The 288,358-nt window shown below is 35.9% G+C and overlaps 1 long non-coding RNA gene across 1 annotated transcript; it reads left to right on the top strand.

Annotated features, from left to right (window-relative positions):
• The first annotated feature begins 75,246 nt into the window (after window positions 1–75,246).
• LOC126954344 (uncharacterized) lies at window positions 75,247–181,137 on the top strand. The gene is made up of 5 exons (XR_007725598.1): window positions 75,247–75,586; window positions 94,744–94,848; window positions 141,797–141,856; window positions 157,058–157,132; window positions 179,543–181,137. It is a non-coding gene; the product is annotated as an uncharacterized LOC126954344 (long non-coding RNA).
• The last annotated feature ends 107,221 nt before the right edge of the window (window positions 181,138–288,358 follow it).

Here is a 288,358-nt window from a genome sequence, read left to right as displayed (position 1 = left end):
CAACATAGATCAACTCACTGAAATGTCATCTTTTTATTCTGCCATGCGGATGACAGCAAATCTTTGGTGGTTGAAATCTAGAAAGCAAGAGAGAGAATAAGAAGCCTGGATCATCTATTAGGGTAGTAGATGAGAAGTTCATAGCTTCATTTTATAAAATGTTAGAATCTTCTAGAGCAGAAGGTCCTACCTGGAGTGATTTTGCCCCCAGGATACATTTGGCAGTACCTAAAGACATTTTTGGTTGTCACTATTGAAGGGTTGTGATGAGTACTACTGGCATCTAGTGTGTAACCCAGAATGTGCCCTAAAATGACAATAGCACCCAGATTGAGGAACACTTCTAAGCCAAGCTATTCATTTTACAGAAATTATATTTATGACTCATTCATCCATATCAAAATATTTATTAAAAGCCCCATTAGCCAAGGGCCATGTTAAGTATATAAACTACAAAAATGAACCTGAATAGTTAAAATCCTCTTATCATGGGGTTTGGGGATAGAGATGGAAGAAAGACATGTTGTGATCTATAGAAATCCTTTACATTTCCCTTTCATTCTATAAAACCTGGCATCTATAAGCCTAATAAATACTAAAGGAAAGGGATAAATGAAAACCATTATTATTCATTAAAAGAGTAAACTCCAAAGTATATTCAACTACTTATTTATTGAGCAATATTAGGTTGCAAGTACACCTCTAAATGCTCACCATGTGGAAGCTAATAAAAGAAGCAAAAATCATCCTCTCATGAACCTTATGTTCTAGAAAAAGGAGGTATAAAAACCAAGTAACAAGTAAATTATACAGTATGTAAACACTTTGTCAAAGAATAAGAGTTGAAGAGGAAGAAAGAGGTTATTTGCCCAAAGGATTGATTTTTAGCAATAATTCCTACTAAACATTACCTGGAATCTTTGTGAAAAATATGAAATCAATGTTTATGTTTAACGGAATGCTTAAGATAGGAAAAAAAAAATGAATCAAGAATGAGGGTTGGGAGGACTAGGTTAGAAGCAGGGCTAAAATGTTAACTACAGTGGTCAGAGGATAAATCAAGAAGACAGTGACACCCAAGCAAAGGCTAGAAGTGGCAGAGGCAGCGACGCACACGGATATTGGGGAAGCATTCCAGAAAGAAGGAATGATGAGTGGCATACAAGTGATCAATGTGCCTGGAGTAGAATAAGTGATAGCAACAAACAAAGAAATGGTTTCCTCGAGATAGTGACACTGCAGGTCTGGAGGGTGGAGTTCAAATCTCACAACGCATCTTTAAGACTGATTTTCGCTCAGACTAGGTTGGGGAGCCATTGGCTGTTTCTGTCGTGGAGTGATATATCTGACTCAGGCTATCACACAATCATTTTGACCACTGTGTTGTGTACAGTCTGAAGTGGGGGATGTAGAGAAAGGAGAGTTTAGGGCCAAAGGGAAAGAGGCTGAGAGGCTACCCCTCCACCCCTAGTTCCCAATAACTCATGGTGGTGTCTCAGACCAGGGTGGTAGGAGGGAAATCATGAAGAGTGTTTAGGTTCTGCATATATGTTGATCTGTTTTTAAGGTAGAGCTAAAAGAATTTGCAGGGGGTGAAAAGAAATGTGAAGTACGAGAGAGGGAGAGGCTCATGGATGGTTCTAAAATTTTGGTCCTGAGCTATTGGAGGCTTGGTTGCCATCTACAGAGATAGTGTAAACCACTGGAGGAAGAGGTTGGGTTGGGTGTGGGAAGGTAATATGAGGGGCTCAGATTCAAAATAAAATTGGGTGTAGGTTATCTATCTGAACAAGAGCGGTAGGATTTGAAAGTCTTCTGAAAAATTTGGGGCAGGCAGACAGGTTTCTCACAGCAGGTATCTAAAGTCTGCATGCTTTATAATTCTCCCTTTATCTCATGTGTCCCCAAGTGTCTCTTTTGCATGTCTTTTTTGAATAGACTAATTCTCACATATTATATTTTTTTATTGTGCCTTGTCTTAAGTTTGAGCTCTGGGACAGGTTTCACGTAATATAATAGTATGATCACTTCAAATTTTGTCACACAGCAAGGTTATAAATACTGATTAAGGCATGAACGAAATGCTTCAGAGGATGTGACAATGCGGGTCCTATAATAGTAGCCTGGAGCTCACCAATTTTGGGGTGAAATTATCTGACAGCTGGAATAATGTATTTTTGTACAAATTCAAAGATTTAAAAATCTCTTTTCCTCAATATCTAAAAAACTCTAATAGCAAAATTAATTACTTCCCAAGTTTAGACATGTCTATCAATTAAATGGTCCAAATTATTATTCAGATGAGAAATTGTATAATCTAATTGAACTATATTGTCATGAAGCATTTTGAGAAAAGTTTACCAAAAAAAAAATTTTTACTTTTTATTTCTACTATGTCAGACTGAAGGACTGAAGTTATCAATTTTTTTTTTTTTTGGCTTGTGTTTATTTTGTTGCACTGTTTTCCTTTTGTCAGGGCTACATGGATGCTCAGAGCAAATTGTAGTTTAAAAAGAAATCCTTAAATCTTTTGAGTGTTTCTTTATCCAGAGGAAACATATGATATTAGTATCTGACTTATAAACTGATGCATCTTGCTTATTGGTCTTCATGGTATACATGATATCTTGGGCTAGGGGGTTTGTACAGAACTTACACACTTCCATTCTTAGCGCCTGCAATCTTGTTTGCCAAAGGCTATATTCTCTGACCTCCTTATAGTATCTTCTGTCCAATGATAGTGAATGTCATTGCACTTCCCAATTTACAACTTCAGAATGGGTATGGCTAGAAGTATGAGAGCAGTTAGCTTTGCATATCGAATGCATATACTTTAAAGAATACAGTTTGTTCTCTGCAGACCATAGAATTAGAAAATACTGCCAAATTACGTTGTTGAATTATTGATTCACCCTCTTTTATTTTTCAGTTTCATGTTTCACAAGCACAAAGCTGATGGATATATTAGAACCTTTAATGACAGACCCTCATGAAGAAACATGGGAAGAGCAGACGAGATTTCCTAGAGGTTCACTTTGTAGAAATATTACTCACAAACAGCTCAGGGATGCACACTATATACCACAGTACAGTTTAAAAGCGTCTTGGAAACTACAGCATTATACGATGACACTTCAGGCTAATACAGAGTTTTCTTCTGAGTGCCTGGAACTGCTAAGATGTTATCAAGAGTGGTTTGTAGCCCTTTATAGTCAAGGACAAACTTGGGAAAATTTGCAAGGCAGTGAAGTTTCTTCAAGGCATGAATCCAACTTAACATTGAGATCAGAGAAGCATAAAGCTCTTCATTTTATTCCTCTTCCGTTCTCATTTTAAGAGAAATATATGTGGATTCTGTTCTTGCAGGGCAGTACATTTTTAGAAAAATTATTTTTAAGGAAATTATTTTTAGGAAATTATTTGGTAACACATTAGGACTATAAATCTACTTCCTCAGTCCTCTGCTGATGAATCGTTGTATAAAGAATGGCATCTGTTATAACCTGGGTATTATGAAGACTCATGAATACAGTGAGAGGAGAGAGAGAGATGAGGGGAGAGAGAGAGAGGAGTCTTAGTCCTTTCTGACTGCTATAACAGAATCCCATAGACTGAGTGGCTTATAAACAAGAAACGTCTATTTCTTATATTTCTAGAAGTCTAAGGAAGTCTAAAATCAAGACACTGGTAGATTCAGTGTCTGGTAAAGACTTGCTACCTGGCAAGTAGATGGACATATTTTAGTTGTATCTTCACATAGCTGAAGGGGGAAGAAGGCTCACTGAGGTCTCTTTTATAAGAGCACTCATTCCATTCATAAGGGCTCAACTGCTATGTCTTATTACCTGCTAAAGTTTTCACCTTCAAGTACCATCCCAATGGGAATTAGATTTCAACATAGGAATTTTGAGGGAACACACACATTCAGTCTACTGAATAGTAACAAGGAGATAATAAAACACAATTCTCATCCTAAAGCTGGGAAGAATAGGACAGAATCCATCGTAGTCAACCGTAAGAACATTCAACCAAGGTAAGAAGTTGTTAGACAATATCTAACACAATCAAACCAAAGATCAATAAAATTTTGTAAAAGCAGAAAAGATTGTGTGTTAATATAGCATTAGTTTCATGGAGCTTCTTCAGATTGTTAATGATAATTGATATCTGGCCATCACTACCAGGCATGGAGCATATAGCTTTAGAATATATAAAATTAAAAAGAAATGTCTGTCATTAGAAGAAGAGAGAAGGTTTGTGGAGAAACTCTAAAATATATAATTTTGCCATTAGATTTTGAGAGGTAAAAATAAAATTTAATGGCCATCAACCAACTTAACAGACCCCCTTTTAGCCAAGGGGACCCCAGAGAAAACTTAACACCTGAATTCCTGGCCATGATGGGATGGGAGGTCACACACGCCTTATGATGCTCGTTCCCTTTCACTGTTTAAACACAACAAACAAGCACTAACGTTAAAACAGAGCTCATAAGATGGACAGAATGGACTCTGTGGAAATAAGATACCAAATGATAAAGAAGACCTAGGCTCCTGCCAGGCAAAGCTTAAGTCATGTACTCCTGCACTTAAAGAATAAACTAAATTGGAAACAGGTGCGGTGGCTCACATCTGTAATCCCAGCACTTTTGGGAGGCTGAGGCGGGTGGCTCACCTGAGGACAGGAGTTCGAGACCAGCCTGGCTAACACAGTGAAACCCCGTCTCTACTAAAAATACAAAAAATTAGTTGAGCATGATGGTGGCCACCTGTAATCCCAGCTACTCGAGTGGCTGAGGCAGGAGAATTGCTTGAACCTGGGAGGCGGAGGTTGCAGTAAGCCGAGATCCAGAGATCCCGCCATTGCACTCCAGCCTGGGCAACAAGAATGAAACTTCCTTTAAAAAAACATAACAAAGAATAAACTATGTTCTAACTGCCACAAAGTTTCTCTCTCTCTCTCTCTCTGTCTTTTTTTTTTTTCTCTAGCAGCTAAATAAGCACTGGCCTTAAGATAACAAATGTTTAAAAAATTGTAGCTCATCTATCACCAGATGCTGATTCTCATCCTCCTGTGCCACAAGCCATAACTACAGCATTGACTGGACAGGAGATTGGTTTCAGTATCTTTCTCCTGATAATACTGACCATGAGTGGTTCTGGCCAGTTTACAGAGCTACGCACTTGGGTGTCTTCCTGTCTCTGTTTCACCTTTTGATGTATAGGGTCTAATTGTCATATATTTGAATGTTAAGACTCCACCCCAAAGTGAATATTGGTCATACATAACATGTATGTTTATTCAGTATGCATGCAGTAGGACCCCATTCATGGGTATGTATACTTGGCCAACTCATTCAGCATAAATCCCTGTTCCACCCTCCCCGCCATCAAAGTGGCTGCCTTTCAGTTTTCAGCCAGAGGCTCTGCTTCCCAGCCTGTCAGAATGGTAACCCTGCAGGATGTAATCCTTTATAAGATATAAAGTCTCCTTCTTAAATGTATAGCTTTCATTATTTTTCAGTTGACAATTGTCATATTCAATGCTTATGTGCAGCAAAATAAATATTTCTCTTTGTCTATACAGTTGTGCCTTAGTACCTCTGGTTTGTGGTTCCAAGACAACCCCTATTCTCCCAGAGGCACCCAAATCCAGGGATGTTCACATCCCTTGTGTGAAATGGCACAGTATTTGCGTATTACCTAAGCACACCTTCCCAAATACTCTAATTCATCCCTAGATTACTTATAATACCAAAAACAATGTAAATGTTATATAAATAGTTGTTTTATTGTATTCTTTAGGAAATAATAGGAAAAAGAAGCCTGTACACATTCAGTACAGATGCAACCATTGTAGATCTAAATACATTTTTGGTGCTATGTTGGTTGAATCCAAGGATGTGAACCTTGCAAATACAGAGGACCAATTGTATATAAAAATTTTAACCATAGTTAGAACTGATGATTAGAATGTGATATGCATAATAGACGTGTTTCACATTACTATGTGATTTGGTTAAATTTTCACTGACAGTGACTTTAAAAAATTTGAAACTATAACTTATTCCCCTTTTTTCTATATCTCAGTACATGTATGCTACAGTAAACCTCTTCTTTAGAATGGAAACAGTTCAGATCCAGACATGTCATAGATCCATTCAGATCCTCTGCAATGGGTACAGCCTGCTCAAAATAAAAGAAAGCAAGGCTTTGAAACAAACTTATTCTATCTTTTAATCTACCAACACCTTGCAAATGCAGTATTTGGCATACATACAATGTATGTCCAAAATGCAAGAATGCATGCATATTTAATGATTTTTATGATGTTCGTAATATTCATGTTTGCTCTGTGATGAAACTAGTCTGTAAATCAATGTTAACATCCCAAACTGCTTCCTGTAATTTACTTAAAACACTTCAGAAAATGACAATGACATTTATATAAAACTTCAGTTCTTAACTTCAATTCATGACATATTTAATTTAGCTAGTCAAATTAAATATTTTAGTTCCCGAATCAAAAATTAAGTATGGATATTGATTTAAACATTTATGACAACTTAAATAAACTATGCTTATGTTTTTTGAAATGCTTTACTACTAACCTATTATTATTAAAGAAAAATTATTATATGTATTTTATTTGATGGAATAAATATTCTGAAGTTGAAGATAACCTAGGCAGAAATAGTACCACTTTAAGTTCACAAATGCAGTATATTTTTTAATGTTCTATTCAAAATTCCAGCCTAGAGAACAAGATTGTCACAGATCTGGTCTCTGGTGAATTGTTAGCTATGTGAGGAGGATTTATTGCAATTACTCATGCTGTGATTTAGATTAAGCAACTTGAAGGTTCAATTCACAGGCACTTATGAACATTCTGATTCAGATTTACTTAAAAGAGTCTGTTAAACTTCAGACTCTTGTGTAAAATAATCAGAGCAGCCTATTTATTTTCAATGGTAAAGTAAAATTTAATATAACCTTTACCACATTGCAAAAATGCAAAATAAAATTATTCTGCTGTTGAAATTTAGTAAACACCTGATCTGACCTGATTTAGGTGAAGTTGCAGTTAGTAGAAATCATGATATATATTCAAACAGGGATGGTTTAAAGGTTTATATGATTACCCATCTCATGGTAAATAATTAAGTCTCACTTGTAACAAAGAATTCTTCTGTGATTTGGGTACTTTCATAAAAAATAAATAAATAAATAAAAAATCACACACTTCAGGAAGTTTTTCAGGGTTTTTCCACTCTTAAACAGTGATGTCAGATGTCACGTCCTTTTGTCATTTTTCTCCTAACCTGTTTCAACAATCCAAGGTGTGTGAGAAGCCTGGGCTGCTAATGCCCATGGGCATACTAATGCTTTGCTTCTGAACTTGTTATTTTCTCTCTTGGCCTGTTAAATATGGCCTCTACACTCCACCGACATCACCTATGCTGTCATTGTGACCAGTAGTATACTGAAGCTCTCCACAGAACAAAGCCTCTATAAAAGCAAAGAGAATAGTAGACTTTTGTCTTAAGGTGCACTTTGCAATGTCTATCCCAAAGAAGCATTAATTTATGTTCCCTGAATCTTATGAATATGGATACTACAGATCTTTTGGTATTTAGGCTTTCATGAGTGGACTGGGACTGGATTGAATGAAGAGACAGTGGTAGATGCTATACTTTCTTCTTGCATATCATGTGTGCTTACATACCTATGCATCCTTAGGCATGTAAGGATGGCCTGTGACTTCTTTATCCAATAAAATAGAATGTGTAAGCCTAGCAAAGGCATAAATAAGAATATTTCCTCTCCAGGGAGGCATGGTAAGAACAGAAATATACTTTTACAGGGGAGAAAACATGATTATTTAAAAAATTTGCAGTCCATGAAGCTTTATAAGCCAAGTTGAAGAGTTTTGATGTCCTTTTAGCGTGATAGGAAATCATCAAATTGTTGAGAGTGGAGAAAGGAAGAAACCGGTCAGGCAGGCAGGGTGGGTCCTCGGTTGTATTCTTTCAAACAAAAGAATAGCCTGCAGGGAACTTTTGCAGGGAGTGGGTCGGGGGCGGTGGGGGGGGGGGGGGGGGCTTGCTATAGACATGCCCACAGTTGCACAGATGAGAAAAGCTACACAAGTGACTTGCCCAGACATGCCTGCAATAGAAAATTCCATCCTCGGACACATGCACAGTAAGGGGAACAAAGCAATATGGAGTAACTCAAGCTAAGGAAGGGCCTGCATGCACACTAGGAGGACAAGGTGGAGTTACCAGAAATTTGCACCTTATGCAAATAAGATGCCCAGCCCTCACCAGTTTCTTATAAAGGCCTTTGCATTCAACGGTAAAATCGGCAACCATCTTCTGGGTCTCCTCTTCACAATGGAGAGCTTTCTTCTTTTGCTTATTAAACTTTCATTCCAACCTCATCCTTAGTGTCCAGGCTCCTTAACTTTCTTGGTCATGAGTCAAAGGATGCTGGGTACTACCTCAGGCCACCAGAGACTGCTACATTGCCTTGCATTGGCAAGACGGTAGCATTGTTTTAAGTAGAGGAGTGATTTAATATATTTTATAATTACAAAGATCTGGTAGTGACTATATCAAGATTAGATTACATTGTATAGAATTAAAAGGGAATGTAAGAGGTCTAGTTAGAAGGCTATGGCTCATTAGGAAGATAATGGAACAGGATTGCTGCAGTATGGTAATAATGGAGACAGAAAAGCGAACAAAAGTGGGATATGGTTAGGAAGTATGTCAACAAGAATTGCATAAAACTGTATGTGATACATAAAGAAAAGAGATAACTCAAGTACTTTCTACTTTTGGAGTACTTTTTTAAGATAAAAATTATCATTGGGACTTAAAAGTAGAAGTTCCCATTTCAGATTTTGCAAAATACAACATATGTTTCTCTTATATTGCCATAGTATAGGTGTATTTCCTTTTGTAGTTTATCTTTTTTAAAAATATAAACAAAAGTATTCTGCCTCTTTAAAAATGAAGTCTGTGTATTTCTATTTCTATTACAGTTTACATTTTCTCTTTTCCCTCTTCTTCCTCAAACTTTCTTTTTTACCTTTCCTTACTTCAACTTCTAGATGCCTGGAGATCTGCCTTTGTGATCCAATTTCCTTCACTTCTTCATTTGTATCCTCCTTTTCCACTTGCCACAAAGTTTGCCTTTTGTCATTTACATCTTGTTTTCACATTCTTACTAGATTGAAAAATATGTCCCTCAATTAAAGATTCTACTAACAGAACAAGTTTGTTGGTTTAGTCCAATTTAAGAGTAGAGGGACAAGAATGTCCACCTAATTATCTCTCTTCTAGAGAAATGGAAGTTTCAAAGTTTTCTGCAAAATGTTAAGTTCACTTTCTAATTTTTCAGTGTGGCCCAGTCAATTTCCAGCATGCTGAGGTTCAGAGGAGTAGGTTAAGTGAAAGAAAAGATGGTAAGCTGAACAGCACAATATTCACACCCTCTTTTCACTATGTTGCTGTTTCCTCCGTTTCTACACTACCACATGCACTAAACTTAAGTGCAAATGCCAAAATCAAAATAAGAATGATTGCTTATAACACCTGTGCCACTCTTTTCCTCCAGTTATTTTAGTAAGACTATTTCTGTCTCTACTACAGATATGAATTTATTTCTCCATTTTTTTCTGGAAATCACAGTAACATACTGTGATTTTAAGAAAGACAAAATGAATAACAGAGTCAATAGAGAAAATATTGCTTTAAACACACACACACATACTCACATTATGTCACTGTGAAAAATCCATTTTTAAAAACATGAAACATATGGAAAAAATACATTTCTTCCTTTAACAATATTTCATTGAATTTCTACTATGTCAGAAACACTGTACTGGGTGCTGGTGACTCAAAAATGAGTAAGACAGACATAGTCCTTTTGGTATGGATTCTTAGAGTGGAGTACAGAGTTTTTAAGACAGGCTATCACTTGCTAGGAGAGGTGGCTCATGCCTGTAATCCCAGCACTTTGGGAGGCTGAGGAGGGTTGATCATTTGAGGTCAGGAGTTTGAGACCAGCCTGGCCAACATGGTGAAAACCCATCCCTACTGAAAACACAAAAATTAGCTAAGCCTGGTGGTGTGCACCTGTAATCCCAACTACTCAGGAGGCTGAGACAGGAGAATCACTTGAATCCGGGAGGCGGAGGTTGCAGTAAGCCGAGAGCATGCCACCGCACTTCAGCCTGGGCAACAGAGCAATACTCCCGCTCAAAAATAAATAAATAAATAAATAAATAAATAAATATTTAAAAAAATAAAAACAAACAAACAAAAGAGAGCATGTTACTATTTCCACTACATCCCTTGGAGTTTGCGAGGTGTAAGGGCACATTCAGGCCATTGAATCTCTCTTTATGAATTTCAAAATATACCCAGAAGTCCAGAAGACTGAATGTGTAGATTTTCTCCCAGCACTGTCAAAAGGAAAAGGTAAGTGCTAATTTAATATTTAAGAAGGTCCCAGATACTCATTATCTTTTGAAGTCTGGCTTGCTCAGCACTTTTCACAATGAAATGCTTTTGCTTATGTTTTGCCATCTGAACCAGACCAAGTTTTTCTGGCTAGGTAATGCCTTTATATTAACAATATGGAAAAGGAATAATTAAGTAATCACCAGTATAATTTCTTTATTTCCCAATGAAAAGTTGTCATAAATAATTATGTTCTGTATTATCTTAAAAATGAGTTATTTCCTTCTCACATATAAACTAAGCTTTGGAAAATGACATGAGTAATATATTTCCATTTGAAATCTTTTCTAACATTGAGGACAATGATTACACTGTTGTTTCCAACAGAGTAAAAATCAAAAGGGGGAAAAACACTTTCTAGTGTTCTAGTGTTTAATTGCTTTTTTAAATGGAGGCTTTCCATTAACTTTAATTAAACATTTAATAGAGATTGTAGCCAGAAAATACATTTTCCCATTGAAATTAAATTACTTTCCCCAAAGAAAACATAGCGGGTGTAAAACAGGAGGGTTGGACTCTCAATAGAGTTCTATCTGCCTCCTTCCTTTTCAGAGTAATTACTGACCTGTTATTAACACTCCAGGGAAAATCCTTTTGGTGATTTACATTTCTGGATCACTCTGCTTTGTCTAACACTTCACTAAAGACAGAATTTATCCATTGTTCAGCATGTGCAGGAACAGATGCTTCAGCTACTTATTCTTTGTCTCATTTGGAGCGTTAAGAAATGAGAGGCTAGTTCCTGCACAGATCAAGCCTCAGCCTCAGAACCTTTTATACATCTTAGAGAGAGGTAATCTGAGAGCCTCTTAGTGCCCAGAAGGTTGAATGGAGGAGGCACAGATTTTAAATTCTAACCTAAGTTCTTTTTACATGTCTTTGTAGTCTTTCCCACCTTAGCACCAACTCATATTCTCCAGCTTCTGTCAATTCATTAAATGCTGATTTAGAATTTTATGGCAACATTTGTCTCAGATGAGAGTTGCAATAAAGCTCATCATTAAACCTTATAATTTTTAGTGCTGCCTATAATTTGTGATTCCATTTTAAAATCAAATCCACCACAATAAATTGTCTTAAGACTCTGAAGATACATCATGTAGTTAGCTTTTTCTTGCAACATCATTTATAAACACAGGATCTGACTTTATGTTTGAGGAATATATTTTATTTAGAGCACAACAACACATTGATAGATTTGTCATAAATTATCTCAAAAGAGGAAATACCAAAAGGATAGTACACACCCTGCACAATGGCACCAGGATCATTTGGGAAGGATAACAGATACTCAGGGAAAAGAAAATGAAATTGTTTTCCGACTTGACTAGAATGGTATCATTAGATGCTGTGCAGAAAGTTATTCATAATCTGGCTCTAATTTACCTTTTGTTTCTAAGCCCAAATTCTGAAACTGATTATTTCCTATTAACATTATACCACAGTTCTACTAAGAAACTTAACTGTTTCAGCCCTAGACTACAATATTTTCATAACTATCCTCCATCTTTACCTATATCCTCACTACAACCTTTACATGGTTGTTTAAATAAGTTATTTAAGGGGAAATATGATTGCAAATTCCCAGTGCTGGTTGAAGTATTTCAGTGGTTTTCCCATTCCTTATAGAACAAGGCTTCACGCACTTTAGCAAGATAAAAAAGAATCTTTCCTAATTGGTATTATTTTTCTCCTGCAAATCAAAATTTGCCATGTTGTAGAAAGTACTTATTACTCCAACAATATTCTTCTGGGTCTTACCTCATTATTTTATGTATCTCTTTTTTCCTATGAATATTTATTGTTCAACTACTCTGCTGAAACTGCTATGGTCTATATCAAGTAAGAAAAATTGGATCTAGTCTCTGATACTGTGATTCTTACAGTCTGATGGGGAGACAGATATTACTTGAATAATCACATATATACATATAAAATCACAACTGTGACAAGAGGCATAAAAGAGGGGAACACAGTGATATTTCTTTTCTTCTTCTTCTTTTTTTTTTTTTCTGAGACGGAGTCTCACTCTGTCACCCAGGCTGGAGTGCAGTGGTGTGATCTCAGCTCACTGCAACCCCTGCCCTCTGAGTTCAAGCGATTCTCCTGCCTCAGCCTCCCGAGTAGCTGGGATTACAGGTACCTGCCACCATGCCCTGCTAATTTTTTGTATTTTTAGTAGATACCCGGTTTCACCATCTTGGCCAGACTGGTCTTGAACTCCTGATCTCGTGATCCAGTCACCTCGGCCTCCCAAAGTGCTGGGATTACAGACTTGAGCCACCACACCTGGCGGAACACAGTGGCATTTCTACAGGCCAATTACAAAGGAGTGAGATTAAGTCAGAGAAATCAGGAAAACTTCCTTGAGATAGAATTTCAGAGCAAAGATCTAAAGGATATAGATGCTGTCTTTGCAATAAGAGAATTGGAAGGACATTAAAATAGAATCTTATCTACTTTCTTCTAGGCTTTCATTGATTTACCTTTTTTCCTCATCCACTTCTTCTTTTTCACATGATTCAAAATTTACATCTCCCAGAAAACATTCCTCACTCTTTTCTTCTCAGACTAGTTAACCCCTCTTTCTGTCACCCCCCAAATGGCACATTATTCACATTGTATTGTTTCTCTTTTATGATATTTTCAACATTATTTTATAATTACTTTTTAATAATTATGATGCTCCAGTTGAGTGAAAGCTTTTTAGGACCATGTCCTTCGATTTTTATCTGGAATAGGACATGTCAAGAATTCAATATATGCTTGTTGAAGAAAGCAAAGAAAAGGAAAGTAAATAAATGGAAAGGGAGAGAGACAGCAGGAGAGAAGGGCAAAGGAGGAGATGGGAAAGGAGGAGAGGGAAGGAGGAGAGAATTGAAGAGGGAAGAGATAAGAAAGGAAAACACAGAGCAGGTGCAAGTGCTCAAATAGACACTTTCATTTTCTATTACAAATTCACCTGTTCCTTAAGATTAAGGAAGAATTGCGCTGGGCATGGTGGCTCATGCCTGTAATCCCAACACTTTGAGAGGCCAAGGTTGGTAGATGGCTTGAGGGCAAGAGCTTGAGACTATCCTAGGCAACATAGTGAGACCCTGTCTCTATTAAAAATATATATAAAATGATCAAAAAAAATCTAAGTTTCTTTAGAAGGTTGCTTTGATTTTCCCAGCCAAATATGCTTTGTTTCTACTTAAAACCTCAAGCATTTACACTTATTACACTTTGCTTATACTTATTACACTTTGATTATACTTTGCTGTGTTTGCTTTATGTCTTTTTTTTTTTTTCCATCTACCTAACTGACTGTTTTCAAAATCTTTGAGGGTAGGTTCCAGGTATTGTTATCATTTAATTCAATATTTTTATATTTCATATGTTTGTTTAATTCATGAGATAAAATAAAATGAAAGAATGTCTCTTTCACATTCTTCCTTTACTAATACTTTCTTCCTATGTTGGCCTGCTTTACGTTGAAGTCTCTTCAACCCTTTACTGATCTCTAAAACTTTTCTCTTATGGACAGGAATGAAGCAAGAAGTGGAACAACTCTCAATGCAAAGCTTCAGGGTTGCCGGGCACGTTTTAGGGACACATTTCTTAGCCAGAGTTTTAAAAAATCAGCACTATTGATGTCACTCTGGGATGGATCATACTTTGTTGAGATAGAGACTGTCTTAAGGCTTTGTAGGATGTTCAGCAGCATCCTTTGCTTCTCCCCACTAAATGCCAGTAGTAGCCCTCCACCACCACCACCACCACTCTTGACACCCAAAACTGTCTCCAGACTTATTTGCCAAAGGTACCCTGAGGAGCAAAATCAACCTTCACTGAGAATCACTGCTTTTAAGTAACAGAGTCCCATTTCCCCAGATACATTAAAAAATAAAAAATAAAACAACTCCACCAATTTTCAAGGGGATGTAATGTATGTGGAATGTTTACTAGTCAGACACAAAGAAGATACTGCTTATTCTTATAATTATTATAGATCTGTTTGTTTCCCATATCTTTCCTAGTGAGGTATAATAACATATTGTCCTTTTAGACCAAATCACCATATTGGCCCAATAATGCAAGTGAATTATTTTTAAAGATTTTAAAATTCATTATTGTTGTCAGCAGAGATTGGGGGGGATAGAAAATGTCAAATTGGTTCACTCAGATTTTATTCTTGTACAAGTATGATTTGAATTATTTGCCTCAAATTATAACTTTATGTGTCTGTCTATTATCTGACACATGTCTACCCATTCACACTAATAGTGAGATTTTAAAGTTCATTTTTAAATGGGTCACAGTTGACTTGATATTTCAACATGTGGGAGAGATTAGAATTATTGGCAAGCTATACTCCCTCTTCTAGATCAAATGTTGAATAAGGCAAAAAATCCATCCAAGTTCTAATTTTAACTTAGTTCTTAAACTATTTGTGGTGCAGAAACTTGTGCAACATTGCTGAAAGCAGTAATTGATTCCTTCTGACCACATTTGTATATAAACCCCTCAAAGAACTACTGTAAGTATCGACTATTAAAATGAACATTTTGCTTGCAAGATATCTCTACTAGGAGAATCTTTTCCAATGAAGCTAAAAAATTATGTAACTCTCTAATCTAAATCAACATACCCAATCTTACTCTACAATGTTTATTTAAAACTTCATAACAATTACTTGAAACAATATGTATCATTTTAATCTTTCTAAAATATGTTTCTCAGTTTCTTTGGTTAAAATCTTAAATGATTTATTATAGTCTCTTTGATCTTCCCTCGTAAAATTAATGCACAATTTTCCATTGTTTTCAAACACCATAGTCAGTGTTAATGACATTTGTATTATTCTTATTAAAATATAAAGGAAACAATTTTCAAAGGATATACATCCAATTGGAGACAAAAATAGAGAGATAATAGAAATATGTTCTTTTAATTACTAATTATGCAATGATTTTTAATACATCAAAATGAATGAGTTTTTTATTTTTATCCCAGAAATTTAACCTTTTAATTTACATGCTAGTATTTTGCTTTCATTTATCTATATATATAAACGTTTTCAGGTTTACATTGATTTCCCTAATTTGATTTCAGACTGCTCATCAATATAGAATAATAATTACAATTAAGGGAAAATTGTGAAGAGATATAAATCTTAAGCTGGAAAATATTTGTGATCATTCAGATCTCATTCACTAATTAGTCAATGAAACAACAATGTTTGAAAAAAAATTTTAAATGGGTTCAGATCTATGTGATGGTTATGATTTTAACATGATCTTTGTCTCCTGTTTATAGGTCAATTGTATTTGCAACCTATTATTAAATTAAATATTCTAGAATATTTGACAGACTTTAGAAGTCCTCTACTTTAACCTTCTCCTCTGTCTTTGGTAGCTTTTAAAATAACACGATACTTTTACAGTATGTGAAGATGCCAAGTGTATATTTTTACTTGCCCAATGTACCTTGCATACACTCCCAGTTCCCTATAATTTCTACCACAGGCTCTAGTGTTGTTTCTAGTTGGATGCACAATTCTTCAAATATTAAAAATAAGCATCAGAACAGGCATCAAAAGCTTCTTCAATTGCTTCAAATACACCAATTTCAATAATTCAGCCTGATCCTTTCTTAGGGAAATATTTAAATTTGCTATGATCCATTCTGTTCCTTCAAAATGACTGTACCAGAACTGAACACAAAGTTTCAGGCATGGTTAAACATTTGAGACATTGCTGCCTTTGTTGTGAAAATTGTAATTATGTTTAAGAAGCCAACCTGAAGTTTTATTAACTTGGGGAAAAATTCAATTCGGTTAATTCAATAATATTAATAGTTTCTTCTGTGTACTGGCCACTATACTAATTGTGAAAGTTAAAAGATGAATACATTAATCTTACTATCAGGTGTATACAATAGAATTAACTAATTAATATAAATAAAAGGTAATAGGGAAGTGGAGATGAGTAATTCTTACTGGTAATTGAAGCAAAAATAAGAATTTAACATCTGATCTAAATTCTGGCAGATGAATGGACCATTTGTTACAGCAATAAAGCACATAAAAGAAAAGAATAGCAAAAGTAAATAAGTTATTGTTGTCAAACTATAAATAGTAATCTCTAGGTCATAGATTGTACACATAGAATGGTAACAAAAATAATGAAATAATATTTTAGAAAGATGTATGTACATTTGGTAATTTTGGGTTGAAAGTGTAAGCAAATGCAATCTAGACTGTAGACTGGCTTAAGTAAAACAGCCAAAACAACTACCAAAAAACGTCGAGAGCCCATGAGTTTATTTAGCTTAAGTTATCATGTCATCCAGATGTCCTCCCAAGTGTACCAGGATCTGATCTCTCTACTGCTCTCAGTTCTGTTTTGCTTTATGTAACTAGAAGCTACTTGGTGATAAGATGACTCAAGTAGTGTAACCTTACATTTTTTGCAGTGTCAAGCCCAGCATGAAGGAAGTTCTTTATTCAAGTTTGAACAAAACTCCTGGAATAGACTCTCATTTCCCCACACTGGGTTCTATGCATCTCTCTGCACCCTCACAGTATTTATGAGATAGATTATTTCTTGGGTTATATCCAATCACATATTCATACTTGTAGACAGCGAAGAAATGAGAGAATACCAACATACAAATTAAAGTTTGAGTGAGATTATCCTTCCATGTTCCCCACAAACATCAAGTTTCTGATGGCAAGGGAAGGAAGAATAGATTCTGCTTGGTCAAAGTTGTAGGAGGAGAGGAAACACATGTGCCATGAGATAATGTTTTTTCCAGGGATATGCCAAGATCATCTCTGTTATATGAGCAACTGCACCACCAGGTACTCTTCAAACAGTCCCCACAGGCAAGAAGGCTCTCACTACATGCAGTCCCTTGCCCCTGGACTTTCCACCTTTCAAAACTGCATGAAATAAATTTTGTTTTGTATCAATTACCCAGATTCAGATGTTCCATTATAAGCAACAGAAAACAAACGAATACATCAATGTTTATCAACTTTGGCTGTACCTTAGAATTATATGGTGAGGTTTAACAAATCATGAGTTCTGGTTCTTGTTCTTAGAGACATTAATCTAAATTTAAAAATCCTGTGCATTAGGATGTCTGAAACCTGCTTACATGATCAACATGTGCACCAAAATTTAAGGACAAGAAGTATAAAGTACAAAAGGAAGTCCAACATAGCAATCTCATTCTACTTTGCACCTGGGGTTATGAGATTCCATATTGGTAGTAAAATGCACAGCCATGATACTGGCCCTGTTGAATCTTACACAATGGCTTTTATACATAGGTACCATAACTAGAATCTTTACTTTTTCCTTTACATGGTGCTATGATATGAATATTGGTGTCCCCCGTCCCTGACCAAATTGATAAGTTAAAACTAACTTGCCTTCATGAATGGGATTAGTGTCCTTGTAAAAGAAGTCGAAGGGCGCTTCCTTGCTTCTTCTGCCATGCGAGAACACATAGAAAATGCCTTCTATGAAGCAGAGAGCCACACCAAACAACAAATCTACCAGCACCTTCATTTTGGACTTCCTAGCATCAGAACTGTGAGCAATACATTTATGCTGTTTATAAATTATCCCATCTTGAAGGGCTGAGACACATGATTATTTTGCTCAGCAAAGTTGAATTTAGTGGAGAAAATATGATCCGTACCATGCAGTGTTTCTTTGTCTTAGCCTAAGAACGACCTCCATATCCCTCACCCTAGTGACATTTTTGCAGTGTCAAGCCCAGCATGAAGGAAGTTCTTTGTCCTTCAGGTTTGAACAAAACTCCTGGAATAGACTCTCATTTCCCCACACTGGGCTATATGCATCTCTCTGCACCCTCACAGTATTTATGGGATAGATTATTTATAAATGGGTTATATCCAATAAGTGCAGTGCAAGGGGAGGAGCTAAGTCAGTGAGAGAGTCATGATTTCCTCCACGTAACTGACAGATTACTGAAGATTGAGAAGAAAAAGAAAAGAGAGAAAAATATTTTGTTTTTTTCTTTTTTTATGGTGTTCTTCGTGTTACATTTTAGCTCAAACTTGGCCAGGATACCTTAAATCCTATCATGCTTAATCAGCATTTCAAGAGCTGTGTTGACCAGATCTTCTCCTTTCTTCCATCTGTGTTCCCCAAGCAGAGGTTAGGAAACTGCCTTCTCAGCAACCTATAAACTCCTTAGTATTGTTTCAGTGGTTTCTTTTTTTTTCTTTTTTTTTTTTTTTTTGAGACGGAGTCTTGCTCTGTTGCCCAGGCTGGAGTGCAGTGGCCCGATCTCAGCTCACTGCAAGCTCCGCCTCCCGGGTTCACGCCATTCTCCTGCCTCAGCCTCCAGAGTAGCTGGGACTACAGGCGCCCGCCATCTTACCCGGCTAGTTTTTTGTATTTTTTTTTTTTTTTTTTTTTTTAGTAGAGACGGGGTTTCACCGGGTTAGCCAGGATGGTCTCGATCTCCTGACCTTGTGATCCGCCCGTCTCGGCCTCCCAAAGTGCTGGTGGTTTCTATCATAAATAATTCCTGACTCCTTTGAAGAAGCTGGTTCTGAGAAGAGAGGGACAATTATTTCCTGATGTCTGAAATGGTGTGATACTGTATTTCCCACCTAAATTAAAAGGCAGAGGAATGTAGACAAATATAGCGGTGTAAAATCTAGTTGGGAAGGAGCTTAGTAATGAAATAAAGTGAGACTTGGAGATCAGTACACATTTTTTTTTTTTTTTTAATCATGGGTAGAATAATGTATGACCCCTTGAGTGAGGTTCTAAAAGTCATTTAAATTGTTACTAAAGAAAAAATAGTCAGGGCTTGGGTAAAAATTAGCCAGTTTTATTTTCAGAGAAGTGTCATGCTTCCCTAGAACAGAATTTCAGAATATTTTATTTAAATGTATTAAAATGTATGATACTATACGGTATATTAAATGATATTCATAGTCTCATATACACTCTTATAATAAACTACAATAAAGCTAAAGTTTAATGTATTTCTTCCCTTCATTGTGGATGCTATTTCCACAAAGAATTCATTCAAACCCTTTCTAAGGTGTGAGACACCTTTTTAAAATATTTAGTAGGGTGTCACTTCTTTCTGAGTCTGATAAAAGTAGGACCTGTCTTTAGTCCTCTAAACATAAAAGAGGCAATGTCAGTAACACAATTCTCTCCATTAGAAGAATATTCTCAAATTATCAACATGAAAAAGTTTCTCATCTAACTGAACTTAGTCTGCAGACTCTGAAAACAGTGTCAGCCACGTGCAATATTTCAATACCATGAAAATGCTTATATAGGCTATCGTTTTTATCCTCCAAATCAAGAATCATGTGGTCTCATTCAGTAAGTTACCTTCAACTCTTTAAACATCTTTAAACATCACATATCCATTGAAAATATTAGCAAGAAATGCAATTGAAAATGCATGTTCTTTAGTGCAATGCAAGGGGGGAAGCCAAGTCAGTGAGAGGGTCATGATTTCCTGCACGTAACTGACAGATATGGATTGAAATCCTTATAGTGGACCAGGATCTGAGTCAGGCACCAAAAACACAGGTAGACTCTCCAAGTATATGTAAGGAAGTTTTCATGTTATTTATTGAACAAAGGGAGACACTGGAGAATTTAAGCAGAAGAGTGACACTAATTCATTTATAGCTTATGAGACTACTGTAATATCTTGGTGGATAATGGCTTGGAGAGAAGCTATTACAAAAATGAGAATTTCTGTTGGAATGGTTTGGAGTTCCTGTGGACACTGACCTCTCCTCACAGGTTAATTTTTTAAATTATATTATTACTTATTTTTTAAAATGTTTCTATAAAAAATCTCCCCATGTTTCCTCAGCAATCTTCATGTTCAACAACCTATGAGGAATTGACAGGGGGAAAAATAGTGGAATGTAGTGGAGATGTATGAGTAAAATTATTTTAAATATGTAAAAATTATTAAAATAATTTTATGTCTTTCAAGTTATCTGCCCAAATTGGGACTTATACGGCCCTATGCTTCCTTGAACACAGATAGATTGCCTCTAGGTTGCTCCTGAAATCAGATAAAATTAAGATTCACTTTACCAGTTAAAGAATATGTAAAATGAAGCCAATGTAACTGCTCTCATGAAATACACCATCAAGCTTGGGGTCACTATATGAGAAGGACAGATCCATCACAGCCCAGGACCAAGTTCCATTAGAAATTATGTATGGAGTAATTGCTAAAGATCGTCATGGATGATATAACATAAAGCAAACTTGTAAATTAACTAAATCATTCGGCAGGTATGTTGTCCTTAATAATTACTTGGCCATGACCTAGTTGCTGGGTATAAAGAAATGAAAGACAAATAAATGTTGCTCATGAAACTTATATCAAGAAACATAATTCACAATCTTCTTTTCTAAAAGAGTGGTTGATATTGTGTACCCAGCTAACATCAATGCTCTTCCCACTATAAGGAAACAAAAGCCCTGGCAAAACATTTTTGGAAATAGAATGCATCTAATAGGGGACTATTTCTAAGTAAAGACAGTAAATAGACACATGCTTTTCTTTCTTAGACTCATTTTATATAATAAGAAATTGAGTTTTAGGCTGGGCATGGTGGCTCACGCCTGTAATCCCAACACTTTGGGAAGCCAAGGCTGGTGAATCACGAGGTCAGGAGTTCGAGACCAGCCCAGCCAACATGGTGAAATCCTGTCTGTATTAAAAATACAAAAAATTGGGCCAGGCGTGTTGGTTCACACCGGTAATCCCAGCACTTTGGGAGGCCGAGACAGGTAGATCACGAGGTCAGCAGATCAAGTCTATCCCGGCTAACATGGTGAAGCCCCGTCTCTACTAAAAATACAAAAAATTAGCCAGGCATGGTGGCACGCACCTGTAGTTCCAGCTACTCAGGAGGCTGAGTCAGGAGAATGGCGTGAGCCCGGGGAGGCGGAGGTTGCAGTGAGCCGAGATCCCGCCACTGCACTCCAGCCTGGGCAACAGAGCGAGACTCCATCTAAAAAAAAAAAAAAAAAAAATTAGCTGGGCATAGTGGCGGGTGACACTATGTTAAAAAAAAAAAAAAGAGTTTTTAAAAGGGCTTAAGGGACAGAGAGAAAAGAAGAGGAAGAAGAGGTGAAAGGGGATCACATGTATGTGTTCTCAAAGAAAAATTATACCAGTTAAAAGGGTAGATAAGACTTTATTTAAAACTGTTGCAATAGGAAAGAGAGGCTGGACTCAACTGAATTAAAACAAAAGACAATGACTGAAGGGACTTTAAGCACTGGGGAAGCTAGTGGAAAAATATTGGAGAATATTAGTGGGAAGGTTGGTCAATGAGTAGACTGTCCGTGTTTGCTCATTGGTACTTAGCAAATTTGGGCTCCTACCTTCCCACAAAAACTGGCAGACTATCTCCTTCTATGATGAGACTTTGAAAAGATGACTCCCAGGTCCTTAAAGAAGACATCTCTGGTTGTAAACCTGGGAAAAGACTACATCTCAAAGGAGCTGAGAACAAATGTACAGGGTTTCTAAAGTAAATACTCTAAGAAAATGGAGGCTGAAGGCCCATAGTCAGGAAGAAAAACGGTTTAAATTTGAGTCAAGCTAGGGGAAACGATAAGACCCTTTTGATCAATGTGTGTGTCTGTGGTTTGCTTTTGTTTCTGTTTCGCCCATTTTCATACCCAAATGAGGTAAAGGCAATGAAAGAAAGGAAGGTATGGGTTAATTTTGAGTAAAAATAAGTGCGAAAATTCTAGATAACTAAATTAGCAAACTGAGTCCAACATTGCATACAAAAAGAAGAAAAGTTGAGCAGAATAGATTCAAAAAAACGGGTGTAGCATCACACGGCTGGCAAAAATGCAAATGAGTCTTTCTGTTAGTGATAGTGTAATAAAAGTGTTATATCCACCAGTTGTAAATTAATTAAACGGCTTGCTCAGGATCACACTGCTAATAAGTGGTAGACTTGGATTTCACTCCAAATGCATGTGTTTTTTTCCTTTCAATTTTGGGAACATTATTTTTCTCACAAATAGAAAATAATTATTTGCTTGCTTACAGAACAGTTTTAGAGGCTCCATAAGTTAGTACTAGTACTGTGAGGGGGGATTAAGTTGCATATAGATACAATTATATCTTAAAAGTTTACATGGTTTTTATAAAACACATACAAATTGTGTGTGTGTGTGTGTGTGTGTAAAATTAGACACAAAGAAAGTCATTGCATTGCGGCATATTATAATTAGAGGTCTAATACAATGACATATTTTTTTTAGCCACACAGTAAATGCTGATAGAAGGAATAAGTGGCTAGTGTACAGGAGAACACACATATTTTTACTACAGAGAGCAGGACTAGAAGTAATAGTTCAGAGTTACGAGGAAGCAGATTTCGGCTCAACCTAAGACACTGTCTAAAATAAGAGTTTCCTGTGATTGAGCTAGTTGCCTGAAAAGTTGAGCCAAGAATTGTCAAGCCAAGGGTTCTGGCATTCTTTGTGAAGGTGAGAGAAATCATTGCTGTTTGGGAGAGCCTTGGATCTGTTCCCATATGGGGCACAAAAGTAAAACTGGAAAACAGGAGTGCTCAGTGTCATACTCAGTCACTGTTAGTTCACAGCAAGTTTATTCATTTTCTCCATTGCAAAGTCGCAGGATGTGAATTAGGATAATTAAGAAAAGGTTGTGACAAGAGTGTGAGAACAAGTAAACTACATATTGAAAGTGGTTAGCCAGAGGGAGAAAAGGATTTGAGGAATGAGGTAACCTGATGCAGACATCTGGATAATGTTGATTGGCAGCTTAATGGCTCTGGTCTTCCCCAAATTAGGCATCCAGTGGCTGTTTCTATTCTTTTTGTTAACATGCTGTTGTATACAGTGTGGCAATTCTGAGGAGCAAGAATCTAGTGAGAAGACTGGGAAGGGCATTGCATACTAGGATTTAGAAATAACTGAAAGAATTCAGCATGGAAGCTGTATCAGTCTATGTCCCAGCAAGGAACAGATGGCATACTGAAATTAGGATCATCAAAGGAGAGTTTAGTAAAGGAACTTTTGAAAAAGGTATGAGTATAATGTTGGAAAACTACAGGAATCATGCAAGCCCTGCTCTTGACATTACAGCTGTTACCACCCCTACCTCCAAAAGGTCAAAGCTTGCAAGTTCATGTTAGAACCTGAGAAGACAGGATCAGGCAGAGCAACGCTTCTCGAACCATCTGTAGTGGGGTTGCCAAAGAAAATCCGTATAATATTTGGATACTATACAATTTATATGAAATAAATTACTCATTGTTGTTCTGAAATTCAAAATTAACTGGTTTACTTATTTTTAGTTTTTCAGTCTGGCAACTTTATCTATGAAGATGAACCCATTTTGTGTGTGTGTTAGTTTTGTGTTGTTTACTTTGTAGTCCTATGCAAACATATACTATTGTAAAATAAAATCAAAATAAATTACTAAAAAATTAAAATTTAAAAAGATAAATACCAGGTCTGCTTTTAAAATTTAAACCCAGTAGACTTAAAATTTTTCTGTAGAATTATAATTAATGTTTCCAGATTCTTTCTCACCAGCACTGGTACTTGCATCACACTTCGAGTAGCAGTAATGAAGAAACAGGTGTGTTGGAAGGAGTTTTGATTCAGGGAGGGGTGGAGAAGCCTTCGGGGAGGATACTAGGAAAGTAAATTCCCATCTCACTCTTATACTTTGCTTCTTCATCTCCGGCAGTTCTCCTTTGGCCATAAGACAAGAAAGCCACCTGATATAGCAACAGAGTGGTCATTTTTCTGGGAAGGGGATAAGGTTGAAAAGTATAGACAATAAAATTTGAAAGAAAAGACTGAATGTATTTAGCATAGAGGCCCAAAGTTGCTATCTGAAACTATGTAAGTTTCTGCCAAATGGAATACATTCATTTAGCAGACACTATTATGATTAATAACTCACAGAGTCATTGTTTGTAGAAACTAACTTTTGTTTCACTGAAAGACAAATCTGGAGGACTAAAGGGATTGGATGTTTTTCCTTTACTAAGCAAGGAGATACATTGCCAGCATAAAATGTGATAGTTTTAGAATGTTAAGACTCGGGGTAACTATCATATATTAAGCAGTGCTATAGTCTAGATCCTTGATCAGAGAGAGCTATTTAGAGAAAAAGTAGTAATGTCCATTATTAATGACAAGTGTCCAAGCAATTGGTGACCTACTGTACATCAACCCTTAGAAGCGTAATTGTGCATTTCATATATGTGTATCCATTTACAAATGATTTATGATTTTATCAGTAGTGGGGTTGAAAATTAAGGGATACTATCATTTTAAATTATTCCTTGTTCCATAAAAACAATGGATGAGGATGGACTTGACAAGAGCTTCAAAAAGATGAACAATTGAAACCAGCCTATAGATACATTGTGTTTGTTCTAAATTTGATTGGTTGCCAACTAAACATCTAAAACATATACAAATTCATGACACTGCATCCACATGCTAGCAAGAGGACAATTACCTGGCGTATAATACCAGCTGCCCCCTTTAGTTTAAGAGACATGTGGACACAACTCTTACATCTGATTTGTTTTAATTATGAATGTTATCTTTCTGAACCCTGGACTCTTCAATCATGATTATTGAAACTGAGCAAAAAGAACCCCTTCTTTTCCTCTGGTTTATGTTTTTATATTATTTTAACCACCTAGAATGGTAGCAATGTGTGTGGAATGTAGGCATCTACAGAAGGATTAAATTCATTTAAGAGTAATTGTTTCCAAACTAGACTATGCTTATCAATTATGTAAGAAAGTTGTTAAAAATACAAAGTCCTAGGCCCCACCACCTACAGATTCTGATCAAATAGGTTCAGTAAAGAAAGCAAGAGTTTATTTTTAGTGTGTGTCCTATATATTTAGATCCAAATGCCTTGAACCATTGTCTGATCACAAGATTTTTGAAGTCTCATAGTACAAAATGCATTTATACCATTTCATTCTGGTGATGAAAGTCACTTTCTCTGTCAAAGCACTTAGTGACCCTCAGTGGCCATTGTATTGTCATCTGCACTTGAGCGTTCAACCTGCATATGTCCATGTTGGAAATCTTTAACCTCCTCCCGTCAAATTCAAAATACAACATAACAAACAAAACAACTGTTGTTCTGCATTTCATTGGCTGGTACTAGTAGCCCCCATTTTTCCCAAGCCAGAATCAGCAGTCACCTGGGTCATCCGCAGCAGTTTCTTTCTTTCTTTCTTTCTTTTCCTTCCTTCCTTCCTTCCTTCCTTCCTTCCTTCCTTCCTTCCTTCCTTTCCTTCCTTCCTTCCTTCCTTCCTTCCTTTCTTTCTTTCTTTTCCTTCTTTCCTTCTTTCCTTCTTTCCTTCTTTCCTTCTTTCCTTCTTTCCTTCTTTCCTTCTTTCTTTTCCTTCTTTCCTTCTTTCCTTCTTTCTTTCTTTCTTTCTTTCTTTCTTTCTTTCTTTCTTTCTTTCTTTCTTTCTTTCTTTCTTTCTTTTCTTTCTTTTCTTTCTGATGGAGTCTCACCCTGTCACCCAGACTGGAGTGCAGTGGCACAATCTCGGTTCACTGCAACCTCCGCCCTCCGAGTTCAAGCGATTCTCCTGCCTCGGCTTCCCAAGTAGCTGGGATTACAGGCACCTGCCACTGCGTCTGGCCAGTTTTTTTTGTGTATTTTTAGTAGAGACGCGGTTTCACCATCTTGGCCAGGCTGGTCTTGAACTCCTGACCTTGTGATCTACCTGCCTCAGCCCCCCAAAGTGCTGGGATTACAGGTGTGAGCCACCAAGGCCAGCCATCCTCAGCAGTATATTTTGCCTACCTTCCAACACTTTACCAGGAACCCAATTCTCCTTAAACTCGGGCTAAGCGAATATTTCCAAGATAAAAATTCTAACACAAAAATGCTTTTAATCTTTCAACTGCTCTAAACTATTCATCAGATAAAGGTTAAGCTCCTTATTTTGTACATCAATTTAATTTCTCAATGTTTTTCCAAATTTTGTTTGTCATACTTGAGCATTATTATACATTTGATAGTTTTCTTTACATAACCTCATCATTTAAAATTTGCATACATTTTTAGCCTGAAAATAAGCATTAAAAGCTCCTCAAAAATTGTTTTTTGGTTTGTTTGTTTTAGAATAAATCAACTTTGGGTTTCTTGGGGTTTCTCCTAGAATTATCTTCTATATGTGTTATATTTGGAAGTGTAAGAATATAAAGTGGTTTAACGTTTTGCCTTTTTTCCTCAAACTTCTCTCTCCTCCTTCTTCCTCCTCCACCTTAATAGCATCATATCCTCTAGCCTTACTGAACTTCCTGACATTCTTTCATAATGCTAGAATATTTTATACCTGAATTCTTTACTTCGGTACCGCTTCTTGACCAGCTGATTCACCTATTTCATGGACACTGACTAATTTTTCAAAATCCAGTAACTGGGTGGTATCCTACATAAACTCTCTCGACTTGCTTCATTCAAGTTAAGAGAGTAGATTTGACTTCTTGCCTTGCTTTATCCACTTTTTAATACTGGTCCTTTTACATAGTTATCATGGAATCTGTCACGAACTTTTAGAGAAATTTTTTGTCTGTAGGTCTCTAGAGGCACAACAAAATATAGCAGTTAAGACATCTGGATCTAGAGCCAAACTGTGTCATTCGTATCTCAGCTCTGACAATTACAAGCTGTGTGAAATGGAGGAGTTACTTTATTGCTCATTCAGTTAAATCATCTCCAAATTATGGGACATAACTTAATTTCATCAATTATGTAGCAGTTGTATATCAATAACACACGTAATAAATTTACCATAGTACCTAGCACATAATTTAATTTTAGTACCTAGTTCACTTATTACTTTATTAATATAATGCTATAATCTACCTGGATATTATATTTTGCATATTTTTATTGAATGCCCAGAAACTCTATAATTATGGAATTTATAGGTATTTAGTTCATGTGTGTTTAAAGAACAAAATAATGGTTCTCTTCAGTTAATATTTAGATAAGATGAAGTATCAATAGTCAGTATTTGAGTATTTTTATATTCACACACATCTGTGTATAAACTTTTTGAAAATTAATATCTAGTTTGCAAAACAATATATACATATAAATGTATCCCTAATTTCCTGAAGTTAGTTAGGGAGCGTGCATTTATTTTAACTTTCAGATGGACCTTTATTTAGTGATTGCCAAAGCTTAAATTTCAGAACAAGAAATTAATCTTCCAAGATATAATACAGACACACAGAGATACAGGTATACATTCATAGATGACTTTTTGATTTGGTTTTATGCATATATAGACATATTATCAGATGACTCTAAATAAAGGGTTAGTTACTTTGACCAATAAAACATCTCCACTGCAATAATTCAGATTGGTTACTTAAATATGATGCTGTATGTATCTGTGTTATCAGTTTCAGGCTCAGTTTGTTGGTTGGTTGGTTTTTTTCCCTAAAAGATATTTAAAAATATGGTAAGAGATAGGGGTCCAGCTTCATTCTTATGCATATGACTATTCAATTTTCCCAACGCCATATATTGTATAGGGTATCCTTTCCCCATTGTTTATTTTTGTCAACTTTCCCACAGATAAGTTGGTTGTAGAGATATGGCTTTATTTTTGGGTTCTCTATTCTGTTCCATTTATCTATGTATCTATTTTTGTCCTTGAACCATGCTGTTTTGGTAGTAACCAAAACTATAGCCTTGTAGTATAATTTGAATAATATCTGTGCTTGTGAAAAAATGGTAATATGATACCTCAATTAATGCAATGCCCCTAACTTTGTTCTTTTTGCTTAGAATTAATTTGGCTTTTGGGATTTTTTTTTTTTTTTTGGCTCCATACAAATTTGTGGATGGTTACTTCTAATTCCGTGAAAACTGATGTTGGCAATTTGATACGAATTGCATTGAATGGGTAGATTGCTTTGAACAATATGGACATTTTAATGATATTGAATTTCCAATCCATGAGGTGGGCTATTTCTCCATTTATTTGTGTCATTATTATTTATTTCATCAGTGCATTTTAGTTGTTTTACAGAGATCTTTCACATTTTTAGTTAAATGTATTCCCAGGTATTTTTATTTATTTAATTATTTATTTTTGTGGCCATTGTAAATGAGATTGAGTTCTTGATTTGGATCTCAGCTTAAATGCTATTGGTTTAGAGCAACTCTACTAAATTTTTGTTCACTGGTATTATGTCCTGAAACCATACTGAAGTCATTGATCAAGTCTAGTAGTCTTTCAGAGGAATCTTTAAGGTTTGCTAGATATAAGATCATGCCATCAGCAAAGAGAGATAATTTGCTTTCTTTTTTTCAATTTGGATGTGTTTTATTTCTGTCTCTTGCCTGATTTCTCTGGCTAGGAGTTCCAGGACTATGCTAATAGGGGTAGTGAGAGTGGAGAAGAATGAAGCGGACTCCTATCTGTCATTATATACAAAAATTAACTCAAAATGAATTAAAGACTTAAATATAAGGCCTAAAACAATAAAAATCCTGGAGGAAAACCTAGGGAAACTCTTCTGAACATTGAGCTAAGCAAAGAATTTATGACTGATTTCAAAAGAAAGTACAACAAAGACAAAAATGGATAAATGGGACTTATACTAAAAAGCTCCTGCATAACAAAATAAATAATCACCAGTATAAAGAGATATCCTACAAAATGGGAGAAAATATTTGCAAAGCATGCATACAACAAAGGACTAATATTCAGAATCCATAAGCAACTCAAACAACTCTACAAGGTAAAAACAAATCATCCCATTAAAAAGTGGGCAAAAGACATGAACAGACATTTCTCAAAAGACATACAGTGGTCAGCCAACAAACATACTAAAAAAGTTTCAATATCAAAAACCATTAGAGAAATCCAAATTAAAGCAGAATGAGATACCATCTTTTACCAGTCAGAATGACTTTCATTTAATTGTCAATAAACAACAGATGTTGATGAGAATGCAGAGGAAAGAAAATACTTATCCACTGTTGTTGGAAATGTAGATTAGTGCAAACTCTATGAAAAACAACATGGAAGTTTCTCAAAGAACTAAAAATAGAGCCAGCATTCAACCTAGCAATCCCACTGTTGAGGATCTACCCAAGGGAAATTATTATATAAAAAATACACCCACACTCGTATGTTTGTTGTGACACCAGTCACAATAGTAAAAACATGGAGTCAATCTAATTATCCATCAAAAAGTAATTGCATAAAGTGTGACATAGTATATACAACATAGAATACTATGCAGCCATAAAAAAGAATGAAATTATGTATTTTACAGCAACATTTATTGAGCTAGAGGCCATTATCCTAAGTGAAATAACTCAAAAGCAAAAAAAAAAAAATACATATTGTATATTCTCACTTATGTGTGAGAAATAACCAATGGGTACACGTGGGCATAATGGTGACAATGATAGAAATGGGGATTCCAGAACAGCGGAGGGTGAGCATAGAGTGAGTGTTGAAAAATTACCTATTTGATACAATGCTCATATTTTGTTTGATGTGTTCACTAGGAGTCCAAACTTCATCACTTCATAATTTATCCATTTAACAAGCCTGCCCATGTACCCACAGAATATAAATTAAAAACACAACAACAACAACAAAAACAAAATAAGCATAAAATAAGTCTGACCAAATTTAGTTGTGTTCTTTTCTTTTGTTTGTGGTCTATACAACTTCTGTTAATAACTTTTAAATGGTTATACTATCTAAATGTCGAAATTTACACTTCACTGAATATGTGAGTTCTCGTGGTCAGCAGTCATAACATCCTAATAACCTGACACTTGTTCTATAGTTAGCCCCGTCACTCTGAACTAATGAAAGTAAATTATAAAACAATAAATAAATAAGTAGCAATCGCCCTTGGGTGACATAAGTACTGCTTTTAATTACTTTAAAGCAAGATTTTTAGAGCCCACAATATGAACTCATTGTTTGATAAACACACTGGAAAAACAAGAGCCCTCATTTTGGCTTTTAATAAATTTATGAGGTTACATTAACTGAATACACCAGTCATACAAAGGCTGCTATAATGGAATTGTGTCATCCTGGGGATAACTACATAATGATAGCAATAACTCAATAGAAATAAAATGTAGTTCTTCGACTTGACTGTCCTGCTGTGAGGCAGCATAAAATGCAATGACAGCTTTGATGAACGTATCTTATAAATTCTGATCCTGAATTCCAGTTGTTCATTCTTTAAAATACAATTATATTCACAAAATATATATGTAAATATTTGCTTTAATGAAAATAAAACAGCTCTTATAGCATTTATTTAATATGAATTTAGTTAATATGAATCAAGAATTGTATGTGTTTTTGCATTTACTAACTCATTGCATCAAATTCTCCAAAACCTGTGATTATGATGATGCAATATATGCCATATTCAGGGAATAATGACTAAATAAGTTAGTAAGTAATGACTAAGTAAGTAAGGAAAGAATATCCTTACCAGGGATAAGAACCTTGGCTATGGATCCTTCTGAGACATACCACCTTTTCAAAAAATGTCTTTTAAAACCGAGCTCTCATAATTTACTCCTGGGTAACAACAACAACAAACTATATGGTTATATAGTGAAGATAGTCATAGCTTGCTGTTTTACTTCTTTCAGACCTCTGCTGAAATACAAGATACTTACCAAGATACGGTAAGATACTAAGATATAAGTTACTAAGATGTAAGATAAGGTAAGATACTAAGATGCAAAATACTAAGTTGTAAGACACAAGTTACTAAGATGTAAGAGATAAGATACTAAGATGTAAGATACAAGACTTAGTGATAAGCCTTGTATTGAAAGTAGAGTTGGATAAACAAATTCTTGAGGATACCATTTTATGTCACTATTATTTTAATAGAAGTAATGATGGTTAGAAACTGAACATTAGAAAATAGTATGGTAGGATTCTGTATGTAATATGTAAATATATCCAATAAAAAGTTATTGGTAGATTGGATACAAGGTGTTTAATTAAGATTTATTGCCTGAGAAGCTAGAAAAAATGAATTACTATTTACTAAGATAAGGAGGGCAATAAGATGGGCAAAATTTATTTATTTTGTAAGAATATCAATTATTCTCTTTGTAAAATATTAAATTGAAGCTGCTTATTATATGTATGTACAAGTGGTGATGTTGAGTAGCTATTAGATACAATAATATGAATATTAGGGTATGTAAAACTAGAGATTAGACAAGATGACTTAGAAAATACACAGTGGAAGGAAGTCCAACATTTAAGTTCATAAAGATGAGGAAGAATTTGTAAAACAGATTAAGAAATAACAGCCACAGATCTAGATGTAGAATTAAAAAGAGGGTGATATACCAGAGGCCAAGCAAACAAAGTATTTTACGAACGGAGTGGTCATCTTTGCCAATTGATCTCTCAATGAAGAACTATATAGTTCGATGTGGAAGAGAATTGAAAACCAGGTTTAGCAATAAGCATGTCTTCAGTGTCGTAGAGAGGCCTTAATAAATGATGGGAAGAGAAAAATTGGAGAAGGTGAATAAAAAACGACTTTCATTCAAAGGAAGCCCATGAAATAAACTTACAGAGGATAGCCCGCTGATAACAGACTGGGCTCCTTATGGCAGAGTGGAATGTTGGCTTGGAAATGGGCAGATTTAAAGTATTCCCATTACAAGTTTTCTACACTGAATAGATGGGCTTTCTTATATGATGGCTTGTATGGTTATAGCATTCTGGTTCTCTTGCCTAGATTTTACTTTCATGTATGAAATATCCAGTCAAAATTCATTCTGGTTATGCTACATGAGAATTATACTAATTACCAACTTGTTTTATAACAACTCCTTTTGGAAATTATCTCAACTGACTAGGTAATTCAGAAAACAATCAGTTTATCTAGTTATTTATGTAAGTAATTATTTTTAATCGATAGTGAAGAACCTTTATTTGAATGAAAAAGAGAGATTAATGTGGATTTAATAAAGTATATTTAATAACCGTTGAGATTACTTGCCAAATATATGGCCCTACGTAAATATTTCAACCTTGAAATAGCAGCATTTATGCAGTGATCAATACACTCTTTTCTCTGCAGGTTTCCTTTATCTTCTTGCTCTGTGAAACCTGGCTAGCTCCTATTAACACTGATTTTCCCCAAAGACCTTACAAAGCAGGCTGTTTTTTTTTCTGCTACCCTCCACTTATGCAAGGTCAATGTACTCCTTGTGTGCTGATGCTGATCAAACTCTTCTTTGTACTTCCTCGGAAGCTCAAGTTCTATGATATATATGCAGTCAGACTTTCCCACTTCTTCCTAGTTGCTGTTACTACTGACGCTCAGCCCACTCCTCCCATTTTTTTCATCACTTGACTCATTGTCTTCCTCCTCACTTGTCTGCCTATCCTTTGTTGGCTGTTTCAGCATCCAGGTAAATGGTAGATACACCCAAAACTCTGATCCCCCTGTACTTATACTCTTTAGCTCCAACAGTGATTTTTTCTTCTTTTCTTCTTTTTTTTTTTATTTTTAATTTTACCTCAGCCACCATTTCTATAGTCTGGCACCGTAATTTATGATCACAAAAATCTAAACCCATTTTCAAACATCCCAATCCCTACTCACCATCTCCATCTATCAGTTCACTTGCTGTGTTTTGCCTTAACCAAGAATCATCTGACTTATCAAAATTTATTTTATTTTCGTGTTCATATTAATTATGTTTTAGTCTATTAATCCCTTTCCTTCTTCTACATGTAACTTCAATGTATCAACAACTTAATGTTCTTGATGAGTTCCCTTAACTCATTTACCTTTGTTTTCCAAATTACTTCCCTTTAAAAACTCCAATTATGGCTTTACTAAATTACTTTTGTATTATTTTCCTGGATCTATATGTTTGAATATTGTAGAGGGGGAAAAAAAAAACTATACAAGAGTGATGACTGAATTCTTTTCTAACTAGTGGTAACAAATGTCAAATACAAACTCAATAATGCCAGTCAATACTACCATTCTTCCCTATACATAAACCAATTCCTCCCTGTATTAGTCAGGGTTCTCCAGAGGGACAGAATTAATGGAATAGAGGCATATATAAAGGGGAGTTTATTAAGTATTAACTCACATGATCACAAGGTCCCTCAATAGTTCATCTGCAAGCTGAGGAGCAAGGAAGCCAGTCCAAGTCCCAAAGCTGAAGAACTTGGAGTTCAATGTTCAAGTGTAGAAAGCATCCAGCATGAGAGAAAGATGTAGGCTGGGAGGCTAAGCCAGTCTAATCTCTCCACCTCTTCTGCCTGCTTTATTCTAGCCATGCTGGTAGCTGATTGGATGGTGCACACTCATACTGAGGGTTGATCTGCCTTTCCCAGTCCACTGACTCAAATGTTAATCTCCTTTGGCAATACCCTCACAGACACACCCAGGAATAATACTTTGCATCCTTCAGTCCAATTAAGATGACATTCAATATTAACCGTCATACTCTGTCTCAGGTAGCATACTCATAATTTCCTGAGTCAAATCCTCACTTCCTTCCACTCCCTCTCGTATGGTGACGCCAACATAAAAGTCATAAGAACATTGATGTGATATTGAGAGAAGTATCTCCTTAACTCACTATCAGTTTCATCAATCTAGCTAAATTTGTGACCATATATTTTCTTCATGTTAAAGTGGAGGATACTTCCCTGTTTCCTTTAAGAGCTAAGCCCTCCCTCACTACTAATACCCCTTTTTCCTTTTAGTCTTGCCTTTCGAATGAAGTGCTAGCAATTGTATCTCTTTTTCTCTATATTACTATCTGTATCCTTAAGGAATGAATTCAAGTGCAGTTATTTTATCCACTCAGGGATAAAAAGTAAAAATGATGTAAAAAAATCAAGAAGAAAGTTCTTTGACTTCCATACCCGATCCAAATGCTGCCTGATCCAAAAGTTTCTTGTCTGCTTTACAGAGAAACTTCTCAAAATGCAGGGTATCTGAAAGCAGATGTGCTACAGTATGCCACCAAAATCTCTAAACAGTAGACATATAGTATATCTACTGCATTCTTTTTCAATAAACAACTGGAACGTTGGTTTTAAATTTAGAGGTGCCACAATTTAAAAGGTGTCTGGAAGCTAAAAACAATATTATAAGAAATAAAGTAACATTTTAAAATATTGGAAATTATTGGAAAATGTAACTAACATTTAAAGATAAGTTTATTCCATGATTTTCACCTTTTTTGGGCATAGTTGTCTAAACTCATTCTTTTGTATTTTTCTGCTTGTTCATGGCCATGCTTTTCTCATTTTATTCTGGTTGTGTGATTGTCTCTACAACCCCACTGTATTGCTATTAATTAAGGTGATCATAAAGTGTTGATTAATTTCTCTTTTTCTTTTACTCTACCATTCAGTAGCTTTAGTTGTGATAGACTTGATCCTCTTTCTTATTAGTACTTACTATGTATTTTTTGTTTTGGGGAAATACCATTTTCAGAATTCCCCTTGATCTCACTATCTATCCTTCTCCGTCTTATTTGTAGACTTCCTTTAAAAATATTAGAATATTCCAGGGGTCTTACTACTTTGGCAATCTTCTGTTTTCACTTTCTATTCTCTTTCTATATGAACTCACTCTTTTCTGTGTATCTCGTCACCAACTACATACTGATATCTCGGCTGACTGCAACCTCCGCCTCCCGGGTTCACGCCATTCTCCTGCCTCAGCCTCCCCAGTAGCTAGGACTACAGGCGCCCGCCACCACACCTGGCTAATTTTTTTTGTATTTTTTGTAGAGATGGGGTTTCACCATGTTAGCCAGGATGGTCTTGATCTCCTGACCTCGTGATCTGCCCACCTCGGCCTCCCGAAGTGCTGGGATTACAGGCGTGAGCCACTGTGCCCAGCCCTGTCTACTTTTTTTTTTTTTAAAGGTTTAAGACAAGTCTGGTCTCTGTTGCTCTATCCTGCTTAGAAACAGAAACTGAATGGTTTTAGACACACACTTCAATAAGGACCTGTTGTGTCACTTGGTTTCCTACTTAAAAAAAAAAAAAAAAAAAAAGAAACGAATTCTAAGTAAAGAAATTTAGTAGAATTTGAATAGTTTGAGGTGTATTAGTTGTTTTATTCTATTGGTACAATTTAATATTTTTGATATTATTAGTATATTATATCAAACTGTCCTGTTCTTCCAGATTTGTGTATGATGAAAATATAAACTGACACTTTGTTTAACATCTAATTAATAAGGCATAAACAACACCTAATTATATGATTTATCAACTTTCCTCTCAGACAGGCAGAAATATTTGGCCTAAGAAGAAACTCTCTCATCTTTTTAAATTTCTTATTTTCTCTGCAGTTTTACTGTTGACATAAAAAGTTACCGAGTGTTATGATCTTAAAATCCTGTCAGGAGGTGAGAACAAAATTTCCATTGATTCTTAAATGTAGAAATCTACTTGTAAAAATGACAGTTTTTTTATAGTAGGAGAGATGTGATTTTCCCAATTATGTGTGTACGTGCACCTGTGTGTGTGTGTGTTTGTGTGTTCGTAATTTTCCACATAGTTAATTTGTGTTTGTTTAAAAATTTTAGAAATAGCAATCTTTAAATCTAATCTGTTTGAATTATATATCTTATATTCATGAAATTTGATGAAAGCAGACCTTTAGCATGATAATTTTAATGACTATTCTTAGACTTTATCTTCAAAATTTATTTATAATAAGGCTGCAAATGTGGCTTTATGTATTTATTAAGATAAATGTACATATATATAAAATACATGTACATTCATAAAAATACATTTTCATGTGTGTGGACTGGTTTATGTACAGTGGTAAAGTTTGCAAACAGAGCTTTTTTCATGTAAAATATTTATATTTTGATAATAAAATGATTAACATGCCATTTATAAAAATGTACTTTATCCTCTGATTTTCTTTTTGAATTTCATAAGAAAGTCATGCTTATTTGAGATGGATTGAGAATTTGTAATCAACTACAGATTAAACACTTTCTTATAATCTCTTTACCAATCCATGATAATCACAGTAATATATGTTGAAAAACAAACTGGATTCTGGATGGTGATATTTTGTATAAAAAATTGTCAGCGTACAAATAATTGATTAAGACCAAAGCACACTAGAATATGGTGATTGTGGGTTAACGAAAGTGAATGACTTCCCAAAGCACAAAGGAATTTCAGTACAAGAAAGACCTCTATTGAAAGGAAACAAGTAAGTGTTGATGACGACAATGGAAGTTATCCATTCGTTATTTCCAGGATTTAGAGAGGAAGAAAACCCTCAAGATAAGCATTTAAGGGCTCAGGAAACACATGCTCAGATCCTACTTTCCTGGGTTCCCTACTGCAGACAAGTAATGCAGAATAGGTCAGCAAGCACAGGATGAGTAGCTGTTTACTTTTAGATACCTTCATGATTCCACTGGTGGTGTTAAGGGAGTATACGATTTCTACAGTTAAGGGAGAACTATGAATAACAAGGTAATCCAATGATTCTATGATGAGAAGGAGCCTGTACATTTCAACAAATCAGGTTTCTTGATGATATATAAAGTCGTTTCCTAAGTCAAGTGGTGAAAAAAGTTGACTTGGCATAGCTATCAATGCCATCCTCTCTAAAGACCCTAAGGAGGCTAGGAGTGGTGGCTCATGCCTGTAATCCCAGCATTTTGGGCAGATCATCTGAGATCAGGAGTTCAAGACCAGCCTGGCCGACATGATGAAACCCTGTCTCTACTAAAAATACAAAAATTAGCTGGGTGCAGTGTCAGGTGCCTGTATTCCCAGCTACTCGGGAGGCTGAAGCACAAGGATTGCTTGAACCTGGGAAGCAGAGGTTGCAGTGAGCTGATATTGTACCACTGCACTCCAGCCTGGGTGATAGAACAAGACTCTGTCCCAAAAATAAAAATAAAAATAAAATAAAAAATAAAGACTCTAAGGGATGTTTGGGAATAATAATTATCATGAGGAGATCCCTTTTAGTAAAAGAAAAAACATAATATATTCTCATTTCAAGGCTATAGCTACAATGAGCAATTGATTCAACTTTCTTGTTTCTTTAAAAAACATGATCAAACATTCATCTACAGGACAGCCATAGAATTTTAAGAAACAATTATATAGTACTTTTATTGAGAGGCACTTATAGTTTATTGACTGTTTAGAGTTATATTTAATTTTTTATTAGCAATTTACTAATGCAGTTATTGAAAATTTTTTACCTAATCAGATATGAAATAATTTCTAAAACCTTAAGGTGTGGTATTGAGAAAGAAAAACTTAAAAAAAAAATTCAACATAATTACCAAAAGGAGAATTATACAGGTAACAATCAATCAATCATACAATCCACCCTATACCACATACACAATACCAGTAATTCAGATTATCTGATCTACCTGCCAGAAGTTAGCACTTGAGCCTGATTTTATTCTGCTGTCCTGCTTAGTTGAGTCTCAGTTGGTCGATTACTGCTTTTCTCCCTTTGCATCCTGTGATTTTGAGGCTTCTGGGTGTCTGTATCAGTATGTAAAGCTTTCTAATGATCTCTGATTTCATCTCTTTAATTTTCCTTATCTTTTTCATTACCATTTTCTATGTTGTGTCTGGGGAGAAGGACCTCTTCAGAATTGTAGTTTATAACCCCAATGCGTATTTTCTGTCTGTCCAGTCCCCTTTGTTCCCTGCACCCTGGGCGCCACCATCATCTCTCACTTTCCCCCGAATAGAGGCTTGGAATAATGGGTATCCCCATGCAGAAGATGGGGCACCATTTGATGAGGCTGGAAGCGTTTGTTGCTTCTGTGTCTTTACCTTGCTGCAAACCTTTGTGATCATAGGACCAGGGACACTTTTCACATCCAATTCCCCTAGAAGTTTTTTCCTACAGTACAAAGTAAAAATGTGCTGTTGAATTCTATTTAATAATCCTGTATTTAAATTTTTATTTCTATTCATAAGTGAAATTGGCCTGTAATTGTAACATGCTGTATTATCGTTTTCAGGTCTTGAAGTCATTTTCTCGTCTTCTTTTTAAAAATTACTTCAGAAGTTACCCTGAAGTTTTTCTTTTTGAAAACAGAATAGAGAATGACTTTTTTTTTTCTGTTCTTGGGAATTGTTTAAAATAAATTTAGGACTCTCTGTTTCTAAAAGCCCCCTGTGAATTCATATAGATCTGGAAAACTTTTGTAAAGGCCCCCTTTTTTCCCCTTGAGTAATCTCTATATTTTCTAAGGAAAGTAGTAATTTACATTTTCTGAACTAAGAGCAATTTCTTCTCTGTTACTGTGCTAAAAACTGCCTCTTCACTTATTTTTGATATGCCACTTCTACACAGTTTATTTTCTTGTAAAATTACCAATGTGATTCAGGTTTTAAAATATATTTGCAAAAATGATTTTTAACAAATTGTCTTCATTTATTGTTTTGGTATTTGTGTTTTCTCTTTTTTAAAAAATCAGGTTATTTAGTGTTGTATTTTTGCTGTTTTTCAAGGCATACTTTATTTATTTTGTTACTTTTTTTCTAACACACTAAGTTTGGCTTATACTTCTATTGATGTCTTTGATTTTCTTTATTTTAGGTTGTTTTGTTTTTTTAGTTTTATCTTTTTGGAAGCAGGCATCAATTTCATTTATGATTTATTGATAACGGTGTTAAGGCTATGAACTTTTCTCTGAACATAGCTTCAGTCATATTGTATAGAGTTTGATACATCAAGATATCATTGTGAATTTATAAAAATTCTTCAATATCTGTGTATATTTCACCTTTGACCCAATATATTTTTAAATCACATTTTGTAGTGGTGATTGTTTGTTTTATGTCTCCTGGTAGAACAGGCAATTTGATTTTTGATATTATTATTAATTTTGGACTTAATTTCATTGTGGCCAAATTAACATATGCATAGTTAGTGGTTTATATTTTGAGTTAAGATTGTCCTTGTTTTAATGTTTGGTTAGGTTTTATAAATGTTGTATGCATTTTTGAAAACAAACTATATTCCTTAGTATTGGAACTCAGAGTGAAAAGTACCATATTGCATGTACTTTTCGGTTCCTCTATAGCCTGACTGATTTATTGCCTTCTTCATCTGCCTGAGCAAGACAGACACATTAAAGTCTCAGGCTTGTTATGTGCTTCCTTCTGTTTCCCCTATTGTGTCCCATAGATTCTGAGTTTGACAACAGCCTGGTGAATTGAAGGGATTTAAAGAAGAAAGGTAAATAAAGCCTTCCGAGTGAGAGTCACATTGGAGCCATAGTCAAGGACCAGGTCATGTGAGGCTTTGTAAAGCATGATTAAAAGTTTTGGATTTTGTTTTAAGGCCAATGAGGAGTCCTTGAGGCTTGTTTAATGGGCAGTGACAGGATCTCTCGACTTGTGTGATTTTGCTGTTGTGTGGATGATGCAGTGGGAAGAAGGCTGAAAGAAGCAGGCACAGTTAAGGGCTGTGGCAGTGGTCACCCATATTAATGTGGTGGCATTAAAACTGGAGAGAAAGGCAAGGATTCAAAGTGGAGTCAAGTTCTAGTTTCTCAGAGCATAACGTTTACAAGAAAGTGATGCTGACTAATGCAGATTTAGGGTCACTCTCAGGAAAGAATGTGTACTCTATGCCTATATTTATGACTGTAGGACCTATTCTAACTGGAATAGTCATGAACTATGTCTTTTTCAAGGTATATTTATGAATTCTCAAAAGTGCTCTAATGTGAATGACAAATTATATGGCTAATCTTCTCATATGGATGGAGACCCTTTAGGGTGGAAGCCAAGGAGTTGAAGTTTATTATAAATTGGGGTATGGATGACAGGCCCAATTTTGAAAGATAATCACTCTTGTTTTAATGCTGATGATTTAGCATACATATTAAAAATACTTAGTAGAAAGACACTACATATCCAATCCAAGCAATATCTATCACAAAGCAGGAAAGCTATTTTCATAACAAAAATATACACTACTAAAAACTATGTATGCTTTTCTAAGCTAAAAACATGAATACATGTATTTTTGCAATAAAATAAATACATGTCATTAGCTTTCTTTAGATGTCCACTTTATATTTGTTTTATAATTTACTGTGATTTATTCAGTGCACTAATAATGATAACTAACATTTCTATATGGTTTTCATAGCATATCCTTTTCTAAATACTTTATATAATAATCATTTAATCTTTATAAACCTTTGAGGAAATACCACTTTAAATGAATAATTATCTTTTTAATAAGTGAGATTTCAAAATTAATGAACAGATATGGTTATGATATTTAATATGATCACATGAAATAAATTAATAAACCTAGAGCTATAAAAATCAGGCTTTGTGACATTTCCCTCCCTCCCTCCCTCCCTCCCTCCCTCCCTCCCTCCCTCCCTCCCTTCCTTCCTTCCTTCCTTCCTTCCTTCCTTCCTTCCTTCCTTCCTTCCTTCCTTCCTTCCTTCCTTCATTTCCTCCTTCCTTCCTTCCTGCTGAGACAGGTCTGTCTCTATCAGCCAGGATGGAGTGAGTGGCATCATCACAGCTCACTGCAGCCCCAACCTCCAAGGCTCAAAGAATCCTTCCAGGAATATAGGGATGCACCATGAGGCCTGGCTAATAGTTTTTTGTATTTTTTGCAGAGACGGAGTTTTGTAGAGATTTCTTTTTTTTTTTTTTTTTTTTTGGTAGAAATTTTATTTTGTTTAACTATTCTTTTACTCAGAAGTATATTTTTTTAAGATAGCTCCTGTCACCCAGGAGCTCAAGCCAGCCTAGGCAACATGGCAACACCCCATCTCTACCAAAAATAGGCTCCCCTCTGCACCCATCTCCACCTCTCAAAGTGCTGGGATTACAGGCATGAGCCACAGCACCTGGCTACATTTCCTAGTTCTTTGTATCTTAAATCATTAATGTATTTGCCTTTCTATTCTGTAATTTAATCCAACAAGAAATATATACATAAAAGATGAAATATTTATTTTAAATTTTAGTTAGACATACCTTTTTTAAACACTAATTTGAATGAGATATGCAAAGGGTTGAGTTAATCACACTCCACTGTTCATGCCACACTATCATTGATACTTGATCAACTTTTTTTTAATGTATCTTTTCTCCATGTTTTGTTTCCCATTCTCTTACCCTTATGAGAAAACATGGGTTTATTTTTATTTGTACATTACCTGAAAACTTCTATTATTATTTTCTCTAAGTAAATTGAATTTATCTTTATAGAGATGTATTCCAGACTTCGTTTTGTTTATCTCTTCTTTTTCAGGATTACATTTTAAGATAGTATCATATTATAGCTAGCTGAAGTATGTGTGTAACAGTTAATCCTTCTGGATGGAATATAACCAACTTGCAACCAAAGGGCCAGCTGGTCTCCTTAAACAATGATGTTCTGTTATGCACTCATTTTGTTGTCTGTGGCTGGCAGATTGGACATTTCAATGTGATAGTAGCTAGATTAGGTCTGGTAAGTAGGAGTCTATTATGCTGTGCCAATGAGCAGCCTCTGTCCCTGCCACTGAAGCCACTATGTTTATGCACTCATGTGGCAGTTTTGCCATGGCTAGTGTAAAAAAACTGGCTCAAGATAACAGGCCAGACCTCTTTAGCTACTTTGTTGTTCAGGGCCTCTTCCTAAATATGGAAGATGTCCTATGGGGAGTACTAATAGCCGATAAAAATCACCACACTTTGTGTCTCCTGCCATGTATCCATTTACATGCCTCTATCACTAGAACTCATTATTTCTGATCTTACAACCTTTATCTTTCACATTTGACCAGCTGGTCAGGAAATTAACCACTGTGCATAAGCTATATATAATAACATCAAATAACTCATCTTTTCACCCATAGTGACAGATCAGGTGCACTGCCTGAAGCTCTAGGCATTGAGAACATTTTCTCTTATGGCTCTGTTTAAAGGCAACCTCTGTAGTGCAGACATAGTACAGATGCATTTCACTTTTTATCTTACACCACCTACAAAGCTAACCCACATGTGAACCAAAGCGCTTCCTTCAGCTAGCTGTACGGATTTTCTGTAGAGTTACGGTTGCAAGCTGAGAAGACTGGTGGTGGGTGACAGAGCAGTGAGGCATATCTATTCATGCAGCTTTCTTGTGCACTCTGATCCTACTTGTACTTAATCCCAGTGGGTGTACTTCTTCCATAAGAAGAAAAAAACTGTATGAGCCTTCATGCGTTGGGTAATTGTTGGTCACATCCAACCTTATGACTCGGTGAGCATAGTAGCTTTCCATTGTTGTCATAAGAAATCCCCAGAAACTAAGTGACCTAAATAACACACTTCTTTGTTGTTTCTTCATTGATACATAACATTTGTACGTATTTATGGGGTATTGGTGATAGTTTGATACATGCATACAATGTAGTATAATTCCATATGTATTATTGGCTCTTGCTAAAATAGCTGACGGGCAACACCCTTAAACTCCCTAGATGCTCTGTAATTTTATGGAGAGGATGGGATAATCACATTCTGGATCATATTAAAGAGCCTTTACATGTCTGAATACTTTAAACTTTTAAACTTTCTGAGGCATTAGCAGAGGTTTTACAGGCACATCCTTGGCTTTTTCTTCTAAAGCACCTTTCATGCGAGTGAAATGTAGCATATTTTGCAATATGGATAGACTGATAATTTCCCAAGTCTTCCAGCCTTGGTTTCTTCTTTTTCTTTTATTTTCTTTCTTTTTTTTTTTTTTTTTTTTTTGAGACAGAGTCTCACTCTGCCGCCCAGGCTGGAGTGCAGTGTTTCTTTTAATTAAACAGTCCATCCCTCAATTTATCTCTTTACTTTTGCATTTTACTATAAGTGGCATAAAGAAAACAGGCTGTACCTTCAACACTTTGCTCAAAAATTTTCTCAGCTTACTGTTCATTTTTGCCATTTACAAGTTTTGATTTTCAAATGACTGCAGGACACAATTACACTAAGCTTTCTGCCATTATGAAACAAGAATCTTTTTTGTTCCAATTTCTAGTTGCGTGTTCCTATTTTTCTTTCCCGAAGCCCTCACCAACAGTGACTTTAATGTTTGTACTTTTACTCATATTTTGTTCACAAAAGTTTAGGTAGTGTTGTTCCTCACTCATAGCAGGGGATTGGTTCCAGCATCCCACACAGATACTTAAATCTGTTAATGCTCAAGTACTGTACATAAAAACGTGTAGTGTTTGCATATAACCTATGCACATCTTCCTGTATACAGTAATTATCTCTAGACTACTTATAATACTTGATATAATGTAAATGCTGTGTAAATAGTTGTTATACTGTATTATTGTATTTGTATTATTGTTATTGTGGTATTGTTATTTTTAACTTTTTAAAAATATTTTAAATCTGATGTTGATTGAATTATGGATGTGGATCCCTTGGATATGCAAGACTGACTGTATTCTCTAAGAAGATTTATGTTGCCCTTACCATGTTCTTCACTTCTGCCTGAATACTCACTAGCAGAATTATTAACATCCATGCTTCTACTAACAGGATATTTAAGGCAATCTATGCTTTCTCTGTCCTTCTTCTCAAAATTCACCCAGCCTCTACTTACTGCCAATTTCAGAATTACTTCTACAATTTTAGCTATTTGGTACAGCAGCACTCCATCCCCATATGAAAATCTTTCTTTAATTTTCACTGTTACCATAACAAAGTACTACAAACGCAATGGCATAAAACAACATGAATGTGGTATCTTACATTTTAGCAGGTCAGAATTCTGACAAGAGCTAAAATCAAGCTGTCTTCAGGGCTGCATTCTATCTGAAGGCTATAAAGGATCATCTGTTCTCTTGCCTTTTCTGGCTTTTAGAGGCCTCCCATGTTTTTTTGCTCCTGACCATCTTCTCCATCCTCAGTGCACTGAGGTCACAACTCACTGACCATTGTTCCGACATAATATGCCATTCTGGCCACAGCCTGGAAAGGCCCTGCACTTTTGGGAACTCATGATTAGATTGGGCCCACTATGATATTTTAGGATGGTGTCCCCATCTCAAGTTCTGTAATTGAAACCATATATGTGAAATCCCTTTTTCTACATAAGGATAAATATTCACGGGTACCAAAGTTATGGCATGAGCATCTTTGGGTGGTTGGGTGGGGCACTATTCTGCATACCACCGTGGGTCAATCAAGACCAGATTTTAATGGTCAAGTAGCTCAGTGGTCGTTTGGTGTCCAGTGTTTTGTCTTTACCAGGACCTAGTAGTATATCAAAAAACCCCTTTGCCTTCCTCCATGATTGTGTGTTTCCTGAGGCCTCTCCAGTCATACTGAACTGGGAGTCAATTAAACCTCTTTCCTTTATAAATTACTCAGTCTTTTATAATAAAGATCATAAATCTATAAAGAACTTGGGTAGTTCTTTATAGCAGTATGAAAACAGACTAATACAAGTCCCAACCCTCAGTATCTCACATATGACTGTATTTAGAGATACGGTCTATAAAGAGATAATTAAGTTAAAATGAGGTCCTTTGGGTTGAGTCCTAATCCTATATGACTGATGTCCTTATAAGGAGAGAATATTTCGATATAGACAGATAACAGATAAGAAGGAAGGTCCTCTGAAGACCCAGAGAAAAGATTGTCATCTGCAAACCACAAAGAAAGGCTTCAGAAGAAACCAACCCTACCAACATTGTCATCTCTGTCTTCTAGCCTAAGGAATTGTGAGGAAATAAATTTCTGTTGTTTAAACCACCCAGTTGGTGAGATTTTGTTTCAGCAGCCCTAGTAAACTAATATGCCAGGAATGAAATGCTTGAATTTCATCAGAATCTCCTTCAATTCATGCAACATATATTTTTTCTTTTATTTTTGACCTGGAAGATGTATTTGCTTCTTATTGACTTAAGTAGCACTTTGGAGAAATGGATCTAAACATTGATTCTTACATCTGGAATCTAAACTGAACTTTTTTTCTCCCCTCTTATCGTTGGATTACTCCATTTAAAAAACATAGCCTGTTGAGGCCGGGCACAGTGGTTCACGCCTGTAATCCCAACACTTTGGGAAATCAAGGCGTGTGGATCACAAGGTCAGGAGTTCGAGACATGTCTGGTCAATATAATGAAACCCCATCTCTACTAAAAATGCAAAAAATTAGCCAGTGTGGTGGTGTGCACCTGTAATCCCAGCTACTTGGGAGGCTGAGGCAGGAGAATTGCTTGAACCCGGGAGGCGGAGGTTGCAGTTAGCCGAGATTACGCTCTTGTATTCCAGCCCAGGCGATAGTACGAGACTCCATCTCAAAAAAATAAAATAAAATAAAATAAAATAAAAAATAAAAATAAACATAGCCTGTTGAACTGTTGAGGGAAGAAGGGACAAACAGACAGAGACAATTTATGTAAACAATATAAATATATGATATTTGTATGGTGGTGAATTACTTGTTAGTCAGCAAGTAATTTATCAACACCATACAACTTAGAGAAAGAACACATGCCACGATGGAATTACACCTTGATTAACCAGATGATGTAAAGAAATCACATGTTAACATAGCCTTTTTCTATGACTATTTAAAATGGATATATAATGAGTGTGTGTATCTCAAAACACTATAGTCCTATAGAGATAAATGTATTAATATAGGAAAATTAGAATTTTGGGCCCTGAAAATACACACTGGGACAATAGGATCTTTAGGGATTATCTATTTTCTAGAAGTTAAAAAAATTGTTTTACATTTAAATCATGCACACAAACTAAACTTTCATCTTTTAAATCCTCATTTTAAATAGACTCTATTTTTCTTGTGAATCATGAAGCATAATTATTATCTCCCTGAATCTAGTATGTGAGGGCTTGCTATACAGACTTGCCCATGTGAGAAGTAGCTCAATCATAAAACAGCACTTGTTTTTTAGAAAAGATACTTTTATAACTCTTAAATTATAAAGTGTTATTTGAAACCCCTCTCCATGGTACATATAACAAATGGTTCATCTCTCCTGATTTGCATTCACAGAAGTTTCTTAATGGCAACAGGTTTCTGTTTTTCTTAGTGGTCAGTGTTACTGTTTGAGTGTGTACCCAAAGAATTTTGTTTGTATTACAAAAACTACATATCCAAAACATATCTTCCTAATTTGATGAAAATACGTTCAACTTTAAAGTATGACTGTAACAAATAAAAGGAGTCTATTTTATTTGTATATATTTCTGCTTTCAACATTTATAACATTTTATTCTGAGAGATAATCAGAGTCAACATTTGAAGAACTGGCTCACGGTTACCGGTAGTACATTCTGTTTTGTGTTATCTGTGTGTGATGATGTGGAAAACAGATATGAAATTGCCAACAGAATTTATAGTATACACTATCCACCCATAATCAAGACTTAAAGTCAAAGCACACTGAGTCAAGGGATATATATTTTACCTTTAATATCTCTAAGAAATGGAGACAATTAACTCCCTCACTTTTTTTTAATGAGTACTTTTTCTTAACAATAAACCATGAAAGATATATAAAATCATCCTGTGTGTTGAAATGGATACTCGACATATCTTGTTCTTGATGGCAATTTAAAAAATAAATATCTATGTGGGCAGATAAGTGAATGCATTTGTAAATAATAAAATTATTTAAATAAATTGCAATCAGAATTACTGTTGCTGTTTAACTTTATATATGTCTTTAGTTTCACAGGATCACTGAGATTCACTTATCTCTAACAAATTGTGTTACACAACAATGTCACCATTAGAACTGGGCAAATAGATAAATAGGTTTGTTTAGTTTAAAGTTCAAGTAAAGTGACTTCCAGATCTTGTCTTCTAAGATTAAGATCTTACTGTCCACAAGATGGAAAAATGATAGATAACAGTAGCACTGATTCTCATAATATTTAATAGTTTCTTTCACGGAATACCCTTTAACAAGAGAAATGCAATAATTATAGTTACTCATGAAGGATTTTAGAAATGGTAAAAGGGCCAGCTTGAAAACTCCTGTTTTTCATCTTCCACAGAGAAACTGTACTCTTTCATTTCTATTGTACTACAGTATAAGAAATCAATGACAGGTACATCTCTGTTTGGAATAACTTTTATAACATTCTCTCAAAGAAAAGTCTCTATTTTCTGCATGCCACCCACAGTTCACTGACTTTGAACTAGTCATGTCCAAACCCTGGCCCAAATAGTTTGTTTCCACTATCTTTGGTGGAAGAATCCCCTGAGATTTCTTTGCTGAGGTATTTTCAGTTGCTGTTCTCACAATAAAGATGACTTTTTAGAGGCCAGCCATGTTACTTATCAAATGAAGTTCAGTGCTTACTTATTTTCTTCGTTAACCTTTTGAAGGTCATATTGGTTTACTAGTGTATATATTTTTTAAAAATGTTGCCTACTAATTGATTCTTCTATACATGTGTTTTATTACTTTAGGGTTCTTACATAATTATATTTTTTAGTCTTTTGCTATTTCTGCAAATGAAGGAATTTCCCCTTTAGGGAATAGCAGTGCTTTCAGTCATGACTCTAATTAGAAACAAAATAGATTCTATTATTGTATTATTTAGCTGATTTAAATAGATAACACTAAAATACTTCAAATCTGAAGAGGATGCTGTTTTCTTGCTCCTGTCAAAGCTTTCAGGGGTCCAGCCTATTTAATTTCTTTTGTCTTTCATTAACTAGTTAATTCACAAACCTTTATAAGGTCCCAACAGTATATCAAAAACTATATAGTGTATTACAGTAGCTGTAAGAACTGAGTGATTCATAATTTCATAAACTCATCATCTATTAATAGGAAGATAAAAAGGGTAAACATAAGTAAGTTCAGGATATGGTATATTAGCAGAAGAGACAGGCCAGCGAAACTAAAATATGATCATGAGTCTGAGGGACTTCCTTATTTTTTTCTCTTAAGTTTAAGAAACCAGGATAGGAATTGAGGAGACAATGACACTTGGGCACAGTGTTTCAAAAAGAGGGAACTGTAATAATGCCCTGAGATGTGAGCACACTGGCATATTTGAGTAACTGGAAGTAGTGTGTCGTGACAGTGTGGATGATGAGCTCAGAGTTTTGATTGGAACTTGGATTGTGCAGAAAGTACTAGGTCATTGAAAACCACTGGCTTTCCTCTGAATCAGGTGAGGAGCGACTGGAGAGTATTTAGTAGAGCAGTGACTTGATCTCACTGACATGTTGAAAGAATTATTTTGGCTGCTGTGTTTCAGTGAGACTGTATGGAAGGCAATAATGACAGCAGGAGGCTGTCACTGTAACCTGGGAGAGAAAGGAGGCTATCACTGTTACCTGGGTGAGAGCTAACGGTACCTTGGAGAAAGGTGGGAGTGTGCGTTAGTGGGAAATTTTCAGGTTCTATCCATATTTTGTAAAAAATTAAGTAATTAAAGCTAATTTTGCTGATGTTTCAGATGTGGGATTCAAATAAAATATTTTAAGGATAAATAAAGTTTTTCTAATTGATTGTGTTTTTTTCCCCGGATGGGCTAGAATGATCAAGCACAATGAAAAGGAAGAGTGTGTGGAGGTGAAACAGGTTCTATTGGAATAATAAGCAGTTCTATTTTGAGCATTTCAACTTTGAGATTTTCCAAGTAAAGATATCAAGTATGCAGTTATATATAGTGTTATCAAGTTTAGTGGACAAATCTGAATCAGAGATATAAATTTACTTGTCATCAGAATGCAGATGACAATTAAAATTGTGAAACCAGAAGAAATCACTGAGGAAGTGTAGATAAAAGCTTAAAAAATGATCCATAAGATGCTCTAAAATTAAGAAATTGGTGGAAATTGGATTTAACAAAACCAATAAAGTATTACTAGAGTCATACAAAAAAAATCAGAGAGTGTGATATACAGAAGGCAAGTGAAAGAAACACTTCTAAGATGAAGATGTTATTAGCCTTGTCTTATGCTCTGATGTGATGAAAATGGGATAGTATATATCATGTTTTTTCTCCCCAAAATACAAAATCCTATCTATTATGAGAAAAACATGAACTAGATTCCAATACAGAGATACTCTGCAAAATGTCTAACCACTACTCAATAAAACTGTCAAGATTGGCCAGGCACCGTGGCTCATACCTATAATCCCAGCACTTTTATGAGGCCGAGGCTGGTGGATCATTGGAGGTCAGGAGTTCCAGACCAGTCTGGCCAACATGGTAAAACCCCGTCTCTACTAAAAACACAAAAATTACCTGGTGTAGTGGTGCATGCCTGTAGTCCCAGCTACTCGGGAGCCTGAGGCAGGAGAATCGTTTGAACCCGGGAGGCGGAAGTTGCAGAGAGCTAAGATCGTGCCACTGCACTCCAGCCTGAATGCAATGTAGTATTCTGAATAAGATCCTGGAACAGAAAAGGGCACGAGGTAACAATCAAGGAAATCTGAGTTAAGAATGGAATGTAGGGGGCCAGATGCGGTGGCTCATGCCTGTAATTCCAGCACTTTGGGAGGCCGAGGCGGATGGATCACGAGGTCAGGAGATCCAGACCATCCTGGCTAACACGGTGAAACCCCCGTCTCTACTAAAAATACAAAATAATAATAATAATAATAATAATAATAATAGTAGCCGGGTGTGGTGGTGGGCACCTGTAGTCCCAGCTACTTGGGAGGCTGAGGCAGGAGAATGGCGTGAACCATGGAGGCGGAGCTTGCAGTGAGCAGAGATGGCGCCACTGCACTCCATGCTGGGCGACAGAGCGAGACTCCCTCTCAGAAAAAAAAAAAAAGGGGGGGGGGGCTTTAATTCATAACAACATACCAATATTGGTTCATTATTTGTACTACTGTACCACACTGATGTAATATATTAGTAATATGGGAAGCTGGGGCATACTCTCCATACTATCTTCATAATTTTTCTTAAAATCTAAAACTGTTCCAAAATAAAAATTTTATTTAAAATGTTTATTAGAAGTATTATTAGGACCTTTCAAAATATGAAATAACTTTCTCCTAGTCCTGCTTTGCTAAGATTTTTAAAATATGAATGTGTGATGAAAACTATCATGTATCTTCCACATATATTTACATAAACCATCCATTTTCCCATTTAATTTGACAAACTATAAGGAAAATTATATTTAAAGATTTTCCAAAGTTAAAATGTTTTAAATAGTTCTGATAGTATAGAACAGACTGCAGTAAAAAGCAAAAATAAACAAAAAAGCAAACTAACTCCCAATCTTAGTGACTTCAACATCACAGGATCACATCTGTCTTGAAGCACAGGTTGAACTTCAGTAGGCAGTCTGATACAGGACATTCTCACCCCAGGGATGCATCTGAAGGAACCTCTATGATCTAGATGTTCCTGGACACTGGAGAAAGATAGAAATATGATCAAAGACACAGAAACACATTTTTGAAGGATATTTTTTGTCGGGTCTTTTATTCTGTTGTGTCTATAGTTTAGTCTCTCCAGTAAATTTTTAATCTCAGGTATTACATTGTTATACTTCGGAAATTTAATTTGGCTTTCTTATCATTATGTTTATCTTTTTCCCTTGAGGTAGTTGCTGACTTTTAAAATGGTATCTCCTATAGTTCGGATCTGTGTCCCTACTCAAATCTTATGTTGAATTGTAATCCCCAGTGTTGGAGGTGGGGTGTGGTGGGAGATACGTGGGTCTGGTGAGAGATACGTGGTTCATGGGTGAGGATCCCTCATGGCTTGGTGCTGTCCTTCTGATAGTGAGTTTTCACGAGATCTGGTTGTTTAAAAGTGTGTGATACCCTCCCCTGGAACCCTTTGCTTGTGCTCTGACATGTGAGATGCTTGCTTCTACTTCGCGTTCTGCCATGAGTAAAAGCTTCCTGAGGCCTCCCCAGAAAGCCAAGCAGGTGACTGCACCATGCTTCCTGTACAGCCTGCAGAACCGTGAGCCAATTAAACCTCTTTTCTTCATGAACTACCTAGTCTCAGGTATTTCTTTATAGTAATGCAAGAACAGACTAATACAGTGTCTCACAGGCTGAGAAACTGATAAGAGCTTTTGGTAGACTCATGAAGCCAAAGAGAAGAGTGGTACAAACTGAAGTTCAATGCTTCAAGAAGGAAGAGTCTAGAAACATCTCAGGCATTCAGTCAGGATTCCTAAGGGATAATGCCAGGAGTATATGGGAAGTGGAATTTGACTTGTCCTTAGAAGGACTGAAGTTCATCCTTGAATAATGTTATTTCCTGGTTAAATCAAAATTAAATGGAATGGCTGGTTTCCCTAGCCTATCAGCCTATCAGAAGCAAAAACAAATTGTCTCTTGGGGAATATGGGTTCATACAACCATTAAATTATAGTTATATTTTTATTTGCAATGTATGCCATTTAAATCATAATAACCAAGTATAAAACAAGACAAGCCTTAACAATTAATCAAGTGGCAAAAACAAAATAATAGATACAGGCTCACAAGAAATCCAGATAATAGAGTTATAGACATAGACGTTAAACTGATTAATATGTCAAAGAATTGCAAAATATACTGAAGAAAACAAGAGTATGAACAAAAATGAAATGGAAATTTCAGAACTAAATTTTTGTCCTTTCTAGTTACAAATTTTTTCTTTAGCTCCGTTTGCTCTGCTGTTAATCAGATCCATTACGTTTTATTTTTAATTATTTTATCTTTCAAAAATCATAACAGATATGAAAAAATATCTGGAATAACATATGAAGAGGGAACAGTAACAGACATGATCTGGATCAGTCTAATGGAGAAGAGTGTAAACAATGTGAAGAGTCAAAGAAAGAAAAAGAATACATATCTTATGGTGTCATTTACATAAAGTGAATAAAACAGGAAAACCGTATCTATAATGTCGCATGTCTTGACATTTCTTAACTTCAGAAAGAAGAGAATGGTACTTAGAAGATGGGAAAAGGCATGGGAGTTCTTGGGTGATGATATTGTTCTATATTATGACCTTATCGGTAATTACATAGGTGTGCTCATTTTGTAGTGTTTCTTCAGGCTGACCACTTACTTTTACACTTGTTTATTTCATACATCAAAAAAAAGTTTTGCTGTCAAATAAAGGTCTTTACCACATATTAAACTATTATTGATCCTCTTTCATGACCCCCAAAATTGAACATCTACCTACCTAATCAATGTTTACCAAATTAGGTTTGGGAAATAAATGATTTTTCTATGATAATCTTTTAATTTCACATTTTCATATTGATAACAATCTTAACAATTAACTTTAAAAGAGTCTCCATGATCTAGATAGCTACTTATGATTGCTATTTGGTTTTCGTCCTTTTTGTGTGTCAGGAGATCAGTTGAACTGGAGAGAGAGTTGAGCTGTCAGATGTTGAGGGTAGCCAATAAATTCAGCAAAATGTACTGAAAGTAACAATCAAGCCTTTAATCACTTGCTCTGAGAGTACAAGCAAGAGAAGAAAACCTGTTCCATTTTCCCCCATGGAACATGGAGCATTACCAAGGCAGGTAAGTTGGGAATGGATCAATGCAGATATAGGTACTGGTTCACTGATAGGAAGCTCCGGACACAAGGTCCTAGCGTTTTATGGACCTTGGGGTTGGTTTTACATGAACTGTTCTTTTTATGTCCTATCTAAAAATGCTTTGTGTGCCCCAAGGCTGTGAAAGCAGTCATTTTTATCTTGATACTTTATAATGTTGGCTTTTACATTTCAACCTATGATCTATTGCAAACTAATGTTTTAATATGTTGTGGGATGAACCAAAAATGTTTTGTTTGTTTGTTTAATATGGTTATTTCAATAATCTTTTTCTCATTATACTACACTGATAACTTTATTAAAAATAAATTTACCATATACATACCAGTCTACTTCTGGATTCTATTCTGTTCCATTAATATGAGTTTTTAAATTTCCTATGTAAAAATTACATTATCTTGATTACTATAGTATCTATTAATGTTAGATGGTATAATTTTTCCCAATTTGTTTTAGGGATTATAATATATTGCTTATTTCTAATAAACTACTTAGATTTAGTACTGTACTACTTCACATAAAATGTAAATTATAAAAGCAACAGAATATTAAACAATATTATTTCATCAACTTCTCCAAACCTTTGTGCCTTTCTTGTCATATATGTTATATACAGATATGTTATAATGTTGGCATTTTATTTATTTTAAATAGTCCATTTTTATCTAAATATATTAAGAAAATGAAGCAAAAGTAATATTGTATATTTATACTTACATTTTCCCTTTCTAGTTTCTGGTTCTCTTCATTTCTTCATGTATACCTGAGTTTCTATCTGGTAACATTTCCCTTCAATGTGATGAACATCCTTAATCATTTTTTACAGCTTTTTTCTGTTGGGAACTATTTCTTTAAACTTTGTTTGTCTGAAAATTCTGTATTTCAAATTTATTCCGATTCATAAAGGATAATTTCTCTAGCGATAGGATTCCAGTTGACAACTTTTTTAAAAACATATTAAACTTATTGTGTTTTATCACTCCTTCATGTAATAAAGTTGCTGGAATTTTTGTTATTGATATCTTGTTTTTGTTAGGTTTTCAGAAGTTTTACTATGATATGCCAATGTGAGGGGTTTTTTTTCTGTGTTTTTTGTTGTGTGTATGTGTGTTTTGTTTTTTGTTTTTTTTTGTTGTTGTTGTTGTTGTTTTTGTTTTTATTTTAGATAGGACCTCTTTCTGTTGCCCAAACTAGAATGCAGTGGTGCAATCATGGCTCATTACAGCCTCAACCTCCTGGGCTTAAGAAATTCTTCTGCATCACCCTTCCCAAGTAGTTGGTACTACAGATGTGCACCACCACATCTACCTATTTTTTTTTTTTTTTTTTTTCCGTAGAAATGTGGTCTTGTTATGTTGCCCAGGCTGATCTTGAATCCCTGGGTTGAAGCAATTCTCCCTACTTGGCCTCCCGAAGTGCTGGGATTACAGGCATGAGCCTCTGTGCCTGGTGTATTTGTTGTTTTGTTTTAATATAGTTGCCTTCTTTGGGCCTGCTAAGCTTTTAAGACACACTGTGAGTTCATCTTTTTAAGCAAATTTGGTAAGTTTACAGACAAATATTTCTACAAAATTTTCTTTCTATCTCTTCTTTCCTTTGTAAAATCCAATTGTATGTATGTCAGTTGACTTAATCCCTCAAGTATTTGAGTCTCTGCTCATTTTTTTATTCTAGCTTTCCTTCTCTTTTGCTTCCGTTTGAACAATTTCTATTAACCTAAATTCAAGTTAATGGATATTTTTATTTTTCCTTTCAGTTGATCCTGTGAGTTTTCTCACTTCAGATATTTAATATTTTATTTTATGGGAATTCATTCAGACTCTTTTTTTACAGTTTACTTTTTCTGAAATCCCCCATTTTTTCTTTTTGACTATCTTTTCCTTCAAATGCTTGAACATATATATTGTATCTTTTTCAAATACTTTATATGCACATTCCAATATTTGTATCACTTTAGGGTCTGTTTCTACTATGTTTTTACTCTTTTGGCTGGAGAATACATGCTTCTACTTCTCTTGAGTGTGAAAAATCTGTTTCTGGTTATCTCATGTCTAGTATTTATGATTGTTTGTGATATAGTAAGATATTTGGATTCTGCTTCTTTCTTTGAAGTATTATGTTTTGTTCTAGCATACAGTTAAATGAATAATTAATCACGACAAGCCTTTTTTTTTTTTTCCGCATGTATCTGTTTTAATTTTTTGCTTGGTAATAGTCTGTAACTCTTACTTTTGAAAGGTGACCTTTATGGATCGTCAACAGTACCTTAGTAGGATTACTTGCTACTTAGGAAGCGTCTCCCCGTTAGCTCAGCTATACTGAAATGTTTCCCAGAATTGAGCAACCTCTGATGTCTTCATTCATTCATTAGCCTCCTGGAAACTGCACAGGCCTCAGAGTCTCACCTTGAGCATGCATAGCCTTGTCCTGATCATCCTTAAAAACAGAGGATACAACATGCTGCCCTAAGGGTCTTTTTCTCTATACTTCTCTCTCCTTTCTATTATCCTACCTCATAAACTTATCCCTACTCAGAAGATCTGAATTCTTATGTCTTCCTGTTTTATTCATTGACGCTCAAGCTTTCTTCCTGGGTTCCTCCTCTCTGTGCTGTGGTCTAAAAAAAAAACTCCCATGCAAGAAGCCAGGGTGAATGCAGAGCTCAAAGTGTTTCTCTTCTTTCAAATAAAATAGTCTTACACTCTCTGTTGTCTACCGCTTGAAAACATTTACTTTATATATTGTGGGCATTTTAATACTTGTTTACAAAGGCTGCATATGTCTCATATGGGGTCTGTGTTATGGATTTAGAAATGGAAATCCTATATATATTTTATTTACACCTAGCTAAATAAAACAGGAACTATCTGGTTTGGTATATTTATCTCAAAGCAATGCTTTTGAAAATAAGTACATTCTACCTTGTCCATTTAAAGAGAGAATTTAGCTGCACTTAATTGAATATGCTAGACCTGGTATACAATGTTCCTATGGAGACACCAACAATTAATGTGCACCCCTAATTTTAAGCTAATAAAGCCATATGATTTATTCTGATCATCATCATCATCACAGGTAACACTGAATATTTTGTATCCTTTAAATTTTTTACTCGACACTTGCGGTAACCTTGTGAAATCGGTAATATTTTATATAAGGGGACTTAGGCACGGAAAGATAAAGTCATTTGCTCAAAGTCACGCATAGAAGATGTGTTAGAACTGAGCAACTAATAGAAACAACCCTGTTCACGCTCTTCCCCAGGGTTTTACTATCTCAAAAGACCAACTGTTTCTCTTGTGGGCTTCAAGAACATGCTTTTCTCCACTGCCTGCTATGCCACTTCGTTCCACTTCATTGCCTCATAAAATAAAATTAAACTGAAGAGTAGGAAAGGTGAAGAACATAATTTGAGGCAGAGTTATAGATAAGACAATTTCTAGGAGCAATGATAATTTCCAAGAGAGAACATCTTATGACAAGAGTGATCAATCTGAGACCTATCTCTACTCCCACTCCAAACTCCACCTTACGGAGCTATTATTTATTTAATATATTTTAGAACATAGTTTAGATGTCCTTTCTTCTAGAAAGACTTTGTTAAATACTCACTGCCATCTCACCCCCAAATTGGATAAATGACCCCTCTTCTGTGTATTGGAATCCTCCTCACAGTACTCATGACACTGTACCATAAATGTCCCTTTACTCATCTGCCTATGAACTCTAAACACAAAACATTTTCTTGAAAGCTGATCCTTGTGTTATTCACTCCTTTATTTCAAGTACAGGCACACAATGCCTACAAAATGCTCACAGTTATTTTGTAAAAATCTTTCATTTGGGTACCTTGCACAATCAAGAAGTTTCAGACACAGCTGTACATGATATAGTTAAGATCCCTCTTTTCAAAAAAGTGGATTTCCACTTTTGTCTGCACTTTGATAGTGAAGTCCTGGCCTGATTATGCTGTGATTATTTTTAGTCTTCTGGAACCTTTTGCCAGTGCTTTCACTGTGGAGGATGAGCTTATATGTTCCTTGAGGTAGTCATAGAAAGAGCAGCTTCTTCATGTTAACTGTAGCCGGAGAGTAGTAGTATTTATCAGAAGTAGAAGCTACTGAAATTTTTATATGGCCATTTATGGTTTCGACGAATTATAGGAAATAAATGACAGTTGAGCTATTTTCTAGAACATATGAATGTTAAATCTGAAAGAATTATTTAACAGCATAAAATTTTAAATAGGAGGCATTTAATTAACAAGAAAATGTTTCTTTTAAGACACAGGCTTACAATTAGAGTGTGAAAACAAGTGGCTAAAACGGTTCTAAAAGGTGGCATAACCTGAGTCCCGCACTTGGCAAAATATGAATGCTTTCAGAAAAATAATCCTATAAAAACATCTAATTAACTTCTGGCTAAAAATAATGAGATTTTCCCATTCTATCTTTTCTTTTTCTTCTAGTGGGTCTTGCTTAGTAAACTGTTTAGGTAGCCTCAGGATATAAAATCTGTCAAGAACATTATTGAGACATGGGGGATGGTTCGTAGAACCTTCTCCGTCAGAATAGATGACAACTAATTATAGTCCAGAAACTGGAAAACCCTGGGGAAGAAGGAAAGTCTGAGTCTGCCCAGATAAGGTTGTTTGAGGCTATTTTTGATGGTTAGAGTATTTATGAGTTGTATTAATAATAAATGAACTAATGTTGTAGCTCTAAAATATGAAAACATTCTTATTTGACCACTAGAAAGTTGCTTGCCTGGCAACCATAATAAAAAGAAAATAAATATTAAATAATAAATTACTTCTTTAAAAGAAAGTTTTCATGCAATTCTTTAATATTCATAACGTTGTAAACCAAAATGTTTAAAGCTTTGTAGTGCTGCATTGTGAAAGAGAAGAAGGAATATAGTTTACTTAATTTAAGAAATGGTTTGTTATTTCTTTCTAAAATCACTGTGTATTCCTTAGTGCTAACATTGTTCTCTGTGTATCCTCTATTATTAAGCAATTGATGTTATTTATAATTAAATGACACTACTTAGTTGCCATTCTATCACATAATACTTAATAAATGAATAAAGATCCTTGAAGTTTTATTACCCTTTCTGGCAAGGGAGAGAAAAGGGCTTCTCTTGGTCTCTCTCTGGCATTTGTATGAAGAGTTTTCTTCTAAGTCTGCAGACTAAGTGAGTGCACTGGAGAAATATCAGCAGTGTATTTTGATTTAAAAGGCATTCGGTAAGCTCTTACACTCTGAAGCCTAAGTCAGACATTGGTGCCACAATGCCTGAAACTTACCATGTATATCTGACAATTTTTATTAATCAGTGTCCCTTTTCTTCAGCCTTTTATTGCAAAACAAAATGTGTACGTAAGTGGGGGAAGGCAGACAATGTTATTACTTTGGCATGGATCAGTTCATTAGATCCTTTGTGACTAGAACCTGGAGTACGTGTGCAAGAGATAGTAAAAAAAAGGTACATGCAGAATAGTGATAATGTTTTCTCATTTTCCAGCCCTATATATAAAACTGGAAGGATAAAGACACATTAGATAGGTAGGTAGGTAGACAGAATGAATATCATCCCACTTCATAAACTAATTTACCCAATGTGTATAATTCCAACAATGTTTACTATTGAAACGGGAAAGGTTCCCTTGTCCCCACCGCAGGGTGTATGATGGGGGTGTGGCTGACTTCTTCAGTACCTCGCTGCTCAAACCTCTAGGGTAGCATACAGATGGGCAGGTGGTGGGGCGACCCCACGGCAGGGTCTAGGAGTGAATAAAACCGCTGAAGCCTCCGTGGGCGTGTGCTACAGGGCGCTCTTTTAGATTGCAGTGTATAGGCTGCTTGCGGTAACCAACTCAATTAGCCCCCTTCCTTTCCACAAGGACAGAGGGATTTCTGTATCCTGAGGTTTCTTGTCTTGGTGTACTGGATGAATCGGATCACATGTGGGCTTGGAGAATGAGTGCAAGGTTTTATTAAGTAGAAGTAGCTCTCAGCAGATGGAGGAGTCAGGAGGGAGATGGTTTTCCCCTGGAGTCTTCTGCCACCGCTCTGGTCAAACTCTTCTCGGATCATTCTGGCCACACTCTTCTCTGATCATTCTGGCCAAACTCCATGTCTTTCCGCTGGTCCATGGTCTGCGATGCCTGTCGGTGTGTTCCCACAGCGGGTTCTCCACGACCAGCTGCTTTTGTCTTCTTCCGCTGATGTGCTCCTCATGACGTCCAGCCACTTCTGTATCTGCCCGATAGGGTCTAGGGTTTTTATAGGCCCAGGATGGGGCGTGGCAGGCCAGACTGGTCTTAGGAAATGCAACATTTGGGCAGGAAATGCCTGTCCTCAGGTAGGTCCATTTGGGTGGAGCCCCAGGCAAGGACCATGCCCTTCTCTACCTAGTGCTTCCCTTCCCCACTTCTGTATCGTGTAAAGGGATCACGCTCTTCCCTTCCCAGCACTTCCGTATCATTGTTAAGATAGAAATGGTAGAGAAAAGAGGACGACAGTTCCTTTCATTGATCTTTTTTCACTGATTATTGTTTCTGCTATTAAAATTGACCTATAGGGGTACAGAGAAATCGAAAATGCTTTAGAAACTCCACAGGCAAATAGAGGGAAGATATTTAGAATAGGAATAAGTTTAGAATTTTAGAATTTTATACGGATTTTAATGCTGTTTCTTTCACCAAGTAATTTTAGATCCTTTGCAATAGTAATCTCAAATACTATAAAAGCAAAAATTATTACAAAACATTAAGAGGAAAGTCTCAATTTATAGCAGGAGGGAGGAGAAAACTAGGATTAAGAGAAGAGGAGGGAAAACTTCATTAACTTTTTTCACAAACAGACAAAGGTGCAACGGAAGATAGTTGCATAATTCTATGGCTAGTAAAAGTACAAATCTCATTATTAAAGGAGGAAAAACTCGCATATGACTCTAGGCTCTGGGCTAATTTACTTATGTACATAATTATATAAAAGATTTTGAGCTCTCTATTGAATGTTCTTGAGAGTTACTGTACAGAAACATTTGAGAAACTCCTTGTAAGTACATATGTGAAATTATTTTATGAAATCTAAAAGGACAATTTTAGCTGTCATAACATACACGTAAGTTCATAGGAATCAGAATAATATGTCTATTTTCAGAGAATGTGGGTAATGTGCTCAATAAAAGGAGAAATCTCAGAGAATCCAGAAGGAGATTTTAAACCTCACTACCTACTGGTGCCTGGAACGTAAATGTAGATTCGTAAAAGAGGCTGGTTCTAATAAGAATTAACGCCTCTAGAGTGCTTACTAGCTGCAAGGATGTTTAGCAGACTTGGTGAATAAAAATAAAAAATGGTCAGTTAAATTTGAATTTCAAACAAACAATGAACAACTTATTTTTTTAAATCTAAGTATGTCCCATGCAATATTTGGTAATATTCTTTTTGTCTGGGGGGACATCCTTCAGTAAAAACTTATTTATTGTTTATCTGAAATTCAAATCTAAGTATACATTCTGTATTTTATCTGGAAACCAGGTCTAAACTTTAAATTATTAATGCATTCGATTCTTAACCTGGCCTGGTAAGTATTTTACTTTTTTTTTTTTTTTGAGAGAGAGTCTGGCTCTGTTGCCCAGGTTGAAGTGCAGCGGCGCGATCTCAGCTCACTGCGACCTCTGCCTCCTAGGTTCACGCCATTCTTCTGCCTCAGTCTCCTGAGTAGCTGGGACTACAGGCACTCGCCACTACGCCCGGCTAATTTTTTGTATTTTTAGTAGAGACGGAATTTCACTGTGTTACCCAGGATGGTCTCGATCTCCTGACGTTGCGATCCGCCCGCCTCGGCCTCCCAAAGTGCTGGGATTACAGGCATGAGTCACTACGCCCGGACTTTTTTTTCTTTTCTTTTTTTTTTCATTTTACAGATGTTAAAATTCAAAGAGGTTATATAACTTTCTTACATCCATGCAGTTAGTGGATCGTGAAGCTGATGCTCAATCCCTGAGGCTCCAGGGCCCCGTGGATTCAACTTTTCTCTCTACAGAACTTCTCTGCCTTCACCCACGAATGTGGGTGCAGACCAAAACCAAATGGAGGAAAATGAAGAACTGATATGAAGCAAGACTTCTAGTAAAATACTAAATGTAATAAAATAGCTCTATTAAAATTCCTGCTTCTAATATCACCACACTTTAATCGCTGTCATCCTGTCTTAATGTGGTTTTCCTAAAATTTAAAACCGGTGTGATTACTCTAGACTCTTCCGCGGCTCTCAGACCCTACAGAGTAAAGTTCAATGCCTTCACATGGATAAGCCTTCATAATTTGACCCTGGCCTGCCTGCGTTACTTCATCTCTCTTCCACCTCTGTTATCTCACTCATTTTAAGTTTATGCAGAGGTGTCATGCCTCAGAAATACTGAATTACTTTAGTTCTCTGAATATGAAGGGCGTAAATGTATCTGAAAATTACGCAGAACATAAAAGGAGCCAGGAGTAAAGCTGTTAAATGAATGAGCAAAGGGTCATTTCAGTATGCATTGATACTCCATTATGACATTTCCTCCTCGCTCTTTTTTCCTCGACAAATTCTTGTTATCTTGGATATTAATACCTTATCATATGTATGGCAAATGTTTTCTTCATTGCAAATCCTGTCTTTTCATTTTATTGACTGATTTTGTGGTTGCCATTGTTGGTAGTGATTTTTTTTGTGAGAAACTGTTCAGTTTGATGCAATCCCATTTGTCTCTTTTAGCTTTTGCTGGCTGTGCTTTTCGGATCATAACCAACATATCTTTGCCACCACCAATGTCAAGAGGCCTTTTCCCTATGTTTGCTTTTAGTGGTTGTGTAGTTTTAGGTCTTACACTTAAGTGTTTAAGCCACTCTAAGTTGATTTTTTTTTTCATAAGAGTTGAAATAAGGGTCCAATATCGGTCTTCTGCACGTGCACATTCAGTTTATTTTTCACCACCATATATTGAAGAGACAGTCCTTTCCCTGTTGAGTGTTCCTGGCACTGCTGTGGAAGATCAATGGACCATAAATATGTGGATTTATTTCTGCACTCTCTTTTTCTGTTTGATTGGTCTTTATGTATGTTTTTGTGCCAGTACTGTGATGGTTTCATTACTACATATTTTAGTAAATTTTGAGATCAGATAAGGTGATGCTTCCAGCTTTGTTGTTTTCTTTCAAGACTGTTCTGACTATTCTGGGTCTTTTGTGATTCTATACAAACATCTGATGAAGGGTTAATATATAAAATATATTTTAAAAACTCAAACAGCTCAACACCAAGAAAACAAATAACCCAATTTTTAAAAATGCGCTAAGAACTTGCATAGATATTTTTCAAAAGAAGGCGTAAAAATGGCCAACGTATTTATGAAGAAATTCTCAACATTACTAACCATTAGAAAAATGCAAATTAAAAACACAATGAGCTGGTCACAGTGGCTCACGCCTGTAATCCCAGCACTTTGGGAGGTCAAGGTAGGTGGATCACTCGAGGTCAGGAGTTCAAGACCAGCCTGGCCAACATGGTGAAACCCCATTTCTACTAAAAATACAAGAATTAGCCAGGCATGGTGGCGCATGCCTGTAATCTCAGCTACTCTGGAAGCTGAGGCATGAGAATCACCTGAATATGGGAGGCAAAGGCTGCAGTGATGTAAGATTGTACCACTGCACTCTAATCTGTGCCACAGAGACAGACTCTTCTCAAAAGAAACACAACACAGACACACACACACACACACACACGTGATGAGATATTACTTCATAACTGTTAAAATGGCTTTTATCAAAAAGATAAAAGTGTTGAGAATGTGGCAAAAAAGGAACTCTCTTACATTGTTGGTGGAAATTAAAATTACTACAGTCATTGTGAAAAAACATCATGAAAGTTCCTCAAAATATTAAAAGCAATACTACCGTATCACCCCCAGTCCTACTACTGGGTATATATCCAAAGAACATGAAATCAGTATGTCAAAGATATATCTGCACTCCCATGCTCATTGCATTATTATTCATAATAACCAAGGTATGGAATCAACCTCTGTCCATTAACTGGTGAATAAAGTAAATGTGTTATGTATACACAATAGAATACTATTCGGCCTCATAAAAAAAGGAAATCTTGCCGTTTGTGATAACCCAGATGAACCTGAAAGACATTATGCTAAGTGAATTAAGCCAGACCCAGAGAGACAAATACGACATGATCTCACTTACAAGTGGAATCTAAAAGAGTTGAATTCATAGAAGAAGTGAGTAGAATGGTAGTTATTAGGGGCTGGAAAAATAGGAGGAGATGGGAAAATGTTGGCTAAAGGGTCGAAAATTTCAGTTAGAAGGAGTAAGTTCTGGATATCTATTGTACAGCATGGTGACTGTGTTTAATAATAAAGTATTGTGTGCTTTGAAATTCCTAAGAGAGATTTTAAATGTTTTCACTACAAAAAATGCTAATTATATGAGATGAAATATATGTTAATTAGCTTGACAAACATTTCACAATGTATACAAATGTCAGATCATCGTGTACCCCATATATACAATTTTTATTTGTTAATTAAAATATGTATTAAAATTTTAAAAATAAAGTACTTTAACTTAATTTCAAAAGAGAAATATGACTAACTTAACTTTTAGGTACTTGAGATTCAAAATATTTTTTTAAAAGTAAATAAGATAAATACCATAAAAAGTTAAATAAAATACTTTCTATTGAAAAAAGTCTTGTTTTTTTGTGGTTTTTTTTTTTTTTTTTTTTTTTTTTTTTTTTTTTTTTTTTTTTTTTTTTTTGCTGATAAAATGTTTTCTCCCTGAAAGGCTATGCTTGGCTCTCCAAGGCAGACTTTCATACTGGCTATCACTTGCTTACCCAAAGACAGCCATGTTTGGATTTGCTTTTGTAGACAACTTAATGTTATTCAATTTTGATATCTGAAATTTAAGCAATATTTAAAAACAAAAACAGAATAACACACAAATAAAAATGTATTCCAACAATTTATTACCTAGTCAGTGCTTTTAGTTATCTCTTGTAATTGCACATTGTAAGCTCCCAAGAGTATCTTTTGGTTGGCTGACTAATGGCTTATTATCTGTAAATGGTTTTTAAAAAAATGTATTCATGAAAAAAGAAGATCTTTGCATCAAGTTATCTCTGATAATAAATATTAAGATGTTTATAATGTGCATTTTTTCAGTTATATTAAAATAATGAATTCATTATAAAGCATTTTTTAAAAATCCTACTACATGCTGAATAAAGCTTTAATTATAATGTATAGTAGTTGCTAAATAAACTTAGGTGATGATTAAATTTTCAAAATGAGAAACTTGAATGCATCTTATGCATATTAACATTATACTCAGTCTTACAGATGTTAAAGCTTAGTAATGTAAGTAGGTTGCTTATACTTTATCTTTGTCCCTTCTTGACAAATAGAATAAAACAAATTTTAAAAAATAGATTGTTATTTCTCAAATGAGGTTTGTCATGGTTGTGGTTGTCTTTCTTTTCTTCCTTCTCCTTTTCTCCTTCCTTTCTCCTCCCTCTTCTTTATTCTTCTTATTACTATACATATTCCTAAAATCAATTACTACTTTTTACTGGCAATGACCAAATCTCTATCTGCAGTTCATACCTCTCCCCTGAGTTTCAGAAAAACAGTGGATTTTTTTTTTTTTTTTAATCGAAGTCTCACTCGGTCACCCAGTATGGAGGGCAGTGGTGTAACCTTGGCTCACCGCAAACTCTACCTCCCGGGTTCAAGAGATTCTCCTGCCTCAGTCTCCTGAGGAACTGGGATTACAGGCATGGGCTACCATGCCTGGCTAATTTTTTGTATTTTTAGTAGAGACGGGGTTTCACCATGTTGGCCAATCTGGTCTTGAACCCCTGACCTCAGATGATCCTTCTGCTTTGGCCTACCAAAGTTCTGGGATTAGAGGCATGAGCCACCGTGCCTGGCCTACCAGTGGATTTTATATTCTGTTTCTCTCTAGTATAATTCCAAGTACAAAGTGATAATGATCCCATGAATGACAAACTGATGAATAAAATGTCAACAGTTCACCCTATTTAGCCTTATGATGGCCTCTTATTCCCAATTCAGTATATTTTTATTTCCTGCCTTATCTTTACAAAATATAAACAAAGGAATATATTAAAAAGGAGGGAACCAGGAAAGGGGAAAACCAAGAGATGAAAAACAAAATTCTGATAAACCTAGATCAAGGTGCATCTGAATTATAAAATATATTTATTAATATGTTTTTATTCATTTAAATAAAAGCCTAGAATTGTGCTTATATTATTAAATTGATAGGAGAAAATGCCTTGTTATTAGTATAGCCATCTTTTATGCCTTCATTTATATAGAGAGACATGTTCCTAAGATATTGAAAACATCTGGTGCTTCATTGGTTTTAAATATACTTCTTCATATTTTTGAAAGCACAAATTACAGAAAGCTTATGGGCAGTTACCTAGTCCAATCACTCACTTAGTGAAAAAGGAATATTCACCTCAGTAAAGTCAAGTACCTTTCTGATTATTACACAATAGGTTAAGGGCAGAACTGAATCTATAACTCACACCTAAAATATTCCAGTGTCTTTTCCCACACATCTAAGAGATCATTAGAATCATTGTTCCTAGATCTAGTGCAAAGGCAAACTAGAGCCAATGTCCTGTCCTGAATTATACTGAATTTTGAAATAACATTTTACAAATACATGCATTTGTCTTTATAATTTACAAACCTTTGTTTTAGATTGTGGTATTATGTGTGTGTGTGTGCGTATATTTGTTTGTACATAAATACACACATACCTCCTGAAATCCTTGGCATTTACTGAATGGTAGGAGTAACTTCTGATATTCATAATGAACCATACATGAGGGGTTTTTTGGTGTTTTTTTTTTTTTTTTTTTCTTTTTGAGAGGGAGTCTTGCTCTGTCACCCAGGCTGGAGTGCAGTGGCATGATCTCACCCACTACAACCTCTGCCTCCCAGGTTCAAGTGATTCTCCCACCTCAGCCTCCAGAGTAGCTGGGATTACAGGTGTGTCCCACTACACCTGGCTAAGTTTTGTATTTTTTAGTAGAGACGGGGTTTCACTATGTTGGCCAGGCTGGTCTCAAACATCTGACCTCAAATGTTCAGCTTGCCTAAGCCTCCCAATATGCTGGGATTACAGGAGTGAACTACCGTGCCCAGCCTATGTCTGAGTTTTTGCTGATGAGGTGATGGTGCAAAATTTTGGGAGGAAGAGGGAGTTGGCCAACAGAAAAGATCAAACTCATGAAGAAAATGGGAATTTTCAGCTCCATCTTGCAATCTCTTGGGCAGAGTGGAGGGCTGGAGATTGAATTAGAAACCCTCTTAAACAACAAGATTTGGAGACTTTCCAGGTTGGTGAACACAGCAATGTGCTGGGAAAGTGGCAGGCTGCATACCACACCCCCATCCCTACCCCACACCTGGCTTCATGCATCATTCTAGTTTGTTCTCTCTGAATTGTATCTTTTAAAACAAATCAACAATTATAAATAAAGTGCTTTTGTGACTTATTCTAGGAAATTATGAAACCTAGGAGAAGGCCCTGGGACCCCCTCCCCCAATTGCATAGCCAGCTGGGAAGAAGTGCGGGTTACCCGGGGCCCTATTTGCGGCTGTTCTCTGATGTGGGGTAGGCTCCTGGGACCAAGTCCTTAACCTTTAGGGTCTAGACTCACTCCAGGAGTTAGTGTCAGAATTGTATTGATTTCATCTACACCCAGTTTGTTGGAGAGTTGGAGAATTGTTTGCTGTAGAAAAACATGTATTTGTTTAAAAAACACACATGGCCAGGCGCAGTGGCCCATGCCTGTAATCCCAGCATTTTGGGAGCTTGAGGTGGGTAGATCATCTGAGGTCAGGAGTTCAAGATCAACCTGGCCAACATGGCGAAACTCTGTCTCTACTAAAAACATCAAAATTAGCCAGGTGTGGTGGTGCACACCTGTAATCCCACATAGTCAGGAGACTGAGACACTAGAATTGCTTGAACCTGGGAGACGGAAGTTGCAGTGAGCTGAGATCGCGCCACTACACTCCAGCCTGGAGCGAGTTTCCATCTCAAAACACACACACACACACACACACACACACTCTTAGTGTCAGAAGTGGTGTCAGAAAATGATACACAAGGCCATAAAGGATGTGTGTGTGTGTGTGCACACATATAGAGCTTTTATAACATACACATATATGTGCAAATATATATATGAAGGGCATATATTTTTATAAAGCTTATATATGCTTACATACGTAAGCTACATACAGAGGCATATATGTGTGTACTTTTAAATAAATTTTATAGAGGGTATATATAAACTCACACATACACATACAAACACATACATAATATATCCTGCAATATAAACGAGTCTTAGTAGTTAGAAAAGTTTGCATAGGACATATTTATACTAACAAAGTACTCATAATTTATCCTAAATTTAAATTAAAGTGGGAGTCTTTTATTTTATCTAGCAACCCTAAATATAAAGCATTTTCCTAGATGCCATAACTCACACCTTAAAATCAGTGAGGTTTTTCCTGCTGGTGTACTTAAAATAGGTTTACTGCAATGTTACTCTGGGTTGGCAGAAGAGAGAAAGTTTGAGAATTAGGAGTCAGTAAACATCTTAAGCAGACATCAATTGTAGAGACCCGGATTTTTTCAATGCCTCGTTATTCTGATGTGTTAATATTAAATCATATCATCTTCAACTAGCAAATGCTGCAGTGTTAACATTTGCATATAAGTCAATTGCTTGGAACTTGATAATTATGCTTTTCAGAAATAATATTCTATAAGACTGTCAGCTCCCCTAGGCCATATTACAAAGGCCTATTTGACAAATAACGTAGTTGAACTACTCGTTAAAATACCATTTGATTTGTGCTTTAGAACTCGGGACAAAGTGGCCCAATTTTATTCCTCCTTCTGTGAAGCCGAGTGGGCTCTTCTGCTACACGACTTATTATTGTATCTTAGAAAGGATGTTGACCTCCCAGCAGAGCTGGCAATTTGTATAATTAAGAGTTTTGTAAGTTTTGTATTAGTTTCTCAAGGTTGCTTTCTATTCTATAGAAAACAAATTTGCATCAATTTCTCTTTTTTTAAACTGTCTCTTATTCTTATGTCTTGTAATTTGCCCTAACGCTCTTTAGGTTGACATTTCACTGCATCTTCTCAAGCATGTACTGAGGGAATTGTATGGTTATGAGGAAGAGAAGCAGAACACTCAGAAACAGCACCGCCGTTTTTGAGCATGGTTGATGTACCAAGCACTGTGCTATGCGCTGCTCTCTACAGGCTACAGATAACAGTTCTTACAGCCGTCCTGTGATTTAGGTCAGCGGCCGCCAACCTTTTTGGCACCGGTGACCAGTTTCATGGAAGCCATTTTTTCCCCCATGGTGGGAGGGGGTGGTTTGAGTCGTGATGGTTTTCAGAACATCGGGCATGAATTATATTCTCATCAGGAGCGTGCAATCTAGATCCCTGGCATTTGGAGTTCACAGTAGGGTTCGCACTCCTATTCCAAACTAAAGCCGCCACTGATCTGACAGGCGGTGGGGCTCAGGCATTAATGGTGGCTGCTCCGCCTGCTGCTCACCTCCTGCTGTAAGGCCCGGATCCTAACAGACCACGGGCTGGTACCAGTACGTGCCCCGGGGGGTTGGGGAGCCCTGACTTAGATGGTATTTCTCTTTTACGGAAGAGAGATGGGTCACGGAATGATGATCCAAGATAGTGTAGCTTGGTAAATGGTGCAGGTAGGATTTAAACACATTATTTTTCTGATTCTAAACACCTGTTTTCATTCATAATGTTGTTTGGGGGTAGAAACCCCATAGGTACAGTAGTTGAGAGATGAACTATCTTAGCATATGCAAGCAATTCAAGTGGACAAGGCTAGATAATTTGATTGAAAATGTTTTACATCAAAATAGCCCTATTTAGTGAAACAATGGAACATAAAAAGTTTTCTATTTGTCTTATAGTCTATGTTCCAAATTTTTACCTCCTTTGTTTACTTGTTTCTTGTGATATTTACACTCACACAAGACCATTATATTATATGGAGACTGGAAACTCCAGAAAGTTAAATTTATAAAGGCAGTAAGAGGTAACGCAGATTTTCAAATATGACCTCTGATCTCGTGTTTATTAATTTTTCTAATTTTTTTCAAAATATTATTGTTCCAACAGTGTTTCATATTACATTTGTCTTAATAAGACTTTCAAGTTGATTTATGATACTCCAGATGAGTTACTTGAAAACAGAAATTAAACGATGCTGTAAAATGTATCTTCTCTTATTCTAATACTTCACAAAAAATTGCAAGGCTTTCTAAGCCATACTTGGTGGCACATATTTTGTAATTTTTCTCACATTGTAGAAAACTTTAAAATAGTGACAATAAAAAAATACAGTGTTGGATAAATGTATAACTACTGTCCTTTGAATGATTACTGTGTGCCAGGTCTTATGCTGAAACTTTTACAGGAACATTTTCATTTAATCCACAGAAATAAGAAAATAATCAGAACACAGTGGCTAGCTTTCCTAAACAAAGTTATTACAGTACGCTTTTACTGTTAATAGTCTTACTAGTACACATTCTTTTGTTCCCCGATCTTTTGGACAAATGTGTAAAACAAATGAAACATTATAAAAAAACAAAAATATGCAAGCATAATATTGCAACTGATCAAAAATACACAGGAAGCTCACAGGATAAATGAGGCATTAACACAGGGTGACTGTTTCATTTGAACAAAAAAAGAAGAGGAACATTTATCTCATTAGTTTATTATTCACTCCTGAGAAATGTCATAGAAATTCTAGAATGCCTTGTCCAACCTCCACAGATTTCTAGTTATCCTTTTGTGTACTAATATCATAGCTACTTTTAGCTAACATCCTCAAAAATAGCTCAATGCTGTTACTAGGAGCAGAAAGGAGTTGAAACTTCGAAGTCTTCCCATACTCTTCCAGGGGTCCCATAAAAAACCTGGCTAAAAGACTTCCTAAAGTTAAACTCAAAGTCTTCTATGCTCATTCCACACTATGGATTTTTTAATGCTTACTCTCTTTTTTACGTAACTGTTCAACATTAATTCTCATTTGCTTTTCATTGTTACCTGTCTGTCTTTCAGATGAAAAAACACATGTAGCTGAATTCCATGTTTAAATAAATGCAGAACATTGATATTTTTAGCATTAGTCCCAGGGGCAGAAAATAGTACAAGAACTGTAATGTAACAGATAAAGCACAGATTCTAACCCCAGATAGAGTATGTTCAAATCTATGTTCCAATATATCTGTGTGCAGAGGTTTAGACTACCAAAGGAAATCAAAATATTTCACCCCTTGAACAACACAGAAAAGGCACCACTGATCCCTTCTTGGGGGACTCTCTGCTTTTTTCACAAAGCCCAAGGAGCCATGGGTAGATTTCTCTCAGGTCTGAAACTCTGCTCTCTTTTACAGTGAGCCCCCTGATCACTGGGCTTTTGAATATATACATGTGTGCATGTGTGCATCATATATTGTATTTCCATGTATGTATATGTCTGTCCATGTCTTTGTATGTAGTCTACATGCTATCAAACTGATTGAGAAATATATAGACACTCCCAAATTAAATAGCTAAGCCAAATGCTTTTCAAGTTCCAGTGATATGGGTACATCTTTGTGAATAAGACTAGCAAACATTGCTGGTTTAGTAGAAACTGCTTGTCTTATAAGTTATCAACAAAATACTCACATAATTAACTTTAGGGGTTTTTCTTTCATGGTAACTGCCTAATGTACATGTACTATGAAGCCAGTTAATAGAAAAATAAGATAATGACTAAGCATTGTCTAATATCTCAATAATTTTTCTATAATTATTGAGGATGAAGAAATTAAATAGATAGAGGTGCAATAAGAGTCTATAAACATACTTCTTTTATAATAATTATGTTTAATGATATGTTTACTTTAAAGATTTTCCAAATTCATTTATAACTATGCACTTAAACTTTTGCCAAGTTAATTTGAATTATAGCTATTCACAGAATTTTCAAATAAGACAAAATACTGAAACATTAACAAAGGGTTTACATATATTCACTTGTTGCTTTTCATCACAAAGAAACAGAATTTTTTTTCATTTCTTAGTATGTTCCACATTCAAAACTTTGAAGATTCCTATATTTTTAGAAATTAGGAAGTATATATTCAAAAAATAAGCATATGTGACAATTAAAATGCGTTAATGAGTCAAAATGAGTTCTTGGTTTTCACTAGAAATGCAGGTTATTTTGTGTATTAGGCCACTCTTGCATTGCCAAAAAGAAATACCTGAGAATGAGTAATTGATAAAGAAAAGATGTTTAATTGGCTCACAGTTCTGCAGGCTTCACATGAAGCATGACTCTGGCATCTGCTTGACTTCTGGAGAGGCCTCAGGGAGGGAATACAAAGAGGAATAGGCACCATATCACATGGTGTTTTAGTCCATTCTCATGCTGCTATGAAGAAATACCTGAGACTGGGTGATTTATAAAAGAAAGAGGTTTAATTGATTCACAGTTCCATAGGGATAGGGAGGCCCCAGGAAACTTACAATCATTGTGGAAGGGGAAGCAAATATGTCCTCTTCACAAGGTGGCAGGAAAGAGAAGTGCTAAGTAAAAGCGGGAAAAGCCCCTTATAAAACCATCAGATTGGCCAGGTGCAGTGGCTCACACCTGTAATCTCAGCACTTTGGGAGGCCAAAGCAGGAGGATCACGAGGTCAGGAGTTCAAGACCATCCTGACCAATATGGTGAAACCTTGTCTCCACTAAAAATACAAAAATTAGCCAGTCATGGTGGCGTGCGCCTGTAGTCCCAGCTACTCAGGAATTGGAGGCAGGAGAATCACTTGAACCAGGAGGCGGAGGAGGTTCCAGTGAGCTGAGATTGCACCCACTGCACCCCAGCCTGGGAGACAGAGCTAGACTCTGTATCAAAAAAAAAAAAAAAAAAACAGAAAACAAATCTTGTGAGAACTCACTCATTATTACAAGACCAGCAGCATGGGGGTAACTGCCCTTATGATTCAATTACCTCCCACTAGGTCCCTCCTACAACAGGTAGGGATTATGGGAGCTACAATTCAAGATGAGATTTGAGTGGGGATGCAGCCAAATCATGTCATATGGTGAGAGTGGGAGCAAGAGAAAGAGAAGGGGGAGGTGCCACACACCTAAAAAACAAACAAACAAACAAAAAAAACAGATCTCCTGAGAACTCACTCACTACTGTTTGCATAGCACCAAACCATGAGAGATCTTCTCCCATGGCCTAAATACTTTGCACTAGGCCCCACCTGCAACATTAAGGATTACAATTCAACATGAGACATGGAGGGACATATATTCAAACTATATCATTAAGAGTTAAAATTGTCATTGACATCTGTAATTAAAACTACTAGAAATAAGGGGAAAATTTGGTATGCAAAGTGTACAAGAAAAGCAAGACATATTTTTGGTAAATATAATGAAAGCCTGAGGATGTGGTTTTGTTGAAGAAAAAGTAGTAGTGTTTAAAGGTTATTGAAGAGTTGTTTCAGAATGAAAGAATACAAAAATAAATTACATATATAAAGCTGAATGAATATCAATATTATAAAAGGTTATAAAATTTTATAAAGAAATTTTACATGTGATAAAATGCACTAAGATTAAACAAGTTTATTATTAGGTTTTTAAAAATTGAGCTTTAATATCCAAAAGTACATTGATATAAAACTATAACTTGGTTTTTCTTTTAAGCATGATGTTTGTGTCATATGTTGTTTTTTATTTTGAGACAGTCTTGCTCTGTGGCCCAGGCTGGAGTGTAGTGGCAGGATCTATGCTCACTGCAAGCCCCGCCTCCTGGGTTCACGCCATTCTCCTGCCTCAGCCTCCCGAGTACCTGGGATTACAGGCGCCTACCACCACGCCTGGCTAATTTTTTGTATTTTTAGTAGAGACAGGGTTTCACCATGTTAGCCAGGATGGTCTCGATCTCCTGACCTCATGATCCGCCTGCCTTGACCTCCCAAAGTGCTGGGATTACAGGCGTGAGCCACTGCGCCCGGCCATTTGTGTAATATTGATAAGATACAGTAACAGGTTTTTGTTTACTTTTTGAGTCAACTGCAAAAACAAAGAAAAAGAAAAGGAAAAAGAGGGAAGAGAGACAGAAAGACATTCTGTATCTTGCTATCTTTATTTGGTGTTTTGTTAAAATTAATAACTATGATCTCATAATGATCTGTGATTCTGTTATAATCAAGTGTTTTAAACCTTTACATATTTGGCAGACTTTCCAAAATCAAATTCCAAGAACTAAATTAAGTCTTTTCAACCTCAAACTAACTTTTGGACATTTCACAAGGGCCCCTGGAAACATAGGAGAAATATATTAAACTAATTAGCTTTATTTGCTATGTTAAAACTATACAGAATTGTCAATAAATTATATTTAACATTATTTGAGTAATATTTATGTAAATATGTTATTGATATATTTGCACCAAAACTGTATAAGCTCCCTAGAAATTGAATGTTTTTAGTCATCATTTTGTTTTTTACGTTAAAATGTTATGCCACAGAAATAACCCAATTTTATTCTTGATTGTGGAGTATAATAATGTCCCATCAGGTCTTTAACCATGACCATTTTAAGTCTTTTTGTCCAGTGGTAATTGCTTTTTTCTGACATTTTTTGGGGGGTGAGGCGTTTAACAAGTAACTATAATTCTACAATGTGTATCAAGCAATCCTAAGATAAAGAAACAAAGTCAAAGGAATCATATTAACTGACTTTAAACTATATTACGACTATAGTAACCAAAGTAGCATGGTACTGGTACAAAAACAGACACAGAGACCAAGGGAAAAAAATAGAGAATCCAGAAATAAAGCAGAACACCTATAGCTTTGACAAACTCAACAAAAATCATAAATGAGGAAAAGACCCTCTTCTCAATAAATGGCTCTGTGATAACTGGACATCTTTACGCCAAGGAATGAAACTGGATCTCTACCTTTAACTATATAGAAAAATTAACTCAAGATGAATTCAAGACAAACGTTAACACCTCAGACTATAAAAATTATAGAAGAAAATCTAGGAAATACTCTTAGTGTCAGTCTTGGCAAATAATTTGTGGCTAGGTCTTCAAAAGCAATTGCAGCAAAAACAAAAATTGATAAGTGAACCTAATTAAAGAGTTTCCTTTGGGAGGCCAAGGGGGACAGATCAAGAGGTGAGGAGATCGATACCATCCGGCTAACCCGGTGAAACCTCGCCTCTACTAAAAATACAAATTAGCCAGGTGTGGTGGCACACGCCTGTAGTCCCAGCTACTTGGCAGGCTGAGGCAGGAGAATCACTTGAACCCAGGAGGTGGAGGTTGCAGCGAGCTGAGATCCAGCCACTGCACTCCAGTCTGGGCAACGGAGTGAGACTCCAACTCAAAATACATACATACATACATACATACATAAATATTAAAAATAAAAAAGAGCTCCCATATATCAAGATAAACTACCAAGGCAGTAAACAAATCATATATAGAAGAAATATTCACAAATTACACATCCAACAGAGGTCTAATTTCCAGAATCTCTAAGGAACTTAAATTAACAAGCTAAAAGCAAATAACTCCATTAAAAATTGAGCAAAAGATATGAATAGACACGTCAAGAAACAACATACAAGTGACCCAGAAACATATGAAAAAAGTGCTCATCATCACTAATCACCAGAGAAAATAAAGATATTGGCAGGGCTTCAGAGAAAAGGGAGCACTTTATCCACTATCAATCGGAATGGAAATTAATTCAGCCACTGTGGAGGACAGTTGGGAGATTTCTTTAAGAACTAAAAGTGGAACTACCAGTTGATCCAGCAATCTCATTGCTGGGTATATATGCAGGGGCCTTTGAAAACAGTATGCTGAGAATAGATAGGGCTCAAGGACAGTATCTCCAATTGAACTTTTAATGAACTCCCGTAGGCGCCAAGAAGGCGGGCAGATAAGGAAGAGCATAGAAACAAGGAACTGAGTAGAAGGTTACATGTGGGAAAAGAAAGTTTGTTTTGCATTGCATTCTTTCTGCTGACGTGGGGTTTATGGAGTATAAATAAAGTGAGGCAGAGGCTCTGAGTGCGGCCGCCATGTTCTCTGTGTGTCTTTGTCTTTTGTGTGTTCTTTCATTCTCCACCACCCCCGGCACGGACCCCAACAAGTGGCGCAGCAAGCAGGGTCAGCACGGGTGAGTAGGGGAGAACAAGAAGGGGAACCCCCTAGGGGCGGGTAAGGCCCAGATATTGTTAAGGGGAACCTTCTTAAGCTTTCATTATGGGGAATTCCATCTCTCTGGCCTCAGAATATTTACGGCTGTTTCGAGGACTGTTGCTGTCTATAGGAGTGGAAGTAAAAGAAAAAGACTTTGAAGCGATTGTTTGCCCATGTTGAACAACATTGTTACTGGTTTCAGTATCAGACTAAAGTGCAGCTGAATCGCAGAGAATGGTTACAGGTAGTAAAAACTCTGCTTAGAGCTCTCCAGTTAGGGGATATTATGCCTCTAAAATTGTGGACCTTGTGTGACTCTATCACTCAGACATTAGAGTTACTTGAGACTGATTCAGAGTGTGGTAATGTAGCCACAGGAGGAAAGGTATCTGAGGATTTGAAAAAAAAAATAAAAAATAAAATAAATAAATTTGAAATGGAGCCCATTTGTGCCAGGATAACAGAGGATGGGGGGGGTAGCAAAAGGGGGAGAAGAGAAAAAGCCAGCTCTTCCTTCTTCTAAGGGAAATTCTGACATGCAGTGTATTATGGAAATGCTTCAACAAATATTACAGATATATTCTTCTAATTCACCTTTGCGAGCTTTCCCTGTTTCTTTTCCTTCTGCCCTGTTAAAAGAGGATTTTCCAGAGCCTCCAACCCCCCGGCTTCCTTATCTTTACCTTTGTTTGGCAAAGTTGAAGCCCTGTTCACATCAGACATACTTTAAATTTATACTAAACACCTGTTTAATATGTCAAAACCAGTGTATATGTATATCTTATTGTTTGTTAAAATATTATGAGTATTTCAATAGTCAATAAGCACATTAATATTAACTATTAATATTAATATAGTATTAATAACCCCAGCTAGGAAATTGTTATGTTATAGGGGTGCATAGGTTCCACCAATTTACACTCCAAACAGAAGTTGAGTATTCGAGTTGCTTAACACATTAACTACCTCTTGATATTTTCTGTGTTTTTAAATTTTAACCATTGTATTGTGTATGTAATGATTCTCAATTTGGTATTAATATACATATTTCCTAGTGAGTAATGATGTTAGACATATAGGTTTATTGTCATTTCTTTGTTCTGCTACTTTTGGTTGGGTTATTTACCTTTTCCTATTAATATGTTGAGATTCTTTATATTTGGAGATATGAGTATTATTATATATTATATATACTTTTAATTAAAAAAAAAATTTAAGGAGCTGGATCTGTTTCCAATTATTTGTGCTTCTTTTGCTCCTAATGCTCAGTTTTCAAATGGTGGCAATAATGTCCAATTTAATGCCTTACAAATTAAATTTTTAAAAAGAAATGAAAGCTGCCATTTCTAACTATGGACCTCAACCTCCTTTTATCCTTGGTCTTCTTGATATTTTTCATCAGAAAATTTGATAATTCCTATAGACTGGAAGACTTTGGGGAAGGCTTCTCTTGATCGTTCTCAGTGGTTACAATTGCACAGCTGGTAAATGGACAAGGCACATGTACAGGCTAGGAAAAATGTTATGTGTGATCCCCCTGGACCCACTGAGGAACAACTCACAGGCACGGGCCAATATGCTACTCTTAATACTCAGGCTGGTTTAGATGATGTTGCCCTTACTCAAATCAAGATTTTGTTTTTAAGGGCCTGAAATAAGGTAGAGATAACAGGAAAATCTTCCCTTTCCTCTGTGAAGATTTTACAGGGCACAAATGAACCATATCTATATTTCGTAGCCCGTCTTCAGGATGCTGTCTTCAAAATTGTGGGTGCTGGCCTTGCTTCAAAAATTTTGTTACAAACATTGTCTTTTAAAAATGCTTATGCTGACTGTTAAAAATTGTTAAAATCGCTAAAGGCCAATGGGGCCAATTTAGATAAATATATTAAAACTTGTGTTAGTGTTGGAGGGGCTATTTATAATGCTCAATTATTTGCTGGAGCTTTGTTTAAAGCCTTAAAAGGAAATAACAAACAAGGTGTTTGCTTTCAGTGTGGTAAACCTAGACATTTCAAAAAAGAATGTCATAAAAATTGAACACTTTTATCCCTCAAGGCAGAAAGCTGCCTTCAGAGGTGTACAAATGTTGTGGTAAAGGTCGACATTGGACAAATAAATGTCGTTCTAAAACTGATAAAAGTGGAAATTTACTGTCTCCTCTCCTGGGAAACGGGAGCCGGGGCCCACAGGCTTGGGGCCCCAACAATTACAATACAAGTCTACTACAATATTCAGTGAGCAATGGCCTACAACATTAAGGAATAAATTCAAGTCCTCCTTAAGGATCCCACAACTTACCCCAGTTTCTCAGCTTTATGCGGCAACTAAGCAGAGCGCCGCTGCTGACTTAGCTATTACTCAGCCTTATACTTTGTCTCCTAATAGAGGAGTATATAAATTAGCTATTAGAGTGTGTGGCCCTTTGCCAAAAGGACACGATGTTACTAATAAAATTCTTATTATGGTTCAAGTCTCACAATTTATATGCCTAGAGGCAGGGGAACGTATTCTCAATAGGGAGGGTTTGGTAGCACAGAAAAAACTGTTTTTTGGGAAACTTTAGTTTCTAATCAAAAGCCCTTATGTTCATTGCACATTAATGAAATAGTTTTTAAAGGGTTTATTGATACGAGGGTGAATATGTCTATTATTTGTTTAAATTAGTGGCCTATACAATGGGAAAAAAGACAAGTTTCAGTTATACTCACTAGCTTGGGTGCTGCTTCTGTGGTTTATCAAGATGTAGAACCTTTAACCTGTGTCGGTCCTAAAGGTCAACAAGGTCAAGTGTTTTTTTTTATTTTTATATTGTTCCTATCAATATTAATTTTTGGGAACAAGATCTTTCACAACAATTTGCTGCTTTTTTAAACATTCCTCATATTTCCTCAGCTGCCAAAAATATGATGTTCAAAATGGGCTACAATCCTTTAAACTCATAGCCACCACTCCTATTTAGGTGAAACAGTGACCATTATTTAAAGAAATACTTAGGACTTTAAAAGAGTAAGTCAAAAAACAAATGGCCGAGAGGAATCTAAAGCCACGTACTTCTGCATGGAATTCCCATCTTTGTCTTGTCTTAAAACTATAAATGTTTACATTTAACCTAGGGAAAGTTTACAGCCCGGTCTTCCTAATCCTGCCCTTATCCCACAAAGTTAAAACCAGAGAAAAGCGCAAGATGCTTTTGTATCATTACAAACTCAGCTTTCTTTCTACTCACTTAATATTGCCACAGAAAAAATTTAACTGGATTTTCTTATTCAATATTTAGGTTATACCTTGGGGGCACAAAATATTCGACCCCAAAAAATTCAAATTCGACGTGATCATTTAAAAACATTACATGATTTTCAAAAGCTTCTAGGAGACATTAATTGGATGCGTCCTGTTTTAAGAATACCAACATATCAGTTATAACATCTTTTTTCTATTCTAGAAGGAGACAGTCACTTGGAAAACTCACGCCATTTAACTCCTTTGGCTTTACAGGAACTCCAGCTTGTTGAAGAGCAACTTCAAAAGGCCCTTCCTTTTGTTTAGTTCATACTTTACCTTCTCCCACAGGAATGATTCATCAAACTAATCGACCACTAAAATGGATCTTTTTGTCCAATAAAATATCTAAACGCTTGGCTACTTATATCGATCGTTTAGCTGAACTGATCATCAAAGGACGGCATCACTGTCGACAACTTTGGGGAGGAGATCCTTCCTTAATTATCTCTCAATTCACTCATAGTCAGATCACTTATCTTCTTGCAACTTGTGATTCTTGGCAAGTTGCTTGCGCTTCTTTTGTTGGACAATTTTCTACCCAATATCCTAAGTCTCCAATCTTTTCATTTTTTAGGCAACATTCTGTGTTGCCTTTCTCACCAATTTCTGTATTTCCTGTTCAAGGTCCTACCTATTTTACTGATGCTAGTAGCAATGATAAGGCTGGATATTGGAGTGTTCACCAATCTCGAGTTACAGTTTATCCTTATCCCTTGGTGCAGCAGGGAGAATTGTTTGCTGTTCTGATGGTCTTACTTGATTTCCCTACTACTGGTTGTAACATTGTTAGTGATTCTCAATACGCTGTTTATGTTACTTCTTATATTTCTCAGGCCACTTTACCTCTTTGTGCTACTTCTTCTCTTCAAAAACTCTTTTCCTTGTTATCTTCTACTTTGAGCCAACGTCGAGCTCCTTTATTCATCACTCATCTTCGTTCTCATTCTCAACTTCCTGGACCATTAGTTCATGGTAATACTCAGATTGATTCACTTTTAATAGGCCACCTACATGCTGCAGAACAAAAATATACTCTACATCACACTAATAGTTCTGGCCTTCAACGACGGTTTCATTTAACTTATAAACAAGCTCGTTCTCTTATTCGAGCTTGTCCTTCCTGTGCTCCTTTGAGCATGCCATCCTTCCATCCTGGGGTTAATCCATGAGATGTCCCTTCTTTTGAACAATTAAAGTATGTTCATCATACCATTGATACCTTTTCTTATTTTCAATGGGCCACTCCGTTGACATCTGAGAAAGCTGATTCTGTTATTACACATCTCTTAGCTTGTTTTGCCATCATGGGCATTCCTCTTATACTTAAAACTAATCATGCCCCTGCCTATGTCTCTCGTAAATTACAAGTTTTCTTACAGCAATACAATATTCAACATATCATCGGTATCCCGGGCAACAGTCAAGGTCAAGCCATCATTGAGCGCACAAATTTAACTTTAAAAACTTAACTATTAAAACAAAACAAAAAGGGGGAAATGAGCCCCCCAGAAACCAGATTTTGAAACCAGATTTTGAAGGTTCTTTTTACCTTAATTTTTTTGAATCAATGGAGACAATTGCAAGATTCCGCTGTCGTAACCCATCTTTCCTCACCTCCCTCGGTGATAGTCCCCGCTGACAGTTTAAAGGTTTGGTATCCTAATGAAGAAGGTAAGTATGTTCAAGGGCAAGTTCTAAACAGGGACGGGGCTATGCTCTTGTCCTTACAGGGAGCGGACCTGAGTGGTTTCCTACAAGATGATTGAAACCCTGTTGAAAAGAAAACTGGATTCAGCATGCATTTCTTCCTTTGTTGGATATGCCTTGGTGGGGGACTTATTTCTCTTAGTGAGGCTTTGTATGAATATTGGACTTATATTCCCTTTCCGCCCTTGTATCAGGGAGTCACCTGAGGGGAGGTGGAAATTAAGGTTTTCACCAATGACACTACTTGGATGCCGTCCCCTATATAGACAAGGACAATATAGAATGGGAAACGGGAATTATAAACAACACATATCAATTTGGAGTGGAAGGACTTCCAATATGTATGGGAAATAGTTCTCATTGTCTCCGAAAATCGCATGAAGCCTGGGCTGTTCGTTATAATCATAGTCATGTGGCTGCTAATACTGTTATTATTGTAACTAGAAGTTTTTAATATAATCATACTGTATATAGTAATGAAACTATTCCTAGTTCTTTACTTTTTTGTCCTATTCTAGAGGTTTCTCCTAATATTGAGGTGCTGGAGTGACAACAATGTCGGGGAACTAAACCTCGGATTTTATTAGAATACAATGGAATGTAAATAACTGATTGGAGAGTGCACGGTGATTTTCAAATAAAATTTAGTCACATACCTTTGAAATGACACTGGGTAAATAAAAGTATTGCTGCTAACAGTAATGAAACCTTGGTATGGCGTGAAGGAGGCCTGAAGTACAGAGTCATCTTTGGAAGTTGTTAGCTGCAGGCGATGCCATTAGCACTTTTGTGGGGAATATGTCCCTTAATCTTTCTAACCCAACTAACTCCTTTCATATTCAGTTATATCGAAATACCTCCTGATACATTATTGCTTGTGTCCGTGAGCCCTACCTATTATTAGCAGGGAATTTGACATGGGATAATGATACGGGGATTGTTAATTGTACAGATATGTGTACATTTTTGTCTTGCCTCAATCATTCCTGGTGGCACAACTTTACTGGGGATATTTATATCCTCAGGGCTCGTAAGGAAATTTGGCTACCTGTTAACCTTATGTGACCATGGGGGGCATCACCTCTTGAAACTTATATTTGGACTTCTATTCAGCGAACCTGCCGTGCCCTTGGACTTATAATTGCCTCGGTGATGAGTCTTGTTGCCATCGCCTCCACTGTGACTGTAGCAGGACTCGCTCTTCATCAAAGCATACAAAATGCTGAATTTATGCAGCAATGGCACGAACAATCTCACCGGTTATGGCTTCAACAACGAAACATTGACTCTCAACTTGCTGAAAGATTGGACAACATGGAGCAAGCATTAACATGGCTTGGAGATCAGCTCACTGTACTCAGTACTCGGATGACATTACAATGCGATTGGAACTCCACTCAATTTTGTGTAACGCCTGTACCTTTTAACATCTCTCAAAATTGGACTGTAATCCGAAAATTATTAGTAGGCCATAAAAATATTAGTTTGGACATCCAAGAGCTCATTCAGAACATTTCTAAAGCATTTCGACAACAATTACATGTGTTATCTGGAACCGTAACCCTGCAGAGCTGGGTCAGCGCCTTGCTGCCTTTAACCCATGGACCCAGATGAAAACATGGATTTCTACAATCTCTGGAAGTATATTGCTTTGGGCACTTGGATTGAGTCTACTTCTTTTGGTGATTCGATGCTCCCTCCGTCGCCTCCAAAAACAAAAGAAAACACAGGAACAAATATGGGCTACCTTTTTAGGATTGAGGCAAAACAAAAACAAAAAGGGGGAAATGCAGGGGCCTTTGAAAACAGTATGCTGAGAATAGATAGGGCTCAAGGACAGTATCTCCAATTGAACTTTTAATGAACTCCTGTAGGCACCAAGAAGGCGGGCAGATAAGGAAGAGCATAGAAACAAGGAACTGAGTAGAAGGTTACATGTGGGAAAAGAAAGTTTGTTTTGCATTGCATTCTTTCTGCTGACGTGGGGTTTATGGAGTATAAATAAAGTGAGGCGGAGGCTCTGAGTGCGGCCACCATGTTCTCTGTGTGTCTTTGTCTTTTGTGTGTTCTTTCATTCTCCACCACCCCCGGCACGGACCCCAACATATATACGTAAAGGAAAATAAATCATTCTACCAAAAGAACACATGCACCCATATGTGCATGGCAGCACTGTTCACAGTGGAAAAACCATGGAATCAACCCAGGTGCCAACCAGCAACAGTGGATTGGATAAAGAAAATGTGGTACATAGACACTATAAAATACTATGAAGCCATAAAAAAGAATGAGATCATGTCTTTTGCAGAAACCTGAATGCAGCTGGAGGCCATTAGCCTAAGTGAAGAGAAAACTAAATACCACATGTTCTCACGTATAAGTGGATGCTAAACATTGAGTATACAGGCACATAAAGAAGGGAACCATAGACACTGGGGACCACTAGAGGAGGAAGAGAGGGAAAAGAGCAAGAGCTGAAAAACTACCTATTAGGTACTATGCTCACTATCTGGGTGACAAGTTCAGTCATACTGCAAATCTCAGTATCATGTAATATACCTTTGTAACAAACCTGCACATGTACTCCCTGATTTTAAAATAAAAATTGAAAAAGAAGAAACACACACATATAGTCATATATACATATATAACTGTATATATGCATAGATTTATTCATATAGAACTTCATACGTATATAACTATTATATACATATATAACTGTAAAACTATAAAACTTCTTGATGGAAGTTCTAGTAAATATACAACTAATGAAAAAGATGTTAAAGTGTGTGTCTTCAAAGACATGCAATCATATCTTAAAGATGTTGAGGGTTCAGGTCCAGATGACTGCAATTAATCAAATATTATAATGTAAAGAGTCCCAAAAATGTTACAATTTCCCAGTGCATATAAATATTATGTTTACACAATACTGAAGTCTGTGAGGTGTGCAATAGTATTATGTCTAAATAATGTATGTATATTAGTAAATACTTTCTTACTAAAAATGCTAATGATCATCTGAGCCTTCAGCATGTCAAAATCTTTTGGTTGGTGGAGGATACAGCCTCAATATTGATGGCTGCTGACTAATCATGGTGATGATTGCTGAAGTTTGGTGTGACTGTGGCAATTTCTTAAAAATGAGGCAACGATACATTTTGCCACATAAATTGACCCTTTCTTTAATCCATGATTTCTCTGTAGCGTGTAATGTTGTTTGATAGTGTTTTGTCCACAGTAAAACTTCTTTCAAAATAGAGATCAATCCTCTCTAGCTGTTCCAGTCTTATCAACTATTATTCTGTGATATTCTAAATGTTTTTTTTGTCATTTCACCAATGTTCACAGCATTTTCACCACGAGTAGATGCCATCTCATAAAACTGCTTTCTTTCCTTATCCAGATGAGTGGAGTTACTTATCCATTCAAGTTTTATTATGAGATTGCAGCAATTCAGTCATATCTTCAGTCTCCTCTTCTAACTCTAATTCTCTTGCTATCAACCCCATCGGCAGTTACTTTCTCCATTGAAGACTGAAACCCATCAAAGTCATCCGTAAAGTATGGAATCAACTTCTTCCGAATACATGTTCATGTTGACATTTTGACCTTCTTCCATGAGCCACGAATGTTCACAATGACATTTAGAATGGTAATTCCTCTCCATAAAGTTTCAAATTTAGTTTGCCAATATCCATTAGAGGAATCACTATTTGTGACAGCTATAGACACACAAAATGTGTTTCTTTAATAGTAAGACTTGAAAGTTAGAATTACTCCTTGATCTATGAGCTGCAGAATGATGTTGTGTTAGCACGCACGAAAACATCATTCATATCCTTGTATCTCTCCACCAGCCCCCTTGGGTCTGAAAGCAACAATATTTTGAAAGAAATATTTTATTCTGAGCAGTTAGTCTCAAAATCGGGCTTAAAATATTCAGTAAATCATTCTGCAAACAGATGGGCTGTCACCCAAGATTTGTTTTTCCAGTTATAGAGCACGAGCAGAGTAGATTTAGCATGATTCTTAAGTGCCCTAGGATTTTCGAAATGGTAAATGAGAATTGGCTTCAAGGTAAAGTCATCAGTGGCAATAGCTCCTGACAAAAAAAGTGGGCCTGTCCTTTGAAGCTTTGTTATTTATTATTTTATTGACACATATTTGTACGTATTTATAGGGTACGTGTAATATTTTAATACCCAGAAAAATGTGTAATGATTATATAAGAATATTTAGAATATCTGTCGCCTCAAACGTTTATTATTTATTTAGGTTGGAAAAATTTCAGATTTCTCTTCCAGCTATTATGAAATATACACAATATTGTTGTTATCTATGCTCATTCTATTGTGCCATTGAACAGTGAAATATATTTCTTCTATTTAAATGTATGTTTATCACAATTAATCTACCTTCCTTCACACCCACACCCTGACACACACAACCTTCTCAACCTCTGATATGAGATGATTTTACTCCTTCTCCATAAGAACAACACTTTTTTAGCTTTCAAATTTGAGTGGAAATACACATATTTTTCTGTGCTTAGTTTATTTTACATAATATATTAACTTCCAGTTCCATTCAAATGACAGGATTTTATTTTATTTTTGCCCAAATAGTATTTTATTATGTATATATGCCCCACTTGCTTTATGCATTCATTTGTTGCTAGACATGAAGGTTGACTCCTATCTTTCCTATTGTGAATAGTGCTGCAATAAACTTAGAAGTGCAGATGTCACCATGAAATATTGAATCATTTTATTTGAATAAATACCCAGTAGTGGGATCACTGGATCATATGGCAGTCTTTTGGTTTTTGTCCTTTGAGAAATTTTCAAATTGTTTTTATAATGGCCGTACTAATTCACATTTTTCACTAACAGTGTATAAGAAATCCCTTTTATCTGCCTTCTCACCGGCATTCATTTGTTTGTCTGTCTGATAATAGCCATTCTAACTGGGGTAAGATGATATTACATTGTGGTATTGATCCTCATTTGCCTGCTGAGTAGTGATGTTGAACATCTTTATATCCTTGCTGGCCATTTGTATGTCTTCTGTTGAGAAATGTCTATTCAGATCTTGTGTCTGCTTTTAAATGTGATCGTTTTACTGGTGTTGAGTTCTTTGAATTTCTTATATATTCTTAATTTTAGTGTATTGCTGACTGAAGAGTTTGCAAATATTTTCTTCTGTTCAACAGTTAGTCTCTTCATTCTGTTATTGATTGTTTCCTTTGCTGTACAGAAGCCTTTTTAGTTTAATATGGTCCTAGGTCCTATTTGTTTTTTTTTTTTTTTTTTTTTTTTTTTGCCTGTGCTTTTGAAGTCTTAACCATAAAATCTTTGCTTACACCAATGTTCTAACGCATTTCCTCTATGGTTTTGCCTAGTAACTTTATAGTTTTGAGTTTTAAGTCTTTAATCCACTTTGAGTTGATGTTTTGATGTAATGAAAGATAGAGGCCTAGTTTCATTTTTCCGCCCATGGATATCCAGTTTTCCCACACCATTTACTGAAGAGGACATCCTTTCCCAAATGTATAGTCTTGGCACCTTTGTTGCAAATCAGTTGACTGTAAATATGTGGGTTAATTTCTGGGTTCTTTATTCTGTTTTATTGGCCAGTGTGTCTGGTTTTATGCCAACACATGCTATTTGGTTATTACAGTCTTGGAGTATATTTTAAATTCAGGTATTGTGATGCCTCCAGTTTTGTTTTTATTGTTCGGAAATAATTTAGTTATTAGGGCTCTTTTATGATTCCATACAAATTTTAGGGTTTTCTTTTCCATTTCTGTGATGAGTGACATTGGTATATTTACACGGATTGCTTTGAAACTGTGGACTACTTTTGGTAGTATGATCATTTTAAGGATATTAATCATTTCAATCCATGAGCATAGGATTTTTTCCATTTATTTGTAACATCTTCAATTTATTTCGTCAATATTTTGTAGTTTTCCTTAAAAAGGCCTTTTTCCTCCATGGTTAAATTTATTCCTAGGTATCTTTATTTTTTTTTTTTTTTGTAGCTATTGTAAAAGGAACTTACATTTGGTAAATTATTTCTTGGTTTATTTTTCAGATTGTTCAGAAATGTTACTAATTTTTATAAGTTGATTTTATAACCTGTTACTTGACTGAATGTGTTTATCTGTTCTAAGAATTTTTTGGTGGAGTCTAGGTTTTTCTAAATTTAAAATCCTGTCATTTGCAAAAAGGAATAATTGTACTTTCTTGTTTCAATTTGGGTGCCTTGTATTTCTTTATCTTGCCTGTTTTAGCTAGGACCTCTAGTACTCTGTCGAATAGAACTGATGAAAATTATCGTTTATGGTGTTTTCTAGTTCTTAGAGAAAAGCTTTTAGCTTTTCCCCATTCAGCATGATGTTAGCTATGGGTTTGTCAGACATGGCCTTTATTATGTTGAGGTGTGTTTCTTCTATGCTTGAGAGTTTTTATCATGAAGAGATGATGAAACGTTGATTTTATCACATCCTTTTGCTGCATCTATTAAGATGATCATATATTTTTTGTAGTTAATTCTGCTGATGTAATGTATCACACTTATTAATTTGCTTATGCTGAATTATCCTTGTATCCCTTGGATAAATCCTGTTTGATCATAGTGTATTATCTTTTAGAGGTGCCATCGGATTTGGCTTGCTCATATTTTGTTGAGGATTTTTGTGCCTTTATTCATGGTGGATATTGGCTTGAAGTGGGGTGCGTGTGTGTTTGTATGTATTTGTGAGTGTGTGTGTATGTTTATGTCTGAGTTTGGTATCAGGATAATGGTGGCCTGGGAGAAGGAATTAGGAAGAATTTCCTTCTCCAATTTTTTAAAATAGTTTGAGAAGAATTGATATTAGCTCTTCTTTATAAGCTTGGAACAATTTGGCAGTAAAACCATCTAGTCAAAAGCTATTTTGGAGGGAGATATTTTATTACTAATTCAATGTCATTACTTATTATAGGACTGGTCAGGTTTTCTATTTATTTCTGATGTAATCTTGTTAGATTGTATATGTTCAGAAATTTATTATTTTCCTCCAGATCTTCCAATTTATTAACATATAGTTGTTTATAATGGTCTGTAAGAGTCATTTGTATTTCTGTGGTATCAGTTTTAATATTTCCTTTTTAATGTATGATTATGTTAAGATTTCAGTCTTCTCTGTTTTTTTCATGGTTAGTCTAGAAAGTGGTGTTTTTATTTTGTTTATTGGTTAAGAAAACAACTTTTAGATTCATTGATTTTTGTACTGTGACTTTACCCTTTATTTCACTTAATTCTGCTTTGATCTCTGTTATTTCTTTCCTTCTGAATTTAGGTTTGGTTTGTTCTTAATTTGTTAGTCCCTTGTGGTGCATAATTTGGTTTGAAATCTGTTTTTTGATATGGGCATTTGTTCCTTCCTCTTAGTACTCCTTTTGCTGTATCCCATAAGTTTTACTATGCTGTCTTTACACTTCCATTTGTTTCAAGTATATTTTTAAAATTGTTTCTTAATTCTTCACTAACCCAATGGTCAACAAGATCATGTTGGTTAATTTCTATATATTTGTACAGTTTTCAGTGTTTCTCTTGTTCTTGATTTCTTGCTTTTTCTTTTTGTTGTTGTTGTTTTTTTGTTTTTTTTTTTTTTGTTTTTTTTTTTTGATTTTGTATTATGGTGGTCTCCGAAGATACTTAATAAATTTTGGTTTTTATCAATTTACTGAGTTTTTGTTTGTTTGTTTTGTTTTGTTTGCCTAACATATACTTTGTCTTAAAGAATGCTCCATGTGCTCATGAGAAGAATGTGTATTCTGCAGCTGTGGGATGGAATATTCTGTAAATGCCAGTTAGGTCTAAATGAAATTTAAATGCAATGTTTATTTGTGGATTTTTTGTCTAGATGATTTGTATAATGCTGAGACTAGGATGTCGAAGTCACCGACTATTACTGTAATGGAGTCTATCTTTCTATTTAGATCTAATCATGTTTAACTTATATTTCTGGATACTTTGGTTTGGGCGTATATATATTTAGAATTGTTATATCTTCTTGTTGAATAGATCCTTTTATCATTATTTAATGTGCTTTTTTTTTTTTTTTTTTGTACTGTTTTTGACTTAAAGTTGGTTTTACCTTATTAGGTATAGCTGCTTTTGCTCATTTTTGGCTTCTGTGTGTGTGGGAAACATTTTCCATCCAATCACTTTCAGTCTGTATGTCCCTTTACAGGTGAAGTGAGATTATTGTAAGCAACTTACAATTAGGTAGTGCTTTTTATCTATTCAGCATGTCTATATCTTTTAAGTAGGTAATTTGAGCTATTTATATTCAAGGTTATTATTAATAGGTAAGAACTAATTCCTGTCCTTTTCTGATTGTTTTGTATATATTTTGTTGTTGTTTTCTTTTTTCTTTTATTGTTTGTTTATTTCTTTCTATTGTTTTTGTCCTTCTGGTTGGTGTTTTTCAATATGGGCAACACTTGAGTTTTTGCTCCTTCTCAATTCTGTGTCTACTCTAACAAGGAGTTTTATACTTTCATTTGTTTTTATGATAGTAGATAATAGCCTTTCACTTCCAGATTTAGGGCTCCCTTAAGCATTTTCTGTTGGGCTGATCTAGTGGTGATTAGGTCCCTCAAGTAATTTATTTATTTATTTATGTACTTACTTATTTGGGAAAAACTATTCCTCTTTCACTTTTGAAGGATAGCTTTGCTGAGTATAGGGTTTTGTTGTTGTTGTTGCTGTTTGTTTGTTTTTAGTACTGGGAATATAATCTCTCATTCTCTCTTGGCTTTAAAATTTCTGCTCAGAAATCTGCTGTTAGTCCGATGGGGGTTCCTTTATATGTGACTGGATGCTTTTATGTTGCTGTTTTCACAGTTCTTTCTTTGTCTTTGACTTTTGACACTTTGGTGATAATTAAACTTTGCCAAGGCTTTCTGTATTGTACTTTTTTGTCTTTGAGCTTCTTATATACAAATATCTAAATTTCTTCTAAGACTCAGGCTTAGGAAATTTTCTGCTACTTTTTGTTGTTGCTGTTAGGTAGAATTTTGTTTTTGTTTTTGGTATAATTTCTGCCTATCTCTTTCCCTTCTGAAAGACCCAAAACTCAAACATTTGGTCACTTTACATTCTGCCATATTTATGTAAGCTTTATTATTCGTATTCTCTCTATATATAGAGTAAAATAAATATATATATCAGTATATAATCTACGTATTTCAGTATATCTATATATATCTATCTATTGATATATATATACTGATATATATATAGATCTATCATAGTAGATATATATACTGATATATAGATATCTATAGATAGATAGATATAGATGTGTATCAGTATATACATTATATATACATATATATTACATATACATATATATATTATATATACATATATATTACATATACATATATATATTATATATACATATATATATGCTGATTGGGTTATTCCCAAACACCTGTCTTCAAGTTCTGTAATTCTTTATTCTACTTGAAGCCCTTGATTACAGTTTTGTTTTATTTATTATAATTTTTTAATACAGAATTTGTTTTTTTAATCTCTGTTGAATTCCCATTCAGATTATAAATCATTTTTCTGATTGTTTTGTATTAATTTTCTGTGTTCTCTTTTATCTCACTAAGCTTCTTTCGTCTTAATTTCAATTGTTTCTCGGGTATTTCATGGAGTTGTTTTGGTTGAAATCTGTTGCTGGAGAATTATTGTGTTACTTTAAAAGCATCATGTTTTCTTGCTTTTTCATGTTTCTTGGCTCCGTATGTTCGTATCTGCACATGAGTTGTAATAGTCCCTTCTTCCAATTCTTTCTGATTTACTTTCCTAGGGAAAGACATTCTTTTCTGTAGGTGTTTCTACAGTGTTGTTTGGGTAGGGAACTTTAGACTTGATTCTGTGTGTATGAAGTATAGTTTTTGTATGATTACTTTGGTTGTAATCAGCATCAGTGGTGTCTGTGATTTCCACAGTTTCCTATCCTGCACTTGTCAGTGAAAGCTGTATCAGGCTCTGCTAGGGACAGATGTGTCAGAATAAACTAGTTTTTGGTCCACAGTAGTTGTTGCTGTGAGCTAGGTAAGCCTTTCTGTTATTGGCTTCACTGGAGGCATACGTGGGCACTAATAGCAGACCTAGGTAAGTTGATTCTTAAGCTTCCAGGCTGCTTGCTTGGATAATGACGGTGCTAGCAGTGAACTGGGATTGTGGGCAGCAGGTTTTGTATCATCAATGACTATCAAAGGCAGGCCAACCCTCCGTTCTCAGGTGGCACACTTTGGTGTTAGCAGTGGTGGTGGCAGCAGGTTGGGCTGGCTTGCCCTCAGGGCCCCCAGGAGTAGCGCACAGATACCTGTGATAGTGGGTGGTGTGGAGTGAATCTCAGGCCGCTATATGACATGCTTGGGCACCAGTGGCTGACAATCTGGGCCTTTTTAAAGGCTCTCTAATGGTGCATGTGTGCACCAGAAGCAGCAGGCAAGGAAAATTGATCCTCAGGTTCCCAGACAGAGTTCTTCCATATAGGGAGTTCGCACCAGGTGGGGTGGGCCTGTCCTCAGGACCCCAGTAGTGTGCACAAACACAGGATGTGATTGACAGAAAAGGATGATCTCCAGGTTCCCGGATCGCATGCTTGAGTACCAGCAACAGGGAAGCTGCACCATTTGTCAGACCTTCTAATATTGCACACATGCACCTGGGACAATAGGTGGGGTGAATCAGCCCTCACTGCCTCTAATGGTGCACATGGGCATAGGCTGTGGTAGGCCAGGTGGAGCAATCCCTATGCCCCAGTTGGTGTTCTTGTGTTCCTGTAGCAAGCAGCCTGGGTCTTTTTTCAGAACTCTTGATACTTCACACATGTGTCTGAGTCTAAAGGTGGGGTGGGTCATCCTCAGGCCCTTGGGCATGCCCGGGTGGTGGTAGCAGTGAACAGGGCAAGCCTGTCCTCAAGCCCCGGCATGGCATTTCACGGGGCTCATCTCCAGGCCCACTGAAGGTGCATGGTGGGGCATGGCCACCCTGCTGCAGGGATGGGATCAGGGTTGCTGTGAGTGGCAGCAGTCCTAGTCGGGCAGCTCGCAGGTTCTGGAAAGCATGTGCTCCAGCTCCCTTTGTCATAGCTGCAGCCACCCTGGTGTGCTGCACCCAGCATTCCCCAGGGTGCAGAACATTGTGTGAGATAGAGTTCTCACAACCTGGGCACACTGGAAGTGCCAGCTGGTGTTCCGTCTCCGTAGCCCTCCAGGTGGGCATGCGAAAATGTTAGTTGGGTTCCAGGATGTGGAAAAGCCTCCAACAGTCTGATGGAGGCTGGGCTCTTATAATATCTCCATTCAGCAGCTGCTTAGGTCTCAAGAAGTGTGTAGCACCCAGCATGGACTCCTTCTCTGGAACCGTGTGGTTGCTCAGACTCTAGACAGCCGTCTATCCTAGTCTCAGGGCCTGCAATAGCCAAGGGGCTTTCTTAGGCCAAGATTGTGGGAGTTTTCATTGAAAATGTGGACCTCTAGGAGTTGCTCAGTTACCTTTTCCCTACACTGGGGAGCCTCCACAGGCTCCCAGCTAATCCCAGTTGGTTCAGCTGCCTTGTTTCCCTTTCTTCCTGTGTCTCAGATGTTCGCTGTCATTTCCCTGCAGAATTCCAGTGTTCTCTCTTAAATGCTGTATTCAATGTGTGGTTATCTACTCACTGTCCTTCTATGCAGGAGATGAGGGTTAAGTGCCTATAGCCAGTCATTTAAAGCCTCTCCCCACCATTTCTATGAAGCTTTGAAGTCAGTCATTGACTTCTTCTCTCTAGCTATGAGAGTCCAAGAGGTCTGTTTCATCTGATTGATAATCTGTTGTTTAGTGTAGCCAGTTTCTCTCACCCTAGATATAATTAAAGAGTTAGGTTTTTGCTCTGGATTACACTTTGGCTTCATGCAATGTTGCAGCTGGTTTGATCTTTTATCCAGACCACTAAAACTTTCTCCATATCAGCAAAAGGCTTCTGCACTTTCATATCATTTACATGTTCACTAGAGTAGCAGTTTTAACTTCCTCCAAGAACTTTTTCTTTGCATTCACGACTTGGCTGTTTGGTGAAGGAGCCTAGCTTGTGGCCTATCTCAGCGTTGGACATGCCTTCCTTACTAAACTTTATCATTTCTAGCTTTTGACTTTAAGTGAGAGACATGTGACCCTTCCTTTTACTTGAACATTTAGAGGTCATTGCAGTGTTACTAATTGTCTTAATTTCAATATTTTTGCATGTCAAGAAATAGCTAGGGAGGCTTGAGGAGAAGCTGGTCAGTGGAGCAGTCTGAACACACACGGTATTTGTTAATTAACTTTGCTGCCTTCTATGGGTGTGGTTTGTGGTACCCGCCAAGATGATAACAGTAATAGCAAAGATCAGTAATCACAGATCATCATAACAGATATAATAATAATTAAAATTTTGAAATATTATGAGAATTACCAAAATGTGGCACAGAAACATGAAGTGATTACATGCTAATGGAAAAAAATGGGACCAATAGAACTATTCTACATTGTGTTGCCACAAAACTTCAATTTGTTAAAAATGCAGTATCTTCAGAGTGCAATACAATGAAGTCCAATAAAATGAGGTATATCTGTATATGGAAAGAACAAAAAGAACCCTAAGAAATATAAGACTCTAATAACTTTGAATCTATGCCATTAGACTAAATTTCCAGAAATCTAATTTAAAACAAAACTGGGCTCAAAAAACTGCTAACCTAACATTAAGCAAATTAAGAATTAATTGTATGGGATTGAACTGACAAAATATTATAATTTTAAATGAGTTTTTGTTTAAAATATTCCTCATTATTTTTTTATTTTCCAGATTTAAGTTAACTTTGTTTTAACCTATATATAATTTGCAGCAATTTGGTAATGCATACTTCCGTAAACAGAACTGACATATTTACTTTCCTCTTTACCTAATCTCTCTAGAATTTAGAATTTATTCTTGAGTATTCTTAAATTATTTGCATAATTTCAATAAGAATATCTTTTTTAACAACACACAACTGGAAACCCGGTTCTTTCACTGAGGTTTTAAAAGTAATGTCATATTTTCTGATCTGACCAGATAGCTTTCAGGAACCGAAGTTGAATTATAAAGCCAATAAAAGTCCCTTGGAAAAACTGGCCTGAAATACCTTGTCTACACACTTCCTTATAAGGGTTTCTGGGTTTGTGATAAGTAAGGAATGTAACTTTCTGACAGGTCCAGGAATTTCAAAACATTTTGAGAACTTTGAGAAAAGACGAATTTACCAATTTGTAGAAGTATTACAGATGCAGTCAGATGGTAAAGCTTTCTCTTGACTCCTAGCCTTCACAGGCCTTTTAAAAATATAACCTGAAGTCACTTACAAAAGAGTTCCAGCAAACCATATATTTTTTAAACCCTATATTATCAATCACTATTCTTGTTGCACTTTATGCAAATAATCTTGCCAAGTTAATGAGTCTAAACTTACGTTTCAAATGAATTAGTCTGACTGTAAATATCTTTGCTAGAAACGGAAATGAATGTGGAGAGAAAAATTGTGTTTAAAAAAGGCAATTATAGTACATCTGTTATTAGATTCTAGCTCATTATTTTGAGGATTTTATTCTTTATCTACAATCTGGACTAGATACTGAATTCTTTTAGTTTTTTTCAATATTAAGCTTTGAATCTCCAAACTAATATTTTTCAAATTTCCTCCTATCCTTCTGTTTTTTTTCAATTTTCACTAAAATTGAAACTGCTTTTCCTGTGGCTTTGAATGCTGAAGCTGGTCAACTTGATAAATACAATTCAGAGAAATTACCTTGATGGTTGCGGATGGACAAGCTTTATGACATTCAAACTGCAAACCAGGAAATTCTGTCAGTTTGTCACTGCCTGCTCTGCTCCAGCTGAAAATACTTTAGCTCACATTCAGAAATCTTCTCAGTGAACTGCTATTCAGACTCAGAAAGTAGCTTGGAGAATACTCCAGACGTTAAGCTTTGTGAGTTTTTGTTTGTTTGTTTGTTTACATAGAAAAGTCTCTTATTAAATTTCCTTATTCTTACACTGCATAGAGACCTAACCTTGATGGGCCCCGTCTGCAATGCACCTCCTGCAAAGAGACAGAGCTGTTTAAGTGAACTGACCTATTTGGAGGACTAATAGACGGATTTAAAAAGGTATGTGGTGTCCAGGCACGGTGGCTCACGCTTGTAATCCCAGCACTTTTGGAGGCCGAAGTGGGTGGATCACGAGGTCAGGAGATCGAGACCATCCTGGCTAACACGGTGAAACCCCATCTCTACTAAAAATACAAAAAATTAGCCAGGCGCGGTGGCGGGCACCTGTACTCCCAGCTACTCAGGAGGCTGAGGCAGGAGAATGGCATGAACCCGGGAGGCGGAGCTTGCAGTGAGCCAAGATCGCGCCACTTTACCCCAGTCTGGGCAACAGAGCAAGACTCTGCCTCAAAAAAAAAAAAGAAAGGTATATGGTAGTGTATTTGAGAGTTTTTTCCCCTGTTTTCCTATATATGCTTTCTCCTCCTCTTGTCTCGAAACTTCTAACCCAAATCTCTACATAGCTACCGATTCTTCTCTATTATGTGAAACTTTCTGAAAATTAAATTTCAAACGGGGAACCGAAGGAAACCAGCACATTTTACTTGAAAATATACTTCTCTATATATTTCTGTATAAATCCAAAGATTTATTTTCCTATTTCCCTTCCTAAACCAGAAGGGAAAGTCAAGCTGGGTACTGCGTTAGGCAAACCTGCCTCCTATTTTATTATTTTATAAGTTAGCTACAAATTAAAAACAACTACACACCTCCTTCACAATTTGCCCACGGGAATTTCCTTGTGGGCCTCAAGGTCTGCACCCTAGAACACTTCTGTTGAATTTTACCCCAGTCATGTAAATTACTAGCTTATTTCACAGGTGCCAGCAAAGGACAGTGAGAATTCAGTCATTCCTCTGCTCACCTGAGACAAATGCATATCTGATTGCTACCTCTGTCCTATCGTTTACATAAAAATGCATATTCAATGAGTCAGACTAAAGACATAAGTGACTATCCCTCTACCCTCCTTTCTCATGTAAGTTGCGTATTCAGTGAAAAAATGATCAAAGTCCCAAAAGAACGCAACCTTTTGTCTCTTATCTACCTATAAACTGGAAGACTTACTTTGAGTGGTCCCACTTGGCCGGAATAAACCAACGTACATCTTATACATATTGACTGATGTCTCATGTCTCCCTAAAATGTATGACAGCAAGCTGTGATCTGACTACCTTGGGCACATGTCTTCAGGGCCTCCTGAGGCTGTGTCACAGGCACGTCCTTAACCTTGGAAAAATAAACTTTCTAAATTAATCAAGACCTGTCTCAGATACTTTTGGGTTCACACTTCTTTGGCATATTTTGCTATGACTATTTGGAGGGGCTACAATCCACAGAAATAGCTCTGAAAAGTTGCCCTCTTGTCAGGGAGGTTTGTGACTGCAGAGAAAATCTACAGTAGTGAGGTAAATGGTGGTTATTGAGAAGAGCAAAAATCACCCAGTGATCACCGAACAGGTCTCAGAGACGAAAACTCCTTCTTGGAGGAATGTAGAAGGAAGCAAAGACCACCTGGTGACCCTCAAACAGGCAAAACTGGGGGATTTAGAAGTAATTAAACTTTGTTAGTATTTAAAGTCAGTATCTGGTTCCAGACCTCTTTTAAACTTAACATTTATAAATAACTAGAATTTCTATACGTCTCCGAAATGCCATGCCAAAACTCATTGCACACTTGCTTACATGAAGGCACCAAAATTACTACAAATGTGATTATTTATCATGATCTATGTGGCTCATAAGGTCCAAATTACCCTTAAGCTCCTGCCTTAAGGTCTGTAAATACTCCTAAGGAAAAATAGAACTGACATAACTTACCATTCTAATGTTTCCGTTGCTATCCGTTTTTACTATCATATCATAGCTCATATCATATCTCAAGATCATATATCATATCATAGCTCAAGATTAACTTCCATAAACCATACCCCTACAAAATAAATTCACTGTACCTCATTGGCTCTATTTTCTCAAACTTTAATCAATTACGTAAACTTGCTTTGCCTGGAATTCTAGAATAACCAAATTTTTATCTAACTCTCTTCTACTGGCTGTCTTTATAAATTACATCTTCAAGGTGACAATGAAATACTTCTTTCTCTAAAGGTGAATTTTGTGTTATCCACTCAAATATTTCCATGATTTATGATCAATATTTAGTTTTGTGTTTTTTAAGGATTTTATATTTCCAATTTGTATTGCCTGGTATCATATACTAATAAGAAGATATAAACATACATCTATCATTCAACTCTTCTTAGTTTCTTGAGGTGGTTATTATGCCTCAAGATCTTTTTTTTAATCACGAAATGTACCAAAGTACCTTCTTCATAGCATAGGTTTAATAAATATATTGAAAAAAATAAAGGTGTTAATTAATGAGGGAATTAAGCACTCAATTCTAACAAAAATGAATACAGATTATAGGATTTTTAAAACAGTTTGAATTAAACGTTTTTTGTTTTGTTTCTTAGTTTTTAGAAAAGTAGAATTAAGGGATCTAGGATCCAAATAAGATCTCTGTGTCTTCCAAACCTTCTTTAAAAATATTTCTCCCTGGTTTTAAGAGTTAGAGAGATGCAAAAGATAGTATTTGGGGTTATATAATTTTGTTCATGATTTTAATCACTGGAGAGAAAATAGTTTAATCAATTAACAGAAATACTTAGAAAACATTTTTCTACATATATAGAAAAGCAAAAAGATAAAGAAAGAGTTTTAAAATAAGAGTAAAGAGCAAAAATCCTAGAAAATAGGCTAGAATTGGAATAAGAATTCTAAGAAATTGGGAAGCTTAAAGAAAAAAGAGAATTAATCACCAGAAAAAGAATGCTAGAGATTAATTCAAGCTAGTTATGTTCAAAACACTTCATGCGATGGTAATGTCGTAATATCCTACTTTTACTTGTACATGGTTGCTCAAATTTTATAAACAATGATGCCTGAGGACCCTGTTCTTCATTAACCTGTCTAACCTTGATATGTAGAAATAGCTTAATGTTTTTTCTAATACCATTAGTAAGCAGAAGTAATTTCAATTCATAAAACTAGGGCAGGAAGCAATTGACCCAATCAGACTGTTGCATTCCCTGATGCCATTTTTTAATTAGACATTTTTTTTCTAGTTCTGAATTTCAAAGATCTCTTAGATTTAAAAAGTGTGATTGTCTTACAAAAGTAAAATTCTATGAGCCCCACATCATGTGACAACTCTGAAAATGCAGCTCTAGTGCTTAAAGGTTGTTTGATTGAACCAAAATGACATCACATTTTACCCCAGATGATTTGTGTGGATGACTCTTGGCAGATACATTTTTACAATGCCACATTTATATGTTTCTTTTCCTTTTGACTGTTATTTTTTGGATTCCAGGTATATAATTCTATTCTGAAAATATTAGTATATATCTACCAAAAAACATAATAAATTATACTTTAAATATTAGTCATGTTACTTTATAGGAAACCACAAGTCTCAAGGACATAAATGTCTGAATAAAGAGAAGGAGAAAGAGGAAAGGAGGGAGGGAAAGCAGAGAGAGAGGGAGAATTGTCTCTAAGCCTGGAAATGTCATTGGAATATGTGAGAAACAAAATGGAAGGGAGGAAAGAAATGGGAGAGAAGAGAAAGTAATTTAAAGGGTACTTCAATGGTTTTCTTCATTTTGGCCTTGGGAAACTTAAGACAAAGTTAAATTAGAGAACAAAAATAGTAATATAAGTAACATAATTTTTCCACCTTATTTTCCATGTTGAGGCCCTGACTGCTATTGTCTGTATTTCAAGCTAATAATAATAATAGTAAATGAAAATCTTTGAGAAATATGTCTTTGTTTCTCCAGTGCAGTGAAAATAAATTAAAGCTAATGTCTCAATTAAGGAGAGTTCATAGTAATCCCCAGTTAAAGGGTAAATATTCTTCGGGAAACATACTAATAAGATAACTTTTCAGTCAGCAATAGTTCTAGAAGTATTGGTACAAAAACTCTGGATACCATGGAAGTTTAGTGGATGATCCTAATCAATTTAAATTCAGCTAATGCTTTGTCCTGAGCAGAAGAACCAACCAACTTAAAATATGACATTTATTCTTGTTTTCTTCCTGGCCAGAATCTGATGTCACCAAGTTTTGATATATTTATCTTTATTCAACACATATTTGGATATTTATTATTTGATGCATACTATTCTAGGAACTCATGAATTACTAGTAAATCAAAACCTACTACCTATCAGCACATTCAAAAAATCCCTCTTCTCTTCTGCAAACAAATAAATAGTAGATGCCAGGTGTCAGTAAATTATACTTTATAGGCCAAATCTAGCATGCTGCCCGTTTCTGTGCAGCCAGCAAATAAGAATGGTTGCTACATTATTAATGCTTTTAAAGAATGAAAATAATAATAATTATTATGTGACTAATGATAATAATATTGTGTAACATATGAAATTCTAATTTTACATTTCATAAGAAAGTTTTATTGGAACACAGACAAGTTCATTCATTTATATTTTGTCTACATTGTCAGCTACAGAGGCAGAGTTAAGTCATTGGGACAGAGACCATATGGCCCACAAAGTCTAAAATATGTACTTCCTGGTACTTTATGAAAAAAAATTTGCTGACTCTGGGGATAGGCCCTTACTATATTGGTCTTCAGTATTAAATACCCTTAATACTGACTTCCCTGCTCCCTCTCACTTTTCTCTCAAATCTCTCTTCTGCAGAGGTAGAAGAGAGATCTATCTAAAATGAAAATCTAGCCTTGTTCCTCCCTTAATTAAAACCCTTCACTGGCTCTCCACAAACTACAGGGCAGTGCAAGCTTTGCAAACCAGTCATGACTCAGTTGATCTTTGCTTGCTCACACATTTCCTTCACCACACCATAAGCAGTGAGATATTCCTATTAAGAAAAAAGAACAGTCATAGTTACCCTCTAGAATTAACTATTTTAAAGCAGAAAGGAAAGAAAGGGAGAAGGTGACAACTTATAAAATTAGGGGTCACAGCTGAGAGAGGACCCCTGATGTTGTAGGAATGATCTCCATGCTTTTTTGCATAGTGTATAGAGTGTAGCCGAGCTAGATACTTTACTGATACCAGTAATTAGAAATGGGAATAATACTGTCAGTCATGAGCACCAACAACATCCAACAACAAATGGAACTATTTTATTTGCTGGAACTACACTCATCCAACAACTATGCTAGGTGTTGGAAATCAAATTGCAGAGACATATATAAGTGAACAAGAATGGCATTAGCCTAACAGAAGTCTACCAATGATATAAGCTCAGAGACCCATAGAAATGTGGAGAAGGGAACCCTAATCAATATGTAAAGTGCCAAGGAAGACTTCCTGTAAGAACAGACCACAAAAGAAGTCAATAGGAGTTAGCCAGAAAGAAACAGGATTCCAAGCTAAAGATACAGTATTTGCGAAGGCTTCGTAGCAGAAAGAAACGTAGTATAGGAAAGTCTAAAACTTCTCTCTGGAGGATTAAATCTAAGGTTGTTACGAGATATTGACAATAGACAGAACAACAGGAAAAAATGCGTCCAAATTGATGAACATGCATATAGGCATGGGACCCTCGCAACTATAAGACTCAAAGGATGGCCAGGCGCGATGGCTCAGGCCTGTAATCCCAGCACTTGGGGAGTCCAAGGCAGGTAGATCACGAGGTCAGGAGATTGAGACCATCCCGGCTGACACGGTGAAATCCCGTCTCTACTAACAATACAAAAAATTAGCCAGGCATGGTGGCGGGTGCCTGTAATCCCAGCTACTCGGGAGGCTGAGGCAGGAGAATGGCGTGAACCCAGGAGGCGGAGCTTGCAGTGAGCCGAGATAGCACCACTGCACTCCAGCCTGAGCGACAGAGTGAGACTCCATCAAAAAAAAATTAAAAAAAAAAAAAAAAGAAAGAAAGAAGACTCAAAGGATGAGCCAGATCATTGAAATTTATAGAATAGAAAATAATAGAGGCTTGGAGGTCTGCAAAAAGACCTGTATCATGTTCTTCAAATCTTGAATTCTATCCTTTGGCACAGAAAGACTTAAAAACTATTAGGTCTTCTTTTTGGCTTGTTAGAAACAGGGACTAACGTGAATTTCCAGAAATCTTTAAATGCAGTTTTTATTTTTGGTTTTTGAGTTTTTTTCTAATGAACAAAGTTTTTTCATATTTAAAAACTTTATAGTTTTCCTGCTTTTGTCTGGATGGTCGGGGCAGGTAGTGTCACAAGCTATAGAAGGACTGTGGATAAGAAGTATGGTGTATTAGTTTGTTCTCACACTGCTAATAAAGACATACACAAGACTAGGTAATTTATAAAGAAAAAAGGTTTAATTGACACAGTTCAGCATGGTTGGAGAAGCCTCAGGAAACATATAATCATGGCAGAAGGGGAAGCTAACACATCCCTTCTTCAGATGGCATCAGGAAGGAGAAGTGCTGAGTAAAAGGGGAAAAGCCCCTTCTAAAACCATCAGATCTCATGAAAACTCACTCACAATCACTAGAACAGCACGTGTTATATTTTTACTATCTTTTGTTTTTGAGGTACTCTTTGCTAGTTCTGGATAAGGAAGTTAAAACTTGCCATGTGGGAATTACAACTCAAGATGTGATTTGGGTGTGGACACAGCCAAAATCATATCACACGGCAAGCAAAGACTGTATTGTTATGTAGATGAAGCCTCACGGGTAGTAGCTCTCAGAAAGAACAGATGGCAGCTGTGGTAAAACTTTCTCAGTCAAATACTTTAAAATGTTATAGTTTTACTTTCTTTTGTCTTTGAGGTACTCTTTTCTAGATCAGGATAAGGAAGATAAAAGGGGCCTCAAAAAAAAAAAAAAAAAAACAGTGTCAGAGTCCCAGCATCAGCATCATTGGAAGTGGTCGAATCATGGGTTGTTAAGAATAATTCACCAATAACAATATAGATTAGAGAAAGGAAAGTTTATTAGAAGAAATACTGTAATAGGGTGCAGCAGGGCACCTCAAGTGAGATAGGACTTAGTGTTCTGCAGTGGATTAAGTTATGTCAGTTCTATTAGTTTCGTACAAAAGTAATTGCAGATTTTGCCATTACCTTAATATTTTCCCCCTGCTGCCACCCAAACATAGTGATGAAGTGATACGTATAACATCAACACAACAGCAACAATAACTTTGCTGGTGCTTACTATATGCCAAGCCTGTCAATAAACTATAGACACACCTGTAAGTTAAATACTAAAGTTGATCCTATTTTGTACACGGATAATTTGAAGTGCAAAGATATTAACTGGTTGGCTCTAAATAACAGAGATTCAAGCAGATAGAGCCAGGATTTCAACTCTTGGTATCATACTTCAATTTCTTTGGTATCTACAAGAAGATGGAAATAAGTAAACAGCGAAATAGTACCTAACAAAACACATCCACAACTGACAACAGAAGTCACCAATTTTCCTTGTTTTCTTTGTGCTTCTAATCTCACCCATGAAACTCAAAATAATCCTTTACTCCTCCACCTCTCTCATTTCCATTTTATGTCTATACTTTCATATTATCTGTAAGAATGACCTCCATTTGGTATCTACTGTGACAACCTTACTTCAGTCCCTGATTACCTCTTCCTTGATTTATTGCAGTAGGTATCAAATGAGTGTGCCTGCTTCCAGTATTTCCGTATGACTGCCACACTGTAGTTAGAATGATCTTTCTAGAATGCAATTCAGTTAGCAAGCCTACAGGAGGATGGAGGGTGGGAGGAGGGAGAGGATAAGGAACAATAACTAATAGTTACTAGGCTTAATACCTGGGTGATAAAATAATCTGTACAACAAACCCCCATGACAAAAGTTTACCTATGTAATAAACCTACACAGGTACCCCGGAACTTAAAATAAAAGTTAAAAAAGAGAATTTTTTTCAACAAGGCTATTTAGCATGACACTTATCTGCAAAATGACCTGTATCATGTCCCTCAAATCTTGAATTCTATCAAGATTTAAGGCACAGAAGGACTTAACAACTATTAGGTCTTCTTTTCTGCTTGTTATAAATAGGGACAAACGTGAATTTCCAGAAATCTTTAAATGCAGTTTCTGTTTTTGTTTTTGTTTGTTTTTTTCTAAGGGACAAAGTTTCATTTACAAACTTTATAGCTTTCCTGCGTTTGCCTGGATCCATCCAGTGAGTTGCTACTTTCGTTTAAAGATTCTTATCAGGCCAGATCTCCTTTTTGAAACTTTTCTAAACCCAGCAATCAAACATTTTTTTTTTCCAAATTTGCACATATAGAATCCTATACTTGCTATTTTGAGAGCACTGTAATACTCCAAATTCATGCATTTAAAATGCTGGCTCTACCTATAAGTTCTGTGAAATCAGAAAAAAAAAAAAATATATATATATATATATATATCTTTTGATTATTGGTCTTGGGGCCAAGCACTGAACTTGACATCTAGTAGGGGATGAACAAGTGAATCATTGAAGGAATGAGGAGGGTTGTGGATGTAATTAGATCCTGGCTCCAGCTGGTGGGGTCCTCTAAAAAAAAAAAAAAAAAAAAAAAAAAACTTGATTTAAAAAAATAAAACACCCGTATCTCTCCTTAAACTGTTCTACTGCCCAATTCCCGGTATAATTTAATTATACCCTGAATCTAAGAAGCCACAGAGGTAACAGAAAGTTTGCATTGTGTTTGTTCTGATGCATGAATTTTCATCTAATATGAAAGGAGAAAAGTCTGAATTAAAGTACTTGCGAACTGTCACACATGGCTGTTCTGTGCTCCCAAAAGATGCCTGGAAAGCCAGATTTGAGGGGGTGAAGGTGGGAGGCTGAGAACAAGGGAAAGACTAAGAAATCAGGAGTGGGGGTGACATGAGAGAAATCCAGGAGAGCAGAAAAGAAACTGCAAGATAATTAGCTGCCATGATTAAAAGGTTTCATTTTTCAAATCACTTTTCAATCTCATTCATGTCATGCAAAATGTTAATATCTATTTCTAGACTGAGTAATACGCTGTAGTACAAAAATTTGATAAATAATTATCTTCTTATTTTATCCATAAAAATATTAAGACAGATTCATTTAATTACCATAACCAAGCTCGACAGGGTGCTGGCTGGGCCCTGATGGATTCCCATTCCCTGCCTGACTCACGTGTTTGGCCTTGAGACTTGTGAATGAACACCTGGGGGCAGAAGCTGGCCCAGCTCCTTCCAGTTCACAGCAGAGTACGGCATGTCATGCTGCTCATTTTCTGATGTGCAGGCTTTGCTCTTCCCTTAGGGAATGAGATTCTGACAGGCACTTTATCTCAACACATTGAGTTTTATATGAAATTGTCATTTTCTCTTGCCGCCTTGCTAGTTAGTTCAATACCATGAAGAGATACACAGAGTGAGATTTTATATTGAAGTCAAGCCAGGAGACTGTTGATTCAAGGGAAGTACACTGTTTTACACACATTGCTGTAGAACAAGAAATCAAGAAGGACAAGGGCCACAGAGCTAGGCCATTTCACCGTGAGGTTTAAGTGCCTTATGTGTACAACTCTTGTTGTGTTCACACATATTATCTTAGTCAACCTTCATAAACTTTCAAAGAATGTTATATGCCTCATTTTCATTATCAGAAAAATGACATTCTAATAAATAGCTGAGAGAGATGCTTTAACCTCTATGTACAATTCTCCTGGCATGATGTAGCAGCTTATAAGTGAATTTATGAAAGGGCTAATAGTCACTGCTAGCGACTGGCCTGTCTTCATCACTATGTGAAGAACATTCTAGTTCATGCATTTTGGGGGAATAATCATTAGTAATGTTTGTCACCATTTAATGACCAAATCAATGTTTTACTGATTTCATGGTAATTTTCTTTTGGCAGCTGCTCTAGCAATCACTTCAGTGATTAGGATTTTGGAGCAATGAAACTTTTCAATGGTTGGAATTAGGTGTAAAGAGCTTGTAAATGTCTAGTTTGGGGGACCACAGTCTGACAAAAGTAGGTGTGGACTTCTAATTTCCGTAACTGTTTCTCAGTCTCTTACACTGAAAAATATTGTCAAATTTTGTGACTGACTGCTCATGCTCACGTCTTGTGATTCTCATTAAAATCATTGTAAGAAGATAAATAAAGGCATAAAGCCACAAGTACAAAAGAAAAATGAAAAAAAAAAAAAAACAGAGAGATGGAGGTTGCAGTGAGCTGAGATCATGTCACAGCACTCAGCCCAGGGGACAGAGTAAGACTCCATCTGAAAATAAATAAGTAAATACAATCAAAATAAAAATAGAAACAAAGCAAACAAAAAACACATTTGGTGACCTTAAAAACCTCTTGGATATGCATAATAGGAAAATTTTAAAAAATTTAAAAATGTAAAAAACAATAAAAAATGATGATAAATTAATGAAATCACAGAGAACGTAGAAAACAAGAAAACAGTAGAAAATAGGAAAACAAAATTGAGAAATTTAGAACATTAACCCAGAAAACATAATATCTAAATAGGCATTTAGCAATATAGAGAAGAGAAAATGGAAATGAATAAATTATTTAAAAAAAATTTCCTAGATTGAATATCATAAAATGATAGATTTTCATGCCCCTAAATGTGTCCAGCACAATGAATGATAAAAGGTCCACCAATCACCCTTTATATATTTGGAGACAGATGACAAGTCACTTAGAAAAGTTTGGTGATCAGAATGGCGGTGGATCAGACTCTCAAAGACAGCGAGGGCCACACTTCTGTAGTCAGCAAATGTAACCACGCATTCTATAACCAGGTAAAGTATTAATAATGACATTTTCATCTGTGTATGTTCTCAATGCTTCTATTTCTCAAGCACTCTTTCTTTTAAAGAGACTAAGAAGGCGGGGCGCGGTGGCTCATGCCTGTAATCCCAGCACTTTGGGAGGCCGAGACGGGCGGATCACGAGGTCAAGAGATGGAGACCATCCTGGCTAACATGGTGAAACCCCGTCTCTACCAAAAATACAAAAAAAATTAGCTGGGCTTAGTGGCGGGCGCCTGTAGTCCCAGCTACTCGGGAGGCTGAGGCAGGAGAATGGCGTGAACCCAGGAGGCGGAGCTTGCAGTGAGCTGAGATCCAACCACTGCACTCCAGCCTGGGCGACAGAGAGAGACTCGGCCTCAAAAAAAAAAAAAAAAAAAAAAAAAAAAAAAAAAAGAGTAAGAGAACCGTTGCTTCTCTCTAATAAGGACTAAAGAATTAAAAATTAGTGGGATGCAGAAGAGTTTTTTCCAACATGTGAGAGAGGTAAAAAGAATTTTCAAAAATGATGATGAAGAAGTGTTCCACAGGGTGAGAGTTTCATATCAGGGAAAGTAGCCACTTTATGTTGGAGCAACAGATAAAGATGTCTGAAAAAAAAAGTCTCATTAAAATCAGTAATTAATGTGCAAAGTAGGTTTGCTAATTACCAATCCCAAGGGAAGACTCCCATTGCTTGGAGAGTAGCAAAGATCATCACTGTGCCAATCACCAGAAACAGAAGTCCATATATACTTATTCCTACAGTATCCTGGGCTATTATTTCTGTCCACCATGCACTAGTTAACTATTTATCTGAGGCTGGTGAAACAGAACATACTCACACACAACAACTTATGCTCAGTGGATTTATTAGTTACAGAGAGGCAGCAAGGGACAAAAGAAGTCTCGCATTCATTGTGAGCTGGTCTAAGACTCAAGAAAGCTGCTCAAGTTAGAGGAGTCTTGACTGTGTGCACCCCATCTACACCACAGCTAGAGAACCCCAAAAGACAGCCTGCCCAGTTGTATACTTCAGGAACCATATGACTCACTCAGTAAAGCTTTGAAAGACTTCCTGCTTCTAAGGAACAAAGCCCAAAGCACAGGCTGTCCTGGGCAAATTCTTCCCTAACACAAGATGTTACAGTCCCTAGAAGAGACAGGAGCAAGACCTGGGCTTTTGCAAGCAGTCCCTCCCTATCTCAGGAGGCTGCATTCCCAGAATGCAGATACTCTTGAGAACTACAGGCAAGAAAGTGGGAAAACTAGGTAGGTGCAAGGTAACATGGAGAACTGTCTGCATAATGATGAGAATATTTTAAAAATAAAATGTCATCGTAATATTCTAGATAGCTAAGCTGTTACCACAATATTGACAACAACTCTATATGGAGTTGTAATGTTATAATTCTTACATTACAGATGAAGATGGTAAGACACAAAGATAGAAAGCAACTTCACTAAGGCTACACAACTATTAAGTGGCCAGAGCCAGGATTCACACGTTAGAACTCTGCCTCTGGAGTTTGTGTTCTCAACGTGGCTGCCAGCAAAGAAATGAAAACTGTGAAATAGGCTATCTACGTTTGTATGTGGGGGTCTACATTTGTAGATGGAGTAACTTGGGTCCTCTTACTTTGTGGGCTTCCATTTCTTCGTCTGTAAATGTGGGATGATAATGATACTTAGAGGACTGAACAATGATATATGTGTAAGCAATTTGTAAGTACTGAAGTAATACAAACTCCTCTTTGCTTTCAAGAAAAGCAAATTTCATGACAGATATTTTCTGAGACACAGGTTACAAACTAAAGTATAGACAGGCAGAAGCAGCGGGAACATGTTTGTAACTTGTGACACCTGTAATTCTAGAGAGCTGAACTGAAGAATTGTTAATATTAGAGACAATTGAATCACAGTGTGCACTGCAGTGAGGATTGCAGTGTGGAGTAAGATCCGTCAATAAACTCACCTATGAGCAATAGAAATTGAGAACTTGGAGAGTCAATGGGAATTTCAGGCTTACTAGGACAAATGTAATTAACTAAATATTAAGTCTTCTTTCCCACTGGAATATCGTAGGGATTGGCCTTTGACATAATGGCATGATTCAGTCAATAATCACATCGAAGTGGTAAGAATAATTCAAAAATTAAGGTTGCAATAAGATGCGCCAGAGAATGTATATTCCTGAATACAGTGCTCATTCTTTTGGCCTGAGCATAGCTTAATAATGTAAGATCTTTTTAATAACTTGCAAAATTCTTAAACTTAGGAATTACATGTATTAATGGTTCTAGGTGGCTATAAACCTCATAAGGAAATACAGCTCTTTCAAGGTCACGAGGAAAATTTGTGTTCCAGAATCATCAACTGCCAGCTGTATTTCAAATCAAAGAAAAAACAATTAAAATAGCAAATACAACTTGAATAAAGTGTTAGGCCTTTTAATCACTGAAAACTCAAATTTTACTTACTCAGTTAATTAGTAGTTGGCACATCAAATGATAAATGATGCCAGTTCTGGTATAAAACAGAACATTAAAAATAACTTATGAGTAGGTAGGAAAAGACTTTTAAGTAAATAAAGATCAGTAAAGTTCTGCAATTGCACTGGAGTTCAAAACATGTCAAAATTTAATTTAATTTCTTCAGAGAATTATGTCAACTTTTTGAGATGTATAATCATCAATGGATTTTTTTCTGCTTTTGCTACTAAAGTCTACAACTGGCAATTAAGCAAAGAGGAGAGGTTGAGGAATTCTTTATTTCATTGTTGGCTCAAAATGTGTTGAATTCAAAGTCCACAAATAAGAAATTATCTTATATGATTCTTCACACTTTGCAACCTTTATTTCTTGCTGTTTATATATACAGTTGAAATTCCTAAGAACCAAGAATATAAAAGAAAGTTTATTAGGTACAAAGTCAAAGATAATGTTTTCTTAAGATCTTGTGTATGGTGGCCTTGCCAGCCTTTTCCCCACAATGCAATGCAGAATACGAAAAAAAAAAAAAGATGGAAGAACAGATGGGAAAGTAACTAAGTTATGCTAAACTAGGCTTTCAGGGGGAAGCTGGCAGCTAGCTGTAGGTATGCCAAAAGCTACAGAAAAAAACAAAAATCCAGCCTACAGAAATCGTGCCCCTAGAACCCACAGCTCCTGCTTTCATGGTCAAAACGTAAAGGAAAATTGAAGAGGAAATCTAAGTGTTCTTGAAATTACCAACGGCAGATTCATGAGGGCTCTCACTTTCACTTTTAATTATCTCCAGGAAAAAGAAAAGACTTGCTGTAAACAACATCATTCTATCATCCTACAACATCCTTGACAAAACTCTGGAAACAGTACGTTCTTAAAGATGCAGTTCCATTATTGAAAGATCCTCATTAAATTATCTTGATCTGGATCTTGTGTGAAAGTATGAAACTTGTTTTCTGATATTTCTTTGGGTGATGCTTTGTGAATCTCTATCTGTTGTCACTTTTTAAGGAGTCAGGAGGCTTTCATTGCAAAAACAAACTTGTTCAATTTAAAATTCTAAGTGCATGCACATATTCCCTTTATTTTCCATAGCCCAGTGTTCTGTGTGGGTGTGTGGGGGTCTGTGATCAAGGGTGTATGATTATGATGGAGTCTGCTATTTTGTTTATTTTTTCTCCCCTTTGTTGATCTAAGAATAGGTGAAAATTTCAACATATCTTACATATATGGCTACCTACGTAAAATACATTTTTGATTGCTGCTTGCTTTCTGGTGTAGACCAATGGCCAACAATATCCTTTGTGTATCAAATATTCAAAAGGTGGCATCCTAGTGGGGAGCATTTTGAGATGCTCAGAGTCCAGCAGGGTAATACATTCTTGAGTTTGTGACTTTTTGTAGCAGTTTTGCTTGGCTTGATCTCCTCCTAACACAGTTCCCGTAGGCTTCCCTTCATTCTCATCTCTGGGTTCAGTGCTGATAATCATAAAGTGGGGCACTGTCAAGATATGTAACCCATCCACCTTCTTTATTGTTCAATTAACGAGTGCAAAATACATGCACGTTTTCAAGCCAACTATGAGGATATATGCTCTTCACTAGCATTATTCTTTCTGCCCTGCTGTTTCTCTCCAATAACCTGTTGTTCCCTTCTCACATAGGTCTGGAGGGCAGATTGACAAATCTACCTTATAAGTGGACATTCACCCAGGGAGGGGATACTAGCTTTCACTCCTTTTAGGCTTCCCTGATCTTTATGAGTGACTTTATTGTAGCCCTCCTTCCCCCTCTTAACTTAGATGAGATTGCATTATCTTTATCTTCCACCAGGAGTAAAGGAGTCAACTGCCAAGGTAATTTAATTACTTTTAAACTTGTGACTTCAAACACCAAAGTTAATCTTCTACCCACTCAAACCCCAAGTAAGTCCCTTTACAGGTAAAGGTGGTCACTAAAGACAGACGAGCCAAATCACCCTCAATATTACTGCTATTATTAAGATGATCATTATTTTTTATCTGAGGGATTGCAGTCATCCATAAAAAGATATTTCTGTTTCCCGTATAATCCCTCCACAGTATAATCTCCAAATTCTATTCAACCAATAGAGATAGTGGAGCACAATGTTAAGAGTCAAATTCCTGTGTTCAAACCCTAGCTTCACCAATTACATATTGGTTCTATGGCTTGAGGGAATTAAAATTCCTAATTTCAGTCTCTTCATATGCAAGTTGATAACAATAGTGCCTATTTTATAAAGTTACTAGGGATATAAGCTTTGTAGAGAGAACATAGCATTTAGCAATTAGCTATGTTTTACACAGATTATTTTTCTGCATAGCATCGACTGTACTGTATTCAAAAATAATATTTGAATAAGTCTTCTTCCTAATACTTTAAGATATATAATATTTTCTGCATTTTACCAGGAAGAAATAAAACTTGAGAGAATATGTACTTGCCTAAGTTTCCACAGGTGGTAAATAGAAAAGTCAGGCCTTTAACTCAAGTTATTTTGAATTTTAAAACAAACACACACATATACACACACAAACATAAAACAAAGCTGCTCAGAAAACTGGCATTTTCCTTCACATTGGCTTGTATTTTTGTCATTAAGTTAATTCCCTCAGTGCCTCTGTATATCCTTAAATCCAAATTCTCCTGCAAGACAAACAAACCTTCCCTAATCTGATCTTTCCCTCTCGGTCTCAAAACACTGCAACAATTTTCCTGAACAGCTGTGACCATGTAAAGATAATTCTAGTTCCCTGAGTTGGCCACGGCCTTTCTCTCTTGCTTATATTCACATGGGCCATTCTTTCAGCTGGACTTGCCCTTCCAACTTTCCTCATCCCCATTCATCTAGAGAACTTTGGTTTGAGACTTACTTCAAATTTTTTTCTTTGTTTTTCTTTTTCTTTTTTTTTCTTTTTGAGATGGAATTTTACTCTTGTCACCCAGGTTAGGGTGCGATGGTGTGATCTCAGCTCACTGCAACCTCCACCTCCCTGGTTCAAGCGATTCTCCTGCCTCAACTTCCCAAGTAGCTGGGAGGCATGCACCACCACACCCGGCTAATTTTTGTATTGTTAGTAGAGATGGAATTTCAACACGTTGGCCAGGCTGGTCTCGAACTTCTGACCTCAGGTAATCCACCCTTCCAAAGTGCTGGGACTAAAGGCATGAGCCACTGTGCCTGGCCAAATATTTTTATTTCTGAAGTCTTTCAGGATTGACTTCCCCCACTCTTTAGGGTTACTTTATGTCATTTTGTTATTGTTACTACTATTAATGCTATTATTAATTATTTGAAATCTCTGGTGTGAAGTCCCATGTAAAAGGCCCCATGCCTAGGAGACATGTGTTTTTGGAACTACTAAATAAAAATTTTAGTTTATTATTACTATAAAAATTATGGGCTTTATTTTTGCCTCTAGTGTTAGGTGAAATGAATCAGTCATACCACATACATCATCTCTAAGATTGCATCTACTGAACATATTTTGAAAAATGTGAGCAAGTCATTCTCATTCTTTTTTATAAAAAAAAAGGTTTGCATTGAAGAAAAAAATTAATTTCATGTTTCAATCCAAACTAAAAAGCTATTTTTATGATCTTTGTATTCTCCTTTACTCACGATTTGTCTATCATCCACCTCCTCCTACTTTTCTACCTTCTATATGTTAGTGAGATTATTTTTATTATATATAATGTACATATTTAAATATATATAAAACATACTTCATCCATATGCCTTCATGTTCTCTAATTGCAATAATGCAAATCCTTACAAAAATGAAGTCCAGTTCTAATGTCAAAATAGTCATGTGTGTGATTCTGTGATATGAAGGTAAAATAAACTCTTGATTTCACATTATTCTAGGAAGATACTATGCAAATAAGTATATTTCACCTTCATTGATTAAAATTTAATTTTTTCATGGAGAAAGCAATCATTTTCCCCAGGAATAATGTAGAATTTAAAAACAAACTAAATAAACCTTTCAAAATTGCAATTTCAGATAATGTTTAAAAGTGAAATTTGTAGATTAAGTGTTTTCCAAACCCTTTAGCATGGAGGTTAACAGGTTATAAGTCACAACACCAAAGTTCTTTTCTTAATCTCTTTCCTTTCAGCGCAGTCCCTAGACTAATGAAAACACTGAACCTCCACTCATACAGGTTTTCTCAATCTGAAGAATATCTAGCAGCATAGTAAAAGTGTGAAAGAGCTCTGTTCCAGAATTCAGGGGAATTAAAAAAGGCACCCCCCCGCCAACACACACATACACCACACAACACACACATGTTAAAGCAAGGTACAATTTTGGGGGTTCAAGTACACAGTCATGAGAAAATATAAACATAGGTATATCTTGTATGAAAATTAGATCTTCAAGAAAGTTGTCAGAGAGAAGAATATCTTGGAGGTTAAAAATATTTGGCTTAGGAGGCACTTAATGGGGGTATGTTGGGTGCAAGCTATCCAACTTTGTGTGGTTCTGTTTGCCAATATCAAAATTGGGGAAACACAGAACTCATAGGGTTATCAAAGTATCCATATAATAATGTAGGTAAAAAATATGGGCCAGGCGCAGTGGCTCACGCCTGTAATCCCAGCACTTTGAGAGGCTGAGGTGTGCGGATCATGAGGTCAGGATATCGAGACCATCCTGGCTAACATGGTGAAACCCTGTCTCTATTAAAAATACAAATAATTAGCTGGGTGTGGTGGTAGGCACCTGTAGTCCCAGCTACTCAGGAGGCTGAGGCAGGAGAATCACTTGAACCTGGGAGGTGGAGGTTGCAGTGAGCGGAGATCGTGCCATTACACTTCAACCTGGGCAACAGAGCGAGACTCCATCTCAAAAAATAAATAAATAAAGTAAAATAAAATAAAATTAAATTAAATTAAAAAAGGAACATTTCTTCCACATGTCCACATGTAATTGTTACCACCACTGGGCAGAACATGTTGAACACTGGTAATATTAGGGGACTTCTACCTTTTCAGGAGGATTAGAAAACTCCACAGAAAATGTCCATTGGCACATATGTCACACACAAAAAAATAGAAATTTCTTATACAAATTACTGTGTGCAAGGAATCCTTATATCAAAGATACAAACACTAAACATATATATGAAGGGGTTTCCAAAATTTCATGAAAAATGTGCATTATGAGAAAACTATGCGTGGGTTTCAAAAACATTTTGCACCAAAACAAATTTTTATTAACTTGTTATATCATGTCTGAACAAGATCTAGTTTGAGCACTAAGAAGAGGAAGACATTTGTTTGAAACAGGCTTCTCCAGGAACAACACGAATTCTGTTACAATGGAAGAAAGTACAAACATCACATTTATGATGAAGTTTGAATGGAGGAATTATGAAATCACTGATTATCTATGAAAACTTTATGGGGATGTGTTCCAAGGAAATCAGTAGTTTCTTAACCAATGGATAACCCATTTTTAAAAAGGAAGATACAATGTTAAAAATGAATCTCGCAACTGCAGACATGTTGTCATCCACATCAATTCACAAGGAAAAAGTTAATCTTATTCACGACCTAATTGAAAATGATATTTAACAGGAGAAAATGCAGGCAACACCCTAGACATCTCAATTGGTCCACCTTACACAATTCCAACTGAAAAAATTAAAGTTGAGCACACTTTCCACGGAATGTGGGCTAAAACCATTGCACCCAGATTAGTTGCAGAAAATAGCAGAGCTTTCTATGCAAATTGTAAACAAGTGCAATCAAGATTATAAAGCATTTCCTTGAAGATTTGTAAGAGGAGATGAAACATGATTTTACCCATACAATTATGAAGACAAAGGACAATCAAAGCAAAAGCTACCAAGAGGTTGTCTACCTGTAACAAAAACAGACCTATGAAGAGAAAAGGTCATGGCAACAGTTTTTTCTGATGTTCAAGGCATTTTGGTTGACTTGCTGGACAGCAAAAGAATGATAGCATTTGCTAGTTATGGGAGTGTTTTGAGAAAGTTAGCCAAAGCTTTAGCAGGAAAAATGACAGGAAATCTTCACTATAGACTTGTATTAGCCTATTCTCACATTGCTAAAAAGAACTACCTGAGACTGGGTAATTTATAAAGAAAAGAGATAGATTGGTCCATGCTTCTGCAGGCTGTACAGGAATCGTGGCTGCAGAGGCCTCAGAAAGCTTAGAATCATGGTGAAAGACGAAGTGGGGGCCAGACACACCTTACAAGGCTGGAGCAAGAGGAAGAGGGAGAGAGGGAAGTTGCTATAAAGTTTTAAACACTCGATTTCTGGAGTACTCACTGACTATCATGAGAGCAGCACCCAGGGAAGAATCCATCCCCATGATCTAATCACCTCCCACCTAGGCTCCATCTCCAACATTGAGGATTATAATTCAACATGAGATTTTAGCAGGGATACAGATCCAAACTGTATCAGGAGTCTTTCTTCACTACAACGATGCCTCTGTTCATTTCTCTCATCAAACAGGGGTCATTTGTGAGAATTTTGATGACAAATCATTAGATATTCACCTTAGTCTTGATTTGGCTACTTCTGGCTTCTTTTTCTTTCTAATCTGAAAACATGTTTAAACTTAAATAAAACATGTTTTTTCAGTTAATAGTGGAAAAAAACACTGAATTGACGTGGCTAAATTCTCAGAACCCTAAGATCTTTAGGGCTAGAGTAAACGGCTGGAATCACTACTCACAACAGTATCGTGACCTTGATGAAGCTTCTGTTGAGAAACAAAGTTTATGTTTTATGATTTTATTTTTTAATACTATTTTTTCACGAACTTACTGAAGTCCACTCACGTGTGTGCGCATGTGTTTGTATTCTTAATATTATGGGATTATAGATAAAAAGAATATGAATATATAATACCAAAAAGAAAAGATACACAGTCCAAATTTTTAAAAATAATTTGATAATAGTAGATTGGGAAAAAACATCTTAGAACATTATAAATACCATGTGTGGATGAGGGATAGAGGGAGTTTAATACAACTTAACAAAATTAGAAATAAACAGATGCTATTTTTTTCTGGTGGTTCTTAAATGTATGCATTTAAATATATGTACATTTGTATTTGCAAATATATATGAATATACACTGATGTATGTATTTATATGTGTATAAATATTTATAAAGTTAAAATTTACAGCAAATCTCAAAATCAAGCTTTGTAACTTTCAATTAGCACTCAATATTCATTGATGTCCATATTGTTTCCATCTTTATGTGCATGTGTACCCAATATTTAGCTTCCACTTATAAATGAGAACACGTATTTGGCTTTCTGTTTCTGTGTTAGTTTGCTTAGGATAAGGACATCCAGGTGCATCTGTGTTGCTGCAAAGTCCATTATTTCATTTTTAATGGCTGCATAGTATTCTATAATAAATATGTACCACATTTTCTTATCTACTGTTGATGGACACCTGAATTAGTTCAACATCTTTGCTATTGTGTAGTGATGCAATGAACATATGGGCTATTTCTGGGTATACAACCCAAGAAAAATATATATGATTTTAAATCTAATATTTGTTTCAAACTTTCCAAACTTGACATATTTGTCAAAATTAAGCAGTGCATTACTAATCGTTGTATGAAATCTCTTAACTTTCAACATATAATTATCTTAATAATTTAATTTTATATAGCAAAACACAATAAGGAAAAATGTCCAGCATTTTGTTTTCATAACACCAATATTAAGAATTAGCAGAAGGACAGCCACCACCACCAAGAAATATCATTATATTTTTCATCTAAAATGTGATGGAAATAAAAAATTATATTTTAGAAAATAGAATGATTAAAATAATGCATAAAATAATAATACATTGATAAACTGGAGTCATTCAAGGAAGTTCATATGATGAATAATATGTTTGAGTACAGTTACGATTCAGGGAGAAAAAGGATCCAACAATATATAAAAAATAACTTGGTAAATTAAGCTTTTGTTTTTATTTAAAACAAGCTCACTAGAAACATTTCATACAAAATATACAAAAACTATCATCAATAGCAATAAAAATTATACCTAATATTTGTACTAAAATATATAGTGGTTTTGAATTTACTATTCAGTTAAAAATACAATTGGATATTAAGAAGTTGGAGAAAACAAAGCTAGAGTTTCCAATTTATATCACTTATTATGTTTTTGTTGCTCACCTTTCCAGGAAAGGTCTTCAAAATAGTCATCTACATTTGATGTGAGATCCTCCAAAGCTTCTTTATTTCCATTTTGTTTAGGATATTGCTGGAATTATCACAAATAAATTACTTTCTTCAAGGTCTCCAATGACCTTACAGTTTCTTTTTTTTTTTTTTTTGTCAACTTTTATTTTAAGTTCAGGGGTACATATTGATATGGTTTGGCTGTGTCCCCACTCAAATCTCATCTTGAATTGTAACTTCCACAATTTCCATGTGTCATGGGAGGAACCCAGTGGGAGGTGATTGAATTATGGTGGCAAGTCTTTCCTATGCTGCTCTTGTGATAGTGAACGATTCTCACAAGAACTGATAGTTTTAAAAATGGAAGTTTCCTTACACAAGCTTTCTTTTCTTGTCTGCTGCCATGTGAGACATGCCTCTCACCTTCCAACATGATTGTGAAGCACTCCCAGCCACGTGGAACTGTGAGTCCTATAAACCTCTTTCTTATGTAAATTGCCCAGTCTCAGGTATGTCTTTATCAGCAGTGTGGAAATGGACTAATACAGTAAATTGAAACCAGGAGTGGGGTGCTGCTGAAAACATACCCAAAAATGTTGAAGTGTCTTTGGAACTGAGTAACAAGCAGTGGTGGAAATATTTTGGAGGACTCAGAAGAAGACAGAATTTGGGAAAGTTTGGAACTCCCTAAAGACTTGTTAAATGGGTTTGACCAGAATGCTGATAATTATATGGAAAATGAAATCCAGGCTGAAGTGGTATCAAATGGAGATGAAGAATTTGCTGGGAACTGGAGGAAAGGTCACTTTTGTTGTGTTTTAGCAAAGGGACTGGTGACATTTTGCCCCTGCCCTAGAAATTTGTGAAACTTTGAACTTGAGAGAGATGATTTAGGGTATCTGGTGGAAGAAATTTCTAAGCAGCAAAGGATTCAAGAGGTGACATGGCTGCTGTTGAAGGCATTCAGTTTATAAGGGAAGCAGAGCAGAAAAGTTCAGAAAATTTGCAGCCTGACAATGAAAAATCACGGAAAAGAAAAGAAAAGAAAAGAAAAAAAAAGAAAAAGAAAAGAAAAGAACACATAGAAAAGAAAATCACATTTTCAGAGGAGAAATTTAAGCAGGTAACAGAAATTTGCATAAGTAATGATAAGCTGCATGTTAATCACCAAGACAATAGGGAAAATGTCTCCAGGGCATGTCATAGGACTTTGTGGCAGTCCCTCCTATTACAGTGCCAGAGGTTTATGAGGAAAAAATGGTTTCATGGGCCAGGTCCAGGGTCCCTGTGCTATGTTCAGTCTAGAAATTTGGTACTCTGCATCCCAGCTGCTCCAGCCATGACTAAAATGGGCCAAGGTATAGCTCAGTCTGTTGCTTTGGGGGATAGAAGCCCAGAGCCTTGGCAGCTTCCATATAGCATTGAGCCTGTGGGTACACAGAAGTCAAAAATTGAGGTTTGGTGACCTCTGCCTAGATTCCAGAAGATGTATGGGAATGCCTGGATGCCCAGGCAGAAGTTTGCTGCAGGGGCATGAGGTTCATGAAGAACCTCTGATAGGGCAGTGCAGAAGGAAAATGTGGGTTCAGAGCCCCTATACAGAGTTCCTACTGGGGCACCTCCTAGTGGAGCTGTGAGAAGGCTACCTTCCTCCAGACGCCGGAATGGTAGATCAACCAACAGCTTGCACTGTGCACCTGGAAGAGCCACAGACACAACGTCAGCCCATGGAAGCAGCCAGGAGGGGGGCTATACCCTGCAAAGCCACAGTGGCAGAGCTGCCCAAGACCATGGAAACCCACCCCTTGCATTAGTGTTACCTGGATATGAGATATGGAGTCAAAGGAGATAATTTTGGAGCTTTAAGATTTGACTGTTCCATTGGATTTCAGACTTGCATGGGGCCTGTAGCCCCTTTGTTTTGGCCAATTTCTCTCATTTGGAACAGCTATATTTACCTAAGGCCTGTACCCTCATTGTGTCTAGGAAGTAACTAACTTGCTTTTGATTTTACAGCCTAATAGGCAGAAGGGACTTGTCTTGTCTGGAAAGAGACTTTAAACTGTGGACTTCTGAGTTACTGGTGAAATTAGTTAAGACTTTGTGGAACTGTTGGTAAGGTACGGTTGGTTTTCAAATGTGAGGACATGAGATTTGGGAGGGGCCAGGAGTAGATTGACATAGTTTGGCTATGTTTCCACCCTAATCTCATTTTGAATTGTAACTCCCACCATTCCAATGTGTTGTGGGAGGAACCCAGTGGGAGGTGATTGAATTATAGGGGCAAGTCTTTTCTGCACTGTCCTCATGATAGTGAATGAGTCTCATGAGATCTGATGGTTTTAAAAATGGGAGCTTCCCTGCACAAGCTCTCTTCTTTTTTCTGTCACTTTCTGAGATGTGACTTTTACCTTCTGCCATGATTGTGAGGTCTCCCCAGCCATGTGTAACTGTGAGTCTCATAAAACTTTTTCTTTTGTAAATTTCCTAGTCTTTGGTATGGCTTTATTAGCAGTGTGACAACAGAATAATACACATGTGCAGAATATGCAATTTGTTACATAATTAAATATATGCCATGGTGATTAGCTGGAAAGATCATCTCATCACCTAGGTATTAAGCCCAGCATTCGTTAGCTAATTCTTTCTGAAACTCTCCCTCCACAGGTCCCACCCAGTGTGTGTTGTTCCCCTGCCATGTGTCCGTGTGGTTTCATCATTAAGCTCCCGCTTATAAGTGAGAACATGTAGTGCTTAGTTTTCTGTTCCTGTACTAGTTTGCTGAGGATAATGGCTTCACATTCGATCCACGTCCCTGCAAAGGACATAACGTCATTTTTAATGGCTGCATAGTATTCCATGGTATATATGTACCACATTTTCTTTATTCAGTCTATCATTGATGGACTAGCAATTCATCTATTTTATTAACTTTTTCAAGACACTAGTTCCTGAATTCATAGTTTTTTTTATTTTAATTACTTTATTTTATTTTTTCGCATGTTATTGAGGTACGGGTGGTATTTGGTTACATCAGTAAGTTCTTTAGTGGTGATTTGTGAGATTTTGGTGCACCCATCACCCAAGTAGTATACACTGCACCATATTTGTATTCTTATATCCCTCATCCCCTTTCCACTCTTCCTCCCAAGGCCCTTAAGTCCGTTGTATCATTCTTATGCCTTTGTGTTCTCATAGCTTAGTTCTCACATACAGTGAGAACATACAATGCTTGGTTATCCATTCCTGAGTTACTTCACTTAGAATAATAATTTCCAATCTCATCCAGGTCACTGTAAATGCTGTTCATTCATTTTTCTGACTAAGCAGTATTCTTTCATATGTATCTATCACAGTTTCTTTATCTACTCATTGATTTATGAGCATTTGGGTTGGTTCCACAATTTTGCAATTGTGAATTGCGGCACCATAAATATGCATGTGTGAGTATCTTTTTCAAACAATGACTTCTTTTCCTCTGGGTAGATACCCAGTAGTGGGATTGCTGGATCAAATAGTAGTTCTACTTTTAGTTCTTTAAGGAATCTCCACACTATTTTTCATATAGTAGCTGTACTGGTTTACATTCCCACTAGTGGTATAGAAGTGTTCCCTGATTACCACATCCATGCCAACACCTACTAATTTTTTATGTTTTTTATTATGGCCATTCTTGCAGGAGTAAGGTACTATCTATCGTATTGTGGTTTTGATTTGCATTTCCCTGATCGTTACTGATGTTGAGCATTTTTTCATATGTTCAATGGCCATTTGTATATCCTAATTTGAGAATTGTCTATTCGTGTTTTTGCCCACTTTTTGATGACTTTTTTTTTCTTACTGGTTTGTTTGAGTTCATTGTAGTTTGTTTCAGGGTTTTTTTGTTTGTTTGTTTGTTTTTTTAATGTATCTATCTCCTTCAGTTCAGCTCTGATCTTCATTATTTCTTATTTTCTCTAGATTTGGGGTTCGTTTGCTCTTGGTTCTCTGGTTCTTTTAGTTGTGATGTTAGGTTGTTAACTTAAGATCTTTCTAGTTTTTTGACACAGGCACTCCAGTGTCATTAATTTCTCTCTTAACACTGCTTTATCTTTGTCCCAGTGGTTCTAGTACGTTGTATCTTTGTTCTCATTAGTTGCATAAAACTTCTTGATTTCTGCTTTAATTTCATTATTTTCCCAAGAGTTATTCAGAAGCAGACTGTTCAATTTCCGTGTAGTTATGTGTTTTTGAGTGAATTTCTTAATCTTGAGTTCTAATTTGATTATGCTGTCATCTGAGAGATGGATATGATTTCAGGTCTTTTGCATTTGCTGAAAAATATTTTACTTCTATTACATGATCAATTTTAGAATAAGTTGTGTGCAGCAATAGGAAGAATGTATATTCTGTTGTTTGGAGTGGAGAATTCTGTAGATATGTGAGGTCCACTTGATCCAGTTAATTTTCTCTCTTGGTTAACTGTCTAATATTATCAGTGGGGTGTTAAAGTCTCCCACTCTTATTGTGTGGTTGTCTATGTCTCTTTGAAAGTCTCTAAGAATTTGCTTTATGAATCTGTGTACTCCTGTATTGGGCACATATATATTTAGGATAGTTAGCACTTCTTGTCAAATTGAACCCTTTTGACAAGACCCTTTACCATTATGTAATGCCCTTCTTTGTGTTTTTTGATCATTGTTGGTTTAACATCTGTTTTGTCAGAAACTAGAATGCAACCCCTGCTTTTTTCTGTTTTTCATTTGCTTGGTAATTTTTCTTCCATCCCTTTATTTTGAGCCTATGTGTATCTTTGGACATCAGAGGGGTCTCTTGAAGACAGCATACTGATGGGGCTTGACTCTTCATCCAACTTGCATTCTGTGTCTTTTAATTGGGGCATTTCACCCATTTACATTTAAGGTTAGTATTGTTACATGTGGATTTGATCCTGTCATCATGATGCTGGATGGTTATTTTGCAGACTTGTTTATGTGGTATCATCACTGGTCTTGGTACCTCAGTGTGTTCTTTAGTGGCTGGTAATGGTTTCCCATTTCCATACTTAGTGCTTCTTTCAGAGGCACTTGCCAGGTATGCCTAATGGTGATGCATTCCCTCAGTATTTGTTTGTCTGAAAAGAATTTTATTTCTCCTTCACTTATGAAGCCTAGTTTGGGGCCAGATATGAAATTTTGGGTTGGAAATTATTTTCTTCAAGTTTGTTGAGGCCAGGCACGGTGGCTCATGCCTGTAATCCAAGCACTTTGAGAGGCTGAGGTGGGTGGATCACTTGAGGTCAGGAGTTCAAGACCAGCCTGGCCAACATTATGAGCCCCCATCTCTACTGAAAACACAAAAAATAGCTGGGGATGGTGGGGCACAATTGTAATCTCAGCTACTTGGGAGATTGAGGCAGGAGAATCATTTAAACCTGAGAGGTGGAGGTCGAGTGATCCAAGATCATGCCACTGCACTCTAGCCTGGGTGACATAGTGAGACTGTATCTAAAAAAAAAAAAAAAAAAAAAAAAAGTTGAATATTGGTCCCCAATTTCTTCTGGCTTATAGAGAATCCACTGAGAGGTCTGCTGTTAGTCCAATGGGCTTCCCTTTGTAGGTGACTGACCTTTCTCTCTACCTACCCTTCACATTTTTTCTTTCATTTTGACCTTGGGGAATGTGATGATTTTGTGTCTTGGGGATTATCTTCTCATGGAGTATCCCACTGGGGTTCTCTACGTTTCCTAAATTTGAATGTTGTCCTGTCTTACTATGTTGGGGAAGTTCTCCTGAATGAATTCCTGAAGTATGTTTTCCAATCTGTTTCCATTATCCCCATCATTTTCAGGTACCCCAATCAGTTGTAGATTCAGTCTCTTCACATAATCCTATATTTCTCAGATATTTTTTCATTGCTTTTCATTCTTATTTTCTCTATTCTTTTCTACCTGTCTTAATTCAGAAAACCAGTCTTCCAGCTCTGAGATTCTTTTTTCTGCTTGGTCTATTCTGCTATTAATGCTAGCGATTGCATTTGAAGTTCTTGTAGTGTATTTTTCAGCTCTAACATGACCTTGCAGTTTCTAAACACAATGCTGAGTCATAAATTCTTACTTAGATATGAACTAGTGATATTCTTTCTTTGACTTACCATATCACTTGGCTTGGCTTGGGGGCATACACATTTTGTCTTATATCACTGGCTGTTCTTGCTCAGTTTTGTTAGCTGTCATCTCACCTTTTCCAAACCTCTTAACATTGGAGTATTTTGGGCTCAGTTCGTGGAGCTCAACTCTTTTTTTGCCTGTTATCACTCCCTTAATGAAATTATCTAGTTTCATGCCGTTAAATAAACCTATATGCCCACAAATCCAAAATTTATATCTCCAGATTAGATGTTTTTGATCTTCAGATGCTTATATCTAACTACTAAATTGACATTTACTTGTCATCTCCCAATGAATGTTTAGTAGATATATAAACATTTGTTTATTTTTTTAAAGCAAGCTAACCACAAACAAAAAATACATAAATGTCAATAGTAACAATAAAAATTTATATATCCAAAATCATAATCTGAATTTTTCCCCAGCTTACTCAAAGGGAATCTTCTCATCTAAGTTGATAGTAACTTAATAATTCTAGTTGCACACGTCAAACACTTTGAAGTCATTCTTGGTTCTACATTCAATTCATTAAAAAAATCAATTCTTTCAAAACTCCAGTATATCCAGAACAGGCTGCTGCTTATATTCTCCATTACTAATACTTCCATCTGAGCCACCAAATAAACCACCATTTATTTGGATTAGTGTAATCATTTTCTAATAATTCTTCCTTTTACTACATCTAACCCAACTCTATAGTTTGTTCTCAAAGCATCAGCAAGAATTTTCATAAATGGAAGTTTAATCATAAATCTCTTTTGTTCAAAATTCTGTATCACTTTTCTACTTTACTCAGAGTCAACATCCTACAAAGACCTAAAACACCCTACATAATATGGTTGCTCTTTCTCCTTTCTGTTCCTGTCTCTTACCATTTTCACCTTCACTCACTCTATTCCAGCCATACTGATTCCTTTACTGTCAAGTAACACCAGGCATATTTCAACATACTTCCTTCTGCTTGGAAGTATCTTTCCCTGGCTAATTCCTTCAATCTCTCCACATTTTTACTCATATCATGTATTTTCAGGATTATTAATTTTCATGATATTGTAGACATTCTTACATTTACATTCTTGTAGTTTCCAATTCATCCTTCATTGCCAGGTGTAAGAATAGAGACATGAGCTCTTTGAATATTTTCTCTTTGCTGGGTGGCATATTAACCCTTGTCAGGAGAGGACACTAGACAGACATTGCTAGAGAAAGGAGTTTTCTGTCATCTTCCTGAATACTATCTCTGCAAGATTCTGCAGAGCAAGAGATTTTTTCCAGTGCCTGGTTACTGGAGCATAAATGGTTTATTCAGTGCCAGGTGCCTATAGTATAATAATTTTCTCCAGCACTGGGATCCTGCAGAGCATTATGGTTATTTCAGTAGCAGAAAAAAGCTTCCTCTGACATCACTCTTAGGGAATTCTATTTGTGAATATGTTTCTCCAATGTCCTAAAGGGTGGATTCCAGCCTGGCCCACCATCAGAGCACCTAAGTGACTTCTCTGCCATTCAGCACACCACAGAATGAACTCAAAAACAACATATCATTTGCTATATTCAAGTTATTGATTTATAATAATTTTTAGAATATGTTTAATTAGGAAACTCAATTTTTGTGAACAGAAAACAATATTATTAAATATTTTAAAATATAGCTGTCATGGTCATATTTTATCTATCTTTTCATGTACTTTTAAACATTACACAGTTGTATCAAATGGACTAAACACTTTTATTGTTCTTAACAATGACTACCGTACAATCAGCCATGCTATGCGTATTGAGCAACACATGAAAAGTTGAAATGTGTAATACAGCCATAGCTCTGAAGAGTCTCTAGTTTTTCATAGTTAACTATTTTGGTCACCAACTTGGTGACTGATTATCTGGCTAACCTGACCAAATACAGTTTCAGCAAAGAAAATGCATTGTTTTCCTAAAATCTAAACAGAAAATTCTTTGAACAAATAGAATAAATATATTTTAAGTGATGTAAAAGTGAATGAGTAATAAAATCTCAGCAATCTGGCAAAATGCAATATAGAGAGAAAAAGAGGGGAAAATGAAAAGATAAGCAAAGAGAGAAAGAGAGAGGGAATGAAGCTATGGAGATAAATTTCACTAAGTATTCTTTGCTGCCCTATTATTATATTCTTCAGCCAGTTTTTTTTTTTTTTTTTTTTTTTTTTTTTTTTTTTCCAAAAAGCAATGGCCTAGAGCTGGGAACTAGATTTTTGCTTTTGTTATCAAAACCCAGTTGCCTGATACTGCCAATGTCTTGTGTGCTGGAAAAGCAGTTGAATGATAATAAAACAGCAATATTGAAGATGTTCCAGCTCATATTCATTTGACAATGTGAAAATATAGTACAATTTAGTTGTAACTGCTGTCAGACTTTTAAATGGTCCTTAAACACATAGTCATTCTAAATTTATTTTTTCTACAATTTGTGATAGTGTTACTAGCCAGGAAACCACCAGGAAACAACAGAAAACCATTTTTGGTAAATTGGAAGTCTTTAATGTTGGGAATGCTGTGCCTAAAAGTATTGTTATACTACAGGCTGATTTATAGTGGTGCTGTTGGTTATTTACTGTGTTGTTATAAAACAAATCTGCTGTACTTTTTGTGGTTTACCAAGTGCTTTATGTAAAATTCTGAATGGTGATTTAACACAGCTCTCTAAATAACTCTTCTCTTCTCTGTGGCTCCTGATGCTGACTTTGATTTAGGATGTCAGTCTGAAGATGAGAGGCTTTCATATAAAAAAGCAATATTTTATGTGTAGATATCTTCCAACAGCAGCAATGTTAGCCATTGAACAGTTTTCATTGAGGAGCTAAAATACCAAAGGCATTGTCAGAGACTAAATGTAGAATTACTGGTTTCCACAGTTCTCAAAATCCCATTCAATATCCCACAGCCAAGACCACCTCTGAAGCTCACTTAACTTCCATTCATGTTGAGAAGAGCACCAGTCAAATTTGAAAGAAAGAAATTAGTCTATTGTAGATGATAAGTCAAGCTGGTGTTCTTCTGTTTCATTCTTTTCATCCAATGACAATGATAATGCTAAATTTCCTAGGTTTCAAGGAACAACGTTATTTGGTGTATGTGATCACTGATTTTATATGTCAACTTGGCTGGGTTAAGTGAAACCAAGATAGGTGGTAAAACATTATTTCTGGGTATGTCTGTGACGATGTTTCTAAAAGAGATTAATATTTGAATGGGTCGACTGAATAAAGAGGATTGCCCTCACCAATGTAGGTGGGCATTATCCAATTCATTAAGGGCCCAAATACAACAAAAAGGTGAAGAAAGGGTGAATTTGCTCTTTGCTTGAGCTGGGCCATTAATCTTCCTTTGCCCTTGTCCATTGGCCTTCCTGTGTCTTGTGCCTTCCCGCGTGAACTGGAACTACATTGCCAGCTCTTCTGGGTTCTAGCTTACAGAGAGTAGATCAAGGGACTTCTCAGCCTCCACAAGCAAGTAGACCAACCCTTCATAATCAATCTTTTTCTATATTTAGGTTGGTGCAAGAGTAATTGTGGTTTTTGCCATTGCTTTCATTGAAATATATCTAAATATATCTAAATAGATACATCTAAATATACCTAAATATATCACTATATGTCCTATTGGTTCTATTTCTCTGGAAATCCTTGAAAAACACAGTGTGGTATTTTTTATTTGATATTTTGTGGATCCAAATGTAAACAATTTTGTCCCCAATTGTGTCAACAATTTTGTCTATTAATAATGGCAATATTAAGTGAACAGTTAGTAAATGTGATCAGTCCAACTAGGTGATAGGCCATAGTTGATTAAAGCCTTATTAATAATTGATATTAATACTATTGTCAAATTGGCTATGTGACATTACTTATCAATAATTATGGTTACCCAGTTAAGAGACTGATGCCATTTTGGATCTACTGTTATCTTTTGCGTATTTTAAAATGTTACCCAAGTTAATTAATTTTGATACTTAGATTAAATTTTTAAAATGATGAAAGCTAACCAGATGTACCCCAGTGATTTTTTTTGTTTAAGCCTATGGACCAAAAAGTTGGTTCTGAGAGTTATTCAATTTGTTATACTTGGAAACTAGCCACTTGGTCCATTTTCAACTGGAAGCTATAAGGAGTGATCTTTTGCGGTTCTGATATCCAGGATTCTTGTAAATTAGATGTATACACATACTATGTACCCATAACAATTAAAAACTTAAAAAAATAAATTTTACATATTGTATACTTAAGCTTCACTTGATTGAAAGACCCAGGCATAATGAATCTTGAATTTATTCTAGCTGCATGTTTTCAGATACAGGTTAGCTAGTCTCATTATTGAATTTTATAGCACATACATCATCAAAAATAATAATATTATTGACATAATTTATGAATATGTAGATTTGTCATCAGGGTAAATGAAACGTCTGTTTAAAATTAGCTTTTACAGAAAAGATATACTTCTTTTTCCTTTTCTGGATAAAAACTCTAAATTAATTCATTCACTTTTGTGTACTTGTGAAGAGGGAGGTTATCTCAATAATAGTACATGCTTCAGTTCATACATATAACTCTAGATACACTGTAATTTTCTCTCTCTATCCCACCCTTTCCTGTTTTTCTTTTTAAAATTCCTCCTCATTTCACCCAAATATTGGTTTCCATTGCTTCTCGGCCTCTGTTTTAATGCTGGAAAAAGATTTCCTACCTTGATGAATGAGCTCTGCCAGAGCTTATATACTTTGATGCCTTGGTGCTTCTTGGAGTAATAATGAGAACTGCTGCTTCCTAATAGGTATTGCTGTTAACTCTAGTGAGAAAAGGGATTTTACAAGATGATTTATTGACTACACAACATGATTCCCAAACTGATTTGCTGGCTGGCAAGTAACAATAATATTACCAGTTGATATTAAACTTACATAAATGGAAAGTTAATATAGAAGCTGATTTTTAAAAAAATATTTCTGTGCTGACATATCTAAAATGAAAAGATCTTAGCCCTATCTTAATGGTTTGCAGGCTTGAAAATCAACTGCATGTAATATAAGTAGCCAAATACCTGATGTTTGTGATAGCTCGTAGATAACCTTGAAAGAATAATTTTCTTCAGGCCTATCCAATTCCTTGTCTTGATTCGCCTCATCCCAACTGACTCTAAAAGTTGTGTTCCTATACCTCTGATAATGACATTTTTATCAGAATACAACATAAAATGCCATGTACTAGTCTTTTAAATGTCTTGAACCACACCCCAGCCCACAGAAATAAATTCAATCTTATCATATTAAGCATACTCTAAAAAAGAATATTTTCTCTCTGCCCTTTACGGTGGAAGTGAAATGAAGTAAGTTTAAGTGCTCACTGCATGATGTGAGTGAGTGGGTGTGTCCTACTTAATTCTAGCAATAGAGCTGGGAGGTGGGGGAAATTTTTTTTTTTCTTTCTGTAGACCTATACTGAGATTCCAAAGAAACCATTTGTCTTAAATCCACAGAGCTATTAAAATTGAAATTAAAATCTAGGTCAGTCTAACTTTATGACCAATGTCCTTTGCTTTATTTTAATACATATAACATTATTTAGTATAGTGACTATTACTGATATATAATTGTAAGAAAATGCATATGTTAAGATAAAGTATATGAGGGAAACATTTATAATTTGCTTGCTTTTGAATTCTGTGGGATTCACCAAGAAAAAAAAAATCAAGCATCGACTTTCTGCACCAGTAAAGTATAAAAAAGATTTTATATTTTATTCTATGTAGCACAATTCATCAGAGGTTTCTGAAGAGGAGGAGGTCTAGTAGTTTAGATAGAACGTTTGCCACTCTCTGCCACCAATTAGTATCTTTTCATCCAAAGATTTTGTGCAGAAAAATCTGGTTAACTCAAAATATGTCAAAGTAGAATCACTGGTCACATATATACTCTTCATTTTATAGATGAGGCGTTTGATACCTAGTGAAGGGAATTACTGAGTTTACATTACAGACAGTTAGAGGGAGCTCTGGGATTCTAAGCTATGCTTCCTGATTCCCTGAACAGAGTTATTTGCACTTTACCAAACTGCTTTTCTGATATTCGACTAGCTTTGGAAATAGTAGATTCTAAGGGCTATGAATCCAAATGCTTGTACATTTGGCTTTTCCTTTGTAAATTTTATAATAGCGCAGTGGCTGTGGAGAAGGTAATCTACTTCTCAGTGTGCATGTTCTTTTACTACGGGCGATAATCTACTGAGTTCTGGAGTTCCCATAATATAAGCAACTCCCTTTGTGACTTTCAATTGCTGTAGGTTTATAATGGTGCTTGGCACTTTAATAATTAGTCTACAGGGAGCTTTAATAGAGTAGGGCAACTGTTTTAATTAACTTAATCCCCAGAACATGAGTTGACCATTAGACATCAAATCACAGTTTAGCTCCAAGAGTATTTGAACTCTGAGGAAATCACATTTGTAACTACAGTGGGGATAACATTATCTCCTGTTATAAAACAATGCAGCTGCAACCAATTTGGCTTCGCTGGCCTCTGACACTGTGGTAAGTGGAAGACATTATTTCCATTGGAATGAATGCACAATGGAAACGGCTTAAGAGTTTGGTTTTGGGTAGTGTAGAAATGATGTGTGCTGGCCTAATTTATGAGAAGCAAAAGACAAATAGAAAGGAATAGCCATTTTAAAACTTGCAGACTGCCTGTTTTCAGCTGAATAAAGAAATGCATGTTACAAAGCAACTTAACAGGCTAATTAGGCTCAAAAGAGCAATATCTCAATAACTCATTTTATACTCTGATAACTTTATGTGACCTTTTTTAAACTATGGAATTATTTTAGTCACTCAGTTATTTGTTCAAATATTTTTATTATACACAGACTACCTGTGAGGGAAATGCTAGGTGCAGAGAATATGAAGACAAGTATTTTCAACAATAATAAAATTGCAATCTAGAGTTTACAAAATATGTTTTCATCTACATAAAGGAATTTTGTCCTCACCTTAAATTAAATAGATTATTTCATTGGTTCATATATTATTTTCTGCATTTGACAAACATTTTAAATAACTATTGTAAAGGCAATATAGGAAGCACTGGAGGTCAAAATGAATAAGACACATAAGGTAACTTTCAAGAACATGAAGTGAAGTACAAAAGACAAACATGTAAACGGGCAATTTAAATACTGTATAATTAAGTTAGATAATAATACTACTTACAGGGTACCACAAGAGAACATTAGAAGGAGACATACCTAGTCCTGAAATTCTGGAAGATTTTATAGATGAAATGATATTTGAACTAAAAAACTGAAGATCAAGAGGTTACCATCAGACCTAAGAGTCGGCAAAGCTGTTTCAGGCAAAATGAGTAAATGCACCAAGACCTAGATTCAAGAGAAAACTTGCCTGGCTTCTACTCTCATGGAGATTCTTGGTGCTGGAATAGAAAATATAGAGATAAAGCTAGAGGAGTGATTATATCATGAAGACTCTTTTATGTTTTGCTATAAAATGTATACTTAATCATAAACAGCATATGAAACCACAATGAAGAATATTAAGCAAGGAAGCTTATAAACAATGAACAAGCAAACGGAATAATATAATTTAATAGCATATGTTCAAAAGAGTACCTCGACATGTAATAAACATAAATATACCAATGATATAGCTTACATTATTTTTATTGTTATGTGTTTGGAATTTGATATGTATTTTAGACATGTTACACATATAAATTTGGATTAGGTACATTTCAAGTGTTCATTAACTGGACATAGTGAGTGGCTACCTCGTTAGACAGTGCAATTCTAATTCTTACCTAGCAAACCTCTAAGTCTGAAAGAATCTACCTCAGTCTAATCCTTTCTGAAACTGGGTAGATAATTTTGCCTAATTCTGGAATTTAGAGAACTGGCACATATGGGCTCACACCAAACCACATCTGCAAATTAAATGATAAATGATTATAATCAAATAATATTAAATGATGAATAATGTTATTTATTCAATGATAATTTTATTTTTTATTAAATGATAATATCATTTGATATTTAGCTTCATTTAATATTATTATTTAACAAATAATACATTTATCATCAAATGCTATTATTAAAACTATTAAGTGATCAATGATTAATAATAATATTTTGGCAATTATCTGAAAATTCCTTGAACTTTCTATTTCCTTAGAATATATGTGCAGAAATGGTTTTGTTTATTGGATGTCTCCTTGGGAACTTCAATTAACAAGAATTAAAGGATGAGAAGTAAGCCAGAATTATAACAAAATTTTCTGGCAATTGGATAGATAATTCCCCCATCCTTAAAATCAAAGAACATAATATAAGAAGTAGATGGAGGAAATCATGACAGTTTCTGTTCTGTTCAGGATAATTGTAACTTTAAGAAATCAATTCAGTAAAGTTGCAGGATACAAAATCAACATACAGCACTGTGTTTCTATGCACTAGTCACAAACTATCTGAAAAAAATTAAGAAAACATTCCTATATTCAATAGCATCGAAAACAATAAAAATTGTTTTTGGTTAAAAAATAATTTTAACCCAAAAGCTAAAATATTTCCAAGAAAACTATGAAACACTGATAAAAGAAATTGAAGGAAACACAATGAATATATATCATGTTCATAGATTGGAAGAATTAATAGTTAAAATATCCATACTACTCAAAGTGTTCTACAAATTTAATGTATTCTCTACTATTCTTTCTGTTGCATTTCTCACAGAAATAGAAAAAAAAAAAAATCCTACCTTTTTTATGGAATGACAAAAGACCCCAAAAAACCAAAACAGTATTGAGAAAGAGGGAAAAAGCTGGAGGTGTCACACTTCCTGATTTCAAACAATATTTCAAACATACAGTGATCAAAAGTATGGTAATGGCGTAAAAACAGACACATAGACAAATGGAACACAACAAAGAGCCCAGAAATAAACCTACACATACAAAGTGAGCATATCTTTGACAAGGGTGCCAAGAATACACAATAGGGAAGGGTTATTCTCTTCCATAAATGATGTTGGGGAAAAGATATTCAGATGCAAAAATGAATTTGGACTTTCATCTTACACCATATATAAAACTTAATTGGAAATGAATTAAAGAGTGTAATATAAGACCCGAAGCCCTAAACCTCCTAGAAGAAAACACAGGTTAAAAAAAACAAACAAAACAAAACAAAACTCTGTGACAGTGATTTTTGCAATAATTTTTTAAAAATATGACATGAGAAAAAAGAAAAAATATAGTGGAACTACATCAAACTAGAAAGTTTCTTCTTCACAGCAAAGAAAACAGTCAACAAAATGAAAAAGCAAGCTACAGAATGGGAGAAAAGATTTCCAAATCAAATATCTGATGAAGGGTTAATATCAAAAATATATAAATAGATACTATAATTTGATTCAAAAATACAAATAACCCCATTAAAATACGGACAAAGGACCTCAATGTGCATTTTCCAAAGAAGACATATAAATGGCCAAGAGATATATAAAAAGCTGTTCAACATCACTATTCATCAAGAAAATGCAAATCAAAACCACAATGGGTTATCACTTCACACCTATAAAGGTGGCTATTATCAAAAAGACAAGAAATACAAGACAAGTGTTGGCAAGAATGCGGAGAAAAGGGAATACTTGCACACTGTAAATGAGGTCACACAAATTAGTGCAGCCATTACGAAAAACAGTGTTGAGGTTCCTCAAAATTTAAACATAAAACTACCATATATATGATCCAGCAATCTCATTTCTGGGTATATATTTAAAGGAAATCAAATTAGTGTTTTTATTCCTATGTTTATTGCAACATTATTCACAATAGTAAAGATATGAAAACAATTTAAACAACTTGTGTTTATCAATTAATGGATAAAATATTGTGGTATGTATATATGTGTGTGTGATAGAATATTATTCACACTTAAAAATGAAGGAAATCCTGCCATTTTTGACAACATGACTGAATCTGGAGGACATTATGCAAAATGAATTAAGCTAGGTACAGAAATACACATATTGCATGATATTATTTATATGGGAATCTACAAAATTCAAACTAATGGAAGCAGAGAGTAGAAAGCTGGTTGCCAGAGACTGGGGAATGGGGTAAATGGGAAGGTATTGTCATTAAGGTACAAGCTTTCAGTTATGATTTGAATAAATTTTTGGGATCTAATGTACAGTATGATTACTATAGTTAATATTACATTGTTTACTTAAAATATGCTAAGAGATTTGATCTTAAGTGTTCTCATCTCTCTGTCTCTCTCTCTCTTTGTCTCTCTCTCTCTCTCTCACACACACACACACACACAATGACAGCTATGTGTGGTAATGGATCTGTGAATCAATTTGATTGAAGTAGTCATTTCGCAGTATGTACATATAGCAAATTAAGAAAACAACCCCACCTTCAATAGCATCAAAAACATGCACAATTTGTATTTGTCAATTGCATCTTAGTAAAATTGAAAAAAACTTAAAAATAGCACTAAATTGTGGGAACAACTACATCCCCCACTAAATAAATAAATAAATAAATATATATGTGTGTGTGTGTTTGCATATATATGCGCGCGCATATATATATATATATATATATATTTTTTTTTTTTTTTGATATGCAGTCTTATTCTGTTGCCCAGGCTGGAGTGTGGTGGCATGGTCTTGACTCACTGCAGTTTCTGCCTCCTGGGTTCAAGGATTCTCCTGCTTCAGCCTCCTGAGTAGCTGGGACTACAGGTGCACACCACCAAGCCTGGCTATTTTTTTAATATATATATATATATATATATTTTCAGTAGAGATGGGGTTTTACCATGTTGGCCAGGCTGGTATTGAATTCCTGACCTCAGGTGATCCTCCCGCCTCGTCCTCCCAAAGCACTGGGATTACAGGCATGAGCCGCCATGTCTGGCCCAATACATATATTTTTTAAAAAGAATATTTATTTAAATTTCTAAAGAGAGACATCAGGCTCCTGGTAAATCTGCTCATTTTAAATCAACAAATATAAACAGGAAGTTTGATATAGGAATGCACTTGGGTAATAAAATTGAAAATTATGATAAGGTTATTATAATCCTGCTTTCAAAGGACATGCAATCAACAGGCGAGACAAAGCTGTGCAATATTGACTGTATATTAGGATGAGTGATGTGTGTAGCTAATCAAAATATAAAAAGAAAATGTGCCACCAGAAATGATCTGCATATTCTCACTCAGATATTTGGGAATATTTACAAAGGAAGGGGTGTTTTAGGTAAACTTTAAAGGATGAAAAGGATAAACAAAGATTGAGGTGCAGGGCAATCTAGGGTAAGAGTAACTTCTGGGCATGGCCTGCTCAGTGTCTCAAATGAAGGTATTGTCGCAGGATCTTTATAAGAACATAGGAGGGGGTGGAATTACAAAAGGACTGTGGTCACAAACAAAAGGAGATTTGCATTGTCTTGTTGAAGATTTCAAAATTTATAGTATAGGTAATGATGTATTATTGTAGAAGTTGGAGTATTATCTAAGAGTAACCATGATGTGAAAGAATGATTAAAACTCGAGGTGACATATCTTTAGGTGGAATGTTTTCTCTTATTTTATATCTTTATTTTTATTCACTCATTTTTAGAGATGGAGTCTCACTCTGTTGCCCAGGCTGGAGTGTAGCTGCTGGATCATAACTCATTGCAGCCTCAAACTCCTGGGCTCAAGTGATCCTCCTAACTCAAATTCCCCCCTCCCCAACAAGTAGCTGGGACTACAGTGTGCCACCATGCCTGGCTCCTTTATTTTAAAGGTGAAGGAATAGACATATAGAGGTTCTCTAAGTGAACCAAAGGTTGTATAACAGGCTGAAAGTGGTGGACATGACTCTTACAGTCAGAAACTCTAACTCTTTGAGTCAAGGTTTTTTTTTTTTTTTTTTTTTTTTTTTTTTTTTTTTACCACTGCCCCTTTCTCTGCCTCTCTGAAGAATAGATGGCTGTAGCAAAAAATAATAATTATTATAAAATGATGAGTATTATGTGCAAGTAGAGGTGTAGGCTGCTTAGGACCTAGGCATTGCTTTGGTGTGGTGGTGAGGAGACCAAGAGAAGGAGAGGAATTAAGACGATTTCAAAATTATTCTGCATGAGTCGAAGGCTTTGTAGATAGTAAACCAAGAAAGGGGAAGCAGGAATAGAGGCAACTGTTCTCTGTAGCTTCTTTACATATATTTTTTTCCACAATAGATTTGTTGGGTTAAAACCAGCAAGACATTTGTTTGGTGATATGTAGCAGTTTGACTATTCTTAGATGCTCCATTTGTTCATAAAATTACCAGATGAACATTTTCATCTTGGGAAATTCCATTTCCCTTTATCTATGTAATCATAGTCATTTTAAAATTATAGCCACAGATAAACACTCAAACAAACCCACAAACACAGAAAGAGTTCCTCCTTTACTCTGAATGTTAAATGGCTAAAGACATTAATTGGTGATTTGAAACAATAAACTCAGGAGCATTGTATTGTAATGTTACCAGCTTTAATAGAGGTGGGAAAGAATTCAGATTTTTTTTTCTATTTGACTATATCTGTAGAGCTTTTTTATATATAAGAATACTCAATATATAAAAAACCTGTATACTGTCTGTTGCTATTTTGCAAAATCTTCTGCAGTAGTTTAAAATATTGGGCCTAATTCTGAACTTGTTCTTGGATGTAGGTTCTTTAGCACGTGATTTTAAAGTAACTCCTAGGAAAGGTGAAGTCTAATCTACTCCTGTTTACTCTGGCTTCTTCCATAAAACTTGAATTTGTTATTGTGATTTGGACAAGAATGACCTTGCATAAACTCTTAGTTTAGTCCTTAAGCAATCTTGCGTATTTCAGAGAGTGCTCTTGTGCTTATATCTTCACTAAGAAAAACAAACAAACAAACAAACAAACAAAAACAGCCTTAGTCATCCCCATAGGCCCCACAAGTCGAAAGAGATGTGCAGAGCCCAGCCTCACTAGGTGACCTTAACTTAGCATGAAGTACAGCTGCCCCAGCCAACCTGCAAACACATGAGAGCAGTTCATTCTTTTTGTCTTCTGCCAGTAATTGCTGTAAGTTGTTACACAGCAATAGTTGACCAAAACACCTCCTGTGTAAGTATACGTGAAAACTCTTTTTATGTTTTTGAAAAAATATTTGTTAATTTGAGATAGAAATTACAGAAAATAAGGGTGCTCCGATTTGTCAAGAGCCTGTTGAAGGCCTGTACAACAATACTTGTGAAAAAATATTATGAGTTTCCAAACCAGAGAGAAAGAGAGAGCAAGAATGAATGTGCGTGTGTGTGTGTGTGTGTATGTGTGCATGTGTGTGTGTGTGAGAGAGAGAGAGAGGTTCTACTGAACAGAATCACATAATCAATATGCAGCATTCCTCTCTAGCACTTTACAAAGGAGAGAAGGCTAGTGCTGACCAATTGATCTATTCTACTTTAACATATTGCTTCTTTGCAAATTGGTTTTCTAAAGTAAGCTACAGGCTTTGATTTTTTAGAATAACCCTTGCACTATTATCAATTTATCCTGCCAGAATTTTGTCTTCTTGGTGAAAGTCCAGAAGTCCTTTTTGTAGAGTGCATTGGAACATGGTCTCAGGTCTCTCTGTGAAAACCTCCAAAATAACCTTAAAAAGATTTTAATATTAAAATAACCACTAAAATAGTTAAACTATTTTTTAAATGTCTCCTAAATTTTGAAGTTATATATTCCCAAATACTCATATTCAAGACAAAATTGTGTTTCTATAAATTTTAGGTTCAGCTGGGGTAGGATAATGATGTAATATTCCAGGATATCCATAGCAGAGGGGAAGGATTAACCAAAACAGTCATTTCCTCTGGTATCAATGACCCTCTGGCCAGAAGCCTCATCTTTACTTCTAGTCGTGGTCTCTTTTTAGGTTGAGTAATGCTAAGTGCAGCCATGTTCCCATTACTAATTATTAAATCTATTGGTCATTAGATTAGTCATTAAAACCTATGTTTTAAGGACTCACAGGGGCCTTTGGACTTCATTCAATGAGTTTTCTAAATCACTATCATAGGTACTCATTAGAAGAATAATAAAGGCTAGACTTAATCAAAATTTTATTTTTGCTCTGCCTGAGCAAAATTGGACAAAGAAAGAAAAAGGAGATATATTATTCTTTTAATTCTAGTTTCTGGCACTGGTCTCAGGTAAAATGTTAAAATTGGCAAAGTTCCCTTGTCTTCCAAAAAACAATGCAAAATGTTGGAGATGCCAGGTGATGATTATTTGTCAAGAATTGTCCTAGGGTTTATAAGCACACCAGAGACAAAAATGGACAATAAATAATCTTTATCTCTGGGAAGACAGATAGTAATCAATAAATGATAGATAATAAAATGCTATATTGAAAGGTTAAAATTATATGGTAAAATAGATCTGGGAAGAGAGTTAAGGTAGAGTCTATGGTAGAGATTAGAAGCAGTGGGCACTGTTAGTCTCATGGAGAAAATGACAGAAATATGGTATGGAGTAAAGGAGAGAAAGGACCAACCAAAAAGGGAATATGAGAGAGTATCAGTGCAGAGTTCCTGAGGCAGTGAGTGCCCAGTAGATTCCAGGAGCTTTATAGGTCTACCATGTAGCCATTATGGAGGAGAGAAATAGGAGATGACATAAGAAGGAAATGAGGAGCCAGATTATATAGAGCTGCGTAAATCCAGCAAAGACTTTGGTTTTACTCTGTGAGAAAAGAAGTGAGCAGCAAAGGGTATGAAGCAGGTGGATGACATCTAATAATAGGTTTAACAGCATTGTTTTGGCCCCTGTGTTTGGAAAGTGATCCGTTAGGATTTGTGACCCCACCCCAAATCTCATTTTGAATTATATTCCCCATAATGCCCGCATGTCAAGGGAGAGACCAGGTGGAGGTAATTGGATCATGGAGGTGGTTTTCCCCATGTTGTTCTTGTGATAGTGAGCGAGTTCTCACAAGATCTGATGGTTTTGTAAGGGGTTCTTCCCCCTTCACTCAGTACTTCTCCTTCCTTCCACCTTGTGAAGGAAGTGTCTTGCTTCCCCTTCGCCTTCCGCCACAATTGTAATTTTGCTGAGGCCTCCCTAGCCATACTGAACTGTGAGTCAATTAAACCTCCTTCTTTTATAACTTACCAGTCTCAGGCACTTTCTTATAGTTATATGAAATCAGACCAATAAAGTAAATTAGTACTGCCGAGAGTGGGGTGATGCTATAAAGACACTCGAAAATGAGGCAGCAAATTTGGAACTGGGTAACAGGTAGAGATTGAAACAGTTTGGAGAGCTCAGAATGACACAGGAACATGTGATAAAGTTCAGAACTTCCTGGAGACTTGTTGAATGGCTTTGACAAAAATGCCAATAGTGATAAGGACAAAGAAGTCCAAGCTGAGCTGTTCTCGAATGGAAGTGAGAAACTTGTTGGGAACTGGAATAAAGGTGACTTTTGCTATGCTTTCACAAAAAGACTGGTGGCACTTTGCCACTGCCCTAGACATCTGTGGGACATTACACTTGATAGAGATGACTTAGGGTATCTCGTGAAAGAAATTTCTAAGCAGCAAAGCCTTGAAGATGTCACTTGGGTGCCTTAAAATCATTCAGTTTTATGCATTCACAAAGAAATGATTTGGACTTGGAACTTACGTTTAAAAGGAAAAGCAGAGCATAAAAGTTTGAAAAATATGTAGCCTGACAACGTAATAGAAAAGAAAAACCAATTTTCTGAGGAGAAATTCAAGTCAAAATTTTGCATAAGTAACCAGGAACGAAATGTTAATTGCCAAGACAATGGAGAATATGTCTCCAGGGCATGTCAGAGGTCTTCACAGCAGCCCTTCCCATCACAGGTCCTGAAGTGTAGGAGAGAAAAATGGTTTTCTGGGCTTGGCCCAGGGTCTTGCTGCTTTGTGCACACTCAGGACTTGCTAACCTGCAACCCTGCCTTGGCTAAAAGGGGCCAATGTACAGCTCAGGCAATTGCTTCAGAGAATGCAAGCCCCAAGCCTTGGCAGCTTACATGTGATATTGGGCCTAAGAGTGCACAGAAGTCAAGAATTGAGGTTTGGGAACCTTCATTAAGATTTTGGAGGTTGTATGGAAATGCCTGGATGTTCGGGCGAAAGTTTGCTGCAGGAGTGGAGCCCTCGTGTAGAACTTCTACTAGGATTCTGTCAGTGTGAAAGAGAAGTGTGGGGCCAGAGCCACCAAAAGGAGTCCCCACTGGGGCATTACCTAGTGAAGCTGTGAGAAGATGGCCACTGTCTTCCAGACCCCAGAATGGTAGATCCTTTGACAGTTTGCACTGTGTCCCTGGAAAAGCTACAGACACTCAATAGCAGTCCATGTAAGCAGCCGGGAATGGGGCTATACCCTGCAAAGCCACAGTGCAGTGCTACCCAAAACCACAGGAACCCACCTCTTACATCAGTATGACCTGGATGTGAGACATGGAGTCAAAGGAGATCATTTTGGAGCTTTAAGGTTTGATTGTCCCACTGGATTTTGGACAAAAATGGAGCCTACAGCCCCTTTGTTCTGGCCAATTTATCTCCTTTGAAATGGGAACATTTATTTGATCCTGTACTACCATTGTATCTGGGAAGTATCTCATTTATTTTTGATTTTACAGGCTCATAGGTGGAAGAGACTTGCCTTGTCTAAGTTGCGATTTTAAACTTGGACTTTTGGGTTAATGCTGGAATGAGTTAAGACTTTGGACACTGTTGGGAAAGTATGCTTGGTTTTGAAATGTGAAAGGTAGATGAGATTTTGGAAGGGCCAGGGGTGGAATGGTATGGTTAGGCTTGGTGACTACACCCAAATCTCATTTTAAATTATAATCCCATAATCCCCATGTGTCAAAGGAAAGACCAGATGAAGATAATTGGATCATGGGGACAGTTTCTCTCCTCTCATGATAATAAGTGAGTTCTCATGAGATCTGATGGTTTTATAAGGGACTCTTTTCACTTTGCTCAGCACTTCTCCTTCCTACCACCTTGGGAAGAAGGTGCCTTGTGTCTCCTTTGCCTTCTGCCATGCTTGTAAGTTTCCTGAATCCTCTCCAGCCATGCTGGACTGTGAATTAGTTAAACCACTTTCCTTTATAAATTACCCAGTCTCAAGCACTTCTTTATATAGTATGAAAGTGGACTAATATAGAAGGATTACAAGAGTGGCAAGGATACAAACACAGAGACCAACTGTGGTTATTGCAATATTTCAGACAGGTGATAATTGTTTAGACAAGAGTAATAGCAATGGGATGTGGAGAGAAGTGAATCTTTATTGAGAGTAGAGACAATGCGATTTAATAGAAGACATGAGAAAAAATAGGGAACCAAAGATATCTCAGGGTTTTTTCCTGTGCACCTAGAATGAAATTGCTGGCATTAACTTAGTAAAGAAAGTCTGTGGATAGAGCAAGTTTTGGAACCAGATGGGCAAACTCTCTGTACACCCTATTTCTAGTCTTTCAGAGCTTCTATACAACTCCTTTAATACCAGCCTATGATGTCAGACACCCTATTCCCACCACAATCCCACTTAGATAATCTGAAAAAATAACTTTTGAGAACTCCATAAACAAAAACAAATTTATCTTGATAACCTCTGTCACCTCAGGATAAAATATGTCTTCATAAAGTCCATAGCAACCACAGATCTTTTACCAAATGAACAATGTAAAAAGTAAACATCTTAGGTCAATGACCAAGGAAGCATAGAACTGCAATAAGTTATGTGGTTTTGGAAAATTTGAATCTGAAACAGATCTTGAAATCATGCCATGTGTATAGTCACCCACCTTGAACTTCAGCAGAGTCAACAAAATTTACTTACGTTTTTAGGCCCTGCAGCTGTAGCATTTTAGGGCCTGTAGCTATATTAAGGGTGCAAACAAATGCTCTTATTTACTGTAAAACCAGGACTGGTTATGGGGGCCCTGTAATCTTCATACTTTAGAAAGCTGAGGCAGGAGGATCACTTGAGGGGAGGAGTTCGACACCAGCCTGGGCAACATGGCAAACTCCCCCACTTTTAAAAAAATCTTTAAAACATTAACCAGGAATGGTGAAACACACCTGTAGTCCTAGCTACTCAGAAGGCTGGTGTGGGAGAATCACTTGAACCCAGGAGTTTGAGGTTACAGTGAGCTATGACTGCCCCATTGCACTCCAGCCTGGGCAACAGGGTGAGACTCACTCTCTGAAAATAATAATAATAATAATAATAATATCAGAAAAATAAAGAAACACAATTAGACTGGATTCCATTCATCTTTATACCAAAATAATAATGCAACTCATTTTTAGAAATGTATCTATTTATTGGAAGAAAGATCACACAAATGCAAAAATGCTGGGCCCAAAAAATTCATAATGAGTCCCAGAGAACCAGGTTGGATAATAATGTAGTCCATACTACAAATGCTGGAATTATTGAGTTAATGCTTTTGTAACAAAAACACAACTCTCTCTATCATCAGAGATCTGAAACTCTGTGTTTCAAACTACTCCTTCAGAGAAATACTTGTTTATAAAGGCAGTATGCTTGTTTGCTGAATATTGTCTATTAACTCTTGATAGCAATATACTATGTACTCTACACTAACTAAATCTTTGGAAATGAAACATTAGAGAAGTACAGAAAAACCTAGTAAAATTTCCCTTTGTTACAAACCAATGTGTTTCTCTTTTCATATAAAATTCTTCTTGGATATTGTCTTTTAAGTGTTGAAAATTGCGAACATAATTCAATAATCAAGGGAAATGATTGCATAAATGTCCTGGATTGAGGCAATTTAAAGCAGCAGGTAAATTTAATCCCATATCGGATACTCCACAGGGTTGACAAACCTGTATTTTACTTACCCCGAGGAGTCTGAAAAGAATTGATGGACAAGTGAAAAACAAAAGAAAATGGCAGTGCCAACTCTCTTTCTTTTTGCACAGTGAACCAAAAAAGATTTTTGATTGATTAAAAAAGGCTGGCTACTCTTCACTCACAGCTGTAACACTTAAGTGAAAATGAATAATAAGCCTAGAAAAAAAAGGCTATTCCACACTCTTCTGATGCATTGATAACTACCTCTTTTTTTTTTTTTTTTTTTTTTAACTTTGTTTTCCTTTATTTGTCTGGCTGTTAGTGTATGTATCTGACAGAATCAAGAATTAAGCCTGATTATCTGTTTGATGAGCTTTAAAAAGAATGTTTGGCAATGAATTTTCTAACGATAAAACATCCTTGAACTCTCATTTCAGGTGCCCAGGAAGTCCTGGAACTGAGTCCTGGGGCAAAGTTCTGGAAGGCGGGAAAAGAAGGTAAGAGTGTGCCGAGATTGCTGTGTTATAATGAGGCGTGTGGTTGAGAAATTTGTGAAACATCAATGTCCAAAACCAAAGAGGGGGACAGCAAAGAGAGTCATTATAAATTTGCACAAACATCCAAGCTGGTGAGCAAAAGGTAGAAGCCAATTTAAAGCTAAGATACTCCGGCTGAAGCCTGCAGGAAGACATACATGCCTTACATATAAATTGCTGTCTAAACTGAGAGAACCCACAACTATTCCTCAGAGCCATGCATTCACTCTACACTTGTTCTTTCTACTCCTTCCTCCTTTTTTCTCCCCATTTCCCTCTGTGAGAGGCAATATTACTTCATGGATAATAAAGTTGACACCTAACGAATTGCAGCCCAAGTTCTGACATTTACTGGCCTTGTGTAGTTACCTAACCACCATAAGCTTCTCACTATAGCTTCATTTGTTAAATAGGCAGTTGAGGAGTAAACACCTTATTAATTTATTTTAAAGTTTAAATTTGATCACTTGTTATTAGCATATATATATATATATATTTTTTTTTTTAGGAATCAAGGTCTTATTCTGTGGCTTGACACAATAGAGATGCTGTGTAAATATTAATTGCTTTTTGTTACTGTTGCACTATTTGACAGGATGAAGCCATATTGACTTAAATACAGAATACTTAAAGTCTTTAAAGTTTTATTTCACGTGGGAATTAATCTTTGATTCTTTACTTCCCTCAAATTCCCCATTCAATGACTTTTTGAACTCACTAATATTTATCAGAAGTAAAATTGTAAATTCCAATGACTCTAATTTTACTAGTAAGTCCTGGGATGTAATATATAACTTTGGAAAATATTTACCGTGTTTTTCTGTCATCCAGTTTATTATATTTAAAGTCTTTTCATTTTAACAATACGTAGTTTAAGTAGCTGATTTTACAGAACCTGAGAGTAAGCCAGCATTATAATAAATGTCTCAAAATAGCTGAACTGACATTTCAGACCATTAGAAAATAATATTTGACTGGGCACGGTGGCTCATGCCTGTAATCCCAGCACTTTGGGAGGCCGAGGCGAGTGAATCACAAGGTCAGGAGTTGGAGACCAGCCTGGCCAACATGGCAAAACCCCGTCTCTACTAAAAATACACAAATTAGCCAGGCATGGTGGCGGGCGCCTGTAATCCCAGCTACTCGAGAGGCTGAGACAGGAGAATCGCTTGAACCCAGGAGGCGGAGGCAGTGAGCCAAGATGTGCCACTGTACTCCAGCCTGGGTGACAAGAGCAAGACTCTGTCCCTAAAAAGAAAAATAAAATAATAATATTTTCAGATGAATACCAAGCAGGCTAATAACAATATGACACAATTGGTAAGGTTACATTTAAAAATCTATCATTAAAAAAAATCACTCTGAAATAAATATAATACTGCTACAGGGGTATCTATTTCTTCTATAATTCAATTTTTATGCTTTTGTTTGTTAAAAACTTTAGAACTCAACATTTTCAATGGAAATAAGATAAAATGTTTTATCTTGTTGCTTAACTGTGCGTAAACAGAGGAAGGTCTGAGAAAGACAATGCAATGTGCCATTCAAATACAATAAGCTTAAAACAGAAAACGATGCTGGGCCATAGATGCCCCTCTATATTGTTTCATTCCCTGTGGCTACCACTTAGCATGTTCCTTCTATGTCTGTAACTCATTAGACTTTAGGTCTGCTACATTTGTCTTGGCATTCTCTCTTGTACACTCCACTTAGCTTTCTTTCTCACAGTTCCTGGCACCAGTATACCCCAAAAAGTGTGTTTTGGAAGCATGAATTAATCCAGTGCTTTTGATCCTATATATTGAGAACCAACTATGCAGGCAGTGATTTAAGAGCTGGGGCATAAGACAAAGAACAAAACACACCAAACCCCTGCTCTCAATGTGCTTACAGGATCATAATGAGGGAGTCGTGGCATTTGTAATGCCAGGTGGCATCCACCCATGAATAAGATTCACAAGCCTAAGTGTAAGGGGACGTCTCTCATGGAGCCCTGGGATGCCAGGAGCTGTGAGAATTATCTCTGCAATGGGCAAAACAAATCCTTATTGCACTGCTCCTCTTCCACATACAGAGTATTCTGGGAGAAAAAGCACAAATGCCCGGGAATTCAATTTAGATGTCCAAAAGGAAAAAAAAATACAAAAATCTTTAAATTTCAAAGCTTCTACTCTATTTATGCAGAGTTAGGGACAGGGTGCTGATATACCAGGGGGTTGTTGATAGCATCCATTTTTTTGAAAACTAACTGCAAATAAAATTTAAAATCTATAAGAATTATTTTTACTACACAGGCTGGCCTCAAAAATTAGTGTAGAAAAGAAGGATAAGGAAAAGAATTTAAATGACTCTGCATGGTAATGTGAAATATGTACTCAATTTGTGGACTGTGGTAATGCCTTTGAATTATGTGACCTATGGGAAAATGGTTCTCTTTTTTCTATGGTTTCACAGGATATTTGGAGAGTATATGTAAATGAGAATGAGTGTGTATATGAGTGTTTGCAGTCATGCTTTGCACAATAAACCAAAAGTTACTAGGAAAAAAACAATAAGGAAACATACATTCATCTCGCACTGGCCACAAGACTTACATAAGACTGGACCTATTTTAGTGAGTGTTCTCCAGAGAAACAGAATCATCGTGTGTGTGTGTGTGTGTGTGTGTGCATGTGTGTGTACATATATATCTCTTATTGGTTTTCTCTTTCTCTGAGTCTCTCCCTCTTGCTCTCTTTCAGTCTGAAGTTAGCAAGCTGATGAACCTTGAGAGCTGGTGTGTAGTTCCAGTCCAAATCTGAAGGGTTGAGAACCAGGAGAGCCTATGGTTAAGTTCAAGTCTGAAAAGCACCAGGTTCAAGACCCGAGAAGAGTACATGTTTCAGTCCAAGTTAGAAGGCCAGAAAAGGCCAACGTTCAGCAAAGCAGTCAGGCAGAAAGGATTTCCTCTCATGCAGCCTTTTTGTTCTATTCAGGCCTTCAATTGATTTGATGAGCCCTAGCCACAGTGGGAGGGGCAATCTGGAATGCTCTGTGTACTGATTCAAAGGTTAACTCAAGCGGGAATACCCTCACACAAACTCAAGATAATATTTGGCCAAATGTCTGGGTGCCCTGTGACCCAGTCGAGTTGAAACGCCAAATAGCCATCAGAGACCCACTCTTGGACTGTTCTGTTAAAACCCTTTCAGATATTCAAGAAGAATTTCTCAGAAACCAGACACTGTGCTCTGTGAATTAGTATGTGCCATTGTCCAGGCAAGGAAGTGGTTGAGATCCTAAAGGGATACCAGGTTCTGTGCATAGAGGGTAAGGTGCTCAAAAGAGGGGGAAGGGGGTGGGAGAATTTGCAATATAATGGACTATAGGAGTGCCAACTCTCTATCTTTCTTTCTGTGTTTTTTTTTTCTTCCAGCTACCCCCACATATCAGTCTTGCCTTCATAATATAGCAGAAAATTGTATTAAAAAGTAGTGCTAGGTCTAGCCGCAGCTCTTTCTCTCTTTATGTGTCTGTTATGGTCTTTCTGCTATCCACACACATCAGTCATATATTAGTGACGTACTATTATGAGACTGAGGTATAGGAATGTGTGACCTTCATGTATCACCTCTCTGCTGAGGTCAGTATCATTATAGCTGCATCCGGTTAAAGGAGGATGGTGGTCCAGACATTGCTGGAGAGGGACTGGAACTGCCGATAGGAAGTAAAGCAGTGGGAAGAGACTGATCAGAAGGTAAACCAAAATAGGCATATGTGTGTAACGTAGGTTGAGGTAAGGAGAGATAGACATTTGAATTCATTTTGACAGTTCACTGGCTTGCTGTAAAATAATTTGTACTTGGCTCATTCCCAAAACTTCTCTGACAGCAAAAAAAAGTCCAGTTCATGTTTATATACACAAAGACTGAATCTGTGTCTGTGCATTTACTTCTATCTGCACAGTGGGTGTGCACTCAAAATATAGATGAGAAAAGGATATACAGAACCCTTCTTTCTTTAAAAGCATAGATTCTTATCCTGTTTTCAATTCTCCTACATAGCTCCATCAGTTAGTACAGTACCTGTACCATAATATACACTAAATAAATCTTTCTGGAAGAAATGCATGAAGGTGGGGTGCCAGGGGCTATGATGATTTACATCTTAGTCTTTTTGTTTTTGAGACAGAGTTTTGCTCTTGTCGCCCAGGCTGGAGTGCAATGGCACGATCTCGGCTCACTGCAACCTCTGCCTCTTGGGTTCAAGTGATTCTCCTGCCTCAGCCTCCTAAGTAGCTGGGGTTACAGGTGCCCACCACCACACTCAGCTAATTTTTGTATTTTAAGTAGAGACAATGTTTCGCCATGTTGGCCAGGAGGGTCTTGAACTCCTGACCTCAGGTGATCCACCCACCTCGGCTTCTCAAAGTGCTGGGATTACAAGTGTAAGCCACAACGCCAGCCTACATCTTAGTCTTTTAAGAAAATCATATTATCAATGCCTTTGTAAAGAAAAATAAGACTGATTTGGATTTATTTGTCTAATCCGTCCTTCATGAATATCTGGATATTTTAGAGGAAAACAGCCCTGACGGAAGCAGTAATAAGTATTTTCCTCTGAGCACAACACATATCTCGTTCTAAATAGACTTGATTTTTAGCCAGGGTTTCCAGATTTTCATTTATCTTTACTTAAATTCAAGTGTGTGACTGAAAGCTAAAGGTCACTTTATTTACCAAAACCAAAATGTCAATAAGTAAGCATTCTTTTCCTGCCTCTTCAAATCAGCATGCACAAAACATCACACAATGCCGTAAAACCAACTCCGCAGAGATATTAAATGAAAGTATTAATCCATACAAAATATGTTAATTCCTCAACTACTTAGCCCACAGGAACACAAAGGATAATGTGTCAGGAATCAAAAACCCTGTATACTAAATAATCCTTTCAGGAGTCTTACTAAGCAGGAATCCCTGGGAATAATTGTAGTAATTCAGGGCCAATCTGGCTAGGAAAGAGAACACGTGCGTTGTAAAGGCCGTGGAACCTGAAATACCTGTGTCACTGTAGTCAAACTGCTTTTTTAACCCTCTGGTCCTTTTATTTTACCACCTGTAACACTGGCAATAAAACTTACCTTAAGAATGATTGATCTAAAATAGAATAGGACCCCTGGAAATGATGGGATTTGGGTAGGCTACAAAAGCTAAAAAATATAAGCTGCAATTACCTATTGAATTTGGATATTGATGACGATGTGCTTATGATAACTGTAGGCACGGACTCTCTTGATGAATTTTCTGGTTCCCCTCTGATATGTGCACACTGTGGAACATTAATTCATTCTGTCATTCAGGAACTGCTTTTTGATACCCTGTAATATATCAGAAAATAGGGTAAATGCTGTACAAAACAATGACAAACCATTACAACTTTAATTATTATAGACAGAATCTGTGTTTGACATTGAGAAATCAATGAGAAATTAGATTAACATGAGATCACTGTTGTGTTAAAAATCAAAGGGGTTTTGGGGACCACATAGGTGGTACACTGAACTCTGGTATCCAGGAGGAAATTTTCCAATAGAAGGGATGGGCTGTTACAGTGATTGTCACTGGTGGTGTTAGAACTCAGGGTACAAATCTTAGAGAAAGTTTCCTAAGGTTCAAGTGTAACCTCCATTTCTCTGGCTTTTATGGAAGTTAGTAACAAAAATTCTTCTATAATGTGACTTTTAAAAGCATTATGAGAAAATGTGCATAAAAATAGGGCTTTTGGGGAAAATGTTAATAGGATTGTTGGGTGACTCCCAACCTGATATAAAAAAATGATAGTGAAACAATTGCAATCCATATCAAAATACTAGCATTAAAAAAACACGCTAAATCCTATAGAAACAAACAAACAAACCACTCTGAAAAATATAGGACTTTGCCTTAGAAAAGGGAAAAGCAGCTTGACAAAACAAATTCAAGAAGAGTTGAGGTTGCTGAGTCATGGGGACAAGGTCAAAATGCAGGCAAATCAGGAAAATGACTCCCCAAACAGAACAGGTGGTCAATTGGAACCACAGGAGAAGAATGGGCATGAGGTACAGGCCTGTTTTCCTCAATGGCTTGCTGGGCTCAGCTGATATTACACAAAAATTAACTGGCTGGGAAAAATCACATTTGAGCTAATATGACTTGTCCATTATGCTAACATCAGCCCCCTATTTATCAAGCACATGGGAGCTTATTCACATTGCAAAAACTCACACTGAAGCAGAAGAGACTGTTGAGATAGTTATTAAAATGTGATGTTTGATTCTGTGGAATTCTGCTCTGGGGCACATTATCTAGCTTCCCACAGTTCCTGGTACATTGTACAACCTTATTAAATATTTCTTAGCCAAGTGCCCCCTTGAATACGTCGAAATTCCAGTAGTCCCCCGAGGTATCATGAAGCGGAAGCTGGTCTCACTGTGCACACAATTCCTTAGCTCACCTGCAAATGGTGTGTCTATCCTTTGCACTCTCTCAGCCACTTTTCACTCCTTTACTGGGAAAGGGTGTAAGTCATCTAAAAAAGGGCACATTTTTAGAAGAAAGATGGGGACCAATTACTTTTGCTTTACTGGGCACTGTTTTCATACCTAAATAGGCAATTGCATGAAATCTTGAAAAGCAAGCAGTGGGCTCAGTTTTTGTATGTTCAATTATAAGAAGGGGAAAATATTGAACCTCAGGAATTTAAAGTATTTTGCCCAGTGACACTCAGCTAATGATGGTTAGAGTTAGAATATGAATCCAAGGGTGTCTTTCTCTGACATTTATACTATTTCCCCTAGGTTTGTCAGTGATATATGACAGCAATAAAAGTTTTATTCACTTCAATGTCAATATGTTTTCTTTTAGAAATCAAAGTCTTACTCTAAAGTAACAAAGATCTGCGTTAGATTTTAATCATCATCTACAGTTTGAGAAGGAGGAGTGGTGTTCTTATAATACTTCAGTTTCTCAAATTTCATCTGCTTGGTCCCACTTAAAACAATCTCTGGGAAAAAGCTGTTTAGGGCCTTCTGTTTCAATGGACTCTCTCACCATGCAGGCCTGTGCTCTACTCATAAATAGAGCTGCTAAAACTTCTTATAGAAACAGAAATGGCTTATCTCAGTTTTTAAGAGCTTTAAGAAACCTTGAAGAGCTTTTAGATCCTATTTAGTTTAGTTTGTTTTTATAAACATCCTGGAAGTTTCCATAGTACTTTTTTTCAGTCGCAGAGGATATATTGAAAAGGATCAATTTGTTGTTTAGGACAGTATAACTCTTAACTCATGAAGAATCTGAATAAAATAACCTCACTTCTCTTGCATGCAAACACAAAAGGAACCTACTCTATGTGGAGTGCTATGGAATGAATATTTGTGTCCCTCAAAACTCATACTTTGAAATCTTAGCTCCCAAGCTGATGGTATAGGGAGGTGAAGCTCTTGGGAGATTAGGTCATGAGGGCAGACCTCTCATAATACAGGCCACAGTGAGCTTCCTTGCCTCTTCCAACATGTGAGGACACAGTGAAAGGACAATCATCTGTGAATCAGAAAGCCAGCCCTCACTGGACACCCGATCTGTTGGCACCATAGTCTTGCACTTTCCAGCCTCCAGAACTGTGAGAAGTAAATTTCTGTTGTTTGCAAACCACCAGTCTATGGTATTTCGTTATAGTAGTAGAACAGACTGAGACTTGGGGACTCCAAATCTAAGTTCTGTCAAACTTATTGGCAAAACCTATCTGCTTCGTATACGTTGTTTGTAAAAGTCTGGCTCTATTTCCCTAATATCTCTCTTATTTACTTATAGCAACAACTTCTTTTGATTTTAATATATTCATTCATTTAACTATTTTGTGTGTTGAGAATATAGTGGTAAAATGCAAAACAACATGTGTTTCTTTTCTCATAAGTCATACATTCTGATGGTGATGTTAATGGGAAAGTTTTGGGGAGAAATGAAAAGAAATAAATGCATAAGTTAATTTCAAAAATATAAGTCAAATAATGATTAATTTAGCATCTAATTAAGTGGAATAATTAGAATCCAGTATCATAGAATCTGAAAAGGGAACACATTTTCTTGTCTAAATAACTCTGGGTTCCATGGTTGCCAGGCTTGGTGGCTTACATCTGTAATCCCAGGGCTTGGGAAGATAGAGGTGGGAGAATGGCCTGAGTCCAGGGGTTGGAGACTGCAGTGAGCTATGGCCTCATCACTGCACTCCGGCATGGGGGACATACTGAGACCCCAACTCTAAAAATAAATCAGTAAATTGTAAATATCAACAATTTTGAAAATGTACATGCTCAAAGACAATTTATTTGATTAGCTCTTACTAGAGCTTTCTTCTTAGAAGAGTTCTCAGGAAATGGGGCACATGGTGATTGTTTTAAAGGGTATAAGGGCTACAGAGTATCAGCTTAAATGCTGCGCTCCTCCATGGATTAGCCCTGAAATGAAGAAACTTCCTTTGGCCATCTTGGTGGGCCCTACCACAGGGCTATAGTCTTATGGCATCTGTGGCTAATTGCACTTTCCAAAATTGACCATAGAAATGTAAGTATTGTCACATACTCCCCCAGAATTTTGATACTCTTCTCATCAAAAGATCAAATCTGAATGCTGTCCCCTCAAATAGGGATCATAATTTGATGGAAGTGACACTACATAGATTCAATGGGTGACAAAAGGTGATACAGCTTCCACCTGGCTCTCTTCTCTTCTCTCTTGGGACATAACTATGAAATCCTTGTGTTTTATTTTTCCTGAAGCATTCATGCTGAAGTAGTCAAATGAAGATAGAAACAGATGCTTGAATAGCCCCAACTATTTCAGCCACCAGTTTGAATCTTCTTACAACTAAAAATATAAGTGAGCAAACCATCCTCAAGCCTCCACAATGCCCCAGCTGATGCTGAGTGGAACACAGATGAGATGCCAGAGTCCTGCCAAACTGCAGATTAGTGACCAAAATAAAGAGCTGTTTCAAGCTACTAAGATTTGTAGTAGTTTGTTATGCAGTCATGTGAACTGAAACACTTATATAAAATATAAGTCAAGAAATTGCACTATGAGGCATGTTGTGTAATCTCAGTATATCCCACATAATTGAATGGGACCACTAGAAAATTGCCTATTGACTAATGAATGTGCTGATTTCCTAGACACAAACACACACACACACACACACACACACACACACACACACACACCAGCAACAGATTTCTAGAATACTTCTAGTGTTCTTCTGAGTAGTTTTCTTATGTAACAGTAAAAAATTTAGAAATAGTAAATCAATTTTTGCCTTCAAGCCATCGCCCTTATGTCATTTTGTTGGGAAAAATTCAACCTGTCTACCCATTGGTATTTCTCTTTTTTTTTTTTAGAAAAATTTCGCTAAGGCTAATGTTTTAAAATTTATTACTTTCATTTCATTGAATATTAACAAATAATAATTTTAATATTCTTGGAGTACAAAGTGATACATGATATATGTATGAAATGTGGAATAATTGAATCAAACTAATTAGCATGCCCATCACCTCAAATACTTATCATTTATTCCTCTTTTCTAACTAAAATATTGTACCCTTTGACGAACATCTTCCCATTTCTCCCACCCCCAACCACTGGTAATTGCCACTCTACTCTCTGCTTCCGTGAATATAATTGTTTTCAATTCTACATATAAATGAGAACATGCAATATATGTCTTTCTGTGCCTGGCTTATTTCACTCAGCATTATGTCCTCCAGGTTCATCCTTGTTGTCACAAATGACAGAATTTCCCTGCTTTTAAAAGCTGAATGAATAATATTCCATTAGGTATATAAACCACATTTTTAATCCATTTATTCATTGATGGACCTCTACATTGCTTCCATAACTTGGCAATTGTGAGTAATGCTACAATGTACATGAGAGTGAAGATATTTCTTTAACACACTGAGTTTAAATCGTTTCCATAAATACTCAGAAGTGGGATTGCTGGATCATATGGTAATTCTACTTTTAGGTTTTTGAGGAACCTCCATACTGCTTTTCATAGTGGTTATACTAATTTACATTTCCACCAATAGTGTACAAGAGTTCCTTTTTCTCTACATCTTCACCATTTTCATCTTTCATCTTTCATCTTTTTGATAATTACCATCCTGACAGTTGTGAGATGATATTTCATTGTGTCTTTTATTTGCATTTTCCTAAACATTAGTGATGTTGAACATCTTTTCATATATCTGTTGCCATTTGCATGTCTTCTTTGAGAAATATCTACTCAGGTTCTTTGTCAATTTATTTAACAATTCTTGTTATTGAGTTGTTTTCTTTGAGAAATATCTACTCAGGTTCTTTGTCAATTTATTTAACAATTCTTGTTATTGAGTTGTTTTAGTTTTATATATATATATATATATTATATATATATATATTTGATTTTAACCCCTTGTTAGAAACATGGCTTGCAAATATTTTCTCCCAAGCTAAAGGTTGCCAGGTTTTGTCTTTTCACTCGTTAACTTTTTACTTTGTTGTGCAGAAGCTTTTTCATTTGATATAATCCCATTTTTCTAGTTTTATTTTTGTTGCCTGAGTTTTTGGAGTCAAATCCAAAAAAATCATTGCTCAGGCCATTGCCATCCAGTTATTCATCCATGTTTTCTTCTAGTAGTCTTACAGTTTCAAGTATTACATTTAGGTGTTTAATTGATTTTTTCAATTGATTTTTGCATGTGGTGTGAGAAAAAGGGCCGGTTTTATTCTTCTGCAGGGGGATACCCAGTTTTGTCAATAACTTCTATTGAAGGGACTGCTTTTTTTTTTTTTTACCCATTGTATATTCTTGGCCACTTTGTTGAAAACCAACTGACCGTAAATGTGTGGGTTAATTTTAGGACTCTCTATTTTGTTCCACTGATTGATGTGCCTATTTGTATGCTGACTGGTATTTTAAAATTTTTCATTTTTCATTTCTATCATGTAAAGGGTCATTTATGATTGGCAGATTATAAACTGCATAATAATAAAGAGGGTGGTGGATATGGCAAATTAAATCACTTGGTTCTAATTATTCACCTCCTTCACTCTCACTCTTTGTCATATAACTGTCCAGTGCCAACTCATTGTGGGCAGGAAGACCTACCCTTGCCTTCTAAATCAGAACTTAGCCTTGGGATTCACAATCATTACGTGTTAGCAGAAGTGAAGTCATAAAATCTTGAAGATATCTTTGTATATTTTTCTTGTTATCTTGTACCTCTGTCATCTCCCTGAAAACATGCTGGTGATGACACGTTGGAGGTTTAGAGCTATATGCAGAGAAAAGCTGAGAGTATTAATGGCCCAGTCACCCTAAGCAAGAGCAACCTAAATAAGTTGACAGTCAGTCAGCCCCACATATGGGACTGAGCATGGCAGGAATTGCCAACCAAGAGCAATCTAAATCTCTTACTCCCAGACTCATGAGGTGATTAAGGGTTTATTGTTTAAAGCTGTTGAGTTTTGGCATGGTTATTAGGAACACTCGTAATATGAATGTAATAAACTGTTTTAACATTACATTGGGGAAGAAAGTCTTGCTGGAAGAAAAATGGAATTTTGACTTGAGTAATAATTCAGCAATGCCTTTTTGGCATTTGTATTAGTATTTAAGATACCATGAAATACTCTGTAGTGTAATAAAAAATAAAATAGTGTCAGAAAATGGAGAGCCACACTCAGAAATACAGTGTGCAGAATGTTCCAGAATAAGAAAACAAAACAAAACAAAACAAGATATGAAGTAACAGGTGGGATTTGGATCATTCTAGAAGTAAGAGGAATGACATCTAATGAGATTTGAGTTTGCCATAAGCATGAAAGTTGATAAGATGTAGACTTCATGTTTTTAAATAGACTTTAGAGCAGTTTCACATTCATAGAAAAATTGGGGACAAGGCACAGAGTTCTCACATACTGCATTGTCCCATACATAAACAACCTTCCTCCCTCAACATCATACACCAAGAGGTATGTTTGTTACTATCAGTGAATCTACATTGACACATCATTATCACTCAAAGTGCATAGTTTACATTAGGGCTCACACTTGGTGTTGTATATTCCCCGGGTTTGGCGAATATATAATGACTTGTATCTACCATTGTGGTAGCATACAGAGTGTCATTGCTCTAAAAATCCTCCATGCTCTGCTATTCATTCTTCCTTCCACTTTAACCCTTGACAACCACTGATCTTTTTACTGTGTCCATAGTTTGGCCTTTTTTCAGGATATCATGTAGCTGAAAGCATACTGTGTGCAGTGTGTAGTATTTTCAGATTGACTTATTTTACTTACTAATGTCCATTTATGTTTCCTCTTTGTATTTTCATGGCTTATTTCCGTTTAGAGTTGAATAATGTTCTATTGTCTGGATGCATCACGGTTAATTTATTATTCACTTGCTGAAAAAAACCTCTCAGTTGCTTCCAAGTTTTGAAAATTATGAGTAAAGTTGTTATAAACATCTGTGTGCAGATTTTTATGTATACGTAAATTTTTAGCTCATTTGGTTAAATACCAATGAATGTGATTGCTGGTTGCTATGGTAGGATTATGTTTTGTATTGTAAGAAACTGCCAGTCTTCTAAAGTAACTGTACCATTTTGCATTCCCATCAAAAAATGACTGTTTGTGTTACTCCGTATCATCCCTAGCATTTGCCATTCTTAGTGTTTTAAATTTTAACCATTCTAATAGATGTGTCTGAGTATCTCATTATTGTTCTAATTTACATTTCTCTGGTGGTACATCTTTTTATATGCTTATTTTTCATCAATATATCTTCTTTCGTCAGGTGTCTATTCAAGCCTTTTGCCCATTTTGGGGGGTTATTTTTCCTATTATTGAACTTTTAGAGTTCTTGATATATTTGAATCGCAGTCATTGATCAGATATATCTTTGGCAAATACTCTCTTCCAGTCTGTGTCTTCTACATTCATTCAGCAAACAGTGTGTTTCACCACAACAGGAATTTTTAATTGTATTGAGGTTCCGTTTATTAATAATTTCTTTCATTCATTGTCTTTGGTGTTGTGACTACATATATTTTAACTGGAATTTCTCAGTTATTAATGTGGGAAGCTGAAACAATATGTTTTAAATGTTGACATAATGTCATCTTTTCTAAGGCAAAAAGAGAAATAAGGAGCATGCAAAAGAAATGATCATCACAATTACAATAAATAATATTTCTTATTTATTAAGTTTCTGGAACTAATTAAGACACATTTAATATTTTATTTTATCCTCACTACAACCAATATAAGTGGTATTAAAACACAGCAATTGTTTTGTAAATTAGGAAGTTGGAAGCTCAGTTAGTGAGGTTACATAGCATTCCCAAGGTCATATAGTTGGTTAGTGATAGAGCCAGGATTCAAACACAGAAAGCTCCAGGATTAAACCCAGTAAGGATTCTATGAAACCAAAGTATTTACTTAACTTCCTCAGGAAAGTTTCTAGAAAACAATAAGCAAATGGCCAGCCTTCCGAGATGTGGACGTCGCTGGGTTCCAGTGATGTGAAGAAATTAGGCGAATACATTTTTCTGTTTCTGGCTTACAGCCCAAGATACTGGAGCCTCCCTCCTCTCATACCTTCTTATCATTTAATTATTAACAGTCTTAGCTAATCATTAATTATGCACTGTCAATTATGCTTATATTATTATTTGAAATAGATACAATATATGACTGATTTGACTAAAATTACCCCTTTGTTTAATTGTCAATTTGCATAAATTCAGATGCAATGAGATGTTGCATAGTGATTCATCAGGCATTGAAAGCAGAAGCAACAACCTGAACGACGGGAGGCTCAGTCTCACAAATTATTGCCATTTTCATCAGGAAAGGAATTCCATTATGACTGACTTTCCTTAGTCTGAAATTGTGATGAGGAGTTTGCAAACTTGAGCCATCATAGGTTATATAGGGTGACACTAAAGGCGAACACGTATCTATGACCACTGGCAAGACATCTGTCCTGCACATAATTGAAACTTTCTCCTGTGCTGGTCCAGTGCCTTCATAGCAGGGCAATAGGTTTCCATGCTGGTGCTCTCATTATAGGGATGGCTGTCTGAATGTGATCCTTGAGTCTGGGGAGTTGAATGACTCACTTCCCCCACTTACTGTAAAGTGAAATTTCAATTGAAGGTGAGTGACGTGAACTAGCAAATTTGCTTCAAAGCTGTTTTCCTATGCTTCCATAGTAATAACATTTTGAAGTGCCTACTATGTGCTAGTCGTGTATTAGGAATTATGAGTAATTGCTCACATTTAATAAAAACAGCTCTATACAAATTTATGGTGCTATCATAGTTTTAGAAGTCACAAGTTTAACAAGTGTCAAACCTGCAATATATTCTAAATTTAGTGGACTCAAAAATCTTCTGTGTTATAACTCTAGTACCTATAGGGTATTAACTGGCACATCTAGAAAAGTAACTTACGTTGTTTTCATATTTAATAAGTACATATTTTTTAAAGTATATTAAGACATATATTCTTCTATTTCTAGTGGGGCTCTGTTATTTAAGCCACTACTGATACAAAGTTGTTTTCAGGCAAAGCATAATAACATATGTTCTGAATTTTTAAAATTTTATTATATTTTTAATTGAAAAATAATAATTGTATATATTTATGGTATATAATAACATTTTAGATACCTGTATGCATTGGGGGATGATTAATTTTATCTAACTAACATATCCATCACCATACTTATCATTTGTTTTTGGTGACAACATCTAAAATCTACTCTTTCAGCAATTTTGAAATATACATTATTAATAACTACAGTATTTGTTACAGCCTAATAATAAGAGATATTTAAATTGTGCTACAGTTTCTAAATAATTCATATTTACAGAGAGTAACACAATCTCTATTACATTATTAGAATTTAGGGAGTAATATTATAATACCCGTTTTATAGACATGAAAATTCAGAAATTTACTTACCCAAAACTGTAAAACTCATAAATGAAGAACTTAAATAAAAGACTTGTATTTCCCAAGTCTATCCTCTTTCCTCTCATCTATACTTCAGTGTTTTTATTGTTTTCTCTTTTCTCTTTCTAAATTTAATTTTAGGTGATCAGGGTGCTCATGGATGGCTTCTGATTCTCCAGGTTTTCATGCAAGGGTACTCGAACGTGTGTATGTGCAGTGAGTATTAAAGGCTAAGATACTTTTCTATGAAGTCTCCATCTTATTAGAATTTATTTCCCTTGATTCCTACACTAACAGGATCTAGGAAATATTGCTTTCTTTGTAAATTGTTCTTCTTGCTTCTTCACACCAGAATTAATGTGCCATCATACCTTTGAATGCTGAGAAACCTGTGCCATCCTGTCTCCTCTGCTAGCTATTAACTAGACAAATATTTTTTCTGGACATTTTTATTGTATCTTTGACCAATTTCCCCACATAATAAGCAAATTACTATGTAGGAAACTGCCAACATGGCTTAAAAGTTAACAAACATTCATTAGGTTTAAGGTCCTAAAAAAATTGAATAATAGTGTACATTAAAAAAGTAATAAAATAATAAATAAATGTGCATCAAGAAATGATGTATATTAAAATAACCAGTAGAATATTTTGGAAAGAAAAATATATAAAAAATCAAATGAATCTAGGAGCTAGTTTTTCAAAAAGATTAGCAAAATAGGTAGACTGCTAGTTAGACTAATAAAGAAAAGAGAGAAGAATCAAATAGACACAATAAAAAATGATAAAGGGTATATCACCACTGATCCCACAGAAATACAAATTAGCATCAGAGAATACTGTAAACACCTCTATGCATATAAACTGGAAAATCTAGAAGAAATGGACAAATTCCTGGACACATACATCCTCCCAAGACTAAACCAGGAAGAAGTCGAATCCCTGAATAGACCAATAACAAGTTCCGAAAAGGAGGCAGGAATTAATACCCTACCAACCAAAGAAAGCCCGCGAACAGACGGATTCTCAACCGAATTCTAACAGAGGTGCAAAGGGGAGCTGGTACCATTTCTTCTGAAACTATTCTGAACAATAGAAAAAAGGGACTCCTCCCTAACTCATTTTATGTGGCCAGGGTCATCCTGATACCAAAACCTGGCAGAAACACAACAAAAAAGGAAAACTTCAGGCCAATATCCCTGATGAACATCTATATAAAAACCCTCAATAAAATACTGTCAAACCGAATCTAACAGCACACCAAAAATCTTATCCACGACAATCAAGTCAGCTTCATCCCTGGGATACAAGACTGATTCAACATACATAAATAAATCAATGTAATCCATCACATAAACAGAACCAATGACAAAAACCACATGAATATCTCAATAGATGCAAAAACGGCCTTTGATAAAATTCAACATTCCATCATTCTAAAAACACTCAATGAACTAGGTATTGATGTACCATATCTCAAAATAATAAGAGCTGTTTATGACAAACCCATAGCTAATATCATGCTGAATGGGCAAAAGCTGGAAGAATTCCCTTTGAAAACTGACACAAGACAAGGATGCCTTCACTCACCACTGCTATTCAACATAGCATTGGAAGTTCTGGCCAGGAAAATCAGGCAAGAGAGTGAAAAAAGGTTATTCAAATAGGAAGAGAGGAAGTCAAATTGTCTCTCTTTGCAGATGACATGATTATATATTTAGAAAACCCCATCATCTCAGCCCAAAAACTTCTCAAGCTGATGAGCAACTTTAGCAATGTCTCTGGATAAAAAAAAAAAAAAAAAATGTACAAAAATCACAAGCATTCTTATACACCGGCAATAGACAAGCAGAGAGCCAAATCATGAGTAAGCCCCCATTTAAATTGCTACAAAAGAGAATAAAATACCTAGAAATACTTAGGGACCTGAAGGACCTCTTCAAGGAGAACTGCAAACCAGTGCTCAAGGGAAAAGGAGAGGATACAAACAAATGGGAAAAAATCCCATGCTTATGGATAGGAAGAATCAGTATTGTGAAAATGGCCATACTGCCCAAAGTAATTTACAGATTCAATGCTATTCCCACCAAGCTACCATTGACTTTCTTTGAAGAATTAGGAAAAACACTTTTATATGGAACCAAAAAAGATCCCATATAGCAAAGACAATCCTAAGCAAACAGAGCAAAGCTGGAGGCATCAGTCTACCTGACTTCAAACTATTCTACAAGGCTACAGTAACCAACACAGCATAGTACTGGTACCAAAACAGATATATAGACCAATGGAATAGAATAGAGACCTCAGAAATAACACCACACATTTACAACCATCTGATCCTCGACAAACCTGACAAAAACAAAACTGACTAGCCATATGCATAAAACAGAAACTGGACCCCTTTTTTACACCTTATACAAAAATTAACTCAAGATGGATTAAAGACTTAAACATAAACCCAAAACCATAAAAACTCTAGAAGAAAACCTAGGCAATACCATTTAGGACATAGGCATGGGCAAAGACTTCATGACTAAAACACCAAAAGCAATGGCAACAAAAGTGAAAATTGACAAATGGGATCTAATTAAACTAAAGAGCTTCTGCACAGCAAAAGAAACTAGCATCTGAGTGAACAGGCAATGGAGAAAATTTTTGAAATCTGCCCATCTGACAAAGGTCTAATATCCAGAATCTATAAGGAACTTAAAAAAATTGCAAGAAAAAACAATCCCATCAAAAGTGAGTGGAGGATATGAACAGACACTTCTCAAAAGAAGACATTCATGTGGCCAACAAACAGATGATAACAAAAAAAGCTCATCATCACTGGTCATTAGAGAAATGCAAATCAAAACCACACTGAGATACCATCTCATGCCAGTTAGAATGGCAATCATTAAAAAGTCAGGAGACAATATATGCTAGCAAGGCTGTGGAGAAATAGGAATGCTTTTACACTATAGGAGTATAAATTAGTTCAACCATTGTGGAAAACAGTGTGGTGATTCCTCAAGGATCTAGAATCAGAAATACCATTTGACTCAGTAATCTTATTACTGAGTATATACCCAAAGGATTAGAAATCATTCTACTATAAATATACATGCACACGTATGTTTATTGCAGCACTATTCACAACAGCAAACAGCTGGAACCAAGCCAAATGCCCATCAATGATAGACTGGATAAAGAAAATGTGTCAACCATAAAAAAGAATGAGTTCATGTCCTTTGCAGGGACATGGATTAAGCTGTAAGCCATCATTCTCAGCAAGTTAACACAGAACGGAAAACCAAACACCGCATGTTCTCACTCATAAGTGGGAGCTGAACAGTTAGAACACATGGATATAGAGAGGGGAATATCACACAGTGGGGCCTATCCAGAAGTGGGGGCAAGGGAAGGGAGAGCATTAAGACAAATACCAAATGCATGTGCAGCTTAAAACCTAGATGACGGGTTGATAGGTGCAAGAAACCACCATAGCAAATGTATGCCTATCTAACAAACCCACATGTTCTATACATTATCCCAGAACTTAAAGTAAAATTTAAAAATTTTTAAAAAAGAAAATATATACATGCATTGAAATATAAAGTATACACAACAGGTGGAATAATAGTAAACGTATGTATGGTTAGATTGGATTTCTAAATTGGAAAACAGCACTGAAGAATTTATCAATAAAATGTGTAGGGAAGACCACTTATTTGATAACACAATAGGGTGATGACATTCAATAATAACTTAATTGTATATTTTAAAATAACTTAAAGAATGTAAAATAACCTAAAAAATGTAATTAGATTGTAACTCAAGAGAAATATCTTTAGGGGAAGAATAAAAAAATACAGGGAAATTAAAAAATTAAAAATATGAAGAATAAATTTACAAGCATAGATAACACTGAAGAAATTTTTAATAGTTTCCTAATAGAATGACAGGGATAACATTCAGGGAAATATAACTGAAACTATTGTTGAATTAAAGAAGTACATGAATTATCTTAGTGCACTGACTTTATACTGAGTATATAATGGGACAGAAACATGTTAAGGATAAAGAAAAATCTCTAAAACCCAACTAAAGAGAAAATATACATAAAAAGGAAAAAAAATATTGAAAATAAAATTATTACAGTAAAATTACTATAAAACAAATAACTTTCAACATAAAATTTCCTAGCCATTGAACATATGATTCAGACAAGACTATTACATGAAATTTTCAGATATACAAAGAATATATACTACCAATAGATTCTTACAAATTACCCAATAATGTATTTCAAATCAGAAAACCCCCCAAAAAAAAACAAAATATGAACACCTCATCAATCTTGGGTTTTACAAAAACAGAAATAAAAAAAACCAATTCAACAAATTATACACTATCAAATTATAATCGTCTGATATAGTTTAGCTCTGTCCCCACCCAAATCTCATTTTAAATTGTAATTCCCATAGTCCCCACATGTTTTGGGAGGGACTAGATGGATGGTAATTGATGGGGCAGATTCTCCCATGCTGTTTTCCTAGTAGTGATTTCTCATGAGATCTGATGGTTTTATAAGCATCTGGCATTTCACCTGCTGGCACTCATTCTTGTTCTGTCCTGTCACTCTGTGAAGAAGATGCCTGCTTCTCCTTTACCTTCCACCATGATTATAAGTTTCCTGAGACTTCCCCAGCAATGCAGAACTGTGAGTCAATTAAGCCTCTTTTCTTTATAAATTTCCCAGCCTTGAGTATTTCTTTATCGGTAGCATGAAAACAAACTAATACAGTAAAAAGGTATCACAGAGAGTGAGGCGCTGCTGTTAGAATGCCCAAGAATGTGGAAATGCCTTTAGAACCAGGTAACAGGCAGAGATTGGTACAACTGGAGGACTTAAAAGAAGCCAGGAAAAATCTGAGAAAGTTTGGAACTTCCTAGAGAGACATGTTGATTGGTTTTGACCAAAATGCTGATAGTGATATGGACTATGAAGTCCAGGCTGAGGTGGTCTCAGATGGAGATGAGCAACTTCCTGGAAATGTGAGTAAAGGTCACCCTTGCTATGCTTTAGCAAAGAGACTGGCAGCATTTTGCCCCTACCCTGGAGATCTATGGAACTTTGAAGCTGGAAGACATAATTTAGGGTATCTGGTGGAAAAAAATTTCTAAGCAGCAAAACATTCAAAGAAAGCAGCACATAAAAGCTTGGAAATGTTTCAGCCTGCCTTCGATAGAAAACAAAAACACATTTTCTGGGGAAAATTTTAAGCTGGCTACAGATATTGGCATAAATAATGAGAAGCCAAATATTAATCACTAAGATAATGGGAAAATGTCTCCAGGGCATGACAGAGAACTCCCCAGCAGCCTTTCCCCTCGTAGGCCCAGAGGCCCAGGAGGGAAAAATGCTTTTTTGGGCCAGGCTCAGGGTCACCTTTCTCTGAGCAGCCTCAGGATGTGGTACCCCGTGTGTCAGCTGCTTCAGCTCCGGCCATGGCTAACAGGGTCCAGGTACACTTTGGGCCATTAATTCAGAGAGTACAAGCCCCAATTTTTGGTGGCTTTCATGTGGTGTTCAGCCTGTGGGTACACAGAAGTCAAGAATTGAGTTTTGGGGACCTTTGTCTAGATTTCAGAGGATGTATGGAAATGCTTGGGTGCCCAGGCAGAAGTTTGCTGCAGAGGTGGAGTCCTTATGGAGAACTTCATGGAAGTGCTCCCATTCCAAATGGGATAAATTGGCCAAAAGTGTGGCTACAGGCCCCATGCAAATTCAAAACCCAGAAGGGCAGTCATTAAATATTAGAGCTCCAAAATGATGTCCTTTTACTCCATGTCTCATATCCAGGGCATACTAACGGAAGGGGTGGACTCCCAAGGTCTTGGGAAGCTCTGCCTCTGTGGCTCTGAAGGGTGCAACCCCATGGCGGCTTTCATAGCATTGAGTGTGTGTGGCTTTTCTGGATGCACAGTGCAAACTATTAGTTGATCTACCATTATGTGGTCTAAAGAACAGTTGCCCTATTCTCACAGCTTCACTAGGAAGTACCCCATTGGGCACTCCGTGTGGGGGTTTCAACACCATATTCTCTCTCTGCACTGCCCTAGCAGAGGCTCTCTATGAGGATTCTACCCCTACAGCAGACTTCTACCTGGACATCCCTGCATTTCCATACATCATCTGAAATCTAGGCACGGGTTCCCAAACCTCAACTCTTGCCTTCTGCATCCTCACAGAACTGACACCATGTGGTAGCCACCAAGACTTGGGGCTTGCACCCTCTGAGACAATGGCCTGAGCTGTACCTCTGCTTGTTTTATCTATGGCTGGAGCTGGAATGGCTGGGATGCAGGCCACTATGTCTCCAGGCTTCACAGGGCAGCTGGGCCCTGGGCTTGACCCACCAAATCATTTTAATATGATAGACCCCTGGACCTGTGATGGGAGGGGCTTCCCCAAATGTCTCTGACATGCCCTGTAGACATTTTCCTCATTGTCTTGGCAATTAGTATTTGGTTCCTTTTTACTTATGCAAATTTCTGCAGCCAGCCTGAATTTTTTTTGCAGAAAATGAGGTTTTGTTTTCTACCACATGATCAGGCTGCACATTTTCCAAACTTTTATGCTCTGCTTTCCTTTTTAAAAACATAAGTCCCAATTTCAGATCATCTCTTTCTGAATGCCAATGACTGTACACTGTTAGAAGAAACCAGACCAAATCTTGAATACTTTGCTGTTTAGAAATTTCTTCTACCAGATGCCCTAAATCATCTCTCTAAAGTTCAAAGTTCCATAGATCCCTAGAGCAGGGACACAATGCCACAGAAAGAGTGACCTTTATTCCAGTTCCCAACAAGTTCCTCATCTCGGTCTGAGACCACCTCAGCTTCTTATTGTCCATATCACTATCAGCATTTTGGTCAAAACCATTGAAAAAGTCCTCGGAAGTTCCAAACATTCCCACATCTTCCTTTCTTCTTATGAGCCTTCCAAAGTATCTCAACTTCTGCCTACTACTCGGTTCCAAAGTCAGTTCCACATTTTCGGGTATCTTTATACCAGTATCCCACTTTCCTAGAATTAATTTTCTGTATTAGTTTATTCTCACACTGCTATACACAACTACCTGAGACTGGGTAATTTATGAAGACAAGAGGTTTAGTTGGCTCACAGTTCCATAGGTTTAACAGGAATTATGACTGGGAGGGCTCAGGACACTTACAATTATAGCAAGCAGGAAAAGGAAAGCAAGCAGGTCTTACCATGGTGGAGCATGAGAGAGGGTGAAAGTGAACAGGAAACTGCCACACACTTTTAAACCATCATCTTGGGAGAACTCACTCACTATCATGAGATGAGCTAGGGGAAAATTCACCCCGATTATCCAATCACCTCCCACCAGGTCCCTCCCCTGACACATGGAGATTGAAATTCAAAATTAAATTTTGATGGGGACACAGAGACAAATCATATCACCCTGTGACATGACATTACCTATATAATAAATCTGTGCATCTACCCTTGACCTATAATAAAACTTAAAAAACAACAACAAAGTGTTTGCATCTGTAATACATAAAGAATAATAATATTTTATCAGTTTCAAACATAAATAAAAGGCTTGAATAGAAGTTTTTACAAATGAGTATATAAGAAAACATATGGCCAATAAGTACATAATAGTGTTCAACATCATTTGCCTTCAGGAAATTCAAATTAAAGTCAGGATGGAATACCAATCTACACCTACTGAAATGAAAAAAAAAAAAAAAGCAAAAGAAAATCAACAGTACAAATATTGGCAAGGATATGGAAAAATTAAAACTTCTACAGATTTGTAGTAAGAAAATACATTGACACAACCATTTGAATGTCTGATTTTTTTAAATGTAAAATATACATGTAGAGAAGAAAATGTAGTATATTTTCCTCAACCATTCCAAGAGTCTTGGCTGGCATCTCTATAACAAAAGACAGATTAACAAAATGCAGATTAACAAGAGAAAAGAATGACAAATTAATGTAACAAACTTTTACATTACACATGAAAACCTTCAGAAAAAATGACCCAATGACCCAGCGAAAACTATGTACTTTTATGCTAAGTCTGATGAAAGAAGTAGATAGTTGTGTAGAAAAGTGGATGGACAAAAATGATATGGTAAATGTTTATTATTATTATTATTATTATTATTATTTTGAGATAGAGTTTTACTCTTCTTGCCCAGGCTGGAGTTCTATGGTGTGGTCTCGGCTCACTGCAACCTCTTCCTCCTGGGTTCAAGTGATTATCCTGCCTCAGCCTCTCAAGTAGCTGAGATTACAGGCGCCCGCCACCAGGCCCAGCTAATTTTTGTTTTTTAGTAGAGATGGGGTTTCACCATGTTGGCCAGGCTGGTCTCGAACTCTTGACCTCAGGCAATCACCCACCTCAGCCTCCCAAAGTGCTGGGATTACAGGCTTGAACCACCGTGTCCGACCTGGTAAATACTATTAATGCTAACAAACTGGGGGGAATACAGAAAAGCCTGTTTAGAGCTTTTCTGCATCTCTGTGTCTGTAACTTCTCTTTCCTCTGTGTATGGGGCATGACTGCTCTGGAATGAGGATCTTATAACCTATTTTTTTTTTTTTTTTTTTTTTTGAGGCGGAGTCTCGCTCTGTCGCCCAGGCTGGAGTGCAGTGGCGCGATCTCGGCTCACTGCAAGCTCCGCCTCCCGGGTTCCCGCCATTCTCCTGCCTCAGCCTCCCGAGTAGCTGGGACTACAGGCGCCGCCACCACGCCCGGCTAATTTTTTTTGTATTTTTAGTGGAGACGGGGTTTCATTGTGTTAGCCAGGATGGTCTCGATCTCCTGACCTCGTGATCCGCCCGTCTCGGCCTCCCAAAGTGCTGGGATTACAGGCTTGAGCCACCGCGCCCGGCCCTTATAACCTATTTTTAATTGTGGTAGTGGAGAGAAATTTGTAAAGATCCTGCATTACACAGAATGGCAAAGGAGGGTCAGAGTGACTTTCTTGCTTCTGAAGCGTTCCAATTGCCACGATGCCATATTTTGTGTTATTGTGTTCTGAGCCATGACATATACTACCCTACAATCCAGTAATCATACTTTTAGATATTTATCTAAGATAAAAGAAAACATGTCTGCAAAAATCTCTGTACTCTATTACATAAATAATATAATGGTGACTTTTTTATAATACCCTCAGACTGGAAATTGCCCACCTGTTCATCAACAAGGAAATAGATGTACTATGGTGGATATGAATATGAAATTAATTCTTGAAAAAAGAATACACAAGAACATTAATGTACCTTAAAAACCTTATGACTAGTGAAAGAAGTAATTCACAGAAAAGTAAATACTGTGTAATTCAATTTTTATAAAGTTCAAGAATAGGTAAAATTAAGCTAGCTATGTGGATAAAAATCAGATCGCTGGTTTCTTCAAGGAATTGATTAGGAAGGAGTTTTAGGAAATTGCAGCTTGATGTTAATGCTCTGTGCCTGAAAAAAAGGATGGGGTTTACACGAATAAATACATTTTTTAAAAACTGAAGGAACTATACTCTTAATACTTCCACATTTCAAGTATATAAATAATATCTCAGAAACAGATAATAGTAGCTTTCTACATTTCAAAATATGTAAATAAATTCTATATAAACAATAATAGAGAAAAAGAAAGGGAATGTTCTTCCTTCTTTGGAAGGAAGATAAATGTTCCAATTAATTTATCAGAAAAAGATAATTTTAAGTAGTTTTGTGAAACATATATGTGTAATTATTAATAGTACTGTGGGATTTATTATTTCACAAGTCATGTCAGATCATAGCAATAAAATAATGGTAGTACAAAAGAGAAAATAAAAACTTTCAACCAATGGGAGGCAGGAAATTTGAGGGAATAAGAAAAAGAAAAAGTACAACCAAAGCCAAACAAAACAAAACAAAAACTACACACACACACACCCCCACACCCACATACACACACACCCACACAAACACACGATAAATTGACAGACCAAAAGACCAAGTATTGAGTAACTATATGAATGTAAGCAAATTAATATCTGACTGACATAACAGGAAAACAGATGAATAATTGTCCTCTGGTCACAAAGCAAGTGACAAGATTGAGCATTGAATCCCCAGATTATTTTGTACAAAGCATACACACTTAAATACTAGAGAACATCTAGGATTTCAGGTGAGCTTGGAGGAGATATTTTATGATAATGATTGAGAAACAAAGAACTGAATTCATTTATAAACTAATTTTATAATGCATACATCAGTTTATAAAAGCCTATTCTGAAGATTTGCTAGTCACACTGGCCTCCTTGCTGTTTTGGGGATATGTGAAGCACATCGTATTCCTGTGTCATGCTGTGTTCTTCATTTCTCCCACTGTGGTGAATGCCCTACTGCCAAATACCTGCGTGGCTCAACTCTTTCTCACTGTATTCACATAACCACTCAAACGTTACCTTAGTAAAGAAGATTTGGTTCTACTCTATTAAATATAGTAGTCCCTCCCTTCTGCCCTGTCACTTTTTATTCCCTTATCTTACCCATCTGACATTGTATGTGTCTGTATTCATTAACTTGCTCATTGACCATACTCACTGAACAGAAGGTGCCTTCCATGAGAGTAAGATTTTCCCCTATAAAGTTACAGCAATGTTTTGCAAATAGTAGCTGGTCATTAAATATTTATGGAAGGAAATGTGAATGCATTGCATTCTTTCCTTCCCCCACAAAAGTACTTATTTATTATTTAATTGATAGTTCATTGAGATATTTTCATAACTTATTATATTAGTCCATTTTCACACTGCTAATAAAGACAAACCTGAGACTGGGAAAAAAGAGGCTTAATGGACTTACAGTTCCACATGGCTGGGGAGGCCTCACAATCATGGTGGAAGACAAGGTGGAGCAAGTCACATCTTACATGGATGGCAGCAAGAGCGTTTGTGCAGGGAAACTCCCATTTTTAAAACTGTCAGATCTAGTGAGACTTATTCACTCTCATGAGAACAGCAGGGGAAAGACCCACTCCCTTAATTCAATTACCTCCCATTGGGTCCCTCTCACAACACATGGGAATTCAAGATGAGATTTGAGTGGGGACACAACCAAACCATATCACTGGTGTTTTAATTCATTTAACAATCATTCAATAAGGAATTCCAGCATCTATGTCTATACATTTTTGCAGTTGTCTAGATAACAATTTTTCATCATGTTATTATCTATTACAGGTAGACAGTTTTGGCAGATTTATTTCTAGTGAACACATAATAATAAAGACACACTACCATTTGGGGGTACTTACTATGAAGCAGTCACTATACTAGGTACTTTAAAACATTATGAAAGATAATTCTTATAAAAATACATAGTTTTATTCGATCAATTTTACAGATGAAATAATCTGAGAGCTAAAGAGTTGAATCAGTTTGCTTCAGGATATGGAGCCTGATTTGCCTTGCTTAATAACAAAAATTGGGACAGAAAGAGGCTTGACTTGTAGCATATTCCTGGTTCCACAGTGTAAACATCCACATCATGGCTGATTTCAAGCTACAAATGTGATCACTGAACACAGAAATAGAAGCAGAAACTAACAATCAGCTCGTATGAGCCACTGTATATTTCTAATATTTGGCAAAGACAGAGAACAAACCATGGCTGTTTGAATCTATGTTTTCAGCCACTACACTGGAGTTACCTGAGACGGTGACTAAGCACTGTTTAGATGTACTTTAAAATAAATCTAAAGGTACAGATCTTTTTTTCAGTGATATTACTTGGCCTGAAAAATACTCAACGAAGAAGTAAATCTACTTTGTTGACGGTTGGAATAGTATGAGCCTCCATTTCCAGTCCCTGTTCAATTGACAAGAATACTATTCTTTTTCTCAGTATCTGTTTCTTTCGCACTATAACAAATTGGTTGGCTCTAGTTTTGTCTTTTATCAGGACTTGTTGACTAGTATCTTCTTTCTCTCTAACCAATATGGATGATGAATCACATCTGTTCCCCACGTAATGACTTCAAAGGAAGAGTTTACAGCTCTACCTGTGAGTTTCTGTGATGTCTGGTTGTTTTCACATTGCTGTATAATAGATCTCCAAAGACCAGGAAAGAAGAGTAAGTCTATTTCTAAAACCATTATGGCATAATCAACAATGAGAAAAATACTGGGGTTTTATTCTGCCTTACGATGAAAATGAGAAGTTATGGGTAGGGAAATTTTAATAACCAAATAAAACTTACAAGATAACGTATCAACTGGTCTATGTGCAAAAAAGGGAAGACTGTATTAAGAATAAGATTCTCTAGTTAATGAGATTGTTTTAATAAGAAGGTGTAAGAGTCACAAGTTAAATAACAAACTCACTTGCACAAGTATCTGTTCTTGGAAGTTACATATATTTCTTTGCCTATCAGAGTACTTGCCCATATGCAATGTGAGTGCCTGATCATATAAAACTGTGACCTTATTATACAGGGTTTCTTCAATGTGAAATATGTCTAATACATTAGCCAATAGTTGCATACAAATTAAGATAACAATGTCAACATTTTCTAATTTCAAATATGAAAATAACTCTGTTTGAAAATACAAAAGGGTTCTTTCTCACTTGTGTTTTTTGTTTTTTGGAATCATACAATTTTAAAATCTCAAATATTTAAAATACCATAACAAAATATCTATATAAAGCCTGTTATCATGTCAAAAGTAGCCATATCCTCCCATATTCTAGCTTACTTTACTTCTTTATTATGATTATTTAAAGATAATAGAAAGAGAAATGAAGGGGAGATTAGGTTTGTAACACCTTTGAAAATATTTGAATAGCAATGCATCTTAAATATTTAATATATATGAATTACCACTGTATGTTCTAAAATAATGTAATTGCACATAAACTCCTTGTCTTCCTTATTTTAAATGCATTCAGGGAAAAGTTATTCAAATAAAAAATTATATTCCCAGGATGAAAATCATAGAATTATAAGGTTCTTATGCATCTACTTACTATGCAGACTTAATAAGTAACAGGATTTTATGAGACTGAAATATTATTGTTATTCATTTCAACCATTTGGGCTTAAAATACTGTCAATTTAAAAAAGCACAGCGCTGAGTTTGTAGCAGCTTCTGAAATAGCTTACTCTTTTGTTAAAGTATGTTTGGGTTTTCTTACCTCAAGAAGCAATTTTAGGCTGGGCACGGTGACTCACGCCTGTAATCCCAGCAACTTCGGGAGGCCGAGGCAGGCGGATCACCAGGTCAGGAGATCAAGACCATCCTGGCTAACATGGTGAAACCCCCGTCTCTAAAAATACAAAAAATTAGCCGGGTGTGGTGGTGGGCGCCTGTAGTCTCAGCTACTCGGGAGGCTGAAGCAGGAGAATGACGTGAACCCAGTAGGTGGAGGTTGCAGTGAGCAGAGATCGCGCCACTGCACTCCAGCCTGGGTGATAGAGTGAGACTCCGTCTCAAAAAAAAAAAAAAAAAGAAAAGAAAAAGAAAAAAAGAAATTGTATTCTGAAATAAATATTTCAGTTTTCTCAGCAAGTGTAGAATTAAATGAACATTTATTAATATAGAGTACATTAGGGATACATTTATATATTGCCTCAGAAGCAATAAATGCAACCTGGTTTCTGCTTCATTACATTTAAGATATGACAACTGGAAAGATTCCCTCATTAAACCAAATACTTTTTATTCCAGTGATGGATTAGTTAATATTTAAAAAATTAGTTGAGATTTAGGACTTATCTGTCTTCTGATATAGATAATGCCAGTCAGGGCAATGTCATTTTGAACAATGTTATGATTCATTCTGACGTTATACTCATCATCCGAGGCACAGGCTGAATCACATCTCTGCTAGAAGCGTTTATCTTTTTAAATTCATGGGATACAAAGTTTGGAATAAATGTTAGAACTCATTGTGTCATACCTTTAGACCAAAATTTCTCAAATGCTTTTGCATCAACTTTGCATCAGTAGCACATAGCAAAACCATCCATAAAATTATACACTTAAAAGAGTGAAGCCCAGAAATCTGAATTTAATCTGACACTACAAGTGATACTTTGCATTATAAAATTGTCAAACGACCACTCCAGCATGGCTTGATATGCTTCTTTGACAACTTTTTCAGTGGTTGAATATCTTTGGAGGAAAAAAACATGCTATGACACTACACTCAAACACTACTCATAATCTAGGCAAGTCTATTAAAAATATAAATATACCTTATACTTTGTCACCATTTTTCACTTCCAAAATTCTATTTCATCCTCCTAAAATGACACTGAAACCTTCCAATATTTTCAATGTATTTTAACAAATTATGTAATGCAAATAGGCCTTTGCATTATTGACTAAATGCAACACTCATTCATGTCAAAAATTCTCAACAAACTAGAAAGAGAAAGGAGCTTCCCAACTTGATAAAACACATATACAAATAACCTCTATTGAACAACGTATTTAGTAGTGAGAAACTGGATGATCTCATTTTAAAATTGGAGATAGGTAATGATATAATTCCTCATCAATTACATGAAGAATCATACTGGAATTCCTAGCTAATGCAATAAGCGTGAAAATAAATAAAATGTATACATTTTCAGAGAAAGAAATCAAACCATTTGGTTTACAGAAGACATAAATGTCTATGTAGAAAAACTCAAGAGTCTTCAAAATTAAATAAATAAAACCTTCTTAAATGAACTAATATAGGAAAGACACAGGATACATAGCTAATATACAAAAGCTAATTGATTTCCTATATACCAGTGATAAACTGGCATTTGAATCCTTTAAAAATATACTATTTACAATACTCCTATCCCAAAACCAAAAATGAAACACTTAGGTATAAATCTAATGAGATATCTATAACATCTACGTGCATATTCCTACAAAACTCTGATGAAAGAGATTGAAAATATTAAATGAAGGAAGAGATATTTCATGTTCATGTATTAGAAGACTCAATATTGTTAAGATAACAGTTCTTCCAAGTTGATGTATAGATTTGATGCAATTTCAGTCAAAATCACATCAAGCTATTCTATAGAAACTTACGAACTTATTATAAAGTTTATATGCAAAGACAAAAGACCTAGTATAACCAAAACAATGAGGAAGAAGAGGAACTGTATTAGTCTGTTCTTATGCTGCCATGAAGAAATATCCAAGACTGGGTAATTTATAAAGCAAAGAGGCTTAATTGACTCACAGTTCTGTTTGGCTGGGGAGGTCACAGGAAATTTATAATCATGGTGGAAGGGGAAGCAACATGTCCTTCTTCACATGACAGCAGGAGAGAGAAGTGCCAAGCAAAAGGGAAAAAGGTCTTTATAAAGCCATCAGATCTTGTGAGAACTCACTCACTATCATGAGAACAGCAACACGAAGGTAGCTGTCCATATGATTCAATTATTCCCCAGCACATCCCTCCCATGGCGTGTGGGGATTATGGAAACTACAATTCAAGACCATATTTGGGTGGAGACACAGCGAAATCATATCAAGAACTAGGATGGATGATTCAAATAACGTGATTGCAAGACTTATAAAGATACAATAGTCAAGACAATGACAATTTGATAGAAAAGGAATAGTCTTCAACAAATGATGCTGAAACAAGTGGGTGTCCATATTAAAAAGAAAGAACCCACATACAGACCTTATATCTTTGAGAGAAATAAATCACATTGAATCATAGATGTAAATGTGAAACAAAAATATGTAAAACTTTCAGAAGAAAACATAGAAACTCTAGATGACCTTTGGTTTGGTAATGAGATTTGAGATACAACACAAAAGCATGATCAATGAAAAAATGATAGTAGTTGAACTTTACTAAAATTAAAATCTTTTTCTCTGACTAGTACACAGTAAGAGAGTGCAAAGACAAGGCACAGACATGCAAATATATATGTTAAACAAGTGCTATCCAACACATACAAATAACTATTATAACCCAACAAAAGTAAACACATGAACTAATTTGAAAATGGTTCAAAAAATTGATGCTCACTAGAAAAGATATCAATATGGCAAATACGCATATAAAAAGATACTTGACATCATATGTCATGAGGAAATTGCAAATTAAAAAATTACCTGATATCCCTACACACCTATTAGGACAGCTATAATCCAAAGACACTGGAAATAGCGATTGATGAGCAAAGATTCACAGCACCAGGGACTGTCATTCATTGCTAGTAGGAATACAAAATGCTATGGCCATTTTGGAAGCGGTTTAGCAGTTAATTATAAAGTTAAACACAGCCTTATCATATGATGTAGGAAATAGACTCTGGCCTACTTACAAATCTGAGTTGAACACATATGTTAACATGAAAAACTTTATATGAATGTTTATAATACCTTTATTTATAATTACCAAAAGCTGTTCTTCAACAGATGACTAAACAATGATATATCTATGCAATGGAATATTATTCATAGATTAAAAGAAATGAGCCATCAAGACAAAAAGATGTGAAGGAATATAAAATGCATAATGATAAGTTTAAAAAAACAGTCTGTAAAGGCTGTATCGTATAATTTCAAACATATGACATTCTGGAAAAAAACAAAATTATGGAAAGTGGTACAAACAGCAGTGGTTACTAGTGGGTCAGGGAAGGAGAGTAAGATTGAAGAGGGGAAGCACAGAACTACACAGCTTAGTCTACATTCGTATATTTTCTTGTTCTGACAGATGAGAGAGCCTAGAAGCAATAACAGTCCAATAGCAACGAGCACACTTAGTTCATCGATCTATGTTTCTAACACTGTTGTTCACTGAAAGGACTCAGGTAAACTTGAAAACACCACTGATTGTTCACTGAAAAGACTCAGGTAAACTTGAAAACATCACTGATTGTAAGACTGGGGCGACAGGAAATATGCAAGATGATTCTGAAACTTCTTGTAGTACAAGAAAATAAAGAAGTTCTCCAAAACCACCTAACCAATAAGCAGACGGACAAACAAACCTACACACATTGATGAGGGTTTGTCAAAGGGACACAGGAGTCAACTGGAGGATGTTTCAATGGTCATAGCTAGAGAAATTTGAGCCATACAATAAACAAAGTACTATTGGATTCTAACTCAAAGTATAAAATACATGCCCATGAATTATGCCGATGTGAATAAATAATAAACGGGAGAGAAGAGACAAATCTGTGCAGAATTAGTTCAATAATTTATGTAGATATATCTCCCTCAGGAGATGGAGAATAAGTCCTCACACTTTAAGGGTGTGCTGTACAAAGTGTCTTCCTCACAAAGCATACACTGTGGAATGGCGTTGGGGTAGGGGAGGAGTAACTTTCAATAAAGAAAGCTGATAAACATCACCTCACCCAGATGGCCCAGGTTAGGTTGATAGTATATATTCTTACTATGATGTGATGAAAATGGAACATTATTTCTATGACTGTCCTCCTCCAAACCTGTAACTCAATCTAATCATGAGAAAACATCATACGAATCCAGAAATATTCCACAAAATAGCTTGAGCAGTACTTCTGAAAACTGTTATGTCATCCAAAGCAAGAAAGGGTTGTGAAACTCTTCCAGTGCAGAGGTGCATAAAACAATATGACAGCTTAAAGTACTGTGGTGCTCTAAATGAAATCCTGGAACAGAGACAAACATGATACAGTAATAAAGAACATTGCCGGGAGCAATGGCTCGCTCCTGTAATTGCAGCACTTTGGGAGGCTGAGGCAGGTGGATCACCTGAAGCCAGGAACTCGAGGCCAGTCTGGCCAACATGGTGAAACCCCATCTCTATTAAAAATACAAAATTAGCTGGGAGTGGTGTCGGGCACCTGTAATCCCAGCTACTTGGGAGGTTGAGGCAGTAGCTGGGATTGAACCCGAGAGGTGGATGTTGCATTGCATTGAGATCCTGTCATTGCACTCCAGCCTGGGCAAGAAAAGTGAAACTCCACCTCAAAAATAAATAAATAAATAAATAAATAAATAAATAAATAATGAACATTGATTCGTTAATTTTAATAACTGTAACACACTAACATAAGATGTTAACTATGGGGGCTGAGCAAGTGATTTATGGAAAATTAGTACTATTCTCAATTTTTCAGTAAATCAAAAAGTATTCTAAAAATAAATGTTTATTCTTAAAAACAACATTTACAAGGAAAATCCAACTAAATAAAGAAGAAAAAGCACAAAGTGCAAGCTTCTTAGGAGCAGGATTCAAGTATTCAGAATTGTATGCTTTCCCTTTGTAATTTTAATGTTTTTCAATTTGAATTCCTTCCTTCCTTCCTTCCTTCCTTCCTTCCTTCCTTCCTTCCTTCCTTCCTTCCTTCCTTCCTTCCTTCCTTCCTTCCTTCCTTCTTTCCTTCCTTCTATTTTCTTTTTTCCTTTGAGACAGGGTCTCATCACGTCACCCAGGTTGGAGTGCAGTGGAGCCCTCATGACTCAGAGCAGCCTCCACCTCCTGGGCTCAAGCAAACTTCCTGCCTCAGCCTCCCAAGTAACTAGAATTACAAGTGTGTGCCACCACGCCTGGCTAATTTCTGTATTTTCTGTAGAGGCAAGCATTTGTCATGTTGCCCAGGCTCGTCTCAAACTCCTAGACTCAAGCAATCCACCTGCCTTTGCCTTCCAAAGTGCTGGAATTACCAGTGTGAGACAAAGCTCTCAGTCCTCAACTTGAATTTATTTTTTATAAAAGGAGGAGAGAGACTAAAATGGGAAGCAAGAAGGAAGGAAGGGAAAAAAAAGGAGAGAGGTAGGAACAGGGGAAGAGAAAGTTAGAGCAAAGCGGTAGAGGGAAGAGACAGAAGGGAGGAAAGAAACCATTGACTTGCCCCAAATTACCCACGTAATAGTAGGTAAAACCAGAACTTAATTCTTAATTCTTTCAAATGCCAAAGCCCTCATATTATTAACCTTTTCCCCCCTTTTCTGTACAGAGAGGATAAAATGGCTACAGAGTCAGCAATGTGTCCATTGCTTAACAGGAACTAAAAGGGGGGAAATTTCATTTCTCACCCCTTAGGCAAATTCATAAAATATGTGCTTACTGCCATGTTACTGAACTAAATAACCAATTATAGTCTAAAAGATAAATGTGGGTTTTGCCTAAGATGTTGCAAACAGTTAAGTCAATTCTGTCTGCTTTTTGTTGTAAATATTCTGCAGAGCCAAATTTTATAACTTCTTTTGTCATATGTTCTTTGCATCATCATTGCACTTTGGTTTGCAATAGCAGATTCTGGGGTGTAACGTTAGTTAAGTTGATGAAAAGGAAGTGATCAAGTGTCTCTACAAAGTAAACCTTGTTTGAGGAGTTTACAGAGAAAATAACCTCTATTTAAGTGGAATGAGAAGGTTCTTACTGCAATATTTTAAAGCTGTTTCTCACATATTATATTCACTTTTTAATCAGGGGAGATGATGTATAATTCTAAAAAATACTTTAGGCCAAGATATAATGATATTCTTCTTCAATACCCTTTATTACCCATGTAGTTAAAAGAAAGAGAATGTGCTTGGTTATTTTTTTTTTTTTTTCCTTTTGCCTCCCTTTATTTTACAAGCCCAGAGGGATGCAACTCATTTTCTGTGTAACTATTTTAAGACTAAGTTAGAGAACTCCCTTTTTCTTTATTCTTTCGTCCTGTTGTGTTTTCGGTTGGGAAGAAACTAAGCCTTTTTAATCAGTTGTGAGTGTCAAGACTAGAAAAAGTTCTAAAGATGTGAAGCAAACCCCTGGAGTTAGTTGGGCTGTGGTGATTGCTCTAGAGCCCAGGGTGAATTTTCATGGGGCCAGGCAACTGTCCTCTGCAGTTGTTAAGAAGAGACAGGAAAACACCAGTTTGCAAATTTCCGCATATTTTATTTATGCGGGCGAATATTATAATTCAGATATAATATTACGAAAAATAAAATAATGATCATTAAAACTTATCCCTATAAAAACTCATGATATAAGAAAACTACAGAAAGACTTTCTTCTTTTAAAGTAATTATTATCTGCGCCCGGCATAGTGGCTCATGACTGTAATCCTAGCACTTTGGGAGGCTGAGGCGGGCAGATCACCTGAGGGCCAAGAGGTCAAGGCCAGTCTGGCCAACGTGGCAAAATCTCGTCTCTACTAAAAATACAAAAATTAACTGCGCATGGTGGCAGGCGCCTGTAATCCCAGCTACTTGGGAGGCTGAGGCAGGAGAATCGCTTGAACCCTGGAGGTGGAGATTGCAGTAAGCCAAGATAGCACCACTGCACTCTAGCCTAGGCAACAAAATAAGACTCTGCCTCAGGAAATAATAATAATAAAATAAAAAATAATTATATGACTTTATTGGTACTACTGAGGCAAAATGACATAAAAACCACTTCCAGTTTTCCAAATCCCGTTTCAAATATTAAAATAACACCAAGATTATAGCATACACACAGTCATAATTGGGCATGTGTGCTTTTTTAAATAACTTAATTGACAGATATAAATATATATAATTATTTTATCTCATTTAAGTTAAATTAATTTTCATGTGAACTGGAGAAATTTTATAGGTTGTAGTAATCTACATCATATTTTATCAAATTGCATCACATTATTTCACAATTTTACAATATTAAGAAAAGCACCAGAATAAGAGGTAGCTCTCTGGTAGCTTCTCTGAACATTAGCCAAATCACTTGAAAAGACTGCATGATCTTTAAAAGTTTTAATGTCCTCAAATTTAAAGTGAGAATAATATTTGCTCATTTCATATTCCAGGGTCTTTAATCAATGACAAATAACATGAGAATTTTTAAAAATGTGAGATACTAACTATTTTTTAAGAAAGAATTGTAATTAAACATTTGACATATAGGCCATCACTCTTTCACAAAACACTAAACCTTCATAAGCAATTAATTGAATTTACTCATTTAAAATTTTATAAAGGTTTTACATACAAATAAATTAATCTTTTACATGTGAAAATATTGAAAGGCTTCAAGATTAAAGAAAAAAGATTTTGTTTTTCTTTTCTTTTCTTTTTTTTTTTTGGAGGCGGAGTCTCGCCCTCTCTCCCAGGCCGTAGTGCCTCAGCCTCCCGAGTAGCTGAAAAAACAACTCTCTAAATTTAAAAGAAAAACAATATTTTGACTCAGTATACTGTCTTGTAAATAGATAAAGATTAATAGTTGTTATTTAGGAAAGATACAACTGGAAACCCTTCTGATAAGTAAATACGAGCAGCATATTATTAACATTCATCACATATGAACATCATTTTAATACCCTTGAAGATACTAAAAAACAATTTATATATATCAATATTTTGAACAGTAATTGTGATACTTTTGTTTACGTTATATTTTCTTAACATTTTTGCTTAGAGTATTTAAAAATTTAAACAATTTTAACCTTAATTATCATGTGATAATATATTACATGTATCTCAGTGTAAAGAATATTAATTACATAGGCTCTAATTCATATTTCTAATACATTATGAGGGTATTGCTAAAATAGCAATCTTATAATAATTCTGCAGAAAAATGCTCAGGTATTAACTTCTTCCTCTATAACTATGACATTTTCACTTGAAATGTTACTGTTGAACTTAATTCATTTCAGATTATACAATTCTAAATGTATAGATATTTAAATGAGAGCTTGTCACAAGTTTACTCATGAAACTATTTACAAATAGACAAGGGAGTTTCATAAATAATATCTGGGATGATAATTTATAATATTTTGCAAAGCAAATTGTTTCAATTGACATAAAAGTAATTTGGAAGCAATCGAATATATACCATAATTGATATGCTAATTATAAGTTGTTATTTATTAAAATAAATTTCCTAAAGGTGGACTTTTGCTCAAGAATGTTCAATTTTGAAGTTAGTCTACAAATCAGACCAACCCTACTCCAAATGATCAAATTCAGTAAGATTAAACAATGTATCTTCTATGTTGTATTCAAATTATCAAAATCTTAAGTATATCTCTTGCCTCTCATTTTTATTTTTATAATTTGCCATGTGTAAAAATAAGAGGTAATACGTGTAATGTGGTAGTAACATATAATCCTATACACACTTTAGTTCATTGCCAGAACGTGGCAGATAAATTCTTTCCTAAGAGTCCTAGATTCAACTAGTAACTTTCTTAAACACAATGAAATTTTTATCATCCTTACTTTATAACTAAAACCAATATTTTTCACTTATGTTCTCTCATCAGTCTTAACTAAACCACTGGTCACGGGAAAACAGGCTTCTAGTTTTAGAGTTATGCAATGAGTTAGATGAGTGCCGTGGTTTTTCTAATGGATCCCTAAATGGAAGCCACGTTTTAATGTATTCAGCCCATCCCAAGTCATATCCTTAGTTTGAGAGTTTAGAAATTTTATTGTATACTTAGAGGCTATAACGCTTAAAATAACTGACTTCTACTGAAACATGTAGAAGACTACATATACAATCAGAGATCTGTGTATTCTTTTCAATGAAGACTGTAATATCTAAATCAGATATTTATTTGGGTCTCTAAAGATCATCATATTTTTTTTTTTCTCTAGGCAAACCATTGGAAAGCCAGATAATAGATGACTGCCTGAAGAGCATAACAAAAGAAAGGCGTATTATGTGAAGTATTCAAATCTCTCTCACAACATCAGACTTACATATCCTAATGTTATCGCCTTCGGTATAGGGATCTAGATGTCAGGAAGATGGTTGAGTTTCCCCGGATGACATTTTCAGTTCTTAACAACATGGGTAACATTGGCCTTTGTAACTATTTTTTCTTCTCTTCCATTCATTCTTGACTCACCAACTAAGCTTCTAATTAACCTTTTGGTTAACTGAAATAAAATAAAATAGCTGCTATTAGTTAACATTTATTTTAAGTGCTTACAATGTGCTAGAAAGCATTTTCATCATGTTACATTAATTATCGCATTTAATCCTCTCACCAATCCTGCTAAAAACCAACAGTTTACATTTCAGGAAACTAAACTGTAGACTGCTAAATTAACAAGACTGATTGGAGGTAATTGTTAAGCCACAGATGTAGTACTCAAACTCGAGTGTGTTTAAATGTAAACAGTAAATCTTCAATCTCGGTGCCTTTCATTTCTCCTCATGATAGGGCAATCTTGCTCTTATTTTTATCTGCATTTTGGGGAGTGTCAAACACCTCTAGATTGCTTAATAGTACCACCAACACTCTTACTACAGATGACAATGCTGGGTTTCAAAATAACGTGTTCAAGTTTCTCAGCTATAAGGACTAGTAAGGGACCTGAACCTGAATCTTCTTTTAAAACAGACACTTGCTGCAGAGGTGGCCTCCTCTTGGTAAGCTCGGTTCTTCCATATGTGAACAAAATTCAATAACTGACTGGGCAAAAGTTCTCTTTGGAGTAATTATTTCCTTGGGGAGCACTGCTGGTTAAGCCCACAGTATAAAATCCAAAGGGTTTCATCATTATCAAGAGCAGGTCAGTTCAGTATGGTATGTGCACTTTTCTTTAATTCATTTTTACCATCCCTGCAGTAAACATGGTCATAAATAAGCCTATCAAAACTCTAATTTAATGTTCAGAATATTCTCTTCATTGCCACGCAAACACTTATCTCTACAGCCCTCTCAGTTATCACAGGGACAGCTAGAGATTTCCATTTTGAGAAAATTAACCTTTTATTGCCCACCACAGTTCTTCAAAGCCACTTGCTATTGTTTCCATCTAAATCACCCAGGAGTGACAAATTGCAGCCACTGCATAAGAAAAGATTCTCTGGGAGGTCAAGGGCTTTCTTTCTCAGTTGCAAAAAAAAAAAAAAAAAAAAAATAGGTATTGTCAAATAACTCTAAATTTACCTTGAAAAACATTTCAAGGGCCGGGCGCGGTGGCTCAAGCCTGTAATCCCAGCACTTTGGGAGGCCGAGACGGGCGGATCACGAGGTCAGGAGATCGAGACTATCCTGGCTAACACGGTGAAACCCCGTCTCTACTACAAAATACAAAAAAACTAGCCGGGCAAGGTGGCGGGCGCCTGTAGTCCCAGCTACTCGGGAGGCTGAGGCAGGAGAATGGCGTGAACCCGGGAGGCGGAGCTTGCAGTGAGCTGAGATCCGGCCACTGCACTCCAGCCTGGGCGACAGAGCAAGATTCCGTCTCAAAAAAAAAAAAAAAAAAAAAAAGAAAAACATTTCAAGGAATCATGTAGTGGATTATAACAGAAAATGATCAATGTAATTTTTTTACAACAAAGATGAATGAAAATTATATGCACATATGGTATGTGTATGTTTGCATCTGTAAAGTAACTCTAATGCTAGTTAAAACTTCTACTTACAGCATTTATCCAGATTAAATTAAATGTGAAATCAAGGAAAATTATAATCTGGGTATAAATGAGGCAGATGTAGAACGTGAAGACACTTTGCTCATTCCATTATGGATATTGATTTAAAATTACATACCTCATGCCCTGAAAGCTGATGAAATAGTTTGGTTCCTTACTGAAAAAATTTCTTCAGTATATAGCATAATGCTCATAAGTAAGTGTGAAAGTGAATGAATGGATAAATGAAAGGGCAATAGGCAAATTATGAAAAGCCTTTAAGAAAGAGCATAAAGGCTTACATAAATTAAAAAAAAAAAAAAAAACCGTCATCTAAAATGCAAAACTCTCCCCAATATGTTGTCAGTCCTGCGGACCAGAGTCATTTGGAACAGAGCTGAGATCAATTTGAAAAATAAAACCTATATTTAAAAAGTGATTTTAAAGACACTAGGTCTGGCTGTTCTTTAGTCTGACAAAGTTAGTTAAAATCAGAGAATTATAAAGTATTCTCAATTTTCAGTTGACTTATTTTTTAAAAACTTGATTTAATAATAATTTTGTTATAGCCTAAAATAATTGCAGCCTCTTAGAATTCAAGGTAATAAAATTGGTTTTACAGTATCTGGAATAACCTCTTTCTTACATGGGTAACAGAAAGATGAACCACTTTGCTTCAAATTCTCATGTTGTGTATGAAGGTGGCTCCAGCCATCCCTGTTATTTCACAGTACCCTTAGTGTGTGGACTATCTTCTGCTTTGATAATAATGGATTTCTTTCCTCTTTGAATTTGCTACCAGTTAAAACATTTTGTAAAACCTTGAAGGTGTACTTGACTTTCTGCTATTATTATCTCATTCTATAGTTATACAGAAATTTAAAATATGTGATGTATATTCAAACATTGTTATAAAAGTCCTTTTTTTTTTTTTTTTTTTTTTTTTTTTTTTTTTTTACAAAGAGGACTTCATATAATTTTCGGAGAAACTTTTAAAAGATGTATGCTTGGGAGGCTGAGGCAGGCGGATCACCCGAGGTCGGGAGTTTGAGACCAGCCTGACCAACATGGAGAAACCTCGTCTCTACTAAAAATACAAAATTAGCCGAAGCATGGTGGTGCGTGCCTGTAATCCCAGCTACTGGAGAGGCTGAGGCAGGAGAATCGCTTGAACCCAGGAGGCAGAGGTTACGGTGAGCCAAGATTGTGCCATTGCACTCCAGCTTGGACAACAAGAGAGAAACTCTGTCTCAAAAAAAAAAAAAAAAAGAAGTATGATTATTTTCATTTTATAGATGAAGGTACAGTGCCTATTATAGCCTAAGTGCTCAATAAATTATTATTAAATGGATAAAAGAAGCTAGTAAAGTTAGACAACTTTCCTAAAGTCATGTAGAAAGTATATACCAGTCTAGGAACTTAGCCATCTCACTGTTTGTGGTCTACCCTTGGATTATTGGGAAAGTATGTGTGAAGCACCAGATATCTGCTTTGTAGAAGGAATGTTCTCAAAATTCACTTTAAAGCTAGCTTTTTTTTTTTTTTTTTTTTTTTTTTTTTTTGCATAAGAGCTCAGACATTTTTCATCCCATTTTTTAAAGAGATAACCATTAAGTGTCGTTGTTTTTATCTTCTAGTAAGTCTCTGAATCATCTATTTTCTTAGAATAAAGGCCTCAAACGATGGAGCCTCAATTTTAACATGCTCTTTGATGAATTAACATTTGCTCTAATAGTCCCTCTTTATCTTTACAACCTAAGGACAATTTATAAAAGTTTCAAATCTCTGTCTTAATAACAGTATCTGAAAATTTTCTCTTTTTAAAAGAAAGTATGTAGTTAGCAGTGGACCCTACAGATTATTTGTCTGCCACCAATTCATCTTCCTCCTTACTGAACCTAGCACTGCTCCATATGCCATTGCATCTGTGGAAACTGACCTCATCTCAACTTTAGTAGGAGACTTAGTTTAGGTAAAGACAGTTGGCTTTGGAATTTCTTGAGTGACCCAGGGGGTGAGCAGTAGGCCTATGTTTGTCCCATCACACTGACTACAAGAACTTATATTTTTCTATCTGTTGAGAAATATGACTGTTTTGATTATTAATGGTTGCATCACAAACACTCGTTCCCTCCAATTTAAAAAAAAAAAAAAAAGAACAAAGCAATGGTTTAAACAGTGGTCATTTATTTAATTCACAAACAAGTAATCTGGGAAAGACTATGTGAGGATAACTCGTGTCCATTCCATGTGGCATCAGCTGGGCAGCTGGACTAGAAATGGAAGATTCACATTTAAGATATTAATCTACATGAATCATAAGATGGTGCGGGCTGTTTCCTGGGAGTTCAGCTAACCACAGTTGCTCTTCACAGGGGCCTGGTGTGTGACTTATTAGACTTTTGCACAGTACAGACATTGGGTTGCAAAACCAAGTGTTCAAAGACAAAGTAGAAGCTACCAGTATTTTAAGGCTTGGGTCTAGGAGCAATCACAGATTCACTTTTGCCATATTCCATTGTTCAAGTAGACATAGCTATCACCCAGATTCAAGGGGATGGTACATAGAACTCATCTCAAGATGAAGAAAACATCAAATTATTTGTGGCTACCCTTAATGTTGCATGATGAGTAAGAAAATCTGCAGCAGTGATAGATAGTATCTTGAAATCAAGAGAGGAACAAGCTTATAGGTTACTTTAATCCAGTGGATTTCAGAGTTATGGGAAGAACCTGGGTCTTTGAAAACAATGAGCCACTTAATCAACCTGCCTGAAAATGTCACTGTGTGTGGGATTCCACCTATGTGAGATAATACATTCAATACTTTTCAAAGCAGGTCAAATTTGGAATATCTGTTAGTTGTATTAAAAAGAGGGGGGGGGGGGGGGGGGGGGGGGGGGGGGGGGGGGGGGGGGGGGGGGGGGGGGGGGGGGGGGGGGGGGGGGGGGGGTAAACTGAGGTAAATATAATTTATATAATGTATTTAAACAAACAGTAATCCATGAATAGGACAGCTCTAAACAGGAAGTGGTTCTTCAATGCCATTGAAAAAACATAAAGAATACACTTTTATAGAATGAATCGGAAGGTAATACAAAGAAAATATTTAATTGATAAGCATCATGAAACTGCCTTATTTGCTCCATCCCACTGAAAAATCCCTTGTTCTGTAATCATGTTATCTGGCCTCCTCTTATTGGTCAAGCTTAAGTTCTGTTTTCCTGTAATACAGGCATTTACAAGAAATGACCCAAGTTTTCTCCCTACATTGGCAACTTAAGCAAGGTTAAAGTTATTTTCAAGGCCTAAATGGCTTGGTTAGCTCAGGGATTTTTCAAACCTGATCTTCATTTTTATTTGCTTTAATAGTTTCTACTTAAGCAATTTTAACTGATACAAAGTCACGCCAGGATTTAAAAGACAATATGGAAAAATTTGATCTGGTTTATATCTCTAAAAGCCTGTAGTTAGAAAGAAAAAGGGAAGTGTGAGAATCAGTAAAAGAAAGAGGAATAAATTATTTAGTTTCTGTTTCTAAGATATAATATGGGTCATAGTAAATTTATTATTAAACAACAAAGGAACAACTGAATTAATACTAATTAGTAATGTGCCAACTCCCTTGAGCCAAATGAAAATTTCTTTATTATCAAGAGTAGATAGTGATGAGTTGTTTGATTTGTTTGTTTTACAATCTCTGTGGCAGATTTTAACTACATTCTAATTAATTTACTAATGGGATTTGAACACTAATTGGCATTTTACAAAACCTTCAGAATTGTAAAAAATAAGATGTTGTACAAGTCTTGTCAGAAACAATTGGCTTATCTGTCATTCTATCAATCAAAAATTTTCAATATTGAGAACTTTGAAATCTGCCTTGAATAATAATCTAGAACTAGTTTGTATGTTAAAAACATTAACTTTCACAAAATAAAAATTCGTCTTTGAGCATTATATTTTTCCATTTCACCTGTCTTGTAAAATGAAAATAATAGCCAGAAAAGCATTATATTAAATTTTTCCTTCCTTCCTTCCTTCCTTCCTTCCTTCCTTCCTTCCTTCCTTCCTTCCTTCTTTCCTTCCTTCCTTCCTCTCTTTCTCTCTCTCTTTTCCTCTCTCTCTTTCTCTTTCACTGCTTAATAAAAATAACTGAATTGGTAGTGTTTATATCTACTAGAATGAGATGTCACAAATTCTTTCCTGTATTAATATTATCGGAGAAATTTATGCTAAAATTTTAAACCCCACCCAAGAGTGCATATTTTGTTAAGTGTAAATACAATTTGTAAATTACAAAGCATTTCATGTGATCTTGTTCAGGGACTGCCCTCTGAGAAAATATCTGATGAGGGAAATTAAGTGGGCAGCGGCAGGAAAGGGAAAGGGCAAGAATGGACCCAAATGCAGATCCAAATGTAACCAAGTAGATCAGTTCGTCTACAACCTACCACAAATGTGGGTTTTAATTCCGAATAATGATCCTGAGTTACTGCGTTTTTAAAAATTACAGCCTAAATCATCAAATATGTTGGATCAATATAATGCTGTAATTACTAAATTTAAAGTATAGTTAAACATTTTTAAAATGCAAGATTCTGAATGACAGTATTTGAGGCCAGAAGATGTAATTTCTTTGAATAAATTCAAACAAGATTTTTTGAGATGCATATTTTTAAAAACCATTGTCTATGTAAGTAAGAATATGACTTAGTAAAAATTATCTTTGACTGTATCAGGCATAAAAATAAAGTACTAGTACTTGGAAAACCCTCTATAACATGAAAACATATAATAAATGTTCTTATGCTAATTATAATTCTACAACCATGCTTAAATTCCCCCGGTCCCAAACTCCAGTCTCCACCTCTCTCTCTTTCTCTCTCTCTCTCTCTGTCTCTCTTTCTCTTTCTCTTTCTCTGTCTCTGTCTCTGTCTCTTTCTTTCTCTTTTGCTCTCTCTCCTCTCCATACCTGATTGTCATTGTCATTTGCATTAAGTGGGCATACTAATACAGGCTGTTATTTGGGACCTTGGTCAATTTTTTTTTTTTTTTTTTTTTTTTTTTTTTGAGACTGAGTCTCGCTGTGTCGCCCAAGCTGGAGTGCAGTGGCGTGATCTCGGCTCACTGCAAGCTCTGCCTCCCGGGTTCACACCATTCTCCTGCCTCAGCCTCCCGAGTAGCTGGGACTACAGGAGTCTGCCACCACGCTCGGCGAATTTTTTGTATTTTCAGTAGAGACGGGGTTTCACCGTGTTGGCTCGGATGGTCTGGATCTCCTGACCTCGTGATCCGCCCCACCTCGGCCTACTCTCTCATAGCCTAAATGTCTTCATTTTAAAAATAAGCACTTTTATGAGATGATTTCTCATGTTTTAAAGTTCCATCTCATTTCTCTGTCTCTTCTCAACTCCTCTCTTTGTGTGTATATGTATACATATGAATTCACATACATTTATACACACATATATGCATCCAATTACTCTACTTTGATGCTCACTGCTCACATCCAGAATTATGTTTAATATTTTTTCAATTTATATCATTTTAATAGATTCACATGTGAAGATGATTCAGTAATATAATATGCATAATTGATCCCATCAATGCCAGCACCCCAATGATTATATACAAATATTTGTATGCCTCTGAACAACAAAACACATAACCTAATTTAGTATTTGTTATAACCCTGAGAAGGAAATCTACCAGTTTAAATTTGTTTTAGTACTGCTGCAGCTAATAACTGACAAGATGAGATAATCTGTCTTGCTCCCATTAGTCCCAAAATTTAATGCTTCTGTGAAAAACAGAACATCTCTGGACCAGCACAGGTGAGTCTTACTATCTTTACAAATAAACCTGGGAATAGTTGGTTTTAATAAGCTGCCTCTGTCTCCATTTGTAAAAATTGTAAAAAAAAAAAAAAAAAAAAAAAGAATGATATCGTATTGAGAGGGGAAATATAGCAAAAAGCATATAAGAATTGTAGATCTGTTATGCTTGTCACAATGTTGAATGGGTACAGAATAAATGAAGAAATACACACTTATTTTATTTTTTATCTTTATCCTCTGGTATATACAATTTTTCCTGACCAAGGCAAGGCTGTAAGTCCCTTGTATTTCTGAAAAAGGTTTTTATGGTCTTTTTGGTATTGGATATTGTCAATTGATTCACATTTTACTTAAAGCTTTATATTACAATAAGAATTTGACATAACCAACTAACAAAGTATTATGAGTTTTAACACAGTAAATTTTAGACAAATGGATAATACTTCACAAACTCCAAGTTGGATTGGTATTTCGCTGGGTGGTCTGTCTCATGTAAGATACGCATCACTCTGGCCGGGCGCGGTGGCTCAAGCCTGTAATCCCAGCACTTTGGGAGGCCGAGACGGGTGGATCACGAGGTCAGGAGATCGAGACCATCCTGGCTAACACGGTGAAACCCCGTCTCTACTAAAAATACAAAAAACTAGCCGAGCGAGGTGGCGGGCGCCTGTAGTCCCAGCTACTCCGGAGGCTGAGGCAGGAGAATGGCGCAAACCCGGGAGGCGGAGCTTGCAGTGAGCTGAGATCCGGCCACTGCACTCCAGCCCGGGCTACAGAGCAAGACTCCGTCTCAAAAAAAAAAAAAAAAAAAAAAAAAAAAAGATACGCATCACTCCTGAGCACATTGAGGGTATGTTCCTGCACAAATGGTGAACAGTCGAGTCATTAAAATGTAGAGTGCAGTAGGGGAGAAAGTTCAAAGGAACATTGAAGACAGAGCAGTCTGGGAGATTTCCCTCCACTTTTTCTTCTTCCTTAATTTATTCTGTTTCATCGTCATCTTCAAAACTTATTTACTAGTCTTGCTTCAGTGAGGTGAGAATCTAATTAAGGACAAGACATTAAGGAATTAATACACTACAGAACTGACTCCCTCTCAAGTTGCATTTATTTGTTAAAATAGGTAATATCTTTAATCCAGCATCCTTGAAGCATAGTGTATTTGGCATCACTCGTATAACTGAGCTAACCCCTCCCTTACACACACAGGCACACACACAAACACACCAATATATTATTACCTACTATATCAGTCCTATTAGCAAGTCACCAATGTCAATCACTATAATTTCTGGTTAAGGGTTGTCTTTTTTTCCAAGTTTATATTTTCTTCTTTATCTCGTGGTTTAAACACCAAAAAAAGCAATAAAGCATCATCTTGGTGAATGTTGAAAATCTTGTGTTAACTCGCACTCCATTATGTCACTTTACCACAAAATAGAGTGGAACCTATTATTGAAATTCCTAAAAGTCTATTCCAAAGAGGAAAATAAAATATAATAGACTTGGTTCCAGGAAAGCTAGCTAAATCTATTGTCCTAACCTAGGACTTGTACTTCTACTTGAAGGCCTATGTTTGTGTAGTACAATGTCAGCCCTGGAGTTCTTCCCAAGGGAATACAATGCCATAGTGTTGCCCAGAATTATCCTGGCTTAACCTCTGCATTAATTACTACAACAGCCTGAATTCTACCCTAAATCATTCTCATTAGCGTGAGGCCCCCGTTATATGCAGCATGAATAAACCAAAACATCATAAATAAATCCCTTTTTGCAGCCTCTCTCTTCTGTTAATTGGCTTCAATGTCTCCTCGATTCAAATTTCGTAACAAAGTGATAATGATTACATCAACCTGGAACAGAACAGTTGGCAGAAAACCTGAGTTCTGGCACTACTGCTGCCGTGAGATTTGTGATCTTGGAAATTCACTTGACTTCTGTACCTGTTTTCTTATAAAGTAAGAAAAATCATGTCAGCCTCACAGGATTGTTGTGAGGTTTCAAAGAAAGATGTTTAAAACAAATGTGAAGCATATTATGATGAAAAGCATTTCCATTATTATAATAATTACCGGTTAGTTGGCAGGAAGGAAACACACACCCTCTTCAATGGTATAACACCTCCTGGTATTCCTTACTACACTGGTACTGCGATTATCAGCATGTCTTTCTATAAAGTCATGCATAATAGGTTTCAGGTCCTTAAAAAATAATTTCTAATAATCTTATGTAACATATTCTTCTAAAATTCGGTGTTTTTAAAGGGAATTCAAGAAGAGGGGACCTTGTAGAAGTATTTTCCTATACAGGGTCGTCTATAAACCGGTACCCACAGTGAACATTAGTTGAAGAAATGAGAACATATGTTTAAAAAGTTTTTATAGAACTTTGGCCAATAACTTTATGTCCATTGAATCTGATAATAAAAATCAGGACTGCATTTTATGTGTCTTTTTATTTATTTTCTTGTAGTTCATTTGTACTCTATTTTACAAAGCTTTGTTAAACAACAAATTGAAAAACAAAATTCCTCAGCAGAGGTAGGTTGAGAAGCACTGGTTAAGAAAACATTGTCCAATGCTCTATTTAGCATCGTTTTATAAACAGGATTGAGAAAGTAACCCATTCTCTAAAATGTCACCCATGTTACAATGTGTTTCATCAACATTCCCTACAGAACTTTCTAAGGTTAACCAACATCCTCATATAAATGCTTATGCAAATATTGGAGCTCATGATTCTCTTAATCTAGATATCTAACAGTTTATTAAAAATGTGAACATATCTTGACAATAGATGTTAGGTTATGATTTTCTATAAACATTGACTACAAAATAAGTGGATATTAATTCAAATAGATTGTTAATGATTAAGATGCCTACTATTAAACTACAAAAATAACTATCTAAAAATTGAAATATCAAAAAGGAAAGGGAAACAAATTATAAAAGACTAAAGAAAATGGTCTTTTGGCCAAAAGAAATCATTTCAGAAAAACTAGAGAAAAAAGGGAGATACGACTTTCAAGTTTTACAACAGCCCTCTAAAAAAAGCAGAATAAGAAGATAAACTAAAACATCTGTCAAGTAGAAAAACAGAAAAATCTTGACTATATGAACATTTTTCATTTGAAAATTGTATGATTAAATTATTGCATACTATAAAACAATTTATTTTCAAAATCTGACCTTTAATCTTAAATCTATAAGTACATTGAGAAAAGAATCAAAATCTAATGTTGACTTAAAATCAATCAGTACTCTGTAAGAGACACCCTATTGAAGATTATGGAATATGACCTCAGATATTATAGACACATTAATGTTCTATAGCATTCTAAAAAGGTGCTTATGCAGCCATATATCCACTTGATAAAAATATAATTTTACTATTTATTCTAATTTAAGATTTGTCATGAACTCATTTGATCTTGATAGTTTCTTAACCTCTTAAACCTCTAGGTATCTCAATTTTATTTGAAACAGTCATCATTCTTCTGTTTAACTGGCTCCCTTTTAAAAGGTTTCTTTACTGGTTTCTCTGTATTTCTTCAATCTCTAAATGTACTAACCAAGAGCTGAGCCCCAGGGTCTCTTGCCCTCTCTATCTGTGCTCACTCTCTAAGTGACTTCATCTAGGATGATGGTTTTAAATAGCATCAAATAATTCATTAAGCTTACAACATTCAAATATTTATCTCCTCTTGTCTCAATATTTCTATATTTATTTGTCCACTCTTCATCTCCAATTGGTTGGCTAATAGGCGACTTAAACCTGTATAACTGAATACAACTCTACCGGGCCCCTAAACATGCAGTCTCCCTCATCTCACTCAGTTCAGTTTGTGTGACCCAAATACCATGAAATTGTGATTTCCCTCTGTCTGTAACACTATACATCCAGTCCTTTACTACGGTATTTGGCTCTGTTTATGAAACATGTCTATATTCCCAGCACTTCCATATCTACCCCCACATCCTGGTCCAAACCACTGTTACCTCTTATTTAGATTATTTCATTAGCTGCCCAACCCTCCACTCATAAATCATCTCACCCGCCCCACAGTTTAGTCTTTACACAGTCAGCAAAGTTATGATTTAATCAGTAAAGTTGATCATGTTGCTATTCTTAAAATTCCTTGATGGGAACTATCTAGCGCAGAGTACAAGACGAAGTCCATCATTGCTCCATGAATCCCCACATGATCTGGCCCCACATTCTTCTCTGACCTAATTGCCTTCAGATACCCCTGGCTTGTCCTCTTTCAGTTTCTGGAAACCATGCTCCAACCTCAGGGATTTGACCTTGCCTGTCACTCTGTACTGGTAATGGCTACTCAATATGAAATAGTATTAACGTACATCTCCTTCAGAACTCTCAAATCTTTCTACTTTGCTTTATTTTTTGTTCTCCATAGTTCTTTTTTTTATTATTATTATTATAATACTTTAAGTTCTAGGGTACATGTGCATAACGTGCAGGTTTGTTACATATGTATACTTGTGCCATGTTGCTGTGCTGCACCCATCAACTCGTCAGCACCCATCAACTCGTCATTTACATCAGGTATAACTCCCAATGCAATCCCTCCCCCCTCGCCCCTCCCCCCTCCCCATGATAGGCCCCGGTGTGTGATGTTCCCCTTCCCGAGTCCAAGTGATCTCATTGTTCAGTTCCCACCTATGAGTGAGAACATGCGGTGTTTGGTTTTCTGTTCTTGTGATAGTTTGCTAAGAATGATGGTTTCCAGCTGCATCCATGTCCCTACAAAGGACACAAACTCATCCTTTTTTATGGCTGCATAGTATTCCATGGTGTATATGTGCCACATTTTCTTAATCCAGTCTGTCACTTAAAACCACATAACAAATGTAACGTGTATTTGTTAATTTATTTATTGTCTGTATACCTATCTCATTATTTGGGTAAGCTTTATAATGAGGCAAATTTAGTTGCTTTACTCACAGCTCCAAAATCAATATTCAAATTTAGAACAGCACCTGATCTATAATAAATACTCAATAAATATTGCTGAGTACTTAAAATAAATATAAAATGGGCTACCATTTCTTTTTTGAATAATTAACAGCTATTAACCCTCATGGTTTCAACATAAATATCTTTTCAGAAGAACTCTTTTTCATTTCTCTAGTCATCTTCTTTATCCTTTCTCCCCCAAAGTCACAAATCTGTATAATTGTAGTCTTATTTAATTTCTCTTCTCCTCTCTAGTTATTTCTTTTTTCTCTTTCCTTAGAGATATGGCTGTGTCTATCAGGGCCTAGATTAGTGCTGCTCATCCTGTGTGATCAATATTTGAAAAAAAAAGGTAATTGAATAACGAACTGAGTGGCATATATTAACTGGGTGGCATTTGATGTCAGTTGAAACTAATAGGTGATAGAGATACAGTGAGAAGAGCTAGGTAATCAGGATTCTGAACTCTCTCCCTCATGTCATATAACTTCGGAAAATCTTCTACTGGTCCGTATGACTGAGCTTCCCCTTCAAAAAAATAAAATATAATATAATTTTTCAAAAATATTTTCCTAGCATGATAATCAAATATATTATCGAAGTCATATCTTTCTAACATTTTTTTAAAATTGAGAACAAAGAAACTAGTTGCATTTATCTGGAAAACCTTATTTATCACTGTTATAATTTTGGAAATAAGGGACTTCAAAGTGTAAATTATAGAGGATTGTAAAAAGAAAATGTTAGTAGTCATACTATTAAAAAAAATCTAAGTTAGACTTTTTTTTCTTTAATAAACTCTTAAAAGAATTGTAAGTTTTGCATGGATCATTTAGCTCAAGCTGCTAAAGCTCTCTCAGTACTTATTTCATTCCTATCTTCCTAATCCAGGGATAATCAGTGATCTACGGTATCGTTTTTAATTTTTATGGGTACATAGTAGGTGCACATATTTGTGGGGTACATGTGATGTTTTAATGCAGGCACAGAATATGTAATAATCACATCAGAGGAACTGGGGTATCCATCATCTCAAACATTTATCATTTATTTGCACTAGGAACATTCCAATTCCACTCGTTTAGTTACTTTTATATATACAATAAATAATTGTTGACTGCTGTCACCCTGTTGGGGTAGCCATTACTAGATCTTATTCATTCTAACTATATTTTTGCGACTGTTAACCTTACTCAGTACCCCCTCCCCACCCCTGCTACCCTTCCCAGTCTCTTTTAACCGTCATTCTACGGTTTAGAATATTCTCTAAAGGTAGAACATTCTACCTTTAGAATAGAATACTAAAATACTTTAAAGTAAAGTATTTTACTTTAAAAATCATTTCCTTTTATCCTTTAATATTTTTAAACTTATGTTTTTGATCTTCTTAAAATGGAAACTTACTGAGCATATTCTTTCTTAGCTTTTTTCCTCTTAAAATTAGGATAAGTTCATGTCCTTCGCAGGGACATGGATGTTGCCAGAAACCATATTTCTCAGCAAACTATCGCAAGATCAGAAAACCAAACACCACATGTTCTCACTCATAAGTGGGAGTTGAACAATGAGAACACGTGGACACAGGGAGGGGAACATCACACACTGGGGCCTGTCAGGGATTGGGAGTTAGGGGAGGGATAGCATTAGGAGAAATACCTAATGTAGGTGACAGGTTGATGGGTGCAGCAAAGCACCATGCACATGTATACCTACGTAACAAAGCTGCACGTTCTGCACGTGTAACCCTAGAACTTAAAGTATAATAATAAAAAACGTTATTATGATTTATAGAAATTAATATACATAGCTTTAATTAATTCATTTTCATCACCATAAGGTATTTCTCTGTATACTGTAAATAGTTATTCATTCTTCTATTTGGCACTTAAGTTGTTTTCAGGTTTTTACTCATTTGAATATGCTGCTATGAGCACTCTTGGATATACCTACTCCTTCACTATGGCATAAGTAAAAGCAAAATGACTGGACTTATGTTTTACTTCAAGTAGTTTAATTTGAAAACCTGGTTAAATTTGAAAACCTGGTTTCATAACAGTTATTACTTATTCCTTCGTATGTAATGGCAAAATAATATGAAGTGTGATTTTAGTCATAGGGTTTTGGCAAAGTTGCCACAAAATCAAGAAAAATTCAACAGTTTTTATATGCTCCTATATTATAAAGTAAAACATAAAACTGCCCTTCAAATAAGATTTTGAGACATATCCTAAAAATGTTAAATCATCATGTTCCACTCCCTTCCAAGTTACAAAGAAAGCAAACACTTCATTAAGAGGTTGATGGTAGTAAGGATTTCCTGAGAGAGCACTGTGGAAGGAGAAGAGACACCAAATAAGGAGGATCAATGGGGGACAGCTTTGGAGAATTTGAAATGTGTTATTTGGAATCTGAGAGACAGGCACTGGTATCTGAATCATGACTGAAGAAGTTTCCAGCTGAGAGTCTAGTACTAAAGTTGCCCCTGTGGTAGGTCAGAATATGGAACACTTCCAAGAATAATCAAAATATATTGGGACAGCAATGTTTTTGTATTTCTCATGGGCCAAATAATAGGGCAATGAGAAAGTAGCCAGTTGTCAAACTGATTTATTCTAAAACAACTCTGCCTAATAGGACTACTAGAAGGAAAAAAAAAAGGTGGGGGTGGGGACCTGAAAAAGGGAGAAGGCTGCCAAAATCTAGGAATCTGTAGTGGAATTTTTATAAGACCATCTGGAGGAGACATTATTCACAATTTAAATCAATGAAGTTATAAGAAAGAGCCTCTCTCGTGATAGTTTTCTAAAAAAAAAAAAAATTGTAAAAACCAAAAAAGTAAAATAATTTATAAAAACACTTCCCTGAATGAAAGCCAGCCTTTATATCTGTTTCTTCAAGAATGCAACAACAGCAGCTATGCCTGTTGCATTAGTTCAGTAAAATATTTTCTGTCCTTGATTCTTCTTCATTCTATAATCCTAGAGCATCTAAACAGTAATTAAGAAGTGAGGAAACACTTAGAGAGAGAACCAATTACGCCTTCCTATCTTCAGTGCAGGCGTCCTGTCCACATTCGGATGTTGACTAAACTAGGGAAGGAAAACAATTTCAAATCAAATGAGACTTCCAATATTACACTGGGTTTAATTTTTTAATCTCTAGAAAATATTTATTTAGTTATGTTTTATTACCTACTAGTGGCTGCAGAAGTTTGTATTACCTGAAAATAACCAGACAAATATGTGATACTTGTCGCAGTTTTTTTTTTTTTTTTTCAGTGTCAGGAGAAAAACAAGTGATGAAAAGAGTTTGTAATGAGCCGTCTTGTAATAATAACAAAATTGTTTCCTACTTGTATTCTACCAAGTCAAGCTTTCAATAAATTACGTGTATATGAATTAAATAGATGGTTATTTAAATGCATAAATGAAAGAACCAGCTTTTTACACACCAACCTATAGTTAACTTTATGTAACATGTTGTTATTGATAAGATACTATGGTAGACAGAATAACTGCTTCTCAAAGATACCACATCCTAATCTTCCAAATCTATACATATACTATACTAACTGCAAAAAGGATTGTACAGATATGACTAGATGAAGAATCTTGAGATGGAGATTTTTCAGGATTATCCATGTGTGCCCAATATAATCACAAAGGTCCTTATAAGAGACAGGCAGGAGGGTCAGAATCAGAGGCAGAAGACGTGGCAATGATGACGAAGAGGCTCTGAGTTAAGCAATACTGGCGACTTCTAAAATCTGTGAAAGGCAAAGAAACGGATACCCCCTAGAGCATTCACAAGGAATACAGCCCTTGATTTAGGACTTTTGACCCCCAGAACTATACAATAATAAATTTATGTTGTTTTAAACTAATACATTTGCAGCAATCTGTTTCTATTGCAATCAGAACTAATAATGATACTATGTACTCAGCTCTGTTCTAGGTGATGAAAATACTTAGATGAACAAAATAGAGAACCCTTCTGTATGAGGTGCTTGATGCTTTGCATGAATTCAAGGCTTATTTTTTTTTACAAGTATAAAGTAGGTATAATTAGCTCTTTTAAAAGATGATGAGAAAAGAGATCAAAAAGTAATGTTTTCATTGTCACAGAGCTAATAGATGAGCTACCTGTCTCCCAGAGCCTGTTATCTTTACACTCATTAAATTATCTCCTTCACATCCTTCACATAAGTGGAAAGTATATTTCAGTATAAAGTGGGCTTATGTACCAAAGATTTATTTTCTGAGATACAGCTTGTTTCGCCATTGTTGAGGGTGATAGGAAAGCAGGTATGGAGAAGACGCTTCTACTTGAAGAGTTCGAATGCAATTTCTTTGACACAAGATGGACCTAAACATCTAAATCAAATAAAAAATTAAAACTTTTGATTTAATTCAAATATTATTTTAGCAGAAAACTACACCATATACATGAATACATGATTATTATATATACATGTTTTCAATGTGGCTTTTTATTTATGATTTAAAAAACCAAAATGAAACAGAAGTTACATCAATAAAGCATGTCCCCTAACACAGTTATTAATAATTATGTCTTTGGAAAAGCATCACATAAGAGTGGGTTTTAGTAATTATTCAAGGGACAATTGATAAGGTTCTCTTCTCATTTCCCATTATTTCTCTCCAATCAGTTACCTCTTTCATATATACTCTATGTGTAGATTTCTGCTTATAAACATAGCATTTACAGATTCCTAAATCCTTATAAGCTTTACCTGCAAAGAAAAAGGTAGTCATATATGGCTACAAAATACTTTAATTCCTGAATAAGTCTCATAGTATTTGATGTTCAGTAATGAAGAAAATGTATATAAACTATGAAATTTTTATTACTAACAGGGATATGAAGAATGTGGGCATATAAAGAAGATGGTCAGATGAGGAAAAGTATAAGCTGGTCTATTAAGTTTTTAAAACGGAAGACACCAAAAGTGGAACTCTTCATCTTTAACAAGAAAATCATGTTTAAAGTAAAATTATAGATGCTGCTTTTTATTAGGGTCAAAATTTTTACTAATCTGGCATTTTAGATGATAGAATGGATTGAAAAGGAAGGCTAAGAAATAGTTTCTTAAGCAAGGTGTTTATGGATGGAATGTATTAATGCATTCTTACTTGTACTGAATGGTTTCTTTTTTCATTTCAGTAGCTTTAGGGGTACAAGTAGTTTTCGGTTACATGGATGTATTGTAGAGGGGTAGAGTCTGAAATTTTAGGGGATCCATCACACGAGTATAAACTGAACGCTTTTTAAGCATTGTGTAAGTTGAATGCTTTTTAAGCGTTTTGGTCAAAAGCAAGTGGAAAAACGCCAAGACCCTCAGAATTTGCTCTTAGCCCCAGCTCATTTTAATAATAATAATAATAATTAAAAAGCAATTTGCTTGGAAATAAAAAAGGTATTTGTTCTTGAAGCATATCTTGCCTGAAGATTTTTTACCTAGGGTGAAAACAACATTCGTAAGCCCATTAGTTCTTTTCCCTAAAATAATTCATTTAAAAAGTCATTAGCTCAATAAAAAGGAATTGATAGAGGGCCTTTAGGGATTCTACTCTAAATCTGAGGGATTTGCCTCATTAAAAATCAATTGCAGAACCAAAGCCTCCTGTATGTGCTTGTGATGGAAAGAGAGAAAGAGAAGTTTTGATATAAAAATCTTGCCTAGTTTTATTTAAATATATTTGAGTAAAAATCTAAAAGTTATCTTAAATGATATTTTAAAAGATTCCTTCTTTAGGATATTTACATCCTAATAGAAACATAATGTTACTTCCGGATGTCATTATTATGAATTTACAAGGGCTAGATGCCACCATGTCTCACAGCTAGGTTAGAAATTTTACGTTCTGATAGTTTCCTTATAAATTAAGCCATAAATTTTTGTCCATTATTTCTACTACTCTGCTACAAATTTAGCACTGAGTAAGTTTAATAAGTTGTAAACATTACTCAACAATGTATAAGTCACACAAAAAAATAAAGTTAGTTTTTCTTTAGTTTTTCATCTTAAGAAGAAAAGACATTCGCTGACCAAAATCTCAGAAATCACCACTTAAGAAATCAATCATGTAACCAAACACCACTTGTTCCCCAAAAACTTATGGAAACAGTAATAATAATAATAATAATAATAATAATAGTAAGTGTTGGGGCCTGGTGGATGATTGGATCAGGAGGGCAGATTTCTCATGAATGGTTTTGCACAATCCCTCTTGGTACTACCCTAGTGCATAGTAGTTGATAAATTTGATTCTCTCCTTGTAGGAAGTTTGATGAGCTATGTTGCTACCATTTGCCATTACTTCCAAAGACCTCATGTGTCAGAGGATGATGAAAATAAGGTCAATATCACCCTGTAAGTTACACACAGAAAGTGGCCACAGTAGCATAATGATATCTACAACTATTTAAGAGAAACAAAGGTAAGATGTGAAACTGCCGTCTTTTGTAACTAGTGAAACCGTTTCTTTACAGAAGGTGGGAATCTACTCCATGTCTTTACCTATCTAGATATTGCCTTCATTGCTTTCTTCTTCTGGCAATTCATTTTGAAATTCCCACTTACCCATGAACTTTTTTTTTAATTTAATTTTTGAGACGTAGTCTCTCTCTGTCGCGCAGGCTGGAGTGCAGTGCCACAATATTGGCTGACTGCAACCTCTGCCTCCCGGGTTCAAGCAATTCTCCTGCCTCAGATTCCTGAATAGCTGGGATTACAGGAGCATGCCACCATGCCCGGCTAATTTTTGTATTTTTAGTAGAGATAGGGTTTCACCATGTTGGCCACACTGGTCTCCAACTCCTGACCTCAGGAGATCCACCCACCTCAGTCTCCCAAAAGACTGGGATTATAGGGGTGAGCCACCCTGCCCAGCCACCAAGGAACTTTTAAATATGGAAGTTCCTATAGCAAAAATCACTTTCTTCTTTAAATTCAAAAGTAGTGGTTGGGTTTGCAGTCTACCCACCAGTCAAAAATGTATCATATGTTCAAAGTAATTTGTACAATCTCAGCGCTACATTACAAAGTTTTTATCAATGATAATTTAATAAATATTGAAGAATCAGGCCTGCAAAGAACTTTAGATGTCGGGAATAGATAAATGAAAGGTGATCGACAGATAGATTTCTGAAAACATTATCCCAATAATGCACTAAGAACATAATTCATGATTTCTGAGTCTTTCTCTATGGTTAATATTATTTTCAGATTCTGTCTGATTCAAAGATTGTTTTCAGAAAAGCTATCGAAATAATCGAATGTTGGCTGAATGCCAACAGTGCACCAAGGAATATTCTGCACTAATTTTATGAAAGCAATGTATTGCAGTAACTATTAATAACCCAAATATATATAGACGGAAAGTGGGGAATGAAAGTGAGTTATCCAAAGTTAGTTAGGAAATGGAGAAGTGAAAATGCAAAGATGTTTTGATTTTACGATCAGGGCTTTACAGCATATCTTGCTTTTTAATGTTTTGAATGTTTAAATCAGTGTTAAATAAAACAATATATGTTAAAGTTCCCTAAACAGAACCACGAGGCACCTTTAAAAATGATAAACTTTTTACAAATGCCATCTTTTTTTTAGTTCTTATAGACTATTAAACTGTACTGTCTTTAGATTTAGGAGTCAGTGATGATGGTGCTGTTATTTTATTTTTGTATCTTAATGTGAGTGATAATTCTTCATGTTCTATTTTGAGGTTTCTCTTTTCTTTCCTTCCTTTTTTTAGTATCCTTCCTGGAATAAATTGAAAAAATCCTTTTAAAAGATAATAACTCAAAGCAACAAAAGTCAGAATGAGCATATCTGCAGTGTAGCAGTGCCTGAATTTAAATGAAACTAGTTCTATCTTTTAAGCTATTGGAATGTATTCAGTAAAGATGACAACTTAATTCATTAAATTATTATAAGATTGCAGTATTTGCCTCACATGAAGACATGCCCATCAATAAAAAAAAGAAAGAGAGAAAGAAAGGAAAACTAGCTTTATGTTAATAAGGCCATGACATGGTACTGTCACGTACTTGTTCACGTTGTGTCTATACATAAAGTGTGAGGAAATAATTAGTCCCTGACCCTAGCATTGTAGTTGAATAGCCCTGTGGCTACTGTGATAAATGGGTTGGGTTCCCACATGTTCTCAATCTGTATTTCAGATGCTGGGATCACCTGTACTCCAAGAAGGCAACAAACCTCTGTTGTACAATTCTCTTCATCTATTTTTTTGTTCATGACTTCTATAAACCGATAAGAAAAAAAGCAAATGCTTTTACCCTTGTCTCATTGATGACCATAACAAGTTTCCAAGGGATTCAGCAATAATATATAGCTGCTTTAAGGAGATATCTCTGGATTGGGGACTTAGATTGAAAAGGCCAAGAAAATAATCATTTTGCAATTTTTGCTGAAACCTTTACCATTGATGTGAAATCAATGAAGGAAATTATTTACAATCCAAATTATTTTCTAAGAGGTGGAAATAATTAATTAACAAAAATATATTGAGTCTCTACTTGAAGTTTAACATTGATGTAGGGATCACACTTTTTCCACCATTTACATTTGGTCTTAAATCTTAATTTGTTAGATGCTAAGACAAATGGAGTACAAAGTAATCAAAGAAAAGCCACAACAATTTTTGGGGGGCTTGGGGAAATCAAGAGTTATGATGTTTTGCATAATCTTATTGAACAATTATTTGGTGGTTCTTAGTTTTTATCCAAAGCAATAGTTCTTAGTCCTGAAATCACAGAGTTCTGAACAATGGTATAAAGAAATAGAAAAGAGGTGGCACAGTCAATGGGTCAGAAAGAAAAATAAACATAAAATAACTAGTTCAAAATATAGTATAGGGCTAGATCTAATTTCAAAAGTTAAGAGCCTTACGTTTAATAGATGAACATTAAATTCACCCTTTAAAGAAAAAATGCCCTTTTAAACTTACGAATCATTTATTCTTTATTGTTAAAATGATGGGGATAATTTGATTGTTTTAGGCAGTTCTCTGTCCAAAAAGGAGAGAAAAACTTGAAAGGTTGTTTGTTTGGCTAATATATATGATATTCTATATCCATATCACATATATCATATTGGAGTGAGAAATCTAATCTCACTCCAAATATTGCAGGAAGATATGCCATTCGTTGAAAACTCTGGGGTAATATTTTTATGGCCAGTGTTCTTTGCTTGACAAAATATATTCATTTAGTAAATAATTATGGAGCATTTTCCGAGCTCCAGGTAATGAAACCAATACAGGAGTTTTTTTAGACTGCCAATCTTTAAGGAACTCTAAATCCTGTGTATGATGTATACATTGAAAATACTGTGATACAAATACAACTTAGGTAAGAAACATCAGCAAAAAGTTTATGGAAACACTGAAGGGAGAGTGATTAACTCTGACAGAAAAGGGTTGGAAAAAAATCTTTACAAAAACATTTACCTTTCAAGAGCATGTAAATGGACAAATACATAATTTAAAACTAAAAAGTAGCTGAAATTTCATGAAGAATTTATATTTGAACAGTTTCAAATAAAGTTAGTTCATTCAATATTAACACATGATTTCTTTTGACAGGGTCTTGCTCTGTTGCTCAGGCTGGAGTTCAGTGGTATGATCATAGCTCGTTGAAGCCTAGATCTCCCAGACTCAGGCAATCTCCCCACCCCAGTCTCCCGAGTAACTAGGTCCACAGGTGTACACCATCACGCCCAGCTAAGTTTCTAATTTTAAATTTTTTGTAGAGACGAGTTCTCAAACACCAATATCAACACAAAATTTTATCTTAGTGAAATCATGAGTAGAGTAAAAGTTGCTTTTTAAATTTTATTTATTTATTTATTTTTTTATAGGTACATTTTCTTTTTTTATTTTCATTTTTTAAATTATACTTTAAGTTCTAGGGTACATGTGCATAACGTGCAGGTTTGTTACATATGTATACATGTGCTATGTTGGTGTGCGCACCCATTAACTCGTCATTCACATTAGGTATATCTCCTAATGCTATCCCTGCCCTCTCCCCCCTCCCCACAACAGGCCCCGATGTGTGATGTTCCCCTCCCTGTGTCCAAGTGATCTCGTTGTCCAGTTCCCACCTATGAGTGAGAATATGCGGTGTCTGGTTTTCTGTTCTTGCGATAGTTTGCTGAGAATGATGGTTTCCAGCTGCATCCATGTCCCTACAAAAGACATGAACTCATCCTTTTCTAGGGCTGCATAGTATTCCGTGGTGTATATGTGCCACATTTTCTTAATGCAGTCTGTCACTGATGAACATTTGGGTTGATTCTAAGTCTTTACTATTGTGAATAGTGCTGCAATAAACATACGTGTGCATGTGTCTTTATAGCAGCATGATTTATAATCCTTTCGGTATATACCCAGTAATGGGATGGCTGGGTCAAATGGTACTTCTAGTTCTAGATCCTTGAGGAATCGCCATACTGTTTTCCACAATGGTTGATCTAGTTTACAGTCCCACCAACCGTGTAAAAGTGTTCCTATTTCTCCACATCCTCTCCAGCACCTGTTGTTTCCTGACTTTTTAATGATTGCCATTCAAAAGTTGCTTTTTACAAAATCATTATGCTACATTGGAATTTTGCCTATGTTTATTCAATCATTTTTCTGGACAAAAGATGAAAGGATGAGATTGTAATACACTTCTTCCCTTAGACCAATGTTTCGCACTGGTACAGTTATTGGCATTTTGGCAGAAAAATTGTGTTTTTAAATATATTTAGTATCTATGGACCCTGGACATTACATGTAGGTCATACATTTCAGTTATTTTGACAACTAAATCACCCTCTTACTTTTCCAAAAATACCAAGTAAGCATGGAGGTATGCTTAAGACACTTGGTTGAAAGAGCTAGCCATTCATCATACCTGGCTTTATAAAAGCATGGGTTGATATAACAACTCCATTTTACCTGCTCCTGGTGGGAAAGTCTTTGAAATGGCAAATTTCAAAGGCAATCTTTAAAGTTTAACCAGAATACTTTTGGTAAGAATGTACTTCTGAAAGCTTACATATTGCTTACCATTACTTACCAGCAGGTGCCTAAAAGGCAAAAGATTAGAAAAAGAAGTACAAAGAAAGGGAGCAGAAGAAACAAAAGGAAGAGAAGGAACCAATCATCTTTTTTTAAGGAAATAAAATTAATCCTATAATACCTTACACCCTAATCCATCTCAGTGAAGGCCATAGATTATAAGTAAACTTCAGAAATCACCCTCTTTACACGTATTTTTATTCCCACAATTTGTATCTACCCTAGTCTCCTCCCTGTTCCATCTCCCTGACCTCCTAATAGAAATGTAACCCATGACATTATCACATTTTCACTGTTTGTAGCTTCAGGAAGAATAAGTTATGCCTCTTTCATTTTCCATCTCTGTAACTGTTTCCTTGCACATACTTTCAACTCCCTTCATTATAATAGCCTGACATAAGCAAAACCCTGGTTATGTCTGGCAAGATAATATGGCTGGAGAAAAAATAAATAAAAACTTTTTCTGCATAAACCACAACTGGGACTCCATCATTGCTTGAAAACCCTACTCAACTATCCTCTAAAAGAACCATTTCTTTCCTCTTTTCTCTTCTCCCTATTTACTGTAGAAAAATAGAAAGGATTTCAGTAGAGCTACTTCATCATGCTAGCACCAAATCTATTAGCTTGCATTAATATCTAGAACTCTTTCCTATATTTCCCTATAATAGTGAAGAATCTCTGTCTCCTTCAATCTAAGTCCAGTACTTCTGTTTGTATGCTTGTATCCTGGATGTCACTGCTTCTCAGTATTCAATGGATTGTATCTTCAATTATCCTCTCTAGTTTCATTTCTTCTTTCTTTTCTTCTTTCTTTCTTTCTTTTCTTCTTTCTTTCTTTTCTTCTTTCTCTCCTTCCTTCCTTCCTTCCTTCTTTCCTTCCTTCCTTCCTTCTCTCCCCCTTTTCTTTCTCTCTTTCTTTCTTTCTTTCTCTTTCTTTCTTTCTTTCTTTCTTTCTTTCCTTCTTTCTTTCTTTCTCTCTCTCTTCCTTCCTTCCTTCCTTCCTTTCTCTCTCCTTCCTTCCTTCCTTCCTTTCTCTCTCCTTCCTTCCTTCCTTCCTTCCTTCCTTCCTTCCTTCCTTCCTTCCTTCCTTCCTTCCTTCGTTCCTTCCTTGCTCAATCACCTAGGCTGGAGTTCAGTGGCACAATCACACCTCACTGCAGCCTGAACATCCTGGATGCAAGTAATCCTCCTGCCTCAGCCTTCTGAGTAGCTGAGACCTCAAGTATGAGCTACCATGCCTGGCTATTTTGTTTGGTTGGTTTTTTGTAAAGATGGAGCCTTGCCATATTGCCAAGGCTGGTCTTGACTCCTAGACTCAAGAGATCCTCCTACCTCAGCCTCCCAAAGTGCTGGGATTTCAGAGCCACCATGCCTGGCCTTTTACTTTTTGGCCCTCTATTTTCTTCATCATTAAGCTCCCCGTTTTGTTGGATTATACCCATCAGTAGGCACATATGCCTTGATATCTTTAATTTTTATAAAATTCATTTTCTTTACCATTTGCCAACCAACTTTTTAAAAATATATGCCCCATTATTACCTTTCCTGCAATCACAATATATGTCTTCAATATAACAATGCACCTTTACAGAATTATACTCAGAGGATGAGAAGGAAGATAAAACAGGACAGGATAAATAAGGTAAAAGATAATGGCTGAGAACTTTCAAAATTTCTACAAAAATGATTACTCATATAGCCAGGAAACTCATAAAATCTGAAGGAGGGGAAAGCTAGAACAAATATCTTACTTAGATACATTGTCATCACACTTATAAAACCAAAGTTAGAAAGGAAGTGTTAAAAGCAACCAGAGACAAAACAGACAGGTTATGTGACATATTGGTGACAATAATATGGTGTAATGGCTGACATCTTATTCAAAATACTGGAGGCTGAATAACAATGGAGTAATACCTGTAAAGCGCTAAAATTTTTTAAAAAGGTAAACAAAACTCTCATACCTAAAATTCTATATCCAAATAAAATAAAATATCATTGAAAATGAAAGTTAAACAAATATATTTTCAGGCACATAAAGGCTGAGATAATTCAGTTCTAACAGACCTGCACAATAAATGCTAAATGACTCTTAATTCTGAAAAATCTGAATCTAATTACATACGTGGTAGGCAATTTAATAACGTCCTACAAATCTCACATATTCATACCTTTTTTTGTGCTTTTTTCTTTGTGCTTCAGATTGAACACTATTTATGCCTTCAAGTTCACTGATTTTCTCCTCTATGTTTGTTCATATTTATTTAATGAATTCTTTATATCTATCTATATGCCTATGTACTATCTATATATCACTAGATCTATATATATTCATATGTATATATCTATATTGACATCTTTACATACCTTATCCTAAAATTTTTATTTGATTCATTTTAATAGAGTCTATGTCTTTGCTAAAATGTCCATCGCTTCACAACTTTTGTCAATATTTTTTATAAAACCCACATGGTTATTTTTGAGTTTCTATCTAATAATTCCAACATCTTGATTATCTGTGAATCTGTCTTTATTAACTCTTTCTTCCTTTGAATATATATTCCATTTACTTGCTTGTTTGAGTGTTCTATTCTTTTTTATAGAAAATCTTTCTTTGCTATTTAGTCTTGCTACCCAGTTTTGCGGTTGCTACACAGTCTTTGCTTTCTAATCCTCCCTAGTGCTTTCTATACTTCAGAGAATTATTTATATGCATCTTCACTTCCCTCAGCAGTCACAGGATAGTCATTTTATTCTCTGCAACCCGAGACAGTATCTTTCTTATTTCTCATGTACAACCGTCAGCCTTCTGCAGGTTCAGTCGGTAGTCTTTCAGATAGGTTTCTTTCAACCTTCCTGCCTACCACTTTCCCAGCCTGTGGTTCCTGGTATCCCAAGGTGCCTTGTGTGGATTTTTCTCAGCTTTCCTTCCCTGCCCCTAGTTATTGGCATACTGCACTCAAGCACTTAATGAAGACCCATGGGAAAGAATTGGAGTAGGTGAAACTTGTCATGTGGCTGGAACTTCTGGAATTCTAGTCTGTCATACCAGACATGAAAGGTTTTTAACACATAGTTTGGCATTTCTTACACCAGTCTTTAGCAAGTTCTTTATTTTTTAACCACTCTGCCACTGTTTCAGAGATAAGAACAGCTAAGTCTCTTTTCTTGTATAAACGTCTTGTCTTTGTCGGAAATTTAGTTTAGTTAGGTTTCCTTGAATCTTCAACTTTCTGATTGATTTTAAAATCTATTGTTTTATAGCTTATGTGGTTTTTCTTTATTGTTTTTAGGTTGAGAACTATGGTGTTTAACAACTTTTTAGTCCTTAAATAGGAGTAGATATTCTGTTATTTGCTGTTATTTTGGATTCAGTCTCTCCAACTTTGTGCTCTGTTGATTTTATCCAAAATTCTATTATCAAACAGAAGTTGGAGATTGTTTTATTTTTTTTCATCCTTCTTTATCCAAAGATAAAGTATAAGAATTTTAGGCCAAAATATCTGCATTCAAGCTTATTCAAGGTGGATTAACCACTAAAAAGCTTTGAATTGCAGTACTTTTTTCATTAAAAGAGAATACTAATTAGTACTATTTAATAAAACCAGCTTCAATAAACAAACTGTCCTATGAATTATCGAGTAGAAGTGAAAATGAAGTAAGGTAGAGCTCATGAAAGCTCTTTATAAATTGTAAGTTAGTATGCACCTGTTGATTTTTATAACCATTAATAAATGGTACGTTTCGAACCGGTAATTTTTCTAAGATTGCATCCAAAATCATTCCAATTTGTAGCAAAATCACACTCTCACAACTGCCATCAGCTCTGGTGAATATCATTGACAACTTCTTAAATTCTTTATCCTTTGTGGCAGGTTACGATTTTTTTTCTTGAGAAATAAAAATGTAACATAAAAAATAAAAATTTATTATTTATAAAAAATAAAAATGTAAAAAAAAAAAATTCACACTGTGAATGCAAGTCACCTAGTATTTCACATCCTAAGGGAATAGCGCTATTAAACACATTTACTAATTCATTAATTATTCAGACTATCACTCCTACTCCATCACTAAAATGTATAGTAAATCTTTAACATAAATCCAGGGAAACTCCTTCAAACTGTATAAATAAACCAAATATTGTTTAAAATATAAACATCTGTTAGAAATGAAATGGACATGGAATGAGCATGTGTGATGAATCTTAAGTAAGACATCAATTCCATGTTAATACTTTTTAAAAAATTTGTTTGATTCTGCAAAATAATATTTTACATTTTTAAAAATTCTCTTTAATAATTACTTGTAGTCCTAGCTCACTTATTCTCCCTTTGCACCTTGGAATATTTCACTTTTGTGTGGCAGCAACATTATTTCTGGATAGGGGCTGGGTGAATTTTAGATTATTTTAGATTTTTTAATGAGTTCTAATAATATTACTGACGCCACCACTTTTCAACTAGCTAAGTAAATGTTTAACAGGGTTAATAGGGATAACTGAAATCCATACATAGGTGCACAGTTTCTCCAATTTCTTTTTCTTGCTTGTTTCAAATGATAGCTTCTAGCATAGGGGAAATGATTGAGCAAAATAATGCCTCCTTTCTCTTCCTGACTCTGGCTTCAAGTAAAGGTGCTAATGAGAACTGTGGAGGAGTGAGCCCCTAAAATAGAGTCAGGAAAGAGGCAGGAGCCAACCAGGATGGCACTTGGAAAAAGTTATGAGCAAAGACATATTTAAATTGGAATTGTATTAGAAAATTCTAAAAATGTTTGTGAGGATACAAATTGTATAAGACACAAAGTATTTCTGAGAAAGAAATATAGAGAAAAGTCAAAAAGGGAGGTTGTGACCTGCCTGTTACCTATTTCAACATGCATTTACTCAGAATTCACCTGTACCAAACACTGAGTATTAATATAAAGTCAGAATGATAATATTGGGCTTCAGATCTAGCCTGCGCTACTAATAAGTTACAACAAGTATTATGATGGGTAGGAGAAACCAGTACATTCTTATCCTATAAAATTAAACAATAATTAAAGTAAGTAAGGTGTTAATAGATGTTTTATCACCAGGATATTCCATATCAAATGTGAAAAAAGCAATCATGACTGTGAAGTAATTTCCCAGGAAGAAAAAAATAATTAAACACTAAGAAAGTTAGAGAAGGAAGTATTTATCATTCACATTTCTTATACCATGATTAAAATATATTATCAAAAATAGAAAGCAAATATATTTCATCCAAAGTATAAAAATTATAGCTAAAAATAATATAATGTAATGTATCTATCAAAACCAAGTGATAATTTTAAAACAATATAAATGCTTGGAAATTGGATACTCAGTAATGCCATTTGAGGTATTTTGCATGGTGCAAACATCCAACTTTTTAAAAATGTTATGTTAATCTAGTGTATTATGTGTCTGAAACCAATCGCAAACTAGCCTTTGACAGACATACAATCTAGAAGGAAACAAATATCTCAAAATCAGTATCTTTTTATTTTTGTATTTTGCATAGCAAAAGAAAGTGGCAAGTGTGATTCCAGAATGAGGAAAGAGAAACATTTCAAGGCAAAGCAGTCAGTTACAATACCACAGGTTTTCTTTCCTTACCTATTTGGCCATAAACTCTATTAGGCATACTAGCCCAATTCACATGCAACCACAAAACTGTCTGAGATCTGAGTGTACTGTATGACTTGTTTTGTTGTTTTACTTTTTTTGTTTTGTCTTTTTCTGATAGTGATGGCATTCCCTGTCCTTTTTTCTTTCTAAAATTGTAAGCTTCACAGTTAGTTTAAAAATGTTAGTGCCATTGCTAGCTGCTATTTCAGTTTCTGAGCATCCAGATGAGCAAAGAGAATATGTTTCTTCCATGTCACCAGTTTTATTCCATAAAAAGAAAAATGGGGTTCTTAAATATTCACATCTTTTCAAATATCATGAGTTTCATCCTATTTCCAATTCTCATTTACTCAAGCCCAACTCCTACAAACATCCCCTAAGCATGTACTATTTTTTATTTCCCTGTTCTAAATTATCTCACAAATCACAAATGTTTTTTATACAGTTCTTTTTTGATCACATTTCTTTCCTCAGCATCTCCATCGCCTTCCTCTAATTCTTCATTCACTTTAGCCTTTGAGTCCATTTCCAAGCTGCATAAGAACAATATATCTGGGCTTAACTTTTGTCACTTTATCACATGACCAAGATGTTCTGTAAATCATCTTGTCTCCCCGTGGCTCCTTTCTATACAGTGTTATCTGCTGCCTTCTCATCATTAGAAATATTGTTCTCTTGGTCTCTATTTATTGACATCCTATCCACTCTTTCAAGCTTAACTGAGTACAACTCTGCAAGCTATCTCCAACATTATAACACAGGAAACTCGACATATATGAAGCTTAATTTCTTACTGTTTAATACTGAATTTAAATGCCCCTGTCTCACCGTGATTTCTGTACCTTGGTTAATGGTGCCATTAGAAACAAGCCTCCCGGGAAAAAATTCTGAAAAAAAAAAACAAAAAAAAATCCAGTCTTCTTTCTCTTCTATAAATCAATTCTGGTCCATGATTTCTCCCCTTTGTTTTTTGTTGTTGTTGTTGTTGTTGTGTGTGTGTGAGTATCATTTGAATATGTGCCTTCCTGTGCTTACCTACAAATTCTGTCTTAGGTCAGATGTTTATCAATTTTCACTAAGTTTACTATATAACAAAAGAAAAGACTCTCCACTGCCCACCAATTCCATCCACTCAGTGGCCACCAGAATTAACATCAATATCTGGGTGTCTTATAAGCAAATTATATTCAACATGTTTCAAAATAAATTCACTACCCATCACTCCTTTAAAGTTTGTCTCCTTCTCTATTCTCTCCCCATTTTAATGATAGCCTAATGAATCTAGTTATGCAAGCCAGTGACCTGGGATCACTGGTATGCTGGAGCCAGCTACTTAATGGCTTGTGAGAGCCAATTGTGTGTATCTCTTTCCAACATTGTACTCAATGACATCATGTTGGCAGCTTGAATTCGGCTTTCACGGGAATATTTATACCACTAGAAATTGGCAAATGCTGTCATTTGGCACTTTGATTTTTGTTCTTGTTTTCAGGAAGTCAATTTACCAGCATGTCACTGCCTGGGAACATCCTCCATGACAGTCATTCTTCTTTTCCATTTTTTTTTTTTCCAAAGTGCCAGGTTTTTAAAGATTTTAACTTATGTCTGTTTAACCGTTTTATTCAGATACATCCATTTATCCTCAAGGATCATCACTGAAATAATTTCCTCATAATTTATTTTCTTTCTTCCTTGGAATAGTTCTGTAACACTGCTACCAAAATGATCTTTCTGTAATGAAAATCTGATCCTATAATTTTACGTATCATAGGATTATATAGGTTTATACTATACTATGTTATATTATATCATATTATATTTATTATAACATTAGTTACAAAATAATGTAACTCCAAAATACTGGAGAATAGAGTACAAATTCCCAAACACACTGTGGAAGGCTTCCATTTGTGATCTGTGATCTTTACCTATTGGTCCAAACTTCTCTTCTCCTGCTTGGTGTTAGATATCCAAATGACATACCTATGAATTATTTTCAGCTCCCTTAGGTTAAATCAGTTCATTGCTTATAGTTTGTAATGCTGCTCATTATCATTTCAATATTCATTTTCCAAGCTCAGAATGCCTTACTTATCCAAAATCTAACTGTAAAATTTCATCAGCCAAACCATTCCAGATATTTTCAGATATTCTCATTCCATTGTTGTCTTGTAAATAAAAATCATATTACTACTAAAGTAAAGCCTTTGTCACATTAAAGTACATATGGAGATTCATCTTTTTATTCAGTTTTGCGTTCTTGGAAGCAGTCCTAACCATGGTGACTGATTGACCCATAGTAGTTGCTTAACTACATAAAAAAATAAAAAGAAGGAATAATCTGTGGATTACATTTAAAAATCAGTCATAAATGACAAAGATCTCTTATACTCCTGCTTCTCTTCAATTCAAGTCAAGGAGTCCCTTCTGAGTGCCTATTACTACTAAGAAGTATGCATCTTGGTTTTAGATCTGTCACAATGTGTCTGCTTGTATTGCTGTTACCTGATTCGAAAATGGAATGTTTGTCACATGTGTGTACATGTAAATTTTTTCTAAGAATTATGGCAACATGTTTGACCTATAAACAATATCTGTTCAATTTTGAAAATATTCTCAAGGTTTGATAGGGCAAATATTGTGCCATAAAGTTTAGGAATAATAGCTAACATGTTTGTACTATGTATTTATCTATCATCTATATGACTAAAGAGAATTCTCACCGCTATTGGCATCTGTGTCTATTCACTTAATCTTCATAATAGGCCTATGAATTTTGCTTACTATCATTATCATCCCTTTTCTATAAATAAATTAGCTAGACAGAAAGAAATTAAGAAACGATTTCCAATGAAGAAAACAGAATGTTAACCTAGGCGGTCTGACTGTGGAGTCTCTGCCTTTAACTACTATATAGTAGGTGGATGACTCAGTAGCTGATAAAATAACCCAAGCATTATAAAGAAATGTACAGAAATTGGTCTTCCTCTAAAAATTTTAATTACCACAATATTTTTTTCCGTATTATAAATACAAAACAAAACCAATTTTTGTCTGAGTTACAGAAAGCACTGTAGGATTTGCGTCTACTCTTTATCCCACTTCATGATGGGTGAAAGGTGGTAGCTGGAAAAAAGTGTATGTCTGTAAGGGAGTATATATTTATGGAATATCCTGAAGGTTGAAAAATAATAATTATCCTTTAAAAACTATGTGAAATCATTAGGGTCAAATGGCATTTAAATGTTAAGTAAAATTGTTGAACATGACAAAAAGAAAAGGAAAAGCGGCTTTTAATTTATAGCGATTATTTTCACCTCATGGAAGTCTGAGTAAGTTGAACTCTTTGGGGGAAAAAATGTTTTTCTTTATAAACTCTCAGTGCAACACTTTTCTAAATCAGAAATATTTTGTTCCAGAAATAGTGTTAATCTGTTTTAAATGCACTCTTTAAACATGTGAATTTTGCTGATTTTATATTTGAAATAAGGCACAGCTCATGCAAGTATTAATTGATTTATAGCTCGCTCAGTTGACTATGATTTCATGGAGCGCAAAAGTACTTACAGTAAGTGTTACAACCTCCCAGGGGAGAGTCCAAAATGTTGAGAAAAGGAGCATTGAGCAAAATAGCTTCTGGAGAAATATTAACCAATTTCTGACTAGCTTTTAATGTGCCTGGGGGGAGCTTTTGTTTTGCAGATTATCTTACTGTTTTTGCCGTCATAGAGGACTTTAGCTGGGCATGGAATGTGTTTGCATTACAGCAAAAAAAAAAAAAAAAAAAAAAAGAAAAAGAAAAAATGTTAAATAAATGGAACTGTAAAATATTGAGATACAAAAGAGGCAGGCAGCCAAGCGAATACCATTTATATCAGTCTCCTCTTCCCCTATGTGCTGTACTACCACGTTCCTTCACTGACTTTTCCCCTTCCCTTTTCACCATCCCTCAGCTTGCTGGGCTGGAAAGATAAGGACCCATTTCCTTAGGGGAATCAGTTCTTGCAACAGTTAATCGACCACCAAGTGCTGAAGCATCCAAGGGAAGGCGGCTGTACATCTGGAAAGAACAATCTGCCTCTCAAGAGGCATGGATTTCGAGAGATATTTGGAAGTTTATTGATTCCAAGAGAGTTGAAATCATGGACATACGTGCTGTTTTCTCAGAGGAGTTTATCAGAGCACACTATCACCTTTCCGCGTTCTGTGTCTCTGCTTTGGGTAACAAGAGAAAGTCACTGCTATAGTTTGAACATTGCACTGGGATAACAAATATCACACAGGAGTTTTTAAAAAGCAGAATTATTGAAGGTTCAATACTTTGAATTCAGGGTAGCCAAAGTCCTAGCTTGGGGTGTACTTTGGGGTAAATTTGTTTGACACTTTGTGTTGCTTTACATTGCTATTCTTTTGGATGTCTGTTTGTAACAATTAGTTCATTTTATTTTAACAATCTGGGCCAAAATTTCTAGAATCTTTTGCTAGTTATTGAGGGGTGGGGGCAACCTTCTCCCTAATTTGGAGAAACAGTTTATTCTCAGACTCCAGATGGTCGTTTTGGAAATTCTGTTGTGACCAGAAGTGGAGAAGTGTGATTGTCACTGTGATAGCTGCTAAGGAATTTGTTAAGTATTAAGATAAAGTAATATATATAGTTTTTTGTTGTCTTATGGTTCTGGGGTATTTTTCTCTTTTCTTATACTTTAGACCATTATGATTTTACTCTCAGTTGATATATAAACTCACAAATCTGGGAAACAATATTTGATTTAATTTTCTATCTGTGGCGGGAAGAGAGGTGGAGTCTGGAATATATAGGGTGAATCCAGCAAGAGAGAAATATATCAAATATTAATATGTGACATAAGACCATGTGGCTAATGTTACATGTCATTTAAACATGCTAGGAAAAAAAAGAGAGATGGAATTGGTTTCAGTCCCATTTTGTTTTGCAGCTCACTTGCAATATGTGGTATCTGGCCAGCTGTCTAAGCCTTTTATATTTTTATTCATGACATCCTATTCATTACATCCTGTATTTTAAAATAAAGCTAGTTTAATGAAGTTTTCAAAGAAAAATTTAAAAATATTTTCTAATGGCAAAGGAAATGTTCTGTGTAGGTTTTGTTATTTTTGTTTTTCATCCAATCTAATTTAGAGAATCAATTTTTAGCTACTGGTTTGGAGAACATTTAGCTAAGATTTCTTTTCTCTTCTGTTTTATGTAGACCAATCTGCGAGTTTTGTAATTTTATTTTTTCTTTTACACTGGGTTTTTAATTTTAAATCCCCACTTTCATACATATATGATCTCTCTATTTTGCATCCGGTAAAATATACAGACATACACACACACACACACACACACACACACACACACCATTCAACTGTCTAACTCTTTCTACAACTCTTTTCTCTTTCTTGCTTATGCATTATGACAGGAAGATAGATTGTTAATGCTTAATTTTGAATATTGTTTCATTTTTGAAGCAATATTCAAAAAGTGTGACCTTACCAGAAAAATCTATTTCCAATATAGTTTCTATGCCATTCAGTGTAAGTATTCAGCAATTACAAGGCATGGTTTTTCACTTAGTCTCTTGGAAGCTAGGGAGAGAATTGTTTTTCTACATGCTGATGAACAAATAAATAAATGTCTTCTGAGGTCATCAAAAAACAGTTTCCTCTTTTGGTTTTTAACTTGTTCCTTCATGAATTCTGTTCTCCATCTTCATTTAAATGATTGTAAAATAACCTGTTATGTAGTATAAATCATCTTTTACTTAAGGCATTATTCTCTGTGTTGGATATTTAAGAAATTTTAAGGTTTTATCCTTAGATACATAATATGATAACAGAAAAATTTATAGAATAATATTTGTCAATATCTGATTCATTATTTTTGATAATTTGTAATATGTAAAAGTTTTTTTATTCAAAAGAGAAAGCATTTTCTAAATGTCATTCTTTGTTTTTTAATTCTATAATTAGTATCTTCTTTTTATTTTATTTTATTTTATTTTTATTTTTATTTTTATTTTTTTATTTTTTTTTTTTTTCAGACGGAGTCTTGCTCTGTCGCCCGGGCTGGAGTGCAGTGGCGGAATCTCAGCGCACTGCAAGCTCCGCCTCCCAGGTTTACGCCATTCTCCTGCCTCAGCCTCCCGAGTAGCTGGGACTACAGGCGCCCCACCTCGCCCGGCTAGTTTTTTGTATTTTTTAGTAGAGACGGGGTTTCACCGTGTTAGCCAGGATGGTCTCGATCTCCTGACCTCGTGATCCGCTCGTCTCGGCCTCCCAAAGTGCTGGGATTACAGGCTTGAGCCACCGCGCCCGGCCTAGTATCTTCTTTTTAAATGATACCATTTTGGTTTCATGGAAACTGTCTTGAATTTGTTATATAAAGCTTATTTAAGATCTGTGACAATTTTTTTTTAATTTTAATTGATGAAGAAGTTTAAGTTTCACAGTAAAATTGAGCAGAAAATGCAGAAAGTTTCCAAATGCTCCCTGCCCTCTCACACAGTTAGCCACCTTCTCCACCGTCATCCAGCCCCAAAGCGGTACATTTGTTATCATCATTGAGCTTGTAGTGACATGTCATTGACACCTGAAAAGCATACTTTACATTAAGGTTTCCTCTTGGCATTTTACATTTTATAGGTTTTGGCAAATGTATAATGACATGTATCCACCACTGTATCATCATATGGAATAACTTTGCTGTCCTAAAAATCCACTGTGCTCTACCTATTTATCTTCCCCAAACCCTGCCAAACACTGATCATTTTTCTCTCTCCATAGATTTGGCTTTTCTAGGATGTCACATAGTTGAAATAATATAGAACGTAGCCTCCCAGAGTTGCTTCTATCACTTCATCATATGCATTTAGGGCTTTTCCGTGTATTTTTATAGCTTGGTAGTACATTTCTTTTAAGAATTGAATACTATTTCATTGTCTAGATATGCTACAGTTTGTTATCCATTCAGTTATTGAAGAATATCTTGGTTGTTTCCAGGTTTTGGCAATTATGAATAAAGCGTCTATAAACATCTGTGTGCAGGTTTTGTGTAGATATAATTTTTCAACTTATTTGGGTAAACTCTGGGACCGTAATTGCTGGATCTTATGAGGGTATATTTACTTTTGTGAGAATCTGCCAAACTGTCTTCAAAGGTGGCTCCACCAGTTTGCATCACCATCAGCAATGAATGAGAGTTCTTGTTACTTACATCCTCACCGGTATTTGATGTCATTGTTTTGAATTTTTGCCATTCTAATGGGTATGCAGTGGTCAATTTCCTTTTAAGGTAACTTTCACACCTGATTGCATTTTAATTCTGAAGTCTGTAATTCATCTCTATTATGGAAATACTTCCATTATTAATAGTGTCAAACTCATGTTGGTAATTATATTCTCCCTTCCATTTTCCTCATTTTTATAGCCCCGGAATATATCTAACTTATCTTTTTATCTCTTGAAGTCTTAATAGCATGTCTTGCATATATATAGTAGTTTTCAATGTGGAAAGAAAACAGTTCTCCAAAATCCACATAGTTCCTGAAATAGTTTAAGAAGAAGCGCTAAAGAAGCACTAAAATACCAACATGAATGTGTACCCAAAATAAACTTTGAATCTTATTTTTATTGTTTTTAAAACATTATCTAGCTCATATTATGTGGCTAACACTCTATATTACTTTCAGACACATTTTCAAAAACATATTTTTACATTTAGTCTTCTTTGAAATGCACTCATCAGTCTTATTATCATTACTATCGGCCTGAACGTGTTCCCCCAAAATTTATATGTTAAAACTTAACCACCAATATGAGAGTACCAAGAAGCAGGACTCTAGGAGGTAACTAGATCATGAAGGTCCCAACCTTATGAATGGGATTAATGCCCGTATAAAAGAGGCTTCACAATCATTTGTTTCACTTGCCCTCTTGCCTTCCACCATTTGAGAATGCAGCAACAAGACTCCCATTTCAAGGCACCCTCCTGGAAGCAGAGACTGAGCTTCACCAGACAATGAATCTGCCACAGCCTTGATCTTGGACTTCCCAACCTTCAGAACTGTGATAAAAACATTTCTGTTACTTTAAAAATTACCCATTTTGTGAGATTGTAGTATCATAGCAGGAATGATCTAAGATAATCACCGTTTTTAAATCAAGGACATGAAGTACCTAACATTTAAGTGTGTCTTAACATCAAATAATAATTCAAACCCAGTATATTTGAGTCTAAGATGAAAGTGTCTTTTTGTTCCCAGTAGACTATGCCTAGATTGTTTTTCAAATATTTTATTCTAAAAAGCAAAGCAACCATATCAAAGCAACAATTATATTGTTTGTTTATTTCAATTATTAATATTATTATTTTTAAATGGTAGAGGCAGAAAAATAATTTGCATAATAACAGAACAGATATAACAAAGATGGAGATCTTAATATAGTTTTGACAATTCAATTTTTACATAATTTGGTGTTTTTGGTGATGCATTCTAAGATCGCTACCACTTAGAAGACTAAAAGCTATAAGTGAGAACTGCTATCAAAGATCTGCTACTATTGGGGAGTTTGTTGTGGAATGCTAACTTGAAAGCTTAAAAGTTCTAGGCCAAATTCTGATTTAGAGTAAAAAATATGTATTAATTTTCTTCACTTTTTGTTAGTTGGTTAATTGAATCAAGCATTCCATTGAATACCTTAACACAGGATGAGGTATGCCAAATGTTAAATAATAATTATTTTAGTTTATATTTCATATTTTATACATTTTTATTAAGGGAAATCCTGATTCTGGACTCCATGGCTACAGATCTTTAAGAGAACAAATGTTGTTACAAGCCATTGACTTTGTCATAATTTATTACAGCAGCCTGTGGAATCTAATGGACTATGTTTATACCATTTTTACATTTCCCAGTCTTTTATGCAGGGCACCAATTATCCATAACCCTAAGGACAAAGATTTGTGGAAATCATTGAATCTGATTTTGAAAAGTAAATGAGTTTGTTTCTCACCATTAAACAAAACTTATCAGATGAAATATATAATATTATATAATTTACATATTCTAATTATTTCAAAAGCAGTTTTTAGCAAGAAAATGTGATCAAGCTGTCAGCTGTAAACCAATATGTTGGGTCTTGTTCATGAGGCAAATGAAATATGCTTTGCACAGAGGAGAGAAGAATGAAGCATGAATCCTTCGCGTAGACAAAACTTCATTGCCCAGACCATAAAACAGTCAAAAACAAAAACAATGGCTTAATCAATAAATTCTAGACTGTCTTGCACATAATGCTACTTAACAAATAGTTTTTAAGGATAAAAAAGCAGGGAGAGAGGAAGTAAGGAAAGAAGAAAAGGAGTAAGTAAAAAGAAGGAAGAATAAAAGGAAACAAGACATATTTTATAATCCATAATATAGCCTCCATTAGAGAAAAATGTTGCCGAGAGCTGAGTGTAAAAATTATACCATAATAAAGCTTAAAGCAAAATCCTGCAAGCCAATATAGACCCTTGACTAATGCTTTAGCTTTCTAATTCTTTTCATCTCACTATTGGGCCACAGGAGATTGGGGGGAATGCAAACAATCTTTGTTTCTTCCCCTATGTCCACGTAGGAGAGCATTTCTAATAATAACAATAATAATAACAGCAATGATAGTTCAGGTTTAAGTTATATTAATGAATAATAATAATGATGATGACATATTTGTATAGCGATTCATAAAATCCTTAGTGCCCTCTCAGGCATAAACATATGAAATGACCTATGTAAAGAATTGGCACAATCTGTGTCCTCAGGTGGTCCCTGTTCAGTCTCCAGAAATCATTGCCTCTCCCATGGCAATTCATTTCCTCTTTTGGGTGGTGTGATTCTTTGCCTTCACACTGCATTTCATTGCACTAACTCAAATGGCTCAACCATGTCTGAAGTTGCATGGGGAAAGCTCTGTGAGCTAACACGGATTTTTGCTCGCATGTAGAAAACTTACTTCCCTGGGACAAAATCACAGATGCCCAAATGTTCAGAACTCCGACTTTTCCCAGGAGGGTTGGCTCATACCTCGTGAAGACAACCTCCGGGCAGAGGGCCTATTGTAATGTCTGCTTTTGCTCACACTGCAGTTTTAAGCTCTAATTTTACCCTGTCTACTATAAATGCCATTTGACTGACCACCTCTGAGTGAGCAGTGCTCCTATGGTTATTGCATAATTCTGAATTTTATTTACAAATAAAAGTAATAGTGTAAATCGAATAATTTTTGCAATTATCTAAATGGACTATTGCCTCATAGTAGAAAACCAGAAAATTCACGCAGCCAGATCCCTGTCCACTAAATCATATAATCTTTTTTTTTTTTTTTAATTGGAAACTTTATCCCAATCCTTGTTTTAGCCGTATGCTGACATAGATGAGGAGTACTTGGTACAAATACCTTTGCTCACTATGTAGGGGGAAAGACATACATCTTTAGGTAGGATACAGATGTTGGTGAGATTGATGTGTTTTTTTGCATAAAAAATACAGAAATTATCAAACTCTTGCAGTCAGGAGCCAGAGAAAAACTGTTGAGTTTTATTGGTTAAACCAAAATTATTACTGGAACAGCAAAAATCCAACATAGTGATATCCAGCTTACCCCTACCAAATGGGTCAGCTATCGAGAACATTCCTATGAAGTTGTTTCTAAGAAATTAGAAGCCTGGAATATTTTGAGTGGTCTGAAACATTTTCCTCCACAAAGCAGATGCCCGTTTTATTAGTTTTTCAACTCCATTGTGATGATACATTTCTTTGTTTTATACTGAAACTGTTGTGCTCCTTTTCAGACAGCCCCTGTAATTCTATTAGAATATAGTCTCCACAAAGACAGGTAAGTGGTCTATTTTGTTTACAGCTGCATCCTCAGGGGTTAGAACAGTGCTTGATATACAATAGGATTTGAATACATGCATGTGGAAGAAATGACTTCCGTCAGGACTAAGGTACTTATACAAAAGTACTTAAAGCAGGGCGCGGTGGCTCTCGCCTGTAATCCCACCACTTTGGGAGGCCGAGGCGGGCAGATCACCTGAGGTCGGGAGTTGGAGCCCTGCTTGGCCAACATGGAGAAACCTCCTCTCTACTAAAAATACAAAATTAGCTGGGTGTGGTGGCGCCTGCCTGTAATCGCAGCTACTCGAGAGGCTGAGGCAGGAGAATCACTTGAACCCGGGAGGCGGAGGTTGCGGTGAGCCGAGATTGCGCCATCGCACTCCAGCCTGGGCAACAAAAGCGAAACTCCGTCTTAAAAAAAAGTAGTTACATAAAGCCTTACACAAATTTTGGATAACTGATACTTATCCTAAAATACATACTTGGCTCACTCTTTAGAACAGACTATAACAACATCCACAGTGAAATCTGAAAAAGTTGATGCTGTAGTTCACATTATTTCTTTTCATAATTCAAAAAAGAAGCACTTTCTTTATACTTCTTATTGGCTCAGCACTGTGTATGTTGCTATGATGGATGCAAAAGAAGTCTTAAACCACATTCCTGAAAGGTGCAGCTTCTATTCTAATTGGAAGGCAAAAATAAAATACAAAGAAATGGCATAAAATTTTTAATAAATGCTTAAGGTGAGGCATAGTGTAGTTATTGTCATATAATTAGTTTATAACTGTTCTATCTTTAGCTTTAAACCTTTAACTGCAGGTCTTTCACCTACCTCAACTCCACCAAAGGGAAAAAACAAAAGCAAAAACACAACCCTCTTATTCTAAATAGACATTTCCTTGCCTATACCACTCTTCACTTACATAACGCCTTCCTTCTGTCTTTTGATTGCTAGATCACTTAAAACCTAGCATTGCTCACTGCACTCATGACTTAATCTCTAGTTGCTTCCTCTTTTCCCCATTGGTTTGTGCTCAGTCATGACTTTCTAATGACAATTTTTTTTTTTTTTTTTTTTTTTGAGACGGAGTCTCGCTCTGTCGCCCAGGCTGGAGTGCAGTGGCCGGATTTCAGCTCACTGCAAGCTCCGCCTCCCGGGTTCACGCCATTCTCCTGCCTCAGCCTCCGAGTAGCTGGGACTACAGGCGCCCGCCACCTCGCCCGGCTAGTTTTTTGTATTTTTTTAGTAGAGACGGGGTTTCACCGCCTTAGCCAGGATGGTCTCGATCTCCTGACCTGGTGATCCGCCCGTCTCGGCCTCCCAAAGTGCTGGGATTACAGGCTTGAGCCACTGCGCCCGGCCCTCTAATGACAAATTTAAGGGACCTCTTCTCGCTGACCACGGAGTCATTCAAATTATCCTTTCCCAAGTTTTCTGAGATCATGCTTTGTCTTAATTCTTCATCTACTTCTCTGAGTTCCCCTTGTCATGCATCCCCTTTTATGAGTTACTTTTCCTCCTATGTGTGTCCTCTAGAAACACCATCTTTCTAGCAGTCTTTGTCTGTGAGCTCTTTAGTAGAGGAAGACCTTCTCTTTCTTTGACTTGAAAATGCCCCCCACATACACACACATACGCACACGCTTTTCTTGTTAATTTGATTTTCCTATCTGATAAACTATTGGTTTCTCCGTTGTTTTCAACACCAGCTAGGTAACTCAAAACATCTACATAACTGAAAAAATAAAACTCTTTTATCGAAGAATTTCCTGAATACCAAATTAAATGAAGAAATAAAAGGGGGGAGAAGGAAAAAATAAATAGTAGAAAAGGAAGAAAAGAATAGAAAGCCACCTTTATAAGGATAATCATGTAGTTTGTTTTCTGAATGCTCTGCATGGCTGTCTGTTTGCTTTATAAAATTAAAAGAATAAGCAGCAGGCAGTCTTTACAATGTTCATAACTTTTTAGGCATTTAATGTGTGCAAATTCTTCTAAAAGGCACAGTCAGTTATTAAGGGTTAAAATAAAACTCTTACTACCCACTATAAGAGGAAAATACATATGTAGAAAAGCAGAAAATTGAATTATTGATTTGACATTCCCTCAAAAAAAGTTATTCTCTAAAATGTTCCAAGCACATCAATACTTGTCTCTGACTCTGAAAAGGCTTTTTTCATTGTTCTCATAATTTGCATGTTTTACTAAATTTATGAATCTTTTTTTTTATTATTATACTTTAAGTTCTAGGGTACATGTGCACAATGTGCAGGTATATCTCCTAATGCTATCCTTCCCCCCACCCAATGACAGGCCCTAGTGTGTGATGTTTCCTACCCTGTGTCCAAGTGTTCTCACTGCTCAATTTCCACCTATGAGTGAGAACATGTGGTGTTTGGTTTTTTGTCCTTGCGATAGTTTGCTGAGAATGATGGTTTTCAGCTTCATTCATCCCTACAAAGGACTTGAACTCATCCTTTTTATGGCTGCATAGTATTCCATGGTGTATATGTGCCATATTTTCTTAATCCAGTCTATCATTGATGGACATTTGGGTTGATTCCAAGTCTTTGCTCTTGTGAACAGTGCTGCAATAAACATAAGTGTGCATGTGTCTTTATAGCAGCAGGATTTATAATCCTTTGGGTATGTATCCAGTAATGGGATGGCTGGATCAAATGGTATTTCTAGTTCTAGATCCTTGAGGAACCGCCACACTGTCTTCCACAATGGTTGAACTAGTTGACAGTCCCACCAACTGTGTAAAAGTGTTCCTATTTCTCCACATCCTCTTCCTGAATGAGCAAAACCTGGAAGCATTCCCTTTGAAAACTGGCACAAGACAAGGATGCCCTCTCTCACCACTCCTATTCAACATAGTGTTCGAAGTTCTGGCCAGGATAATCAGGCAGGAGAAAGAAATAAAGGGTATTCATTTAGGAAAAGAGGAAGTCAAATTGTCTCTGTTTGCAGATGACATGATTGTATACTTAGAAAACCCCATCGTCTCAGCCCAAAATCTCCTTGAGCTGATAAGTAACTTCAGCAAAGTCTCAGGATACAAAATCAATGTGCAAAAATCATAAGCATTCTTATACACCAATAACAGACAAACAGACAGCCAAATCATGAGTGAACTCCCATTCACGATTGCTTCAAAGAGAATAAAATGTCTAGGAGTCCAACTTATAAGGGATGTGAAGGACCTCTTCAAAGAGAACTACAAAGCACTGCTCAATGAAATAAAAGAGCACACAAACAAAAGGAATAACATTCCATGCTCATGGATAGGAAGAATCAATATCATGAAAATGCCCATACTGCCCAAGGTAATTTATAGATTCAATGCCATCCCCATCAAGCTACCAATAACTTTCTTCACAGAATTGGAAAAAATGACTTTAAAGTTTATGTGGAACCAAAAAAGACCCTGCATTGCCAAGTCAATCCTAAGCCAAAAGAACAAAGCTGGAGGCATCATGCTACCTGACTTCAAACTATTCTACAAGGCTACAGTAACCAAAACAGCATGGTACTGGTACCAAAACAGAGATATAGACCAATGGAACAGAACAGAGCCCTCAGAAATAATACCACACCTCTACAGCCATCTGATCTTTGACAAACCTGACAAAAACTAGAAATGGGGAAAGAATTCCCTGTTTAATAAATGGTGCTGGGAAAACTGGCTAGCCATATGAATCCTTAATAAAGCTTTTTTTCCACAGAAAAGTAATATTTATTGAATCATATAATTTCTTGGCTTGAAAAGACTTACAGAAAAGTCTTAAGTCTCTGTTTTCTCTCCCCTACTATTCCTAATACCTGAGCTTACATCTTATTACACAACTATAATCCTTGCTATATGACAAAGAACTACCTATTGTACTGAAGCCTACTTTTCCCGTATGGATATCCCTTGCCTCACTTCAGCCTGCCCTGCATTCATCTAGAGCCTTGTCCTTTGGCTATGCTGGCCCTGGCCTGCCTCTACCACAGCTTCCACTGAGTAACTCACAGCTTTTCTCCCTCTTCCTACAGACAGCCACCTCCTGGCACATTCTTTCTTTGAGTTCTCATAACTGCTGATTAGAAACGGAAACTAGTATAAAGCAAACTGCATACAAGCCCCATAGCCATTCACAATAGCAAAAATCCAATAGCCCTATACTAAAGCATTCCATTTTTTAAGACCTTTAGAGAAGAATGGACTTCTATCTTATATCTATACCTGAAGAGTGTCTCATATCCCATAGGAGATGACTTTGCCACATTTCCTTTCTCTATTTTCTTGAATGATTTTTCCCTGGGATATTTACTGGACTTTCCTCTTCATCTATGTCGAATGTTGGTTCAAATGTCACCTACTCCATAAGACCTACTAAAATAGTCTCAGTTGCCCCTTCTGGCATTCCAGATCATACTTACTCGGCTCTGCTTTTATTTATTTTCTCCATAAGAATTAAAAAATTAAAATATTTTCATATATTAGATAATCTATTCATAATTTTTTTTTTTTTTTTTAATGAGACAGAATCTCACTCTGTTGCCCAGGCTGGAGTACAGTGGCACAATCTCAGCTCACTGTAACCTCTGCCTCCTGGATTCAAATGTTTCTCCTGCCTCATTCTCCCGAGTAGCTGGGATTACAGGCATTCACCACCACTCTACTTTTTTTGTATTTTTAGTAGGGACGAGGTTTCACCACATTGGTCAGGCTGGTCTCTAACTCTTGACCTGATGATCCACCCGCCTCAGCCTCCCAAAGTGCTGGGATTACAGGCGTAAACCACCGTGCCTGGCCTGTATTCTTATTTTTAATTCTTCACTATAAAATTTAGCTCCAGTAGAGCGGACACTTTTTGTTTTATAGGATCCCGAACACCAATAACCTGGCAATAATTGGCACTTGAGACTGGTTGATGGGTGCAGCACACCACATAGGCACATGTATACCTATGTAACAAACCTGCACATTCTGCACATGTACCCCAGAACATAAAGTAAAATAAATAAATAAATAAAAAATATCCTATGAATGAATGAATGAAAGAAATGAAAGGAAGGAAAGAAGGTGGGAATCTGGGGAAGGGGACGGAAGGGAAGGAAGGAAAGAGGAAAGGCTAGAAGAAGAGAAGGAGGGAAAGAAGGAACAAAGAATAGCAAGCAAAAGCCAAATAATAATCAGTGATCTTCTCTTGGCAAAGTCAATAAATATTAATTTCAGTTCAGTTCAAGAATTTAGTGACTATCATATTAAATTAAGCATTACTAAGTGTTAGAATATGTAGATAAATGATATATACACCTTCAGTTAAAGGAGCTTGTAATGGTTTTGGAAGACAATCTTCTCTATAAAATGCAGTAAAATATTAGAAAAGTCAGAATATTATTTACTATATAGGCTCTAATAGGTTTGCACTTCAACGTATCCTAGTTGCTTCTAGATGATATAGATAAAGTGAAAGCTAGAATAGGAATGCTGTGTGAAGTGTAAAACCAGCAGCAGGGAGACCAATTGGAGGCTCATGCAATAATCAGGTGAAAGATGTTTGCCTAAACTAGGGTGGTGGTAATGGCAACAGGGAGCCAGGGATGGCTTTCCACAATGCTTAGGAGGTAATATCAGAGGAACATGGTGAATGATTAAGAATAGGAGCAAGGCATGGGTTTGAGGATAAGTATATTAAATCTGTTCATCATTGAGGCAGCCTCTATTTAATACTTTTACAAAAGAGTGGATAGGATAAATACAATCCAGTGATTAGAGCAAACACATCAATGGGACATGATACAGAAGAATCTCAATTGGAATACTTTGAGTGTTTGCAGCCTCTGAAAATTAACTGATACTATTAAAAGCAGGCACTAGGAAGGAGTGGGTGGAAGTGTCAATTCAAAAACACAAGAAGTATTCAGTTTTGTTTTATAAGTTAACTTATTTAACATACTCTAGGACAAATTAGTAATATTAGTAATAGGAGAATATGCCAGTTTACCCCACGTTCTACAGGACCAAAGACCTAGTGAAGTTGATGAAAAAAATACACTTAAAATTTTGCATTTATTTAAGGCAAGAAGGTTCTTGAAAGATTTAACTTATTAGTTAACTTATGATTTAACAAATATATATTAATCACATATTGCATAATTAATCTCTCCGTGATGGTGGGGACATGATAATGTTTACCCCTCTGTTTCTAGTGTCTACCCCATGGCTTAAGAGTAATAGACTCTCAGTAATCTTTTTCCAGTTGTGAAAAAATAAATGAATAGGAAAGTTATTAACAGGGTGGACTTTGAAATCAAGGAGAAATGTTTTATATCCTCAATTTGCCATCTACAAGTAAAGAAAGCTATTTTATTTCCCAAGCTTCTGTTTTTTGTCCTCATATATAAAATGGAAATAATAATAGATCTACCTCAAGGGGTTGTTGACATTTATAAGTAATAATCAGTTATTATTTAAAACACTTAGCATAGTGCCTAGCATGCAGTGTGTGTCCAATAAATGTTAATAATTATTATTATGTTCAAGTTTGTGTGCCATGTAGATTTTAAGCCACAAATAAGTTTGAATTCTTAAGGCAGCTATCAAAGACTCTGACAATTGTGTTGTTAGTAAGCCAGAAATCAAGTCCATTTAACGGGATTTCAGGGAAGACAACTCTGCTTTGTAAGTATTGTTTTATTCTTTTGATTCACGTTTCAGCATATCTTCAAATCTTTTTCCTGCAAATTTCAAATTTTATTATTTCATCATTTCTTCTCATTTTTTTGTTACTATTCTTAATTAGGGATACTTAATATTCCTTATAACAAAATGTTTAAAATTGAAATCATTTGAAAGTGGAAAAGCTGAACAATAAGTAGTTTTTTAAAATATTTTTTTCTTTAGAGAATGTGGTTGAATTTATATTTGTGCAAGAAATATATTCAATAACATCTACAAACTTCTGAATAAGTGTTTTAGAAGAGCAAATACAGGTTTCACTATACTCCTTAGAAATTGATGAGATCCTCTGGAGCAAATGTAGCTTTAACATTCTTCAGGGCCGGGCGCGGTGGCTCAAGCCTGTAATCCCAGCACTTTGGGAGGCCGAGGCGGGTGGATCACGAGGTCAGGAGATCGAGACTATCCTGGCTAACACGGTGAAACCCCGTCTCTACTAAAAATACAAAAAAAAAAAAAAAAAAAAACTAGCCGGGCGTGGTGGCGGGCGCCTGTAGTCTCAGCTACTCGGGAGGCTGAGGCGGGAGAATGGCATGAACCCGGGAGGCGGAGCTTGCAGTGAGCCGAGATCACGCCACTGCACTCCAGCCTGGGAGACACAGCGAGACTCCGTCTCAAAAAAAAAAAAAAAAAAAAAAAAAAAAAAAAAAAAAAAAAAAAAAAAAAAAACAAAAAACAAAAAACAAAAACATTCTTCAGGAGTGTTTCATAATCACAATAAGCATAGAACACACTCTAAAAGTAAAAGAAATAGCAAAACCTGCCTGAACAAGTAACACTTTCTGTTTTAAAAAGTCATGTGACTTATTAATAAGGCAGCTCTTGTTCTCAACTTCTGAAGGAGAACCTAAGAGAAACTGTAGTGTTAGATTCACTGACCACATGTGAGATCAAACGTTAGATCTAGACTAAGAAACAGAAGGCACTACAGAAGTCTAGTAAAGAAAACCAACCTAGCAACCAAAATGGATTCATGAAGGTGAGTCTTCTTGTTTTGCATTCATCCAATATGGAAATTAGTTATTTGGTCAGTCCGTTATGTAATCTTTACTAATTAAATGCCAAACGTACAGCTTTTTGAAAACTGCTGCAGATTGTGGACAATAGTGATGAGGCTTTCCATCCAATTAACAAATTAATGCAGTCATCTGCTTAACCTGACTCTTCAGTGAAATTAGGAATACTAAGAGCTAACTGACTCTTAGTGTTAACTTCCCGAGTAAATACTGAAAACCAATAAGCAAGAGTCGGTTTTGTTTTTGGCAAAAACAAACCAAGGATTAATTAACTGGCATGATATACTGGAAACAGATACTCAAGAGGCACACAGAATTCCCTCTGAATGATATAGAGGGATTACAAAAATTAAATAGAATTTGAAAATGATTTCTGTTTAGGCAATGTTGCCTAAAGGCAGGAAGAACTTTCCTAAAAGAGAAATTCCCCTAAAATTCCTTTTGCTACTATGGATTATTGGTTTATAAAAACATTAGCACCCTTTGTAGAATATTTTCTGTTCGTACTTTTCCAGGAATTCTAAGCAAGGTTGCTAAGTCTGCCGGATCGTTTTGCAGCAAGTTGATATTCATCATTCTCACTCAGGTTTCAACTGCATATAGGGAAACAAATTACCCTTTTTCAGACTGTCATATTCTGAAGAACTGGAGTCCTTCTCAACACAACAAAATTCAGGACAATTTATTTTTGTCCATCTTGGTTCAATAAATAGAAGACCTGACTAGAATTCTGAAAAGTGTATGTTATTGATATAATCCGTAATGAATTTTGGCGAGATCTCCTCAAGGCAAAAGTGTTCATATATGCAATACACAGTCATGTAAAATTCTTGTTCAATACTTTTAAAATCAAAAAGTATTGATTTTTTGAGTGAATTTTTCATTGACTGAATGTGTCAATAATTATGTGGCAATATGTATAGGCATGTAGGTATGGATGTTTGTGTGTGTGTGTGTGTGTGTGTGTGTGTGTGTGTGTATTCACATAATTAAGGTGAGAATACAAGTCAGGAGTACCTACTTCATTAAAATATTTGCTACTTTTATATAACCCATGACTTCATGATTATTTGAAAAACCTGAAAATGAATTGGATAATATATGCAAATTATCATGCCCTTCTTGAAGAAAACATATAAAAAACTTGGAATTAATGATTCCAAAAACTATTTTTTCTACATAGCATACATTTTAGTGTGAAAATGTGTTAATTATGACAGCACATAACTGTCCCAATGAAAGAGTACATCTTTAAAACATAAATCAAATGCCAAATATCTGTGATGAACATTCAGGAATACCCGAAGTAAATTTTCTAAATTGAGTGGAAAACAATTAGCTAGCATATCTATTATAAAACTTTACTCTTGAAAACAATGCCAACATAGCTATTCAAGGGAAAAAGATTGTTAACCACCGACTCAGAAGTAGTTACATTAAAAACTTGGAGAAAACTACACATATTTAGTCAATTAAACTATCATTAGAAATTCAAGGGAGAAACATTGTTAACCACTAACTTGGAAGTAGTTTCATACAGAAACTTGGGAAAAACTACACACAGGTAGTCAATTAACCTATCAATCAATGTGCATGTGTTAGATATATTCAATGTCATTATTTACTGCCTACAACCATGGTAGCTTTATAAAATGCCAATTCCCAAGCCAATCTCACATCTACTAAGTCAATATGAGGAGGTAGAGGTTGGCAGTATCTGCTGATGTTACTTACTGTGATGTGTGGATCTTCTGGTAGAAACTGGCTCAACTAGAACACTTATAGAAGGTTAGAGTGTTAGCCAGTCACTACAGTAATTCCAATCTAATAACTTTGAAATGAGATCCAGATATATATTCTTTTAATAAATAATGATCAGAAACATTTGAGAAATATTCTCCTAGTCAGTGGTCTCCAAAATGAGAGGTAACATCATCAATAGGAGAGTAGAAAGAAAAATTTTGTTTTTACTCATTTTTATCTCAACTTTCTAAATTTCTCGTTGATAGATATTGTATAATTCTCTTTTGTAGATATTGTATGACAATTGTAATGTATTGACAGAGTGGCACATGTATATAATTTATAAATAAGTGTATACGTGCTTTACGTATACATATAAATATTTGTCACAATACACAAAATTGTATTACACATATATCACACAGGCTAGACATTCACACACGCACACACACAATATTCAGAATATGTCCTTAGGAAGTTTATACTAAATGGTTCAAAACATTTGGTTATACCTCTTTAAGAGGTACTAAGTTTTTGTCTAGAAACTGTAGAAATAGAGAAAAAATTAAATAGTTTTTTATAAGCTTACAGTGAAGGGTCAGATGCATGTATTTCATTCCCAGGTAGCCTCATTCAGAAAGAAAGCACCTGGACTCATTCCTGACCCTGGGTGGCTCCTAGGCAAGGGGGGTGGTGAAATAGGTTTGAAGTTGCTCACTTTAGTCACAGACCTCCAGGATCTCAGCTGTAGAAGGCCTCATGGCCCCTATCGACATATGAGCTGGTTTTTCTTTCTCTATATTGTATAATATATAGAATGGCTTTTCTTCTGTATATTGTATAATATATATTTTGTACTTACATATTGTATAATATATATTTTGTTTTGTTTCTCCGTAGTTAATTCCTTTTAGTTAGAAATTATAGCTACATCAGCTATTCTTAGTATAAACTCAATGTACTTGAAAAATGTTCAGAGAGGCTATCAGAGAGTAGGAATATTCCTGACACAAAGCATCGAAGAATCTTTCTAGTCTGGTTGCCTATTTGGAGATTCAATTTTTCTAATAACCCTGTGTTAGCCTAGATACATGTTAAAATAAAACAATACACAATATTATATTTAGGAAAAATATGGCTTACTCAGCAGTCCTAGGGGAGGGGCCAGAAAATCTTCACTTTAGCATCTTCCAGATGTTATAATGACAAATAATCACATTTCAGAATCATTGAGGTGACGCACTTTGGTTAACAGCTCTTGTCACTGAAAAGAATACCTTCACAATCAAGTTATAAAACTTTGGGCAAGATCATTAGGTCTGAGGTTCTAAACTTACCTATAAAACAAGGATATTGACCTTCAGACATGTCTCAACATTTAATTAGGTTGTAAAACCAATTTTGTAATTGACAGTCCCAGTTTGTCATCTATCTTTTTTAAATTTTTTATTATACTTTATGTTCTAGGGTACATGTACACAATGTGCAGGTTTGTTACATATGTATACATGTCAATTATTATTTCTAATACATAAAAATACTTTATAAATCACAAAGAAAATAATGGAAAAAGTCCAGAGATATTAATGGACATAAAAATTTACTTTAGAAATGGCCATAGACTGGAAAAAAAAGCAAACCTTATTTGTGGTTACATAAATGCAAATTAAAAGAGCAATTAGCTACTAGTTTTTATCTTTTAGAGTGGGAAATATTAATTACTCATAGTCATCGTTGACTATAAAGACTATAGGCTTTCTCATACATGTTAGTAGGAGTTTCAATTGGTGCAACTTGTTTGAAGGCAATATCTAAGTTTTAAATGGGAATATCCTTTGACCCACATATTGTACTTCTAAGGCATTTCCAACAAAGTTAACTGTACAATTTTACACAGGTTTTATGATTAGATGGCTTGAGGTAGAATTGCTTTATTACATGGCCACTGAACATGGTATTGGGAGTCAGAAAATTGAATGCCTCTGGGGTCCAGATTTAAGGAAGACTAGGAAGTGGTGGGGCATTATCAGAACTCCAAACCCACAGGCTGTGCTATTTCAGCTCAGTGTATTGTCCTACACCCTTCAGTTTTCAAGATAAGGCCTTTTACATAATCTTTTCACATTTAAAAATGTGGGCCTCTTAGTCTAAACTTTTAAAATGCCATCTAGACCACCACAGTATCTAGATTTTGGGCAACTTTTTCAACCCTTGGTGTATATCTATTTTCTCATATAGTTTTAATTCTAAAATGTGTGCAAAAATAGGCACAGAAGGGTGAAAATAACATATATATGTCATGTTTAAAAAATAATAAAAGAAATTCCAATCATGTTACTACTACTCACCTTGAGAAATAGAACATTCACCAAACTTTTCTGTCTTACTACAATTATATTTGATTTGTTTCCCTTAAGAGGTAATCACTGCCTTTAATTTTGCTTTTATGTCTTGTTTTTCTTTGTATTGTTAGCAATGGTATCTCTACGTTGGGTTTTGCTTAGTTTTTACTGGTATTGAATTTTAAAACAGAAATCAGACTGTAATGTATTCTGAGACTTTCTGAGATTCATCCATTTTTTGTCTAAATAGTTTATGCTTTTAGATTTAATATAATGTGTTAAAGTTTAATATGCATGCCATATTAAATTATTTTAGAGCATTAGGAAAAAAACAATTTTGTGTATTGTGACAAATGTTTAAAACTAAGTTATAGAGAACATATGACAGGGTTTCACATATTAAAAAGGTAAACATTGCATCCTGAAACTGTTCTTTGGAATGTGTGTATATGAGTACACTGGGACATGATGTAAAATATATTTTTAACAGTGATTTATGGCCAAAATTATGAGAAAACAATTGGACTAGATTTCTAAAATGTTTTCCATTTGAAAAATGTTTAAAATATCATATTTCTATTTTTGAGCTAGGGACTTCAAGTACAATATCAACAAAGTATTTAAGAAATAAACCAACCTACATATCATTGTTTGATATAATGTGAATTAAAATAAATCAAGTAGAAATATCCAAAACTTAGGATTATTTAAATAAAATCACCCAATTGAGAAGCAATGCATTTCTTGATGTCAGAAATAACCAAAAAGTAGGGAATAAATAGCATTCATTTTAATTGTAAATGAAATGTTACTATTAAAAAAATATATAATACATTATATATATTAAACTAAAATAACTTTTTAAAAAAGAAAAATGCAGATAAAAAAATTTAAAATACTCAGAAAAGATGGAAATATCTACTTTTAGGTGATACTAGCATATGAAAAAATCGGTAACAATTCAAATGCTATAATACCAGAAAACAAATCAATAGGCAAAAAGTCAAGAAATACATACATACATACACACATACACAAACACATGCATACACACATATAAAATTTAACAAAGAAAATAGAACTACAAAGCCTTGATTCTCAGTCATGATTGTACATTGTTTTCACCTAGGGAGCTTTAAAAAGGACTATTGCCTTGATCCCAATGCTAAAGATTCTAATTTAATTGCTATAGGGTGTAGCTTGGGCACTGATATTTTTTATAAGCTCCCAAACTAATTATAAGACTCCACCAAAGTTGAGAAATATTGCTCAAGAGAATTGATTCCATTATTTACAATCACACACCAAAATTTGAACTTTGACAAGAGACTTTCCATGTGTGTTAAATAAACTGAATCATATATTTTAATTCTTTTTTATTGTTTTCTTCATGTCTTTGTCTTTCTTCAGTTACTATTGACATTATCAATAATAACTGCTAATCACAACTGAGATAAATGAGCATCAAAAAAACCCAACAATACTTTCTTACTTTGATAAATGTTGAAGGAGCACAAAGCAAATCACATAGTATATAAATACTACATATTTATGTTTCATAAATAAAATAAAATCCTTTGGAGATGAGCCAAGATGGCCTACTAGATGCAGCCAGGAAGAGCTTCTCCCACAAAGAGAGATTGGGCCATCGATTAGACTGGCGCACTCTGGGAAGATCATTGGTAAGAAGGCAATCAGAGCAGACAGAAGGACTTTGCAGACAGTGTGCTGCAAGGGTAAGAAGCTGGAAACCCCGCACAGGGTTGCAAAGCACCTGGACTCATTCCTGACCCTGGGTGGCTCCTAGGGAAGTGGGGTGAAATAGGTTTGGAGTTGCCCACTTTAGCCACAGACCTCCAGGATCGCAGCTGTAGAAGGCCTCATGGCCCCCATGGACATACAAGTTGGCAGGGAGAACTGCCTGGAGAGTTGAGTGAGACAAGACCCCAGCCAGTGTGGAGCCCAGAGGGTTTAGCATAGGAATAGCCATAGTGGAGCACAGCCATGGGTACCTGTATTAGTTCATTTTCGCCCTACTGTAAAGACACTACCTGAGACTGGGTAATTCATTAACAAAAGAGGTTTAATTGCTTCATAGTTCCACATGGTTAGTGAGGCCTCAGGACACTTACTATCATGGTGAAAGGCGAAGGGGAAGCAAGGCACGTCTTGCATGGCTGCAGGAGAGACAGAGCAGGGAAGGACCACAAACTTATCTAATAATCAGTCTCCTGAGAACTCTGTCACAAGAACAGCATGAGAGAAACGGACCCCATGATTTAATCACCTTCCACCCGGTCCCTCCCCTGACACATGGGGATTACAATTTGAGATGAGATTTGGGTGGGGGCACAGAGCCAAACCACATCATTCTTCCCCTGGCACCTCCCAAATCTCCTCTCCTTCTCACATCTGAAAAACAACCATGCCTTCCCAACAATCCTCCAAAGTCTTAAATCATTCCAAAATTAACTCAAAATTCCAAATCAAAGTCTCCTCTGAAACAAGAAAAGTCCCTTCCACCTATGAGCATGTAAAATCAAAATCAAATTAGTTACTTCCAAAATACAGTGAGGGGTACAGGCATTTGGTTAATATTTACAATCCAAATGGGAGAAATTGGTCAAAACAAAGGGGCTATAGGCCCACTGCAAGTTTGAAACCCAGAAGGGCAGTCATTAAATCTTAAAGCTCCAAAATATCCTTTGATTCCATGTCTCACATCCAGGGCATGCTGATGCAAGGGGTGGGCTACCACGGCCTTGAGCAGCTCTGCCCTTGTAGCTCTGCAGGGTAAAGATCCTGTGGCTGCTTTCAGGGTCTGGTGTGTGTTTGTGGCTTTTCCAGGCACTTGGTGAAGCTGTTGGTGGATCTGCCTTTCTGGCATCTGGAGGACCATGATCCTCTTCTCACAGCTCTATTAGACAAAGCCCCTATAGGGACACTCTGTTGGGGGTACAATCCCACATTTCCCTTCTGCACTGCCTTAGCAGAAGTTCTTCATGAGGGTTTTGCCTCTGCAGCAGACTCCTGCCTGGACATCCAGGTGTTTCCATATATTTTCTGAAATCTAGGCAGAAGTTCGCAAACCTCAATTCCTGACTTCTGTGCATGTGCAGGACCAATACCACATAGAAGTTGCCTGGGTTTGGGGCTTGCACCCTTTGAAGCAATGGCGTAAGCTGTAAGTTAGCTCTTTTTAGCCACAGCTTGAGCTGGAGTGGCTGAAACATGGGGCACCAAGTTCTGAGGCTGCACATAGCAGTGGTACCCTGGGCCCAGCCCATGAAACCGTTTTTCCCCCCTGGGCTTCCAGGCCTGTGATGGGAAGGGCTGCCATGATGTATGAAATGCCCTAGAGACATTTTAATCATGGTCTTGGTGGTTAACATTTTGCTCCTAGTTAGTTACACACATTTCCGCAACCAACTTGAATTCCTCACCAGAAAATGGGTTTTTCTTTCCTATCATATGGTAAGACTGCACATTTTCCAAACCTTTATGCTCTGCTTTCCTTTTAAACATAAGTTCAAAGTCAAATCATCTCTTTGTAAATACATATATATCACTGAATGCTTTCGGAATAAGCCAGGTCACATCTTGAACGCTTCGCTCCTTAGAAATTTTATTTACCAGATACTGTAAATCATCTCTTTCAAGTTCAAAGTTCCACAGATCTTTAGGGCAGGGGGAAATGCTGCCAGACTTTTTGCTAAAGCATAGCACGAGTGAACTTTACTCCAGTTCTCAATAAGTTCCTCATCTCTATCTGAGACCACCTCAGCCTGGACTTCATTGTCTATATCACTATCGGTCTGGACTTCATTGTCCACATCACAAAACCAATCAACACGTCCCTAGGAAGTTCCAAACTTTCCCACATCTTCCTGTCTTCTTCTGAATCCTCCAGAAGTGGGTAACCTCTGCCTGTTACCCACTTCAAAAGTCACTTTCACATTTTCAAGTTATCTTTATAACAGTACCCCACTCTGCTAGTACCAATTCTCTGTATTAGCCTATTCTCACCCTGCTATAAAGATACTACCTGAGACTGGGTAATTTAAGAATTTACAAATTGACTTATAGTTCTGCATGTTTGGGATGTAAATGCCACTCTGCTTGCTTGGCTCTGCCAGGGTTCCTGCCTTGCTGTAACCACTTGCAGCACAGCCTTAGCTTTCCAGCAACTTCTGTCATAGCTCTTCCACTGGCAGACCCTGTCTAATTGTCAGAGCACTTTTGCAGACAAAGCCCCACTAGCACGCACCTGGCCACACCTGCTCCTGTCAGTGTGTACCCACCTGCAGCCTTTCCCTGTCATTTTGCTACTGTGCATACATAAGATCATCTCCACAGTCTTGCCGGTCTGCATCCACACAGGGCTCACTGGCTTGACTTTCAGGACTTGGCTTCCTGAAAGCATCCAGAAATGAAGTCAATCAACTAAACATAATTTATACCACACTCAAACCCCTTAAGGGCATCAAAGAACATGAGAGTGAAAAGCCCCATCAAAAGACAGCAACTTTAAAGAGTAAAGGAACATTAGCCCACACAGTAGATTAGAAAGAACCAGCACAAGAACTCTGGTAACTCAACAAAGCAAAGTGTCTTCCTATCTCTAAATGATCACACTAGCTCCCCAGCATTGATTCTTAACCGGACTGAAATAGGGTAAATGACAGACATGAATCCAGAATCTAGGTGGCAAGGAAGCTCATTGACATACACAAGAAGTTTGAAAGATAATCCAAGGAATACAGTAAAATGGTCTAAGAGTGGAAAGACAATGTAGCCATTAGTTTCTTCTCTTATTTTCTTCAACAATTACATTATGTATTAATCTAACATATTTATTGAATGTACATGGATTGATACTGCAATTATATATACAATATCTGCTCTTAAGAACTTATCATCTAGCCTGGGGCATAAACAAAAACATAAACAAACAATGGCAGAAGTTACAAAAGGTAAAAATAAATATAACACAGTAATTTTATGCTTTATCTCCTTTACTTTTGATTTCTCAACTACTATTACTATACAATAAAAATTAAAAATATGATGTATTGAGCCACTGGGAGGTCACTGAAAGGTGTATTAATGTGTGGTGGGTTGAATTGTGGTCTCCCAAAAAGTAGGATAACCAAGAATCTACAACTGTGACCTTATTTTGTAGAAAAGATCTTTCCAAATATAATTAATAATTTCAAGATGAGGACACCCTAATGATGAGGTCATTTAGGGTGGCCCAAAGTACAGTGGCAGGCATCAGAGAAGGGAAAAAGGAGATTTGAGACACAGACAGGCAGGGAAGAAGTCATGAGAAGACAGAGGCAGAGATTGGAATTCTGCAAACACAACACAAGACACCCCTGTTTCCCGAGGTACCGGAAACTAGAATAGGGAAGGAAGGATTCTCGCTTAGAGCCTTCAGAGGGAGTTTGGTACTCCTGGCACCTTTATTAGTACTTCAGGCTCTCAGAACTATGAACAATAAATTTCCATTGTTTTAAGCTACCAAGATTGTAGTAATTTGTTATGGAAGTCATAGGAATTTAATACAGAGGGACATGCCCTGGCTTTGATTTCCATTTTTTTTAAGATTATGGAAAGTATGGAATTGTGAAGACCAAGTGGTGGATATTTTCATGACTCAGATAAGAAATAGTTATAGTTTGGACTAATGTTTGAGTTGATCTGGAAGCCATGAATGCAGAGTAGATGTGGATTACATGAGAAAGATGAACAAAAGGGAGAGATCAGTACAACTCTCAGAATGTTTGTTCAAACAGTTGGTGGATGTTGATGCTATTTACCTATGTATAAAAGACAGGAAGAGTAGTTTGAGAGAGGGTAGTTTTATTCAAATATAAAGTAGGGAAGGCATGAGAAAGAAGAGAAGAGAAAAAAATGATGATGAATTTTGGTGGGAGCAATCTCTATATACATGTATATACATGCATGTGCATATGCATATACATGGCATACATATATACATGGTGTACATACATATATACATATATAAATGTTCTGAGTCACTATTTAAACTTCATGTTTTCATGTGAACAACTGTTCCAAAAATTTGAAAGTCACTCTTTTAAGTGATAAAACCATTAATATCAAATGGTGCTTGCTTGCAGGGACTTATAAATTGTTTGGAGAGTAAGAAAAATGAAGCAACAAGCATGAAGAGAAAGATTTACATGACAGTAATGAAACAGAGGGGAGGGAGAAATTCGTCTTTACTGGTGGTGCAGTAGTAGAAGGATCAGTGAGGTTCAGGGTTTTAAGTCAGCAATATGGATAGAAATGTGGCATATGATCAAGGGAGTGGAGAATGCTTTGCAAACATTATACGCAAAACCAATGAAGTAGGAGATTGTGTGCTATGTTGGACGTACTTTAGTAATAAGTAGTAGTAGCAGATATACATGGGAGAGTTTATGGAAAAAGGTGTGGCCCATGTGCAGGCAATAAGTAGGAACTAAAGTTTCTACTATATCACAAAAGATTCTGGCTTGTATCTTTCAAATTTAGGAAGCTATTGAAGGATTTTAAAATAGGGAGTTCATGACTTGAATAGATTTTGGGGAATATTATTCTGGCTGTGTGAGATAGCACAGAGGAGCTACATCTGCAGAGTGTGTATCGACAGAAACTGTGCTGCTCCCTGGAAGAATCTAAGAGCAAATGTTGTCCTCAATTAGCATGAAAAATATGTTAATTCTCTATTTGTTACTGCTTCGTTTGAGATAAATATATTTATAATAACTGAGGATAAGAGCAAAGCCCTATGACTCTCTTCTAAAGTTAATAGCAATGCCCTGTGACTCTCTTCTGTTGCCATACTTCACAATATTAAATATTTATAGTAGTAGGAGTCCGAAGAACATTTTCAAGATTAAAGGATAGGATAATATGTTTTCATTTGTTACATTATATGGTCGAGAGAGGGATCATCAAATAAGAGAAAATGAATTCCAATGCTAGCTGTCTTTCTATCATGCATGTGAGTTTTCAATATAATTCTGTTCCCAGTCTAGGAGGGGAGGTAATTGTGTTTTGGAGACACTCTTCATAAAACCTTATTTTATCTTTACACAATGACTTAGCGTAGAAAGGTAGGGGAGGGAGGGCTTTAAACTTGAAGAGAAAATGATTAAGTGCTTCTAAATCCTATCTATAAAATAAAATTTCTCCTTCTCCCTCTCTCTGTCTTTCTCTCTCTTTTGACAATTAGGATAGTCGACTATATCACAGGGTGATACGGTGTCCTCACCAAATCTCAACTTGAATTGTATCTCCCAGAATTCCCACGTGTTGTGGGAGGGACGCGGGGGAGGTAATCAAATCACAGGGGCTGGTCTTTCTTGTGCTTTCTTGTGATAGTGAATAAGGCTCACAAGATCTGATGGTTTATCAGGGTTTTCCTGCTTTTGCTTCTTTCTCATTCTTCTCTGCCTGCTGCCATGTAAGAAGTGCCTTTCACCTCCTGCCATGATTCTGAGGCCTCCCCATTCCTGTGGAACTCTTAAGTTTAATTAAACTTCTTTTTCTTCCCAGTCTTGGGTATGTCTTTATCAACAAAGTGAAAATAGACTAATACACAGGGTATAGCAAGACAGTCCCCCCTTAAAGATTTTAAAACATTATTTTTCAAAAAAAATGCAAAAATAGTCATGATTTTTTGCAAATATAACATAATATAATAAATAACATTTATTTTTCATTTGTGCCTTACTTATAATTTATTCATCTATTCTTCTTCAGAATAAAAGTTATTTTTTGCAAGTAACTCAAACCCCAGGACTTAAATAATTTAAAAGAAACTTACTGGATTATATGACTAAAATATTGAGAGACTGAAAAAGCTTCAGAGAGTATGTTCATTGTGGTTGCTCAAATCATGCTAATCTCTCTTTGTATTCTTTGGCTTATCTTGAGTTGGACTCTAATCACATAAAACATTCCCTTCTTGGTCTTAAATTGTTTCCCTAGGTCTCAGCTCTATATATTTTTTTGTTCAAAGAATGCTCCCACAGAGCCTCATTTCCCCTAACCATCAAAGAAAGTTTTCAACCTTTGGTCTGATTAGAACAATTTAGATCGGGTGTTCATCCCTAAGCCAATTTCTGGGGCTAGAAAAATGAGATTAGACCAGAGTTTTCAATATCTCTATTATTAACATTTTAGGCCAGATAATTATTTGATGCGGAGAGTTACTGTCCTCTGCACTGTAGAATATGCGGTGATATCTCTAGCCTTTACTCAGTAGAGGTCAGTAGCAATTTATAACACCTTCCCATTGGAAAAATGTCCCTAGGCATGGTGAATGTATCCTGGAGGGAAAAAAAATTCTCCTGGATGAGAGCCACAAGATTAGTATGCTGGAGTTACATCTAAACCCTAAACCAGGAGTAGAGTAGAATTCCCCGAAAATTGAATCCAGGGAAGAAAATGGTATGGATAGACACTATTTTTATAAGAATAATTAGAGAAAGGGGGACTGATACCAGTAACCAAATAGATAAATTATCTGCTATTTTTTATTCATTCATTAAACATATATGTATTACAAACAGTTGTATGTGGCATTATATGATAGAAACTACAGGAAATATGAAGAGTAAATTAATCTCCACATTAATGAAACATACAGTCTACAATCACAGTCTACAATTGAAGTTATAGGTCAACCTATGTATCTTTTTTTTTTTTTTTTTTTTTTTTTTTGAGAGGGAGTCTCGCTCTGTCGCCCGGGCTGGAGTGCAGTGGCCGGATCTCAGCTCACTGCAAGTTCCGCCTCCCGGATTTACGCCATTCTCCTGCCTCAGCCTCCTGAGTAGGTGGGACTACAGGCGCCCGCCACCATGCCCGGTTAGTTTTTTGTATTTTTTTAGTAGAGACGGGGTTTCACCGTGTTAGCCAGGACGGTCTCCATCTTCTGACCTCATGATCCGCCCGTCTCGGCCTCCCAAAGTGCTGGGATTACAGGCTTGAGCCACCGTGCCCGGCCAACCTATGTATCTTAAAATAAAATTTGTTGCTATAGCTTTCTGAGCATAATTTTAGTATACTTCTTCTCAGACTATATAGTCATTGATTTACTTGTTTCACTATTAAATACATTGCAATTGCTTTGAGAGTAGATATTATTTATTCCTGCTACATGTCATCAGTACCTAGCACAAAGTAGGCTCTCATTATCTGTTTTATGAAAGAAAAGAGCTCTTTTTCGTTCAATAATTTTCATTCTCATGAATGTCAAGAATTCTTGATACAGAATCTGTATATCTGAATAATTATTGTTTTGTTGCAAAATGTGATGATTTAAAGAGCATATCCTATCTTATATTCTTATTTACAGTTTGGTTTTACATAAACGGTGATAAAATATGGAGGCAAAAGAATTATGAGCTCCCATATTGTTGCCTTAACCTGACGTAATAGACATTACAGGGAAACTTAATTTGACACAGTCATAATTTATAATAGCCAATAACCATGGCTTGTATATCACTTGTCTTGTGCATATTAAGGTGTGCTTTGGGGTGAAAGTATACCTCCACACGATTTCACCCCAAAGCAAATATATACACATACACACACACACACACACACACGTACACACACACACAGACTCTGTATCTCTGATTCTATACTCTGCTTTTGTTTCCATGCTTGTACCTTAAAAGTCAGAATCTATCTATCTATCTCTTTTCGAGTCATCAACATCATTGTCTTAGTCCTTTCAGGCTGCTATAACACAATACCATAAATTGAGTGGCTTTTAAAAACATCAATATATTTTTTTACAGTTCTAGGGACCGGAAAGTCCAAGATTGAAGCAGCAGCAGATCTGGTGTCTGGTGAGGGCCCAGTTTCTCACAAACAGTTATCTTCTCACTCTGAGCTCATATGGCAGAAGGAGAGAGGGGTGTCCCTTGGTCCTCTTTTATAATGGCACTAATTTCATTCACGGGGACTCAGCTTTTATGATCTAATCACCTCGAAATGCCACACTTCTTAACACCACCATATTTGTGATTCTGTTTCAACATATGAATTTGGGAGATAACCAAACATTCAAACCCATAGTCGTCATCATCATCATCATCATCATCATCGCTACCAGGTATGAAAGTGTTATATGCTAATCAAGGTGCTAAATATACTACATAAAATTATTACTTTTAATCCTCACAACCATTTGTGATTGTTACACTCCATGTTACAGACAGATTCCTAAAATGGTGCACAAGATTTTCTGCTCCTTTTGTGGATATCCTACATAATACATGGAGTTGTACAAAGAAAATGTTTTACTCCTGTGATCAAGTTATGTTAGGTGGCACATATGTGTCTTTAAGAATGAGAATTTATCCAAGTAGACTGATTTAATCTTGTTAACCCTGCAAGAGCAGAGAGATTGCTCTGACTGGTCAAAAAGAAGAAGTAAGTAATATCCACTCTGGCTAGCCTGAGGAAAACAAACACCCATGTTGGGTTCCCAATGAGAGCGTCTGCTTCTAGGAACTGAGATTGTCCCCAGTTGATAGTTTTTAGGGAAACAGAAACCTCAGTTCAACAACTGCAAGGAACTTTATTCTACCAACCACAAGACTAAGTTTGGAAGCAGATTTTGTCCCTAACCCTGCAACCTCCAGAACCTCTGTGAGAAATCAGTTCAACTGATCCCTTGATTTCAGCTTTTGTATTTTGATACCCAGCTGTTATACACCGAGCAGAGAAACCTACCACCCCATGCTTGACTTATGACTGACAGAACTGTGAGCTAATAAATGCATATTGTTTCAAGCTGCTAAACTTGTGGTCTTTTGTTACACAACAATCATGTGCTCCTCATATGTATTTTGCATTGTTATCAACTAGATGAGAAATACAGAGGTTAGTAAAGCATAATGGATAAGAAAGTGAGCTTTGCAATGAGACTTCCTGGGTTTGAATTCTAACTCTGTCATTTGCTAGTGATGTGACTCAAAGCAGGTGAAGGAGGTAAAGCATCCGACCTGGTACCAGGAACATTCACATGTTCAGTATATCCCAGCTGTCATAGTTACCTCCATGTCATTACAGACATTCAGGGTTTGGAGGAGAAATTTAGCCAAGGTTGAAAACCTGCTAAGGTGTGAATCCGATTTATCACTCTAATCTGTGTGACTCTCCAATATCTGTACCTACCCTATGGAATGCATCCCACTGCCCTTCAGGATTGCCCTTGGGATAGTCTGGCATGTGTGTCTTTGTCCTCAGCTTCTCAGCTTCTTACTTCTCTGGCAACTAACCTTGCCAATTGGGGAGAGAGCATCTCACCAAACTAGAGGAGATCTAGGTCAGAAAACCCAGAAATCCAGGTCCTTTCCATATTCTTCATGTCCTTAGAACATCAGGTCCTAATATAATGAATAGTTCTTTGAAACATCCTCTGAAAAATGCAATGGGAATCTCCTGTTTTCTACCTTTTTCCTCCAGGACTTTTGGTGTGTTCCTGAACTTTTTTTTTTCTTTTCCCTTTGCCCACCTTCACCTTCCTTTAGGAAATGTTAGCAATTAAAACCTCACCCTCAGGTGTAAATGTCTCCTGCCTACAGCAGACCACTAAAAGCCTAATGGACCAGTCTCAGTACACAGGTCACTAAGAGTAGCAGCAGTGTCCTGTAACCTGTCCCTACTTGTAGCAATTCAGGGGAAATATAAGATGTACTATTCTAAAACAATTTAAACCCTGAGTCAGTGGTGGAAAGTTATTAGAGAACAACATTACCAAATAATTAATCAGGCTTTTACAATTGTGTAAGCCAAAAAGAGCACCTATAAAATGGAAATTTAACCTCTACTGGGTATCCAAGCAGGTATATTTTTCTCCCAGCTTAAAGACTTTGTAGTGATGAAAATGTAGACAAATTGATTGGGTTCGAAAGATAATCATCTGGTACAGAAGTAATTGGTAAAAGTTAACTAATTTAGAGGGCTCTCATGGAGAAGTGATAGCTGGAGGCTACAAAACCTGGCTTCTGCAAGTTCTATTGCACACAAATAATTACTCCAAGAAACAAATGAAGTGTTATTTATTGGCAGTAGGACCTGGATCCTTGGTGATCACCAGTGAAAAAGAAAACTGTGAAATTAATTTGTATTAAGCAAAACTGCATTCAATCCAGCAAAGCTGTTCTGTGAATTTCAGTTGGTATTTAGGCAAGTTATTATTGCCTCAGGCCTATTGAACACTGAAGCCAGTGCCTAGCCATTTTTTGCAACAGTTTTCCAGTTGGGTATTTCATTTTTACTATGCATTCATCTATAACATATGATGAGACTTATTATTATCTGTGATGGAAAGTAATGATACTATCAGTTGGGGGAAAATGTTTAAAACTTGCATAACCCCTTATTAAAATTCTCAATCAACCAAATTTATCTTATGCCTTAAGAAAATCATTTATTAGGAGCTTTAAGTTATTTATTTCTATTTTTTCTTCAGATTCCTAGGAAAGAGGAAAACAATCACTCTAGAACTGTTATAAGCATGCTAACCAGGACTTCAGAGAAATGAAAAAAAAAGGATATCAAACTGTTTTAGCCTAAAGAAATATAAATATTCTTTTCCTCTCCAATTTTTTCTTTTAGAATTGTATACAGTAGTATATGAGCACTATTGCGTACAACATTTTTAAAAATGGCTTTAGAAGTGGTTGTGAAGCCCTGATTTACAACATTTGTCTTTTCTGTCGTGTGTATCCCTCCCCACCACACCCAAGTTCAAGCTACCAAGGATACAGCACTGAAAGCAAGGTTGAGAAGAAATGCATACAATGGGCTCACTGAGCTTGTAGGTCCCCTAGCACACCACTGATTTTATATCGTTTTTATCATAAGAACTCGAGTAGATTCCCTCAGAAAAAATGGCTCACATCTCTTCTATAATGCATTGCACTCTTATTTTTTATCTACATTATTGTTATTTTTATTTACTTGTATGCATTTCTCATTAGAATGAAAGACTTATATTGGTTCACTCATTGCCATGGTAACTAGCAAAAGTTTTAGATAGAGTAAGTACTCAATAAACATTGGTACGAAAATTTCCTTGAACTATCTCATTTTACTGCCTCCAATACTAATAGACAGGAGACCAAATTGAGCTTAATGAAAAATGTTTTTAGGTGCTCAGAGTTCCTCAGTACTTTAAGGAAAATCTCAAATGTAGATACCACTTTGCTTTAACTGCCAGACAGTCCTTAGAGTTTGTTGCATATTGAACAAAACACTTACTCTCCAGGAAATGTGAAAGCAAGTGGATTTTAATAACAATCATATTTTGGTTGTTTATTATTATATACTTTTAATCACTTTTCATCCTCAAAACGACTCAGAGAGTCACACATCCTTTTGTAAATGAACAAAAATAAAGGAAATAGTTTTCCAAGGTCATGAAGTTGGTCCACACTGGACCCAGGGGTGGCAGAAATAATGTTCTATGCCTAATTCACTCTTTCTTCTCTTTTGCCATATTCCCATCATTTTATTATTTAGCAGGGAGGTCTATCACACCTATTATCAAAGGTGAGCCTTTTGCTAAGTGCTGGTACCACAAGGACGTAGGTCAGATTCTGTTCTAATTCTTACATATGTAAGCCAAAGTGGGTGCATGTGATTAGCATAGGCTGTTATTTGTGGCACAATAAAGTTACTAACATATTGTTATAAGACTAAGATCATTGGTGGATTATTTTGCCTTGTGAATCAGAAGAGCTCTCACAAAGTAATTTCTTGTTGAATTATACATAGAGTGAAAACATCTACGTTTGAACATATTTTGAACATGATTTGAAAATATTGATGTTATTAAATCATATCTTTATACTTTGGGGTAAGGCTTCTTTTTTTAAAGAGTCACACTAAATGTCTCTTGCCTTGTTTTTAATGCAAGGATCTTCAGAAAACCTGTTCTTTCTCTGTTCCAATTCTAGTTAAAAGCTATATGGTCAACAAAACACATGAACAGTTATTATGAATTGTAGAAACATATATGAATCATTTTAATTATCTACTTTGAAGTATGGATGCTTTTGTAATTTTTAAAATTTTCTAAGTATTTTGTGGCTCTTTGAATTAAATGCTGACAGAGTAGGCATGATGCATATTATAAAACAATTTCAAGTATTGAAAGTCTCACAAAATACAGTTATATGAACATGGTATAAGATTATAAAAATAATGTAACATTTATTGAATACTTTTTCTTATGCTATGGTGAAAATTTTATCTCAAGAATCTTTTGGAAGGTTGCTCTATCTCATGATGTTCTGTAATGAACATAAAGGCAGTTTTGAGGATTCGTAATATGCACAAGTTTGTGCATAGCACAGATTTCAAAGAGAAGGATTTAAAATCTGAATATTATCCTTGTTTGTACCTGTATACATTTTGAAATTCTCTCCTCCCGCTCTTCTTAATTGTTTCTCTGTATCTTTCAATGTAACATTTCTTCACCCCCAAAAATACATTTCTTATCAAATTTCTTACTTTTCTTGTAAAGCAGAAGAAGAAAGAAAATTTTTCAAAAGATTTCAAAGAATGACAGTCATTTCACCCTCAGGGCTGGGAGCTGCTCCCTCTGACCATCTGGCTACCTAGTACTTGTTTCCTTTCCTTTTAAGGAATAGCCATCTTCCAATGTGTGGAGTCTTGGTGCAACCTAAGACAAACTGAAAATCACTGCCCTAGACACAAAGTGGTCACATTACCAAAGCGTGATCCTTCAGTCTTTCTCTGTCTTCAGTGGAAGCTTTGGAGAAATAACATCTGAAGCAATAACTCACTCACAACCAAACTGCATTTGTTTAAACTGTTTTCAATTGTCTTGATGGACACTGTCAGATGCCCCACACTGCTATTTTCTATTAGGTCTCATTAATCTCATGCAATGCAACTCGCCCTGACCCTCTGAGCTTCCACCCATGCAACAGGAGAGACCAGCCACAATTAGTCTGCACCCAACATTATTTCACATTATTCAACATTGTTCCAGCTGCTGCAGGACCATGTTCTTTCTCTTTCCTTCTCCCAGTTGCTATCTGTGGGCCCCTCAGCCAGTATCTCTCTTTGCTCACATATTCCTTATTAATAAACCATTTAATTACTTCTGATTCTGTTACGAGCAATGTGGTGTGTTTTGACATTGACACTTTTAAAGAATGGGGGGCAAGAATAGCAGACCCTGCAGGGGTGGGACAATACAAGAAATTTTGTCTCCTAAAGGGAAGGAAGAAAAAAACAGAGTTGGAGTTTGTTCATTCTAGCAGAGGGGGCCAAATGACACTTCTGAGTAGTTTCCATTATCATAACTGCCAATTCCTTACTTTTCTGGGCCTAGTTCTTCATCATTGCATTTGATTGTGTGCATTCCACTAACATGCAGCAAATTCTCTTTATAAATAATAAGTCAAAGATTATGTTGCAACCAAAGAATTATAAATGAAACAATAGGTTTAGAGAGACTATTTAATTATTTAGTTGATGATATGGTTTGGCTGTGCCCCCACCCAAATCTCAGTTTGAATTGTATCTCCCAGAATTCCCATGTGTTGTGGGAGGGACCCAGGGGAGGCTGGTCTTTCTCATGCTATTCTCATGATAGTGAGTAAGTCTCATGAGATCTGATGGGTTTATCAGGGGTTTCCACTTTTGCTCCTTCCTCATGCTTCTCTTGCCACCATCATGTAAGAAGTGCCTTTCACCTCCCACCATGATTCTCAGGCCTCCTCGGCCATGTGGAACTGTAAGTTCAGCTAAAACTCTTTTTCTTCCCAGTCTCGGATCTGTCTTTATCGGCAGTGAGAAAATGCACTGATATGGTAAATTGGTACCAGTGGAGTGGGGCATTGCTGAAAAGACCTGAAAATGTGGAAGCAGCTTTAGAATCGAGTAACTGACAGAGGTTGAAACAGTTTGGAGGGCTCAGAAGGAGACAGGAAAATGTGAGAAAGTTTGAACTTCCTAGAGACTTGTTGAATGGCTCTGACAAAAATGTTGATAGTGATATGAACAATAAGGTCCAGGTTAAGGTGGTCTCAGATGGAGATGAGGAACTTGTTGGGAACTGGAGCAAAGGTGACTCTTGTTATGTTTTAGCAAAGATACTGGTGGCATTTTGCCCCTGCCCTAGAGATTGGTGGAACTTTGAACTTGAGAGAGATGATTTAGGGTATCTGGCAGAAGAAATTTCTAAGCAGTAAAACATTCAAAAGGTGACATGGGTGTTGTTACAGGCATTCTATTTTTAAAAGGAAACAGAGCATAAAATTTTGGGAAATTTACAGCCTGACTATGTGATAGAAAAGAAAAAACCCATTTTCAGCATATAAATTCAAGCCAACTGTAGAAATTAGCATAAGTAGCAAGGAGCCTATTGTTAATTCCAGCGAACATGGGGAATATGTCTCCAGGCCATGTCAGAGACCTTCATGGCAGCCCCTCCCATCACAGGCCCAGAGGGTCAGGAAGAAAGAGTGGTTTGGTGGGCTAGGCCCAGGATCCCCTTGCTGTGTGCAGCCTAGGGATTCGGTGCACTGTGTCACAGCCATGGCTGAAAGGGGCCAACATAGAGCTCAGGCTGTGGCTTCAGAGGGTGAAAGCCCCAAGCCTTGGCAGGTTCCACGTGGTGTTGAGCCCATGGGTGCACAAAAGTCTAGAATTGAGGTTTGAGAACCTCTGCCTAGATATCAGATGATGTATGGAAATGCCTGGATGCCTGAGCAAAGGTTTGCTGCAGGAGAACCTCTGCTGGGACAGTATGGAAGGGATATGTGGGGTTGGAGCCCCAACACAGAGTCCCTTCTAGGGCACTGCCTAGTGGAGCTGTGAGAAGAGGTCCACCATCCTCCAGACGCCACAATGGTGGATCAACTGAGATCCACTGACAGCTTGCACCATGCACCTGGAAAAGCCACAGACATTCAATGCCAGCCTGTGAAAGGAGCCAGGAGGGAGGCTGTACCCTGCAAAGCCACAGGGGCAAAGATGCCCAAGATCATGGGAACTCACCTCCTGCCTTAGTGCGATCTGGATGTGAAACCTGGAGTCAAAGGAGATCATTTTGGAGCTTTAAAATCTGATTGCCCCACTGAAGTTCAGACTTGCATGGGTGCTGTAACCCCTTTATTTTGGCCAGTTTCCCCCATTTGGAATTGCTGTATTCACCAGTCATATACCTGTATCCCCATCATATCCAGGAAGTAACTAGCTAGCTTTTGATTTTACAGGCTAATAGGTGGAAAGGACTTGCCTTGTCTCAGATGAGACTTTGGACTGTGTACTTTTGGGTTAATGCTGAAATTAGTTAAAACTTTGAGGGACTCTTGGGAAGGCATGATTGGTTTTGAAAAGTGAAGACACGAGATTTGGAGAGTCCAGGGGCAGAATGATATCGTTTGGATGTGTCTTCACCCAAATCTCAACTTGAATTTTATCTCCCAGAATTCCCACATGTTGTGGGAAGGACTCAGAGGGAGTTATTGAATCATGAGGCCAGTCTTTCCAATGTTATTATTGTGATAGTGAATAAATCTCATGAGATCTGATGGGTTTATCAGGGATTTCTGCTTTTGCATCTTACTCTTTCTTCTCTTGTTGCTGCCATGGAAAAAGTACCTTTCACTTCCCACCATGATTCTGGTGCCTCCCCAGCCATGTGGACCTGTAAGTCCAATTAAATCTCTTTTTCTTCCCAGTCTCAGGTATGTCTTTATCAGCAGTATGAAAATGGACTAATACAGGGGAGAACAGAAACCAAATACAAATTAGAGCTATTTCTGAACACCCCCACTCACATGCACACATACATATGTGTACCTACATACATGTTTTAACAGTAGGACCAAGACAAAGAATATTTCTACTAATTCATAAAGATCCATCCAGTTTACGCACCACCTCTGTGGCCACACATAATTTCTACCCTTATTCAAGAGAAATATCTTCTTTCTCTTAGCCTCCATAGCTCTAAACGCAACTCTATATTTTGATTGCTTTACAGAAAATTGTTGAAATAACTGAGATTTATTTAATGCTTACTATGTGCCAACACTATTCTAAAGACGTTATATTTTTGTTCCTATTTCTTCCTTGGGTCAAACATTATTATTGTTATCTCATTATGCAAATGAGTAAACCAAATTTGGAAATAACCCACCTATAGTTTCACAGTTAGTATGGTCAACACAAAATTTGCTTCAACTATCAATGTTTTTATCAATATTTTACGTTGTACATAATTTGTTTTTCCATACTTTGTTGCGTGATACTCTTTAACATCTCTAAACTGAGGCCAGGGAGTGTGTATTTACACTAGGTTTGTGTATTGCCCAGAACAGTGTTAACACATTTCAGTAGTTTAGCAAATGCCTATTACAAAATTTCTTGTAGATTTCAAAACACATAACTTGAATTCTTCAGTTTTCAGTGAGTTATTTTGACATAATTTGAACATTGACTAAATCTCTTTCAATGCAGGTAAAATATTTAGTCAACATATGTCCAAGACAAAAATAGGAGCTGCAGCTCTTGACAAGCACTCAGTGAATATATAGCATAAACCTATAAGTGAAGGAGATTAAGTATCTGCATGAAGAAAAGGGCAAAGGGATTTCAAGATTTTCAACTGATAATCAGAGACAGGAAAGAGGATATTACTGGAAAATAGTAACCACCAACAAAATATGTCCCAAAGTGTACGAATACGACAGAGCTAATTGTCCCATGTCTATCAGCAATGAAGAAAATGTGATCTTAAATTTTCAATTCAGTTCTTCAGAATTTGTGTAACTCTGGGAAGTTAAAGTTCCATTGCATAATATAGTATGACACTATGAAGACTTTTCCTTAAAAATAAATTGTATCTCAATAGTAAAAAAAAAAAAAGTTGATGTTAAAATATACCTGTTATCTGAGAAAAGCAAAATGGCCCTCCAGGTAGAACACTACACCATGGGCTCCAGGAGATAAGGTGATATGAATAGGGAAAGACTGGAAAATGTGATAGGCAGAGCTGGCTTTAGGCATTTGGGTTGCTAAGCAAGCCCACATATACCACAAGCTCCCCAAGGATCATTTTAGTCACTCATTCAGCATAACCTGGGGTTGGAATGTGATGTGTATCAACAAAATCCCAGCAATGTACCCATGGAAAGTGCTCATTTCTCTTTCACCCGAAGCAGTTGAGCCCCATGAGCTCATGCAGGTTCTTCTTAAAGCTAAAAGAAGTAATGACGTTAGTAATGGAGGCAATTAAGAAGTGATAATGTGACTTATATTTGTCACAGTCCAAATATCAGGAAACATTTATATTTAAATATCTAGACCCAGATTTTGGTTACCTACCTACGGATAATGAGACTTCATGCTCTCAAGCCATTTTCACTCTTCAGATTATGTGCATCTCAACCTTTTTGGTGTTTCAGTGTATTTATAATGCTGAATATACTTTACTGAATTGAGGCCAGTTTATGACTGCAGACTGAGAAAGTATAAATAATCAGAATAAGGAAAATGATTAAATCTACAAACAAATTCATAAAAGTCAGTTTCAAAGGAAGTATATTTTATGTATTTAAAGGCATAAAGAATGAAAATAGGCTAAATTAACCTCTACCTGTACCAAGTTACACATGGACCCAGAGATGAGTCTAAATTGTTGATGCCAGTGAGGATGTAACAGCACCATAGATGCTATCCTACTGTCTCTCGCATCTTCTGATACTCACTTCGAGATTCTCTTTTCAGATTTAAATTGTCTAATATCAAATTCAAATGACAGAGCAGATGCTGACCTTCATCCCCCAGGCATTTATCACAGGACAGATTCTGACTCGCTCATGAATATAATCTTATTCTTTGCAACTGGCATGTGGCCACTCCGAGTGGTGAGACGGAAAACATTTGGTTAGACATCCCAGAGTTCAACCTATTGTAAAAAGTCAAGTAGAGGTTCCTCTTCAAAGACTTTCCTCCCCATCTAATTAGGAATAAATAGTAACTTCTCTTAGAAGCAAAATTTATTCAAACACCTGTGCTAACATTCTTAAAGATTTGCTAGAGGTAATAAAGAAATCAGTGTACTTTATGTTCTTAGCTCCCACAATTTAGCCTAAATATTTCCCCTGTCTTGCTTATACTGGTCCAAGTAAGCATTAGATCATAGCCGTTTTTACTTTTCTCAGCATTCCACAAGTTAATTCTTCCTTCTTTTGTTCTCCTCTGCCTTTGCGTTTTTTAAAAAGTTCTAAGTTGCTAGCCAATCAGGACAAATACAGAATGTGAGGTCCTGTTCCAGCCAGTGGAAACCGGACACAGCAGTAGGGTGGATGTGTCAGGTTATAAATGACCCTGTCTCCTTTGTTTGGTGTACTCTTGTGGCAAAACTGCTGGCGAGTGTACCCTTTCTGCAGAAAGTAAAAAAAAAAAAAATGGCCTTGCTGGGGAAATTACATTTATGTTCTAGTGCTATTTCATTACAGCACTAGGGAACAAGCATTTCTAACACTATGCTGCTTCCATTTTGTTTAGTTGGATTTTGTTGGGCTTTGTTTAGTGGTGGTGGTATTGTTGTCCCCACCGATAGAGGCACTTGCTACTGTTCCAGTTCAGTGCCACAGCAGATGAGCAGCAAGGATGCTTTCCTTGCCCCTCTCTTCCTTCTCCTTCCTCTCCTTTTTTCCCCTCTCTTTCTTTATCTCTTCTCTCCTTCCTCTATCTTTAAACATGCCTATAGTACAGCAACTTGAACCTTAAGTACTGTCATATGAGAGAAATATACTTGTGCATTTCCATTTCTTTCAGCCACTGTAATTTTGAATCTCTGTTGTAGTATCTCACTTTTCTTCTTAGATAAAGCAGTTGTTAGTGCAAGGAGTAATAGGAATAAATGGAGTTTAGTGTATTTTCAGAAATTCAAATGCTAAAGCAAACTAAATATGGCCAGAGAAGGACTCTGTACTTCTACATTTGAGTCCTTGCAGATGAACTGCAGCCTAACTTAAAAGATGGACAAGATTAAAACCTAAATATTTAGTATGTGCCTGTAACAATAGCTGAGTCTTGGTCAATCCCAGCAGCTGTACTTCCACCATTCATTCACTGCTGAGTGAATGCCAAGCTGTAACTAATCCATTTGTTTCTGTACCTCACTTCTGAGTTCTGTATGTCACTTCCCTTTTTTTGTTGATAAATTTGTTCTGACCACCCACGAGGCATCCCTGGAGTCTCTCTGCATCTGCTCTGATTCCGGGGGGCAGGGGGCACCCCACTGGCAAATCGTCATTACTCAACTCCTTGAAATGTACTTAGACTAAAGTTTTTCTTTTTAACAGAAGTCAAGGCACTCACTTCATGCCCTCCCTTCCTTTTAGGGAGTCCAGGATTTCTTTCTAACTCTTCCCCTTTTTTTAAGTTGTTGTTTGTTTGGTCGTTGCCTTGGGTGGAGGAGGGGGTTGCAGAAATAAGGGACTGTTGAGGGGAGGAATAGGCGGGGGTATTGTTGCTCTGCTACAGCTCATCTCCTGGGAGCATTTGCTAGGCTCCTGGTTCTCAGGGAAATAGAAAGACCTGCTCTGCTGTCTTGGGATTCCAGATCACTCTTCTTCCTCATTGAATGTTCGTTACCAGTGAACCTTCCTGCTACTCTTCTCTCCAGGTCCGGCTGTATCTATCTCTCTGGAGGCAAAACAAGTACGCTAATCAATTAATATAGTGAAGATATAACTCCCTCATGCTAGTTTGACATATTGCATATCTTCACCTACACATAATAACATTTTGGGGAGCTATTACATAATTTGACTGGCTGATCCTGTATAAAGACTAGAGTTTAATGTGAATGTTCCTAATATATGAGGTCCATGGAGTCTGGTTGGTCGTCTGGTTCACCAGGATCAGTCTGAAACCTATAGCACACTTGAGGTCCAACTGGAGCCCAACACTGAAAAAACAGTGAAAGGAACCTTAAAAAAAGGAGGAGGAGCACAGTGACAGGGCAAGAAACCAAGGAGATCTGATGTAATACGTTTAATAGAGCAAAATGTTTTTAAAGTCTAAATTATCAACAATCTAAGGAAAACCAGGGAAGTTGATCCTATGATAGATCTGAGTGTTCTGTTTTGTCTTATTTTGTGTTGTTGATGCTATTGGTACAAAGTGCATCTTAGGTAAACATCTAGTCCACAAATTCAGGCAAGTATGAAGTGTTTCTTTAATGTTGCACAATCAAACTCTTTCTAATTTAAATTTAATTCTAATGGGTGATGAAAAAATTGTCAGACACTTTAATTTCTCTTTACCATCTGGTTGACTTTCCTTAATGTATGAAGGGTTGGTGGCAATGATGCTTGCATATTAGGAGTGAGAACATTTGCCCTTATTCGCCATCTATCCAGTCTGGTACCCACTGAATTTTACCTGTTCCAGCCTCATCTTTTGTTACATGAATGTCACAGCTATTACATGAATGTTGCAGGTATTCCCAAACAAGAGTCCCCTCTACGTCCAGGTCTAGCAAAGTGTTCTTGTTATTTCTTTTGTGGCCACTCTGATGCCTCTAGAAACTCTCTGATGAAGCTTCAGTCCCTTTCTACATAGAGACATCAATCTTAGCTTTCAACACTCCCTTTCCCATGTCTTTCTAGAAATATAATTTAATTTATTTGGAATATACTTCTAAAGTGAAGAATTAGTACCCTCCACTTTCAGACCTGAAAAACGATCTGAACTATCTCTTACCCTTACATTTCCTTAGAAAAGTTAGAACATTGATATTCAGGAAGACTCCATCATGAAGACCTTTTGCTTCCCCCTTATTATTCCTACATTGAAGTTGGAAATTTTACTTATTTTCTACCCAGGGAGTGGGGGAAACTAGCTCAGCTTTTTCATATATTCTTCAAAATATTTTTCTTTTCTTTTCTTTTCTTTTCTTTTCTTTTCTTTTTTTCTTTTTTTTTTTTTTGAGATGGAGTCTTGCTCTGTCGCTCAGGCTAGCGTGCAGTGGCGTGATCTCGGCTTACTTCAAGCTCTGCCTCCGGGGTTCATGGCATTCTCCTGCTTCAGCTTCCCGAGTAGCTGGGACTACAGGAGTCTGCCACCATGCTTGGCTAATTTTTTGTATTTTTAGTAGAGACAGGGTTTCACCGTGTTAGCCAGGATGGTCTCGATCTCCTGACCTCATGATCTGCCCGCCTCCACCTCCCAAAGTGCTGGGATTACAGGCGTGAGCCACTGCACCCAGCCCCAAATCTTTTTCTTATACCTGGTCCTCAGCTTTTAAAACCAAAAAAATATGTGTCCAATGTAAGATAACTATCAAGAAAAAAAAAAACTGCATTGAAAAATGATTACTGTATTATTCATAATCCATTTATGCTGTACTTAAACTTCCACTGGGGTGGTCAACTCCAGCCCATTTTCATGAAAGAGTTATGTTGATTCCTACGTATTTACTTTAATTAATCAGTAGGGGTGTGTGTGTGTGTGTGTGTGTGTGTCTGTCTGTCTGTCTGTCTGTATGTTTCTGTCTCACTTCCTTACTCTCTCTTTGTTTACTCTTAAAGGGAAAACTAACCTAGAAGGAATGGTCCACCACCCCTCTATGAAAAAAAGTCTTAATCTTTTAAGTGCCTGAGTCTTGACTCTTTTGTCACCTTAGGAATGCCACTGCCACTCTGGGTTCGTCATCTCACGATGGGTCTTCTATTGGATTGAATAAAGTAAAGCCTATTATAAAATGAAATAAATCTTTTTCCAACTTTCTCTTCCAGAATTCAGAAAATTCTATCCATGTTCCAAATCTGAGCATCAAAGCCAATGGATATCCTTTTGGGTCTTTGGATCTCCGGTGTTGATATTTCCATGTTTGTTGGGAAGTGGTTCTGCCTAATGTATGGCAATATTGACCTTAGTGGGTGGGTGTATTTCTAAGCCTGTGATCTAAGTTAGTCTATAGAATCAGCTTTGTGTTTACTTTATTGTCATCTCTCCAAGAGCCCAGTGACCTGTGACAGCTGAATTATTGTGTTCTCTATGAAGGCTTCTTCTACCATAGGCCTTTATTGCTGTTTTTCTTTGAGCCAACTTTTCTCAAAGCAATTTATCATCTGTCTACCAAAACGAATACACCCCCACATCATTTAATTTATATGTTCCCTATGCAGTTACTTCTAATACCCATTTAATTATATTAAAGAATAGGAAGACATGGACTTTTAGCAAAATTTTATTTTAAATAATAAAATAGCTTATGTAAAATTAGAGAACAATTGAGCATTTCAGCTCGAGAGCTTTTACTCAACTGAACTCATCACCTGTATCTTAGCACATGCAGTTCTCTATTGCAGATACTTGTCTGCACTTTCCTCCACAGTTAGATATTCAGTACACATATAGAAAGAGTTGTATTGTGTACATTTTGTTCATCACTGTAGCACATGAAGCAATGTCACCTAGGCAAAACTAAATGTGTTATGTAGATAGTGTCTAGTTTATATTTCAAACTACTAATATATTAGAATGATGTGTAAGATATTGAAATAATCTCTACTAACACTAAGTAGAATGAATTGCTTTTTAAAAGATATTCTTAGTTGTCAAATATGAAAAGAGAAAGCGGTAAGTCATGTAACATGATTGTTTTAATTGTTTGTGATTTTTTAGTAGGAATTCAAAGACACATAACTCTATAAGCGATGTTTTTATTGGTCAATGCCTTCAAGCAAGTATATGGAGGCATGTTTATTTTCTCTCAGCTGTTATTATTATCAGGATATGAGTGTCATCTCCCCTGTATCAAGTACACTTTGGAGAAATGTATTTGATGTCCTTAGGAGACTTGGTGTATTTTTTTTTTTCCTTTCAGGCTCTTGAGGTTAAAAACTCAGAAATTTGCCTTTGTGAGGAAGTACTTGAGTTTTAACATCACCATAAAGGATGAATTCAAAATACAAGAATATCAGATGGTTCGTGGGTAGTGTTGAAGCTGGGCATGTTTCTAAATAACGGCATTTCAACTTTCTATGAATTAAATAGACAAAAACTATTTTGACACTGTCTCATTTTCTAACCTTCAACAAATACGGTCTCATTCTCAAAAAATAGAATCTCAGAATTTTAAGTATTGAGAACCATTACATATGGAGTAGGTAGAAATTTAATTGTCTTTTCTAGTAATTAATTAACTGTTGTTCTGATTAACCATGCTTATATACACTGTTCTTTCAAACAAGCAAATTCAACAGGAAACCACTTGTACCTCTGGATTCTGTATAGTTATATCAACCTACTGTGATTAACAGCAGCAACAACAAATCACATGAAAAGAAAGGTGAAATTGTGCTCAATGACAACATACAATTGTCTTTCATGTGGTAATTGTATATTGTGTTTCTATTGTTTATTCATCCTACATAAAGAAAGTCTCAACACTTCTGGTATGTAGTATAGTAGCCAGCATTAATAAAACATGTAATAAATGTTGAATGAGTATGCATAGAATAGTCCTAATTAAATCAAGAGGAATAGATAAAGGAACAAAGAGAATAAATGACCACAAGATATAGTACTATTGAAATATCCAAATTGTAAAGTAATGGGCATTTAGGTTTAACTCTTCCAAATATTGGACCAGGTCACAGTCTCCATCTTGAGATCTTTTTAGTAGGTTTCCATTCTTTCTTACAATAAAAGTACTATGCATTTTTTTTCCTCAATTCCCGTGTTCCTTGTTTAAAGGCTGTAACTTTTTATCATCACATGAAATTGTTCTTTTGTTTGTAAAAACAGGTTTCTCTTTTCCTGCCTTTCCTAATTATAGTAACCCATATTTAACTTTACCAAGAAACATTTTTAAGTCTTGTTCAAACTAGTTAGTTTTACTGGGGTTAGCATTGTTTCAATGAAAGCAATTAACTAACTTTAATAAGATGTTGGTAATGATTTTAGATTTGCTCATCCACGTTCTTCATGATCAGTGATGCTAATCCATATACTCAAGAAGACATAGGGTATGGCTCACGTGCATTATTCTGAAATCAGTCTCTATGTTAATGTTAAAATTAGTTTACAGCGTGAATGTGTCTTTGCAATTCAAAGGTGGCCTGGATATCTCCAACTGGATTTATTCTACATTTTAAGTGAATTCTTTATTGCTTTCTATTATAGACTAGAGATAAACTATGCAAAAGTTCACACAGTCATAGAATCACTGATTTAAATAGGACCTGAGAGATCATGTAGATATATCTTCCCTGGTGCTATTAAGCACCTCTCTGTGTACCTACTAAATCACTTATTGCTTAACACTGGACGTTTATGTTAACACTAATATCTGCTTTAACTATGGGCTCACCAGAACCAGGTACTAGGAATGTTCAGCTCTATATTTGTATTTTACATAAATAGGTATAGCTGTTATTGTTGTTGAGTGAAGCCCTTATTAATTACTTCATCCATATAAGTTATAGCTACCAGGATGCTAAGAAAGGTGAGGGGAAAAAGGTGACTTTTAGTATTGTTCTTTTATGCTAAGTCAACCTTGACCCTAAGTTTTATGCTATGGTTTACTGATAAGGAAAAAACACTTATCTAAAAAGTCAACTTTGATTGACTGGCATATTGATCAAATTAACAAAAGTGCAAATGTATTAATTAATTTGCTACTGCCTCTGTGATGACATCTTATGGTTCATCTAACAATCCTTCTTTGGATATCTTCACGCCTGTAATCCCAGCACTTTGGGAGACTGAGGTAGGCGGATCACAAGGTCAGAGGATCAAGAACATCCTGACTAACACGGTGAAAACCTGTCTCTACCAAAAAAAAAAATACAAAAAAATTAGTCGAGAGTTGAGGCAGGCACCTGTAGTCCCAGCTACTTGGGAAGCTGAGGCAGGAGAATGGAATGAACATGGCAGGTGGAGCTTTAGCAGTTAGCCAAGATCCCACCACTGCACTCTAGCCTGGGCCACAGAGCAAGACTCCATCTCAGAAAAAAAACAAAAACAAAAACAAAAAAAAAGAATGTTACACACTTCTCATCTGGGAAGCCTTCTCTGCCCTCCTCATGTAGAGATGAGCCCCAAAGCAGCTATTTGTATGTGGCCTTTAAAAAAGCATCAATCATATGAATCAGCCTGTATGTGTTTTCTTGTTTTCTTTACTACTTGGGGCCTTTGAGACAAGAGCCTAGACACAGTCTCCTTTTTATATATCATGTGCAATGGAGTGACTGGACTATCGTAGGCAATCTGTAGATGCCAATAATATTGAAACTTGTGTATTTCATTGAGCGCAAGCAGATGCTTCACTAGAAGTTATTGATGATATACCTAGTACTCCTACAAGATCCCTGAGATGATCAGCTAGATGTCCATAACCTTGGGCTATCTCCTCCCCTGGGCAATTTATAGACAGGAAAACATAAGCCCTCTCACATTTAAGATTGAATGTAACTCTATTAGTTCATAAAACAACTATGAGTTCAGGTTCCTTAATTATAAATTAGTTTTTCAGCTTGTATTATTGTGATTATTAATACCAGGTTTTGTAAGGGGCTCAGTAATTCTAACAAATTAAAGCATGAAGTGAAAAACAGATATAGAAAATCAGCTCTCAATATGCATAGGCTTTACCTGTCTCAGTGATTGCATGTATAAATACACTACTTGCAAAATTGTGCCCCTGAAAAAGTATTTGAAGTAGGTCATTGATACATTTTTGTCTTATTTTTTTTTTTACAGCTGCAGTTAAAGTAGAATTATGAAAGTGATTAGCCTCAGGTCTGTCATCATTCATCTTGAGCCTGGAATGGCAGAAGTTTGCACATATTATTGTACCACATCCAGCAATTTGCTCTAATGGAATCTTGTGAAATCCTGTCTGATATTTGATAGGTATGAATTTAAGCTGTATCATCATGTAGAGTACAGGGATGAAAAGGAGTAGAAGCTGTGATCTACAATTACTGGCATCATAAAACATGAGCATGACTAGATCTAAGTCAGTGAAGATCATTTATAAGGGATGGCTCTATTTCTGGGAAACCAGAGTCATCATATTATTTGTGGATAATTTAATTAGTGAATAAATGATTCAACATAGATGCTGGTGCAGTATATATTGAATTTACAAATAAACTAAAAATAAATGTAATTTGAGCATCAAAACAAAAATAAAATCACTATTAAATGGCTAGAGGGTAAAAATGGTTCTCAAATGGTGTCACCAATTTGGGGGTATTTAAAGAGTCCAATGACTTTGGGATGATTAGGGATCTGGAATATCATGCTCACAACATCCACATTTGCTGAATAAAATGAAAGAAATATAAAATGTTATATGCATGAACTTTATAATATTAAAGCATTAAATATTAATATGAAGCCATAATGCCAAGATATTTTTTCTGCAAACAGAAACTCCTTTTTTATTTACCTAATAACCTTGTGTGCAAGTATTCTTGGGAAGGATGGTTAGAACTTTTGAAAGAGCATCCAATCTGCCTGCTATCTGAGCAGAAGCAAATTGAGGGTATAGATCATAAAAATCTTAGTCCTGAATAGGAGCTGAGAAATAATTTAGTCTGCATAGATGAAGGCTCTTGGATCCAGAGCTGTTGAATGATTTACATAAGTTCACATTATTGCCTAGTGACAGAGCTGGGATTAGAACCCTCGTCAGCTGACAAAGAATGCAGGACACTTTCTATGGTACCACTTCCTATCACAGCTAGAAAATGACTACTAACACATCAGCATAACCTTGGTGGCTCAAAATTCCCTTGGCAGAATATGATTATTGAACATGATTATTGAAATAAGAATCCAGAGGCTGCTCTAGCATTGCTTTTGCACATCTTGCCTTTGGGAATTTGCAGGTATCCCTGGCTGTTCTTAGGAGAGGAGAGTATGAAGGGCCACTGGTGATTTTTGCCAAGCCCCTTAAGTACTTGGGAGGGAAATTATTTTAAGACATTGGTGGCTTTTGTGCCTTACTGTTCTATCAGCAGTATGAAGTATGTGAGCTCACATCAGTTGGGTTGTTTCCACTTCAGGAAACAGCAAGAGATACTGAGGGAACCACTGATGTTGATAATCCCATTTTCAAACCTGCTTTCTTAAGGTAACTTTAGAGAGTTTGGAACAAGGCTTTAAATGACCTGTTCCTACTAGAAGCTGAAAGTGTGGTGGTGAAATGATGAAGAGAGGTTGGTTAATGCATACAAATATATAGTTAGATAGAATGAATAAGTTTGATAGCACAGTAGGGTGACTATAGTTAACAACAATGTATTGTGTTTTTCAAAATAGCTAGAAAAGATTTGAAATGTTCTCAACATAAAGAAATGATAAGTGTTTAAGGTGATGACTATCCTAAATATCCTGATTTGATTATTATAAGTTCTATGCATTTATGGAAACATCACATGTACCCCATATGCATGTACAAATATTGTCTATCAATTTACAAAAAAAAAAGACCAGCTTCTTTAAATGGTTAAATCTAAAGAAGTGTGAATATACTCCTTATACTCCAGTATATGGCATCATAGTCATTCTAGAAGCCTTAGTGAGCTCCACTGCATCTTCAAGCTGTCCTCTCCAGATGTTGCTAAGAGAGGAATTGCACTAAGTAGCTGGTAGAAGAACCCTAGAGATTTACAGACTGTTCCAGGGAGTCACCTAGGTGCTAATGAGAGCAACATCTGGGCTTTGTCAAATTGGAACCAAAGTCAACATACCAATGAAAATTCTGGATTTATCTGAGGAGATATTGTTTTTCTGAAGGTTTGCTTTACATTTATTGGTCACCATAAATTGTGCTGCAGTTTGCATTTTCTACTCTGTCTAATGACTGAAGGAAGGAAAGAAAGACTGTTGATATGATTTGGCTGTGTCGCCACCCAAATCTCATCATGAATTGTAGTTCCCATAATACCCATGTGGCCCGGGAGAGAGCCAGTGGGAGGCAATTGAATCATGGGGCAGTTTCCTCATGCTATTCTCATGAGAGTGAGTGAGTTCTCACAAGGTCTGATGGTTTTAGAGGGGGCTTCCCCTTTCACTTGGTTCTCATTCTCTCTCTTGCTGCCCTGTGGAGAGGTGCCTTCTGCTGTGATTGTAAGTTTCATGAGGCCTTCTCAGCCATGTGGAACTGTGAGTCAATTAAACCTCTTTTCTTTATAAATTACGTCTCAGGCATTTCTTCATAGCACAGTGGGAATGGACTAATACAGTACAATGGTACCACAGAGATTGAGGTGCTACTGTAAAGATACACAAAAATGTGGAAATAACTTTGGAACCGGGTAACATGCAGAGGTTGGAACTGTTTGGAGGGGTCAGGAGAGGACAGGAAAATGTGAGAAGTTTGGAACTTCCTAGAGACTTGTTGAATGGCTTTGACCAAAATGCTGATACTGATATGGACAATGAAATCCAGGCTAAGGTGGTCTCAGATGGAGATGAGCAACTTGTTGGGAACTGTAGCAAAGGCGACTCTGGTTATGCCTTAGTAAAGAGATTGGCAGCATATTTTCCCTGCCCTAGATATCTGTGGAACTTTGAGCTTGAGATAGATGATTTAGGGTATCTAGCAGAAAATTTCTAAGTGGCAAAGCATTCAAGAGGAAGCAGAGTATAAAACTATGGAAAATTTACTTCCTGATGATGCAGTAGAAAAGAAAATCCCATTTTCTGGGAAGAAATTCAAGCCTGCTGCAGATATTCACATAAATAAAAAGGAACTGAATGTTAATTGCCAAAACAATGGGAAAAAGTCTCCAAGGCACATCAGAGGTCTTCACAGCAGCCCCTCCCATCACAAGCCTGGAGGCCTAGGAGAAAAAAAAAATAGTTTCATGGGCCGGGCCCTGAGCCTTGCTGCTTTGTGTAGTTTCGGGACTTAGTGCCCTGCATCTCAGTCTTGGCTAAAAGGGAGCAATATACAGCTCAAGTCATGGCTTCAGAGGGTGCAAGCCCCAGGCCTTGGCAGTTTCCACATGGTGTTGATCCTGCAGGTGCACAGAAGTTGATGACTGAGGTTTGGGAACTTCCACTTAGATTTCAGAGGCTGTATGGAAATACCTGGATGTCCAAGTAGAAGTTTGCTGCAAGGGTGTAGCCCTCATGGAGAACCTCTGTTAGAGCAGTGGAGAAGGGAAATGTGGGGTTGGAGCCCCGACAGAGTCCCCACTGGGGCATTGCCTAATGGAGCTGTGAGAAGAGGGCCACTGTCCTCCAGATGCCAGAAAGGTAAATCCACTGACAGCTTTCACCATATGCCTGGAAAAAGCCACAGACACTCAATGCCATGAACGCAACTGGGAGGTGGAGTATAGCTTGCAAAACCCGAGGGATAGGCTGCCCAATGCCATGGAAGCACACTTCTTGCATCAGCATGACCTGGATGTGAGACATGGAGTCAAAGGAGATTATTTTGGAATTTTAAGGTTTAATGACTGTCCTATTGGATTATGGACTTGCATAGGGCCTGTAGCAACTTTGTTTTGGCCACCTTCTGCCATTTGGAACAGCTGTATTTACCCAATGCCTGTAACCCCAATGTCTCGAGGGAGTAACTATCTTGCTTTTGACTTTACAGGCTCATAGACAGAAGGTGCTTGCCTTGTCTCAGATGAAACTTTGGACTTGGACTTTTGGGTTAATAATGGAGTGGGTTAAGGCTTGGGAGAATTTTGGCAAGGCATGATTGTGTTTATAAATATGAGGACATAAGATTTGAAATGGACCAGGCTGGAATGATATGGTTTGGCTGTGTCCCCACCCAAATCTCACGTTGAGTTGCAGTGCCCATTATCCCCACATGTCATGGGAGGGGCCCAGTGGGAGATAATTGGATCATGGAAGCAGTTTCCCTCATGCTATTCTCATGATAGTAAGGTCTTACAAGATCTGACTGCTTTATAAGGGGCTTTCCTCTTCACTCAGTTTTCATTTTCTCTCCTGCCAACTTCTGAAGAGTTGCCTTCCACCACAATCATAAGATTCCTGAGGCTTCCCCAGCCATTTAGAACTGTGGGTCAATTAAACCCCTTTTCTTTATAAGTTACCCAATCTTGGGTATTTCTTCATAGCTGCATGAGAATGGACTAATACAACTGTGATGAGATCATTTGCTACAATATGTGATTGTTGAGCCCTCTCTATGCTAGGCAACTTACATATGCAATCTCATTAAATCATCTCAATGGCCTTGAGAAGTGCCTGTCAATATCCCTGCTTTGAGAATAACAAAGAGAGACTCAGAAGTGAAGTGACTTGTCAGAATTCTTTCTGGTAGAATGTGCAGGTTTGGGATTCAAAACAGATCAGTCTCAATTCAAAGTTCATGCTCTTTCTACTGTATCATGTGGTCTGTTTTATTCTTGTTCTTTTCTTCTACATCTCTCTGAGAAGACTGAATTACAATTTCATGAAATTATTTGGAGATAAGGGCTCCAGTCTTTTAGATGGAATTCTTACTCAGTTACAAGAACACAGACACAATATTCAAGATAGAGAGATTTAAGCTAAGGGGCAGTTGATAATTTGTTATCTTCGTAGTTCTCAGAAATGTAGTTATAAATGCAGAAAGAATAATGACATAATCTAAAAATAATAAGACAACATGTTTAACTTGCTGCTAGAGCTATATATCATGGAATATCAAGTATTAGACAGGACCTTTAAGCCAGACAGTATCAGGGGTACTTTGCCTTGCTCCTTTATACATGTAGGTTGCTATGGTTACAAGAGATACTGAATTGTGTGGAGCCTGAAGAAGCTACTCTAATACTTTAGATTGTTTGACATTTGTGAATATTTCTCCCTCTGAGATGTAGCAGGTGGAAGAGTGACAATGTTTTGTGTTCATAAACATAAATTGCCAAAAAAGTCTCCCAAAATTATTTTGTTTGGTGAAATATTATTTCCCTAACATTTTTCTTTTATGTTACCCTACAATACAAACAAAATGTAGCTATGAAGGCAGAGGAAGATTCCTGGAAACTGAGAGAGTGTTACTCTCAAAAGCACAGATATAGCAGGGTTGAGGCCAATGCCCTACTTACACCCACAAAGCACTTTCTCTAAATTTGATGCCATTTCTCTCCCTAAGTAGAACTAATAATTAAAATAGTGTGTGTTTCACTAAGGTGCAGTAATTGAGTCTGAAGCTGGATTTCATAAGCAAGCTTTTGTTGTTAAAGAATACAGCTATCTATATATCCTTTAACAAATATATATTTTATATATATATAAAATATTTATATATATATAAATATATAAAATATTTATATATATATAAAATATATATTTGTTATATTTCTATCTCAGTTCGGGGATAGAAGTCAGACATTCATTTTCTCTGATTCTCCAGAAAATAAAATTACACTTCCAAATTTTATACATGGTCAAAAAATAGCAGCTAGATTGGAGTAATTTCTATTTCATTTTAAAAATTCAAAAGAAGTTCTGATTATTAGCATCCTGATTATGATAGCTGGAAAAAACCAAGAATAAAGAATATTTGGCTAGTCCTCATTAATTTTCCATCCAACTGAGAGCACTAACACAGTTTCTGTAGACAGTAGCCAAATGTCCCTGAGAAGCAACCAGTTGATTGCTTTGAAACCTAAAGGACTATAAGACACTGTCACAAGGTAAATTCTGTGTATGAACAGGAGAGACAGGTTTATAGCATTTAAACATTATCTTCATTTGTATTGCAAAACAGACAGAAAGTTCTTTTTGGAAAAGTACAAGATCAAACATCATTGTAGAAAATAAATATTATTTGGTGAGGAATCCAAAATAGGCCATTTCTGCAAAGTAATCAAATGCAATCTGCAGTTATTATTTGTCTCATATGTACATATTATTTCATACAGTATATGACTACTGGGACTCAGACAATGAATTTTTAAAGGGTTACAACTGAAGAAAAAGTTTATCCTTTTGACCTCTGCTTATTTGACAGCCCTTTTAAAACTGATTTCTGTAATGGATATTCCAGGTTCAATAAATTGAAGTTTGTTGGGTGTAAAACACTTCTACTAGACTGTAAGCATATGAGCTTCAGAAAACCATGTATTTTTTGTTTATTATTAGAGCCCTAGCATCTAGCGGAAGGGCACCTGCTAACCTTCATCTTCCTTTAAAACTGTTTCTGTCTTGGTTACAAGAGCCAAAAAGTCACACAAACTAGGGAATTACTAACTCACCTTTCCTTGGTTCGGGCGTCATGTGACCTGAGCCAAGACAATAAGACTTTTTCCTTATGAATTTAATTTCTGGAACAGGGAGAAATTGGAGATGCTATTTTTAGATGAGATGCTGTTAAGATAAAAGAACAAGATACCTACTGCCACAGTTTCAATGATCAGAAAAATTCCTCATAGTAAAACAGAACATGAAGTTGATACATGAAGTAGAGAAGGCTATTACATAATGGTAAAGGGATCAATTCATCAGGAAGAGCTAACTATCCTAAATATATATGCACCCAATACAGGAGCACCCAGATGCATAAAGTAAGTCCTTAGAGACTTACAAAGAGACTTAGACTCCCAGACAATAATAATGGGAGACTTTTACACCCCACTGTCAACATTAGACAGATCAGCAAGACAGAAAGTCAACAAGGATATCCAGGAATTGAACTCAACTCTGCACCAAGCAGACCTAATAGACATCTACAGAACTCTCCACCCCAAATCAACAGAATATACATTCTTCTCAGCATCTCATTACACTTATTCCAAAATTGACCACATAGTTGGAAGTAAAGCACTCCTCAGCAAATGTGAAAGAACAGAAATTATAACAAACTGTCTCTCAGACCACAGTGCAATCAAACTAGAACTCAGGACTAAAATACTCAATCAAAATCACTCAACTACATGGAAACTGAACAACCTGCTCCTGAATGACTACTGGGTACATAACGAAATGAAGGCAGAAATAAGGATGTTTTTTGAAGCTAATGAGAACAAAGATACAACATACCAGAATCTCTGGGACACATTTAAAGCAGTGTGTAGAGGGAAATTTATAGCACTAAATGCCCACAAGAGAAAGCAGGAAAGATCTAAAATTGACACCCTAGCATCACAATTAAAGGAACTAGAGAAGCAAGAGCAAACACATTCAAAAGCTATCAGAAGGCAAGAAATAACTAAGATCAGAGCAGAACTGAAAGAGACGGAGACACAAAAAACCCTCCAAAAAAAAATCCATGAATCCAGGAGCTGGTTTTTTGAAAAGATCAACAAAAGTGATAGACTGCTAGCAAGACTAATAAAGAAGAAAAGAGAGAAGAATCAAATAGATGCTATAAAAATGATAAAGGGGATATCACCACCGACACCACAGAAATACAAACTACCATCAGAGAATACTATAAACACCTCTACACAAATAAACTAGAAAAATCTAGAAGAAATGGATAATTTCCTGGACACTTACACTCTCCCAAGACTAAACCAGGAAGAAGTTGAATCCCTGAATAGACCAATAGCAGGCTCTGAAATTGAGGCAATAATTAATAGCCTACAAACCAAAAAAAGTCCAGGACCAGACAGATTCACAGCAAAATTCTACCAGAGGTACAAGGAGGAGTTGGTACCATTCCTTCTGAAACTATTCCAATCAATAGAAAAAGAGGAAATACCCCCTAACTCATTTTAAGGCCAACATCATCCTGATACCAAAGCCTGACAGAGATACAGCAAAAAAAAAGAAAATTTTAGACCAATATCCCTGATGAACATCGATGGAAAAATCCTCAATAGAATACTGGCAAACCGAATCCAGCAGCACATCAAAAAGCTTATCCACCATGATCAAGTGGGCTTCATTCCTGGGATGCAAGGCTGTTTCAACATATGCAAATCAATAAAGGTAATCCAGCACATAAACAGAACCAAAGACAAAAACTACATGATTATCTCAATAGTTGCAGAAAAGGCCTTTGACAAAATTCAACAGCCTTTCATGCTAAAAACTCTCAATATATTCGGTATTGATGTATCTCAAAATAATAAGAGCTATTTATGACAAACCCACAGCCAATATCATACTGAATGGGCAAAAACTGGAGGCATTCCCTTTGAAAACTGGAACAAGACAGGGATGCCCTCTATCACCACTCCTATTCAACATAGTGTTGGAAGTTCTGGCTAGGGCAATCAGGCAAGAGAAAGAAATAAAGAGTATTCAGTTAGGAAAAGAAGAAGTCAAATTGTCCCTGTTTGCAGATGACATGATTGTATATTTAGAAAACCCCATCATCTCAGCCCAAAATCTCCTTAAGCTGATAAGCAACTTCAGCAAAGTCTCAAGATGAAAAATCAATGTGCAAAATCACAAGCATTCTTATACACCAGTAACAGACAAACTGACAGCCAAATCATGAATGAACTCCCATTCACAATGTCTTCAAACAGAATAAAATACCTAGGAATCCAACCTACAAGGGATATAAAGGACCTCTTCAAGGAGAGCTACAAACCACTGCTCAGTGAAATAAAAGAGGACACAAACAAATGGAAGAACATACCATGCTCATGGATAGGAAGAATCAATATCATGAAAATGGCCATACTGCCCAAGGTAATTTATAGATTCAATGCTAGCCCCATTAGGCTACCAATGACTTTCTTCACAGAATTGGAAAAAACTGCTTTAAAGTTCATATGGAACCAAAAAAGACCCCGCATTGCCAAGACAATCCTAAGCCAAAAGAACAAAGCTGGAGGTATTACGCTACCTGAATTCAAAGTATAATACAAGGTTATAGTAACCAAAAACAGCATGGTACTGGTACCAAAACAGAGATATAGACCAATGGAACAGAACAGAGCCCTCAGAAATCATACCACACATCTACAGCCATCTGATCTTTGACAAACCTGAGAAAAACAAGAAATGGGGAAAGGATTCCCTATTTAATAAATGGTGCTGGGAAAATTGGCTAGCCAGAAGTAGAAAGCTGAAACTGGATCCTTTCCTTACTCCTTTTTTGAAAATTAATTCAAGATGGATTTGAGACTTAAATGTTAGACCTAAAACCATGAAAACCCTAGAAGAAAACCTAGGTAATACCATTCAGGACATAGGCATGGGCAAAGACTTCATGTCTAAAACACCAAAATCAACGGCAACAAAAGCCAAAATTGACAAATGGGATTTAATTAAACTAAAGAGCTTCTGCACAGCAAAAGAAACTACCATCAGAGTGAACAGGCAACCTACAGAAGGGGATAAAATTTTTGCAATCTACTTATCTGACAAAGGGCTAATATCCAGAACCTATAAAGAACTCAATCAAATTTACAAGAAAAAACAAACAACCCCATCAAAAAGTGGGCAAAGGATATGAACAGACACTTCTCAAAAGAAGACATTCATACAGCCAACAGACACATGAAAAAATGCTCATCATCACTCGCCATGAGAGAAATGCAAATCAAAACCACAATGAGATACCTTCTCACACCAGTTAGAATGGCAATCATTAAAAAATCAGGAAACAACAGGTGCTGGAGAGGATGTGGATAAATAGGAACACTTTTACACAGTTGGATTGTAAACTGGTTCAATCATTGTGGAAAACAGTGTGGCAATTCCTCAAAGATCTAGAACTAGAAATACCATTCTACCCAGCCATCCCATTACTGGGGATATACCCAAAGGATTATAAGTGATGCTGCTATAAAGACACATGCACACTTATGTTTATTGTGGCACTATTCACAATAACAAAGACTTGGAATCAACCCAAATGTCTATCAGTGACAGACTGGATTAAGAAAATGTGGCACATATACACCATGGAATACTATGCAGCCATAGAAAAGGATGAGTTCGTGTCCTTTGTAGGGACATGGATGCAGCTGGAAACCATCATTCTCAGCAAACTATCACAAGAACAGAAAGCCAAATACCGCATATTCTCACTCATAGGTGGAAATTGAACAATGAGATCACTTGGACACAGGAAGGGGAACATCATACACCAGGTCGTATTGTGGGGAGGGGGAGAGAGGAGGGATAGCGTTAGGAGATATACCTAATGTAAATGACAAGTTAATGGGTGCAGCACACCAACATGGCACATGTATACATATGTAACAAACCTGCATGTTGTGCACATGTACCCTAGAACTTAAAGTATTAAAAAAAAAAAAAAAGACAACCATAAATGAAGTCATCTGTTCTTAGCCAACCCTAAATGATGTAGTTTAAGCTGTCCTCATTTCAGGTTTGTTTACATGACCCAATAAATTTCTTTTTCTACCTTAAACTAACTCAAGTTGTGTTTTTTTGGAATTAAACTAGAACTTTTTTTGTACTAATTCACTTAGCACAGTGTTCAGTTCTTCCTGTGAAACATTATAAGATCCAAGGAAAAGCGTCTTAACCTTCTCACATTTTTATAAAACAAGAGTGTGGGTCCAGACAATTTGCCATGTCCATCTTATACTCTGATTCTCTCTCTGGATATTCGTCTATGAAACTTCTCATGACACTTGTGGTTGCCACAGTGTGATAGATGTTAGCTAGAATGTAACAAAAATTTTTCTTATTATTACCCAATTTTTATGTACTCATCTTTTACTCTGATACCTCTACCTCTCAACCATTTATCCTACTATCCTTAAAGAACTTGTTACTAAACTTGCAGTATTAACATGGAATTCAAAAATTACTTCTGCTTTCTCCATTTCAGGCTGAACCTCGATGGTGATTCAGATGGATCATGAGGCTCTTTCAACAAAGCTAAGTTCCTGTCTTCTAACGCAGTTATTCTCATACTTTTATACTGAAATATCCAGAACAGCAAACGAGTTAAATATGTTTTCTGTGGAGTTCTGTACGAAGAAGATTTAGAGCTTTATAAACCTAAAATAACATATCACAAGGACAAAATTTATTTGAAGTGGGAGACTTGGCTTAAAAGCATCTAATATAAATTGTATATTCTATTCAATAATACAAAAGCAGTGCTTTATTTAGAATGAATTAAAATGCATGCTTCAGATAAATGCATCATGTTTAGCTTTGGATTTACTGAATATACTATTTAACAGATGTTTGAGTTACATACTTTGAGAAGCACAGGCCTTTGGTACTGATGGCTCCTGTTAAAATAAAAACATGTTTTCTGAGAGCATAATCATATGAAACCAGGAGCACATATTAACATGAAACTCAAATCACTTCCCCTGACTTTCTTCTTTCAAATGTAAAGAAAATGGAAAACAGGACAGATAAATTTGAAGAAACAGAAGAGCTCAGGAAAGTTCAAAGCATGAAGCAAACTCAAAAGTCTATCTAAATATCTAGGGAGCAGCTTCAAAGCACATGGTACCTGAAGATGAAACAGCAGAAGTGAAAAGAATTGCTCCTGTAGAATAGGGCTAAAATTGTACTTGAAGCATGTCTGGTAATATCCCAGGAGAAGAAGGGTCAACAGTAGCTGTGGTAAAAATGCATGGAAGCATCAGGGAAAATAGAAATGTAGAGAAGCAGATAGAGTGAGCCCAAGGCAAGATGAGGGTTTCTCGGGCTGAATTTCAGAAAAGCCTGACTATGGAGAGTGGGAGTTCCTGTTTTCTTTCAGTGACTTGCTAATTTCAATTTTGTGTGTGTGTGGCACTAACAGATTTTTGCTTAACTTGGGACATTTTTAACAGTAGAGGAACTCTTCTGTCAGTTCTGATATGGTAATTTTAAAACACATATTCTTTAATTGAACATTCATTAAATCACTTGGCCAGGAATCCAAATAACAAAATGTCTATTATGGAATTCTGTGTGTAATAGAAGTTATGTAACTTGTTTCTTCTCAGTATAGAGAATAAAAAGTAAAGTCAAAACCACCCCCAGATGACCACTTTTAGCACTTTCATTTTATCGGGAGAGGTGAGCAACATGCAGAAAATACATATTCTTGAATTAATCTCCTTTGGGTACAGAGAGAAACAAGCTCATTATTCTTCTAACTGGCAACGTTTGATTTTATTGACACCCTAACAGTATGTCAATTGCTCACTATATCTCCCTAGGCTGTAGTCTTGCAGACTTTCTTTTTTTCAACTTACCAATTTTATGATGTGTTCCCATGGATGTCTCTTTACACTATTTTACACTCTATTTCTAGAATAATAATGGAAATTTCAATGGAAACAACATATCACATTCTCTGTCTACTACATAAGCATGTCTTTTTTATTTGTAAATAGAACACATTTTGCACACATTAGGTAATACACACATATATTAATTTGGTTTAGAAATTATATTGAAAGACACAATTGCATAAGGGTAGGGATTTTACTTTTAAATTCTTTTCATGTCTTCATGGACTGGCTCTTTGCTTCACACCCAGTAGCTGTGAAACAAGTACTTACTTAATGATGAATGAACGAATAAATAGTTAAATGCAGGAACAACAATGTTGGTAGACATATAGGATTATAGAATTTAATTGCTTGGTAGAATCATCAAGTTCTACCCAAATTTGGTGTGGCCAACGGAATAATGTTCCCTTAAAGATATCCAAGTCCTAATCTCCCAAACCTGGAATATGCTACCTTACGTAACAAAGGGACTTTGCAGATGTAATTAAGTCAATGATCTTGAGACAGAAATATTAACCTAAGTAAACGCAATGTAATTACAATGAACAATGTTCCTTAAAAGAGGAAGGCAAAAGTTCAGAATGAAACACACATACACACATAAAGTGACAACGAAAGCAGAAAGAGTGAGAGATTTGAAGATACTACCTTACTGGATTCAAAGATAGAGGAAGGGGTTGAGATCTAAGGATTTCAGGCAGCCTTTTGTAGTTGCAGAAGATAAGGAAATGAATTCTCCCTAGAACTTCCATATGGGAACAGCTCAGCTGATTCCTTGACATTAGCTCAGTGAGACACATTTTCAGACTCTAACTTCCAGATTTGTAAGAGATAGATTTGTGTTGTTTAAACTATTACATTTGTGGCAGTTTGTCAAAGTAGTAAAAAGAAACACATATTGAGGTAGGCATCAGAATTTCCTGAGCAATATAGTGTGATTACCTTTGAAAATTCTACTCAGCAGTTCTGGAATTGCAGCCTGAAATTTCAAATTTACTAAGTGCTCCCACTGTATCTGAGTTAGGAATTACCTAGAAAACCATGCTATATTGCATTACACTAATTCTGTACTTGAGAAAAAGTACAATGTTAAAATCTCAAGAACATTAATACAGATTTAAGTATAATTTATCATGTAAAAGCATATTTGAAAAAGTAAGCCTGAAGAAAAGAAACAACTGAAGTATTAACACTATATTCTCTAACTATATATTGATTTTCTCCTTTTGCTTTTACACAGCAAACCATATATACTTTCACAGAGGGTGATTTGGATAATACGTTCCATGCATTGCTCCAAGCAGAAATTCTCAATCTATCATTTCTGCTTGTATTATTTTACACCTCTCAAAGACATTCACATTTCATCACAGGGAGCCAAAATCAGCCTGTGTTATGTCTCTCTTTGTGTATACCACAATACTTACTTTACTTTCTCCTGAATAGATTGTTAGTGGTTTTTATTATCTCCTGTAAAGAGTGTGATAAACGCATGTTGCAAGGACATTTTTATTTGATTCACCTTATTCTATTAAATCATGATAACCATAGCATTACATCTATTTGTCTATCTAGCTATTAAACATATTCAGAATACCTAACAACTTTAGGGGCATTCAATATATAGAATGTGCTAGTATTGGTTATTTTCTAAAAAAATAATAATTATGAATGTCATTCTATTATTGCATTAGTGACTTAGTTAAAATTTAGGCCATTAACAAAAAAGAGATTAAAAAAAAAAAACCATTAGGTGCTAAAGTAATCCTCAGCAATGGCTTTTTCAAAATGACACTTTGGCATCATAAAGCGGGTATTTGGTAACCATACTCTATTATGGAACAGCAAATAGAATTTACATTCTATTTTCCTACATCTACTTCTCTACTATAATTTAACAATCATTTTAATTATTACTATATAGTTATTTCAAATTTGATATGATTCCTACAGGTGCTCTGATAGTAACATTTTCTTTGGTGCCTCATGTCACTCTTTCTCTTTCTCTCTCTCTTTCTCTCTCTCTTTCTTTAAAAATAAGGTGTCTTTACAGGAACACATTTCACTATAAATGCCTAAATTTCTCCTTTCAGAATGATTGTTAAAACTCATTGAGATCTGAGACTCTGTGTTTTTTATTTTTATTTCATACATAGGAAAAAATGGACTCAGAGACACACATGGTTATAGGAGGCTGTGACTGTCAACTCTACCGCTTCCTATTGAAGATTGAAGCCTTTATGTTATTGAATACATTGAATATATTGCAAATTGGAAACCCATTAATAGGATTCTAAGAAGCCTTACTACCAGATCTGGATTCTAAACCTCCTTGCTGGTATGATAGGTTATTGTCTGAGATATTAAGCAACTAGACCTATGTTGGGACACTTGCTTCACAATGTAATATGATGGATTATTAATGAGGAAAAAAGATTGCCCTAATTGTGCTAGTGAGGATCTTGAGCACTCTCTATTTTCTCTTCACTTCTGCTTTAGTGGTTGCAGAAAAGATTTTTTTTTTTCCTGTCAGATATACATGCAGTAGCAAAAAATTGAAGCATCTTTCTGCACTAATGAGCTGCAAAATTTAAAAGTTTGGGGCAGTCTCCATGGAAACTTTTTAGTATGGTGCCTACCAGTGCTAAATGTGTATGAGGTGACAATTCCTTCTACATGGCAGATTGTCACAGATAGCATATGGTAGGACTTTATGAAAACCACTAAAATTATTTCTGCCTCAGTTTCCATCACTATAAGGCATAATCATTCATAAGGATTACTGAGATAATCTTTAAATTTGCATTAAATTCCTTGGAGATAGGCATTATATAAATAGGAAGCTCTATATTAAATGAACAAAATTTCAACAACAAGTAAGTACACTTAATGGATACAATGTGGTCTGAAATTTAAGTAATTGACCAGAAATCAGGACCTGGGACCAATTACTGGACATTCAGTCTGGGTCATTTGAGAGAAATTGTATAGAACATTCTTTCTTCATTTTCAACATTTACTTATTACATGAAGTAGACAATTTAACACTAAATAAGGCTATAGTTACATTTTCTCCATGTATCACTGCAGGCTGCAAAAAAAAGTATTATATTAAGTTAATAGTCAGAATCTTTCCCCAAATGATGATAATTGGATCTCTGATTCAAAGGACACCAAAGAAATGGCTAGAGAAAATATAGCTCTGTCCTCAGTATATATTATTTTTAATAATAATCTGTATTTTAAAAGTATTACATCATGTTCACTCCAAGAAGGGAGAAAAGAGCTCAAAACATATCTGGTGGTGCATCTGTAGTACCAGCTACTTGGGAGATTGAGGCAGGAGGATCACTTTAGCCCAGGAGTTTAAGGCTGCAGTAAGCTATGATTGCACCTGTGAATAGCTACTGTACTACAGCCTGGGCAATATAGGAAGATACTGTCTTTTTTTTTTTTTTTTTGAGACGGAATCTCCCTCTGTTACTTAGGCTGGAGTGCAGTGGCGTGATCTCGGCTCACTGCAAGCTCCGCCTCCGAGTTAACGCCGTTCTCCTGCCTCAGCCTCCCAAGTAGCTGGGACTACAGGTGCCCACCACCATGCCTGGTTAATTTTTTTGTACTTTTTAGTAGAGACGGGATTTCACTATGTTAGCCAGGATGGTCTCGATCTCCTGACCTTGTGATCCACCCACCTCGGCCTCCCAAAGTACTGGGATTATAGGCGTGAGCCACTGCGCCTGGCCCCCGGAAGATACCGTCTCTTAAAAAACGAAACAAAATATCTGACATTTCACTTATAAATCTCATGTATTAATTGTTCATATTTCTGTTATTCATGCTGACATAATTATTGTGAAGTCTCTTTGCGTGTGATGAAAATCTATATTCTTGGCCGGGTGCGGTGGCTCAAGCCTGTAATCCCAGCACTTTGGGAGGCCGAGGCGGGCGGATCACAAGGTCAGGAGATCGAGACCATCCTGGCTAACACGGTGAAACCCTGTCTCTACTAAAAACACACAAAAAAACTAGCCGGGCGAGGTGGCGGGCGCCTGTAGTCCCAGCTACTCGGGAGGCTGAGGCAGGAGAATGGCGTAAACCGGAGCTTGCAGTGAGCCGAGATTGCGCCACTGCACTCCAGCCTGGGGGACAGAGCAAGACTCCGTCTCAAAAAAAAAAAAAAAAAAAAAAAAAAGAACATCTATATTCTTATTCAATATTTGTTAAATACATTATACTCTGCTAGAGTATCCTGATGGACTCAGGGTAGAAAAATGACCAAAAGAACAGCTATCTGAATTCTCTATCTTAATCAGTATGCACAGTGTTAACCTTATATAAGAATGTCCCTATAGTTAATCATTTGTGTTTTCATTAAGCAGTATTAAAGCTTTTAGAAGATGCACACATACTGTGATTTAAGGAGGCCTGGTAGTTACAATAGAAAAAAGAAGCTGATTCTTGTAGAATGTCTTGAAATTTTGACACTGGTAGTTTTGGCAAGAACATTATTAAAGTTAAGATTTGTATATAACCAATGAGAACACATGGACACAGGGAGGGGAATATCACACACCAGGGCCTGTCGGGGGGTGGTGGGCTAGGGGAGGGATAGCATTAGGAGAAATACCTAATGTAAATGATAGGTTGATGGGTGCAGGAAACCACCATGGCATGTGTATACCTGTGTAACAAAACTGCATGTTCTACACATGTATCCCAAAACTTAAAGTATAATTTAAAAAAGTTTTTTAAAAAAGATTTGTTTAGAAAGTAGCAAATTGCTTAATCAGGGGAATCCTCACAGAGTTGAGAAGTATGGGCTGTGAAGTATGTTTTGCTGGAAATATACCTGTAAGTCACTATATTTATATATATTCTCCAAACAGAGAGAAATAAATGCAAACATCATTTACCTGGAGGACAGGTTGAGAATGAGTTATAGCCTAATATGAGATACATATGAAACTAAAAAAAAAAAAAAAAAAAAAAAAAGAAAAATCAGAATGAGGGTGATACATGATCCCAAAATAGAAGTAAACAGTTTTGGGACAGAAAAGATTCTGAAAAACTTGCTCCCAATGGTTCATCCTTGAATTGTATCAGTGTCCCTACCCCTCCCTCATACATATACCATGTCCCCTTCATGATTCTGAGAAATTTTGAAGACAAGAGTCAAGGGGGTTCACAAATGACACTAAGACCTTCATGTTACCAAGAATGATTAGTATATCAGCCTGGAGAAGCACTTGCTACAGGCTAGGCAAATTAGAGTCCCCTATAGAAGATGATTAAAGTAGACAGAAGGAATAAAATTAACATATTATTCAATAAACCTTCCTTATGTCTCATCTGCCCAAATAAAAGTCCTGGGAATATGTTTATAACTAACCATCATGCAAGTTCTTTCATCCCAAGATATGTTCTCACTATATTAACTATATGTACTCCCCTACACACACATGTATCCCCTAAACTTTTTAAACTCTTCTACTTTATATGCTAGAAATTGTGCTAGGCATTTTACAAATATAAATTCACCCTATTTGTACATTTAGAAAGGTAAGATACAAAATTATCAAAATCAATATTGACAAAATTTATCTTCTTTTTAAGTATATTGACTAAATAGTTAAGAGTTCAAAGATGAATTATGATAAAGAGTGTTTAGTAAAATGTTTTCACATAAAATACTTTGAACTCACTAGCAATGAAGCGAATATTATAACCAGAAGACTCTCAGGAAATTTAATCCAGAATGAAGGATACTAAGTGATGTATGGAACTGCTTTTTCTATTTAAACATCAAAACTCCACGTGAATCTTGGAAGTATACCTCTGCGCCTTAAATGAAAACACACTTTTGACATTATGTATTGCCTCTTGAGAGAAAACTCTGCTCAATTCATAAGTGAATCATGGATTACCCAATTCTTTCTTCTATGGGCTCTCTCAGGGTGCCCCTTGGTTTCACTTTATTACGTACAAACATAGTATTACCTTCTATAATGCAATACCTTCATATACAGAGTAATATATCATTTAGATTACTCTTTAGTCCATCATTTTGAAAGTTACAGTTTTCTGAGCTAACAATTATAGCTATATAGAAATAATAAAACCTTCTTTTTTCTTTTTTTGAGATGGAGTCTCACTATGTCACTCAGGCTGGAGTGCAGTGGTGCCATCTCGACTCACTGCAACCTCGGCCTCCCAGGTTCAAGTGATTCTCCTGCCTCAGCCTCCCAAGTAGCTGGAACTACAGGTGCATGCCACCATGCCCAGCTAATTTTTTGTATTTTTAGTAGAGACTTGGTTTCACTGTGTTAGCCAGGCTGGTCTCCATCTCCTGACCTCGTGATCTGCCCACCAGGGCCTCCCAGAGTGCTAGTATTACAATCTTGAGCCACCGTGCCCGGCCAGTAACATCTTTCTTAATTAAACAGACTTATATTGTGCAACTGTAATAGAATATGTGATATCTAAATTCAAAGGGTGAGAGAATTATATGTTATTGCATATGCCTAAACTTATGTACCAAAACGTGCTATGTACGTGCATACATCTAAGTGTACTAGGCTTTCCTCAGAAGTCCCTTTTAGATTTCTGCAGCTGCTTTGTTCCTTTCTCTAGATCCCTTATAATTATAAAAATATATTTATATAAATTCAAAAAATCTTAATATATATAGTTACACCTATTTGATATATATTTATATACGTATTACAGTGATGTATTTCTGATGAATGTTTTCTAACAACCACAAATATGTGGAATATAACTTATACAAAAAACATTTTGGATGACATAACAACTCAAAAGTAATGATTTCCCACACCGATGACCTGTCTCTACTTCTAATATAAATACGGCATCAGGAAGTATGCTTTCTTAAATATGCTCCCCTTCAGCTGACAGTTTATTGGCTACCAAGACCTATGATAAGGAGCAAATATGCATTTCTTTATTTAGACTATTGACCCTTGGGAGAGGTATATTTCAAAGGCAATTTTTTTTCAGGCTTGAGTGGTTAAGCTTTTAGCTATGTAATTCTACAGAGATCATTTCTTCCAATTTTCTTTAATTTTCAGTTAAGTAATCTGTGACCTACTATACCTATTCATTTGGAGAGGATTACAAGGCAATTTCAATTTCCACTGAAGTCTCTGGCCCTTATGTACTGGATCATAAGTATCTCATCCAATTGCATTTGTGAGCCAAGAACGCTTTCTACTTATTTGGGGATGCTTCTTTTTATTATTTCCCGAGGATAAGACAGACTTAATGAATGGAAGACTAGTTGTGTGGGAGAATAATAACTTCTAAGACAGGTTTTCACCCAAGTGCCATAGAAAGGCTGTCATACACTGATGATGATGTGAAATGTGAATTTAGGGCCTATTGTTTAATCCATTGCTCTTTTTAAATCATTGACTTTTTAGTATGGTAGGGAAGCCGAGAAGTTAGCAATATTTCATTATTTCTCAAATAAATCAATTCAAAAGATCATTACCAAAATAGTAAAATTCCACATATTTTCAATATCTGCCAAGTACTAAAACCCAGAGTCATCGTGTCATAAAAAAATAGCACTATATTGGAATCCTTTTTGAAATCTTCAGTGCCCAAAATATGGAAGAGATCAGTCAACAAAAATGCATTAAGAGGAAGAATAATAGGATTTATGGATCTACTTTTAGTTTTATTTTGTTTTTGCATTTTCATAACGTTTATTGATATGTAGATATTACTTTTAAATATGCTATATTTTAGCTTATATCTAGAATACATTTCCGGCAAATGAAAATGCACAATGGTAAGTAAAGTTACCAGTACAGATTGACCATTGAAATCCCAATGAGGGTTCCAGGAGAGTGAGCCCTTTGAAAACTCTCTTGTTATGATGGAACCAGGAAAGTCACAAACATGGCGAGTAATATGTTCCGTGAAAAGATGCCCCATGTGTCCAAATGTCTGGAGACACTGGATGATCTGTTTTCCAGAAACAACAGCAGCAGTTTTGAATATGATTCAACAATCCCAGTGAACTTCTATATTCAAAGAAATAGAAATCAGTATATTGACAGGACAACTACACTTCCATGTTCATCGCAGCACTATTCACAATAGCCAAGATATGAAGTCAACCTAAGTTGATTATCAACATATCAACAGACGAATGGATAATGCAAATGTGGGTTATAACACAAATAAATGCTATTTAGCCTTAACAAAGAAGAAATTATTGTCATTTGCAGCAACATAGACAGATCTAGATAACATTACACTAAATGAAACAAACCAGGAACAGAAAGACAAGTATTGTATGAGCTCACTTATAATGAGGAATCTAAAAAAGGCAGAAATCATAGAAGCAGAGAGCAGAATGGTGGTTACTAGAGGCAGGGGCTGGGAGGCATGAACAGGGAAAGGGGAGATGTTAATCAAAGGATACGAAGTTTCCTTTAGACAGGAGAAATGAGTTATAGTGATCTACTGCACAGCGTAGTGCCTATAGTTAATAATAATGTATTACATATTTGAAAATTGTTAATAGGTTTTAAATGTTCTCACCAAAAATGAATGATAAACATATGAGGAGATAATATGTTAATTAGCTACATTCCATCATTCCACAATGTATACATATATCAACACATCACATTTTGCCCCATAAATATATAGAATTATTATTTGTCAATTAAAATCAAAAATAATTTTGAAGGGCAGTGCTTAAATTTCTTTATTCTGCGATATACTACCCATTTGATCTTTGTCCAGTCACCCTGCCTCACTGTACCGTGGTTCTCCTCTCCAAAAAATAAAATGCTAACCAATTAAAGAGAAGCCAGAGAAAAGCAAATAGAAGCAAATTAAAGTGTATTGCATATACGTAGTTAAATTATGAATTATCTATTTGTATGTGAATGGGACCCTCCGACATGCACTCATATTTTTAATATAAAATGTAGCCTAGTGTTCCCCCTTGGAATTATAATCATGTGCTATTTTGAAATCATGTGTCAGAAAATAACTTTGCTCTGAAAATGTTTCATTTTTTTCTTTATTTTTATAGAGTTCTGGACTACTTGGTAATTCCATCTATCATGTGGCAGATTACTTATCTGTGACCTGTTGTACCTATTCATTTGGTGGACAAAATCGGTAGACTCTTTAAGTGCAGTAAAATTAGTGATGACTTTGTTTGTCATCACAAACCAAGATTTGTCATCACAAATCAAGATTGTTTTCAGGACAGTCAGTCCCACACTTAGGTTTCAGTGGAATTTGATTTGTAAGAACAAATCAGTGTTTTGGAAATGTCATGTTCTTATTTTAATGAGTTTATAATTAAGCAGAACAGAGGTTGTTTTCTTTGCAGAATCCCACCCACAAGAATTCTATTGATTTACTCTTTAATTATATGAAATAGCACATCAGGGTGAAGGTAAAGCAGAAAACAAATTATGATCTAATCTAAGATGGAGATCTATATTAGAATGAGACTGCTGACCTGTGAAATACATTCAAACAGTATTTACAAAAATCATTCCTATTGTCAAAATGATGAAGAGACATTTTCTCTGGGTGTTGCAGTGGGGACTGAGATAGCAGAAGTCTCCAAAGGTAACTGTGAACTTAAAATGCTAAAATACTTTCCACATATTTGCATAACAAAATGTATTTTTCATTGTAGAAAGAATAATTTAAGTCCTTCAAAGTTTTTTATTATTATTTATAGAGAATATAGGTTCTGAGACAACAGTGTTGAATGTAGAAGAACTCCTGAAATTAAATGCAAGAATATTGAAGATTACGGCTGAGCCTCTTTATAGTTGCAAATGTTATTGCTTTCACTAAAATTACTTTGAGATTGTTATGTTGCCATGAACTTTATTCAAGTGGCAAGCTTTCTCACCCGAAGTATGTTCATCTTTCTCAATTGAAGAAATATCCACCTATAGAACAGGTATTTACAATCATAAAGCAAAAAATTTGTTATTATACTTTAATTATTATACCAGGTCCTATAGATAGCATCCAATGATGTAGCATCGTTCAATGCTACTTTATATAAGACCTGGCATAATTACACATAGGAATTAGAATTTTAAAGTGAACAAAACAATTCCTTTTTTATAAAAGCTAAAAATGGCATTTTAAATGTCATTAACATAAATTAACATATGTGCAGGGTATTGTAAGACTGCCAAGAAGGACTCCACAAAGAAGAGGTAATTATTTTTGTATGAATGGCAGCTTATTTTTATAATAATAATTAATCACATATAATCATCAGCTTCATATGATGTCCATTTGTGAAATAACATGATCAGAACATGAAATGTGTGCTAAAGGTAGATAAAATTGGAAATTCAAAATAGTACTCAGTTGGGGAGAACCTTGAAGGTCAAACTAAGCCACTGGATTATTTTTACCTTCTTGGGAAACACAAAAAGTTTTCTGTTTACTTTTTCTACCTCTTGGGGAAATGGCCTGTGTAAAGAATACTTAAGAAGTTTGATCTGAAAATACGTCTGGAATAGTCCTAACTGGGCTGTTCTCAATTACCTTACTTGGAGATTCCATGTTATCTCAAAAGCATTTCAATGATGAAAAGTCTAAAAGAACACATGCCAGAGAATAGGCATGTTAGGAAATGACTCAGAATGTCCCACAACTGATAATGAGGAAGAGGTAGATCACAGGCTAGGCTAAGCAAAATTTTCTGAGGGGTGTGTGGGCAGCTATATAGTTTTGTTTTGTTTATTGTGGGGAGCGTGTGTGTATGTGTGTGTGTGTGTGTGTGTGTGTGTGTGTGTGTGTTTATATAGTTACCGGAGCACAGGCAAGGGCATACATACTCTGGGGGAAAAATATCTTCCAAACTCTTTTTACAAGGTCAGCAGTATTCTCATGCCATAACTAGGTAAGGATACTATAAGAAAAGAAAATAACAGATCAATGGGCCTAATTAATGTAAATGCAAAAACTCAAAAAAAAATAAACAAATCAAATTCAGCTTCACTTTAAAAGGATTATACATCATCATCAAGTAAAATATACCCCTTGGATGCAAGGATGTTCAACATGTGCAAATCAAAAAATGTGATACGCCGTGTTAACAGGATGAAAAATAAAAAGCAAATGATAATCTTAATGCAGAAAAAGTATTTGATAATATTTAACATCTTTTCATAACAAAATATTTCAACAAATTATGTATGCAAACAATGTACCTCAACATAATAAGTGCCATATACCACATATAATAAGCCCATAGCCAACATCAAACTTAATGATAAAAATCTGAAAGGTTTTCATCTATGATGAGGAAGAAGATTAAGAGGCTCACACTTTCTACTTCTATTCAATAGATTACCGGAAGTCCTACCCAGTGTAATTAGGCAAGAAAAAGAAATAAAAGTCTTTTGAATCAGATAAGAAGTAAAATTGACTCTTTGCAGATGACATCATCTTATTTATAGAGAACCATACAGACTGTTGGAAAAAACTCTTAAAGTTAATAAACAAAAATTAATTAAAATTGCCTAATACAAAGTCTATATGAAAAAAATCAGTTGCATTTCCATACTGTAACAAACTATTCAAAAAAGAAATTAAGAAAACAATCTCATTGATAATAACATTAAAAATAATAAAATGCTTAAGAATAAATGTAAGTGAGGAAGTGAAAGATCTGTACACCGAAAACATAAGAAATACATGGAAAAAATGAAAAAGACTGAAATAAATAAAAAAAAAACTTATGTTCATGTATAGGAATAATTAATACTGCTGAAGTGCCAATAATAACAAAGTGATTATGTTGTCAAGAAAACTGTATTCTACCATTAATACTGTGTATAAACAATTGTAGGAACATAAAACACTTTTATTTTATAAAATTACTGATTTAAATGAACCATTTATAGTATCTTATAACTTTGAATCTAAAATTCTAGTGTATTATGCCTAAATTACATCTTAATATTCATTTTGGTGAAATGGGGTTTGAAAATAAATGTATATCTGAGCTAGAATGAGTGGTATTTTGTCATATTTCCAGATATAGTTTACATGCTACAGTGGGTTCCTGGTGTTATTTCCATTTCATGTATAATTGCTTGCATTGGGATCTATGGACACATTCTCAACTGACTTGTTACTGAAACAAGATCAGAGAACCATCTACAAATATGTAGTATTCCAAGAATGTGCATTCTTCTCTTTTGTTGTTTTTATTTGAACTGGAACTCTGACCAATGTACAAAATATGAATTAAAGATGGAATCATTAGAAAAGAGAATGAGATAAAAAGATATATCAAAAGGAATATAAGTTTGCATGACCTTCAACTCAGAGTATACAATATGCAGTTTGCAAAAGAGATTAGTGCATTATCTCGTGATGTTATTGGAATTACTGACTTAGCCTGTACTAAATAACCTTCAGATAATCAAATTACAAAATTTTATCTGCAATATCTTCAAGAAACTTAAGAAAAGAGGGAGTTTTAGCATACTTATGTCTAAGGTCAAACAATTCCATTTGAATTTTGAGGAAAACAGTATGAGTGCCGTAATTGTCTTATCTTAGGTAATAACGTGAAAGAGAGTTTACATTATGTATTTTTGATAAACTATCATAAAAATTCCACTGATTTTTCAGGTCTGACAAACTCACATAAATGCCAAAGAAACTAGTTATTATTAGTTTGCCCTGTTGTGAAATGATGCCTATAAATTTAATCTCAGATAAAAACATTTAGTGAGAATATTATTAGCTTTGAGAAGTCTAGTGTCCTACAGACTCCCCACAGTGAGTTATCAGATGTGTGTTAAGTCAGCTTTACCACAGAGAATGCTAAACATATAAATTAGTACTTAGTATGAAGGACAATGTTAGGTTAAAATAATAGTGTGAAATCAATTCTATTTTTAAAAAATTAAATAAAATTATACTTAATATATCCTTAAAATAGAAACACATGATTTGCTTGCGTTTGAAAACAATTATTATAGTCTCTCATTTACTGCTTTTTTTGAGTGCCACGAATATTCATTCATTCATTCAAAAAATAAGTACTGGTTGGATGCCAGTACAGCAATAAACATTTAGTAAAATAGTCTCCAAGTCAGAGGATATTACATTCTAGTGTGAGAAAAGAGATAATAAATACATATGTACTTGCATATTGAATATGTCAGTCTGTTATAAGTTTCATGTACAAGAATAACACAGGGTAAAGGGAAAGAGGCCAATATTAGGAGCAATGGTATTTTTTATAGTATAGTCATACAAGTTTTTTTCTGATGAGATATCATTTGAGTAAATACACAGAAGAAAAATAAAAGTGCTAGTTCTGCAGATACCTGGGGAAGATTTTTCAGGGAAAAACAATTCTGAGGTATGGGGCATTTAGCATGTTCAAGCAATGGCAATAAAGTCAACAGCTGAAATTAAATGAGTGAGGGGAAGATGAATGCGGAGTAGTTGAGACAGGTAACAATGATGCCAATATACCAATGGTCTTATAAACCAGAGAAAAGGTCTTTCTTTAGTACACAGATGTTGGATTCTGGATACATTTATAACTTTAAAGATTGTATGTGGATAGTGAGGTTTGAAATAGATTATTTAAGGATGATTCCAAGGTTTTTTGTTTAAAGCAACTGGTGACATGTAATTGCCATACAGTAAAGTCAGGAGAATTATTGGAAAACTAATTAAGAAAGTTATTGAGTTCGGCTTTTATTTATTTATTTATTTATTTATTTATTTATTTATTTGCAAAGAAGTGGCACAATTTTACATTCCTACCAGCAATGTATGAAGGTTCCAGTTTCTCTAGATTGTCACCAACAATTGTTACTATCTGTCTTTCAAAAAACTTTTGGTTTCAGGGATACATGTGTAGGTTTGATATATAGCTCAATTGTGTGTCACAGGGATTTGATGTACAGATTATTTCATCACCCAGGTAATGAGCATAGGATCCAACACATAGTTTCTCAATCCTCTCCCTCCACTTACCCTACACCCTCAAGTCAGCCCAGTGTCCGCTGTTTCCTTCTTTGTGTCCATGTGGGCTCAATGTTTAGTTCCCATTTATAAGTGAGAATGTGTGGTATTTGCTTATCTGTTCCTGTATTAGTTCACTTAGGGTAATCGCCTGCAGTTTTATTTGTGTCGCTGCAAAGAACATGATCTCGTGCCTTTTTATGACTATATAATATTCCATGGTGTATATGTACCACATTTTCTTTAACCATTTCACCTTTGATGGGCATTTAGGTTTATTCCAGGTCTTTGCTATTGTAAATAGTACTGTGATAAGTATGTGAACATGTGTCTTTGTGGTAGAATGATTTATATTCCTTTGGGTATATACCCAATAATGGGATGACAGGGTCTAATGGTAATTCTGTTTTAAGTTCTTTGAGAAATCACCACAACACTTTCCACAATGCCTGAACTTACATTCCCACCAGCAGTGTATAAGCATTCTCTTTTCTCTACAACCTCGTCAACATTTGTTATTTTTTACTTTTTAGTAATAGCCATTTTGGCTAGTGTGAGATGGTTCTCATTGCGATTATGATTTGCATTCCTCTAATGATTAGTGATACTGAGTATCTTCTCATATGCTACTTGGCAGCATGTATATCTTCTTTTGAAAAGTGTCATGTTCTTTGCCCGGTTTTAAATGAGGTTGTTTGGTTTTTTTGCTTGTTAATTTGTTTAAGTTCCTTATGTATTCTGGAGGTTAGACCTTTGTCGGATGCATAGCTTGCAAATATTTTATCCTATTCTGTAAGTTGATTGTTTACTTGATAGTTTCTTTTGCTCTGCAGAAGCTCTTCAGTTTAATTAAGTCCCAACTGTCAGTTTTTGTCTTGTTGCAATCACTTTTAATGTTTTTGTCATGGACTCTTTGCCAGGGCCTTTGTACAGTATGGTATTTCCAAGGTGACCTTCCAGGGTTTCTACAGTTTTAGGTCTTACATTTTGAGTTAATTTTTGTGTATGGTGTAAGAAGTGAGTCCAGTCTGAATCTTCTCCATATGTCTAGCTAGTTATCCCAGCACCATTTCTTGAATGAGGATTCCTTTCCCCATTTCTGGTCTTTGTCAGTTTTGTCAAAGATCAGATGCTCGTAGTTGTGTGACAATATTTTGGGGTTCTCTATTCGGTTTCATTGATATTTGTGTCTTTTTGTGTACCACTGCTATGCTGTTTTGGTTACTGTGTCCTTGTATAGTCAAAGTCAGCTGATGTTATGCCTCCAGTTTTGTTTATTTCGCCTAAGATTCCCTTCGCTATTTGGGCTCTTTTTTGATTCCATATGAATTTTAAAATAGTCTTTTTCTAATTCTGTAAAGAATGACATTGTTGTTTGAGAGGAATAGCATTGAATCTATAAATTGTTTTGTGAAGTATGGCCATTTTAACAATATTGCTTCTTCCTATCCATGCACATAAAATGTTTTCCCATTTGTGTGTGTCATTTCTGATTTATTTGAGCAGTGTTTTGTAATTCTCATAGTAAAGATCTTTTACCTTTCTGGTTAGCTGTATTACTAGGTATTTTATGATTTTTATGGCGATTGTGAATGGGATTGTGTTCTTGATTTGGCTCTCAGCTTGGATGTTGTTGGTTTATAGAAGTGATACTGATTTTTTACAGTGATTTTGATTCCTGAAATTTTGCTGAAGTTTCTATCAGATCTATGAGTTCTGGGGCAGAAACTATGGGGTTTCCTAGGTATAGAATTATATCATCTGCAAACAGAAATAGTTTGACTTCCTCTCCTCCTATTTCGATGCCTTTTATTTCTTTCTCTTACCTATTTTCTCTAGCGAGGACTTCCAGTACTGTGAGCCTTTCATGTCTTTCTGGTCTATAAATTTTATTATAAGTCACCTCCAGTAGGTCTATAGACAATTTCTCTCACACTAAATTCCACATGTACACATCTAGGAAACATTACCATAACTTACTGTCTTCAAAGCCATAATGTTAATCTTGACTCCAGTAGTCTGGGATGGTTAGAAATATTGATCGTTCAAGATATGTATGTTGTAAGTCATGGACATCAGAAAGTTGATAAGTCTCAGCAGAAGAGAGAAACCAAAAACTTGCCTCCCGGTGTGTTATATTAGAGGAGAAACTGTTTCTTTGACAGATATAATCTGGTGTCAAAATGTACTTCTTAGAAATGATTGAGATATATCACATTGCTCTCTGTGGAGTTCCTTTGCTAAATGAGGGCAATGAACTCCTCTAAGTTCTCAGCAGCCAGACAGATGTTTGTCTTTTCTAGATTACCCTAGCTGCCAATGAATGCCAAAAGTGCTGAGAGAAAAGACATTCTACTGAAAATATCTTTCCTTTCATTAGATTTGTGGAAGTATCTAAATTTTTTATCTCTCAGTTATTTTGGATCCTGAATCTTTACCTCTGACTACAGCGCCAATTGAAAAGAAGGGTCTGGAAAAAATAATTTTAGGAGAAAAATTTGTTGCAA

The sequence above is a fragment of the Macaca thibetana genome, chromosome 5, assembly GCF_024542745.1.
Source record: "Macaca thibetana thibetana isolate TM-01 chromosome 5, ASM2454274v1, whole genome shotgun sequence".
NCBI classification, from domain to species: Eukaryota; Metazoa; Chordata; class Mammalia; order Primates; family Cercopithecidae; genus Macaca; species Macaca thibetana.
Note: the sequence above shows the minus strand (reverse complement) of the source record. Positions and strands in the feature narration are given on the sequence as shown.